Raw genomic sequence first — 260,505 nt, 5'->3', positions numbered from 1 at the left:
CATTAGAGTTTCCACTGTTTGAATACTTGTATTGAAATATAATATGTTATTTTATTTATTTTGGCAAAGACAATAATGTTGTTACATATTATGATTCTGTTAAATTTGGGCAGTGCATGGCAACATAAAGTTTGCTTGTTTGTACGTTACGGAACAGTTCCAGTTTATTGACTAGGATAAGCTGGTCTTTGGGATTTGATTGTCAATTTACATATAAAACTAAGTGCAGGTCAAGGCGAACTGTTTACTGTATTGATATTTTAGCCATGAAATTATAGAGCAATCTAGTAAAATAGTGATTATTTAGAAATGTAAACTGTTTTTTATACATCGATCGAAATAATGTCGATTACGTAAAAAGGCTGACAATCATTATTTGGACGAATATAATACGCAATTTGAAGTAAGGTTTTAAACTCCACGGAGTTTTTTACGTATAAATATATACATATTAAGAACATTAGATTGTCTGTATGTAATATGTATATAATATATATTTCGCACACATGATGTAGTTGCGTAGCTGATAAGGAAAAAACATTTTTTTTATCTGTCAGAACGCAAGGCCTCATTTGTTCCGGGTAATCTCCAGAACGTCTAGACCGATTTTAAAGGAACTTGAACGGGAAGGTGGCTGATGCACGCGGGCATGTTATCGATTATTTTAATTCTACGCTGACACAGTAACGGGCGACCGCTGGTTTGATAATATTTTCAGAAGTCTAATGCTTAGTATGTTTGTAAAAAAGCTTTCAAACCTGACATCTATCTTGAATTTAAGTTAAATTTTAGCTTCAGTATTACCGAAAGTTAAACATTAATTCACAATTTAACTACTATAGATTATACCTCTCCATAAAAATAACGATAAATTTTAAAAAGCGTAGTCCATTCCGTTATCTATCCTTCATATGTCCTGGTTTATTCATTGCTTATTCATTACATTTATTCAGTGAGTCGTATCTGTAACTATCTGATTAAAATTTAAAATTATTACAATGTATGCCGCTGCCGCAATATCAAGGATAGAGGTCGAATAAAGGTGTCTCCACATCGCCCTCTCTAATAGTTCCCCGTAGGTTAACACTGCCGAAATATTCAGATGAAAAGATATTGTCATTTATTTCTTTCTCAGTTGAAAAAGTTCGATAAGGTTGTATTTTTGTATGGATGTTTCAGCAGTGAGAACACTCGGTTATATTTAAATTTCATATGCAAATCGGCTGTCGTCGTTATTATCGAAACGATATTATTATCCCATATTATTCGCGAACGTTCTAATGCTGTTATAAATTGCTTCTTAATATCTCAACAGAATTTAGAAAATTATAATAACTTAGACTTTATTACATATATATTTTTATACTTGGTACGAGTTGAAGTATGAGAATTTTTGGAATAAGTTGGATGATTTATACAAGAAGGAAGAAAGCTAGTAAACGCTTTATGTATTAAGTGACCATCGCAGCTATTCAACAATAGTGGCAGTGAATTTGAATAGCAAATAAACAAATAGAAACATTACATTACTTACTTACTCCGCTGGCGCAGCGACCCAAAGTGGGTCTTGGCCTCCGACACAAGAGATCGCCAGACTTGTCTGTCCTGTGCCTTCTCCTGCCAGTCCATCGCTTGTAGCTCCAGCAGGTCTAGCTCTACAGCGTCACGCCAGCGGTATCTAGGTCGGCCGATAGGTCGGCGGCCAGTCGGGATCCCGAGATACGCTGCTTTGGCATTCCGATCTTCCCCCATCCTCATAAGGTGGCCAAGCCATCGGAGTCTGTGAGCTTTGGCTTCTCCTAGGATATTCGGCTCGCCCACCAGCGCCTCGATTTCAGCATTGTAGCGGATTCTCCAACTGCCGTCTTTTCTTTGCTTTGGGCCCAAGATCTTGCGCATTATTTTTCTCATAAAACATTACATTAAGTAATCTTAAATTAATTAAAACATAAAAAGACTGCAATTTATATATTTTTAATGTAATAAAACTTTAAGAAGTTAGTTTATTTGAATGGAATAATCTTAAGAAATAATAATTTAATTTAAAATATTTTTTTTGCTTTTAAAAACCCATTTATCAATGAAGTAATAGTAATCTTTACGCTGAAGTGTCGCCAATATAATTGCAGGTCTACTTGTTTACTTGCAAAAGCGTAGGCCTTTCGTATACATCCCGATATTTATTATTATTTTAACTTGATTAAAATTATAATTAAATCAAATTTAGACAATGTTGAGAGAGATGAGATTCTATTCCTCGATGTTGTAAATTTTGTGTGTCTATTTAACAACGAGGACTTTGTATACTTTGAAGCGTTTGTATTATAAATAAAGCAATTACGAAGTTTTGGTTCGTTGTATCAACGCGAAATGAAAACAAACAAAATTCAGTTGAACGCGATGACAGCATAATTAAAACATAAGATTTTATTCGTTGGAAAATACACTTTTCCGTTTTACTAATTATTAAGAAGTTTTTTAACCAATTTATCTTTGGTTTCAATAAATTACAATATCTTGTATTTGATTGTTTATTTTCTAAATATATACGCCATAGTCATAGATTTGCGATATACTAAGCCTATTAACACGTTCACTGCGGATCAGGCCTATATCGACCTGCCGCGGAATTTCAGCTGGTGCGGACGAAGAAAACTATGTCCTTCTCACTGGTGCGGAACGATTATCTCATAAAAAATCACGGCAGGCCTTTATCGGCCTACCACGCACTGACGGTGAAAAATATCAACTCGGTGCGGCAGGGGTCTATCGCGGCCCGCCGTCCCAACAGGCGGTTGGCGACCCGATACCGCACGGAGCGCCCCGCTTCGCTAGTTAGTGTTGAGCCATCTCACTGAACTGTACGTCGCGTTTTTTCTTTTCGTAAAATTAACGACGCACGATGGCAGGAAACAAAAGAAAAATACAAATTTTGGAAAATAAACTAATTCGCGAGGCAGATAAAAGTGATAGTGACAGCAGTGACGAAATATTTTCCTTCAAGAAAAAACGTAGATATGTATTTTCCTTCAAGAAAAATAGATATTTTCCTTCAAGAAAAAAAAATAGGATGTGCACACAAAATCTTTGTGCGAAATGTTTTAAAGACAAGCATAAATAAATAATTAAATAAACTATTTTTCATTTCTTTTCTACAATTCTATTTTATTTTCGATATCTCCTTATTTTTGTCTTTCCATCACTACTAAAAATACTTTCTAGTGCGGTGCTGGTCGATATCGACCCGCCACTTTCCCTGGTTCATTTCTCTTTTCCTGTTTGGCAGATCCCGGGGCAAATCAACTCTAAAGAAGGTGGGTTCAAGGTTTTTCTAACAGTCCAAAAAGTACACACCTATATTATGTTTTCGCAAAGTTATAGCGATTTAATCTAACCTTATGCTGGTGGGTCGAGAAAGGCCTGCCACGCACTGGCGGAAATATCATTGGGGGCACACTTTGGCCCGCCGCCGCACCAGACGAAGGTTTAAGATTTTACTTGCCGCAGCTAAGGTGTTAACGGTGGATTTCTGAGACCAAAATCTCCGTTTAAAACATATTGTTATTTCTGTTTTAAGCCACTGGTTAAAGCCACGGTTAGTAGTTTATTTGTAGCGTAATACACTTTACTTCATCATCACCAGCTAACTATGTGTCCCCACTGAGGGGCTCGGAACCTACCCCAAGTTAGGGGTGACTAGGCTATAGTCAACCACGCTGGCCCAGTGCGGGTTGCTTGACTTCAGACATATCTTTGAATTTCTTCTCAGATATGTGCAGGTTGCATCATGATGTTTTCCTTCACCGTAAGAACGTCGGATAAATGTGCATATGTAAATCGAAAAACACATGTGGTACATGGTGGGATTCGAACCTAGGACCTGCAGATTGCGAGTAAATTGCTTAACCCCTGAGCCACCGACACTCCTTATACAGTTTACTTATGGCGAAATAAATAATTTTGAAATCCGTATGGCAGCCGCAGTACGACTTTTTAAAACTGGTTACGTCTCATAAAAGCTATCTATATGTAGTTTTCGTTGCTTTAAAGAAGTATTTTTTAATGCTTTGTATGATCTTTACTGATATGATCTTGCACGTGTTTTGTTCTATGAATATATTTATGTATACTGCAACAACAAGCTAGTGCATCAAATACGGAAGTAGTTATAGAGTTTGCTGGATACAGGTCCATTTTCCTATTAACGACCTGTGACGCAAAGAAGTTCCTTCTATGCATACCTACTCTATGCTATCTTTAAAGGTAATTGATTGTGAGAAAGGAAATGAATCATGTTTGATGAACCATTCATTCATTTTTGTTCCTACATATTTGTAATTACAGAAGTTTTATTACTTGGACGCTACAAATAACATGTAAACTTCACCATTAAGTTTATCATTCAAACTGGGTTTTCACTCCCGTAAACTGTTTAAAGCTTATCATCTCTGTTTTTCCAAGGAGAAAGAAAGAGATCACAATGATGAAAGATGTTTACGATGACTGCGACTTGTAGTCATCATAAGTCAGGGCTTCTTTACAGGATGTTCAAAGTTCTACGCTTATATTATCCATCGAAACATACTGTACGTATCTGAGTTACTATATTTATCAATAAGGTCACTTAAATATAAATTACATAGTTTGAAAATTACGATATAATTTGTTTACCTGACGAATGTATAGCTAATGATTTATTTATGTATTTGTGTTGTTTTTCAAATTGCTTGCTTACCTTCGATATCTTATTTTGTATTAGTCATTTATTTATCTCTTTTATGTTGTATCATTTGCTGGTATTTGTACCTCCATTACCGTCTAGACTCTAGACATTATTTTATCAATTGAATAGCGTTTTTGCTTGAAATGATTTGCCATTGAAGCGTTTGATTCATAAGAAAATCGAAGGAGTAAATGTGATTTGAAATGTGAATTCTTTGTCTTATTTAAGTTTGACATTTTTTATTTTTATATTTAATAATAGAATACAAGAATAAAATATATAATAATATAGAAAAAATACAGTGATACTTATCTATATATAAAAGAAAGTCGTGTTAGTTACACTATTTATAGCTCAAGAACGGCTTAATCGATTAGACTGAAAATTGGTGGGTAGGTAGTTTAGAACCAGGAAACGGACATAGGATAATTTTTAATTCCGCGCGGACGGAGTCGCGGGTAAAAGCTAGTATATATATAAAAGAAAGTTGTGTTAGTTACACTATTTATAACTCAAGATCGGTCGAACTGATTTAGCTGAAAATTGATGGGGACTAAGAGACGGACATAGGAACTTTTTTATCTTGTGTGCATTTTTTTATTCCGCGCGGACGAAGTCGCGGGTAAAAGCTAGTTATCTTATATTTGTTAAGTGTAGAAAGAAACAAATTAGCTGTTTTTTTTGGAATACTTCATTTAATAAATAGAATGCAATTTTTTTTTTAAAAACCTGTTTATGATAACATCATTTTATGAGGTACGTTCGGGCGTATAGTACATTAAGATTGATAGAGTCGTATAAACATGTTTTATGTCTACGAATACTTTTATGTTATTTTACAATTCATATATTCTTTGGATGCTGGTAAATAAATAAATTTATGTTATTGAGTCTTGTGTTATTTATGTGTAAATTATATCTCACAATTATACTCAGATCATCTTACAATGATATTAAATGAGATTAAATGATATTATAATATTATATTATATTAAACTAGCTTTTATCCGCGACTCCGTCCGCGCGGAATAAAGAAATGCACACAAGATAAAAAAGTTCCTATGTCCGTCTCCTAATTCTAAGCTACCTCCCCATCAATTTTCAGCTAAATCAGTTCGACCGATCTTGAGTTATTAATAGTGTAACTAACACGACTTTCTTTTATATATATAGATGAAATTATAACTCAACAATGGAATTTAATAAAGGTTTGTTAACCATTTTTGTTTTACTGTGATAACATTTTTTAAAACTTTAAAGAATTCCAGAATCGCTATATTATCCTAAAAGTCTGATTACTAAGATCTATTGATTCATTGTTGTATTTCCACTCATAAAAATAAATTAAAATAGTAATTTTCCTTCAGGTGAGGTTAAAAGTGCCACTATGATATTGGTGTTTCCATTATCGAAGGACCTTTCATCAACCTGCCCTTGTCTCTAGGGTCGGCGCAGTATGTAATACTCTTCAAAGTCTATCGGCCGATATATCTGAGTTCACTCCCTTCTTATGTATATCTCTAACACAATCCATCCATACTTACTTCGGTCTTCCTCTCTTTTTGTACCCATCTACATTTAATCTCCTTATTTTTTTGTGACTAAGTGGTCATTGTCTGGAAGAGGGGTTTATAGCTTCACCGGGCTTTAAGTGGCCGTCAAGATGGCGCTTAGCCTAAACCTCATTTCGGAGTAACTAGGCTCGAGGGTTCCCTCAGGAGCCTCGGCTTGGGCTGTTACTTCGTTATTATAACCGGATTAGGAGGTCACCGAGCTCTTGGATCGCTTCGGTGGACGCTCCATGGACTGACTGGGCCCAAGGGCCCCCGAGAGGGGACCCCGGTTTGTGCTGTCACTCATTACGCGTTTTACTCTCCTTTATCGAGGGATCTTTATAAAAATATTTTTAGCTTTTTGATGTGGAATTTTAGAGATATATTTTCGTAAATGTGTTGAATCTCGTGGAAATTCGCTATTTTTCTTCTTTCACCTTTTTCTAACACCTAATCGTTGTTTTTGACAGCGATGGAGTCGTGGCCACGATTTTCTAATTTTCCGCCCGCAAATTAAAGTTAAAATAGTTCGATAGTTTGTAATTTAACAGTTTATAACTTGGATCGAAAATTGTGGCTGACAAATTGGTTATTGCAGTATGTTTTTAGAGTTTAAATTGGATATAATAACTAAGAATACCAAACATCGTTATAAAATAAATCGATTATTTTGAAGATATATTACCTTATTGGATATTACTGGCATTATCTGTACACGTAATAAGTAAGTTTTGATCGAGGAAATTTTTCTAATTTATTTGCTGTCGTCCGCAACACCGTTCGCACGGAATTAAAAAAAGTAGCTTGTGTGTTCTTCCATACTATATTTTACATCTGTGCCAAATTTCATCACGATCCGTTGAGCCGTTCCGGAGTTTCTTTCTAACATCTATCCATCCATCCATCAAAACTTTTGCATTTATAATATTAGTAAGAATAGGCAGTCAACTTTTATCTCTGTAATGATTACAAAATATTGATTTTATCATAATTTTGAGAAATTGAAGAGCATAAAATAAAAGAATAAAAACTTTATGCGTTCCCTTCTCCGTCGATTAAAGGTAGGCAACGCATATGCAATTGTGGATGTTAGGCGTATAAGGTGACTGCTTGCTCATTGGCCACCTTATAATATAAAAAACCGAGTAAGAGACATATACAACCAATGTTATGTATGTTTATTAAATAATCTATGTTAAAACACTCGGTACCGTTTTGGGATACTTTATTTTATAACCTCAAATCTTGGCGCATCGACAAGATTCAGATTGAATAAAATGTAAGGGTACGTGCTATGGTTTTATATATTTGAAAAAGATTTAGGCTAACTTCTAATACGACCTTTTTGGTCGGTATCTTAAATAATATTATTGAAACTTTGAAAGTTTTACTAATATTATAAATAGGTAATTTGATTGTTTGTTTGTTGATAATGAATAGGCTCCGAAACTACTAAACCGACATGAAATTTTTTTTCATTGTTGGTAAGCTATACTGTGTGACATAGACTGTACATATTATACTAGATACTAGATTTTTTTTTTTTATTGAAAGATATGTTAATACAAATTCAATGTAAACAATACCATTTAAAATAAATATTTTTTTTAATCCGTATTTGCCTTATTGAAGAAAATTTTACTGGTTATTGTAAACTTTATAAAAGATATTCCCTTAAAATGTACGGAGGGTGTAAAGTTAAAATGTTTTCGACCATTAATATTATTCAACTGAAACTTTGTAGACGTTTTATTAAAACGCAGTATTGGACGTGTTTATGAAGTTTTCAAAAAACAATTTTTTAATAATTCGTGACAGCGTTCTTGGGCATCTGGTGTGGTTAAAAAGTTGTTATTTTCAGTCGAAAAGTTTCAAACTATTTTGACTGTGGTCTGTTTAGATTCAAACAGCCGTTAGAGTTGACAGTTATTTTTTCTTTAAGATAACTTCCACAGTTTCCACACATGTAGAGTCTACAGTTTCTATTTATTTTTGTGTATTTTTACTTTTCTACTCCTTTAATTTGAATAAACTATTTTATGTTAAATTTTTCAGTTTAATAATAAACTCTTTAAATACAAACTAATATCTTATATTATAATAAAAAAAACTGAAATTGTAATGCAACCTTTTTTGTATATACTTATTCCAATTAAAGAGATTAAAATGACGTTGTACTGTTGATTGACTGAATATCGGATTAGCAAAGCCACTACTAACGAAGGCATTTATGTTTATATGTTTGTCAATATCTGTGTTAAAGTATTGTTTTATCCTGTTTTTTAATATTGAACGCTGATAAACGTATATTAGAAAGAAAAGCAAACCTTTTCTTAAACCTTGACCACTTACGAATCATACTTATAAATATTTTAGAAGAGCTTCTCAATTTTTTTATATTCCACGTACAAATTTAATTACATAAAGAGGAAATTCGTTTTAAGTTGCATCAATTTAACTGCACGGGAAGCGAGCCAAAAAGTAAATAAGTACATAGTGTATTTATTTATTTACTCAAATACTTCATGTGCATTTTCCTTACCTTTGTAGAGTTGGCGTTTTGTTTAAATAGTAACTCTATTTATGTTTGCTAGCAACTATTTTAACACAATTTCATATATAAATATATATTGTGATGTGTTCATATATAAATATATATGTGTTTCCTTGGGTATCCATCATCGAAACAACTGTATGCGTTTCTCGACGGTAATGAGATAAAAGGTTTTTAATCTGTTTTTTAACAATTGAACGATGATTAACTCTTATTCTTTAGGACGGCACACAAACGATTTCCGTATTCGATTTCCGAATCCGTTTACCGTATTCGGAAAACTGAATACACGAAATTAATATAAAATATATTAACTGACGCATACATTCGTTTTTTCCGTACGTACGTTTTGAAAGCAGAAAAATGAACCTTTGTGCTGGTCTCATGGAATTATGAATACGGAAAATGTGTGAGTGCTACGAGCCTTATAAGGACTGATAATAATATAATTTGATAGGCTTACGTCTTAAGAGGATTATTAGAATTTGAGGCATATATAAAGTGAAAAAATGGATAAAAAAATTAAGCAATGAATTTATTGTCTATTATTGTCTATTTCCTTTCCAAACTATAATATAAACAAGAATAGGTTATACGAAGCCAATGACCACTTCATCCCTCTTGTCCACATCTGAATATCTAACGTTCTCCGATCCCCAATTTAACATATACCTTATTGAAACGGACCAACCACTTTGATTATACGAAAAGCCTTCGTCCCATTTTTTCCGATAACATTTGTTTTAGAAAGCATTAAAGCTTGAGTGTCTTTTGTTCTTGAAAAAACTTCGAGAACCATTACTTTTTTTAAGCCTTTCAAATTTGAAATAATATTTTTTTAATTGTTTGAAATTGGTTTTAACGGAGTTGAAATTGGAAAGTAATTTGATGTTTGGACTGATGTTTAGCTTTATTAACGTTTTTAAATTCTTTCCTAACTCTTAATAACACCTTATATTTTAGTAAATTCTATTTATCTATATATTTAGTATTAATTTGTAAAAGTGTTTATATTAAACGATTAACAACAAAAATAAATTATACATTAACGAAGTATGTGACTGAAAGTATTACGTAATATTAAGCTTAATAAAGAAGTCGGGGGTCGCTGTGTAAAAACAATGTGTGAACGTTATAACAGTTCATTGACCCCATCTACTTTGGTTACATAAGGTTGGTGGCGAAATGTCTCATTGTCAGTAACAAGGGAAGAGCTGATGTACAACAGAAGTGTTGTACAAAAGTATCAACAGAAACATTACATAACAGAAATATTAGACTATAGTTTAAGAAAACTTTGTGCTATAAATGATATTATAGCTTTCAAACTTGTCAATAGGTCCAGTCATTGTAATAAGATAAAGTTTACACATCTTTTAACATTATACCAATGTGTTTTGGAAATAAATATTTTATTTTTCCTGCCCTACGACTACGATACAGACTAAAAATAACATTCCCTGTGTCGCACGGCGTTAGGATATCAACATTTAAAATGTCGTTTAGCGTCCGTTGCCCTCTTCCTAACGCTAATGTTAAGCTACTTTTAGATTATCATTTATTTTAAGGAAATATCCTTCAGTAATATACTGTCATATTTAAAATTAATACACTTAATGCTTACTCTTTAATTGCACACTAAGGAAGTCCCTTAGTGTAGATTTATCATTTTAAAACACAGTTAATCTCGTAATTATCTAATAATATTTTTGTAGTTTCACAAATTTCAATAAAATATTTCAAGTCACGTTTTTATTTTTATTATTATTTTATTTAATTAGCATGAAATTATGATGCTAAAAATAATAATTAAGAAAATTGTAGCCTAAGTGTCAGTTTAACAAAAAAATAATGAATAATTCAAATAAGCGTGGCGATTTTGACATGGCATGACTTAATTGATAAGCATGACAAAACTTCATGCTTCTTAATTTTGACAGGCAATTTGTTCAGCTTAGTTTTACGTTGCCAAGTCACTTATCTGAATACAGACTGAAAATTAGTTTTCAAACTTGTTCGCTTTATACCCGACTGCCATAAGGGTAACGTTTTTTTACGGTATATTTGTATGTCCGTACCAATCAAAACTTCTGAAGACTTTTCTAAGATTGGTTTCATTCTTTTCTTTCGTTCTTTTCACCGGAATGTTATCTCGAATGCAGTGATTTTTTTATTAAATACTGGTTAGAATTTTTCAAAGATAAAAGAAGGTTGCAACCGTTGCTAAGATAGATTTATTTTATTTATTTATTATTTTTTGTTACAAACATATGGAGTTATACAGATGAAGCAAAATATACTCATAATACGGTTTATTGAAGGAAATAGATCAACCAAAAATATTTTTGTAACTAAGTTCCTTTGTAGAATTATTCATTATTATGTGACGTGTTCTCGTGGTTTTAAATAGCACTTATAATGTTGGCTGTCTTATGACTTGCTGTGGAATGTAATTATAAAAGTCTTAATACAAAATAACGTTTATTTACGGTCTAGACTAGACGAATATTAAAGTAGAGTAGACGTTGATTTTGCAGTTTCTAAAATTATAACACAAGATTTGATGAAAGGTAGAATTCATAAAAGGTTTTTGAATATGTTGAAACTTTGCAATGGATTCTTATTTTGCATTGGTTTCTTTAAAATTATTACATTACAAGAATTTTATATGTGACCAATTTACAAAACTCAACTTAATCATAAAATGGTCTTTTTTTTACTTGTTTTTCTTAGTTTTTATAATTACGACAAACTCATACATATCTTTTGGATTAAATATACTAGCATTTTTCTGCAATTCAAAAATATTTTTAATCGTTCGATTTCGTTTTTATTAGTAGTCGAGAGCTAACATGAAACATACAAATAAAAGCATCAAACGTAATTTTAGCAGTTAGACGAAAATTCAGCAATAGACCAATTTTGTCTTTATCGACATAATAAACTGGTATAGAGAAATGCAAAAAAATCAAGTTGCCTGTAATTACTGGCTGATACGAGGATGATGGATGGCTTCAGCTTAACCTTCCACTAATGCAGAAAACGATTTTGTGCGCGAAAATTGGTGCCGCAATATGGCAAAAGTTGCAGCTATGGTCTAGCATTTTATGTACATAAAGATCGTATTTGTTTTGTTTCATAGGTACCATATTAACTAATACTAACGTTTAATACTATATACGAAGTTTTGGTGAACGGATGGATGTTATATTGTAACTTCAGAACAACTGAACGGATCTCTATAAAAATTTGGGACAAATATAGATTACACTTTGGAAAAGCGTGTTGGTTAATATTCATCGTTGTTAATTTCACTAAAATAAATAGTAGCAGTTACTTTTACAAAAGATTGATAAGTTATATGTAGAGTTTTAGAAATGACTATAAAGATAATTTTAGGTAAGTGTTAAGGATAATATATGTATTTTTCTAAACTTTATATAGTACTAATATTATAAATGCGAATGTTTAGATGGTTAGATGGATGGATAGATGTTTGTTTAAAGGTATCAACAAAACGGCTCAACTGATCTTGATGAAATTTGGCATACATAGAACATGGTCTAGAAGAACACATAGACTACTTCATAAGTTATTTTAAATTCCGCGCGGACGGAGTCGCGTGCGTCAGCTAGTCTTATTATATAGTCTATTTGATATTATATCTTATGGAATCACTTACAAGTTCCATTGCGTTTTAAACCTTACAGATTTTGATTAAATTCCCGACTTCTAGTACAGTCGATATTAAAGAGTGATTTTGGCATGAGTTACAGTAATTCAGTACTGAATAAATTCTGAAATTAACAACGCCAGATGTGCGCATGCACGAACTTTTGGGGAACCGAGGATTTTAAAAATAAATAGTGTAGATTTTATTTACTACAAATTCTGATTTTTATTCAAATTGGAACTTTTTACACTTTAAATTTTGGATAGATAAATCCGAATTCGATTAGCAATTAGTTAAATGTTTTGTAAAGAATTAAATTACGAACACTAATTAGTATTTGCAATGATTTTGTCAATCATGATTTTTAGTTATTTAACTTTTTACTAAAGAAAAGAAAAAAGTAATCGAAACATCCTTTATTTTTAAATATAGAAAGTTATTATGTCTCACAGTTTTGTTAATTTTACTAAAGAACTCGAAAAGTTTCGAGCACAAACTTCAAAGAACTTAGCATCATGGTGTTTGAAAATTTCGTAGAGTTAATTAAGACAGCCTGCGGCAAACGACGCTTCTGAGAGGATGACTTAAAGTTGTTATGAACAAAAGCTCTTAAAGCAACGGTTTCGATTGAGTGGAAGTAGTAATTAGAAAATTTGTTAACTCTGTAGTTTAGGAATAGACATTCTGAGTAATATATTTTCTAGCTACCTATTTGTGTATCAACTCTCATAATATCACTTAAGGTGTTATTTCCAGGGATGCGGCAAACGACAGTAATATTTCGGAAAATCGAAATCGAATCAATGAAGTCTGCTACAAAGGCACATGCCGTATTGCAGTTTGCCATCTGCTGTATCCCGCGAAATCGCACCTTTAGTCAACATGAACCGTTTGGTAATACTTGGTAATTTTTTTTCCGTAATATAGTTCTACTACTTTGATAAATCATTTTCGTCTATTTACAACTTTATGTTCATCAAAACAATTGTCTCTTCATTTACACGTGTAACATAATGTTATTGTGACAGTTATTAAGTTAACTAATATCCCGCGGCGCATAAAATAGTTGTCTTTCGTACTTACCAAAACAATTAAGACGATTGTTTGATAAAACAAGTCTTTTTATTTTAGAAATCCAAATAATGCAAAAAGCTTAGAAAAAAATATTTCCACAAAATATACTGACTATAAATGAAGTTGATTAAAAGATAAATAATTTAAAGCTTTAAAGTCAGAACAATTATGTTTAAGTCAAGTAACAATTATTTTATGGTACATTTGATTTAAGTTTACGTGATTATTACAGATTATTCTGGATCGGAGTTGTAAGTAAAGGATTAACTTAGTTGCATTCACTTTAAACGTAGGAGCTTACAATCTATTACTGGATTTACTGTTCGGAAAACCTGGAAACAAAAACTTTTTAAAAACACCCTATTATTGTGTTCTTGTTAGTTAAAAAAAACTAAAAGATGACAAACTATTTGTCAAGACGATTCTAATGAGCACAAACTGGATGAGTTTGTGTCATTTCATCGCGAAGTTTCTATTGCCACCTTCCAGCTCCGTCGTCAGATCAGCACCATGTGTTGTATATGCTATATGTAAAAGTTCCGCTCAATCGGTGGCCGGGAAGTGAATCAAATTTAATTTACAAGATTTGATGACAAATAATATAAAAAAAAGCGTGTAAAATATACTTGAAAAAGACAAGTTTCAGTGTGATGATTACTACAAGATTCAACATACAAAGTATCAGGTAAAATAATTATTAGTACAATTAAATGAAAATTGCTCTGCGAAATCGCAAATGATGAAATGTGATTCGCTGCGGTAATTCAGATAATTGGAATCACACTGATTCATTTGTTTCTAACGTACTCGTATAACGTGAGTTTAAATTCTGTCTATGAGTTGGTTTTCACGCCTCTTAAGTTTCGCTTTAAGCGCCAAGGAATTGATTCATATTCATCATCCTGAGGCCACTATACGTCCCCTCGGGCTTGGAGTATACCCTATGTTAGCGGTGACTAGGCCATAGTCAACCATGGTGGCCCAGTGCGGATTGGTTGACTTCACACATATCATTGAATTCCTTCTCAGATATGTGCAGGTTCCATGTACATATGTAAATCGAAAAACAACGGTACTTGGCGGGATTCGAACCCAGGACCTGCAGATTGCAAGTCAAGTGCTTAACCCCTGAGCCACCGACGCTCGAATACAGTATTATTTTTAAAATGTCGAAGATTAAAATATAAATTTGAATTTATAACCTAACTTCGATGTCGAACACACAAACTCGTGTAACCTACCTGATTCGAAAAGCGGGACGGATTCGAGATTCGGAATCTAGATTGGAAACACAAATAGAGTCTCCGATTGCACAACCGTAACAAAGTTTTAATCGAATAAAAAAGCTTTTAAGTCGCTACTGGATAGTTTATGGTAGTGATCATTTTTCACGTTTAATATTCAAAGTGAAAGATTTCGTATTAAAGTAATAAGATGTATGTATTGTTAGAGTAATTAAAATCTTATCTATATATATAAAAGAAAGTTGTGTTAGTTACACCATTTATAACTCAAGAACGGCTGAATCGATTTGACTGAAAATTGGTGGGCAGGTAGCTTAGAACCAGGAAACGGACATAGGATAATTTTTACCCAGTTTTCTATTTTTTTTATTCCGCGCGGACGAAGTCGCGGGTAAAAGCTAGTATACAATATTTTATATGTTTAGACTAGTATTATCCCGACTTCTTATGTCTGTAGGCAGCGGTCACTTTGCTATTTTAGCGAATACAAGTTTGCTCTTGTTATTTAGCCACTTTGTAATATAAAAAAAATAATCATTATTAAATTATGTTGTAATTTTTTATCTTATTCCATCACATTGAATTAAACTTTTATAAACAACTAGCCATCAATTTTCTTTCTAGATATTATGAACATATGACGTAAATCTATTAAAATCTGATTAAATTCTTAGCTCGTTAGTGACTGCCACTAAAACGTGACAAATCATGTCTCTTAATAATAACTACTTCAATGACGCACTTAGCATATTTTTAGACATTTATCTCTTCTCAACAAAAAGTTTCTATAATACGAGTAAAAGATATATTTAAAAATGAAATGATAAAGTTGTTTCATCTCTTTTTTATAATCTAACCTCCTTGATCTATTAATTTTAGGAGATGCAAAGAGTAAACAAACACAATTGGAGAGTTCAATTTTTGCTTACCATTGGTTTCTATTCGTAATTTGTTTTTTTAATTTTATAAGGTGACAAACGAGCGTGCGGCCAGTTGAATGCGCGGAATTAGCGAAGCGTCCGATGCCCACTGACATCTGCAATTACAGATGCATTGCCTTGCCTACCTTAAATCAACGGGGACGCACAGAAATAGGATTAATTTTTTAGGAGAATTATTTTTATACAGAACGAACATGATGACAATATGTTTTGGAACTTATATTTTAACTGAGGAAACTCGTAAAAATAAAAATATTAATTAATTAACTTTAAACTAATTCTGTTAATGTAACGAAGATTGATAATAATCAGTTTGATAACTTACGGGGGTAGAATTATTTTCTGCTCGAGATGTTTAGTCAAAGAGTATATTTAAATGTAAATTTATCTGCAAGAAGCGAAAACTTTAAAATTAATTACACCCTAAGGCTTGTTAGGTTGAAGAAAACAGGGCTCAGAAGTTACTTTATGATCCGGCAATGGCCTAGTTTTATGAAAGGCAATTCATTTTAAATCCTTTGGTGCAAAAAATCTTACTGAATTAAAACATATTTTTTTTTAAATAACGTTTACAAAATTATTAAAAAATTAAACTTAGTAATTGTCTTTTTAATTTAGTGTCTTGAAGACTTTTTATTATTTCCTGGTATCTTGAGATAAAATCGAAAATTTAATAACAGTCAACAAGAAAAGCAATATATGAAGGATGATAATTCTATTATTTTATTAGCCTCTCATAACACTATAATTTTTATATTTACATTCTTTTTTTTACCATATTTGAGTTAAATAACCTTAACGATACATTAATAAAATACGAAAGGAATTTTAAGTTATAATATAAACAGTTTCTCACTTGAGGTTGAGATAAATCGTCCTAATAACACTCTTCTCAGGTGATATAAATTTCCTTTAGGAATTCTCGCCAAAGGAAAAAACTAAAAGAACATAGTTGAAGGAAATAAATTAGGGTGGACATCTTTCTTGTAGTTTGTTCCTTGTTTAGTCGGCGTTTTATATTTTGTGTCGTAAAAGGTCGGTGTCTTCTTATTACGAGGATGATTTGTACTTATGTTTTATTGCTTATTTTATGAGGAAAGGCGAAAAACAATGGCAATACTTGTCCGAATTGTAACGATTTCAAATTAAGACCCGAATACGGATTTAAGATATTTTTATGATCTTAATGTAATTTATTTTCGATATTAGTTTATGTATCTGTTTTTATAGTTTTTTTTTGCATTTTTATATAAAATAGTAAAAATGTCAAATATTTTGAGTGTAACCCAAAGAAAAGTTTTCAACATTTTACGTTGATGTAACGTATTGTTTTTTCAAAAATTGTGCATTCTAAAATGGAACAAAAGCGCTGTATTTTTTTCTTTTCTGTAAAGTTTTGATTATAGTAGAAGTCTCCACATCTCCAATATGCTTTTGTTTGAGAAGAAAATGACAATTTTTCAGTGAAAACAAAAGATCTTCTAATGAATTAGTGGGCGGGATTCTCCGGTCAATTTCAATATTCCGTTGCTATCGAACTTTGAATATTTGAGGTGCTTCCGACAATATCTGAAGCTTATTCAATGTCTTATTATTCTTTGTTATGTACGTATTACATGAATATCGTATTATTATTGAAATAATTTGTTTCTTAAATTTAAATTTAATTAAAAAATTTGTTACTTAGTTTAAAAAATGACAAATGTATCTTGAAAAATGAAAAATATTTCAAAGTGCTCAAAGGGTTTGCTTGCTTACTTTTGTGTGTTTATTTTTTACATTGTTTAACACTTATCACATCTTCACTTCACCTATTCTATTGTAATATTTCGATTTGAAGTTGTTTTTTCATCGCATATTTATATTACAAATATGACGTAACAAATGGTCTCTCTCTGATAGCTAACACATCATATTTTTACGAGGATACTGACGTTGATAAATTATCCTTTAACAGATCATTAAAATTTCTAGGATTTACTAAACATGGATGATAAATTATTACTAGATAAAAAAACATCATTAGCAAAGTAAAATACCACTATGACTTTTTGGTGGATACGAAAATATCATACATATTGTTCGTATTATTAAATTAATGAGCCGGAACATTCAAAGCTTAGACCTTGTAGTACACAGCCGTGATGCGGAACTAAAGCGAAGTTTTACACGAAACGAAGCAATATCGGGAAGCAGAGTTTAGTGATTCGGTTTCGCACTGTAAGCGTAGCTGATAAATGGTTCGGCGAACAAAATAAATGTTAAATCATATGGATTGAGATATGAGAGACTTGAGATGAGCATATGCTGTGTACTACTGTCCTTACATATTTCTATTGAATTTTCTCTTGTTATCATTTTTAATTGCTTTTTATATTCTTGACGTTTTGGTAAGAAATTTCATAACAGCTTTTATAAAAATCATTTGATTTTTCGATTATTACGACTTAGTATTAGATTTAAATAAATACATTGTAGTATAATATTAAAGTTTTTCTTTTTATTGAAGTAGTTTATTTTTAGTAAAACGTGTGAACATAAAACTCACGATTTACTCGTTAGTGCGAACATGGTATTTCTGAACGTGAGGTCGCTTTTTAATTAAAACAGCTTTTTTAGCGAACCCCTTAATAGGGTATAATTAAGTTTTTAGTTAAAAATATTAATTATGCACCATACATTTTTTAAATAATTATTCCTAAAAAAGCAATATTGAAGAATACAAAGGACCATTTGACAAAGAAATAGGATAGTATTTCGGGTTTGACGAAATAAAATGATAGTTTTTTTACCGTTTTTTTCAACAAGAAACGTATGAGTAGGAGGTCAATTGAAACAAATTCATCTCGACTTTATGAATACGTAAATTATGACTGAGCCGCTGATATTTTATTCAATGAATACATGATTAAAACAAGATTATACGTCTATCCCTCGATTGTTATGCCAACTACACACGAGGGTAGATCAGTGGAGCAGAGCAGTTTAAATGCAAATAGTTGGCGCCGAGACATAAAAGTAGGTTCTAGTTTAACAGTACGTTTGCGTTCAAACTACAACAGTACTGCATTGTATACTCAACAGCTTCATTGTTCTGCCTTCGTGTGAAACTGACAATATTCGTTAGTTCATTGGTGTGAAAATGGCCGTTCGGATATACGTCGGAATTTCCGAAGACATTTTATTAAGAAAGTAAATCGTATCGGAAACTTAGCCAAGTTCTTGACGGTTCGTTGAACTATTTCATTCTCATAGAATTTATATTTATGTCTTACGTTTAAGGTTAGGATTAAAATAATTTTCCCTTTTTAATATGGAAGTTAACAGATGCGGTTGACATCGGAATTTGTTTTCCTCGAAGCGTATTTGGAAGATGGATAACTTTAATTACGTATACAACCATTTGTGCTAATTAAATAATTACTCTGAAAAGTTCAATTTGTATTTGTTTAGTGATTAATTAACTGTTATTTTGTTGTTAATTAATATTACAATCTATCTCTGTCTTGGATTAGTAATCATTTTTAACAATAACAGAAATAATTCAATATTGCTGCTTCGGGTTTGATTCTTCTTAATTTTTTCTAACCGTATCGCCATAATGCGACTATTACTAGTTTAAATAATAATATCGTCATAAATATATCACTTATGAAATAAATTTAAAGGCAATTGTTATAATCAAGCCTATTAATATAAATTTATATAATTTCCAGACAACATTTCAAGAAAATAATCATCAATTATGCATTTGTGGAAGAAATGTCAAATATTCGGGTCGTGGCTTCCTAACGAAATGGATTTAAACTCAGAGACGGGAAATAGGATGACATCGTGAGTGAAAAGTTGAAACTAGTTTGGTTTGAAAAAAATAAAGGATTTATGACTTTTTTTTATTAGGGATTTTTCGATGCTTTTGGAAATTATAGTTATATAATGCAATTATAAAATTCAATTTAATAGTTTATAAACTAACAAATTCATACGAAGTGTAATTGAAAATAATATAAAAACTACATTTTAATTTGATTTAAATATAAAAAAAGTTTTTTAACTTAATTGAATCTGAAACTCTTTACAACGTTCAGCGTCCGGATCGAAAGTCGTTGACATACTTTGAGCTAAGTCATACTTCTGTTTTAAAAATAGACACTTAAGACGTTTAATACCACTCTAAAACTATTTCTGAATTACATTAAAAAATAAATTTAGACATTTTTTAGTTAAACTTGGGTTTTAACTTGACGCCTGTCTTCTGAATACTCGCATTACATGATAATTATAAGACATGTTGATCAGAAACATATTGACCAACTGAGAGATAGTGAGTAATAATAGTTGAATATATATGTAGAGCGTTGGTGGTTCAGGGGTTAAGCACTTGACTTACAATCTGCAGGTACAGGGTTCGAATCTCGCCACGTACCAATGTGTTTTTCGATTTTCGATTTACATATATATTTCGATATACAATTCAATGATATGTGTGAAGTCAACCAACCCGCACTTGGCCTAGTCACTCCTAACTTAGGGTAGGTCGAGGTAGTTTCTTGTTTACTTAAATTTCAAAGAAATAAATTTGTATTTTTCATATAGAAAAAAATTAAGAAAAAAAAATGTGAACTAAAAGTTATTCATAGTTGATGGAAGCGCTATAAAAATATTACGCTATTATCGTATAACATTGGTTATTGCTTTGTTTGTGTCATAGGTGGCAATGTAAACAAAGCCACTTTGCACTCTGATTGCTTACGCCACGGTGATTGGGGCAATCAATTTCTATTTGTTAAAAGTTAACAAAGGAATCCCCGGGAGGTATAAAGAGATTCAAATTAATTAGTTATGGATCGGGCATTACACACATTTCTTTACAAACACTTTAATCATGACGTTCAAGCGCACAAAGGTTAGTATCAAAAAAGAGCATTTTAACAGTTGAGTATGTCAAGTTAGACTTGTTACCTTTATAGTATCCAGTTGTTTATAGTTTGGTTTATGTATCTGTTTATTGCAACGTATTTTTTTTTTACAAAAATTATGATTAATGTAACGGTTAGGCAAAATCTTACTGAGTACTAGCGGTCGCCCGCGACTTCAGCCCAGAATTTAAGAAAGTAGCCTGTAATATGCTCGCGTGCATATTTCAGGCTTTTTTTTGTCTCTTTCCGGCCTGTTCTCATTAAAATCGGTCCAGCCGTTAGCAAACACGGTCGTGCGGATTGACAGACATTTTAAATATTGATTTTTCGTTTACGAAAACATAAATACATCATGTGTACGAAATACGATTTTTTTCAACATTATCATTCAGACACTCCAATTTTATTAGTATGTATAGATGTATAGATAGAGATAGAAAATTTTACATATAATTACATTTAAAATATAATAGTATTCGTAGAGGAAAAGAACAATAAATATATTTCATTAATGTTCTTGTCGCTAATTTAATAAGAGTAAGTAAATCATAACAGTATTCATACTAAGTTCTTTATTCAGACCACAAAGCGTGAGGTATGTACGTGATGTGAAAGTTGTTCTGATTCTTAAGAGGGAAATTCTTAGTCTGTTCGTATTCCTAATAGCGTTCGTAATTTATACATTTATACACATTACACACAATCGTTAAATGGATCTTATATCAGTTCCTAAGTGTCCACTTAATAGTGATTGTGGTAATTAAATTTATTTTAATTGTGCAGTGTACCGTAGCAAAAGTTTGTTAAGAAAATTTGTATTCTAAATTCGGTAACTACAGTATACAAGCAGAGGAATATTTTAAACAAAACAAGAAATGCATAGAAGTTTATAGCACTAGGGAGTTGGACTATTCTAAAAGTTGTAACTATCTTTCCCTCTTATTATGTAGAAAGTCTTTATCGAAAAAGAATTGAACCAGTATTTGTTTTCTTTCTGTGAATAATATTGTACGTAGCAAATTCATATCTATAATTAAAACGAATAAAGTTTGTTGCTTTGTATGTTCTTGATGTAAAAGGTCGGCTACGAATCTGTGGTTCTTTTGGTGTTGCGGATGTCCATGGGTGATTAATATTATTTCTCTTTAACCGTCGCTTTGCAACATTTATAAAAAAACAAAGTCAATGCTAAATTAATAGCTGCGTAGCATCGTAGCTTCGTAGCTTCGTAGATGCGTAGCAGTTAACCCGGAAACAGCCTACGCGATACACGTCTGCTTGTATTACAGTGATTGATTACAAAACTGTTTCTTTTATATGAATCTTTTTATGTTATATACATGGTGTAGGTGTAAGTAGGTGGATGATTAAGTACATATGTTACCGAAATCAGAGGTAGGTGTCTGGATGATGTATTACTTACATGTCAAAGTGACATATTACATATGTAATCGATGTGAACTTAAATACATTCTACATCATCTATGTGTTGGGATGATGTGTTAGATTATTTATTTTTTTAGGCTGGAATGAATTTCTTTTACACTCTTATTTAAATGTCAAATATAATGTCTCATTACACACTAACGAAAATTACATTCATTGTGTTTTTTGTTCTTTTCGTTTTAGTATTTTTTATTACTTTGTTTTTTTTTAAATCACTAGCTATAGCCCTCGACTTCTTCTTGTCATGTGACCTTTCAGACTATTTTCTACATATGGGCCATATTTAATCGAGATCCATTAAACCATTCCGGAGATACCTTCTAACAAACATCCATCCATCAAAAATTTTACATTTATAATATTAGTCAGATTTCATAGAAGAGTACAGTAACCGACGATCCTATTTAAACTACGGCATGTATAAAACAATTGGGATTAGTAATTAAAGATCTTTCATCAATAGTATTTAGTATTAATGCCGCAAAGCTTGCAACATATATAAATTTTTTATAACAGTTACAGTGAATCAACGTCGGTCGCGATTGTCGAATGGCGTCTCGTTGACACAGTTCCGCGTCACTCACTCGCCGAGAGCCACTCTATATACAAGTTTACGATCACTCAACACTATTGCATTTTTAAATCTATAGTCCTGCTATTGTATTCTTAGACCATTTTCAAATTGTTAGTATAATCTCAGAATTTTGCATTTTTAAATCTACAGAGTGTAACTTGGATATAATTTGGTATTTAGGTTTTTGAAATCCTCACAAGCTTTTGATTCAGAAATAAACATACCTTTAGAACGGCTAAATTTTATTGTGGTTATGTAATAATCGGCGAGCGTCGGTGGATCCGGGGTTTAGCATTTGACTAGCAATCTGCAGGTCCAGGGTTCGAATCCCGCAATATACCAATGTGTTTTCGATTTACATATGTACATTTATCCGCCGTTATTACCGCGAAGGAATGTGATGCAACCTGCACGTATCGAGAAGAAATTCAATATGTGTGAAGTGAAGCAGAACCCGCACTATTGACTATGGCCTAGTCACCCCTAACTTAGGTTAGGCTCCGAGCCCCTCAGTGGGGACATATAGCGAGCTGATGACGAATGAATAATCGATCGAGTTGCTAAGTTTATTTCTAAGATTTTTCTTAAATCTAAATAATATTCTTTATTATATACGTAATAAATTAAGACATTTTTATACACATTTAGATATGAAATAATACTCAATCATTGCTAATAGCAGACAATAAAGTAAAAGAAGAATGTAGTAATATTTGCGATAAAAATACTTTATTAATATTTAGTACTCAAAGTGACTATTATTCACGTTACCTTGCATTTGTCAGTTTGTCAGTTTGCCAGGTGTCTGCGTACTCAAACTTTATATATTAATCAAGCATGAATTTCATATTTCACATTAAACGGAGCTTTAAAAGTTTCGTGTTTGTGTTTCTATAATAATTTATAAATTGTCTTTTTAGTTTGTATTAAAGTGAATAACCCAGTTTTTAATAAGCAATATTTATTAATAGGTTAGAGGCAGCGATTTTTAACTTCCATTCGGCACAATCCTCAATTACTCTTTTGGATTTTCGATACATTTGACCTTGAATTTTCGAAACTTTCTGAGATCTATATACGTACATTGCATTAAACTTTTCACAGTTTGAGCAATATTAATTTATTTCTGCTTTTAATTTTATGTAGTTTTACTTGCTGATGTTGCGTGCAGATAATTTAAATGTTACTAATAGTAAAATATGTGACATCATGACAGCTAAAATGGGATTTCACATTGCGAGTTTTTACTGTACAATATGTTTATAGTTACATGCATCCGTGGCCAGCTGTCGCGTGTCAATACTGGGAATTGAATTAATTAGGGTTGTCAGAAAGCAAAAAAAAAAAAATATTTTGTCAAAAAATACATACACATATTTGCGAAAAAATCAAGCATGTATGTGAAGTCAACCAATCTGCACTGGGCCAGCATGGTTGACTATGGCCTAGTCACCTCTAACTTGCGCTAGTCGCGAGCCTCCCGGAGGGGACGTAATGAACTTATAACGAAGATTACTCGAATATATGTGGCGCTGACATACTCTTATGAACTAGCTGTCGTCCGAGACTCCGTCAAAATCCAAGTAAAAAATCAATAAGTAAGTCGCCTATATGTTCTTCCAGACTATGTAACACCTGTGCCAAATTTCATCCTGATCCGTTGAGCCTTTCCGGAGATACCTTCTAACAAATATCCATCCATCGATCCCTCCATCCATCTATTAAAGATATATTAAAAGAGCTTCTATTGCTTAAGTTATTTCACGTCTATTTCTATTTTTAGTAGTGCAGTGTGAACTTTTGGTTTGAAACAAAACTTTAGTACATCGATAATGTGTCATGTACAAGGTTAAATACAATTGAATATAAATCAGATTTTAAATGATTAGGGAAAAACGGAAGCTGACAATTTGTTCTTCCTTCACTCCAGCAATTTGCTCTTAACGTAAATTGATTCAATTTTCTCGAGCGACTGCCTAGTGTCAATCGTTACTGAGCATAAAGACGCTGACACACTGATGCTTAACACATCTTACTAATATTATAAATGCGAGTGTTAATATAGATAGATGGATGTTTATTAGAAGGTATTTTTATTACCGCAATAAAAAAAACTGAAAAAAAATTGAACATCAAAATAGATTTTAATTGTATTTTTTACAGATTCCCGGAAAAGCTGTAAGTTACGACTTTATGGTAGTCGAGTGGTCAATTTCCGAAGCCTTGTTATTTATTGTTCAAGATTCTTGAAGGCCGCAAAGTATTGTTGAGAAAATTCAGAATCGTAAGCAAAAATTTAATTAAGCGATATTTTCAAAGAAAGATCATTTCTAAATTTTCTTAGCATTCTTAAATTATTGTGAGGTAGTGTTATAAATGTTTGATCGATCTCACTTCTTACTAATATTATAAACTAGCTTTTTACCGCGACTCCGTCCGCGCGGAATAAAAAAAAATAGAAAACGGGGTAAAAATTATCCTATGTCCGTTTCCTGGTTCTAAACTACCTGCCCACCAATTTTCAGTCAAATCGATTCAGCCGTTCTTGAGTTATAAATGGTCTAACTAACACAACAGTCTTTTATATATATAGATATATATAGTTTAGGTGGATGTAAGAATGTTAGTAGATAACTCCAAAACAATTTGACGTAAATGGGTGAAAGGCACAGAGATAGATTACTGTTTGGAATAAAATGTAGACTACTAAGTTTTTTTAATTCCGCGCAAACGAATTCGCGGAAAAATAGTAGTTTCAATATACCTTCTTATTTAAAACAAAGAGAAAGAAAGAAATCAGACCGAAAACTTTTTATACCTCTTAACACTTTCTGAACCCTTTCTTTTGAAATCCCAGTGGTTTTGGGGAATCAGTTTGATTAAGGGCTTCGGTTCCTGTGAAGTAAAATTAAAACCCAACCAATTTTCTCAAATGAAAATGTTATATAAATCAAATATTGAGCATACATTACATTGAACTGGCAAAGTGAAAATATAATTTTTAGTATAAAAAAAGAAAAAAAAACATTATTGACAATAATTTTCTATGAGCTCTTATAAAAAGGTATATTAATTTATGTATCAAAAGTATTAAATTAATCGAATAGAATTTCTTGGAAGTTATATTTCAAGGTTGTAAAATAAATTCGAAGTACTTCTTTGATGATTTAAGAGAAAGAAAAAATGTACGTGAATTGTTTTAACCCTATGAAATCGAACAATTTCGAGGAAATTACAATTTTCGTTAGGTGCGCTACGTCCGAACTGAACGAAGTTAAGTACTTATTCTTTTTCCTCAATTTCCCTTTATAATCTGATTTAAATATTTAAGTAGGAAACGAACCCGACTATTGAATTAACCCTTAAAAGTTACCTTTAAGAATTAAAATTATGAATAGTCCAAAGGCTTTTACTTTGGAAACCGTAGTGAAATCTTGAAAACCTTTTTCTTCAGACTTTTTGTAACTTAAAATTTTTCTTTAAGATAAAAGAATTAACTGCAGACCATTTTATAAAGATACCCTTAGTTATACTATTTGAGTACAGTCGAATCTGGATATGCGAGTGTCTAAGATATCATAATATTTTTTTCGCTTATACAGGTTACTTTCTTCCTGACTTTCTCGCTTGTGTATGTCATTTTAGGACCGGACACACATTCTCACTTATAGAGGTTTATAGATTATGGTGAATATATTTACTACTACGTTCGACAAATCCGTCGAACAAATCACCACTTACTAGTATTATCAGATGGGATAGTTTAATAGATAAAAAATAATCTAAGTAAGATGATTCTGAATTAAATAGGTAGGTGTTATTCGATATAATATTTCAAAATATTCTTATTCATAATTCAATTAAATGAATGTAAACCTGGCACGTGGCGGGCGCGTTGGGCAGTGATACGGCTACTTTTCCGTGCAATAAATTTGCCAGTTACTGCCGCGGCGGCCAGTTGTGAAAAATTGCCGCTTTTTATCGCGCAAAGGGAATTTATGTATCGAAATTTTCCACTTCCCCTTGTGATGAGGGTTGTTTTGTTTATTTTAAATATTACTCCTATTTATATATTTATGAAATGATACAGTGCCGATTCCAAATTTAGTTTCTATGAAAAAAAAAAATGATCCATACAATATTTTTTTTCCTACTAAGACTGAGTTTTTATTAACTTTGTAAGAACTTTTCTCCGAGGAGTCATCTTATTAATATCATAAATGCGAATATTTGAATGTATGTATGTATGGATGATTGTTTATTAGAAGGTATCTGCAGAACGTATCAACGGATCTTGGTGAAAATTTACATATATGTAGAACATAGTGTGGAAGAACAAATAGGCTACTAAAAGTAATTATAGTTTTTTTTTATTCCGCGTCAACGGAGTCGCGGGTCAGCGAGTACATAATATGAATAAAATATTACTAAACAGTCAATTGGTTTTTTGGTGATATATATAAAATCTGTGTTATATCAGTTACAATCTATATCTATCTATATATATATATATAAAAGAAAGTCGTGTTAGTTACACTATTTATAACTCAAGAACGGCTGAATCGATTTGACTGAAAATTGGTGGGCAGGTAGCTTAGAACCAGGAAACGGACATAGGATAATTTTTACCCCGTTTTCTATTTTTTATTCCGCGCGGACGGAGTCGCGGGTAAAAGCTAGTATATATATAAAAGAAAGTCGTGTTAGTTACACCATTTATAACTCAAGAACGGCTGAATCGATTTGACTGAAAATTGGTGGGCAGGTAGCTTAGAACCAGGAAAAGGACATAGGATAATTTTTACCCCGTTTTCTATTTTTTATTCCGCGCGGACGGAGTCGCGGGTAAAAGCTAGTTAACTATAAGAATTAGTTTCTGTTATACATGAGTTTAAGCATTTCTGTTGAAAATAGAATTTGTCGTTTATCTGTGAACGATTAATATGTTTTACATGCAACACTATCGCTTGATTAGTACGATAAAGCATTGACGCAAACTAATTTGTTCAACACCATCATGTTATATGATTCATGCAAAAAAAAAAACTTATTTTTACTGTGCTAGAGTTCTGAATTGATTGACCGCTTTTGTCGTTTGTAGGGATGAACTTGTATCGTGTTTTACATCGATGACATGAAGTGAAAATTAATGAATCTACTGTAAGTTTAATTAAAGAGAAGGTAAAAGTACCGATTGTTTAAATCACAAAGATAGTGATAATTGATTTTTTACACAGTTTCGATACTTGCCTACAGTTTTTTTTTTTCAACAATAGCCAAGAATTAATAAACATTTATTAATTTCATATTTTGTTCAGGTTTCTGAAAAACTTTGTTAAATTTAAATAACTCATTATTATTACTGTACTAGAGTTCTGAATTGATTGACCGCTTTTGTCGTTTGTAGGGATGAATTTTACTCCGAAGAGCTGGCAGCTACCTCGGACAAAGAATTAGTTTAGCTATTCAAAGGGGGAACGCTGCCAGTATCTTCGGAACCTTGCCTAAAGGGACTCCTTTTAATGATATATTTTAGCTTTTATATTATATTTAAGATAGTTGATTACTGTTAATAAGATAGTTTAACAACTGAATATTAAATCATTGATAACTGACATTGACAGGTGACATTAACGTTAACGTTAAGTGAAAAGCTAAAAAGTTTGGTTAAGTTATTGTTTATTTTTTTTTATTAAACTAAATTATTATAAATAATTGCGAGTTAAATTTTCTACACAACAGTATTTTATTTTCCGTCCAATGGAGAATAAAATTTAATATGCATATTAGAATATTAGGTGATGAAAGAAACGGCGAAACTTTTTAATTTTAAATTTTGAATTGGATCATATTTTCATTTCAACTCATAGGTTTATTTGTTACTTGTATAAGAAAATTATCAAACGATTGTGATGTCATTTTATCCAGGTGTGATGTTTTTGTGTGTGGGCAATATAGTCTGTATCTAGCATGCAGTTACAATATCTGTGCTTTTGTTAACGAATTCCGGGACAATGTAATAGTCGTAAAGGTGCAACGTAGTGTATAAAGCGATGATAGTAAAGTTTACTAGTATTTAAATGCGAGAGTACGTTACATTACAATGTTTGCATAGTGATATGTATGTGCTTTACTGTGTAATTCCATCGTGTTGTTATTTCTGTCCTTCCCAAAGTAAATGACAAGGATGGCTATAATTTTGTAATATTTCTGATAACTGAAAAGGTCGTTTCGATGGCAAATTTCAGTGACAAAATTGTATGTACATTGAAATGTAAACGGGATTATGGACTGAATGAAATCTATTTTATGTTCATTTTACGTAACTATGTGTCACGGTATATTTTTCGTAAACGTAATGTAATACTTACGCTGAATCAGAAGTCAATTAATATGGGCATTCACAAAACTATCGGTCATTTTGAATCATTTTTCAATCAATCAAAGCAACAAAACAAAACAAGATGATATTTTATAATGCCATTACTATACATATTACTTCCAAAACAATAAATTAATTAATCTTTCAATCAAAGTTTGGATGGATGGATGGATGTTTGGTATTTTGTATCTCCAGAACGGCTCAACGGATCTTGATAAAATTTAGCACAGATGTAGAACATAGTTTGAAAGAACACATAGGCTACTTATAAAGTTTTATTTTAAATTTTTAAATTCCGGTCTGATTCGCGAGCGACAACTAGTAATTCATAAAAATGCAAGTTTTTTTACATATTGATTAAAAATATTCATCGTTCATGTTCATCTGTTCGAGCAATTTTCCTCAAAAGAGGGTTTAAAGTTTTCATTTCACGTATAAATATAAAGATGACTGTAAAATCTATGACACTGTCGGCAATAGGAAGTCGTAACGACGTCGTAACGTCCTCGTAACGTTGTAATGTGTGTCGTGACATGAATCTGTATAAAGTGCTGAAGGAAGTGTGAAGCGGATGAGAATTTATTACTTACGTTATAATTTATTTATTTATTATTATTTGTATTCGCCATATTGTGATGACGTTGTATTTATTTTTGGAAGATAAGCATAAATAAATCGAAAACAATATTTAGTAAGATCACCCAATTGTGTTTACAAATTACTGAATAAAGTAAAAACATTATCATTTGTAGAATTAATTTTATTATTCTTTGAAACATCTCCAACTAAAACGTTTATTAAAATATTTAGCATAATGAGCAGCGAACTGGCCTTTTTAATTCACCAAAATAGCTTAGGTCCACAGACATCTGCATTTTTGGATGGTTCGCCTAACTTTAATCGACAGAGGAGGAGACGTAGAGAAAGTTGATACTTCCGTTTCCTTTGCGTCTCTACCTCTGCCAAATCTATCTCCCTTTCTTACTTATTCCTTATAAGAAAAGGGTCAGAGGGAGAAGAGGATTAAAATTAGGCCAATTTCCTCCCAACACACACCTCCCATGCACGCACACTCTTTATACTAAATGCAGATTTACTTTATCTTCACGCCTGCCTTCTGTGTGATCGTGGTATTACACCAGTCGAGCTCACCCATTCGTGCAAAAGGTGCCATAGCAGGCTCTTCCACTGTTTAGTATACAATACAGTTGCAATGTTGGTTTAAATAAAGCCTTTGGATCAAGTAAATTTGATCACGTCTGGGAACAGACCCAAAAGTTTAGCGAAGTTGTACACATCTACGCTACGCCTTTGATAAGGAAAATTAATTAAATCTGTTATGTCTTACACATAAATAAGTAGAAATTAAAGAAAAAAAAAGTTCTTTATCTTTATGTTGATAGAAAAGGATACAAATGGAATGACACCTAATTAGACACGACCGCATCTGAAGTGCCATTTGTTTGCTATTGAGCTACGGATCATTATGATTAAACTTTTTGCAGGGAAATATTTTTAATTATAGCTCTATAACTGATTTATTTGAAAGTCTTTAGTTATATATGCGTAGGAAATAAATAACTGTACAGTTCCGTACAGTACATCGTGCATCATCGCAGTACATCGTGTACTATGCTGAGAATAAGTGCATCGTTCACTACAGATACACTTGAGCCGAGCTCGGTTCTAGGGCGGTTCGTGTCGGCCTCTAATGAGTGCACGGGCTATAAGTTACGGTAAATTGCTCTAAATGGAAGCTCCGAGGTCAGTCACCTCTCACCTCCACGAAGTTTAAGATTGACACTTCAGCGAGGCAGGAAATTATGCTTAATATTTAATAACGCCTTTAATAACGTTCACGTGCCATTTCCATCTCTTTTTATAAGGACATTATAGGAAGGGGAAGAGGAGGGGACGCATAGGAAGGGGAAATATCCTCTGCGTCGCCTCCTCCGCTGATTAAAGGTAGGTAACGCATCTGCATTTAAGGGGTTACGTGTCAGTACAATATTACGTCATCACTGAAAATACATAACTATGAAACTTTCGTATTTTCTTTCTTTGTATAAAAAGCAAAAGCAAATTTTGTATTTTAGTATAAAAATTCTTGAAATTCGCATTTTTCATTCACAATTTTAACATATGGAAGTTTTAGTGAACGAGCTCTTGCTGAGAGAAGAACGTTTTACGTAATACTGCGGCTTTACAACACGATGGACGAGTTCGTAATTAATATCAAGCGGGTAACGTATTCAGGTAATTTTGTGGACCAGCGAATCGGAAGAACACGGTAAATTGTGAAAAGAATCTTAAAACATACTAGATGTTAATTTTTTTCTGGAATTATATTTGATGAATAGCAGATTTAAAATTTACTTATAAACAAGCGTATTATTTCAAAGATAAACTTTCACTTTAAGGATCATACAAATTGCTTATTACAGTAATTCTTAAAGACGTAACATTAATTTTTGAGACAAGAGTTTTACATTTTTTAGAGAAAATTGTAAATGCAATATCTTTGAGTAAAGAAGTCTTTGGTTAGACGAGTAATAGCTGAGGTTAAAATATTAAAACATAACAAAATATTAATCGAAATATTTCGGTATACTTAACTTGAAATGACCATATAAGAATGATGTTAATTTTTTTTTATATTGTAAGGTGCCAAACGAGCAAGCGGCCACCTGATTCGCCAAAACAAAGAAGTGACCGCTGCCCATAGACATTCGCAATTGCAGATGCGTCGCCTATCTTTAATCGACGGAGAAGGGAACGCAAAGAAAGAGAATGTTTCAACGTCCCATGCGTGCCGTCAACTGCCCCTTCCCATTCTTTTCTTATTAGAAAAGGGACAGACGGCTAAAATTAGGCCAGCTAGAGTAGTCGTAGGAAATCGTAGGAAAGTAGCCTGGATAAACAACTAAAAGTAAAACTAAACACTGTCCATAATTATATTTAAAAAAGTTAAATCTTACTAATATTATAAATGTTTATATTTAGATGGATGGATGTATGTTTGTTTGAAGGTGTGCAGGTATGGAACGGCTGCATGGGTCTCAATGAAATTTGGCATAGAGGTTGAGCATAGTCTGGCATACATAGGCCACTAATTAAGTTTATTTAATTCTGCGCGGGCAGAGACGCGGACGACAGCTAGTATAATTATAAAACTATAAATAACAAATCAGAAAGTACTAAAAATATTTACTCCATATTTCTACTCGTAATGTGAAACTTGGGATCATATTTCACGACCGCCATTATGATAGCAATTAGTTACCTTCAGTTTTATTGATAACATTAGCTATAATATTTCATCCTATTAAATGTGATCCAACTCAACTGTAAATGGTTTTTAGATATTTTGAATCAATTTGCGCTCTAACTTAATTTATAAATCAAATAACGCTTTAAAGATTGTAGAAATCTATTGTATATCAATATGTTAAAACTAAAAATTTCTGTTTCAAAATACCTTAAATTATTGCATGAAATTATATAGAAAATGAAAAATTAGGTAAAAAAAAGTCATCATCAATAAATAAATGACAGAGGAAGTATTAGGACGTATGGTCAGAATAATACATGAGTAGAATGAGTGTATTTTTTTCTTAAAATATGAAGAAGAAATAAAAATACTTTAAGAATACATACAAATACAACCCTTGTTATGAATAAGTGAAATGTTTACAAATGTATTGGAAGTTTGAGACCCTCTTGTTACAATCACTCAACCTTTACAGATTTGGGATGATTCATTTCGTATTGTTCATTTTTCTGACTTCTTTTATGTAATACATTTTCGTATTTTTGACGATACTTTATATCAGCATATTGTGATAATTAAATTAAAAATCTGAACGGTAAAAAAAACTTCTAAACTTATTAAGGTTTTACGTAGACAAAATAAGAGTACATATCCCTAGACTAGATCATATTGTTGAAGAATTAAGGTTTATTCCTTACACTGATTTTAGTACATAAATTACCTTTAGTTCCATCGGAGCAGTTTTCTTATCAACAATATTTTAACCTAAATATAAATAAATGTTTTTATTTCTTTAAATACAACAAATATTGGTAGATAAATAATATTGTTGTCATATTTACAAAAGGAATTTCTTGTAAAATTTTATTGCGCTATACAAAGGTTTTTCTTAACGTCTCAAAAGATCTGTTATTGAAGAATTGAAAGCGCATCACTCAATCCGTTAGACATTATCGTTTCAAAAGATTTACGTCTATTCTACAAATCTTAAAACTAGGTTGCAATAAATCTTTGAGTCTGAGCTACGTATCTGGGTGGTTTCATTTTACAATTTATTTTAAAAGATTGAATGTGTTTTAGATATATATGATAAGTCATTGAATAAATTGCCTAAAATGTGTAATGTTATGTACAATTTTTATTTTCAATTGTAGTTTAAAGAAAAGGATACTGTTATCTATATGTTTATCTAAGAAGGCTTTGAGAAACATATAAATTAAACTCGTTAGCATAGAAAATAGCGTTACATGTTTCGAAAATAAGGAACGCAGCGATATATATATATATATATATATATATATAAGCTTTTAAGCTATCCCGATCCCTAAGCTGGTTTTTATTTATAAAAACTAATCTTACTAATATTATAAATGCAAATGTCTTTATGGATGGATGTTTGTTTGAAGATATCTCCGGAACGTCTGAACGGATCTTGATGAAATTTGGCACAGATGTAGAACATAGTCTGGAAGAACACATAGGCTATTTACTAAGTTTTTTTTTAATTCCGCGCGGACGTAGTCGCGGGCAAAAGCTACTAATTAATAAATGAACAATCTGTTTCACTCCAAGTAATTCTCATTATGATTACCTTGTTATGTTAGTTAAGATGGACATACACATATAATTATTAGTCTAAATATCAATCAACAAGATATATTGATGCGACCTACTCAGTAACTATTGTCCATTGTATTGTACTTCTTAATCGAATTGTAGATATAATGATAAGCGTAATTACACCTATTGTGATACATTGCCGTAGAATTATATTGCTATGACATATTGCGGTCTCTATCTATATATATAAAAGAAAGTCGTGTTAGTTACACTATTTATAACTCAAGAACGGCTGAATCGATTTGACTGAAAATTGGTGGGCAGGTAGCTTAGAACCAGGAAACGGACATAGGATAATTTTTACCCCGTTTTCTATTTTTTATTCCGCGCAGACGGAGTCGAGGGTAAAAGCTAGTCTTTTTATAAAACATATCATCATCCCTGTCATTATCTTTGACAAAACAGATATAACAATATATTTTAAAAGTAGATTATAACCCATATGAATATAAAATATATCACTCCCGTACCGTCAGTCGTTACATGGCAAACCTTTTTAAACAACCTTAGTTTGTTAAAACAAGACCATACTTAAACTGGTGTGAACTGTACTGAAAAAAAATATTTATATGGGAATTCAAAAAACAACCTTAAGATATTATTACAATACTTTTGAGATATGTATTAATAAATTTTTCAGAAATTTAAATTGTTATCTTACTAATATTATAAATGCGAATGATTGGATGGATGGATGGATGTTTGTTGGATGAAATTTGACACAGATGTAGATCATAGTCTGGAAGAACACATAGGCATAAACATAGTATATTTTTTTTAATTCCACGCTGACGGAGTCGCGGGCGACAACTAGTTTTTTATACAGTTGGTTGGTTTTTTAATATTAAAACATATCTTGGAAAGCTGCGGGATTCTATGTTACACGAAGAAATGTTTAAATCTAGTTAACATAATATGAATAAATTAATTAACATAGTTGAGATTTAAGATATACATAAATGTAGTTGAATTATTTAATTTCAAAGGGTTAAAGGGTTTTGAATAAAATAAGTTATACCAAGTTTTAAAATAAATAAATTAATATACAGTATACACTTAAAATAAACGTTGTAAGGATAGAATAAAATAAATTGTATTTACATCAACTAAAAATATAAAAATTTACATGAAATACCAATAGAAATATTAAATTGCAAATAGGCTAGACGCTGTCAACTATGATAATGAAAACTGAATCTATTTTATTATCTGTGCCTTATTTCTTTGAGTAATGTAAACATAAATAAAATGTTTCGCACAAAAACTCGTTACAGTACTAAATTAGTTTTAGCACCTACATCTTTAGTATAAAGCTTAGAGCTTAGGGCAACCTAGTTTAAGCTGTTGTCTCCCACACAGCCTATTACGAATATGTACCATTTAAATTATGTTAATTTTGTAAAACATGGAAGAAAATAAATAAAACCTCATTATTATATTTATTATTTTTAATATTTTGGAGATCTGTTTAAGTCTGTTTGAGAAAAATCTTAATAATATTAAAAATGCGAATGTTTAGATGGATGGATGGATGGATGTTTGTTTGAAGGTATCTCTGGAACAGCTCAACGGATCTTGATGATATTTGGCACAGATGTAGAGCATAGTCTGGAAGAACACACAGGCTACTTACTACGTTTCGGAGATAACTTCAAACAAACATCTTTCTATCCATCCATCCATCCATTAATCTAAACATTCGCATTTATAATATTAGTAAGATTACTAAATTTTAATTACAATAAACGTTTATTAGAATTAATAAGAAATATAAATTAGTGAAGGTAGTTGAAAATCTTTGTTTAAGTTGTCCTAGTTTGTATAAGTCACAGTGAAGTTTAGGAATAACCCTGAATTGATTTAATTTACAAAAGTAAATTGATTAATGTAAGCACAGCTGCTCAAAATCCTTGCCAGAATATTTGATTCAAGATTTGGTGAACTTTATTTCAATGATAAATTCGACTTCTACGATCTTTTAAAGTAGGTTTTATGGAAAACATAATATCTTATTTTCTTTTAGCGTCAGTGACTCAGGGGTTAAGCACTTGACTTGAGGTCCTGGGTTCGAATCCCGCCATGTATCAATTTGTTTTTCGATTTACATATGTACATTTATCCGACGATCTTACGGTGAAGGAAAACGTCGTGATACAACCTGCACATATCTGAGAAGAAATACAATGATATGTGTGAATTCCCGGGAAAAATAACGGCGACGCGGCTCGCCACCCGTCACGTTTCGATTTCCGAAATGGCGAAAAGTGTATTGCGGATGTTCGTTTGTCCACGACAAATGTAGGTCCGTGATCTCTGTTCACCCTTCTGGGTTACAGCCGTGAGTTGTTCGTGATTTTATTATATTTGAAACAAACATTTTTGTCGTTGTAACCTGTTTTTTAACTTTTAACGTTGATTTTTAAACTTTTAACACTGACAGACAGAATACTCCTGATATTTTTTTTGTATTTTCACGCCGAGATGTGTTTGATTTTCAAGTATTAAAAAGCGTGTAGATGGTCTTTCTTTTATAAAATTTTCTCGTGTCACAATGTTAGTTACCATGCTCCTCCAAAAGGGCTTGACCGATTTTTATGAAATCTTATATGCATATTCAGTAGGTCTGAGAATTGGCTACTATCTTTCATACCCCTATAAATTTTTTAAACTGCGCGTGGACCTTGTTGCGGGCGACAGCTAGTGTATATCAAATTGTAATTAGCTGATAAATCAATTATCTTGAACTAGAGTCTATAAATATAGTGCGAAAGATATGCAATTTATATCACCCTAGAATATACGGTTGCAGTGACGGGGAAAATTGTTGACTACATAGCTTTAACAGAGCGTGAACAAGGTGACAAGGGGATATAAAAATATATGAAAACTTGTTATTATTTGCCTCAGTAATTATACAAATGAAATAAGACAAATTTTGTATTAATGTTTGAAAAAAAAATTATTTTCGTATTTTTTACACGATTTTTTAATTAATTTAATTTTAAATTAATAAACTCACTATCTGTAAGCAAAATTATACCGATCTTGTATTGATAAGTCTGGTGCAACTGATAACTGTCGTATCTCTACGAGTATATCGTAATTTGCTTCCGTTTTATGTTGAACAAAGTTGAACAGAATGTGTAACATTTAACTAAAATAACATAAACACAGCTTTATACATAAATTCTCAGTTTTTTATCTCTGTGAAATACACTGGGAATACAAACCATTATCACATACAGGTAAATTGCCATTAAAGTATAAAATAAGCTATTAATGTTACCTCATAAAATGCATCACCAACCATCACTTAGAAGTCCTTCCGTATAACTAGTCGTATCGGATATCATCCAAACTTAAATCGTAAAACAGGAGACATTAAAACTGAGAACTTTATTACGCTTTCAACAACGAGAGACTTCCGCTTGAATTTATCTTCATCAAAAAGGACAGCGGAGATATATATGATCCCAACAATATATTACACCGTAAAAACATCACAATTTTTATGAAAGTAAACAAAAATAAAGGAATCTCGTTACTATCGTCGAATACCTGAGGTCATTCCTGAGGTTAGTTGGGTCATCGGCAACTAAGCGTGGCTAATACTAAAAAATCGCTTATGATTATTTAAACTGTCGTGAGACATAATAATAAATTAATTAAAAATGGCCCAACTGCCCAACGTCGTCCAGTGACGGCACCGACTAGTTTCGGAACCGTCGGGTGTCATCTCGTAGTTCGAAACACGACACGACCACGAAGTTCTCAAAACAAACGCTCGCCCTGAAGATGGACCCCCGACGAGTCCGAAACTAGTCGGTGCCGTCACCGGACGATCATACGTGAGTAGAGTCGTTCTTAATTAATTTAGTCATTTATGATTTTATCTAATAAAGCACATTGAGATAACTGAAATATTTATGTTATATCAGACTTGTCTATTTCTTTATTCATTGTATATGCAAAAAAGTATGTACGTATCGTAAAGCTTGTAGCTTCAGTATCGATAGCTTGTTAGACGATTCAATAAAGTCAAACGAGTAATCCTTTCGCTACCAAATTTTGTGTACATTCGACGATAAGATAATAATCTATTCTATTAGTTGTTGACTGTAGATTACTTGTGTATTGACATTGAAAATAGAGCAAACAAAGTTGTTATTTTCACAAACTTGTAAAGTGAAATGTGTACGAAAATGTGGTTTTTTAATTGATTACTGTTGCAAGTTTTCATAGTTTCCTTGTTCACTAATAGCACATTCTAAGGGATTTTTTTCCTTTTTTTTTAATAATCTTGAAGTTGTAGCGTCATCTATAGGCTCTAATTATGAATATAAACCATCCCTGGATATTGAAAGACACGTATAAAATCTATTTATATTCCATCGCTTAGGAGAACTGTAGTCTCTTAAAAATGGATAGAAACGAAAAGTATACATGTATTAGAGTATAAATTTAGCATAAGGTTTCTTTTCGCAAATTTGTTACAAAGACAAAGATTTTTACAGTTATTTAATCTCTTGAGTGTACTATGTTGAGTCATTCTCGTCAAGAGGATGTAACAAAAGACAGCGTCACAACACACAATAGCCATGACGTATCGATTTATGGGGTTGTTAAGTACTCCATAAAGGAATCTGACATCTTGACAGGCTTTTTAATGTGATTTGTTGTAATCTTTTATATATATAAAATCAATTTACACCCTCTATGCGTTCGTAAAACATTAATCGGTTTGGAAAGAATTTTTTGTAGGATTTTGTTCCGAGATTGTTTTTGGGCCAGAAAATGTATATTTTGTAAACTGGGATTTTTTTGTTTTTTTGCGAAATTCCAGGTCAGCAAGTCTTTTATACAAATTTGTTTTATACTTGTGTATATGACTGCTCCAAAGTTCCAGACCGATTTAAATTTTTTCGTGACGATAGGCATTGGTGACAAATTGACAGATAACTTTTTACTATTGCAGACATATAAATCTTGTACGTATGAAATGTTTTTACATAAAAAAACTGTTTTAAACAAAAAAAGAATAAGAACATCTTTCAGTATTATGAAAGCATCTTAAATATAACATTTATGTAGCAGTAAAAGAATTATAGATCATAAACCTGATACCATTTCTAAATTAGGGTAAAAATATTTTGTAACATTAAGTTTTTATTGTTTACCCACCGTCCTGAGAGCAGTCTGTTCAGGTACTTAATTTTATAGAACACGTTGAAATTATACCTTTATGTTTGTTACAATACGTTCAAAGAAACTCACAGCTTAAGGCTTTCAATTTTTATTGCCTTTATTTGACCCATTGATGGACAGAATTCAAAGACTGAAATTATATTTATTACGTTTTTACGTAACTATTTTGCATGACATTTTAGAATGATCTACCCCTAGAGTTTATTTAAAATAAATAAGATTTAGGATCCTTTGATTAGGGTCTTTATTTCTCGTTTAAGACCTTTTTTACCAGCTCGGGAAATTGTCCAACACCAACTTTACTACTAGAGTTTTTAGCCGCTCCAGTGAAAAAAAGGACTAAAGTTAGAGTTCGTGGGTGATAATTTTACTAAGGGTTGTTCATGGAATCCTGTATAAAAATATTGACTACAGGTAGTCCGAAATAAAAAATTAGTTCGGCTTAAAATATTCTTAACGCAGGCTCAATATTTTATTTGGAAAACGAAATGAGGCTTTAATGAACACGTACAATCTCTATTGCTGACTGGACACGTAAATTAATTATTTCCATTCTAATTAAATGAATAAATCAAGTGCACGTAGAGGTAAACAAAGATCCTTTGTTAAACAATTGTTGTTCTAACAAAGGTCTATAAAGTATGGTCATAAAGTGAAATTTACTTAGTATTTGAAGATCATCTCGTTTAATTACTTAATAGATAGACGCTTCCTTGCGATATTCTTTTATAAGGGTTTTCTGTAAATTTACTAGTTACTTAATTTTTTTTTGTTATTGGAAAATAATTCGTTTTTCATTTTTCAAATCACAATAAAAACTCTTTGTATGATTTAGTACTAAGTATTAAATTGTGAGTTAAGTATTAGAATATCAAGTATTGAGTAATAACTCAACTTATTCTCTGACAGTGAGTAAAATCGGAAAGAGGATAATTGTGAAAAACTACGCTAGTGAAACTGAACAGAAATTTTCTTGGGAAAGATGCGGAAAGCTGTATTTAATAAAATAATGCGGAAAAATTAAATAACTTTCGCTATAAAGAATCTATAGTGTAAGTAGATATTTAAACATGAAAATTAATAAATTGCCCCGGGTTCACTCGGGTAGAGTCTATATTTTTAATTTTTTTCCATGGATATCAATATTTGTTATTTATTTAAACCAAGGCAAACCATATGAACACCCGTTCTGTAGTTTTTTCTTTATTAACAGTTTATTATATTTATATAATAGAGGTTTTGTTTGTAATATTAAGTGATAGTCTTTTGTTCTTCAATAAATAAGTAAAGAACATGGACTGTAAAAGAAAATGCCTTGAAAAATTATGTTAAAATAATTTCTTACTTAGTAACTAACATTGTTCGCCTTTTAAAATAAATATTTGTTCTTCCGTATACATTATGCTTAACATTTGCTCGGCAACTTTCGAATGTGTTTGCTTTGAATCTAAGTTGCACTCAGACAAGGTAAATGTTTGCATCGCTGCGTCGCTTGATGCATTAAACTCGACAGCTGATGTACTACTTGCCTGCAAGAAATTATTGTGCAGTTCTTTTGTTTGTCGTAAACGCGTCCAGTGAAATAACTTCTTGAAACGTGGTATTCCGCGAATAGAATAAGAAGGATGAAAATTGTTTCAAAAGTGGAAACCTAGAGTTGTTCACCTTAAAATAATACAAAATTTCACCTCATTTAACCTTCCTCAAAAATTTGCCTATCAAATAACAATCTTACTTTTTCTTAAATCCTATTGTTTCTTTTCCAGATTCAAAGAAAATGGTTCTTAATATCCCTGCGGTCGTACTTTATCATAAAAAATAAGTAAGGATTTCTTATTTTCTTTACATTATGATATGTGCTGAACGAGGTGCTATCTTTTTAAAATTATGAATAATGCACAGAGCACTAGAATACAGTATCATATTCAGTGTCAGCGTTCGTACTGCTTACATAATTTGAATTATGCGTAGTCTGTGGCGCTGTAAATATACCAGAGGTTGTAACCGCACGTTGGTTCTACCATTTGTTTATGCATTCAGTACGTCAGTTGATTTCAGTTAACAGTGCCGCGCTAGAGCTTATTTGTTTAAAACATTTATCATTTCTTTATTCCCTTATGAATATTTTTATAAAGAATTCTGTTTATTTTCCTATGAAGTGTAAATTTTAATATACCTTCCTACAGGTTATTAGTACATTATGTACTACTTTTACATACATCTTTTAAATATACTTATAATATACGTCGTACTTTCCATGATAATAAGTTTCTTCGTTTTTCAATGTTTATCTTTTTGGAACGAAGTTCCTTATCGCGCGTTGTGAAAGGGGGCTAGACGGAAAAAATTCTTACGAAAAGTTGTCATGACACTTTTTGCTATAGACGTATGAGCGCTACTTCACCATGGCAACGACGTGACAATATATAACGAAAATTCATAGAAATAAAATGTACTTCTTGTGAAGACTTAAGTTTTTTATTCATAGAATAAACATTGGTTCCTTCACTAATTAATTGAAAGGAACTTCGTTCCATCCGGGTGTCCCTTGACACCTCTCAAGTTTTTTAATTCTTGCTAATATTATAAATATGAATGTTTAGAAGCGTGAATGGATTGAAGAACATACATAGTCTGGAAGAATACATAGGCTACCAATTAAGTTTTTTTAATTTCTCGTGGACGAAGTCAATGACAAAAGCTAGTCATTTTATAAAATCAACCAGAAGTGGAATATGTTACTGAAATATCTTAATAAATAAAGTTCCTTTTCCAACGAGTACGCTAACAAAAAGAAAGTCTGTTTTCCCAACTTCATATAAGAAAAGGTATAGTTAAGACACTTTGGTACACTTACGTATTTCGAGTGTCTACCGAATGTAGGAAAAGAAAATGTCCGACTCTATTTTGTCAAGCCACTAAACAAATAAAAAGTTTGCGAACCAACTTAAATGTGGATTTCTTTACATATATATAATATGACGTCACATTTTCAAAGAAAGCTATTTATAGAACGTCTTTAATTTCTTTTAGTTAAAATAGGTTATATTGGTTGAGGTTATCCTAAAAATAAATAAAAAATTTTGTAGATGAAATGAGCAAGCAGTGAAAAAACAATTTTTAAAAGTTTTGTCTCTGTATTTATGTCTGTCTGGACCTACCTATACGCAAAAGTAGTTGATGCACGGGTTTGTTATAACCTTTTTTTTTAAATTCTGCGCTCACGAAGTCGAAGGCGACCGCTAGTATTTACTAAAATAATTAAGTAAGGAATTTAATATTAATTTTATTCGTATTTCATTTTACATTTAGTATTTATTTTATAGTAGCTATCACTTGCGACTCCGTCCGCGCGGAATTAAAAAAAAACTTAATAATTCCCATGTGTTCTTCCAGACTATGTTCTACATCTGAGCCAAAGATCATCAAAATCCGTTGTCTTTCCGGAGATACCTTCAAACAAACATTCATCCATCCATCATAAACATTCGCATTTATAATATAACGCTGTAAGATGATGGCTCTTTTATTTACTTAAAATATGTTAACTAACGTAACTACAACTAAAGTTTTGCTCTACCAAACTATTATAGAGTTTGAGGCAGGAAATTCAATACTAGCAGTATACATTTTAACTAATTTAATTGTTGGTATACTTAGCTACAAAATCTTCTCATGTTTTGTGAAATATCACCAACAAATTGCTTACATATCTGGTGATATATTTTCAATTAATTTTATCATGTATTTTGGTTTGCGTGTTTGTTGGATAAAAGTTAAATTATTCTTCATAATATTTTTTTCACCTTACACAAGTTGCTTTCAATTACTAAAGAACAAAATTCCTTTAACTAAAAAGAAAGAAAATATAAGAATTTTCTCTGGCTAATGTAGAAAAGTGTGTAGTAATAAAAATGTGTAAATAATTTTATTTACTTTGTGTGTCGCGTGAAGTGTGTAGAATTCCAAACATTCAGAGCGAAGCTTACGTTCGCAAGGAAGCACGTGCGATACAAACATGAGGGAATTACATCGGAGAACTTTAATGAGCTTCGAATTTATTGTGTTGAGAAATTTTCATTTGAACTTATGGTGTTAACTGTACCTTTATAGAACATTGACTAAAGTATAATGCGAATGAATTTGACATAACTTTTGTAATATAACGTGTTTTGTATTTTCTTAATAGTAATTTATTTTATTTGTATCTGATCATTTAATCTTTTTCTGTATTAGAGACTATTATTAATTTTGAGTTAATCTATTATTACTTGTTTTTTATCTTCGAATGCATTTCATTTAATATTGTGTATCTAACGAGTGCTTTGTAACAGTGGTCGCAGTAAATAGCTCGGGGCGATATTATGTGCTCTGTTTCTTAAAGCCACAAAAGGCTTGTACAATCAACTGCGCTCCAGAACACAGTTGGGCCACACTTAAAAACTTCCTTCATTGTACTGAATTTTAAACGTACGATTAATTTTGTTTTCCTTCAAATTTTTGAATGAGATAAAGAAGAATTTTTCAGTGACAATTTATCCTGTATCTAAACTGTATTGATAAATAGTATGTTTAGTAGAACTAGATGACGTGACATTTATTTAAAAATAAACATCGTTTAAATCAAATAACATTTTTACCAAGATATTTGTCTACTTACTTTCTTACCTATAATATATGTCTTTTAAGATTTAAATCCGATTCCTTTCAAGACCTTAAGAATGAAAATGATGTTAATTTAATTAATATTTGGTTTGTTTCAGATAACGCAGAGCGAAGATCTGTCAAAAGAAAAAAAAAAGTCCAAGTTCAACCATAACGTCCATTTAATTCTAGATCATTCTAAATACTAAGACGTAAACAATCATCTAGCTGAATCAGTTTTGATCTACGAAATTCTAGAATATACTAAAAATAAAACTAAGACTTCTAAAGACAGTTTAGATTCATCTGGATCTTAATAGTTCTAAGTGGAGAAGCTCTCTCATTACCTAATTAACAGAACCACGAGGACTACAACTAAACAACGATGGCTCGGCCTGAGGTTGTGCGATGAAGCGGCAGATGAGGAGGGGATGGAGGAACCCAACGTCACGAAGCGGCCCTCCGTGCTGACTATAGACAGGGCCGCGTTCCTACTTCTAAGAGTCAAAAGAGCTTTCAAGAAGAAAAGACAGCAGAGAAAGGAGAAGCAGTGAGTATAGTTATATTGTATATTAATTAAATTTACTGCTACAATCTGAGAGTCTCTAAATGATAGCTAAGGGTACGTAAGACCGCTGTACTTCCACTTTAAGAGACGAGTGGAAGTACAGCAAACAAAATAAGTATTGTTGATAATGGTATGAAATGATCTAAATAAAATCCTGTGATTTCTTTAAACCTTAATATCTATTCTTTCAATACATAATGCAGATCACGATAGTACTTATGTATTTATCTCACGTACAAAAGTTATGTAATCCTCAGTTCTCCGTACTGTTATTATACAGCTCTGAACGTTTCAATACGCGGCCTTTGGAAGTACATAATGTGTTAGTTATATCTTATTTTGATTGCCAATGAATACTGTATATTAAAACAAGAATACATTGTTCTGTTGCTTCGTTACTGATATTTTGAATATAATGTTTCACTTGTTTATTACTTACGGCTTTATATTATACTAGCTTTTACCCGCGACTCCGTCCGCGCGAAATAAAAAATAGAAAGCGGGGTAAAAATTATCCTATGTCCGTTTCCTGGTTCTAAGCTACCTGCCCACCAATTTTCAGTCAAATCGATTCAGCCGTTCTTGAGTTATAAATAGTGTAACTAACACGACTTTCTTTTATATAAATAGATGATAGTAGTTTAACGTATGCTTACTCGCAATAAACAAATGAAATGGTGTGTTACTTGTGACCAGAAAAACTGTGCAAATGTAAAAAATGTAACGGATAAGAAACAGGAATATATAGTCTTTATTAAGACCAAATGTGTTTAAAAAAATCTAAATAGATTTAGCCAAGTAGGAAATTGAAAGTAAATGAGTTTTAATTCTTTCGTGGTTGTTTCGAATGCATTGAAAAGGAATGATGAAGGGAAAAGAGATTGAACAATTTTGCTCCTTTTTAGAGGAAATAAAACTAAACTTTTTCATTTCGCAATACTTTGCTATTTATTTAAAAGTGGATAGATTTTTCAGTGGATGTATGATCCAATTTAGGATCGGCGTCAAATTTACGATCTTCATCAGGTTTTTTCTTAGCCAAATCTTTTTTAACAGATGATTTATTTGAAAACTGAGGAATTATTTTTATATTTTCATTTATATCATTATCACCAACTGCGTGTATTGCTGGTTTCTTTTTTAATATCGAATCACTTTCTCCGTCTATTGCTGATTTCTTCTTAGGCATTAGAAATATGTCTAATGCTGGAGGTTTAATAGAATCCATTGGTATGATATTCCTTTTGCTAAGAAGATTCTCGAGAACTTTTGTCAATGGGGAAAACATTGCATTTGTTGGTATAGTACTTGCAAGCATTTGATTGTGTTTTGGCGAGAATTCAAAAAAGACACCTTCTTCCCGTATACTTTCGTGGGAATCACAGCATAAAGTTGAGGTTAGCTCTTTGTTGAAAGAGAAGAGGTCGTTACTCATTAAGATTTTGTTGAGAATTTCTGAAGGATGCGTTGCAAATGGATCTTTCAATTGGCGGAGATTCGAACACGGACAGGGCTCGTCGAGTGGCAAATCATGTTGAGGTGAAAGTAATGAACTGAACGATTGCATGTGGGGATCTTGTTTGGTTAAGAGATCTGTAAAATATTTCCAATTTTAAAACAGACAAAATATTTATCATACCCATTATTGTAAGAACTTACAAGTTTTAATTAATTTCCAGTTGTACGAAAGATGTTATTTCTTACATATTTTAAATTAATTTTATGAAAAGCCAATTAACAAAAAATAACACTTACCTTTATATTTGTCTCCAAAATAAAAAGAAAAATCCATTTTTCCGAAATTGACAAGTGAATTACTTATAGCCGGCAATGATTTGAAAGTTTTTATCTCTCGGGACGAAATCCCTGTTAAAAAACTTATCAGGCCTAAAAATAGGATGTTCAACGCCATCTAGAATAGAAAAAATAATTAAAAGCAAAGAAAAAAATACTTATTATCAAATGAAATTACAAAATACATTAGAGTGATAAAATTGTGTTATCCGCACAGTCTTGTTAAGAAAAATACCTTAGTAATTTGTCGCAGTTCAAATCGTTTGATGACACAAGCAATAAGAATAAAAGTACGATTGAAATTCAAAGCAAATCAAATCCCGCTGTTTCACAACTCCAATTTAGTCGTTTATGGGATTTGTATTTTATAGTCGGTCTTTTGTAATTTCAAATAAATGTACGTTGGAAAAAATAATGTGGACTTTTTCAACTACCTTTTTAAATTGAAATTATAATAAAGGGTACACATTTAATTGTATCATACTGAATATTTTTTTTAATATGAAAACGTGGCAAACGAGCAAGCAGTCACCTGAATTCGCCGATATAGTGAGGCGACCGTTGCCCCTAGACATCCGCAAATGCAGATGCCTTGCCTACCTTTTAATCAACGGGGAAGGGGACGCACAGAAAGAGGACATTTCCCCTTCCGATGCGTTCCCTCTTCCTTCAAATCCACTTCCCTTTCTCATCCTTTCCTAATAAGAAAAGATTGTGGAGGGGAACAAGACTAAATTTAGTCCGCCGGCACCACACTCATCAGACGAAACGCGGAATTACTTCCACTTGACGCCTGTCTTCTGTGTGGTCGTGGTATTTCACTGAGCGATGCCAATTCGTGCAACAGACGTTGTTGCTGACGTCTACCAATGTTATAGCAAATCATAGTAAATGTAATCTCTATTGACACTTCTATCTCCATAAGTGAATAAATATACTTTAAAATCATTTCTTTTAGCCACATAACAAGATATAAAAGACTTCTTGGACTTCTTAGTTCACGACAATAGCTAGTTGAATAAGGGATAATTGAATGAAAGAATAGGAAAAAGTGTTCACGTAATGGAACAAGTTGACGTAATAAAAATGTAAACATTATTTTTTCCTTGTTGAATTTTCCTTCTACGATAAAATTTCTTAGTAATGTACACGGAAATATGTGCTTTCAAGATGTAATAAAATATTTGAGAATAAAACTGACTGTCGGTAATAGAGCTATAAAATTGCAGAAGCCACGTACTATGTTGAATGATCGTTTGAGTGTCAGTATGAATCAGATTTTGATATTTTAGACGAGATCATTGACTTATACGTGAAATAAACAGAATTAAAAATGAATTACAGTTAATCTTCAAAAACATATTTTAATAGTATTTGCCAACTCAACAGTATATCGATTTCCGATATAACTTCTGATATAGTATGTAGAAAAGTTGTAAGTACAGTGCCAATTCTCCGCAGAGAAGTGGGTTCTTTAAGTGCTTCCATCGCCATCCGAACAGCTAAGTACAGCTCCTTGAGGTGCTTTATTTTAATACCAAGTTATCTAAGATTTTAAATGACCAACTATTTAGACGTAGACGAGCTACTATTTTTTTAGCGTCAACTAAAACATTACTTTATCTATGACCAATTGAAAGTTGTCCAGGAAAAAATGTATTCGGTAAAATATTGTTTTACAAAATATCTAAGTAAATGTTTATAGGAAAAATATAATAATACAATGGCTATAATATCGTAAAAGTGACCTTTTATGATATATTTAAGTATCACGTCGTAATTGGTTCCTATTTTAGTCGGAACGAGTTACATCGTATTCCACAAGCATGTTGCATTAAACCAATAAAGTTCACTTAAATTGTATTTATTTATAAACGTCGATTTCTGAAACAGATCGTAAAATTTCTGAAATGCTCAGCGGTTATTGGTTTTGATTTCGCACGCAAACGCACGAATGGCACTTACAAATATACTCTATATTTCTATTTTCGTAAGTTAAATCAATTTCTTAATTTGTTTAATAAAATAGTTTACTAGATTTCTAAACGCCCCGGCTTCATTTAAAATTACCTATTTTACTTATTGATAAAAGAGCCATCTATCGGTGCAAAAACTGAAATCAATTTATCTGGTATCTTTTATAAAATTTAAAAACTTTTATATGAGAATATATTAAAATTAAAAAATCGTGATTTTCAAACACTATAAAGGCAATTTATTTCGATCGTTTCAAAGACATTACAAATGTATAAAAGTACGTCAATTTTAAATTCCAGTTAATTCAGATTAAAGTTTTACGTGTTTAATTTTTGCTAATCTCATTTATCTCAATTCCAGCTTTTATAACAGTAGGTCTATTTGTCATGCGTCTATTTAATCTTATCTTTGTCTCATTTTGAATGTAAATTTATTAAGGTTTGCGGTTTTATGACTTCTATTGTATTAGACTAAAACCATGAAAATTATAAATGTGATAATAGCAAGACATTTTTAATTTAATTTTTTTTATTTTCCTAAAGGTCACATTGTCTTTCATTTTGGATCAAGTAACGGCAAATGTTTCGAGTATTGCGCCACCTGTGGTCAAAACTATATTAGATCCGAAACGACGCAGCGATCTAGTTGATGAAGCATTTTTGGAACAAAAAGATGTTTTGTTGGATATGGTATTGTAAAAATAAAGTTGACTATGCATTCTGTTTAAATAAGCTTGTTTTATACCGAATAGGGACATCAGCAAAATAATAAAACAAAAAAAAATATTACAGTTAGAAGCAAAACTTAAAGAAGTTCGCGATAAAAAGAAAAAGAAAAATGAACGCGGTGATAATGGAAATAATAATCTTGCTAATATCGGAAATAATAACAATAGCGGAGATTCAATGAAATGTGAATCTTTACCGAAAAATGTTGATGTTAATTTAAACGCTCATGGAATCAGTGCAATTGGGGAAGCAGACATTAAACTTAAATTTGGAGAAACGGGTATATTTTTATATTCAATTTACTATGTTATTTATTTATCCATTTGAATTAATTAACTTTTTTTTGGGGTTGTAAAGGTAACAGCACTTTAAAGTTAGATGCTACAGGCGTTTCTAATATTGGTCAAACTCATGTCGATATTGCTGTTGGAGATGGGAATGTCCATGTGCCCGGACTTAATAATATTTTTACCGGTAAGATTACTACGAATTATTATAGTAGGTGTTTTTAATACTAAACACGTTAATTGTTTAAAATATTAAACACGACAATTTCTTTAAGTTGGATCCTTAAAATGGATAAACACATTTAAAATTATTAAAGTAAATAAATAAGAAGAAGAAACATTTTTACAAGAAACATGACATAGAAAAACAAATGAAGTTACATTTAATTTCTTGTTCTAGGTAATTCTTTTCTCAAAAAAAGATGTGAAGTCGGTAACAAATCAAACAGTACAATAGGGGGAAATATGAATCCAGTTTTTATCGAACTCAAAGATAATGTTGGTAGAAAAATGGCTAACGATACTAGCACAAATTCAATATCTAACAGTACAGTTCTGGAATTAAACACAACTAATATAGAGAAAGCAACGAAAAATGAAGCAAATACTACGTTCAATACGATAACTGTTAAGCATAATATCAACAATACTACTCCTGTCACCATTATAGCTACATAGAAACTGTCATTATATTTTTAATCTGGATTTTTTGGAATGGAAAATATTATCAATAATTATGATTGCTTGTTACAAATAGTTACTGTAAAGAATGTTGAAGTATGCTTAATAATTAATTTGACTTTAAAATGTGTATTAAATATTGCATTTACGAATGGTTCTTTTATTCTGTAAATTATCTCATATATTTCCGAGTTCATTTACTATAATTATTAAATACTTAAACCGATCGTGACTTTGCCAAAACAGTTACAGAGTTTGGCAACATTTCTATTAATTTTAATGATGAATGAATGAAACTGTTGGCGGAACGTGAGCAAGCGCTACGCTTAAATTAACTGAAATAATTCCAAAATTCTTAATGACCGACGATAACATTGAATTATATTAGTTTGAATTTGAACTTTTATCTACAAATTTATATCGAGTAGAAACGAAAACCAATGTTCAGCAGTAGACTACTTTGACACATAATTATATTATAGTACCTCGCTGTCAGCTCAGCCAGCCGATCCTAATTTAGGGATCACTCCATATTATATAGTATTTTTCAAATATCGTGTCGGCTTAGAACATCGTGAGCATTACTATGCAGAATACTTAAGGTGTAGCTGGGCGTAAAGTGTTGTCGGAAAGGGCACTGCGTAGCGCACTGATGACCTTGAGCTGCCAACATACTGGAAAAGTTCTAATACTTTTTTAGTAAAATACCAATTAATATTTGCCCGTGGTGCAGTGCGGCGGCAGCGGCAGCGGCGGCGGCTGCGGCGGCGGAGGGCGTCTGCTTGCGGCGCGGCCCGCCCCCGCTGTTGCGCTCGCGCACGCTGCCCGCCATCATCGCGCCCGGCTTCTCCATATTGCACGCGCAGATCGACCCACAGCGGTGTAATGGTAAGTGCCTCTATCACTTTTTATTACTAGTTTTTAGTTGTTTCTTACAGCATGCTAAATTGATTGACATTCTACAAAACATCGGTCTCGACTCCAAGGACGTACGATTTATCAAACAATTATATTGGAACCAAAAGGCGAATGTACGGGTGGAGGGTAAACTTACAGATGAAGCAGAAATCTTACGAGGAGTGCGTCAAGGATGTATTCTGTCACCAATCCTGTTTAACTTATACTCAGAGATGATCTTTAGGGAAGCATTAGATCAGCTAGATGTAGGGATAACAGTGAACGGGCAGACTATTAATAATATCCGTTATGCCGATGATACTGTTCTGCTCGCCCCAACATTAGATGAATTGCAGATCATCCTAGATAGAGTCCAGTCTGTTAGTTTGAAATATGGTCTCAACGTCAATGCCAAGAAAACCAAGTATATGTCCATTTGTAGAATACCCCCTGCTAACCTCACGCTCATATGTGGTGGACAGGTCTTAGAAAAAGTTAGCAAATACAAATATTTGGGATGCTGGGTTGATGATATGGGAGACCACAGTCTTGAAATAAGGTGCCGTATAGAGCAAGCCCGGAATGCTTTCTTCAGACTCAGAACCCTTCTGTGCAACAAAAAGCTGAACATCGAGCTACGGATGCGGTTAGTACGGTGCTACATTTTCTCCATTCTCCTGTACGGCGTTGAAGCGTGGACCCTCACGGAATCAATGTGCAAGAAAGTAGAAGCCTTTGAAATGTGGGTATACAGGAGAATGTTAAGGGTATCCTGGAGAGATAAAGTTAAAAATGTGACCGTGCTAGGGCGCATGAAGAAAAAGGCGGAAGTGGTATTTACAATAAAGAAAAGAAAGCTGGAGTACCTAGGCCACATAATGAGGAACACAAAATACGGACTGCTGCAGCTCATCGTGCAAGGAAAGATCACAGGAAAGCGAAGTGTAGGTCGAAGACGAACATCCTGGCTTAAAAACCTGCGCCAGTGGTTCGGAAAGAGTACCCGTTCGCTCTTCAGAGCCGCGGTGTCAAGGGTACAAGTTGCCGTAATGATCGCCGACCTTCGAAAGAAGATGGCACTGTAAGAAGAAGAAGAAGTTGTTTCTTAAAAAAATATCTTTGTTACTGTAAGTTTTCACTGCCGAAACATTTGTAACGTCACCACTCTTTAGGTAAAACATGTTAAGAATAACAATAATATTCTTATGATGATTCAGAATCAAACGAATTTTAAAAATCTCGAGAAATAAGTAGTGTGTCGATATTTCCAAAAACATTATTTAGAATTAAAAGAAGAAATTTTATTGAAATTAATTAAAAACTTAATAGCAAACGACAACAACAAATCAACGTTTTTTTAATTATAACGTTAATTTAACTTTAAATTCCTAATTTATTTCTCTGGATGACATCTAGAATGAGTTAATTTGTACTGTAATAGAAAGGTTAAGGTACGGTTAACGTACTTTAAAGCTTATCTGAGATAAAGTTCAGAAATCCCATTGCCGTTGGCGTGTTTTAAAATAGTTTTATTTACCTTATTTTTCAGCCGATGCATTATCTTACACGCGATACTGTTTTTAACACGAACTTATATACTTGATATGTATTACCTACGTTGACGTATGTAAACTTATGAGATTGCCTTTTTATTTTGAAACTTCCTACTTAGCATTTTTTGTAGCTCCAAATGATTGTAAGAGTTCTGTTAATAAATAACATATTGATATACAGAATTTGAAGAACAATGATGTCTTTTTTTTAGTGTGAGAGTGTCAGAAACACCTACAGTAAATTTAGTTTTGTCAATTTACGGGAAGTTAGCTAATGCACGCGGGCATACTACGAGTATAAGGTACTTTATAAATTTCGCGCTGACAAAGTTGCGGGCGAATGCTAGTTAATAATAATTTAAAACAGTGTAACTAGTTATTTAAAATACTAACATATCAGCAGTAACTATCTATTTTATAATCTACAAACTATCGCATTTAAATAGATAGAATGTTCAATGAAAATGCCCTTGGAATTAAGTTCCATTCGATGGCAGCTCTGTGGTCGTTAACTTTATCTATTAGCGCTTTATGTTCCAACTAACTTACATTTGTATCAAGTGGATTACAGTGGCCTTTTAAATGCTTTAGTTTTATCTTCAAATTTATTCATTCTACTTTAATTGTACTAACCGTGATTACTGTTAGAAAACTAAGTATAACTTTCTATAAACTTTTTTATGGATTTCGTTGTATCTGGTTTTTAAATAAAAAAAAATTAAGCATAGATAAGTAACTTGTCACTAAGGTAATTCTTTAGTATATATTTAGGATTTGAAATCCACAAATAAAAAGGCTTTCCTATAAATTATTATGTGTAGACACATTAAAATGAGTCAGTCGTTTGAACATTTTGTAACGGCCATATGGGAGTACTTTAATTTAATTGCACACGCAATTGTTTAATATTATATTCAAATTTAAGATGTATCTTAATATATACACATTTTAATTACATAACTTTATAAACCTTGTACACAGTAAAAGTTATAATGAATTTCAACAAATGGACGACCTTTAACATTATTTTAAAACTCATCACATTCATATATATTATTAATTTTATGTGTTGATGTGAATGGTCAGAAATAACTTATTCAACAATATCTGTGGCCGTTGACTTAATACTTGAAGTGTACCCTATGTCACCCGTGGATTCTATGGGCCGATCGGGGGCCCTTCAGGTTTAGTGTTACCCTTCAGGGTAAGTGGGACTGGTTATTTCGCGGACGCGGCCTGTCGCTCACTGAAAACTACTCGGTGCTGACACCGGATAAATTTACGTGAGTGTTTTAGCCGTTTTCTATATCATTTAAACATATAGTGTCATGTAAACATTAGAATTATTTATACTTGCGAACAATATGGTTCCACTTTTGGTGTCATAGCTCTTGGCTCACGTCCAAAACGACAGTCATTTCTTAGTGTCATACACTTGGACTACTTTTTTTATTACTTGTGAATATAATTCTACTGCACTTTGTTTTACAAAATACATGTTGGACAATTTATATTTTATATCTTCGTAGTTATTCTATGAAATTAATTGACCATCTTACTAATGTTATAAATGCGAATGTTTGAATGGATTGATGGATGTTTGTTTGATAGGTATCTCCAGAATGGCTCAACGGATCTTGATGAAATTTGGCACAGATGTAGAACATATTCTGAAAGAAAACATAGGTTACTTATTACGTTTTTTTGAATCCCGTACGGACGGAGTCGCGGTCGACAGCCAGTCTTAAATAAATTTTTAAACTTTAACTTAAGAAACACATATAATTGATTTATAATTAATTTTAGTGTTGTCGCAAAATGTTTATAAGTAAAGGAAAATATCGAGTTATTAAGATTAACAAAATTTAAAATGTATTAGTTAAAATAAAAACTAATCTATTTTTACCTGATTGACAAGAGAGTAATGCACTTACTTTTTTAATATTTTGTGACCTTGAAATAGAATTTTTTTTTAACAAGTATTCCTACTAAATGTATAACTACATCAGACGCGAGGAGTTCCTAATAGAAATTCCTCTCTACGTGTTCGTGTTACAATGTCATAAAAATGTCATTTAACACTTGTTCCTCTACATTATTACATTTTTAGTACTTTCTTAACTTGTAAGTACAAGTTTTATTCAAGAAAATTATCAAGTTAAGTTTAACTTTTGAGTTGGTAGTAAATTTTACCAAGTGAATATCTTATAAAGTTTTTTGTTAGTATCTAAGTAGGCTATATATGGCTTAAAATAGGATAATTCTAAATTCAAATTTCTCTTTAACTTCAATCTTTCATACGTTTGTTGTAGTTGATCGTAGTTTTACTTCGCATTTAATACCTTTAAAAAGGCTTTTAAGCGAGCTCGTGATTTCCTCAGCACGCAACGCCATTCCTGGTCGTAAATCTTCCTTTCCCCTTCCTGTCTGTTTTGATATTTAAATACATACTTACTTTGTGTTATAAATTAGAAAAATAATTGATTAATTGGAACCTGTTAAGCTGACAAGATCTAACCAACATTATGCTACTTTTGAGTAAATACGATTTGAAGTTTTGAAATATTATTTAACAGAGTTGCCGCGGCCGCACTTTCCTAAACTAATATTCGCAACATAAATTTTATAAATGTGACACGAGGCATCGCTAAATTATTATAAACCGCTTTCAGTTACTGAGAAAATGTCTCTTCGGTACAAACCAAATAGTAGTGATATTTTTAAGGTTTAGAAGTATTACAGATAATGTCAATAAAATTACTAAAACGTTTGAATGTTTCTCCTTGGACCTCCGAGTTGGCGAATTTTTCGTAGTGATCAAATCTATAGAATCAATCGGATAAATAGGATTTTTTTTATTCCATGGACTCAATCGGCCCATAGAAAATGTATACCGTTGGGCTGTAGGTGGATCTTCCCAACGGGAAACGTTCAAACTTTCGTAAAGTTCTTGACAATTGTTTGGTAACTTGACAAGAATCTAATTCATTTAACTGTAGAAGTCCACTTACGTGATATTTGTATTGATACGTATTGTCATACATACTCTTTGAGAAAACCGAGACTGCAATACTTATTTTTACAAGTGTTATGTCAAAGTAATTTTTAGGTAAATTACAATTTTGTGATTTTCAGTTGTTTGTCAGGAACGATTGAAAATAAATATGAAATAATTCTTTGCTATTATTATTTACACTTCGGTTATATCAACATTATACAACTAATATTGTGAAGTTATTTACATATAATTAATCTCAATACAAACGCTTCATGTATTACAAAGGGTTGTTTATTGTGACTGCATTTAATACTGATGCCTTGAGAAGGCATCTACAGTTCCACCGCGCCGGAGGCAACCTTGTTTGGACAACATCCACGGCCCCTGCACAATTATTTAATTGTAACACAAAAAATCAATTTCCCAAAACAGCAATTTTAGTGTACGTTGAATAATAGAAAAGTGGTAGAGTGTTAAGACTATTCAATTCCTTCTAAAATTTCTTGATTTAAACAAGAAATTTTATTGTTGATTTCGATGATTTTAATAAGGAAAGTTCAAAAAGACGGTTGACTCAAAAAACGAGTATTTGATAACGTAAATATATAAAGAAATCCCTTATTTATGTACTTACTTTAATAAATATGACCTACGCTATCAGGTACAGGAGAAAATTCAATTAAGGTTTAAAGTAAGGTTAGGTTCACATTAACATAATTTAAAGGGCGAATTTTAATGGCGTCGCGGCGACGACATGTGTAGGGTCGAGACACGCCGCTACTCTTATCTATGCAGATGAAACCGCAATCAAGTTAACGCTTGATAACTTTAAACTATGTGGTTATTTTACTGATGCAAATCTGAGTACCTACAAGTAAATGTTTTTTCATTTTTTTAAATAACTATAAAAAAGAAAAAGAAAAATAAAGATAGAGAAAAGTTAAGAAAGAAAATGTTTATTATAAAAAGTAATAACAGTAAAGGCTAATGTGACAAAAATAAAACAATCTAACACTTCAAAGGAAGGACGGACTAAACCAACCCTATGCTAGTTTTCACCCGACCCTTTTGGGTTTACATGTATTACATTTCGATAGTAGCATAATTGAGCCTTAAATTTCTATATAAATTTTATTTATGGAATTTCAGATGTTTAATTTTAATATTAGTACAAATTACTTTTCTTACAAAATCAAGAAGACATCTTCTTAAACTTGTGGACGAGATATAGTTTAATAGAATTTTTTTTAGGTCCGCTGAATTTTTGATTATTAATTAAGCTTTAAGATTCTGTGTTTGCTTCATGAATAAGTTTATGTTTTAAAATCTTCAATCTAAAAACTTAATGAATTTTATCAAAATCTTGTAAAATAAATCTTTAATTCAAGTATATATTTAAATAATTTTGGTAAAACTGGGAAAACTTGTAACATTTATTATTCAAGGCATGTTTCAATAGTAACGGTACTTAATTGACTTGACTGTGACGTCTCATTTTATGTTCTAATGTTTAATCACTACGAAACAAACAATAAATATATTTTATGCCCCATAAATGTGTCAACTTGTAACTTGTAACAACTTTGTAAACAACATCGCAATGCTGTTCAATTAACATTAGGAAAAAAAGTAGTCGTTCTTTTATTAGAAAATTAACAACTAAAATAACAACTAACGAATAAAAAATTCCATATTTAGCGTACATAATAATACATTTAATTTTTTTTTGTCTCTTTAGTTTTTGTTTTGTCTCTGACCATTCGCAAGTCCTTTTTTATTATATAAGGTGTATTTTTATATTATAAGGTGGAAAACAAACAAGCGGCCACCTGAATTCGCCGAAATAGCGAAGCGACCGCGACGCACAGAGAGAGGATATCTCCTTCCTATGCATCCCCTTCTCCGCTAAATTCTCTTTCCCTTCCCATCATTTCAAATTTAAAATTAGGCCTCTGAAACGCACACTCTTCAGACGAAACGCGGAATTGCTTCCACTTCACGCCTATCTTCTGTGTGTTCGTGATATTTCACCGGTTGGCTCGGCCCATTCGTGCATCCAACAAATATTGTTGTTGCGAGACCTACCACTGTCAAAAAGGACAATCTCTGGAACCATAAGACCGATTTTGAAGGAACCTTCACTGTAAGGTAGCTAATGTACGCGGCAAAAGTTAAAAAATTAGCAAACAGAGATTAAAACACTAAAATAAATTTTATTGTATGATCTTAACTGTCGTATGAATTATGAATATAAAGTGAAGTGAATTAAAGTTGACTAGGTATGCTCCCGCGTGTCATGTTTGCATAATGTACGTCGGAATATTAATGCAGCGTTACTAACGTGGGCAGAGCTTCGAAAAATGTAAGTTTCCTTGCATAATGATATATACAACTGCATAATAGGCCTTAGACCGCGATATACATGTAAAATTCATGACTTTATTTAACCTTTCTTAAATCTGAAGTGTTGGTATTTTTCTAGTTTTATTTTTAACCTTAGGGTAACATTGACAGCAAGTTTGTGTTTCTAAAGTAACTCCTACTCTTGAACGTGGGTTACTAACATATAACGGGATGGTTTTACGCTTGTTTAGACGGTGGAAACATAAGGTTAATTAATTTTTTAAACGTTTCGTAATGATAAGAAATTAAACTTTTTTAACAGTAATAGACGCCAGCAATAACAAGGCCTTATTTTGGTCCTCTTCTTGTAAGGAAGGAATAGAAAGGAGAGGTGGATTCAGAAACAGGATCTGACGTATAGGAAAGGGGAATTATCTTCTGTGTGTTCCATCATCTGTCGATTAAAGGTAGACAAGGCAATGCATCTGCAAATGCGAACCTCTATGGGCAGCAGTCGCTTCGTTCTTGTGTTGTACACTTATCTTGATATATTTGAGAAACCTTAATATTCGATAATTTTGTGTACTTGCTTCTCCGCCCTTTATTTGTAGTCAAAGGGCTGAGTTCAACACTCATGTCACTTTAATCTGATTAAATCCCAAATGTGAGAAGGGTCTAAAATATGTCCTAAAATAGTCAGAGATAATAATATATTTAAATAAAAACATAAATAAAATATCTGACATTATCGAATAGTCCCAGAATCCAAGACAAAATGTTGTTATCATCATAACTCTGGGAACTTTTTTTGGTTTATAAATATTTTCTAGTGTAATTTTTAAAAGTTTATAACTAACATGGTTGGTTTATTGTAACATGGTACATATTATAGATACTGAATTGTCCAAAACTAAACTAACCGTCGATAAAGGAACATAGAGTAATGAAGAGTAAACAATAAGCAAAGCCTAACGATAAGCGGTGCGTTAAACTGAAATTGACGTAATTAATGTCACTGTTTAAATTATCACCACATTGCAGCAAATTCAATGGACGGTATTGCCTCACTGAAGCGTTGTTTTGGTAATAATTTCACGCCTACGACTTGGAAATTCAAATGTAATGTTTCAACAAAATTTTCGAGTACAGATGTCAGTATAATACAACGTAACTTGGTGCAATATCTTACTAATATTATAAATGCGAATGTTTCGATGGATGGGTGGATGTTTGTTTGAGGGTAACTCCGAAACGGCTCGACAAATCTTGATAAAATTAGGCACCGCTGTAGAACAAAGTCTGGAAGATCATATAGGCTACTAATTAGCGTATTTTTTTTTAATTCCGTGCGGACGGAGTCGCGGACGACAGCTTGGTTTCTATGAATATATAATATCTATGACATTTTATATATCTTAAGAAAGTGTAGATTTTACGTCAATATGACGTTTAAGATTTTTGCAAGGTTAGCGTTTTTCGGCAGACTAGAATCTTCAAGTGACAAACTCAAACTTCGGTACTTTGTCAGCTTTTTCTCTTTCAAGATGGATGTCATTATATCATGGACAGGCATTTCAAACCAACATCATTCTTGTACGGACTTATTTAAATAGACTTACTTAAATATCGTATATAAAATAGCTTACTGAATGAACCTTGAATTGTCTTTTTTTATTTTCTTTTACTCCGTAAGCGTTAAATGAACAAAAGAAAATATGATAAAGTATCATCAGCTTTGTTATGTGGTTTAAGAAAATCTCGGCGTGAAATTGGTCCTTCGAGCCGTCTCACTTATTACCGCCATTTTAGTCACGTACTAAACAACTTTATTTCAAGATACAATTTTCTTTCTATATTATACTGTCTTATCTGAAACGATGATAATAAACACGATTATTATGAGAGTATTCTTTCTGTTTTTGTATACTTCCCGGAAAAGCTTCTACTTTATAAAACACCCTAAACGCTCAATTGTTATTTATGCAGGCGTTATTAGGACTTGCCTCATTGTTGAGCTGTTTCTGTGCATGCTAGCTTTAACTTAGCTTGGATAGTACTAAACATGAACCTATATCATTAAAGTAAAAAAAAGTAATATTAAATTGTTTAACACACATTATATGACTCCAAAAATACTGTTAGACATTGCTTAGTTAAACAAATGTGTTAACCTTTTGAATGCCGGTGATTTATATTATGTATATCAACGTGGTTCAAAAACAGTATTTTTTACCCTTAAATATATATCACCGAAACCGCTTCCAATAAAAGTCTTTGTTTTTTTAAGATAGCATTTAAGAAGACTACGCAAAACCATATTTCAATAATCATGGTTTCTTGTAATGTCTATCATCAGTTGACATATTTTTAAGTTGAAATGTAATTGAAACAGTATATTTTATAGACAGGTTCATATATTTTTGCATATATTTTATAAATTTTTTATAAAGCTATAAATGTAAACGGATGTTACCAAAGGCGTAACTGAAATACAATTTATAAATTGTTTTGACTATGCGTTTGTTCCATTACATTCTTTTGTTTGAAAGAAAAGAAATTTACTTTCGCAGCAAACACTTTTCGTGTCTTTGATGAATTTTCGGTACACAGAAAGTGGATTGGGACAGAATTCCTTTCTTGCGAACTGTAATTCGGTATCGATCTATCAGTTTTGGTATCCGCCGAAATAATAACGGAATGTTGAAGATCAGTTTAAAACATATTAACACTGATACTATATTTCAATCCGATGAAATCCTTTGCTAATCTATCTGCTTGTTGTAAACAATACAACAGAGATTATATTTTTTTCATAATTTTTTAATACTAATCTTTTTCACACATAATTTATATAGAAATTAAGTTATCAGTTTTTTTATTTAAAGTACGATACTGTGGCAGCTGTAATAACTAATGTATAGTAAATAATTTCACATCTAATGAATTCTATTTTACGTAAGTTATTTATGAAAATTTTACGCCACCGAAATACCGACACCGGAAAAAATAGCAATTGTTTTATCGGGGTTATGGTAAATTTTACGAGTAATTTAACGTTACACCGGTTATTTATTTAGTTCGGAAAAGGATGTGGTTAATAATATAATGAAAATTGTTCAAGATTATCGTTGTTTAACTGGAGTCTATATTAATATGATAAATACGAAATGTTTCTATTATTGGTATGTTATCAATAATTAAAAAATCTTATCACAAAAGTTCTTTTGCCATTCAAAAGTTACAATATTACTGAGTAAAGGTCATATTTATGACTAGTTTTTTTAATTCCTCGCGAAAGAAGTCGCGGTTAAAAGCTATCGTAAATAAAAAGAATGTACAAAAATAAATCCATTGCACAAAATTTTTCTTTTTGATATGTTTTTGTAAAATCAAAAAAAAAATACAAATTAAACAAGAGAGAACAACACTTATTGTTATGCAACTTTCTAGCTTTGTGCAAAGTATTAACGATAAACATTTTAATTCTACTTCCATACTTAGAGTGTTTAAAGTGTGCTTAAGCAGTCTCTCAGTGAAGCTTCCTCTTATTAAATTTAAATTAAAGTTGTATTTAGTGACCAATTAACGTTTCTGAGTATGAAAATGAGTTTGTTTAATGTTAGTTGACCTATAACTTTCCTAATAACTTAAATAAACCAAGACGTTGATTTTGTACAAAAACTCTTTCGCAACGTTTTCTGCAGCAATGTTTATGACAGCTTGATTTAAGCGGTCTGTTTGTTGCTTTAACTTCACAATTCAAATGTTGTATGTTTAATAACAGAACTAAATCTACGAAATAATTTCGTTGTTATATGTTTAAAGCAGCGATGGACTTATTTCAAAATGTTGTAGAATAAAAATTGTTAACGCAAAATTATGTTACTAGCAATATATTGCGTAAAAAAATATGAAGGACACGTAGACGAGTCTCTTTTCTTATAAGGATTTCTTTTAATACTCTTTTACATTAATATTCATTTATTTTTTATATTCGTAATAGTTGAATGAAAGAGTCATACTTCAAATGTAATATCTCTAAAGGTATCTTAAAGGACAAATATTCAACCTTCTAAATCACGAAAATTTCAATCATATTTGAATTAACATCTACCATCAAAGGTATATGGAATTGCGTATTCTAATAATAAAATAGACGCGCAAAAATGTTCTGAATAACATAGTACCTTTAGTACGTGTGTCAACGTTCAACGATTTACATTTCATTATTCTGATTCTTGACACGACGCACAATTCTAAAACTAAGATTTACTGAATTCGCGAAAAGGAATTACACTTTCTTTTTTATATTTCTTCGAATATACGAGTACCTAGTGGTAATATGATTTTTTTAGATGAAAATTACAGTGTGATGTACAATCTTAAATGCCAATGGATAAAATGAGATTCATGTATTGAATTTGAGAATATGAAATGTCAGGACAGAATTGTTTATTCTTTTATTTACTTGTATTTAAAACCGGAGTGTCGGTGGCTCCGGGGTTAAAGCACTTGACTTGAAATCTGTAGTTCCTGGGTTCAAATCCCGCCATGTATCAATGTGATTTTCGATTTACATATGCACATTTATCTGAGGTTCTTACATTGAAGGAAAACATCGTGATGCAACCTGCACATATCTGAGAAGAAATTCAATGATATGTGTAAGTCAACCAACCAGTACTTGGTCAGCGTAGTTGACTATGGCCTAGTAACCTCTAACTTGAGGAGGCTCCGAGCTACTCAGTGGGGAAGTATAGTAGCTGATGAAGTTGATTTACAACTAAGTTAACTGTGAATATGTACTTTAGTATTTTGTTCTTTACACTAATAGCTCATAGACAGCAGATAGGATACATTCATATTACCTAAAGGAACATACAAAAATGTACTAAATAGGTCTCTTACATTCATCACACTTACAAATAAGTCACTCCTATATTTTATATATATAAAATAAGAAAGTCGTGTTAGTTACACTATTTTTATAACTCAAGAACGGCTGAATCGATTTGACTAAAAATTGGTGGGCAGGTAGCTTAGAACCAGGAAACGGACATAGGATAATTTTTACCCCGTTTTCTATGTTTTTATTCCGCGCGGACGGAGTCGCGGGTTAAAGCTAGTTAAAAAATAATTAACTTATCTCAATACATTTCACGTATTTGTTAGAGTTGAATGGTGAGTGAATGCCTTTAGTACGATGAATGAATTGACCGGAAAACGTTTTCTCTAATAAATGAGAAACTTTCTTGGCTTCATCGAGTATTACACAAAATGTAGCCGTTATTTTTCTTCAATTACGTTTTACACATGCTATTTTGTCATGCAGTGTATACATTTTTATGGTTCATAATTGAAGTACTGCGAAATAAATTAATTTAATAGAAATTTCTGTGGAATAACTTCTTTATTGTTTTATCATTCCTATTTATATCTATTCGCCCGACTTTTCCATATTCAATAAATATTATCGAATATTTCCCGTGGAGATGAAAGATAATGGAATTTTATTATTGCACGTATTCTTCAAAGATCTGGTCCTAGTATAAGGTATATTTGGTAGCGGTATTCTTCATTTATGTTTTGTGTCAGACGAATATTGTTAAAACCGATGAATATGAAGTGTGCAAATATTGAACATTATTAACAACACACTTATTTGACGAACAAATTAAATAAAATTTGAGGTAAATAAGCGATGTTATTCGTTCGACACGGTTTTATTATCTGTTTACAAATAAAAGAAAAATACATGGACGTATTATGATAACTTATTTTTATTATTTCAAATAATAGTAGGAAAATAACACTTTATACTCTTTTAAAAAAAATTGCGATAGGTCAATAGACCTCTCAGAGTCAGACGTCGCTGTACAATACTTCGTGATCTTAAATCAACAAGTTTAATCACAACATATTGGCATATTCAGAATTCTTTATACAGTCAGTCTACATAAATTTATTTATTTATTAATTTTTTACTCTCCATATAATGTTATTGTTATTGAAAGTCAAAATTATTATTAACTTCGCACAAACATTGTTTAAAAAATTGCACTATAATTCTCTTTTTTTGTTATTTAGTTTAGTTACCCTACACCTAAGTGCATATGTTGTGAGAGCAAAGGGGCCTGCTGAAAACCAGCTCAGGGAAGGCCGATGTCGTCCCTGTATCAGCTGAGCTGGCTACCTTTTGCCACGTTTTTAATCTTTTTGTTTAATTTTAGTTCATAAGTTTCTTTTGTGTGGCAATAAACGCTTATTCTATTCTATTCTATTCTATTCTATTCTATTCTATAAAGTGTCTCCCTTAATGACCGCATGTCTCTGAGTGCCACAGTTATTATTATTTTTCTCCTTTGTTCCAGATATCACACAAAGTCAGCTCTTATGTCGCGGTGTACCTGGTCACAAGGTATGCGGACTCCGCTCGCATGCACCTCGCATCTCTTTCACCAACAAAGAGGAGACGGATAGCCACGAGCTCCGACGTAAATCAGCGAGCAGTAGACTGGGTAGTTCACCTCGCTCGAGTATCGCCAGTGAAGATAGAGTCGATGGATTGGCGTTAAGGTGATTTTTTAAAATTGTTATACATAACTCCTAAAATAAACGAACTACTCTAACCCTCTTCCTTCCTGAGGAGATATCCCTTTATTCCTTTTGAAGATGCGTTAGATATATTTAATAGACAGACTCTACTCTTGGATGCAACGTATTGGAAACCTTTTAATTTGTTGCAAACGTCCATGGGCAGCAGTCTCAATGTACTAAAGCAATCTCTGGTAGCCCCTTGCTTATTTACCTCCATACAATATATATTATTAACCAAAATTAAATACTGTTTATCGTATTCTTGTATACGGTTTTTCAAAGATAACTAAAAGGGTGACAAATAACTCAGACAGTGCAAACCTAACGTAACGAATATATGTCAAAGCTCACAAACTTATCTATAATCCCAAGTGACTTTATTCCTAGATCGCTTATTATAAGTGAAACTAAGGATATATATTCGGGAGCCGCTTTGCAACTAATCCGTCTAAGAACGGTCTATCTGCATGTAAATTGATGCTCGTACGTTCACCTCGACGCCGCGCTAAGTTAAGTAACCGTAACTTAGGTAACTTATATGTATAGGTGGGTAGTTTACGAGCATCTAAGATTAATTACTCGGTCTCTCGGTTAATTACTTATTAAGTTGTGTACAAACTTGATTGTTTCTATTCAGAATAAGTAAATATTTATGATAGCTCAGTACCAATTATGGTATAGGTTCGATTATCAAACTTTGCTTAAGGGATTGCTCTGTTTTCAGGATAAAAAATAACATGAGATGACTTAAGAGCAGTGCTTGCTTTCAACATGTGTTGTGATCGCCATTTTATTGCTTCAATGTTACTAATATTATAAATGCGAATGTTTATATGGATGGATCGATGGATGGATGTTTGAAGGTATCTCCGGAACGGTTCAACAGGTCTTGATGAAATTTTTCATAGATGTAGATTATTGTCTGGAAGAACACATAGACTACTTTTTATGTTTTTTTTTTAATTACGCGCGGACGGATTTGTGGGCGATAGTTAGTTACAGTTAAAAACAAATTTGACAGAGTAGCTTTTATGAATATTTTTAACCCACTTTGAATTCCCATTTAGCGCATATTTTTTCGTTGTTGCTGATATTATGTATTTATTCAAATTGTTCTTTTTGGTGTCTTCACGTGAATGTTTGCGTATGAAATAGGTACCTACTTGTATACTTTTATGTATACATGTAGCTAATCTTAAACAGTAGGAGAAGCGAAAAACTTGGTTTATGAGACCAAAAACTTTGTATAAAATATATCATACAGAGATAATATCGGGAATTTTGGTCATAGAATCCAACACGTATGTGATATTTATTTTGTGCCTTTAAAAAAATCACTTACTCGGTTTTACGCAATTTTCTGGCTGCCTTTCTTATATTCAACGTTATTTAACATTTATAATCGTAAAAAATATTGTCTTATACTGAAACAGAGTTGTTCACATCTTGCAGAGAAATACAAAAGTTTCGTATATTTGTACATTTAAGTTAAAATACAAAACAAAGCTTCGATCTAAGTAAACAAGCTTTACAAACTTCTTCCATCAGCAAGTTTGTACAAGTTCGCATAAGTTGCTATCACATACAATGATAACAATTGATTTGTTATATCACAAACTGTTTCTTTATATATGATGTACTAAAATAATAATAATTTTAGCTATTACTTTTCACTTAGTGTATATTTTTTTAACGTAAGCTTATGTATCATCATCAACCTGCCCTTATCCCTATGGAGGGCCGGCACAGTATGTACTACTCCTCCATACATCTCTATCAGCCGTCATATCTGAATTTATCCCCTTCTTACGCATATCCTCTTTCACACAATCCATCCATACTTTATATAGCTTTATAAGCTTATATTATGTATGCCTACTTCATTTAAGGCACACGTTACGCTTTACATTTCTTGAATTCGACATCCATAAAACTTTTTTTTTATAAGAAAAGGGGGAAAACGAGCTACGGCAACACAAAGGTGATCAACGACACCCATAGACATCCGCAACACCTGAATACTACTAGTTAATTTGAATATTACTAGTTAAAACTATTATTAAAATAGTTTTAATAATAGTTCTGTAATTACTTCTGTACGTACTTCTGTAGTATTCTGAAATTACTTTTACCTCGAAGTAATTTTGTGCAAGTGATTATTATCACGACTTAAGTACTAAAAACAATTTAACTAATACACGTCTTGACAAAATTGTTGAAATTTTAACAAAAAATGCTCCTAAAACAAGAATATATAATAACATCGCGCGTTATATTTCTATGAATACCAAATTCAACACTTCTTTGAAGCTTAAGTGCTTAACTTAGTTAATCTTACTAATATTATAAATGCGAATATGTAAATGGATGGATGGATGGATGTTTGTTTGAAGGTATCTCTGGAACGACTCAACCTTGATGAAATTTGACATGGATGTATAACACATAGGCTACTTATTAAGGTTTTTTTTATTCCGCGCAGTCAGAGTCGCGGTCGATAGCTAGTCTACTTATATGTTCAAAAACAAAAGAAGAGAACTATCTACGTATAAATGTACTGTGTTTTACTTCTAGTAATCACGGATATGTGAGATTTTTAGATCAGAAACCATTTCACAAATTAGTGTCAGAAATGTTCTCTATAGTGATAACTCTACACATTGACGTAGTATTCATACCTCTGGGAGTAATTACTTCCAGTGCTGTGATGCATTTAATCGGTTATTAAGTGCAGCCGCACTTGACATATGACAGGCTTAATATGGCAAGCTTGGTTAGTTTATGATGCTCTCTGGCTATAATGCAAATGGATATCGTCTATGGTCTAGTTAAATATTTAAGGCATTTCATGACTTTAAGTTTAATGCTATATACATTCATTATTTTGATATGAACAGATGCATAAACAGATAACAGATGACAGATTCTAACATGAACAGATACATTGCATTTGTTGAAAGACCAAAATATGGAAATCAAAGATATAATTACGCTTGAACCTAAAACTAAAAACTTACAAAAATATAATATAAGAACCAAAACATATCTTTATAAGGAGTCCCTTTAGGCAAGGTTCCGAAGATACTGGCAGCATTCCCCCTTTGAATAGCTAGACTAATTCTTTGTCCGAAGTAGCTGCCAACTCTTCGGTCTCCTGTGATGTTGAACTTTTTTGCTATTTCTTTAAAAAGAAAAAAGGCCTTTAGGAAAAGATTCGTTTTTATTATGAGATAAATTATATTATCAAATAGAAAAATATACATAACGAAGGAAATTCAATTTATATATATTGAGTGAATGTAAAACAAACTTAGCGCGAGCTATTCCACGTATTTCTCAGTTGGCAAGTTCTTTCTACGTCTCATAATAAAGTGGGATTCCCGCGGGAATACCGGAGACCGTTCGAGTTTATTTTGTGGTTTATTAGACCACGTACCATTCCCATTGATATACTAAAGCGGCGATAAAATGTTGAAGAAACTACTTTTGCTAGCTTTTATTTAAATAAATACATTTATTTTTCGCTTCTTCGTAACTTAGCAAAGAGAAGGAAGGAAATATTTATTAGAATTTCTTTGTGTAATTTTCAAGAACTCATTTAATCAAAAGGCAATCATAAAATATTACGTAATTTATTTAAAAAAAAATCTCTAAAACAATTTGTAAGGAACATATTTAATGCTTTATAGAATAAACATTTTGTGATGCGATCTCCTTGGATACAATGTAAAATGTAATATTGTTGCAAATGTAATCTGAATGTATGTATGTATGAATGCGTCTGTTGACCCCGGGAGCTGCGATTTCGATTTATATGCAATAACATCTCGACAGATGAAGGCGAAATCTCCGAATCATAAATCCACGTACGAGATATCGTTCGCTATCAAATTGATAACCACTTTGGAATCCAAACAAGATTTTTAACATTTTAAATTCACTTTAGTATTGCGAAATTTCTGAACATCAAAGAAAAAATATACTCTAGTGTCTCATATGAAGCTCTTTAGCACGAAAAATATTTGATTTCAAATACTTTCATTCAATTGTTTAAGATACTAGTATAATATGCGATAAAATCTCAGCATAAGTTTTTTTTAAGATAGCAAACGAGCAAGTAGCCACCTGAATTCGCCGAAATATCGAAGCGACTGCAACCCACAGAAACCCACAAAATAGGGAAACGACCCCAACAAATAGACTCCCACAATTTCAGATGCGTAGCCTACCTGTAACCGACGTCGGAGACGCACAGAAAGAAAGTATTAACGCTTCTTATGCGTCTTCTACTCCACGAAATCTCCTTCCCCTTCTCTTCCTTTCCTTACAATAAAACGATGGACATGGAAAGTGCACTAATTTTAGGCCTCAGGAAAGCAGTTTCATCAGACGAAATGCGGAATTACTTCCATTTCACGCCTGTCTTCTGTGTGGTAGTGGTTTTAAACCGGTCGAGCTGGTTCATTCGTGAAACACATGTTTTTGTAACTGGATTCTACCACTATTAATACCAGTATTAACTAATTAAATAAAAATAAAATGAAAATGTTGTTATCAAATTTAAAAGTAAATGGCAAATGATAAACTACAAAATTTGGAACATAACTAAAAATCCGAATGATTCATCGAGGTAAACATTAGTTTCCTATTGGATAAAAAAAACTTATAGTTTAGTACAGTACAAACATATATACTTTGTTATTTTATATTAGTAGTCACATAGTATTATCTTTCCAACGCAGAATCGTAGCTATAAACTAAGAAATAAAACTATATCAGACCCAATCCGTCCCTGGGGGATCATATTTTATCGGTCGAGAAATAACTCCTTGAACCAAAATAAATCCAACAATATCCAGACATATCACGAAACTTCGGAACACAAAGTTACTATTTAGAAGTTTTATGTTGATAAATTAAATACATAACCAAAGTTTATAACATATATAAAAGTTTAGGTTTTATAATACAGACTTGTTTTCTAAGTCTAACTTTCTAGAAAAATAAGTTTTTATTCTTTCTTTTATTTATAGCAAAAGATGGCAAATGAGCAAGCGGCCACTTTTGATCGCCAAAACAGCGAAATAACTGCTGCCTATAGACATCTGAAAATGCAGTTGTTTTTGGGCAACGATGGGTAGTTTTTGCAGTCTCACTTTGGCTCACTGCAGGAGAGAAGTAAGCAACTGTTCAACCTTCGATTTCTAAAACATATAAAAGGACTTGAGGAGAGGAAAGTTTTTTCTTTATTTAAACTCTTCCTAAAAATTCTTTTTCGATCTGTTTATTAAACTGAGTTAAATACTTTGTAACGTTAATCTGTAAAATGTTGCTTTTGCAGTTGCTGTGGATCGAAACTTTTTAATTGAATAAACTTAATACCTCTTCATCTTCCAAGAGATTATATCTGAGAATATTTAATATAATATTCATTATATATATACCGCTTATGAGCGTCGATGGCTCAGGGGTTAAGCTCTTGACTTGTAATCTGCAGATCCTGGGTTCGAATCCCGTTACAATGTGTTTTTCGATTTTCATCAACCTGCACATATCTGAAATAAGGTACTTTACACACAGTGGTTTTCTAGCTACCTACATCACAGAAATATGCGAAGATAACCAACCCGCATTGCGCCAGCGTGGTTGACTATGATTACCCTGACTCAGGGTAAGCTCCGAGCCCCTCGGTGGGGATGTATAGTGAGCTGATGATGATGATACTGCTTATTTTTTTATTTTTGCTTTCTTTTTAAATTCACTATAGTATTCTCTAATATAAGTAAATCTTACAGAAGCATACTAACTAGTTGGAAAGTTAAATAAAACTATAATTGAAGACAACTCCCACTCACTCCAAGATTTCTCGTGGCATCCTATAACTTTATCAATAGTTCTTCCGACTACAAGATTCTGGAATCTAGGAACTATTTACATAAAGGTTCGCTGAAAGTGCTTGATTTATTTGGAAGATGGAAATGTTAATGCTTAACAACCAACATTGAACGTATGAATTTGACAAGTAATTTTAACGTGAGTTTCCACTGCCGCAACAACTAAATGTAATGTATTGTTTTCTGAATAATAATGAGAGATTTATAACAATCAGTTTTTATCTAGAGGTTTTGGTTATGAAATGAAAAACCTACTACTATAGCTCGTAAATTCTCATAAAAAACTAACACGCTACAACAAACATATCACCTCACCGATCCATAGTAAATGACGTCAGTTCACAATCACATTAGTCGTATTATAAACTGGAAAAAAAAAATGCAGTTAACATTATACATTAAAAGTAAATCCTCAATTGTAAGATACTTTCATCCTATTGAATAAAGAATGAATAATCTCGGATATACGAATGTGAGAAAAATATTTCTATATCAAGAAAAGAACGCTTATGAAAAGAGCAAATGTTACGACCACGTCGCGCCGCCTCCTTTAACATGTATATTTGAGTAACAGAATACCTTTCTTGTATTGTTATACAATATGTATATCTTGTGTATACAACTCGTCTATTTTTGTATCTTTAACTGTTCACTTCTACTCTTATTCGAATATCGCTTTAAAATATAACAAACTTTTGCCCATGACTTCTTCTCGCGGAATTAAAGACAAAAATGATAAAACAGTGTGCCATGTATTCAAGACTATGTTTTTTATCTGTGCAAAAATTCAAAAACATGTCATATTTACACGACAATTGCGGAATTATCTAGTAAATATGTAAATAATAAAAACCTATTCATCGTTATCCCATTCCTCATTGTATCCTTATAAAGATGGAAGAAATTGAAAACCGTAACAGTGGTAGATTCCGGAACAACAATTTTTGTTAGGTGCACGAATGGGCCGAGTCGTCCGGTGAAATACCACGACCACACAGAAGACAGGCGTGAAGTGGGAGCAATTACGCGTTTCGTCTGATGAGTGTGGTTCCGGAGGCCTAATTTTAGTCCTCTTTCTAGAAGTCATTTTCTAGAAGGGAAAGTGTATTTGGCGGAAGAGAGGACGATGCCATAGGAAGGGAAATTTCCTCTGTCTGTGCGTCTTCTTCTCCGTTGATTAAAGGAAGGCAACACGTCTTTATTTGCGGAAGTCTATGGACAACGGTCGCCTCGCTATTTAGGCGAATTCAGATGGCGGTTTACTCGTTTGCCACCTTGTTTGTTTTGATATAAAAAAAAACCGCCACATGTAGAAAAAAACAATTTGTAATCCCTCGCATTCTCTTTGTACAAAACTGAGATAGTTATATGTTTTTTGTAACATTTTTCGGAGGTAATTCATGTTCACAAAATTTTCGTCACAAATTGTTTCGTATTTAACTTTGATAAAAAACAACATTGTAATTTAATTGACCAAGTTAAGAGATATTTACTCCTACAAAATGTCTTCCATGATTTCTGTAAATTGCTTTTCAATTTGCTTATTTATATTGTGCCTTTGTCACTTCCTCAATTGTCATTCTTTACGCATCTTATTTGAAACTTGATAATTTACTTTGATGAATAAAAGATTTCTTTTGTGAAGGTATTGAGTTATTTTGTCACCAATTTTTTATAATGTAGAGACGATATTTACATAGAACTAATCTTTTAAGTAACATATTATATAGATTTATATAAATATATTATTATTAAAACAATATACAGTGAATGAAAATAATTTAATTTACATTTTATAACCTACATTTTATATTCTGGATTTTTAAAGACTTTATTTTACAGCCATGCTAAAATTGAGTTAGACAACATTTAATTTATGGAGTTGCTACCATTCGTAGGAAATTTAGAAACCGACCTACATGCGCCATGATTAAGTAACGTCATCATTAGAGCTACAAATGTGATAGCTTGGCCAAGAAAATAACAATCCCACAGACTGTGAACAAGTTCTAAACGCAAAAACAATAACCTGTTAATACTTTAAATATAAAAAAAACTTCGTATTTAAAGAACTACTAATTCACTAAATAAAAGAAATAAATAAAATTAAATGCTATACAAAACCGTCTACTTTCTAATTCACTTTGATGTCGTGAAGTGCTTCTAAATGAACTTAATTGCTCTTCAGTCATTTCGTTTCGTGTCAATATTACGATACCAAATGTTTTTTTTATTTAGTAGAGTGCTTTGTAAATCAACTTCACTTAATGTAGTTTGTTTATTTTATTTCTTAGCTATTAGTTTCTGTTAGGACACCTTCGTGTGACATTGGAACATGTGAAAATAATTAAAATTATAATGTAAAATACATTATAATTTAAATTATTTTTAAAATATATTAATTGATTATAATACGTCATGTGGCGTTGTAGCACAATGGTTTAGAACCATACCCTTAAGCACTGACTGCCAACCTTTCGGTCTTGGTTTCCAATACCAGAATGAACGATCGAGTACGGAGGGTCGGCACAAAGGATTGCGTAATCATAATTTTAGATAAAATAGAATAACATTTTCTCTCAATTTTTCCTTCAAATTATTTTAACAAACGACTACAATACTTTACGTACGATATTCTATTACAAATGTACCTATTTTAATGAAAGAAATTCCTCTTAAGGTCATTAAGTGATAATTTATTATTTCTGTCTTCGTTAGTTCCGCTTAAAATAATGTTACAAATTTTAATAAGATTAAAATTATTTCTTTGTATAATTTTAATTAACATTACTTGTGTTATTCTTAAGATAAATTGGGGCAAATTTTTCATATAATGAATGGCTTTTGAGCCAATGTTTTTAGAGGGCAAATATTGTTACTTTTGAATATGTATTTATGTTTTTATCACCATTGTACAATACAACTATACAAAAGATATCGTCATATCTTTAAATCTCACTGAAAAAATCGAAATAACAATACTTTAATGTGTAGCTAACATTTATATTGATTAGATGTGACTCATTTAAAGCTTCGTGTTATTAAAATTGTCGCAAAGTTATTTAAATAAATATAATATAATAGTGGTAGACGCCAGCAACAACAACATCCGTTGCACGAATTGGCCTCGCCCGGTGAAATACCACGACCACACAGACAGGCGTGAAGTGGAAGTAATTCCGCGTTTCGTCTGATGAGTGTGGTTCCGGAGGCCTAATTTTAGTCCTCTTTCCCTTCCCACCCTTTTCTTACAAGGAAAGGATGGGAAGGCAGGGTGGATTTAAAGGAGGAGAAGATACATAGGAAGGTTAAATATTCTCTTTTTGTGCGTCTCTCCTTCGACGATTGGGGGTAGACAACGCAGCTGCAATTGCGAATGTCTATGGGCAGCGGTCGCTTCGCCATTTCGGCGAATTCATGTGGCTTCTTGCTCGTTTGCCACCTTGTAATAAAAAAAAAATTAGTAAATACATAATACAAAAATGTTACCTTTTAACCATAAAAACTTCTTTAAACAGTCTAACTTAAACTTCTTCTACGATTAAAACCGAAACATGTAATTTTAAGTAAAAACTTTTTAGGTATTGAACAATCTTTTACTTTTCGCAAAATCGACTGCGACAAAGTTCCACAGTAAAAAGTTTTAGTATTCAATTGCTACATAACTTAGGCTGTTACTTTTTATTTTCCATTGTCCTCCAATTTAAATTTTTCTGGAACGATATTGTTTCAAATATTTACTTATACTTTGTACAAATGCAAAATGATCTAACTTTAATGAAAACATCAAAAACCTGGCTGATTGTGGCTCTTATTCTTTTTTAAAATATTTTTTAAATGTTTAACTTAAACTAACTAAACTTAGTAAGTTAATATGTATTCTGTGCCAACGTCATAAACTCTATGACACTGCGGGAAAGCATGAATACAGTGACAACTCACACGTAAAAATTTATTCTGTATTTTAGTTTCTACTACAAAGGAATTTACGTATACACGCACGTACTTACTTTTTGGATTATCTTCCAAGAACTGATCTTTAGAAGTTCTTCACTTGTGTATGGTTCAATGTGGTTATTGTTTTAGATGATGTAGTTTAATAGACATAGCAACTTTTACCTTTCCATAAGTACCATCCTTCTTAAATCTCTATATGGAAATACTTTGAATGTTATTTTATACTAGCTTTTACCCGCGACTCCGTCCGCGCGAAATAAAAAAAAATAGAAAACGGGGTAAAAATTATCCTATGTCCGTTTCCTGGTTCTAAGCTACCTGCCCACTAATTTTCAGTCAAATCGATTCAGCCGTTCTTGAGTTATAAATAGTGTAACTAACACGACTTTCTTTTATATATATAGATATAGGTAAATTGGAAATTATCAATAGCTCTGTCTTCTCGACATATAACTGACTAGAAAGTACCATCACAATTGAAATCTTTCACATTTTTGTTCCGATCTTTCGAACTGTCATTGTATCGCAATGTCATGAATATGTCATACGAAGTGACCGTTCGAAATTAATTGACAAAGGGTCTTTAAATTCTATAAGCCGTCCCTTTATGTCACACACAGCGAAGCGGGTGTTTTGTATTGTGAGACCCACTTTTTATTAAATTAAAGGGTTTCCGTCTGAATAATTTAATTAATTGCTTAATGGAAATTATTTCGGCTATCTCTCAACCAATTTAATTTAAGCATTATAAATAAAACATACTTGATTTTAGTGGCAGGTTGTAGTCTAAAATCAATGTCGCAAACTTGTTGTTTCTCTGACTAATTGAGTATCAACGAGTTAATCAATTTATTGAATATCAATGCTTATTAAACCAAAGTTGAATTAAGTATAAACTATAAAAAATAGATAACATTTTACTATGAACGTTACGAATGATTTTATGCTAATACTGATGTAGATTTCTCTAAAACGGTCACCACAGTTTTTGTAACAAATTCGAAAGTAACAGCTACTATTTTCGTTCAGCGATTTTATAAGGTAGGCTTTATATCGAACTGTACGCGGCGTAACCTTTGAAAGAATTTTACGAGTATGTCGAAGGAACGACTTGCTACTTTATGGCTGTTGAATTATTGTTCAATCGACCCAATTTTTCTCGTTCTCAAAGGTTATTGTCCACCTTAACTATCGAGAATTTTATGAATTATGTTATGTAATCTTTAAATAGTAAGAATATTAAAACGTAGTTAAAATATTCTATATCATAAAATTATCATAATTTTGGAAAGACACTAATAAAAGTTTACAACGGTAAAAATCGTGTGCACATCAGACTCTTTTTTTGCTCTTATTGTTAAATTAAATAGAGATAAGAGAGGTAACTACACTGGCTATTATTGTCTAGTGTGAAAGAGTGTCAGTGGCTCAGGGGTTAAGCACCTGACTTGCAATCTACAGGTCCTAGATTCGAATCTCGCCATGTACCAATGTGTTTTTACATTTTCGATTTACATGTGTACATATATCCGACGTTCTTTCGGTGAAGGAAAACATCGTCAACCTGCATATAATTGAGAAGAAATTTAATGATATGTGTGAAGTCAACCAACCCGCACTTGGCCAGCGTGGTTGACTATGGCCTAGTCACCCCTAACTTAGGGTAGACTCCAAGCCCCGTGGTGGGCGTGGGTGTTTCTATACTAAATACCTTTTTGGTGATTAGGATACCTCTTCGATAGGTAAAGCGTTACTATAACTTAGCATAGTACTGGTTACTGGCTAACTGTAAGCTGAGAAACTGGTTATATTTTGTGGGGACCCGTCGCCGTCGGTGGAGACCTCGTAAAAACTACAGACGCGACGTCTACCGATGTGTCAATGAAGCTCTTAGTAACAGCCAATTAGATATGCTCCCGTTAATTCCCATTAATGACAATTTTGCATACATATTTAATACTCTCTCATATCTACTAATAATATAACATAGGTATTATATTTATTGAGCGTCGGTGGCTCAGGAGTTAAGCACTTGACTTGCAATCTGCAGGTCCTAGATTCGAATCTCGCCATGTACCAATGTGTTTTTACATTTTCGATTTACATGTGTACATATATCCGACGTTCTTTCGGTGAAGGAAAACATCGTCAACCTGCATATAATTGAGAAGAAATTTAATGATATGTGTGAAGTCAACCAACCCGCACTTGGCCAGCGTGGTTGACTATGGCCTAGTCACCCCTAACTTAGGGTAGACTCCAAGCCCCGTGGTGGGCGTGGGTGTTTCTATACTAAATACCTTTTTGGTGATTAGGATACCTCTTCGATAGGTAAAGCGTTACTATAACTTAGCATAGTACTGGTTACTGGCTAACTGTAAGCTGAGAAACTGGTTATATTTTGTGGGGACCCGTCGCCGTCGGTGGAGACCTCGTAAAAACTACAGACGCGACGTCTACCGATGTGTCAATGAAGCTCTTAGTAACAGCCAATTAGATATGCTCCCGTTAATTCCCATTAATGACAATTTTGCATACATATTTAATACTCTCTCATATCTACTAATAATATAACATAGGTATTATATTTATTGAGCGTCGGTGGCTCAGGAGTTAAGCACTTGACTTGCAATCTGCAGGTCCTGGGTTCGAATCCCGCCATGTACCAATGTGTTTTTCGATTTTCGATTTACATATGTACATTTATCCGACGTTCTTTCGGTGAAGGAAAACATCGTCAACCTGCATATAATTGAGAAGAAATTTAATGATATGTGTGAAGTCAACCAACCCGCACTTGGCCAGCGTGGTTGACTATGGCCTAGTCACCCCTAACTTAGGGTAGACTCCAAGCCCCGTGGTGGGGACGTATAGTGAGCTGATGATGTAAATGCTTGATTAGGTTTTTAGTTAAATAACTTTATTGTAATTATATATTTAAAATATTCACTATGAAAATAAAATCTTTTATTGCCACAAAAGATGAAGATTGCGACCATTACAATGCATGATATTTCTTAACCAAAGTTACTTGATAGTTTTTCTTGGACAATTTTCTCAGTTAGCTACGATCTATACAACAAATAGCTAAAGGAACTTTAAGTCGGAAATTCTCCAATATATTGCAAAAGAGCTGCGGTGCAGTCTCAATATCGTTTCACTCTTAAGCTCGTTTTGAACTCTCTGCAATCTTTATAACATCGACGATAAGTTTACAAAGTTTATTGAAAATTAATCGAACAAGGATTTACAAAGATAACAAATTGAAGACATAATTGTTTGTATTTTTTGTTTAAAATCTTTTCTGCCTCATGGTACCATTAGAGTCCAGCGCAGTTTAGGTCCTGTATAAATGGCCAGCACGACCGGTGCAATACCACGATCACACAGAAGACATGTGTGAAATGGAAGTACTTCCTTGTCTGAAACCAATTCTAATCCTCCTTCCTTCCCACCCTTTTCTAATATCACACCATGTCTTTACAATAGTTACGTATATAATTTCTACAACTTTTAACTTTGTACAACTGTATACAATCTTTTCCAATATAATACAAGTAACATATAATTGGCGCAGGGTACCAACACCGCGTGGCTCTGTGTCAAGCAGTAGTACAGTGAGTGCAGGCTCAAGGCTCGCGCGGCTGCTGACACAGGGCGTGCGGGGAGCCCCTGAAGAGGTCGCTGACGCTCCAAGACGGTTGAGCTGGGAGAGGTATGTCCCCATTTGAAACTTATCGATAATTGACATATTTTTTGTAAATAGAGAATATTACCGATACATGATTTAAACATTTTTCTTTGTAAAATATGCTTGATTTTCAACATTATTTGAATTTTTTTAATTTAGACAAAAACGAGTCGCTACATCATAAAGTTAGCTTAACTTAGTTATAAAACAGATAAAACATAAAAAAAGTTTGCGTTATTTCTAAAGAGTTATATTTATATTTCAAAACAAACACAAATAAAGATTATTCTTTTTGCGTACACTTAAGCCATCATAGCTGTTGTAGTTTAATGTTTCCGCCGCAAAATCTGAAGAGTTTTTTAATTTCCCTCAGAAACAAAACCATATTTGCAGTAAAAGCACTAAGCCGTAGCTTCTACACTTTCTCGCTACGAACATCTACGCCGTAGCAAATGGACAACGATTTATATCTGTAAAGATGTGTATATTTGCTACAAACATTTATTTTCCTTTGAAAATGCCGTTGTGACTGAGTGCACTGTAAACCACACTACATGTTGGTACGGTATTTTCCTTTTGTTTGTTCCTATGAAGTCTCTACTCCACATGTTCCTCTAGGTATTTGTACAATTGTACTCTCAATGTACTTTTTCTTTGTTCCCGATTTCTGTTGATGAAGAAAAATAATTTTATTTCTTTGGTACAAATTTCAATGAAATTGTTAAAAATAAGTTTGATATGTTACTAAATTTCAACACTCTGAACCAATATTGTTAAATAAAATTCGTTCGTGCATAATATTTAGATACCTTGATATTTATTATATATATTATATTTTAATATATGTTTACTTCCGTGTAATTTCATTAATATATCATAAGATGAAGTCTTGTTTTACAAACTTTAAGCCACCAAGTTACTCATCCAGCCTAACTTGTGGTGAACTTTTGAAACTTGTTCAAAAGCACTTCCTTTGAAGGAAATATCATTCACAAGTTGTAAAGTATCATGATATAATCTGCATCTCTCCTTTGACTTTGTCTTAATAATTAAAAAAATAACTTTTCACTTTATCCATATTTAAAAAAAAACATTTAATCCTTTCCGCCATTACAACGTAATTAAAAACTAACATATCACAAAATAATTATAAATACATAACACAGAATTAAATCACAATTACATTAGAATAAAGAAATATCTATAATTAATGTGTTTAATTTTAATGTGTTTTATTATACAAATTCTCCTAATTGATTACAATATTGAAATTTAAACAAAAATTTAAAATAGATATTCCCATACGAAAATATAAAAACGCTGTAAAAAAGTTGTCCTGTTTTTCATATTGTCCTTTTAATCTATATATATAAAAGAAAGCGTGTTAGTTACACTTTTTATAACTCAAGAATCTGAATCTTAGGCTGAATCGATTTGACTGAAAATTGGTGGGCAGGTAGCTTAGAACCAGGAAACGGACATAGGATAATTTTTACCCCGTTTTCTATTTTTTATTCCGCGCGGACGGAGTCGCGGGTAAAAGCTAGTAAACTATATTGTCATCTACTTCGTAGCACTGTAGCTAGTTACGAACGTAGCAGAGATTTTCACTAGACAATCACTCACTCGCCTTTGAGTGTGTCGTTTGAACAAAGTTCATCTATGGTTGGTTGTGCATAGTTATTATTATTCATGTACCTTTGCACGTTTATGATAGAGACAGTTATCGTTGTGGAAGCTTTGTAAATTCTATGTATGTATGTATGTATGTATCTATGTATATGAAATATTCATTGTCGAAATTGTTTTCTAAAAAAAGAATCTTAAGTATAGAAAACTACGTTCAACAAATATGAACAAGTAAATAGGAATAAAACTTTATCTCCCAATTTTTACTATAGAAAAAATTTCGTATTTATTTAAGAAATTTTTGCGTAAGCTACGTGACATGTGATTTACTAAAGAAAATGCGTTAAATCCACGCTACTAAAGATTTCCCGTCACGCCCGCCGCCAGCAGATCGGGACTTCTAATTAAATGTACGCCAACTTCAAATTAAGATTAAAGGCATCGAAGCTCTATTAATTTTATTGACCCACTTTTTTATATTACAGTACATTTTTTTCTCTTAGTAAGTTGAGGTAATATTAATTGATAGTTATTTTATATTAAAACATAAACATGGAGATATATGATGTAGTAAACATTCCGTTATAAAGATTCAATTAATAACTATCAGGGAAAATATTTCTTCCATTTTCATTAATTTATAATTAATTTATTAATCAAGTTTACTTCGTTTAGATACTGACTTTTTTATCTTTAAATAATTGATACTTGTGATTGTGAATTTTTAAAAAATCCAAGTCGAAAAAAATATTTTAAAACACATTAGCTACGTGTGCTTTTGCTTGCTTAATGTAAACACGATGTGCCTGTTAATTCAGGCACGGTGTTTAGTAACAGCTTGAAGCTTGAATAATCAACGAACACCTGAAACTTTCTCGTCTTACCTTGTTGTATCTTACGAACGGATTTACATAATGATCACACTAAAACTTTGAGTCGTTTCCTCCGTTTGTTAGCTCCAGTTGGTGGTCTTTTATTTTTATAAGACTACTATTGTCACGTGACTTCGTACATATGACACTAATTAAATAAACTCATTGTTTTAGATAAAAAATAATAATCTTGTAACTTAGAACAAATATTAAAAACAAATCAAGATCGGTAATTGTAGAAATTCCTGTTCATAGCTGTAGTGTTTGTAACTATGCAATATATAGAATTCACTGTCTCATGTACCACACTGGAGGGGACAGCTGTCCCTGGGTAGTTGAGTGACGAACGCGGTACGAAGCGGACGTGCGCCTGCGCTCCAGTGTGGTAGTGGTGAGCCAGTGTCTGTCTTAAATCATCTTTAGGGACCAAAGGTACAATAGCTAACACTTAATATCAAAAAGATTGCTTGTTAGATAAATTCTTCAATAAAGTACACTTACTACTATGGTTGCAAACCACACTATCCGTACTCATATAAGAAGTGTAGTAACCTTTTTAAATGTAGCACTGATGGAAGAAGTAAACTTATAGTACGTTACTAACTTAAAAACAAAAAATATAACCCTACATTTGATTTAGGTAAACAATTTTACAAAATCAGTGGAAGACTTACCCAGCAAATATTGATTGCAGCAAGTATTGGTTCAAGTAATAAGACATCTAGGGATTCGGTATTGCCTACTTACAAATTCCTTCAGAGCAAAGATGAGTAAGCAAAATTTGTACAAAGTTTACACTTACCTCATGTTTGTTATACCTTACAGACGTGAATCATATTAGTTAAATTATGGATTCAAGATCACTTTGTTAAGTGTGTTATGATTTCAAAATTAATCTATATATATATATATATATATAAAAGAAAGTCGTGTTAGTTACACTATTTATAACCCAAGATCGGTGGAACTGATTTAGCTGAAAATTGATGGGGAGATAGCTTAGAACTAGGAGACGGATATAGGAACTTTTTTATCTTGTGTGTATTTTTTTATTCCGCGCGGACGGAGTCGCGGGTAAAAGCTAGTCATTAATAAAAACAAAAACCCCGATACTATACAAAGATGACACAACGAAAACAAAAGTTATCCTTAGAAAACATTAAATATCGTTGATACAAGTAACTGTACACTTTCATCATCATCATCATCATCATCTCCCTGGCGTTATCCCACTCACGTGGGGTCGGCACACGAGGTTTTATAAACCTTAAAGTTTTGGTTTTAGTTTTTACGGCCGGCGGCCTATCGCCAATCCTACTAACTATATACACTTTATGGTATTAAATTGCTACGAACATGTTAGTTTCCTAACGGAACAATCGCCTTTTATTCTATAATAAAAAAACACCTTACCAACCATTCACAATATGAGATCAAATTTCCCGAAAAAGGTTTTATGTGAAAGGTTGAAAAATATATTTATCGTATTTAAAACTATCGATTCTTCATATTATAATCTTTATACATCCTTATATTATAATATGTTTGAAAAATATTTTTGTGAAAACTCTTGTCTACTAATGGATTCCTAGACTACTTAACAATAACTACCTACTACTGGCATAATATTTTACGATGTTGGTACACTGAGATAAGTGACTTTACCGTACGATGTACGAGTTTTAGTGTAAACTATTCCAGAAGACTAATGCAATTAAAAGCCGATCACTTACCAGTACAAATAGTATTAATCTTTAATTCGGAATTTATGAAAATTCAATTACATGTCTATAAGTGGGTCTAAAATTTTAAATTCCTAACTAAGTCGCAGGGAACAACATTTAAGCGTCAAATGATTTAGCGACACTACTACTTAGTGTTTACTTGATGTTACATTTCTTTACTCCGTCAATTCAGTTCTGTGCGATTAAAATGCAAATCACGTTCGTTACCCGCGCCGCCTCTCCGCCACGTCTAGAATAAATTACTCACTAAACTCTTACACTATGCCATGTCATGTATCTTCCATATTAATTAAACTATGTCTATATCAAAGAATGAATAAATCTGAGTACTGTTGATATGCTCTTTCGTTTAATTACCTCTGTTTCTGATACTTTTGAAAAGAAAAAATTGTTGGCGATAATATTTAAATAAAACTAAGACAAAAGAAACAAATAACGGACTACACTGAAAAGTTATCATCATCATCAGCTCACTATATGTCCCCTCCGAGGGGCTCGGAGCCTACCTTAACTTAGAGGTGACTAGTCAACCACGCTGGCCCAGTGCGGGTTGACTTCACACATATCTCTGAATTTATTCTCAGATATGTACAGGTTGCATCACGATGTTTTCCTTCATCGTAAGAACGTCGGATAAATCTAATATATAAAATTCTCGTGTCACAGTTTTCGTTCCCGTACTCCTACGAAACGGCTTGACCGATTCTCATGAAATTTTGTGAGCATATTCAGTAGGTCTGAAAATCGGCCAACATCTATTTTTCATTCCCCCCCCCCCATTTTTTAACTGCGCGCGGACGGAGTCGCGGGCGACAGCTAGTATACATATATAAATCGAAACTCGAAAAACACATTGTTACATATCGGGATTTGAACCGCGGACCTGCAAATTGCAAGTCAAGTGCTTAACCCCTGAGCCACTGACACTGAAAAGTTATGTTAAGCATAAAAAGTGAGCCGAAACAAAAAATTTATTTTTAACTTTTGACCTGCAAGATAAACTTATTCAATATTAAACACATACCTTAAACCTAAAATTAAGTATTAATTCAAAAAAATAAAATAATAAAACAGTTTGGAAAGTAATTGATTTCCAACACCGAGGCCTGCACGAGGAGTGTCGCAGGTGCGGACAATAACGTCGAATTATCCGCTCGTACGAACCGACGTTACAATATTTACTACAAAAAATATGCACTCCGTGTAAGTTTTTACGAAAAGAGGATCTATCACGAATATTCTTGAGAACGTTTTCGTAATGTTATCGATAAAATATGTATTAGATTTGTGCAGCGTGCGTAAAGTATAACTACAAATCTCATACAAAGTTAGACATATTTCGTCAAAGATTTCTCAGATATTTCGATTAATGACATTAAAGTAACATAAGACATAAATTTGTGATCATTTAAAACGTTTAAACATCTTATGTTTTCATGAAGCTCCATTGAGACCTTTATAATATTCCCAGGAAGATACTAATCGAATGACCTCGTACTTTAAATTCAATAAAATCGTTGGGATACAGGTGTACACAATGGATAGATATCCATACAAATATACTGATATACCAGCGAAAAACAGTATGTCAATGGTGCAAAAAAGGAAATACAAATAGATGTACAATTTGTGATGTATTCATTAAAACCAAAAAATAGATGAAAAAACCAAAAATCAAATACGTACATAGTCGTATAATCCCAATACAAATAGCGTTGAAGCGAAACGTGATTTGATATTTGTCGGAGCGTGTAATTCGAATCGACGGTATTTGACGGTCGTGTCGACGTTTTTTTATTGTCCTTTCGCCGGCGGCTCTATGTTTTTTCGCTTAACATTCGCTAATCAATTTTATAACTCATGTTACTGTGATACAGATTGATGTATTGTTTAACAAACCGTAGATTTCTGAGACCAAAATTTTTCGTTTAAAACATATTGTTTTTTTTATTTTTAGCCCTTTTTATCAAAGATAATGACAGAGATGACGATATGTTTCATACAAAAATTTTGGTCTTCTGTCTTTCTGTCCGCAAATTCACTTTTGTTCTGGCTATCTCCGGAACGTTTGGACAAATTTTGACAGAACTTTCACTGCAAGTTATTGTTGATAGATGTGTACAGAAGTAACTAATGCAATATTTTTTAATTTCACGCTAACAAGCTATTTTATTAATTCCACGCTGACAAAATCGCGAGCAATTCCTAGTAGTCAGTAAAAAACAATTCATTTATCTGAGATAAATTAATTAAATAAAAATAATTCCGGAAAGATTAACCCAATTTTGCAACATAAACTAGTTTAGATGAAACATTAAAAAACAATTAGATAATACCAGAATAAAGTAAACCAGTTTTTAGCATCTCGCGGTTTTCGTAAAAAGATTTCCCATGCTTATTTATATACTGTTTTGAAAAATAAAATTAAAAAATTGCAGAAAAATTCGCATAGCATATTTTAATTACAAAACTGTGAACGCTGCGCGGGTGTCAAATAGAGTTAACACAAATTTAACAGCTCACCGACGCCCCACACCGCATCAAGTCCCGCTGGAAATCAGTCGCCATCTTCAAAATCTATATTCTCAAATGTTAATAAATAAAAGTGATTTTATTAATTCACGTAATTTGTAATTAAAATCTCTATTATCTGTAATTTACGATTCTCGTTCTATTTCTTTATTGGTTTGAAAACTGCGATAGTTGGTGTCCAGCTTAACCTTTTTACCATGTCTGTTTAATTATTAGTTTTATCGTTGGTTTCTGAGACTTATATCTCTGTATAAAACATATCGTCCCTGCTTTGAATTATCTTTGATAAAATAGAGAAAACAATACGTTTTAAACGGGGATTTTGGCCTCAGAAACTAATCATTAGTTACTCTTATAAGTTAAACTAATTTCATGGAATATGGATGGATGTATAATTAATTTCATCTCAAGAATGACAAAATGTTACGAAATTCAAAACCCTTAAGGGAAATCCAGATTAAATTATAACACACTATAATAGGTCGTCGGTGGCTCAGGGGTTAAGCTCTCGACTTGTAATATGCAAGTCCTGGGTTCGAATCCCGCCGTATACCAATGTGTTTTTATGGACTTTCGATTTACATATGTACATTTATCCGACGTACCTGCGAAGATATTCAATGATATGTGTGAAGTCAACCAACCCGCACTGGTCCAGAGATGTTGACTGCGGCCTAGTCACCCCTAACTTGGGGTAGATTCCGAGCCCCTCGGTGGGGACGTATAGTTAGCTGATGATGACAATATAATACGACTAAATAATACTCCTTTCATTTTCTATTCACATTTAAATGCTTGGGGCATTAATTTCTACAAAAGATTCTGCAAACGGACCCATTTTAATTATGTTAATGTTGCAAAATTAAAATACGTGCTTCTGACATTCCATTATAACTCCCGGACAACGAGTAAACTTTATCGTAAGAAATACCTTTTATTTATTGTTCACCAGTATTTTTTTTTGTTTTTCTGAGTGCAGTTATTAAAAAAATCTATGCTCAAGTAATTATAGATTTAATAGAGGTCTAAGATCTTGCCAAAATTAAAAATCAATCTTGGCAAACATTTTTTTATTCATTTATTTCGGTCTTTTCTAAAAAGTGTTTAATTTTAAAGTAGTGAAAAGAACTGAAATATTATGTTATTTATATTTAGTGAGGTACATACAATTTTAAGAATTGCCATCGGTTTTAACAATTTATTTTTAATATTAAATTGGCTTTAAACTTCACAAAATATTTACACTCGGTGAGGATCTCTTTCCCTTCTTTTCGTCGCAACTTGAACGGACATTAGTTTTCCATTGTGTAATAATGTTGGTAATAAACAACACCCTCGCAATAAACGTCTTAGGAACAAGCTAAGTAAAAATGATAGCGCACTTTATTGGCATTCCTCGATGAACTAGTTAGAAAATTAAATAAACAAAGATTATTAAACAGAGCAAATACTATAACTATAGCTATACTGGGCTTAATGGGGGATATTTTATAGCTATTTCCAAAGATCACAGACTTAAGAATGCTGTAGTATTTAAAATTTCATAATGTATATAAAATAATAATGTTTTTGCCAATTAAAAGTTATGAGATTTAGCAGAAGCCCTTAACTTAACTCTAATTAGTAATTGTCGGGCCACAAGTGCTCTTGACTGTACGTACAATATATCAATATAACAAACTCTACGTAAGTAAGCTGTAAGTCTCGGCTACAAACTCTACATGTTAATAAAAAAAAGGTATTCGGCGTACGTATTTCTAAGTTAGTTAAGTTGATATATACAATGCGTTGAGAAGTAAATGTGTTTGTTACTTGAAAATAAGACATTTAAAAACATACAATGTATCCTGTAACATGACTTGACATCTAAACGATTGCGAGGTGTATCGCCACTTTTATCTTGTTTCCCCTTCAACGTAAACCTTAACTTGCACTGGTACACTCAATGACGAAGATTTTGATGAACTAAACTTTTTGTAACAATCAGCCATATCATGATGTACAAGTTGTTTTTTTTTTCTATTTTGATAAGAATAATGAATCTGTATGTGGAAAGTGTGATTTATATACTTTCGCTAAACCCGACTAACTCCATAAAACTGTTTTTACCGCTTGTAAATTACTGTAAAACTAGCAGTCTACTGAATTAAACGTTTATATCTTTCATGTTAATTAAGATCCGTTGTCATGTAAAAAAGAGATAATGGCATTTGCGTTACAATTGTCGCCACTAAAATGCAGGAATATTTAGTCACGAATACTTTTTTAATATACTTATTTACTAAACAAATTTATGAAACACTCACTTTTTCCCGCGCAGTTGAGTGCAATTAAAATTTAGTAAGTAGCATATGTGTGCTTCCAGACCATCTATATCTGTGCCAAATTTCATCGAGATCCGTTAAACCGCTTTGAACATACGTAGTAGTAAACATTCATCTTTTCAAACTTTAGCATTTATATTTGTATCATAAACTTTCTATATACATTTTGTATGTATATATATATATATATATATACCCTAATACGCCTAGAGGATTGATATAAGAAAGTTTTTAGTTCGATTAAAATGCAAATAGGGCGGTAAACAGCGAGCTGCCGACGTCACCACCCGCGCCTCCCCAGGGGATGAATATGATAAATGTAGTACATTTACCATGTTTTCATGCAAGTTATAAAATACGAATATAAAAATCATGACACAAAATTATATTTCCCGGGTTCAAATATAATATTTTGAGATATTTAACAACTGCGAAGTCATTTTACATATTTTTAATTATAGTCTTACACATTCGGAAAATGCGTGGCGGTCGCAGAAAGCAACTTGCAATTCACCAGAGGACTACTAATCAGCAACAACCTCTTAGAGTGCTTTGTATGGACCGCAACATATGCATACAATAACCAAGCGATCACCAGCAGTTTGACATCTTGACGTATTTACTGCGCTAAGTTTTTTTTTAAAATATGTATTGAATGAATGGCCCGAAGTTGTAGTTTTTCGAAGTTAGTCCAATTTTTTTCTATTTTGATGATTGAATATTTTTTGTTAAAAACTTTAGTTTTAAATGTTGAAAGATTCACTTTTTCCCCAGGAGAGACTCAGCTGGTCAACTACCTCGGTCTGCGAGCATAGATTCAGTGGTAGAAGCAGCGATCTGCGCGCGTCACTCCGAGCCAAGCCAGCCCACGCTACTCCTCCCGGCGAGAGCTGATAGAGCGCTCAGCCTCGTATCCCCCGCGGTTGGCAGGAGAGCGAAAAGTCAGAGGGGACAAGCGGGTAAGTTGTCAACAAATTTTACAGTCGGCAGTGCTGAACCACATTTCCCCAGTGCTCAAGAGAATCAAGGTAAGTAATATGATCATAACTTTATTTGACTTTTTTTTACTTGTAAGCATATAAATGGACAGATTAATTAAAAAGATGAGAAACAATATATTTAAAGTTATCTATAACTCACCAACCAGAAGAGATTATTCGATCTTTACCGTAGGAAAGATTGAAGGTTGGATGATTAATTATAAAGGTTTATTGTAAAATAATTATTTTGAAGGTTTTCGGTAATAATAAATTATGAAAACCGTGAAAAAATATTCCTGTATATCCATTCAATGCCATTAAAATTTCATTTGAATAATCCTCTTGACTTGGTAACCCGGTAACGTTATCTTGTCGACAGTAATAAGTGGTTGCTTTGTCCGCTACGGCGTAGCAATGGCGTAGCCTAGTAGACGTATTTTTTGCGAGTATAACTTTGAATAAAAAACTTTCGAGTTTCCCTTTTTTATTGTATTCTCGTCTATTGCTTTCAGTCGTAATTTTAATATAATCATCATGGTATTTCACATGATTGTAGTAAACCAAGCAAAGTAATCTAATTTTTTTTAATGAGAAAATTACAAAATCCTGAACTAAAATCAATTCATTATATGTATTTTCATATTTTTCATTTTCAACACTAAATGGTGAAATAGCAATTAGGGCGAGAGATGAAAGCTCTATACTATTCCACGATGTTTATGTTGTTCCAAAATATTGCAGTTATTCTTAGCTTAATTTTTGCTACCAAATAAATTTCAGATTATCACGTATTTTACAAGGTGATCAATATTATCTACATAAAAACAAGGCGAAAGAAAACGCTATAATACCTTGTCAGTCAAATATCAAGGTTATGGGGTCGGAAAACCTTGTTGATATAAGGCGCTTCGAAATTTCTTTGTCCTCGAACCTAAATTAAACAAATACCAAAGCTAAAATACCAATAACGTCGAAGTATACGGGAATAAATTGCCTATTTTTTTAAACCAATTTTTTAATCGTTTTAAATAACCTCAAAATACCTTTAAAACAAGTAAGTGCACTGAAAACTTTACTAATACTTTGCAAATTCAGTATACGAAAGCTTATTATACTGAATATAACTAGTTGTCGCCCGCGGCTCCGTCCATGCGGATTTTAAAAACTATTTATTAGTAGCCTATTTCTTCCTTCCAGACTATGTTCTACGTCTATGTCAAATTTCATCAAAATCCGTTGAACCGTTCCGGAGATACCTTCAAACAAACATTCATCCATCTAAACTTTCGCATTTATAATATTACTAAGAAGTAACATATAATGTAATGTAATATAATATAATATAATATAATATAATATAATATAATATAATATAATATAATATAATATAATATAATATAATATAATATAATATAATATAATATAATATAATATAATATAATATAATATAATATAATATAATATAATATAATATAATATAATATACTAATGAAATAGAAATTAAGCTTTATGTTATGTTTTGTGTCTTGTTAATAATACATTTTTCATTAATTAAATTTGAGGATCCTTTCTTATCTTCCTTCCTCAGACTGTGCAAGAAGAAACTTGCTTACTCATTATAACGAAACAAGGACAAGCTTGTTGCCGTCCACTGACGAAACATCTGTACAATATATATTGCTGTCTCTATACCTTCAAAGAGAATAATTTTATTAATATTTATTAATATCAGCTGATTGAAATCAGTATGCAGTCAATCAATAATATCCTATTAAAGTTTCAATTTAGTCACTAATAATAGAGAAATGTTACGTAATTATCATACATAACTTTCGGCAATGCGCGAGTGTATTAAATGACTTGATAATCGGAAATAAATTCAAAGTTGAACGACCGGAATACTCGGGATTTGACTAAAATATAGAACAAGAAATCTAAGTCACGAAATCGTATTCAGTAATGGAGTTTTTCAGTATTTGATTAAGAATCTTAAATCCGGATAAAATTTCATTTACATTTATTTTCATTATTTACTTTGAATAAGCGCGAAACATTTTCCGGGTTACTAAGAATTCATTCTTAAAGAATTAATTATTGTTTTGTGTTTTAGATTTAAGATTTAACTAATTTCTCGGTAAAACGTAATTTTCTTGTCGAATTTATTTGATTACTATTCATCGAGCTATTCAAACATAGACAAAGAGTCAAGCAAAGCCGCATTCTATTAAATAATTTGATAAATTATGTTTTGACAGAAATTATTTTATTAGACGCTTTAGGTTATTTTTTGCAGGAGATTTTGGTGTTCTGGGCGTGTCGCCGGTACTACTTCTAGGATTGTACATTATCTAGTTAAGGTGGGTATAGACTAGAACATTTACTTGTAACAGAACAACGAGCAGCTCTATGATATGTTCTAGTGTATCACCCTTTCACGAACCAGACGTGCTTTTTAAATTGTACTCTGTATTACACCATTCGTAAGAACGATACATTACATAGAAATGCTTGAGTAAATGCTCTAGTCTATATTCACCTTTATGTAGCGGTTTTCGAAAATTGTCTTATTTTAAAACTGTCGCTCGCAAATTGATCAAATCGAGTTTTCACTTAGAGCAAAATGGAATCATTTCCGTACCACAGGAATCGATGCTATATCGTGCAAATAGCATGAGTGATATATTTGAATAGTACTACTTACTATATTTGAGCCGCGAGTAAAAATCTTACCTACTATTCGTTTCCAAAGAAATGTGCATAACAATAACCTTCGATTTATCAACAATGTTATGCGCCAGTTCATGCACATTCCTTTTCGAAATATAAGAGATATCGACTAAATCATACAGAAGTAACTGATAATACGCCAAAAACTAGAAATTTACTTTTTAATTATAATGCTTTGTAACGGTTACGTCTCTTTAACACTTTTATCAAATACGCGTAAATAAAGTCTTATTCTGATTAATGATTCACCGAAGCCTTCGTAATTAGATGATTTGGTTGTAATGCGACACTGTGACATTTATTATTACGTTCTCTTTAATATTTGTTGACTAATGTCCCGAGTAAGATGAGAATAATGTCTTACGCTAGGAGAAGATGTTTAGAGATTATTTTTGTATTGAACTCTATGAGATGATGACAAACATAAAATAAAACATGTTTATGGGGAACAGTTTTTTTTTATTTGTTCTATACTTTTAATTAAGAAGTATAAACCATTTCAGTTATCTTCATCAAAAATATTTCCTAAGTCACGAAGTTGGTACACTGTTTACTTCAAACGATTAAGTCAATATAATATATACTTCATAAATCCTTTGGTATCATTTGGCACATATGGTTCGCCGTATGTTTGGCCTAATGAACACAGAAAGCGCCTCCGCATCTCTTAATAGCAACATAGTTCATCGCACTATCACTGATTGCTATATTACAAACAATAGGCGTTTTGTCTTTACCTCGGTCTTGTTCACTAACAAAGTCTGTTACGATTCTAATATCCTAATGGATATTTTAAAATGAAACGGCATTCTGATGAAATTTCTTATATAAGAATGTTACTTACGTTTGTACATATTAGATAAATAAAATAATATTTTTCTTAAATTATTTTAAAGAAGTGAAATAATTTTGTCGTTATGTTTCTCTAGTAACTTAGTTCGGCTTAGCGAAGCGAGTGGCTGTGTTGTAAATGACTCGCGCGGACATGAAATAAATCCTACGGAGATTAAACCGGGAAAACGATCTGTTTCAGATGATACTCTACGTCCGATTTCATTGTTTATTTTTAAAATTAAGATCTATAATTTTATTAAAAGGATAACCTTATTAACGTTTATTTATTTTACTTTAAACTAAATATTGTCAAAGCTATTTTATTTGCGTTTAGTTTAAATTTATTCGAGCGTGGCAGCTAAGCATACACAATACGTAAAACATTCTATATGGAACCTCACTTTTCAACACTCAGTTGTACAAATTACTAATTTAAAAAAATCGGTTGTTATAAATACACACCCACATTAGATTAAGACAGGGTTAGTTTATTCCATTCAGTTTATTTTACAAATTTTAACTTCTTTGTCTTTGTAACATCTTTATTTTAAAAGCCTTGTGTCATTGTTTTATTATTATGGTATTCGATAGTCCCGTAATAATCTTGTTTCATTCCACACACTCCAAACGTGACACCTTCACATTTATAGGTTAGTATGGCTTTTGTCTTCCATTGTAGCACTTATCCTATTTAATGTGTTTATACACAAAGGCTTTTGTTGTAGCGCCTTAGTCATTTTTTTTTTCATCGATAGGAAACACGTTTATATAACATTGCTGCGACTTTCAGTACAGGGGCTTATATTTAATGAAACGATTTTTCGGAACATTTTTGTAAGCAAATATCAGTAATTGTATTTATATCGAGACTTTTTTTCGACTTCAGCTTAGGTTTATTAACACATTTTGTTAATTTGTACACACGCAGCTTTCAACGAAAGATTGTAAACGGGTTTTCTGTGTTGTTTGTCGATAAATCTAGTAAAATGTTTTAGTAAATCACATTAAGCGAAATGAATAATACGATATCGCAATAGATTTTGTGTCTTGCGTCAAACAGATTTGTAACTTGTTCATATCTTTCGCAAGTTCGTTAACAAGTTATGTCAGTTCTATTTGCTTATAGGACCATGACTAACTGCGTGTTACCGTAAACCAGACTGAATTTTAAATTAATTCTTGACAACTCACCTATTTCTATTGATTTATCACTTCTACACAAGTTAACACACAAACAAGACTTCTAGCTTCAAATTCTCATTATTGATTTATTTACAACGTACAAAGCAATCAACCAATACGATTGATTGCACAGAGATGAGTACTTAAATTCCCGAGACGATGTATGAATGACTAACGAAGTTTTGCACTAAGTGAATAGATTCTACGATAGTTTAAAGAGTAACTTTCTTCTGCATATAGTTTTGATTGTATAAAACCATGTCTTAGCCGATACAAAAAAAATTGTCAAAAACAAATCACATTACAAGACTGAAAATTTACTTTTAATATGCTCTATCTACATTGAAAACAAACTTAGTTCGACATCGAACTCTGCCCTAAATCCGATTCAATAAGCTATCCTTTATTTTGCTTTTGTAGGTCACTTGGAGGACATTATTTCTTATTGTATTACTTCTTATCTTGTTTGTATGCTTACTGTTTACTAATGGATTCCTTAACTCTGTCTGTTGTTACTTTTATAATCGTAAAATAGAATGGTGACAAATCAATTTTCCGTATGGCCAGTTAAGTTTATAATTAATATTAATCATATTTATAAAATTGTATTATGTACAAAGTATTAAAAGCTAATATAAGCTTGCCAACTATAATTTAATACTTGTTTCTTAAAAAAAATATGAGATTTATTTTTAAGTGTCTAAGAAGTTTTTATACAATATTTCAACTTTATAAGTACACAATAACAAATAAAAATACACCTTTAAGAAACTTTTTCAAATTTAGTTCTTTTCACTTAACTCGTTACAAATTGTAATTGACTGAAACTTGCCGCATCTCGGTATAAGTTGGATAGTTTTATTGCCAAATAGTTAGTTACGTGTAAGAAGGTATCGGACTCCTAAAAGATATTATAAATAAAAATCGAAATGAAGTTTAATACATTAAAAAAATAATGCCTAAAACCGTAGTAGTTCTGAATTTTATATAACAAAGCAATATGTAAGATACTACACGTCCGCAATAACATGAGACCTAAATCTTATGACGTATAATCTTCATTCTTGTAAATCTTAATAAAGTTTACCTACTTCTTGTAATAAATTAAATAAGGGAACACAATAGATATTATTAGCAAGTTAATAAAATACTTACTTTTATTTTAGTTAGAACAAAGACGGTAATAAATTTGAACATATTTAACATATTATGAATATATAAATACCCATGTTACATTATTCGTAGATACGAGAGAGTATTAGATATGTATACAAAAATTGTCTTGTCATATCTAATTGGCTCTTACTAAGAACTTCATTGACACATCGGTAGACTTCGCGTCTGTAGTTTTTACGAGGTCTCCGCCGACGGCGACGCGTCCCCACAAAATATAACCAGTTTCACAGCTTACAGTTAGCCAGTAACCAGAACTATGCTAAGTTATAGTAACGCTTTACCTATCGAAGAGGTATCCTAATCACCAAAGAGGTCTTTAGTATAGAAACAGCTGTCAATTTATAAAATTACGAGAAAATGATAAAAGTTAAATAGTTATTAATTAATATCGAGTTTTTATATCATACCTATGTAATAACTACTATGTAAAATTCAAACAGTGTTTAGAAAACGCAGAGACCACGGACCACCATTTGGCGCGGTATTTAAAAAAAAACCTTAAAATCGTTTATAACTAAAGGTTTTTAAATATATTTTAATATATGTTTCATTCGCTATGTATTAATTATTTGCTTAGAAATTAAATTGAATTTTTTAATATTACAACAGCATCATTACTTGTGTAATGTTTTTACGCAACACTGCGGACAATGAGTAATGCGCGGTCACGGCTCACGCTCTTTATTTGGTTATAAATTACGATAATCTATTATACTAGTACTACTGAGGGTCTATCACAAAAATTTGCGAGAACGTATTCGTTACGTCATCGATATATCAAAATGTGTATGACATCGAATATTGGTAATTAACCATCTATTTATCATAGAAGTAGCAAAAATAAATTATGTATTGTACATGTTTTATTATAATTAAATTAAAAAGTTTAGCTTACATAGTTTACATTCATAGTTCATTTTAATAAGCTGTTCGAATATCATAAACTACATAGAAGCGGAACTTATTGTATACGATAATAAAATACGCCGATATATTGCCGCGCGCTCAAATAACTCGCGACCCACAACACAATCACAAAATAAACAAAAGGAGACCAAAACACGAACTTGCAGAATGCATATTTTACACGCGCTTGTACTCAGTCTGTGAGCTTCGAGGCTTTGAAAACGGTGTTCTCTTTCGCACTTTAGTAAAACGATAACACTGTTTCTTTCTATTCGGAACTAAGCGCTAACTAGCGTACGTTTTTGGAACTAAGTGACAGTTGCCTTGCCCAGGCGCATGTTCTTTGTAATGTATTGTGTTCGAAGTTGTTCCTACATATTTTAATTTTTAAAAATTATAAACGGACAGTTTTGTGAATTAAAATATCTTTGTTTGTCATTAAATGGTTGTAATAATGTGTTTTTGTGTGAAATAGATATGAGCTTGTGTCAGTAAATGAGTGTTCGTGGTATTGTTGACATATCGGGATTATTGACTTGGAGTCCCAAGAACAGTATCAAGATAAAGCTCAAACGTACGTAAATCTTTTTAAATTTAATTAAAACAATAATAAATATAAAATACTGCAAAGTGAATTCATAATTTTATACTTAATTTTTTATTACAATTATTTAATTAAAATAGGTAATAAATTAGACAAATCATTGTATTAAATTTGTGAATTTATGAATTGCCACCTATAAACAATTAAGTTTACATTTTTAATTATTGAATGTACATAATGTGATAATGTTCATGATCAATTTGGTAATATCACAAAAGTTTAATATCTAAATATTAATTGATTATCTAAAAATATGATCAGCCATCATTCCTCTTCAAAATAATCAATTATGAATGAAGTTATCGTAATTAATAACTCTTTAATTTTAGTATTAAATTGGGCTGATCTATCCAATAGTTAAATTATCAATAGTTTTTGTATATTTCCGAGTTTAATTTGCATTGAAAACCCTAATAACTCTTAACGCTATACCTAACTAAATAATGTCAAAAGTCTAAATAATCAGTCAAATAATTTTTAACACCCCAAAAGATTTATGTAATCTGACTTTTTTATTTTTAGGATATAAGCATTGTCTGCCGTCAACAAAACATTCTATCATAGTTTCATAAAAATTTGTGTAGTTTTTAGAATCACGTAAGAATAAAAAATTACCAAAGTTTATTTTCATTTATTATGTATAGACAAACCAAAGACAAATCAAAAGCATAAACAACATATGAATGTTGTGTCTTAAAGAAGAAATTCGAATATAAATAACATTACAACATCGATGTCGCCTCATCAATTAAATGCAGTCGCTGTCAATGACCGAGACCAGAATCTTTTTAAATTATTTATTGGAACGAGATAATATTCATTCCATTATTAATCAATTCGTAGATAGCGATAAATATTTACATTAAAATACAACAAGATGAAATTCGTGTCTTTAAATTTGAATTTCAATTATTTGAATTATTATTAATTTAAAAAAAAACTTACTGCTTTCCAAAGTATAATTTAATGATATAGCGACGTAAAGAAATATAATACTTAGATTTTTAGTTTTTTTTTTTAATTTTATTAAAAGAGGCAAAGGTCAATAACAAAGTTTGACATGTGTAATATTTTATTTGATTTGGCACGGGCAATAAAAAACGCTTATATTTCTTTACCTTACAATCCGGTCATTTGATATTTTGCCAGCATAGTGCCGTGTCTGCTAACGTACGCGAGTCGCATTGCTAAAATATCATCCATAAGCAAATTCTTTAGCCTTTGCGCTCCGCCGGCTTTTCCAGGAAGCGATGATGAGGACAATTATCGTTGATGTTATCGAAGTTCGAAAAAAGGTTTTATTACGATTCGCATACGTTCCAAAGCACTCTTAAGTTTGTAACAAACAAGTTTTAAATTTTTTTTTATCTTTTTTTGTTGACATAATTCTAGCTGTACTTAAATTTGATATATCAATATGTTAAGTGTGTGCTTATGAAAGTTTTAAAACCTCAAATTAGATTCAAATTTCACGCCAAAATATGTTATTCTTGTAGTCTACAATTTTCAATTAAGTTAGATGTTAGAGAATTATGTTTATGAATTGATGAATGAATGAATGAGATTTATGAATGAATGAGTTTATGAATAGTATATAACGTATGTACTTTCAGTTTTATATACCTTAAGTACATAGTTGTATCCAACTTGTAAGTAACACATGTAAGCCTCTAAGACCTGACTTGAGCCGACTTTTACGATAAGCTGGAAATGAAATTGGCCTACACCAGACATGTTAACCTAATTAAATGTTCCTTATAAATTGACATGTATAATTTCACTATAATTTATTATTTATTTATTTTGTAATTAAAATTGTCAACTATCTTAATATTCAAATGTATACTAAAATATTATTTATTATCCATAATATTATTACCTAAAGTGGAAAAATAAGTGGATAAAATTTTCTTATAAGGAAAGGACGGGAAGGGAAATTGAATTAGATAGAGACGCATAACTAGAGGATATATCCTCTTTCGGTGCGTCCCCTCCTCTGTCGATTAAAGGTAGGCAACGCATCTGCAATTGCGGATGTCTATAGGCATCGATCGCTTCGTTTTTTAGGTGTATTAAGGTGGCTGTTATCTCGACTGAAACCTTATGATATAAAAAAGGCTTACAAATGACTCATAGGTTATAAGTTTGGTTACACCTGTGTCTGGAAAAAAACTTTTGATATCCCTGATAAAACAATTTTTTTTTACCATTAAGTAAACTATAAAGGAAGTACTTAGACTTAAAAATAAATAACCATTCTTGTATAAAGCGTTCTTTTAACGTAATGAATTAAATATTATTGAAATTGACTTCTAAAGGATTCCAACAATCTCCGGGTCGTAAAGCATTCGATGTTCCCGGTACAAGCATTATACCAATTTAAAAGGGCCCCAGGCAAATGGTGAAGAGTTCCGACCTTTTTCATCCCTTACAATGAATAAGTGCGCGGGTTATCAAAGAATACGCTTTATTCGATGTTTTCGAATTATTTGTACTGTATTGTTACATAAAAGCAATATCAAATATTTGGCCGATCACAGTTTACAAAGTTGAACTGAAATGAAATCTAAACTAGAATCGAACTATAGGCACGAATCTAATCAAAATATTTTTAATAAATGTTGATATTTCTTTTTGTCGTTGTTTTGACATGATCTAAAAAATATTACTAAAAACTGTTTTTTTTTTTTTAAATGGGAACAACACATCCCCCAAAATCATCATACAAATAATCAATAAATACAATCGCAATAATTTAGAGGTCTTAAACCAATTTGTGCTAAATTTAAAACAAATCTTTTTTAATAAGTGTTAGAAAATATTCTTGTAGTATCTCCTCAAATGTTGCTCACAAAGTACTAGGCTGTCATAACTATCTAGGTATATAAAATACAATCGTAGTAAAAACGCATCACTCGCTAGCATTGACACGACGTCCATATATGTAGCGAAAATGTCCGCTTTCTCTGTGTATTTGTGGGTCGTGTAACGGGCGTCCAAACTGCACGCGACATCGCCCCAGCCCGCAATCGACTATGAACACGTATGAAACTGTTCAATTACTAATTAAATTTTGAACAACTATGCTTTTAACTATATATACACTAACTAACACCTGCAATTCCGTCCGCACGGAATAAAAAAATAAACTTAATTTGTAGCCAATGTGTTTTTTCAGACTATGTTCTACATCCATGCCAAATCTAATCGAGATCTATGTAGTCGTTCTTGAGAGACTTTCTAACAAACATCCGCCAATTCATCCATACAAACATTCGCATTTATAATATTAGTAAGATGGCTATATTATGTTTTTTAACATGCGTTATGGCTGAGAAACTTAAAATTTTAAATACTATTGGTCTATAATCATAGCTGTCTCTATAAGGTTAGTAAAATATTGAAATTTTTTTACAATTTTGTAAACAGTTGTGTACGAATAGTATTCTTCCACGTAGAGTCGCGTTTATTGCATTGCAATAGTTGTAAAGTTTCATAACAGTAAAAATAATGTATTGTATCCCTTTACAATATAACTTTTAGAAATCTCAATTATCCTCTTTGTAAATTACATAAGCACGGTTCGGTTATCGCTCAGTTGAGTTCGTATAACCTAATTATAAATTTGCATACAGATTACAATAGACGGAGATTTGGCGGTTAGAGGACCGTGCCCTAATTTAATTGACTCAACCGACCGTCGCTTTGTTAAAAGTTATGTGGTCAACGCTTTGAACATGAATTGAATCCGGCGGTAATATACTTGTGTTAAGGAAATCGATATCGGTAGCTACTTCCTTGATGTTATTTGACGGTCATATTGCATCAATATCAAACCAGACACACGACAACAGAGCATCGGTTGCTTATGGGTTAAGCTCTTGATTTGTAATCTGAAGGTCCTGGGTTTGAATCCCGCCATGTACCAAAATGTATTTTCGACTTTATGTACATTTATCCTGCAATGCAACCTACATATATCTGCTAAAAAATTCAAAGATAAGTGTGAAGTCAACCCTGGGCAAGCGTGGTTGACTATGGCTTACTTCTACCCCTAACCTAGGGTAGGCACCGAGACCCTTAGTGAGGATGTATAGTGAGCTTATGATGATGATACTGCATCAATATCAGACCAGATCACCAGTCACACGCCTTGACTAATTTTGAAAAAGGAACATATTTCTTAAAATTGGTCAAGGTTGTAAGAATCCTTTCAATTATAAGCGAGATGAGATCGAACGATTCTCCGATGTAAAAAACAAAGTTATTTGACACCAATGGCACTTAATGATTAAATGATCATCTTGTGCATTAGAAGATTCACTACTTTTGCTCACATAATACAATTAATATCACAGTATCAAAGAATTATTATTTATGTAATTGAGAAATATTTGTAGTTAAAATAAAATTTAATTCAATTCCTCACATTGTTTCTAGTAATTATTTAGAGAAGCGGAACACATGCGTAATCTTCACTCAAACAAACGATTTTAAAATACGATCCCTTTTATATGGGAATCGAAGTTAACAAATTTCCCAGAGGATTCCTACGCCGCAACTGTCGTTAAACAACGGCCCTTCGATTTGGTTGACTGGCTTTATAAGGGACAGGTAACAAAAGCTGACATATGGTGTAAAACATTTTGTCGTGTGTAAAAAATTTACATCTGTTTATTTATGGCCGAAATCGCATCTTGCAATGAGTCTAATCTATAGAGGGTAGCGGCCGTTTCGCTATTAGAGGCGAATTCTAATGGCCGCTTACTCGTTTGCCACCTTATGATATAAAAATAATCGAAGCTCGAATCATCGCTGCTTTCCATTATTAATTAAAAATGTTAATCCTTTTGATTATTTAACCTATAAAAAAATCACAATTGCAGTCGATAATTATCCTCGTTTCGTACAAAGTGATAAAATTAAATGACTACAGTTTTCAGACCGATCGCAAGGATTTAAAGTCTAAATCTAAAGGAGTACTGTAATTTACAAATTTGTAGTCGTAGTGTAGTTGATGAAACACAATCAAAATTAATTGCAAAATAGCATAAATTTGAAAATATCGCATTTAACAAACATTGCATTTATAATTTAGAAAAAAAAATCTGAAACAACATGCTTTATGCATAACCTTTCTGTTACACATACAGAGCACAACAGAAAATTATGTTACTACGTCAAGAACAATGGCTGTGTAATGTAAACCAACTTTCAACTATGTAACATAAAAGTTATGTCAGTACTATGCAATTATTGTTTAAGTCAAAGCAAATCGATTATGCAAATCGGTAATCTAATCATGTAATGAAATTAAAAATAGCTTAAAATACTGCGATAGGTGTAATATTAATTTAGTACGAGTAACTGACTACCACTATCAGAAACCGGCAATGCAATACTAAAGTCAAAATACTAAAGTTTAATTTCTAAGCATAAATTCAACAGTCTAATTAATGTCATAGTGAAAGTAAAAAGTTTAATTAACAAACAAACAAAGAAAAATATTTTGTGTATTTTTAATTTTTTAACGACACAAAACTTCTCTGGTATCCTCGGAAAAAACAACCAAAGTTTCATCAAAATGTATTCCGCTGTTTCTTTTTATTTTATTTATCTTATCCAACAATAAATTAGGTCAAAATCATAACGAAATATGTTTTAAAAGCCAACAAGTGCTTAATCGCATGGCATATTATTTCAAAAGAAGCTGAGGAAGCTTCTTTCCGAACTTTCTCTATGAACTTTTTTATCATTATTGGTACCATGAAAGCAGGTTAACAATGTTTTTTCGACTTACTTAATCCTGAAACTACTCAGAAATATGGCTGCTTTATTCAATTGCAGGCTACGGAAATCCTTATTGGCGGAACAAATCCTACCGATAAAGGATTTTCATATTAACTTCAGAGTTCCGAATCCCTGATTTGCGTTTTTACTAAGAATATGGATGCGGTATATTTTAACCTTAAAAAGATTTCTTTCTTATCATGAATTTAAAAATGTTTTTGTTTATAAAAATAAATATAACATTATATTAAGTAATTTGGCTCCCGAGTTGTGAAAAAGAAACGTCTCACATTTTACATAAGCGGCACTATTTCGTATTTTCATTAGAAATTTTACAAATTTTGAAAAGTTGAACTGTAAAATATTGATTTTTATAAAATTTGTGTCTTATTGAAACACAGTATATGTTACTTGTCCTTAAATTTTACTATAATAACTGGAATGTTATATATTTGCGATCCTAACCCTTATGTCTTCTATATTACGTTTTATATTTATGTTGGTGTCATAAGCCATAACATCGCTCGAGAAAGTGGTAATGTTTAACCTTAATTGATTCTAGAAATTTAATATTAACTCTACATCAATGTTTTTGTCAGATTTATTAGAGACACCATTTTCACATATAGTATCTACGTTTTATACTAGTTTGTTTCAGACATGACATGAAGAAATGACTTATGCAGAAAAAAAAAGTTTTTCATGATTAAATCGTGTTCATTTCTATTTCTTCTTAGTTCTGTGCCTTACAAATTCATATATGTACTCGTTAATGGGCATTTTAATTTACTTTAACAAGACAAAATATCTAACATTTTCTTATTTATGTACAGCGGGAATAGTTACATATTTATATTTCGTATGCAATAAACCCGTTTCATTGAAATAGCAAATTATATGAACAACAACATGCACATATAACGAGACGATGTGATATTTTATTTTATATCATACCGATAGGGTTGGCAAAAAAAACCAAATGAGAAAAGCAAAATGCATTTATTCAGTATAGTGTGTTGACAAACATTAACATGAGTTCATCATGTCAAAATATTAGGTCCTTACATATGAAATTGGCGTTTTGTATGGGAGGTAAAAAAGTCGAATATTTTTTAATATAATATATTTAATTAATCAAAGTATGAACCATTATTTTCTATGCACTTTTGCCATCTCATAGGTAGTTCATTGATCCCTTTACTAAAAAAACCAGTCGGACGGGAATCAATAAAATCTTTGAAGACGATTTGGACTGCCCCATCGGAGTTGAATTTTTTCCCTTGCAAGAAGTTATCCAAATTTCGAAAAAAATGGTAATCTGTTGGAGCAAGGTCCGGGGAGTACGGAGGATGTCTTAGACTTTCCAATTGAAGCTCTTCTAATTTAGTAGCCGTCTGTTACGCAGTGTGTGGTCTAGCGTTGTCGTGAAGCAGCAGTGGCGTGGAGCGATTGACCAGCCTAGGTTGTTTAGCCGATAGCTTTTCCATCATGGTTTGCAATTGCTGACAATAGACATCAGCCGTAATAGTCTGGCCAGATTTGAGAAAACTGTAATGAACAATACCGGCACTAGTCCACCAAACGCTTACAAGTAACTTTTTTGGGGTTAATTTTCGCTTGGGGCAGGATTTGGCTGGCTGGCCAGGATCCAACCTTTGCGCTGAGCGCTTCCGATTATCGTAAAGAACCCATTTTTCATCACAGGTAATGATTCGGTTTAAAATACCTTCATTATTGTGCCGGTTTAGTAATGTAACGCAACAGTCGACGCGCGTTTTCCGGTTTGCTTCAGTCAATTCGTGAGGTACCCACCTTTCAAGCTTTTTAATCTTCCCAATTTGCTTCAAGTGAATTAAAACAGTTTTATCACTAACATCGCAGCCTGCAGCTAACTCGGACGTGGTTTGCGATGGATCCGCTTCCAAAATAGCCTTCAACTCTTCATTATCAACTTGAGTCTCAGGCCGTCCACGGGGCTTGTTTTGCAGATCGAAATTTCCAGAACGAAAACGTTGAACCAAAAACGAACTGTGTTTTCTTTTGCAACACGACCGCCATACACATCATTCACCCTTCGAGTCGTTTCCGCAGCACTAGTGCCACCGTGGAACTCGTACTCGTAAATAATGCGATATTTTAAGTTTTCCATTTTGTAAAATGAGTGACGCAAACAGAAAAAAACAGAAGAAAAAAACAAATGAATGACGGTCATCGAACCACAAATACATGAGTCTATAGCTGTACAAATTTGAATTTGGAATTCTTTACCAAAGAGGAGAAATTCGTGATTAAAGTGGCCAGTACGAAAAACGCCAATTTCATATGTAAGGACCTAATATTAACATAAAACAAGTTGTTAAACACCGTTTTGTTTTATGAAACGAAGATTTTTTTTTAGATTTTCTTATTTTATACTTTTCAATATAATTTTATAATATTCGTTATATATAATATTTAATATTTCAATTATAATATTCGTTAAGGTACTTCTTAAATGTTATTAAAAATTTTAAGATGAAATGTGGCAACTGGCAACCCTAAATTTAACAGTACATATAGAAACGAGTTTGAAGCAACTCGAGAGCTTCCAATATGAAGAAATTGTACGCTCCGGAAATCGCCGAGCGCTTGATTAAACTTATAAAAAGTACTTATCATTTGCATAATGATGTACTTGAAAGAAATCGAGTTTATTATTTGTATAGATTTGATTTAAAAACAATTTTATTACTATTGAAACATTATGCTTTTACATTAAACAAATAAAGGAGATTTAACTTTGTAATCAGAAATAATAGTGATAAGTAACATAAAGTGTCTTAAAATATTAACTGTTTATAAAAATAATATAGAAAAGTAGTTGTCGCCCGCGACACGTATGCGCGGAATTAAAAAAAACTTAATTAGTAGCCTATATGTTCTTCCAAACTATGCTCTATATTTAAGCCAAATTTCATCGAGATCCGTTGAGCCGTTTTAGAAATACCTTCAAACAAACATCCATCTATCTATCCATCTAAACATTCGCATTTATAATATTAGTAAGAAAGAAGTTGAAAATTTATCAATAACTTTGAGATTGAACCGTAATTATTGGAAGCTGACAGATTCCACCTTATTGGCAATCTACGGAAATCAACGTTAAATTGCATGTCTCTGAATATAATTTTGTATAAAAATCAACACTTTAGGACTGCTTAAGTAATCGTTTAAAAACAGATGGCAGTAAAAATGCATTGCAAACCTAATATTAAAACAGTGAGATTTATAGTGTGATTAATTAGTGACATTGATTTTGACCGTAATTTATATGACGGTTATATATCGGTATAAATCTTGAAGTCATAAACTTTAAATATTTTACATCAAAAAAAATTATAGTACAAGTAACAAATTATACAAACATTACGTCTTAGCTCGTTGCTGTACCTATTATTTAAGACGAAAGATACCCAAATTGTATCAACCCACACTTAAACTTAGGTTAAAACTTTAATAGAAGGATTATGTCATCTTGATATTAGTCTAGACGTGGTAGGGACAGTTAGAAGTGTCCTGCACACGTCTGTGCTTTTATAGTCTGCGGTAAAGCACTAGATTCATCAGATCACACTACTGTAATATTCATCTAAAACATTTGGTCAACATTTACCAACTCTCAAAAGGATAGAGATTGCATAATATATCTCGGTAGACAATTTTGTCAAATAATGTTCCTTTATAGATCGTGTAACAGTTTATTTTATTCCAACATGAAAGTAATTTATCTGAATATAAACGTTAAAATGTTATGATTACTTCCGAACGATATAATCATGCTTTAAGTGTGTGGCTGAAATCGATTTTTTTTTTCAACAATTCCTCGCTTCACTGGATTACCAACATTAATCTTAATCTGCCGCCGGCGAATTGAATATGAATTCCTATGAGATTCTCGACCTTGTTTGTATATTAATAATGTTGGTATTACATTGAAAATTTACATTAGTTAGTAATAGATTTTATTAATTACTAGCTGACGCCCGCGATTACGTCGCGCGGAATTTAAAAAAAAAACGTTATAAATAGCCTATATATACTTCCAGACTATGTTCTACATCTGTGCCAAATTAAATCAAGATCCGTTGAGTCGTTGCGGGGATACCTTCAAACAAACATCCATCCATCCATCCATCCATCCATCTGAACATTCACATTTATAATATTAGTGAGATATAAGTATTAAATTAGAAAATTTATTTTCTAGTAAGATATTAAATTAGAGTCAATGACATTCTTTGCCATAAAGTTTTCACGAAAAGTAAATTTGGATTTTCGCAATGACTTTTCGATGCGTCAAAACTGTATATTATCGATCTTCGCAAAATTAAAAAAAAATCTAAAATGGTTATTTTATTCATCATCATCTCCACGTTCTTCTCCGGAAGGTTGGCATATTATGTACTCTTCAATATTGCTTTCATCTATACATTATCTTCATAAAAGACATTTGACTTTTTTATTAGGTTATTAAATGTCAGTCTTTTCACCTTTTTGTATTTACTTTTACTATTTTTCTCTCATTACATCTCTATTTTCAAATTAAATGCATAATCCGCTGATTTTCCTCAATAAAAGGACTGAAGCAAAAGTGCGTATTGATTAGTGTGTTCCAATCTTGTAACAATAACGCGTGGGCCCTTTGTTCTGGTTTGACAAGTGCGATGCCTTTTTAGTCCACCGGCCATTCCGCTGAGTAATACTTACGCTTGTTATTCAATTATTATAAAAAAACTTCTACCTTAGTTACCTGAGGCATATGTAAATTAATTTATTTAGTCTTGTTCTGACCAAAATCATATATGCAGAGGAGAATTGGAGAGGATGACAAAATTATATTGTGTGTTTTGCCTGTGGTAACCCACTTACAATTTTTTTCGCCTTCCTGTGCATTGTAGAAAAATATTTTTTTGACATAATCATAACAGAAATATATGATATATCTTAAAAACGTTTATCCATAATACAAATGTTCTGTCTACAATGTATATAAGACGCTAGTGTGTATATGTATATAACGAGTTTAATGTATAAATATACTACACCTTTGTATACCGAGTATTGACGGAATGTCACCGAACTTCAGAACACAAGCGGCTTTGTACCCGATGACTAATTGCATCCAAACACTCGTTTGAATCGAATGTTAATTAATAATGATCCGTACAGTGATCTGTAATAGAGTCCATTGTTGTTTTACTACAATTAATTATACTGTAGAGCTTTTGAAATAGCCATCCATGTATTATCGTACTAATTGTTCCGATACATTGACAATTCATATCTAAATTAGTGATGTAAATGTCCATCTGTAAATATCGATTTTGAAATTCATTTTATAATTTGTAGAGAAACAATTCAAACTTTAGGAAGGTTTTCTTTGATGAAATTAAGTAAATTAATCAACATGGAAATATTAATGACAAACATATAAACGAAGTGCAACTTTTTATGTTCACAGAAAAGTTGTTTTGAGTCCGCGTACAAAGTACTCACTGCCTGAAAGTAATTATGTTCAAAAAACGTGGTTTTGCTTCGAGTTACTAATTACGTCCAAGCCGTCATTCAGAGTCGAATGTAACTCGAAATGTATTAAACATGTAGTGATGTGACGTGACCAGATTTTTATATCGATTCAAATTCAAAGAGAAATTGAATAAGTATGTACAAGTGTTATGTAACAATTTAGTTTTTCATAACTTTTAATTACTTGCTGCAATGTACTATTTATAGTTATCTACTTCAACAAATTAAATATAGATAGAATTTTTTTTGCAGATGTCGACGAGCAGGCGCATTTGCTTTCTCATTACTTAAAATAAAATTACTCTGAATGTATCATAAATTCATTAGTGTTTATCAATTATTCAGTTTTTCCAGACAACAAAATCTAATAAAATCAGTAATTTATACTAATAATAATAGGGCAATACTACCACATTCCCAGTAACTTGCAAACTTGAATTAATACGCTGAATGTTGAAATTGACGGCTATACTGGATAACAGTGAGCAATGAATTATTGTGGTATTCGCAAGCTGGTACAGCCCTGGTCCGGCTGTACGGCCTCGTTAGCGGCTCTCATCGGGCCGGGGTCAAGTAACGACTTACTGATCCTGTTGTATACGGTGTCAATATTTTAATAGGAAATTTTCTAGGGATGTTTATTTTTATATTAAAATGTAATAAACATAATGTAGTCTATTGGTTCTCTTTACAAATTTTTAGTATGGTCAGACCTTTGAATGTTATTTCTAGTATATCGCGCGAAATTAAAAAAAAACATAATAAGTAGTCTATATGTTCTTCCAGTCTATGATCTACATCTATGCCAAATTTCATCGAGATCCGTTAAGCCGTTCTGGAGATACCTTCAGACATCTATCCATCCATCCAAACATTCGCGGTTATAATATTAGTAATATGCCGGAAAGTTAAGAATTCAAAAAAATATATTAAATTGTTTTAAAAATACTGTTCTAAAAAGAAATTGTATGAATTTTATGTAAATTATTTTAGATTAATATCTAAAATATTTATTAGAACCATTAATATGGTAACCCTAGTTCATTACAACACGTTCATCTTGAAGTTGCTTAGGGACTCCTTAACCCGTCTTAATCCGATTTTATCCGATTACTTCACGTATCGTTTTAGGGATAAAATGAAATAACAATATGTCTTTATATGAATTTTTCCGTCCACTTATCTTAATTCAAGACATTTAGAAAGTCTTTTATTTCATAAAATAAAAGGCATTCGATAAAATCATCTTTCTCACGGGGATCGCGACATATATTTATACAATAATTCAAATGTTTGTATAAGAAATTGCAGCAATTGTGGTGAAAGTAGGTACACAAAAGACAATTACGTAAGTCCGAATCACATGTAGGAGTGAATTCCCTCTCGCTATTGTTTCCACTAAATTGAGTAAAATTGCGAGATTCCCCGCGTTCCGCCTACCCGCGCGTCAGTTGTCATTCCTGCGTGGAAATCTGACACAAACAATAAAATGAAACAATGTTTATTGTACCTTAAAATAAAAAGCTTAGCACGTTTTTGTGCTTAAAGCGATTAGATATTCTGAGCTGTCTTCATTTTCAACGTCTTGTAGTATAAATTTGTATGTATAAATTTGTTTACGTTTCAGCAGCGCAATCCCATGATTAGATAATAAAGTTGACTGTATAAATTTTTGGGTTAGCTGATGTCCGCGACTCCATTCGCACGGTTTAAAAACAAAACTTTATTAGTAGCCTATGTTCTTCCCGACTATATTCTACATCTATGCCTTAAATTTCAGCGAGGTTCGTTAAGCTGTTCTAGAGATATGTACCTTCTGACAAACACCATATCCATATCAAAACTTTCGCATTTTTATTATTAGTAAGATTGATATCAAAATTGTAATATTAATTGAAAAAAATCATTAATCATGAATAAATATAATTGCCATTGAAATACTTTTACATTTTTTTTACTTTGCTTTTTTTGCTAAATCTCTTCGTTACATTATTAGACAAAGCATTGGATCACACGTCGATGTATTCTGCTGTAATAGCATTCCATGTATTGTCACACGGGAGATGTGTTTTATAAAAGTTAGGTACCTACACGAAAGAGGCGGTGCTTTTAGGTCGTAAAGATGACACGCCAAATATATGTCTATACTAGCTGTCGTCTGAGACTCCGTCCGCGCGTAATTAAACAAATACATAATAAGTAGCCTATGTATTCTTTCAAACTATGCTCTACATCCGTGCAAAATTACATCAAGGTCCGTTGAGCGGTTCCGGAGATACCTTCAAACAAACACCCATCCATCCATCTAAACTTTCGCATTTATAATATTAGTAGGATGGATTATAAGAATTATGTTATACAATACTATAAGAATAGTACATTTCAAACACCGTAGAAGTACGAGTCGTGAATGCATTAAAGCCTTTATATACATAACTTAGTAGCTTAGTACGCTGAATCTCGGCCTTACTTTGAAATTTAAAAAATAACATGACTTATGAGTTAAGTTATAAATATTCAAGTCAGTAAACCTGACAATAAATATTGACACTAATTAAACTGATTGTGCCTTCACATACTAAAAAAAACAATTAATCTTCTTGCATTTCCGCGGTACAAAACAATAGCGTTTAACATAGGTAGCTATCGTCTCGGTGCTTGATACGGATGGTGAAAGTGTTGGCGGGAAAATGTTAAGCGCAACGCACTCGCATTTAAACTGTTCTTTGTACTTAATGAGTTATGCTAGTTTCACACATGGGCAGAACAATAAGGCAGAGCAGTATCCATTGCAATACCACTATTGGTTGACACACGCCCACCGAGACACATCTGTGGGCAATCACCTTCGTATCGTCATCGTCAATTACATATATGTCAAAATTAGTATGAGATTTTTGTAGTACTACTCGATAATAAGAGTACTGGATTATAGAGCATAAGAGCGATACGAACAAATTTTAATGCAAATTTAGTGATAACAATGTGATGGCTATTGTCAAAAATGCATGAGTAATTGTGACAATCATTTGTACTGTTTAACAGTAAATTCTATGTATTCAAACAATTGACAGTAGTTGTTTTCTGCTTTGCCCTCGTGTGGAAGAACCATTCAACACGCGCCAGCAATCCAGCTATACACATGTTTTTTCACACGTAAGTTATACTTATCTAGACAACTGAACACAGTTTTGAATATATTTTAATAAGAATCTGTAACGTTTTTTACCTTTTAAATTTGATTTATATTAACCATGGTTTAAATCTTTTAACGATTCTTCTTTTGAATTAGTTTTAAGCTGTAAACCCAAAAGGATACGAGTTATTTAAAAACCGCCTTTAAAATTAAAAAGGAACCACATTTAAATCTCTCCTTAACGCTTTCAAAAGAGGTTTTAATTAGATCTGGAGCTATATTCTACTATAAAATTAAAAACAATAAACAAAGTACAGTATCACAAATGGAAATTGTGCACTGCGTGGTTCACAGTACTGAACAATTAGTGTGCGTAGTCATTGTCGGACGTGTGTTCATAACGCCGCACCACCTCTGATCACAGACCGTACACTTTCATTGATTATTATTAAATGTTAACAAGCACGTAACGTTCAAGTTAACTGAGAACAAAAGTAAAAACTCTTTAATTATCATTCTTGATAAGTGTAATTGAATGATTTAATTTTTAACGGTTACAGTTACATAATTTCGTTTATTCGATTTTTTTTTAATTTATTCTGCTTATAAATTTCGTGTTCAGTCAAATTGCTATTTATATAATTCTCTTATATTTAGCCAAATTATATAATTATTTCCGATTTATAGATATCCTTTCCTTTAACATTCTTTAAAAATATCTATAAATAATCAATCGCTCGACTATATTAACTCTATCTAACTAAAAAAAAAATATTAAAACATGTAGGAAGATATTAACATTTATTTTTCAAGTTACGTACAAATGGTAAGCGTGTTGATTTGCTTATTCAAGCTCGACTGAACGTATTTACGTTACATCTAAAACACACCCGCCCGAGTTAAAACTTGTTACAGATTTGATTTACTGATAGACATACATTTTTTATATTTGTTAAAAAATGTTCCTACTAAAACTATCTATATTAAATTCAAACGTTTGGTAAAAATTTAAGACGATAATTGTGTAAATCAACACGAAATTTCAAAGCTTTGTTAAAGTTACTTAAGTATGACACAAGAAATATGACATTCAAATATTTTGTAACAATAAGTTTTCACTGTAAATTAACAATTATTTGGAACAATACATTGTAATATCAAGGTCATTTATCTATAAGTTGATTGCAAAACAGTTAAATGCTTTCAAATTGATGTTGCACAAGAACTGGCTTTGCATTGCATTGATCATACAGGTTCGTCAAAGTTCATTCGTCGGTCATCATTCATTTACTACAACTTATAATGTGAGAGTTGTAAATTTATCGATATATATGATAATATATCGATACTATTTTTTAGTCCGACCACATAGTGTTATATATCTGTATTTAACTTCATAACGACTTTCATACAAAGTGAATGTTAAGGCGGTAACAGTTTTTTTAATGATTTATTTACAACTATCTCACTGTCCAAGGCTTCTTTTACTTTTACGTTTCTGGCACCACAATCTATTGTATGATTTTTTGAATTATTGAAACGCCAGCAAATAATGTTGAACTTAATGGTATTTTTACAAATATAATAGTAGCCCTACTAAAAATCGATACTACAATTTATCGAAAACTTAACAATACTAGCAAAGCAAGGCCATTGACTGACGAGCGGACCGTGGTTTTTTTCACTCCGCTATGTTGGCAACAATATCCATCCGCCATGTTGTCGGCATTGGCGCAGCTAACTTCAGTTCGCTTTAGTTGTCTGTGGCATACGCGAACGTTATGCTGATGTTTTGAAAGCTTGTGTTTACGTTTAAACTTTAAAACTAAATAAATCGATTATTATCAATGGAACGAACTAGTTTCATACATTTTTTTAGTTCGTACCGATGTATTTGTTTTAATAGTATTGTGTTAATATTAAGTATAATGTGTGAAGCTATCAGTTAATAAAAGTGCGGTTATGTTGACAGTTGAAAAGTGATTTATTATGTACAAATTGTTTTTGCTGTAAAAATAAGTTTATTGCAGTAATGGAGTATTTTAAGTATCGGAGAAAAATAATTTAAATGATGTACTAATTTCGTAAGTGAAATTCTTTATAAAACATGTTTTTAGGGAAAAAATATTTCTAAATGATAAACGTAAACGATACATTATAATTTACAATAGAAATTCCAACACTGGCTTAATTGGGTAAACTATACCCAATTAAACAAATTATTATTTACATCAAAATGTCATTAATTGTGGTCACAACTCTGGCTAGAATCATTAAATATTAGGACAGTTAAATATAAATGGACTCAATCTCAATCTTGTTTGAGTAATTAGTCATAGACAAGGCGAATCAAAATAACAGCATTATTACATTGAACCGCGCGGTAAACATGGAATAGACAAAATTAAATAATTAACTGTGTTAAATAAAATAGGAAAAAAGAAAAAATATTTATTATAAATTACATTACAGTTAGAAATGTCTATTTTGCTTAATAATTGTAAAGGATTTGTTCATAGAAAACAGAGAAGGGAATTCAAGGTCATTTATGCGAAGGCGATAGCGCCTTATTTTATATAATATGAAAAGGAATGCATGTGAGAATAAAAATTAATGTATCAAACATTTGCCTTGTTTGCATAATTATCATAGTTCATACGACATAGATTTGCTTCCGCCTTTAATGTTCATGGTTACTTATCTCTCACGAAATCCAGTAATACTCGCATCTCTTTTTTTTACACAATTCAAGTTTCGAATACGAACGCCGGGTAAAATACATGTATATTTTAACATAAGATATCAATTAAATAATGTAAAATTGATCCTCCCTATCTTACTAATTTTATAAATGCGAATTTTTATATAGATGAATGGATATTTGTTGAAGAGATAATTTACAAAGTATTGTTTAATTTTGTGCGAACGAAGTCGCAGGCAAAAATTTACTGCCTAAAACTAATTTAATAAACTTCGACAATAAAGTTTTTTGGATCGTGTAAATCACGCAACATAACTCAATGTTCGGATCAAAATTTAATTGTATATTATCTAGTTATATATAAATACTTACAATTATTATTTTTCGATTATTAAAAAATAAGAACAGTTAGTACCTGTATGATTCAATCAATCTTTTTCAAATCTTGGATCAACTGACCATGCTTACAACTCGAGGGTTATAAAAACTTGAATACAACTGGGGACAAAAAAAGGGTGAGGCACCTGCTTCCTGTCGCAATGTTCGGACTTTTATGCTTATAACAATTATATTACGAATAAAATATTCGAAGGGGAAAGGTATTCCTAACTTCTAGTAATAAATACGTATTAGACGTCTTTTGTTTTGTTAATGGTAGAGTAACATTTACCTGTGCTCTTAATTGTAGTTTTGTCTTTGTTAACCATGGGTTTCCACAGCGTAGATTCCAGGTATTGTACGGTTACTTCTAATATATAAAATTCTCGTGTCACAGTTTTCGTTGCCATACTCCTCCGAAACGGCTTGACCGATTTTGATGAAATTTTTTGTGCTTATCCGGTATCTATGAGAATCGGCCAACATCTATTTTTTATACCTCAATTAAGTTTTTTTTAACTGCGCGCGGACGGAGTCGCGGGCGACAGGTAGTATATTTATGTATGTTTACGGTACTTCAACTAATCAGTATGATAGGAAACTGCGTTTAAAGTATGATATCTTGCCCCGATATTTATGACCATGTTCTATGCCCTATAAATACATCATACCATATAAAAGGTGCAATTAACTCCCATACGTGTGAATTTGTGATAATTTTATACGTTGACTAGTAATCAATTACATGTAAAATGTATACGTACACATATACTTTGTTATTATCAATGAATGTTTTGAAAGTATAATAAAGAGTTTTTTTTTAATTTGATGTCCTTGTCCAAAGGTCAGTGCCACACTCAGTGTTGTTAATTGCTCGCTAAGAGAGTTCCTTAGTGTAGATTTAGTATGAAGAATATAAACTGACACTGCTTAAGTAACCGTCTAAGACTTTAAGGCTGAAATTTATAATCGGTACTCGGACTTTGCTTAGACTTATCTTACGAGTTTGAAATTTATAATCACATGCTAAGCTTACCTTAGACGTTTGCTTAGCAAATGCTAAGTCACCAAAATCGTTGACTTAGCAAAATCTTACACGTTTCTCGCCTACTTTTTTATACGATAAGGTGGCAAATGAGCAGGTGAACATTTAAATTCGTTGAAATAGCGAAGCGACCGCCGCTTATGGACATCCGTAATTGCAGATACGTTGCCTTCATTTAATCGATGGAGGGTCAGAAATAGTATATTCCCTTCCTAGGCGTCCACTCCACCGTCAAATCCGCTTCCCCTTCCCATCATTTCCTTATAATAAAAGGGTGGACTAATGAAGAGGACTAAACTTAGGCCTCAGGCACGCCCATTCATCAGACGAAACTAGGAATTACTTCCATCTCCGCCTGTCTTCTGTGTGGTCGTGGTATTTCACCGGGCGAGCCGACCCATTCGTGCAAAAGATGGCTGGTGTTTACCACTGTTCTACGATTTCGAAGGAGTTTACTAATATGCATTTGGCAATATATCAATATGGGTTTGTCATTGTTATGGTTGTTTCGGAGAATGTGCGTACTTTGGAGCTTTTTTATATATTTTGGATTCACCCGATGACCACTCCGTTTCCAAGGATTTTGTACCTGCCTACTCTTACAAATACTTCTTTCTCGCTTTAAAGGATTTCAATTTTGCTTACGACATGGATTGCTACAATAAAATAAACAAACAAAAACCATATTCTGAACATTTAAAAAGAAATACATTTATTAATATATATTTATTTATTAAGAAAAATATTGTTCAGGCCATGCAGGTTGTTAGTGCTACCCAATTCTTCGAATTGCGTATGTAGGTGGATAGGGAAACGTATAAAATTGCGGTAGAAGTTGACTCAATTTTCTTGAAACTTTATTTATGATGACGTACAGTGTAGGTTGGCTTAAGCCTGGTTAATCACCACAAACAGTCTACAACAGAAAGGAGAAAATTAGTACAGAGTTAATGAACATTGTCCATACGTATTTTATACAGGGCTCTCTTGTATTCACGTTTAGCTGATATACTTGTAGGTAAAGATCTATGGTGTAAATGTAACAAATATTGGGTTCCAAGCTTGTCAATTTTATCTATTCGAGACAATATCCAATTTGTCCGTTCAATAAAATCCATTCGAAAATCTTTGTTAGTTCGTTAGTCAAATCCAAATTAGTCCAGGGTAAACATCAAAGGATGGAATCTTTATATGTCCAGGTAGATAAGCCAAATTCCAGAAGAAATGCATAATATGATAGAAAAGCGTAATGGAATGCAAGAGTCAACAAAAATAAAGATATTAACCTCAACAATAACAAAATCTAATTAATTTTGTTGTTATTTGTTTGACGTTGTCATTTACTTTGTCAAGTCAAATAATCTCGTTCCGTTCTACCGTATACCTAACCATAATTTACAAAAGTGTTAATTTAAAAATGTTAATTTCGTCGTTTTGCTTATAATTTCGATAGCAAATTATAAATAAATACAACTATTCGATTAAATTAATAAGTTAAATGATATATGGATCATGTATTTTAAATATATTTTTTCTAAATACTGAGAAGTACCAAGAAGATAATGTGCGAATAGAAACTTTGTAAAACTCTGTTGCTTAGCAAAATCACTGTTGCCACCTCGGCTACTTCAAAATGTGCTTAAAGACCTGTTATAATATGCCTCAATATACTATCTTTTTAAAAAGTCCTGCAAGTATTAAATGTGGCCTATTAAAGTGGATCTGCTATACTCGTTGTTATGAATGCCGAACTAAATTATATTAAAAAATATATAATGATTACCTCGTGATTTCTTGAATACGTCTAAAATGCATCATGTTCATTTTTAAATTTTATTTATACCTATAAAAGTTAATATGGTAATAAAAATAATGATATATGCTAAATGAAGAAAAATGTGTTAAACGTACTAAAATTCTGCCAAATTTTGCATAAAATACGCTAAATTGGCAACACTGACAAAATCTCAGCCCAGAACGACTATAAATTCGAATCTGAGATAGCTTTAAGCAAATGCTTAGATGAGTTTGCCATAAGATAAACCTAAGTCAAGTCGGAGCTAAGTCCGAGTACCGACTATAAATTTCAGCCTTATAGTCATATGCTAAGTTTACCTTAGACGTTTGCTTAGCAAATGCTAAGTCACCAAAATCGTTGACTAAGGCTGAAATTTATAGTCGGTACTCGGACTTTGCTTAGACTTATCTTACCAGTTTGAAATTTATAGTCACATGCTAAGCTTACCTTAGACGTTTGCTTAGCAAATGCTAAGTCACCAAAATCGTTGACTTAGCGAAATCTGACACGTTTCTCGACTACTTTTAAATTCGTATAATATATGCATCCGTAATTGCAGATACGTTGCCTACATATAATCGATGGAGGGACAGAAAGGGTATATTTCCCCTTCCTAGGCATCCACTCCTCCGTCAAATCCTCTTCCCCTTCCCATCCTTTCCTTATAAGAAAAGGGTGGAATAATGAAGAGGACTAAACATAGGCCTCAGATACGCCCATTCATCAGACGAAACAAGGAATTACTTCTATTTCCACCTGTCTTCTGTGTGGTCGTGGTATTTCACCGGGTGAGCCGACCCATTCGTGCAAAAGATATTGTTGTTTTGTGTTTTTTATATATTTTGGATTCACCTGATGACCACTCCGTTTCCAAGGATTTTGTACCTGCCTACTCTTACAAACACTTCTTTCTCGCTTCAAAGGATTTCAATTTTGCTTACGACATGGATTGCTACAATAAAATAAACAAACAAAAACCATATTCTGAACATTTAAGAAGAAATATATTTATTAATATTTATTTATTAAGAAAAATATTGTTCAGGCCACGCAGGTTTTTAGTGCTACCCAATTCTTCGAATTGCGTATGTAGGTGGATAGGGAAACGTATAAAATTGCGGTAGAAGTTGACTCAATTTTCTTGAAACTTTATTTATGATGACGTACAGTGTAGGTTGGCTTAAGCCTGGTTAATCACCACAAACAGTCTACAACAGAAAGGAGAAAATTAGTACAGAGTTAATGAACATTGTCCATACGTATTTTATACGGGGCTCTCTTGTATTCACGTTTAGCTGATATACTCGTAGGTAAAGATCTATGGTGTAAATGTAACAAATATTGGGTTCCAAGCTTGTCAATTTTATCTATTCGAGACAATATCCAATTTGTCCGTTCAATAAAATCCATTCGAAAATCTTTGTTAATTCGTTAGTCAAATCAAAATTAAAGATAAAGTATGGAAAGTCCGTAAGAATACGGGTCCAGGGTAAACATCAAAGGATGGAATCTTTATATGTCCAGGTAGATAAGCCAAATTCCAGAAGAAATGCACAGAAAAGCGTAATGGAATGCAAGAGTCAACAAAAATTAAGATATTAATCTCGACAATAACAAAATCTAATTAATTTTGTTGTTATTTGTTTGACGTTGTCATTTACTTTGTCAAGTCAAATAATCTCGTTCCTTTCTACCGTATACCTAACCATAATTTTACAAAAGTGTTAATTTAATAATGTTAATTTCGTCGTTTTGCTTATAATTTCGCTAGCAAATTATAAATAAATATAATGATTCGATTTAATCAATAAGTTAAATGATATATGGATCATGTATTTTAAATATATTTTTTCTAAATACTGAGAAGTACCAAGAAGATATTGTGCAAATAGAAACTTTGTCAAACTCTCTTGCTTAGCAAAATCACTGTTGCCACCTCGGCTTCTTCAAAATGTGCTTAAAGACCTGTTATAATATGCCTAAATATACTATCTTCTTAAAAAGTCCTCCAAGTATTAAATGTGGCCTATTAAAGTGGATCTGCTATACTCGTTGTTATGAATGCCGAACTAAATTATATTAAAAAATATATAATGATTACCTCGTGATTTCTTGAATACGCCTAAAATGCATCATGTTCATTTTTAAATTTCATTTATATCTATATAAGTTAATATGGTATTAAACATAATGATATATGCTAAATGAAGAAAAATGTGCTAAATGTCCTAAAATTCTGCCAAATTTTGCATAAAATATGCTAAATTGGCAACACTGACAAAATCTCAGCCAAGAACGACTATAAATTCGAATCTGAGATAACTTTAAGCAAATGCTTAGATGAGTTTGCCATAAGATAAACCTAAGTCAAGTCGGAGCTAAGTCCGAGTACCGACTATAAATTTCAGCCTTAGCGAAATCTGACACGTTTCTCGACTACTTTTAAATTCGTATAATATATGCATCCGTAATTGCAGATACGTTGCCTACATATAATCGATGGAGGGACAGAAAGGGTATATTTCCCCTTCCTAGGCATCCACTCCTCCGTCAAATCCTCTTCCCCTTCCCATCCTTTCCTTATAAGAAAAGGGTGGAATAATGAAGAGGACTAAACATAGGCCTCAGATACGCCCATTCATCAGACGAAACAAGGAATTACTTCTATTTCCACCTGTCTTCTGTGTGGTCGTGGTATTTCACCGGGTGAGCCGACCCATTCGTGCAAAAGATATTGTTGTTTTGTGTTTTTTATATATTTTGGATTCACCTGATGACCACTCCGTTTCCAAGGATTTTGTACCTGCCTACTCTTACAAACACTTCTTTCTCGCTTCAAAGGATTTCAATTTTGCTTACGACATGGATTGCTACAATAAAATAAACAAACAAAAACCATATTCTGAACATTTAAGAAGAAATATATTTATTAATATTTATTTATTAAGAAAAATATTGTTCAGGCCACGCAGGTTTTTAGTGCTACCCAATTCTTCGAATTGCGTATGTAGGTGGATAGGGAAACGTATAAAATTGCGGTAGAAGTTGACTCAATTTTCTTGAAACTTTATTTATGATGACGTACAGTGTAGGTTGGCTTAAGCCTGGTTAATCACCACAAACAGTCTACAACAGAAAGGAGAAAATTAGTACAGAGTTAATGAACATTGTCCATACGTATTTTATACGGGGCTCTCTTGTATTCACGTTTAGCTGATATACTCGTAGGTAAAGATCTATGGTGTAAATGTAACAAATATTGGGTTCCAAGCTTGTCAATTTTATCTATTCGAGACAATATCCAATTTGTCCGTTCAATAAAATCCATTCGAAAATCTTTGTTAATTCGTTAGTCAAATCAAAATTAAAGATAAAGTATGGAAAGTCCGTAAGAATACGGGTCCAGGGTAAACATCAAAGGATGGAATCTTTATATGTCCAGGTAGATAAGCCAAATTCCAGAAGAAATGCACAGAAAAGCGTAATGGAATGCAAGAGTCAACAAAAATTAAGATATTAATCTCGACAATAACAAAATCTAATTAATTTTGTTGTTATTTGTTTGACGTTGTCATTTACTTTGTCAAGTCAAATAATCTCGTTCCTTTCTACCGTATACCTAACCATAATTTTACAAAAGTGTTAATTTAATAATGTTAATTTCGTCGTTTTGCTTATAATTTCGCTAGCAAATTATAAATAAATATAATGATTCGATTTAATCAATAAGTTAAATGATATATGGATCATGTATTTTAAATATATTTTTTCTAAATACTGAGAAGTACCAAGAAGATATTGTGCAAATAGAAACTTTGTCAAACTCTCTTGCTTAGCAAAATCACTGTTGCCACCTCGGCTTCTTCAAAATGTGCTTAAAGACCTGTTATAATATGCCTAAATATACTATCTTCTTAAAAAGTCCTCCAAGTATTAAATGTGGCCTATTAAAGTGGATCTGCTATACTCGTTGTTATGAATGCCGAACTAAATTATATTAAAAAATATATAATGATTACCTCGTGATTTCTTGAATACGCCTAAAATGCATCATGTTCATTTTTAAATTTCATTTATATCTATATAAGTTAATATGGTATTAAACATAATGATATATGCTAAATGAAGAAAAATGTGCTAAATGTCCTAAAATTCTGCCAAATTTTGCATAAAATATGCTAAATTGGCAACACTGACAAAATCTCAGCCAAGAACGACTATAAATTCGAATCTGAGATAACTTTAAGCAAATGCTTAGATGAGTTTGCCATAAGATAAACCTAAGTCAAGTCGGAGCTAAGTCCGAGTACCGACTATAAATTTCAGCCTTAGCGAAATCTGACACGTTTCTCGACTACTTTTAAATTCGTATAATATATGCATCCGTAATTGCAGATACGTTGCCTACATATAATCGATGGAGGGACAGAAAGGGTATATTTCCCCTTCCTAGGCATCCACTCCTCCGTCAAATCCTCTTCCCCTTCCCATCCTTTCCTTATAAGAAAAGGGTGGAATAATGAAGAGGACTAAACATAGGCCTCAGATACGCCCATTCATCAGACGAAACTAGGAATTACTTCCATTTCCGCCTATCTTCTGTGTGGTCGTGGTATTTCACCGGGCGAGCCGACCCATTCGTGCAAAAGATATTGTTGTTGCTGGTGTTTACCACTGTTCTAAGATTTCGAAGGAGTTTACTAATAGGCATTTGGCATTATATCAATATGGATTTGTCATTGTTATGGTTGTTTCGGAGTATGTGCGTACTTTGAACCTTTTTTATATATTTTGGATTCACCTGATGACCACTCCGTTTCCAAGGATTTTGTACCTGCCTACTCTTACAAATACTTCTTTCTCGCTTCAAAGGATTTCAATTTTGCTTACGACATGGATTGCTACAATAAAATAAACAAACAAAAACCATATTCTGAATATTTAAGAACAAATATATTTTTTAATATACATATATATTTATTAAGAATATTGTTCAGGCCATGCAGGTTGTTAGTGCTACCCGATTATTCCAATTTGCGTATATAGGTGGATAGGGAAACGTATAAATTGCGGTAGAAGTTGACTCAATTTTCTTGAAACTTTATTTATGATGACGTACAGTGTAGGTTGGCTTAAGCCTGGAAAATATCCACAAACAGTCTACAACAGAAAGAAGAAAATTAGTAGAAAAAATAATACCAAAGAAAAAGGTTTCTTCTAAAGTATACATGATTATTTTTATTAGCAGAAAAAATAAATATAGTATTACTTATTGCCGGTACTGATCATATTTACCAGTTGAGGCGATGTTCCAAGCTTGTTAATTTTATCTATTCGAGACAATATCCAATTTGTCCGTTCAATAAAATCCATTCGAAAATCTTTGTTAGTTCGTTAGCCAAATCCAAATGAATGATAAAGTATGGAAAGCCCATAAGAATACGAGTCCAGGGTAAACGTCAAAGGATAGAATCTTTGTATGTCCAGGTAGATAAACCAAAATCCAGAAGAAATGCATAAAATGGATCTCTAGTAACCTCAACAATAACAAAATTAAATAGGTTATGGGTTTGACGTTGTCATTTACTGTGACAAGTCAAATAATCTCGTTCCGTTCTACCGTATACCTAACCATAATTTTGCAAAAGTGTTAATTTAAAAATGTTAATTTCGTCGTTTTGCTTATAATTTCGATAGCAAATTATAAATGAATACAACTATTCGATTAAATTAATAAGTTAAATGATATATGGATCATGTATTTTAAATATATTTTTTCTAAATACTGAGAAGTACCAAGAAGATATTGTGCGAATAGAAACTTTTGTAAAACTCCCTTGCTTAGCAAAATTACTGTTGCCACCTCGGCTTCTTCAAAATGTGCTTAAAGACCTGTTATAATATGTCTAAATATACTATCTTTTTAAAAAGTCCTCCAAGTATTAAATGTGGCCTATTAAAGTGGATCTGCTATACTCGTTGTTATGAATGCCGAACTAAATTATATTAAAAAATATATAATCATTACCTCGTGATTTCTTGAATACGTCTAAAATGCATCATGTTCATTTTTAAATTTCATTTATATCTATATAAGTTAATATGGTAATAAAAATAATGATATATGCTAAATGAAGAAAAATGTGCTAAATGTCCTAAAATTCTGCCAAATTTTGCATAAAATATGCTAAATTGGCAACACTGGCAAAATCTCAGCCCAGAACGACTATAAATTCGAATCTGAGATAACTTTAAGCAAATGCTTAGATGAGTTTGCCATAAGATAAACCTAAGTCAAGTCGGAGCTAAGTCCGAGTACCGACTATAAATTTCAGCCTAAGTTCGGCAGTTAATTTATACTTACTCCTATTTTAAGGATCAAACAGTCGTGAAACTATTTTAATTTTAACTTGACCTTTTGGATAAATACAATTTAATGTATTTAGATATTTTTACAACCTAAAAAAATAGTGTTCACAAAAAAAAAACATAGAACTTTTCGAAGTTGAAAAAATCGAACGAATTCCAATTTCACCAGTGGACAGGGCCGGGAAAGCGAATTCGTGAAATTCCGCAAAATCCGATTCCAAAGTACGTATATCCTTGAATAGACATCCCCTCTACTGAGCTCAGATCAAATACTTTAACTTGTCTCAAATTCAAAATTTACTTGGTAACTTGTCCATCTTAGTGAAAATGTATATTCAAAGGAAAAATAAAGAAAACACCGTAGCGATTTCAAGCTTTCTTAAATGTGTTATTAATCGAAGCTTATAATTAAACAAATAGAATGTAGGTCTGAAGTTTGTTACTACTAGGATCAATTATTAAAGTAATAACTCATTCTTATCTTCACTTTTAAATTGGGTAAAATTATGTCGCAATATTTGTTACATATCTATATTTCTTTAAAATTTTATGAAATGTTAAAATAGGCTAATTAGTCCCGCGTCTTTATATATTGCGTATAGTTATAGTAGACGATAACAATTATTCTCACAGAGTAGGTTAATTATTACATTTAAATACGTCTTCGTCCGTTTATTTTGCAAGTAACAAAATATTCAACATACGGTAACCGTTACGTAGAGTATAGCATTGTGATTATGTGAAAATTTTGCACATTGAATACACTGTCGCAAACGCAATATGCTCTTAAACAATTCACGTTTTCCGACCTTACGGCAACATTTAAGCAGTATATAATTAAACTCCACCTATAATGATCGAGGTAAGCTTGATCAAAGCGGCTTATTGAGACAGCCGCGCGTAAACAGTAATTGCTGTTGTAAATCACCACCCAACATTGTCCATGCGATTGAGAAACGAAATCCAGTACCTATGCTATACGCAAAGCCAGTGCACGAATTTTACTATTTAAGTGCCTCGTTTACGTTTATCATTGTTCTACGTCACGGTACAAATCACAGAGTCGGTGACATGTACGATCTTTAAACACACGTATCAGGTTTTACATACGTATCTTATCAAATCTCGAGATTGCGCGAATGGGAGCAGTCGACCTGAGGACCGCGGCAGCAGCACGGGACACAATAGTCGGGCCTCGCCGGGTGCATAGCTGATAGTTGTCGAATTGTTGTAAACAGGCAGCATTCGACCGACCGACACCGCTTCGAGTGAACGTCGGAAACATCGGCTCGCGTAACTATAGTTATAGTGAATAGCGTGCGCGTAGTCGACAGTGACGTGCCATGCCCACGGCCCCGCGCGCCTCCCCCCTCGCAGGGCTATGGAGATGCTCCTCGACAAGTTCAAGAGAGAACAAGGAGGCCTGCGAAGGACCCGATCCGTCCGCGCTTCCCTACGATTGATAGGCAACCGTTGGCGGTCCGCTAAAGACGGCGAACAATCGGAAGACATTGAAACCAAGCGAGACATCGTATTCTCGAAGCATATTTGGTGCGACGCTGACAACAGCATCGCTTACACGGGTCTTGAGGGAACTTACAGATCGAAGACACCGATAATGGCGAAACGGAAGCCGGAATTGGCCAAGCAGAGGCGAAAGAGCGGTAACATAGACCTCACGATGAAGCCGCAGCAGCACAGGAAAGTGGAGAAGGCGAAATTTAGTGATATATTTTTAAATAAAAAGCAAAAAAGTGTGTCGGCGAAGGAACTACTGCCGCCGCAAAAAGTGCCGCCGAAAGCCGCAGCGATACTGCACATACATTCTCCGATTAAGGATAAAACGAAGAAGAAATTGAAGATCGTTGGAAAATCTGAGTCTGCAAAGTCGATGACGGAAGCGAGTGTACCGCAGCGTACGAGGAGAGGCTCTGAGAGTGAGCTGAGTGTAACCCAGAGCCACGGCTGCGTCAACCATGCATTTGTGTACAGCACGCCACCTAAAGAAAGGAAGCTCGCCCTTACGCCGCACTCGCCTTCTTATCTCAGTACGTATTTACATTAAACTCATAAAATATAGCGGTTATTGCATGTTAAATAAGCTTTGGTATGTGACGATTGGGAATATTAAAATATGTCTATACACCAGATACTCTGTTGTATATGTAACAACGTATAATTGAGACTGAAATCTATATCGATAAAAAATATTAATTATTGCACAATCAAAAACACTTTTATTAATGTCTTAATAATTGCAGTTACGGTTGCAATATTAATATTAAATTTAACTGTTAGGTCTAGGTTCAATGAGGATAAAAAAGGAGGAAAGATTTATTAAAATGTCTAAAATTAGGGTACACGTAACAAGCGAACCTTTATAGATGTATAGATAGATTTAAAAGAAGCCAGAACGAAAAGCTTTCATCTTTCAACGATATCTAACTGTCGCCACAAAGTAGTTCACTAATGGTCTCCTTATTATTTTCATCTCAATTTATTAAAATAAAATGATAGGGATAGCATTATATATTTGCACGAATGTTTCTTCAGTGTATTCATATTATATCAATTCGAATGAACGGTTCACCAATTCTTGACATATCGTCCCTTCGAATATAAAGCATTGTCGGTGGCTGAACTGGTTTACAATTACATCCAGGTATTGTTTTCTAAGAACAACGGTAACGACGCCCAAGCATCCTATACTTTAATAATTACGAATCCACTTACCGTCTGTTGTATTTTGATTCTTATTGCGTAAGGTCCAAGTTAGTTAAGAGTTTTTGGTTTGTCCATTATCTTATTTGAGAATGATCCAAGCGCTTTGTTTTACAGAATTTTTGTTAAATCGAATATACACTTGTTTTTGCCTACGACATTAATAAGTATTATTTATTTAGAAATGTGTAAGTTAAAACTAAAAAAGAAAAACTCCATTTTGTTATGTTTTGCCATCCAATGCTATCGGCCGGTAAAATACTGGATGAAATCATAAATAAATAATTCTAATTGAATAACTTATCTTCTAATATGATTTCTTAATGCCTTTTCTGTACACAGAGTCATATGTGGTCTACCTCAGTGTAATTTCACTATAAAAATCTACCCTAAGGGTCTCTGTTTGTTACCAAATAGTATTTTTGAGTACGACAGTAAATTTATTTTTTTGTTGGGTGTAGTTTGTGTAAAATCGTCATTTCCTTGCGCACGCAAGTCGCGTGTATAATCCGTGCTAATTCATTCCGAGTGGACATCGGAACGTGATGAAGTGGATGTCATTCGCCCCTATACTGTAGACAAGTGAAAGGATTTATAACCCCGTGTTTTCACTGCTGAAAGACATGTACAACAACATATTGTTATCTTGGTTTTTACATAGAAATTGAGTGGGAAGCATAGTGGAAACTTACGAAAGATTAATGCTTATGGTTCCGTACGATATTCAATTATTAATCAGTAAACAAAGCTTGAATGATATAACCCTATATTATCAGTGGTAGATGCAACATCTGTTGCTCGAATCAGTCGGCTCGCCCGGTGAAATATCACTCTGAAGACATGTGTGAAGTAGAAAGAATTCTGCATTTTGTCTGATGATATTCTCTTTCTGTGCGTCCCCTCCCTCTTCGATTAGAGGTAGGCAACGCATCTGCAATCCCAAAAGTCCATAGGCAGGGTTCTCTTCGCTATTTTGGCGAATTCAGGAGACCGATCGCTCGTTTGCTACCTTATGATGTATAAAAAATTATGCTAGGAAAGAATACGGATCAAATTACAGCTCACTTTTTAGAATCGGTCAAGCCGTTAATGTAAAAGAAGGGTAATGGAACAGTTATTGCCCTTCCATCAGGCGGGCAAAAACAAAGCAATTTAACTGTATAAACTGCTTCATAATGTATTTTTACGTAATGTCGATACCTTAATGGTATAAAGTAACAAAAAAACTCTTTACTCGAAACTTATGCCTCGCAAATCCTCGAAGAGAGACATATTTGGTGAATTTTCATATTTATTTACAATTGTTTCTTTAGCTACGGGTAAAAAAACAGCTTACCTGATCTTAAGCGTGAACAATTGCTGGAATAACATTGAATTGACAGAATTGTCTGTATTTTGCCAAGAGCAAGAATTTTTTGTGCTTAGCATAAAAAAAAACTTTTTTTGTCTATGAGTATTTAAGTTTTGAATATAGAATATTATCCTTTCGAAAATTTGATGACGTCATTTTAATTAGTATTATCTATGGTAGGTAGTGAACTAGTTTACTTACGTACTGTCTTTATACGCCGAAATAATAACTTCGCAAGCATTGAAGTGGCTCACAAATTATACACGCGCCATTGAGTGCGACGTAACAGGATGTCGAAAGTTTAGTGTTACTGTTCGGATTTATTCAGACTTACCTTTGTGAAATTAGAGTTAAGTGAAATTCCTTAAGTTGTTTATCGTAATTACGTTTTCATGCATTGCTTCAACATAACAACTCTCTCAATTGTAGATTGTTAATTTTAAAGAAAAATCTAAATAAATAAATTTATTATATTACTATCTGTCACGAACATCCATCCATCTATCGATCCATCTAAAAATTCGCATCTGTAATATTAGTAAGATTAACAGCTATCATACTAATATTTTAAATGCGAATGTTTAGATGGATGGATGGATGAATGGATGTTTGTTTGAAGGTATCTACGGAACGGTTCAACGGATCTTGATAAAATTTGGTACAGATGTAGAACATAGTCTCTAAGGTGTTCTTCCAGATTATGCTATTTATTATGTTTTTTTTAATTCCGCGCGTAAGGAGTCGCGGGCGACAGCTAGTGAAGATATACATCTATTGAAACAATGCGTAAGTTTAATCGTGTTAATATTGTTCTTACATCAACGCCCTGGTGCTGTAAGAAATAGAAAACAATCGTATTGTGCTAGAGTGTAAAAATGCGAGCATTTCACCGTGTGCCCGTGGGAATGATACGAACTAAAGAATAAAAATTATGACAACACGTATGCGACATACACACACTAGTAAGCTATATTTACTTTAACGACTTATAAAATGAAAAATATTAAATAGTCATATAGTATGTTGAAATAAATGAAATCGAATGAAACCTTACTCTTGGAAATCGGCCTAGTCATTTAGGATACAGTACTAAATGGAATATCTAATATATAAAATTCTCGTGTCACAGTTTTCGTTCCCGTACTCCTCCGAAACGGCTTGACCGATTCTCATGAAATTTTGTGAACATATTCAGTAGGTCTGAGAATCGGCCAACATCTATTTTTCATTTTTTTTTAACTGCGCGCGGACGGAGTCGCATGCGACAGCTAGTAATATTATATACCTTCGAAAAACATTTGTATCAATCGAACTAATAAAAAACTATATTTGCAACAAAAACCCGAAAATATTCTAAATTCAAAAAACTTGAGAGGTGTCAAGGGACACCCGGATGGAACGAAGTTCCTTTCGATTAATTAGTGAAGGAATTGTAATATTTTTTTTTTTAAGTCGCGACACCACACTTTTCAATGCGAAATAGAAATGATAATATCTGGCTTGCTTTCTATAAGAGAGAGAAAGAGAGAGACAGACAGAGAAACATGCGACGCCGCACAGCTTACAATAGCAATATAGCTTACTATAGCAAAAAGTGTCGTGACAACTCTTCGTAAGAATTTTTTCCGTCTAGCCCCCTTTCACAACGCGCGATAAGGAACTTCGTTCCAAAATATCAAATGATCATCACTATGTTCAAATATTAACAAAGCATGCAATGATAACTGTAAAGTAAAACAGATTAATTCGTGAAACGTCTGATGATATCATCTAAACTGTATAGTATGTTATAAATAAATATTAAATAACATTCCATGAAGGAATAAATCGAAATGTTGTACATATGTACCGTAATTAAAGAAACATATTGTATAATGTCACTTAAATCTTCGTTATATAAAAGATATATGTATATTGTTTGAAAGGACGAATATTTCGACCCCAACACGTTAATATCTACGTTGGCGGCATTTTGACCTTTCATAGAATAAATACTATGTGTATATAATTTTGTATAATACAATGAATTTTATTATATAATGCAAATAATACAGTTTTTTAAAGCTTGCGTTTCTATTTTAATAAGATAATTTAAGAAAAATATTTATCTGTAATCCTAAGTCAAATTTTTGATATTTCAACAATTTTGATTACCGCAACTTGACACCATTCAGATACTAATCTTTGTATATTCTCATTATTGTTCATTATAATTATAAAATTTAAACATATCTGTCGTTTTTGTTAACTAACAAAGGTAGGGTCACATGATCTTATGTAACCGCGACAAACAATCGCTGGTGTGTAGAGAGCTTAACAATTTTCATATATAATGATTGGACAGAGTTTAAGCTATGATCTAGAAACCTAATGACCTTCGCCTAGGCACTCCTTGCCAGTAATTTGGCAATGATTAGGCACTCGCTTGGTCCTCATTACGCGTCCTTTCGTTGAAAGTCCCTTTTTTATCTTTAATGGCTGAAGGTTTTTGTGCCTAAGTTTTTGTTTATAAATTTATCTGGATCCGCAGTCTGCACGTCTAATGAATAATTGGCTTACGATATGATTTATTTATCGTTTACTAAAAGTATATCGTAAATTCTAACTCAATGAATCATCTGAATTGAATACAATAACAATGTCTATAGATCATCGAGGCTCTTGTTTTGCTGTCGATACCTGTCAGATGTGTTCGACTCCGTTAAAGATTTCAGACAATGCTATCTTGGTATTAATAAAAACAATGAACTTGCACTCCTGTTAGACACCTCCGCTTTCCAAAACGCGAGATGTTAAACGATGACGACACAGATTGAGATAGGCACACACAATGACGGCGCGGAGAGCTCCGAAACCGTGCGACCTCCTCAGTTGCAACAATGATACTGCAATGGAGTGACATGGTCGATTTCTTCACTTGCGGTCAGTTACAAATTCAAACTTTTTATATTTTTGTTTATTCTAAACGGTCAGTACGAAATTCAAAATTATTTTTTAAATTCTTAACTGCTAATTGTGTCCGTGTGTGTCTTAATACAGATTAAAATTACAAACGTCGGAAAACAGTCGAAGTTTCTATTTCTCAGGCGTGATCATTCGAAGTTCCAACTAAGCAGTGAGTTATGGTGGTAACTTCCGATAGTAGTCGGACTAGATGACCAATTTAGGTTGAGCCGTGTTCCGTGCGGCCTCGTTCGCCTCGCGACTTCCGCCGCGTGTGTCAGGCGATACAAGCACATCACTATTGCTTTCAGTGTTTTTGCCGTAAGTACGTGCGTTAAGTAACGATCAACCACGCGATGTAAACGCACGCAGTCACGAGTCCTGGAAACAATATCGTGCCGTACCAAACAATGGAAACCTTTCACCTATACAGTTTACTGGGAAATGATAACTTGACAATGGATATGTTTTATCCATGGATTAATAAACTATGGTTATAAATGAAATGGGCGACAAAATTATTTTTATGTCCGACGTGTGTAAATTGAGTTTCTCATCACTTACTATTTGCGGTTTTATAGAAATACTAAAGTAATAAGCGCTATGTTCTATCTATATTTAGATTATCTGTCTTACTTTATTGCGACATATAGTTCTTCGACGAAACCTCGTAACCTTCCTTTAATATCGTCATATGCAAAAAAGTTCCATTCTTATAGGCAGTTTCAGAATTTACGACGTTGAAACTTAGTAGAGATTCATCATCATCAGCTCACTATACGTCCCCATCGAGGGGCTCGTAGCCTACCCTAAGTTATGGGTGACTAGTCCCATAGTCAACCACGGTGGCCAAGTGCGGGTTGGTTCACTTCACACATATCTTTGAATTTCTTCTCAGATATGTGCAGGTTGCATCACGATGTTTTCCTTCACCGTAAGAACGTCGGATAAATGTACATATGTAAATCGAAACTCGAAAAATAGATTGGTACATGGCGGGATTCGAACCCAAGACCTGCAGATTGCACCGGCAACCGACGCTCTAGGGGTTAAGCACTTGACTTGCAATCTAGTTTTAGTATAGATTAACATTGATTAATTCAACATCGAGAGACTTGACTGTTTATAGATGAAGCAATCATTATCACAAATTATTTATATGTTTCCGACACGTGCATAAATCTCGTATGTATTCCGTAGTGTGGACAGTTCACCTTGCGTTGACTGCAAGCCTAATCGTATGTGTTATTGCTGCCAAATAAGGCTATTGATATTCGAGGTTAGGATCGAACCTTGTCGTCATTTTTGACAATTCAAAACTGGTGCGTTGAAGGTCCTTTGCATTGGTAGAAGCCATAGACTTAAGAATAAAATAGAATATCTTAGGTATTTAAAAAGTATAGAAAAAAGATCATTGATAGGATTTATGTTATTTGTTTCGGAGGTGTAATAATTGGAGGAATCTTTTAACATTTTGCATACTTTTAACGTTTTCTTTTATTTTTCTTCTAACGTATAAATTTATCGTAATTCTATAATGTGCCTACAAGATATTTTTACAACTTCGTGTTAAGACTAATTTAATTTGACGAAGGAGGGTAATTTCATCAGTTACGCTGAGATCCTTCTTAAGCTCTTCTTACCGCCCCTGTTACCCGTTTCATTAAATTAAACACCCGCGCTAATAGTTAAAGGAAAATGTCAGAGTTTTGTGAGTTATAAAGGATAAAAAAAAAACTCGTAATAGATATAACATAAGAATACCAACAATTGTAAAAATATTTGCACCTAAATACTAAAGTAACGGAAATATTTTTCAATTAAAAATACTAAGATTTTTCCCACTATTGGTAGTTTACAAATATTTTTCAGATATTACGTCAACTCGTTCGATTTCGTAACAAAAGATGTCTAAGTTAATAATTTTTATACTTATTTTATAGATTAAGTTTTATTTTATACTCGTAGATAAGTTTTATTTTTATAAATTTTTGTTTTTTTTTCTTTATTTTGTATTTTTTTTGTTTTTATACGAGGTGGCTTGTCCCCTAGAGCTGCAGTACGGCGGGCTGTTGGAGGGGTGCGCGGGGGAGCTACCGTCACTGAGCGCCTGCGCCCCGCTCCCCGCCACGCTCGACAAGGCGGCGCGGCGACAGCAAAGGGATGCGCGCGCGCACCAAAACAAGCTCGCACAAGTTAACATACATTTGCAGGGTATTTTTTTTTATTTTCGTTGTTTTTTTTTAATTTCCGTTTTGTTGATTTTTTATTTTTGTTTTTATATAATTGTGTAAATACGGACTATAGATGCTGAAACGTTTTGGTGTATGTGTATTTTAATTAACTCAAATACTCTAAATTAACTCCAAAACTACTGAACCGATTTCAACCATTATTTTAACATTAGAAAGCTACATTATCACGGAATAACATAGGCTATATTATTATTGTAAAATATTTAAGAAATAATTATCTACCCGTGCGAAATAAGACCGGACCGGACAATACAAATATATCGTTAGTGAAATTCGACTATGACAGAATCTGAGCTGAACATTGACAATGTATGATAACAAACAAAATATGAACCTTTCTTCAGATTTGTCACTGTTACTTAATTCCTTGATAACCTACTTAGACAAGATTTATCATCCAACATTTCTTTCATTTTACGAATACAATATGACGCAATTGAAAACAACAGTACTCCTGAAAGATTAGTATACTTACTATTAACCGTTGGTCTTCCTCTTCCCATACTTTCCTTATTAGAAAAGATTGGGAAGGGGAAACACCCTTTATCAAACGCAACTCGGAAATACTTCCACTTGACGCATGTCTTCTTTGTCGTAAACTGTCGGTCGAGGCTATTCCTGCAGTAACAAATGCAGCTGCTGTCTCTAACAATGTTAATGTAATCTGCTGAAAAGATTCAGTGTACTACAAATATTTTTGACCATTATTAATCAACTTATTTCATAATTATTTCTGTTGCTAATTAATTTATTTTCCTTTATTCCTTTAATATTTCCATGTGGTGAATAAATAACCCAAATTTAGTTTACCTTATTTGATTGGTTTACCTTAATTTATCAGCATTTATTTATAGAGTTGCAAGTGTAGGAAAGTTTCAATGAGGTTATCCACGGTGGTGAAATGTACTCAAAGTGTCTCGATTACTACAGCGATCCTTAGAAATGTTAAATTTAATATTTAATACAAAAACTATCTTAAATTAGCAAAAATTTGTGATTATTGGATTACGATAACGACATATGTCCATTATTTACCTTAATTTACGATAGTTAGTAACAATAAGTATGCTTAATGTTGCATTTGTTTCAGCATTGTTCGCTGCAGTTGAACATGGCTACTTGGACAAAGCTCGTAACATCCTCGAGTCTACAGATGTGGACGTCAACAGGTAAACCGCATTACATTTATATAATATATATCTAATTATTATTACTGTAACATTCAATATTCGTTTGTTATATCATAATTTTTTATACTCGGTTTCGTGCGTTTCTATGACAAAAGATGTTTGATAATTACCTCCATGAACGACTATATCACAACTACCAGACAATCTATTAATTTCATTAGAAGGCATTCAGATAAGAAAGTAATATGTTAAAAAATTTAAAACATACATCATAAAATTTTAGTCCACGTTCCCTTCCCACCCTTATCTTATAAGGAAAGGATGTGAAGGAGAAGTGGATTTGACGGAGGAGGGGACGCATAGGAATAGTATAAATCCTCTTTCTGTGAATCCCCCCTCTCGCCTTCTCTCTCGATTAAAGGTAGGCAATTGTGGATGTGTATGGGCAGCGGTCGCTGCGCTGTTTCGGCGGATTCAGGTGACCGCTTGCTCGTTTGCCACCTTATGATTTAAAAAAAAAAAAAAAAATTATACCAATACCCAAACTGACGCAGACTGGACTAAAAGAATGAGAGTAAATTTCTACCAATAATTAAGTGTTTTTGTTTTCAGTCTCAACCCAGACGGTCTATCACCGCTGGACGTTGCGGTGTTGGCCAACAATAGACAGCTCGCAAGAATGCTCATGGAGTTTGGTGCCAAAGAAGGATCCCAGTGTGAGTATTAGAAATTGTACTAAATAAGATTACTAGTAAAAAGTAATGTACCATTCAAACTTAATTTTGGCTTGTAATTTTGCTCGAAATGCTGTGCAGAACACTTTCACGAACGCTTTTTTCCACCCGCAATCATGCGTTCTCAGACAAACCGCCATAAATATTTGAATTATACATAAAATACTAAATAACCCAAAACAAATGAAATCTATTTTGTGATACATCACAAAGGTGTCCATAGTTTGGTCATCAACTTACTGTGTTTTATTACTAAAGAGAGTTTTATGGTTGGATTTTTCTTCTCCCAGAAGACAAAACTCTTGATACGTTATAGGGTTTTTCACCTTAAAATTTATCCAACAACATAGTGAGAGAAATGGCTACTTATCGATGATAGGAAAATACCTTACCATAAACAAAGGTACCTTGTTTATCACTTTATACGAATGAACAAACATACAAGAATCATACAATCTTATTTTATATCAAAACTGTATGAAATCTTAACTTTATTCGTATATTGATTGTGTTTTTTTACTTTGCTTTTATATTGTATCTCTTAGAATCTAAATTACTGGTAGAATTCGTGTGTTAAGAACCGCGTTATTTCTAGTTAAAAAGAAAATTTTCATTAAATTTTACGTTCTCTCAATATATTACTTAAAAGAAAAATATTTTCATGGTTATCGCAGACTTGGCGTATCATAAAAAACAGCGGCCTTATCGAAGTGTGTTACTATGCAAGGTCCATTATGCCCCCCGCCGCTTCGCATTGTGCCTAACTAAAAGTATTTAAAAGCATCGCGTGTCACGAATGTAACCTCGCCCTTACATACTGTCCGCAATACTCACGGAAAGATATTCGTCAGGGCTTCAAAAGTGTTTGTTTTAATTATATTTAAAGGTATTGTAATGTTAGGACTCGACCTAGAATGTATCACAAAGCTATGGAAACAGTAGTTGATCCCGCAACAACAATGTTTATTAGGTGCACGAATGGCCCGGGTCGAGCGGTGAAATACCACGACTAAACTGAAGACAGGCGTGAAGTTTAAGCAATTTCGCCTGATGAGTGTGGTGACGGAGGCCTAATTTTAGTGCTCTTTCCCTTACCACCTTTTTCTTATTAGGGAAGGATGGGAAGGGGAAGTGGATTTGGCAGAAGAGGGGACGCATAGGAAGGACAAATATTCTCTTTCTTTGCGTCCCCTTCTCCGTTGATTAAAGGTAGGCAACGCTCTGCATTTACGGATGTCTATGGGCAACGATCGCCTCGCTATTCGCCTCTGAAAATATTGAAGAGTGAAAAATTGGCATCGACTCTTTCGAGCTTCGTTTGTTCGTATGAAATAAAACTCGACGCAGGTATTTGAATAGACTGGCGCAATTTCACCACAGTAAAAGGAATATTCCTTTATTTAGAGAACGAATGTAAAACATAACGGTCTGTTAGAAATTTTTGCTTTGCAAAATTTATTCGATGTTCTACGTAAATCAATTTATGTCATACTAGTATATTAAACAAATCAGGAATACACATGAATTTAGTCTAATATAAAAAGTTAGCTAAAATCTTACTTCTTACTAATATTATAAATACGAATGTATAGATGGATGGATGTTTGTTTGAAGGTATCTCCAGAACGGTGACTTAATGTATCTCGATGAAATTTGATATAGAGGAAGAGCATAGTCTGGAAGAACACATAGGCTACTTTTTTTTAATCCGCGCGGACGTAGTCACAGGCGATAGCTAGTTGTTACTACGATTTATTTCTAGTGACTTATGTTACGAAATATTTAAACACCGATTCATCTGCACGCAAATCTATAGCTTTTTTTAACAATCACTTAAAATCACACAAAAAAATAACAATTCAATTAAATAGAAAATCAAGTAATGTAACATGTTTTCTCTGCGAAATCGTAAAATAATAACTTCATAACACGGAGACATGCGATGTTTGAATGATATGTTACATAGTAAATTATTAGAGCTGTTTACGACATATCTTAAACCCATTTTCCACTATGCGACAGCCGGACGCACAACAGCCGACCTACGGTTAAACGACAGCTAAACAATATCAGTCAGTACTTAGATTTGAATAAAGTAATCCTTGATTTGATTTAATTATAAAAATCAAAATCTTTTTTTTTTTTAATTCATTAAATGTTATAAAAACTCTGTTTTTAATTTCAAAGATAACGATGTACTACGCTGAAAGAAACACGCTTTTAGCGCTACAAAAACAGCGTTTTTTCCATTACTTTATGTTTTTCTAGCGCTCAGTAAATCCTAAGTACCTAATTTGATTCTCGATCTTTATCCAAATAAAAAAAGATACGTGAGTAGACGGAGGCGTTTTATCTGTTACTCGGGAATGTAAGCAGAATAATTCGGCCGTTGCTTGATGACTAAACATTTTTCATACTTACTATGTAATCTACAGATTATGAACTTAGGGAAATTATAATCTTACTATTCTATTTATTACTATTATATGAAACTTACCTTTATTTCTTTTACAAAAATCTTTGTATCTCATAGATTGTAAATAAATGAAATATCATTGGGTTATTCAACGAATCTACATAATTCTCCGCCGAAAAATCTCAATTATTTATATGTCTAATTAGTATACAAAATGTCGGAATTAACAATCTGTCGGTGACACAGACATTGTTTCTGATTTTCATTTTAATAATCACGTGAAGACTTATTTGATAACCAAAGTAAATAGATTAGATTACTTTAACTTGCTTATATCAGCACTTAAGCCTGTCGGATGTATTCATCTCTCTTTTCTCCTGCATCATTATTACAAATATAACTAGTTCTTAGAATTCGTATAAAGAACTCTTATAATCTAATAAGGCTCAGTTTTTATCAGGTTATTAACGTATTTTTCCACCAAGTTAATACTTTGTGTTTAGCACGAGAAAAAACGTTAACATCTTCACAGTTATCCGTGTGTATTTTCCTTGTATTAAGTACTAACATAAAAAGCATTGAAAGCTTCACACTTTTTTTTTCTTATTACTTAGAACTAAAAATGTACATAACATTTTCACCTAACAACTAAATTCACTTTTCATAATTGAGTAAAGATATTTTTAGTCCCAAAAAGACAAAGAAAAAGTAATGTACATGAGAACAATATCGCACAATAAAAGGAAGTCGACGGATTAGTTTTTTTTTCATCAATCTAAGATGTATTGAACCAACTTTGATTAAAATTAAGTAAATAAATAACACCTTAATTTTATCGCTAAGTCATCTATTTGGCTCTATTAAGTATCTAAAGAAACATATAGACGATTGGAGAATCTCCTTTTTGAAGTCGGTTAGAAAAGCAAACGTTGATATATTGATAAAGCAATTTAAAATCCACCTTAGGGTTTCCTTTTGAAACCTTCATCCGACATTCCTTTTCACCATATATCTTTTTAATCTCAAATCGAATCAGTATCGGTCAATTTATATTATATGGTTCACGAATAATATTTTTAGCAAGATAAATAATGATGGATGCATATTTTTAAGAAGTAATAGTGATATTTAAATCTTTAAAAAACTAAAAAAAAATAGCTTCTAAACTCAGCAGAACATAATTTTTCTACAATTTTCCGTTAACGTTCGCTACTGAAATGAAAATGAAAATTGAAATAGAAAAATGTTTTCCACATAGTTTTACATTTCTTTACCGATATGAAAGCTTTTTGCAAAATTGAACAACATCGAATATTGCCAAACGCTTTTTAGATTCTTTCCAATAGCTTTAAGCTATTCCAAACTCTACTCGTAAAATATATCGTCATGGGATCTTTGTTATATTTCAACTATAAAAATGTATGTTAAAGTCAAGAAGTCTAGTTCTACAAATAGTCGTTTTATTTTTAAATCATTATATTAAAACAAATTAAAACTTAAGTTAAGGACAAGAGTAGAATTTTTAGAATCGTGTGTATAAATTACCTTGACTTCTTTATTGATTGAGCCAACATACCTTAGGTTTAAAAAAGTGTTAGAAAGATTTATTTCTTTGTATTTAAATCGATAATGGTTTGTGAGATCTTGTGCAATCTAATCTGGGACTCGTGTCAATCGGGTGTTGATAAATGCTAGCACTTTTAGATAGCGGATACTACAGGCTTCCTTTTCCGTTGATTTATCAAAGGAAAACGCATTCATTACACTTGACACTGATTTGTTTTTGTTTAGTCTCGTCCCGGTGACGATTCTCCAAGCTATTGTTATCTTTAATTCGATTTCTTGCTTTTTGAATGATAGATATAATCGAGGGCGTTATTCACAGTACAAACTTTCAGTAATGAAAGTTCAGCTTTGTTTGATATAGGTTAGTGTTTTGTAACACAAGTAGGTATGTACGTTCATAATGTGTATAATAACATATTAGGTACAGTAACTTCAAAACTAAGTTCAGATTTGCCAGTCATCTCCGATCGCACTCTCAAAGATAGCAAGGTTCGCCATTGACGGATTACGTCACTTAGGACATCATCATCATCAGGTACAGTAATAATGCAATAAGCTGTTTTACAGTCAAAACACCGGATGCCCTGGGCGCACACTTGCGGCGGCTGTCGAGTGAGGCCAAGTCTCGGCTGCATGACTTCGGCGGCTGCAACCCGGAGCGAGACTGCCGGGAGGAGAGCTGTACTAGGTAAATATTAAATTATTAAAAGTTTATTTTACAACTTCTAATCTTACTAATATTGTAAATGCGACAGTTTAGATGGATGGATGGATGTTTTTTAGATGGTATCTCCGGAACGGCTGCATGAATCTCGCTTAAATTAGGCATAGATGTAGAACATAGTCTGGAAGAACACATAGGCAACTAATTAAGATATTTTTATTCCGCGAGGGCGTAATCGCGGGCGACAAAATGCTATATGGTAGAAATTAGCATAACTGCAAATTTTTATGTTGTGTGATTTATGTTTTTTTTTTTAACAAATTTTACTTTTTATTCGCTTATTTATTAAATACATTTTATATACGTTAGAAGCTATATTTGTATTTATTTGAAGATCTTCAGCGGCGGGTCAGGCGGGCACTACAGGCTGCGCCGGCGGTACCGGCTCGGAGAAGGACAAGCAAGCACAGCACTGGGAGAGAAGGTTGCGGACGATTAAGTAAGTACTGTCGGACTCAGAAACGTTAAGTGGCCACGAAAGGCGACCCTGAATATAGAATTCGCATACTAAATCTACGAAGTTATGTTGTTAGTATACTACGCTAGTTAAAGTTGAGCATTTTATTCTTTGCCTGAAGAACTTATTTGCACGAAAACTCGTAATCTGGTAATTTATCTTTCAGTTGTTTATATCCATACTTTTTTATAAAGTATGGAAACCAACTATTTACTTGGCAACGTCAATTATGGACGCATGTCTCGTAAAGAATACTTTTATTTGTAGATAGTTTAGATAAAATATCATCATTAACTTTAAGAGTGATACACAATTTTACCGCATCGCTTACGTGGGATTTTTAATGCATGATATTGTATCGTTCAAGTTTATTATGAAATTATAAGGAACTTTTGTTTTATGCACCGGTTTATATTATGCCAGTACAGTAAGACAGTAGCTCTCAAAATCCGTGCTGGCATACAACTGGTATAATATAAACAAAAACTGTCGTCAGTGAGCCAAAATAGTCTATGCCAGGCCAACTGTACTGGCATAATGTAAACCAAGCAATCATTCAGATTTTTTTGCCTAATTAAACTTTTACGTAAATTAAAAGTTTATACAAAACTTAATGTAAGATTGGCAATGCTTTTTTTATTAAGATAGTATCGTAGAAGTTATTATGATTCTGATCTCTACATAGATGCAATTACATGATAGTTTAATTGCTCTACACACTCAAAGTGGTCTCTCTTAGTGATCAATTAACCACTAAGCAGCTGTTGAATGTTTCTGAACGTTGGTCTATCAAACTGAGAAATAAAAAAGATTATTTTTCGATTTTAATGGCGGCTCAAAAAGGCGAGTTCTATTTATGAGACGGGAGACTTCTTACATTTTCCCGACAGCGTCAGTTACTATTCGTAATAAAACTTTAGGAATTGCATATTGATGATATGGCAGTGATGAATAAAGGGTGTTATGAGGCTATATGTTTGGCAGACGGTTGATGTTAGGTTGGCAACAAGTGCGGGTGCCCGCTGGACCCGCGCCCGAGCTGGAGGTCTGCGGCGCACACGCAGTCGCTGTACGTCTCAGAGAACACAAGCAATCCGTTACCTTCGCACAGTCTTCGCAGCGGGACACCACCATTATTACTAAATACAAAGGTATAGTACTGCATTTGATCACTTAAAAAAAAATACTGCTATCTAAAATACTTTAAAAGTTTTTTTTGCATTTATAAGACTTTGTATAATTCGTTTCAAATCAGTCCGAGCATAAACACGCCATATTGTTATGAGTGACAGCCAAAGCCGAGGTCCCCTCTCGGGGGCCCTTGAGCCCAGTCATTCCATGGAACGTCCACTGAAGCGATCTAAGAGCTCGGTGACCTCCCAATCCGGTAATAATAATGAAGTAACAGCCCGAGCCGAGGCTCCTGAGGGAGCCCTCGAGCCTAGTTACTCTTAAACGAGGCCACCTCAAGCCCGGTGAAACTGTAAATGCCTCTTCAAGGCAAACAGTGACTACTCAGTCACAAAAAAAAACGCCATATTGTGACGTCATAGTGTTCTAATAGGCAAAATCAGGTAGAATAAGACAGATTTTTTTTAATTAATATTTAATAGTTTGAAAATCGGAATACGTTTTCTATCTATAATAGATAAATTATGTTCATAGACATACTTATTTGAAACACATTGTATATGTTATACTCATAGTCTCATTAACTTTCAGTGGAATGGTCATCGCGTGCAGACTTCTCGAACTTATGCGGGTTCCGTGAAGTGGCGGCTTCTGGCACAACGAACGGCACCAAAGTGCTAGCGGCGGGACTCACCAGGGGCCGTCGGTACTTCTTCAGAGCCGCCGCAGGGAATATCAAGGGCTGGGGACCCTTCACCGTCTCCGTACCCAGGAGTGTAGTACCCAGCAGTAAGTATTTTGAATACAAAAAAGAAAGACTTAAAATCCTTATTTTTTTCTCACAGCAATTATTACAAGGAAAAAAATTGCATCAGTATTATTGTCAGGAATTATTTTTATACCTCGTTCCGATTTCCTTTATGTTAAATGAAATGTTTACAAAAACTATGGACTTTAGACTCGAAGATGATAACTTTTTAGTTGTTGAAGTAGTAACTTGCTTGCAATTAGAAATCCATTTCTCTGATATTCCTAAATTTATACATTTTGTTTTTGTGTTTAATTTATTTCTTTTTTCTTAAAAAATAATTCTGATTAATCATAGTCATAGAAACTCTTAAGTTCGCTATCTTACTAATATTATAAATGCGAATGTTTGGATGGATGTTCGTTTGAAAGTATATCCGTATCTATGGATCTCAATCAAATTTGCCATAAATGTAGATCATCTGGAAGAACACATAGGCTACCAAAAATATATTTTTTTTTTAATTCTGTGCGGACAGAGTCGCGTGTGACAGCTAGTAAATTATATTTCCTATTCTTTGATAAGTTATCTATTAGTAGCTTGATTTAATTTGCTATTCCTATTTACCGCAAATGTTCGCGGATGAAACAATTGTATTGAATAATAATTAAATCGATGACTTGATACGAATTGAACGCATTCAATTGATGAAGTTTGTTCTTTGCTATTGTTTAAAAAGTTGTTTTGTGAATTTTTTTAAATTGTGTTTGTAAAGAATGGGGAAATGCCTTTGCCTTCGTACATTGTTTGGTAATAACAATTCATTTTTTTTTCTTTTTTTTTATTATGAATGTAATATTTTTTTTTTAATTTAGTAATCGTTTGTTAGTATTCTGTGATTTTATTCCACGATGGGTGGTGAGTATATTTAAAGAGGTTTCACTTTATTTCAATTAACTTTATAAATTTTGTTTAGTATTTTCAAAGTTTAATATATAATTGAAAAATGTAGGAGTGTATTTTAAAATAATATACATAATAATGTTCAGTAAAATTTTAAATTTTCTAGTCAATTTGATGAATCTTACTTCTCACTAATATAAATGCGAATGTTTAGATGGATGGATGGATGGATTTTTGTCTAATCTAGTCACAGATGTAGAATATAGTCTGGAAGAACACAAAGGATTATTTTTAAGTTTTATTTTAGTTCCGCACGGACGGAGTCACGGGCGACAGCTAGTTTATAGCCTTAGATATATACAAATTTTATTTTATTGAAATTGAATATCCACTGTTATCTCGCGTATTGAAGTTAATTAATTTCAAATGAAATTTGTTGCTACTTGAAATACTTATAGATAAGAAAACCGCTTATATCTTTACTATGTTGAGATTTATATTAAAGATTAAAATTTCAAAGGGATCCGATAATCGTTAGTACGATTCCTGACCGCCTTTATATATGTTTCGTTTTTTAATTGTAATAATTAAGTATAGGTTGTATTATAAATGAACACAAATGTACTCCCCTTAGTGAATTACTCCGAGGGACATCTGATACTATATGTACTTTTGTTTTTTATTGTTCTTTTGGTTTTTTTTTATCTTAGCTATAAGCTAGTGCTAACTACATAGTAGCCATCTAAATTTTTGGATACAATCTTTCCTCTGTTTTTTATTGTCTGTGTGTTATGTACCTGATCGTGTTTGTTGAACATGCAATTGGTGTACATCTTTAATAAATAAATATTAAATAAATAACGGCAAATGGACTATCGTTGCAGAACAAATCTTCATAGAAGTAATATATAAGAAAGTCTAGGACTCAAGGTGAGCTGGTTGTCAGGTTGGAGAGATGTGTCCGGTCGCAGCAGCCGGGGCGCTGGCGGGGGCGCGGCGGAGGCGCTGGAGGCACTCGCCAGCGCTGCGGCCGGCGCAAGGCAACGTCCAGCACCACCGAGACTGCCGCGCAAGAAGACCGCCACCATACGGCAGCTCTTCACTGCTGCCAGCAAGTTTCAGAAGAATCTAAGAAGGTTAGACCAGCATCATGCATCGAGACATTGTCTGTGGGTTTTGGAACTAAGTTCCTTATCGCGCGTTGTGAAAGGGGGCTAGACGGAAAAAATTCTTACGAAAAGTTGTCACGACACTTTTTGCTATATCACCATGGCAACGACGTGACAATATATAACGAAAATTCATAGAAATAAAATGTACTTCTTGTGAAGACTTAAGTTTTTTATTCATAGAATAAACATTGGTTCCTTCACTAATTAATCGAAAGGAACTTCGTTCCATCCGGGTGTCCCAACACACCTCACAAGTTTTTTTATACCGATGGCAGTGAGACAACTAAAAGAGTGTTAAGTCTGTTATCAAGTTATTTGTACAACACGAGACGGAATGAATCCTTTGAAGTTTGACAACTAATACGCTTCAAGAAAAAGATAGTTCTGTAGTTTTCGCTTAGGCCATTATGATGGGTACTACAACCGCCGGTTTAACTTTTCTTTTCTCGTTGCAGAGGAGTATACCTGTCATGTATAGTGTACCATGAAGACAAGGTGCTGGTCACTAGTGAGGAATTCCTACCCGTCATTGAAGTAGATGAGACGTACCCAGCCTGCATCTACACTGACTTCCATTGGCTTATGAAGGTACTGTATTATATAACTTGGAAGGGTAGGAAGGTCTTTCCTCTTGACTAGATGTAGGCTAATAAAAATAACCGCCCCAAATATATTAAGGTTATATACACAGGTGGGCACAGTTAATCGAAAAGTTAACTTCGTTAATCGTTAATTCGTTAACTAAAAATTTAACTTCGTTAATCGTTAAAGCGTTAAATTTTCAAAAATTTAACGCAAGTTAAAGTTAATCGTTAACAGTTAACCATACCAAAATTATACATACTACTTTAACACTTATGGTGGCGACACTTGTTTAAAATATTAATTTGATTATTTTAATTATGAAAATTAATTTTTATTAATATAAAAATTAATAAAAATTAATCTTAATTCTATAAGACATTAGTATTGGAGACAAGTATGAATGCATTATAGTATATTTCATTACGAGTGCGGAAAGCCTGTCATTGCAAAGTGTTCCGACAAATGTCTACCCGACCCGAGGCGCAGCCGAAGGTGAGGGTTGACAGTTAGCACAAGTTGTAATGACAGTTCCGCCCATGTACTAAACAACTATTTTTAATACAGTTGCGAAAAAATGAAGCAATTTAATAGAATAATAAAAACACAATAAACTCAACTAACTAAAATGTTTGTAAAATGGCGCCAACCGTAAAAGAATACTAACAGAGTTTTTTTTGTTTTCTTCACCCATTCTGGGTAGGCAAGGGGAACTATGCCCAAACAGCGAAGTCTATATTTTATATTTTTTTTATATTGATATGAAATGAAAATGAAATTTAATGAGATGAAATAAAATAAAACCAACCTAATTCATTGAATCAAATCATTAAATCTGATATTGTAATAAATTAGGAGCTTCTTTTTAGAAATATTTGCATGAATCATAAAAACTTCGTGGTTGTTTTTTTCTTTATAACAGACATTATTTTGACAGTTGGGAAAGAGAACGCACGAGTTTGAAAAAGCTAAAGGAAAAGCACGAGTAAAAAATTTGTTCTTAATACAATTGCTCAAAAAGTGGCGAATTGCAGGGACGAAGAGCGTTCGGAATGTGGGCTATTACATACTCGTGCTTTCATAGACTCGTTATGAAATATACTATTTCGAACCTTCTTTTGATTTTGTCCTGTTGGTCACGTCTTTCCCGGACGCTCTGATGCATCACACTTGCACGCGAACTTCACATTTATCAATTATCAACTCGTTCGTTCACCATTCGAGTCGCCGAAAGTCGCTGCAAAATGACAGCACGTCTCCAAGTTTCTAATTTAACGATTAACGGACTTTTATTAACAGAAGTTGAGTTTAACGGAAGTTAACAAAAGCGTTAACACTTTTTGAAGTTAACTCAAAAGTTAATCCGTTAAGCAAAATGTTAACTTCGTTAATTAACGATTAACGGATTAACGAGTTAATGCCCAGCTCTGGTTATATAAACAAATACTATAATACTGTGATAGTAAGTTATACAATAACGAGGTAATTTTATAGTCCGGTTCAATTATTCATTTGCGTGCATCATAATTACCTCATCGTAATTATTTCAAAGAATACAAGATACGTATAATTTTAAAGGCCATTTGTTTTTTTTTATTTACTTTTTTTTTCACCATAACATATGTTTCCATACACTTCTTTCATTCATTTCTATTTTACATATAATCTCATTCACCACTTATATCTATAGATGGATAAGTTATTGCTTGGAATTTACAGCTTTGATTCGTACCGATTTTAACGTACCGATTAATGTTCCTGACAGTTAATTTTTATATCCATTATTAGTTTCAATCCTCACCACCATTATCAACCGCAAATCAGCGCCAAAATGGCAAAAATCAAATAGGCACAAAATACTATGACTTACAGCCTATCCATTTAGTAGAGGTCACTCAATTCATCTATACTTTGTTGAACATAGAAGTATGTGTTTTAATGGCAGGTATCATGTTCATGGGACGAGGTGAAGTCGCTCCGGTCTGACATGGAGAAGCACACCTCCTCCTCCGTACACTTCCGCCTCAAGCTGCTCACCGCCGCAGCGCAGATGCAGTCCGCGCTCGGCATACAGGATCTAGGTAACATAGTCATACCCATGACTAAAATTGATGACCTGCAAATCAGCTCACATGTGTTAAGCAGATCAGGAAACCGACTCGCAGCTCAATTTGTGTTTCTAGCTGTGATGGAACTTAACTTATATTTGTATAACTAACTAGCTTTTACCCGCGACTCCGTCCGCGCGGAATAAAAAATAGAAAATGGGGTAAAAATTATCCTATGTCCGCTTCCTGTTTCTAACCTGCCCACCAATTTTCAGTCAAATCGATTCAGCCGTTCTTGAGTTATAAATAGTGTAACTAACACGACTTTCTTTTATATATATAGATAATCTAGTGCTTGACAACAAACCCACCTAACTTATTATTACAACGACTATTGTTGGTCCATTGAATGTAGGAATATATCAACACCGCATATATAAATGCGGATGTTTATAATACGCAGTCTCTTCGCTATTTTGGCGAATATATATTATTTATATTAAAAAAATGTATGTGTGTAGGTCAGCTGTACCACAAGCCGCTGCGTGACGCTCACGGCACAGTGGTGGTGTCGTGCGTGTGCGCAGCTCGCTCAGCCAAAGTGTCCGCGCTCAATTCTCGCTGGGCGCCTGTTGCTAAACTGCGCCGTCGTGTGCTCAGCGAGGACAACACTATGGCGGACCTGCTCATGGCCTCCGTGCACGACCAGATCGCTTACCACCAGGTATACCAAGATTTCTTTTGTAGCATTCACATAAGTCCATCATTATCTCCTTGACCTTGTCCTACTTACGTAGGTCGGTGCACCAGATTTCCGTCTTCCAATTTAATCTGTCATCTCCATTGTCACCTCCTTCTTGACAATGTTGTCTTTCACGCAATCCAGCCATCTCTTATCACACAAGTATATTCTCATCTCATCTCATCTCACACAAGTCCATCGTCAAGCAACAAGTTTTTTTTTTTTAAATTGAAAGTTTATTGATTAAATCAATATCATATACTCTAGGACAGTGATTCTCAACCACTGTGCCGCGGCACTTTTGTGTGCCGCCAAATTTTGCAAATATATAATAATGTTAATATTATTAAATTATATCATTTAAAAAGAAAAAATATTTTTAACATTAATATATACATATTTCAATCAATGGCAGAAAAATAGTTGAAAAAAAAAACAATTAGCGTCTAGAAATGTCATATAGATACAATTAATTTTATACAGTTGATAAACTATTTATGTAGTGTGTTGTAGTGAGTAAATAATTTTTATCTTTTTCTTTGTGTGCCGCCAAATTTTTAAATCGTTAAATATGTGCCGCAACAAAAAAAAGGTTGAGAATCACTGATCTAGGAATTTGTTCTTAGGTTTCTTTTGGCTGAAGTTTCCTAAAGTTTCCAGATTACGTAACGATTCAAGTTAAAGTTTTCTCTTGGAAATTGATGGCAAATGTACGATCGTTTCCAGGTGTCTCGGGTGCAGCTGCCCCGGGGTCTGTACCTGGGCTACCTGAAGCTGCAGTCTTCTGTGGAGGTGGTGCGTATAGTGGCGCCCGCGCGCACACCCAACGTGCCCCCGCACACCAGGATCAGGGACAACCCACATGTCTCCGCGTAAGTCTTCTCATATTTTACTAAATCTTACTAATATTATAAACTAGCTTTTACCCGCGACTCCGTCCGCGCGGAATAAAAAAAAATGCACAAAAAATAAAAAAGTTCCTATGTCCGTCTCCTAGTTCTAAGCTACCTCCCCATCAATTTTCAGCTAAATCAGTTCGACCGATCTTGAGTTATAAATAGTTTAACTAACACGACTTTCTTTTATATATATAGACGAGAATGTTTGTATGGCTGTTTGTTATTCTCGATGACATTTGATATATATGTAGAACACAGTTTGGAAGAAGACATAGACCTATGATCCCGGAGATGTTTCATTGACATGATGAATGACTTGATAAATCTTTAACAGATTGACATAAAATATTAAAATTTGGCACAGAAATAGAACATGGTCTCAAATAACATATAGTACTACTATTCATCCTGTTTTTAAGCAAGGACGAAGTCGCGGGCAATAGATAGTGTAATGCATAATGTATTTTTTATTTTCAGTGAGGAGTGGGACTATCTATTGGCGCAGTCAGGTAAAACTACAACAGAAGAACAGCAGACGATAAACAGCCTCGCGATAAACGTCGACGAGAAACCGTCAGAATCTCAGGAGATGTTCCTCGACCAGATATCCTGCGCCGCCAGGAGATTGTTCAAGGAGATGGACATACCCATTGAAACCGTCAACACCCACCGAATCTACGACCTTGAGGTCATAGAGCTGAATAATGACGTCAGTTTCATCATGGTCTGTCCGCCAGCAGAGCAGGCCTGCTCCGTCCCCGGACAAAAAGAAATACTTCTCCAGAAGGGTGATCTTCTCAGTCTACCTATACAAGCCTTCGAAATGATCCACCTACAAACTTACCACACTAGCATGCTAAACAAATACTCGAAGCTGAGCTGCGTCCTCGAGCTGGATGTAGCTCTCGCAGCACACTCACATAGAGAGGCTTTCTCCTGCTCCGAACTACAAACTGCCAAGGAGAGGCTAACCAAACTAGAAGACTTGCAGAACAATCTCAATATAGTGTGGAAAGCGGAACGATGGCTCATGGACTTGATCGGCTTCGCGAGAGACAAGGATAAGGCGGGCACCAGCTCTGGTATACTCCTCAAATACATCCTAGACAGGAACCCTACAGAGGGCTGCGTCACCGAAACAGACACGACAGACAAAGACGTAAATCTCAAAGTAGACCTACTACAGATACCTTCCAGGGACGGCAAAATAACTAAAACCTCTCCAGGAAGAGGATCATGGCCGGGTCCCGCGGGAAACGGAAACCACGCTCATCTACATCCTGAATTTAGCAAATCGGAGCAACAACTCAGCTTATCCCCGAGACAAACATCAGTTTCAACTCTCAACTTGAGTACTTCACAATTTCTAAATACAGATTCGAAATATTCTAGGAAAGGTAGCGGGGATTCACAATTCACTCAATCTAGTCTCATGAGTAACAATTACTTGAGCAGTAACTCACAATTTGATATCAAATCATCTGGTTCTCATACTAGTATCGGCAGCAATCGACTTCCTCCATCTAAAAGTGAAGATACGCTCATCTTACAGAACGAGAACGTAGACCCAAAACCTAGACCTCATAGCATGAGTAATACAAGTGCTTCAACAACATCTAGTCCATTGTTAACTGTTAAAAGTTACTATCCCGGAAGTATGATAAGTGTACGTACAATGAAAGGGAACGTCTCAGAATCCGCACAGAGTTTGTCCAGTGATTCGGAAAGTCAAAGCTCACCTTTATCAGTTCCGTTAAAAATGCGTCCGTCACCAAATCGGACGTTCAATGTGATAGCGTCAAAAAGTATGACTAACGTTAAATCTGACGTCGACTACACTGACACTGGACAAGAGGTCTGTCACAAGTCGAACCTCTGCATCAAACGGCAGCCATTACTGGAAACGCAGGAAGACGTGGAATGTAATAACAAAGTTCCTAAGACTGAGAGAGACGAAGATAGACCTCGAGAGCAACGAACTCTGGACCAACCGGGAATATTACAGGTAGGTTTTTCATTACCCGGTTTACATTAATCAAGTCTAGGAAGAATGTATATGATTAAATTATTTACATTTGTAATTGATCGCTGGACTGGAATAATGTAAATGGGACTTTTTTTAAGTATTGAAATTTCATTTAATCTCACACATCCAGATGTTTGTCATCAAATCTTGCAAATTTAAACCTTTTCCCGATTACTGATTACTGAAAATACAATATTATGACATGGCGTTGATTTGATAATGGAGCTGGAAGGTGGCCATAGGAACTTCACATATTTTTTATTTTATTAATAACCTACTGCATAGCATTCTTACAGTATACAACCAATTTGACACTATACTCCATTTACATAATAGTTTACACTTAATTTACACTAAAATAAAAATATATAGATAAACATTGCTAGAATATGTCAACGCGTAACTAGACATCAATATTCACATCGTCTTTCACACATCTGTATGCAATCTGTGAATTTCTACTCGCTACAACTCGCTACTAAAGGCTTGTTTTATAAATATATTCCATTTAATTATTATTGTTTAATTTCAAGGTATTCGCAGCATACGAGACCGGCTTAGCGGCGGGAACGTCTCTAAAACTTCACGTAACACCGCGAACGTCAGCACGAGAGGTCATCGATCTCGTCGTCAAACAACTAAACATGGCCGCCGTGTTGAAGGGCAAAGCGGGCCCTGTGTACGGCCCTGAGAGACTTCAGGACTTCTGTCTCGTGGCCGTCATAGGGGCCCGCGAGAGGTGCCTCAGGGATGACTTTAGACCTTTACAGCTACAAAACCCTTGGAGAAAGGGCCGTCTGTACGTCCGACTTAAACATGACGTCCTCGCTGCTCTACAACATTCCGCTAAACAACCAGCTTTTATTTAATATTAAATTTACTAACGATATAATTCTAAAACGAATATTTAATTTAAAAATCCAAAGATAAAATATCAACATTAGTGTATGAATCATTAATACCCCCAAATAACAAAGGTATAAAATTGACTAAATTATATTGTAGAATGCTTTGAAATGTTAGTTACAGGAACTCTGTACATAGCATTTCTTTAATTCAAATCAGTTAAAAATATTTTTCTATTGATTATAATATCATTAAAACTGGTGTTAAATATTTTTTCTGTCTATTTTAAATATTTTCTGGAAATAATCATTAATAAGGAAAGAAATAGTATTATTTTTATTTTGGTGCCAATTTTTTATTCATCAATGCTTTAAATAGGTAAGTTAAAAATATAGTTGTTTGTAATAATTATGGTGCTTTTCACTGTAATAAAGTGAATATATTTGCCGAATACATTTTCCTAATTTCAGAGCTTAGCACGAATATTTGCGTCAATATTTGTCAGTGACGTTACAAAAACGTTCTCACTAACATTCGTGCTAGACCTTCAGTTTAAATATACGACTAAAGTATATATCGGAAACAATCGACATTTATTTGATAATCACAGTATTTTGTACCATCGTTAATTAGCTAACATATTTTTAGTTTTTGACAACTTTATTGGAAATGAATCCAAAAACATGAAATTCGTTGAAACTAGTTGTTTTAACAAGTATTCGAGTCATAACAAAGTATAAAAAAAAACAATTTGTTGGAATAATGTCAAAAATAATCTTTTACAATTATAAAAAGATAATTACGCGACAAAATTTAAATAAACATTGACAGATGATAAGTAACATTATTATTATCGAAACTATAATTGAATATACTAGTAAGAGCGAGTGAGATAGATATAGCTAACTAAGCTTCGCATTCGTATTAGGTCGTATTCACATGTATCGTTGTATTACGTTTTAAATTTAAAAAGGACGAAGTTAAAAACCTTGATGATGTGAAAAGTGCCTAATTTATTTGAAAAAAAGGCCCCCATTACCTCTGTGGTACATAGAAACACCTCGGATTTGATAAAAGTGACCGCAATTCATTTGGATTGTTATATACCTAATATATAACTTATAATATTTTCTTACAATGAAATTTTGTCAATGCTCAGAGCGCTTAAAATTATATAATATAGATAATTAAGTGTTTAGTTTAAAAATAACGTTCTTATAAAATTAAAAAGTAACTACATGTCGAGAGAAATATATAAAATGAAAATTTCTATCAAACCCAGCTCAAACTATGAGTTTATAATTATAATGAATTTTTATATTAAATGAAATAACGAAATGTAATCCTTATGAATTTAATTTGTTAATCGTTTTTAATAATTATTTTAACATAATATATGTTTGTAAACATTATTTTATGAATACGAAGATATAAAAATATTTTAGCAAGATTTTAGAAAATCAAAGATTTATATTAGAAATTAATAGGCTTATGAAATCGTTATAATAAATACTCTAAAATAGATCTAATGAATCCAGTCAACACCATTGTATATTATAATTATGTAAGTAGAAGCATTGTACAAATGTCTACAGTAAATAAGATTTATGTGGGAAAATAGAACTTTTGACTATGATTCGAGCCATAACTAGCAAATGTTGCTATTATTGTAATAAAGCCTAATATGTCTTATGATGGTTTTATAATAATTAAATTAGTAGAAATAATAAATTTAGTTTATTTTAATATGCATCCACCTTTATTTGCGGTGTTGTGTACTAGAGAATAGAAAGAGTGGAAAGTATGAAGTGATGCACAAAATATAAATGTATTTAAATCGATGTATAGTTTTATTTATCCTGTCCGTTTATGGCTGAGCGTTGAAATTAATACTTACTGTTGTTATTTTAGGAGGAGGAGGATTTTATTAAAGGATGGTTTACATAATTTAGAACAGAAAACGACCGTAATTCTGCCTGAAATAAAAGAATTGAATAAAGATCAACCGGTAAAATAATGGAAAACAAATATTTTTTTGTGCTGATAATCTCAGCAATAAGTAACTAAAATTCTAGCAACACAATACTCTGACAAATTAATAATTTTTTGATGTGAAACATCTATAGGATCACTTGTAAACCGAATTGTTGGCGTGGCGACGGGTCGCCACGCTATACTGAAGTATACATTATTATTATTATTATTTATTTAATTGTAATATTTTATGCATATTACTTGTACACACACGATGTTTCACATTTGCCAGGCGTCCCATGACGGCTCACATTTTTTTTTTAACATCAGGGATGTTCGAACCAGAAGCTTTTTATTGATTTATTAAACAGTGTTTCGATTCCACTGGACGATCTAAACATTGATTTTATAAAATCAAAGTAAAAGTAAATAAAAATGAATTGTACAGTAATTGTACTGTTTTAATTTACTAGGATTTTTTTTTAAAGAGCGTAAAATTAATAATTCCGAAAATATGTAATGTTATTTTTTTTTTATTAAAAACATCATTTTCAGTGCGATCCATATTGTGCAGATAACATACGTGTTCTGATTCATTAACTGGCAGAGACCCTTTGAATCGATATAGAAATCGGATGGATTGGATCATAAGATCGAATCGAACAACCCTAAAACAGAAATTTCAACTTGACAATGACAGCTTGACAGATAGCTACCAACACCAACCAACCAACATTCAATTTCAATTCTATCAGCAATCACAGAATTCAATGTTCACGAACTCTGTGAAAGTAAAATACAGTTATAGAAATTGCACGAATAAATTAGTTCGTCAAATTATTTACAATTATTAAACTTTTAACTTCATTTTATAATCGTTAAAAATGAGTTTAGTCGCTAATACTGGGTATGTTTTCTTGAATTGTGTATGATAAAACTCAAATTTCTATGGTTTACAATTGTTCTTGTGTTTAGAAAATTAGCTGGTCGTACCCTGTTTATAACGGGTGCTTCTCGCGGCATTGGTAAAGCCATCGCGTTGAAAGCAGCTAAGGATGGAGCGAATGTTGTTATTGCCGCCAAAACTGCTGAACCGCATCCAAAGTTACCTGGCACCATTTACACCGCTGCAGAAGAGAGTAAGTTGTTAAGGATATATAAAACAAGTTTAGAAGTTAATAAGAAATATCTTCGTGGGTCTTTCGTTGTTAAACTTTACGTGATTGGTGTTAATTGCATACGTGGACTTTGAACTTTATACGGCGGATCTACTTCGACCTTTGATAAAGTTCGCTTATATTTTCAGTTCGAAAATAACAATAATAACGTTAAAAATTGCTTACTTATGTCTAATAACGCGGTGTTTTTATTTACATTTTGTGCATAAAATAGACTTAAAGGTTAACCTACTATGTTTCAGTTGAAGCACTTGGAGGAAAGGCTTTACCATGTATTGTAGATGTGAGAGAGGAAAAACAAGTACAAGCAGCTATTGACGAAGCAGTGAAAAAGGTTACTTGATATATATACACTTAATTAGAAAGTAACCTATTTTTCTTTTTATAATTTTTTTAAAATATAGCCACTTCAAATGCACATACTAAACTTATAAGCAAATAAGGCAAACTGAATGTTTCAATGGATATGTATGAATATAGAAAAAAGTATATAACAGTTCTACTGTTTTATGCATGTCAGTGTTTAATTTGTATTTAAATTTATTTTAGTTTGGTGGTATTGACATTCTAGTCAACAATGCATCAGCTATTTCATTGACAGGAACTGCGCAGACTGACATAAAGAGATATGATCTCATGCATAACATTAATACAAGGGGTACTTTCTTAGCGTAAGTAATGTTAACTATTTTGTTAATAGTAGATCTTGAAAATAAATCACAAGACCGTCAAACCCAGATAAGTGAGTATATAAAAGATTGAAAATTTTCTCGCCTATTTCTCACTTATGGCTGTTGTCTCCTGGGACCAGACAATAACTCTCTTATAGAGGTTTGTTACTTATCCAGGTTCAATTATATATATTATTTTATATATAAGTCTAGTGATTTTATATTCTAAAAATGTTTTTATGTGATAAAAATTTATAAAAATATTATAGTATATATTCTTATATTTTGGCATAGTTTGACTATAAAATGTTATTATAATTTTTGAGTTTTATCTTTAATGTAAATTCTATTAATTTTTTATCAACATTGACAAAAAATTGGATATTGAAATTGGAAAAATTTACAAGTTCCTTTGTATAATAAATAATCCGGTGATAAAAAACGATAACAAAACTCTTATATAATAATTTTATCTTAATTTTTTCCAATCATATCAGATAGTGGAAGTTTTAAAATTAAATAACATGCATTTGAATGCAAATATTTATCTAAAATATTTTTATAATAAAAAGAATGCAAAATATTAATGGAATAATGAAACTGACAAAGTTTTCTGTCCCTGGACATAAATCCAACTAAATTATGTCAGCCCTCTAGTTTACCCCCGTGTTAAAGTTAAACAAAATGTCACAAGATCCTTGTTGTTTTACACATATTCTGATAGAATTAACCACAATGTAAGCATCTCTTAGTGACATATAATTTGTCATACTATATTTAAATAATATAAATCTATTTGTTAATTACAGATCCAAATTATGTCTGCCGTTGTTAAAGAACAGCAATCATGCTCATATTTTAAATCTATCACCTCCATTAAATATGAACCCGTATTGGTAAGTACTTTACATTTCAAATATCACACAGTAGAATAATAGACAAGTGATAATGTATTTTTGGGTTAGGTAAAAATTATTCAATGAAAGGTGTATGGCTTACGAAAGTAACTGTTATGATGAAAAATACAATTTACTTTTTAATTTAATAAGAAAAGATGGCAATGAAGCTAATGGCAGATTCGCCGAAATAACAAGGCAATCGATGTCCATATACATGTAATTGCAGATGCTTTGCCTACCTATAATCTGGACTATTGAATAGAGGGGAGACTAGAGGATGTTTTCCCTCCTCCACCAAATCCACTTCCCTTTCCCGTCATTTCCATATTAGATAATAGAGGGAAGGGAACATTGACCAAAATTAGGCATCCACACTCATCAAGCGAAACACAATTACTTCCACTTGAAGTCTGTCTTCTGTCTGGTTGTGGGTTCTAACACTTAAAAAAATGTCATGCTAGTTGTTATTATTGTGGGTTTTCATTGTTATTTTCACTTATTTAAATCAGGGATCCCCAAACTATTTTGGACAAGTGACCCCCTTTTCCAAAATGAACCGTTTACACAGACCCCTATGACCAAATTATCTACTTTTAACATCAATTATTGTTATTATTATTATTTTTCATTCTGATTTAGTTCAATAGAAGAAGACAGAGTGAGAATTAGCAATACTTTAAGGTCAATTTCGACCCCAGGGGGTTGTAATCGACCCCTTTGGGAATTCCTAGTTTAAATTATACAAGTCAACTGTCGAATTTCATGATTATATCCAATAATAATTTAAATGTAAAAGTATGATAAAGTTATTGCCTTTTAGGTTTTCAATTCATGTAGCGTACACAATGGCTAAGTACGGCATGTCTATGTGTGTATTAGGAATGAGTGAAGAGTTCAAACCTTTTAACATCGGAGTCAATGCACTATGGCCTAAAACTGGTATGTATTATATAAATATTAATAAGTATCGTGTGTTCTTCCAGACTATGTTCTATATCTATGCCAAATTACAGCAAGATCTGTTCAGCCGTTCTGGAGATACCTTCTAACAGACATCCAAACTTCTTCTAAAAGAAAAAAAAGAAATCTTTTTTTTTTGTAATGTGATTATTTTATATTCTAGCGATAGCAACAGCTGCTATAGAAATGTTGACTGGAGACACATCAACAAGTCGCAAACCTGAGATAGTTTCCGATGCAGCTTATCTTATGCTCTCACAGTAAGTTGGAAAAAATTGAATGTATAGGCTTTCTGATTTATTTTATATGTGTATGAATGAGTGAGCAAGTGAATGAATGAGTGATCAAGTAAATTAATTTTTGTTTCCTTCAGTCTCTTTAATTGATTTTTAATTTCTTAACTTGTCTTAATCAGGGATCCGAAGAAGTACACAGGCAACTTTGCTATTGACGAAGATGTTATCAAACAGAATGGCATCAATGACTTGACACCATACGCTTGTGATCCAAGTTAGTACATTTTACATTATACTTTATATAGAAGTTAGTTAAATCATCAGTTATTACTAATACTACCTATTTTCATACATTTTACACTACAATGTAGTTTAAATAAAATACCAAGAGTTCAGAATATTTAAAAATTGCCTAATAACTATAGAAAATGTGGATAATCTACTTCTGGACGGGTTCCTGGACGATCCAGCGGCGATCGGCCATCATCGCAATGTCACCACCGCCTCTATCAGACGATATCATACGTCCACTGTCAATTATAGTGAGAAGGTTGGCCTTTTATAACAATTGTAGTTTTCTATTGTTATTTTATTCATACAGATAGAATAACAAAAGTCCAATACCCCCCAAAAGCCTGAGACATCCTTAAGCCAATTAGTTTAGTGGTGCCTAAGGCTTTGGGGGCATTTTATAACTTGTATGGAGAAAATGACATAACTTTAGAGTGTCTTGCCAGTGGCGGTGTATTAAGGCAACCAAGGGGTCCCAATTCTTATTGTTATTATATGCTTGGTGGATAGTGAAATAAAAACATCAATCTTTGGTCCAGTGACTTCTTGTTGTGACCCCTCATTCTTGTATCTTGGGGGTCATACTGGTAGGAAGCTCTATACCGCCACTGAGTCTTGCCAACAGTATTAGTACCTTTTTATTGGATTGGAAAGTATTTGTTGTAAACATATGGCGATAACATTTTTGATAATATTATGCAATTCATTAAAAAATAATCTGATTAATTGAACATTTACGAGTGGATAGAAAAATTATATTTTCATGCTAAGGTATATTTCAACTTGAAGGAAATTGTTAATACATAATAAATTATATTTTGTGAAAATAGAAGAAGTGGTCCTTGATTATTATATAACAAAAATGTTTCATACACACATGTGTGATGTAGCTCAACTCAATTTGTAACCTGCATAGAGTTGTGATTTGCGTTTCGGTCTGCGTGCTGCCGCTTCGAGTCATCCGGTAACTCGAGACACATCGGCTCAAATAGTTATACTAGTTGTTGAGTCTGAGCTCAGTGGGTCAGGTTTATGTGAGCTGAAATTTTGAACCGGTTCTGAGTTCATTAATTTTTAATGTATTACAATAAATGATACAATAAAATCGAAACTTAAAAAACTTGAGAAAATATTTCAGAATATCCGTTTCAATAACTTTAAATACATGATAACTGAAAAATAAACGGAGTGAAATTTTAAATATATTAATGTGAAGAGTCACAATTGAATCTTTTATTCAAATAAAATAGCGGTTTTATTTTATATTGATTTAAAAAAAATCCTTTAACCATGGACATCTCTAGCTGAGAAGAGATAGTGGAGTTTAAAGATTTTATGTATTTTAGTCCCGGCATATGTATTTATTTATTGATGGAACCTGCACATATCTGAGAAGAAATTCACAGATATGTGTGTAGTCAACTGCACTGGGCCAGCGTGGTTGACATAGTCAAGTCACCCCTAACTTTGGGTAGGCTCCGAGCCACTCAGTGATATAGTGAGCTGATGATGATAAATGGTCATTTCAGCTTAAATTAAATTCTAAATTATAAAGACAAAGTTCAAAATTGGCAATGTATTTGTTCGCAGGTAATGTAACTAATCTTATGCCCGACTTCTTTTTGGAAGTGCCCGGAGAAAGTGAACAGCAAGAGAAAAAGGTGTGATTTAAAAATAAATTTTATATCAATGACCACTTATTCTTAGTTTTTTTTATCTACTAACCTTTGTGAATGTCTGTAAAGTGTTAAAACTTTTGAATCTAATCTGTTTATTTATTTTATACTAGCTTTTACCCGCGACTCCGTCCGCGCGGAATAAAAAATAAATAGAAAACGGGGTAAAAATTATCCTATGTCCATTTCCTGGTTCTAAGCTACCTGCCCACCAATTTTCAGTCAAATCGATTCAGCCGTTCTCGAGTTATAAATAGTGTAACTAACACCACTTTCTTTTATATATATAGATTAATTTGGTGGTAGTTTCTTTTGGTATAAACCTTAGATTTATAGAAATGGAGATTAATATGTTTAATTTTTTAAAATAAATACTTTGTATTTATTCAAAAAAAAAGTTTTAAATAATTGTTAAGCAAAATCTTACTTCAAGTAATTTTGCATGATATTTTTTATTACGCAGTTAATCAAAACTCTTGGAAATCTCTTATAATGATATTAGATTTAATTTCTAGAAATCAGTTATTTATTTTGAATAATTTAATTGACAATGTTTGTATTTTTTACATTTTATTTTACTAACAAAATCACTTAATAAACATATTTTTGGAAAAAATTTGAACAAAATGCGTATTGCATTAATCATTTGTTTGTGAGCCCAAAAAACCCGTTTAAAACATATTATCTCTGTTTTATCAGAGATATGTAACATACAGGGATTTTGGTCTCAAAAACCAATGATAAAAGCAGCAAAACTTCAAGTTAAATAACATATATATTTACGATAACTAATCTAATTTAATTACGATAAGGTTGCATTAACTTTATCAATATAGATATGGAAATATAATTTTTTATCCGCATTACCATTGACTTATAAAATATTGTTTTTTTTTTATGAAACAAAAACAAATACTTTCCTAAATATTTATTTTTTATTTTAAATTAATTTTCTTTATAAATATATCAAAGTACTTCAATTAGTACCATTCATAATGCAAATATTTTACAGAGTGAACCTGAGGGTCAGATACCGACACTGTTCGGTTCCATCAGCAAAGTGATAACACCAGAACTGGTGAAGAAAACTCAAGCCGTCTATCAGTTTAATGTTAAAGGTAAGATTAGGGAGATAGGATACTAATTGCCGAGCTCAATAATAGATCCGAAGTTTATACCTTGTAAGAAGAGTAAAAAAAAATTGGATCGTCCTCTAAACTATAAAGTCGATGATTGCTAATGTGACATAGGATCAGTAAAAAAAGCAAAAAAAAAAAATTAAAAGTTTTTTAAAATTGAAAAAGTTCAAGTTTTTTTTTTAATTTGGAAAGCCTGTAATACATACAAAACTTGATAAAACTAGATCTTTTAATACAAATCTCATGGTTAGTTTAGTTTTTATACATGTCTTGTCAGTGTAAACGAACGGAAACATTTATGTTTTTTATATAGGTAAAGAGGAAGGCGTATGGCACATAGATCTGAAAAATGGTGACGGCGCATGTGGTCAGGGTGAGCCTAGGAACCCACCAGATGCCACTCTTACTATGGACAGCACTAATTTCGCTGAAATGTTTGCGGGTTTGTATTTATAAATATTTTACACCAGTATTATTTAGAGTTGCCAAAGTTTTTTTTATATAAGACCATTCAGAATTTTACTTATTTTATTTCCAGTTATTTTACAACTCAGTTTCGCAAATCTCAGAGGTTCATTTAAGTATTAGAATTGTTCCTATTTAAGACAAAAATTTTCATTATTAAAACCTCATGTTTCGGCTAACAATATTTTTGGTGTGAAGACGGTCTTAAATTTAATCAATAAAGCATTTTAGTAGTTATTTCTAACAATTATATTATTTTTATTTGCAGGTAAATTAAAACCAACCACCGCATTCATGATGGGCAAACTAAAAATCAGCGGAGATCTACAAAAAGCTATGAAGCTTGAAAAAATGATGAAATCATTGAAGAATAAGGTTTAAATGTTTTTGAATTGTATATTTTTTTATAGTGCAATACAGAACATATTTTATAGATGTCCAGTATTTTAAGGCAATTTTATTATTGGTCCAAGAATAATAAGACATCTTCGAAGAATTGAAGACAATAATTTAAAAAAATGTGAGGCGAAATTCTAAATTTTTTTTAATATGAAATTAAAGACTGCCAGTATGAAATATTTAAATCTAATTATGTTATGTACACAAATAAGTTTATATAACTACTATATTATTTGTCAAATGTATGGAAAAAATTGTGGACAAGAGATATTTTCTTATTTATCCTAACTTATCATTCTATTTTCCGGTACTTTCTTAAAAACAAACTACTTTTTCATATATATCAATATTAATCTTGAACTGTGCTATTTTTTTTTATTCATATTTTTTAAGACAAATCAAACAAAGAATGGTTTAAGCAGAAGGTGACAAGAATGTATATTGATTGGTTATTTACTATATATCTTATAGGCAACAAATATATTTGTATATACAAGTACACTCATTTTTACCTATACTCTGTGAATGTGTATTTTAGTCAGACTCTATGAAATGTTGTATAAATAAAGAAATTCTTATATATATAAAATTTTTATTCTTTGTGTTTTTTCCCGTGAAGGAATAATTCATTAATTAATCATGCAATTTAATTTGCTTCAAATAAATGAGAATACATGTACAAAACTGATGTAATGAAATGATTTAATAATACTATAGATAGATAAATCAATATTGTTTACTAAAATTAAGCACATTGCATCATTTATCGTACTGCGTACTAGATAGTGTACAGAGGGCACTAGCATGAGGTATTTCTAAAACTAGCAATTATATGAAACTTTACGTTAGATATATTCAAGTTCATACTATCTCAAAGTATTTACATAGATGTTTCTAAAACATTGAAAGCGGAAAAACTTAAAAGTTTCATCATATAAGTCTGATAACCCTGTTATCAGAACTAAATTACCCGCCCTGACCTACCTTGACTTTTAGGGTTGCTAGTAAGTGAATTTCATTGTTCCCAACATCAAAATAACATAAACTCAATGTACTGTTCTACAAACATGTGATCATATCTACAACGTTTGTTTTTAGCTCCATTTCAGTTAATTTGTAGCAATTCTATATTATGGCAAAAAAAGTAAATAAATCATTTTAATCTATGCCTTTTAAATTAATTAAGTTCATTTGATTTGTTTAGTTATTTTTCACATTTTGTGTAGAATTTTAATTTCTGACAACCCAGACCAGTTTGTTTGTCAAATGTTGTCAATTTCAAAATCAGATGTTATAAACAACCTCTTATAGTTTAGTTCTTCATTTGGTTTGTTAACTTGTGTTTAAAAGTTTAATTGAGTGAAAATGTTTTCAATCGACGCCCCAATTGAGATACAAAACTCTGAATTTTGCAATTATCGGTCACCACTTAGCACTCGATATGCTTCAAAAGAAATGCAATATAATTTTAGTGATCAAAAGAAATTTTCAACTTGGCGAAAGTTATGGATCTATCTGGCGAAAGCAGAAAAGGTAGGAACTATTTTGTTAACTTTCGTTTATTGTTTTTTTGTAGTAACGTCAAATGTTCATGTACCAAAAAGTTTGAGGTTAGTCTCAGACAGTTTTATTACGACTTATATTAGAAACATCATATCTACTTTCCTATCCTATCGAAAAATAAGTATATAGCCAGAAATTTTAACTATAGGTACAATGTTTATATACAGATAACAATGCTTTTATAATTTGATTTGTCACCTTAACCTTAAGTCAGCCAATTTAGCAACATGTAAAAAAGTTAACACGAATCTAGCCATGGTCAAACTTCAAATTTTACGTGTGTTATTCGGACTTTTCATTATTTAATAACTTTTTCTCAACTAATTATGTACGCTATCAATTTTTTTCTCTCCATATTATCCAATAAGACGTCTCCTACCACCATCCTTATCATGTAACCATATTTAGATTAACCTCCGACATATTCGAGACGGGTCTATGTTGGATACTAAACTTAAAACCCCGAATTATAGGTTACGAATTTACAGTGAGAGGAAAATCTTACAAGCTTTAAACATTATTTTTGATCATACTGACATCTATAGCAAGCAAAAAGAAGTTTTTTACCTCATCGCTACCATCTGAAGTATTATGTTGAAATGAAACTCAAATATACTGTTTTTTATTTAATATAGTAAAGATTACAATTTTGAATATGTACATAAGTTATATTTATCATATTATATACGTGTGTGTATGTGTGTGTGTGTGTGTGTGTGTGTGTGTGTGTGTGCAAAATAAATATATAAAATATTACGTATAGCTTGACGCGGGTACCTTTTCCCTTATAATGATTGCAAATAACATAAGGTAACATTAGCGCCGAATTACATTTTTTACTTTTAATTATTAATAATTAATAATAACGTTTAAGCTATTTAACAAAACAGGCATTAATCTACAAATGTAAAAAAAAACCAATTATTCCTTACTTAATAACAAAATTATGAATTGCTTATTTGTTACATGTTTTTTTAAAGAATAACTTCGTCTCATATTTTTCTCTATTAATCTTGCGTATTAATAATTGTTTAAAAGCTTTAATGTTACATTATTTCTTATAGTAAATTATACAGAAAATTAACGATATTAATTTCTAAAAAAAAACTGATTATACGTAAATATGATGATGACAAATATCCTACCAAATCCTACCAATGTTTAGTCGAGATGTAAACTATCACCAAACAAAATATAAATCTATTTTAACTGTATTATTTAATTTTTTCGACTGAACTTTATTAGGCAATAAAAAATTTACCGTTTAATTGCAATATTTGTAATTTAAAGGTAGGATGATAGAAAAAATAATAATAAAATAAACTTAACTACAAATTGGACGGATACTGATTACTGCTTTGGTTCTCCCTTTAAACATATAACTCTTAGAAATTAAAAAAAGTTTAATTAAAATACTGAAAGGAGAATAAACACAGTAAGTTAACAAAGATCATAGCAATATGTGTTAAATAACAATTATAATAAATTGCGCTTTTAACTGAGAATTAGGCATTAGAGATTCCTTGGAATAACACGTAATAGGTTCTAAGTTTTCGCCGCGACTTTAGAAAAACAATAGACCCCAATGCTCAAATTTCGAGTTAGAATCCGTTCACACCAACCGGGACAGAGCACAAGCAGATTTATATCGCAAATAAAATTGAGCTTTATACAACTGAAATAAGATATAATTTTACTTTTCAAATCCTTTTCACGTTTGTTTTAATTAAAAAAAAAATTAAACATGTTTTCAATAGTATAAAGCTAAATTTTATTTATTATAAAAATCAACTCTGATCTCCTGTCTGTCGGTCCGAAAGGTCCCTTAATTTTCATCGCGTAGTCGGATTTAATGTCGTCAGATCTTAAGTAGACCAGTCAATAACTTAGAAACCTGGTCTTTAAATTATGACGTCATAAACAAAAGATTTCGAAAAAAACAAAAGACGATCGAATTAAGTATGAAAATGCTTAAAAATAGGTTAGTTATAAATGTTTTAACGGTGGTTTATTTCGTTAATATTCATAATACCACTAATTAAATTGTCATATATTGACGGAATGTCATAAGTATAGTAAATAATATTATACATATTAAAATAGACAAAAGATTATATTGAATACTGAAAAATGTTTATTAAACTTAAACTTATTCATCTAATGTAACTTATATCTAAGTTATGTACTTACCTTTATTATATCTTTATGTAATTATATTTATAAAGCTTGCACTTCCTCGGCCGAAAAAGTTTACAGATTTTATAGAAGAAGAAAAAAGCTAATAAGATTTTTATTTAGCTGCAACATGGATAACTGTTATTTGCTACAAAAGTTATTTTTAGCTACGACAAGAGGACAACTATTTACTTAACCGCTACAAAAATACAAAACTATTCTTAATTCTATAATTATTACTATTAAATAATACAATTTGAATTACTTTGGGAGTAAATAAAAATGATATATGCATAAAATTAAAAAAAATCTTAATCCTATCTTTGATACTGTAGATAAATTATAACAAAAACTAAATGTTAAAACTTAATACTAAACCTAACTTTTCCTAATAATCAGCTTCTTTCTTGAAAGTTAAGAAAATATGAATAAGGAAAACAGCGGCATTAATGATAGAGAAAACACCTGAAGAAATTAGTAAATCGTAAGCCTCTTTATTCGGACGAAGATTCGCGTAGTAAGATCTGTGCCAATCTGAAATAAAAAACATCATTAGTGTAAAAGCATACTAAAAATATTTACATTGACTGACTGCTAAATTGTGTAAAATTTTTCTCATCCCTGTCATTTTCTTTGTATAACATGAGATTAGTAATTTTCTTTTGTACAAGAAATTCGCCAATGAACTTCACGGTAAAGCTTCTTACTAATATTATAAATGCGAATGTTTAGATGGATGGATGTTTGTTTGAAGGTATCTCCGGAACGGCTCAATGGACATTGATGAAATTTGGCTCAGATATAGAGAATAGTCTGGAAGACCAGATAGGCTACCAATTGCGTTTTTTTTTAATTCTGCACGGACGACAGCTATATTAACTATATATGAATGTAATACAACAATTTTTTTTAGTAGAAACTTACTCTACTGGTCTTAGACAATGACAATTTTTATTCACTTACATTTGAAATGGAACCATATTTTGTACAGCTTTCATCATGCCTAGATTATATTATTCCCGTCCAACTTTAGAATTCGGCGCTCGATTACAATTCAATAAAAGTATGTCTTCAAGAGTGTGTTTCCATTTTACCTGTTCTAATCCAGCACTGGATTCCATTATTGGTTTGAAATAATATAAATAGGGCATGATTACCAGTCACTTTTTTATGTTCAAGTGTAAACTATGTGAATGTAAACAAATGAAAATGTAAAACCCGTTTGCCTTATCTAATTGAAGAAACTTGCCTTACTTGTGGACTTACGAAATAACTTATAACCGTTCGTTATTTAATCAGAAAATTCCGAACGCGTTAATAACCGGTTGTGACAGGTTATTTACATTTCTATCGTCAATATTTTGGCAGGAAAAATGATATATCGATACGGAAGAGTCGGTCATAACTTACTATTTTAATATGTGCACGTAAACAAGAGTACACATTTAGAAAAGTAATTAGACATTATCGCGTTTACTTCACACTGAATTAAATGCCAGTAGCTTGAGTCACTACTGTTATAAATGTTAATAAAGTTTATTAGAACATATTGTACATTTTAGTGTCTGTATTTATAATAAAGAACCAACCAGCTATTTGCTTTTATACATTAATGTCTTATACACTTTTGTTATAAAAGGAAAGGAAGGAAAATAATTTCTAGAGATCGCAACAATCCCAATATTAGAGAATAAACTAAATAGGATTCTAGAATTTATATAAGCTCAATGATAATACATAAGTACTTAAAATTCTCGACAAAAGGAAAAAAAAAGATGAATTTTTATCAATGGGATTAGATTTACCTTATAGATTGTCTTTCCGCTCTATTTAGTAATTTAAAAGGGTAAAGTTTATCGTTTTTATGGAGTATCTTTTTATTGTGTGATTCAAACAACTGTTTCTTTTTTCATAAGCTTATTGGACTGGTAAAGGACGTTTCAATTCGTTTGACTGAAAAATTACTTCCACATCAACTTTAGGAAGTTATTCAGCAAAGAGAAAAAGTTTGAGGTTTAATGGAAATCAACTGTAACATTGTTATAGACGTAGTTTTTAAATCTATGAATGTATTTATGTTACAACTTGTTTATTACAGTTAAGTTTAAAGGAAGTCAATGATTTAACTGCTTCCCTATTGCATACTAATTTAATTGTTAAATCGCAATCGAATTAATTCACTGTTCATTTAACTCCCAAGGTTAAGACAAATATTTTCGTGACCATATTCAGAACATTTATACAAATTACATAACAACTATAAAAAAAAAAACAAATCTTGCTAATATTATAAATGCGAAAGTTAAGATGGGATAGATGTTTGTTTGAAGGTATCTTCGTAACGACTCAACAGATCTTGATGAAATTTGGCACAAATGTAGAGCATAGTCTGGAAGAACACATAGGCTACTTATTACGTTCTTTTTTTAAATTCCGCTGACATAGTACATAAATAATTGGCAAGCGATAAAACAAGTTAAAATACAGTAAAGATTAAATTGAATTTAGACATGACCACTGATGTAGGGATATACTGTACCGAACTCTGGAGAGGAGAGTGGATGTCTTTCGCTCTAATTTAACAGCACAGAAAAAAATTATAAATCACGTACCATAGAATATAACAGCTGCAGCAGCAGTAAACATGATGAAGCCCATTATTGAGAAGCCAATTGATGTTCTCCAGCCAGCAGACTCGCCCAGCAGTCGCGCGATGATTAGCACCCCAGTAATGATGATATAGCCTGTATACCAAAAATTTTAAGCTTTATTTTATGTGTTCATGTGGGTACTATTAATATAATACAACAAATTTATCTGGCCCGGTGGGAAGAAAAGAAAAGTTCAAATTACATAGTGCTGTCAAAGAAAAATTGCACATCTTTGTCACTTCATGTCTTGTCTTGTGTACCATTATCTATATTTAATTAGTCTAGTAATATAGTATCTATCTAATATAGTCTGTATTTAATTGTTTAATGCATTTAATTGTTGAATGGCCACCAGTAGTTGTACTTTCTCAAGTTTTCACACAGTTCGTGCAAAACGTTTTTCTTTTAGTGACATTTATATGATTATTGAGATTTTACGATTATATATCTTTAAAAAGACTTTTTTTGCTTAAAAAGCTAAGCTTAGTATATTTTGTATAATCATGCTTTTTTATCTATTCTTTAATTATATTTGAAGACAAACGACCGCCATCTGTTTCAGCGTAATCAATACCTGTCCGGAGATACACTTAATTAAGGCGTAATTAGCAAAAACAAATTAAACTTGTGTCACTGACTGTTAATGAGTGAATATTCTAGAAAACTTTTTATTCTAGTTTGCACTTGAGTTGGCACCCTTTGAGTTGTTCCCTTGTTGTTTACTTGCCAAATCAAATAGTGTACGTAATTTATAATATAGAATTAAGAAGAAATAGTCAAGTGTAAATAATATTGTAGAATGTTCCTATAAACCATTTACCAATGTCTTTTTAATCTCTTACAACATTTGGCGGTAACAAGTCGAGCGTGAATTAGTACAATCGGAAAATAATTGCCTGTAAATTGAAAGATTAGAACATAATCTGTTGTAACAATTGGGTCATGGTCTTTCTTAGTCAACTGCATCCAGAGACAAATTTAGTTCTAAGCGTTTTGTAAAATTCGTCTCAAGTGTATCAAATAAATAACATCGATTGGATACGTATTAAAATGTACCGATTTAATAAATGAATTTTACTTATAAAACATGAATTTACCAGCCAATCTTTTTAGTTAACTGTGTTTAGTCTTTGACACTTACTTGAGTATGATGAAAAGATGAGAGCGATGTGTCTATGGTCAGATTGCACGACTTGCGGCGAGTACAGAGCACCCACAATCAGACCGATTGCGATCACAGATAATATCTGAAACAAAACAATAATTAATAATCTTCATTTATTATTAATTTCATGTAAAAGATTAGACTGATTTTTGTGGATTTTTTGTTTGTGGGCATTCTGCCAAATATTTTGACCAATTGTTATGAAGTCTTCGTCTTATATCAAATTGAATTTCCACATCCTTACAAAAAATTGCTATTGGTTAAGACATGACAATATGTTTTTGTATGAATATTTTAGCAATGAAAAACCACGGTTATACAATTTAACAACAAAAGCTTTTCAAAAGTTATTTATAATAATAATTGGATATCTTTCTTAGTCGACACTTTCACCGTAAGTGATTTACTATGACGTTTATTAGACGTACTTACTCTTAATGACTACGACTTTCCCAGACATGAAATAGATTTCTAAGCACGACCAACTCACTAACATAAAGTACAATCAACATATAATATAACTTTACCAAACGTTATACTCATATTTTATTATCTTTCTTTGCGTCCCCTCCTCTTTCGATTAAAGGTAGGCAAAGTATATTTCTATGGGCAGCGGTAGCTTCGCTATTTTAGCGAATAAGGGTGACTGCTTGCTCTTTTGCCGCCGTATGATATAAAAAAAATCCCAGATATTGTGAGAAAGGGCGAACTCTGTTTTAAGTAGCGAAGTGTGACACACTAGGATTAGCCTATTTATTACTAATTAGAATCATTAAATGCTTACTTATCTAGTCTTTTAGTGTTTATTTCTGATATTAACACTAAAGTTCTACCTGAGTTACTTGACGACTGAGTGTGGTAATTAGTCTCTTAAGTTTTATTAATCGTGAAAGTAAAATGTTCCTAAGCATCTTTCTAAAAATAAATAACAACCAAGAGATGCGTATTTATGTATTCGTTCTTCTCAATATTGCAATGTGAGTTCTCAATGTTTGTCATTGTATTCATATATGTGTCGATTATCGCATTCTTTCTATCAATTGAGGCCGAAGACGCGTTATATTAGCCCGGTCACGGTACAGTTATAATAATAACGCTTGATTATAATCAAGGAGTTACAAATAAATGAGGATATAGAAAAATAAATTAAATCATTGTTAACGAATTACGACTATTAGAATGTTTTTACAGATAATATTTATCACCCTACATACAATAGACCACAGATAACATAGATTATAATAATATTGTCATAGATTAGATCTTAGATCTACTGTCATAGATTATAATAGTTTAATATAGTCTATCTATTATTGCGATGTCATTATTAACTGCTGTATAAGAAAACGAATCGTTTTTCTACTAAATTTCACTATCAGTATTGATAACATAAAACAAAAAAAATAGAAAATTGCCTTTTAACGGAAGACGAAGTTACAATGAGGCGGAAATGTTTCTGACAGCCGTGACGAATTGTGTATACGATTGTGAAAAAAAATATTGTTTGAGATGTAACGCAAATTATTATAAGAGAAAGGCGTCTTTAGTATTTTGTTAACGTTTTCTCTATTTAAATGTACATTGACACAACAAATATGCCTACATTTTCTAATACGTTTAGTTAGTTGTCAAAGCTTTCGGTTTCGTAGCTTTCTCTACTAAAGCTTAAACATTTTTTAATTTAATATTATTGATGTAACTTCCTTTTTATCAAACTTTATATTGTTTATTCGAAGAAACTTTAATCATAAATCATTTTGCCAGATGCTTCATTTCGTTGATGTAAATCAGGTATCCGAAGGGAAGAGTTTGGAGATTCCTTAAGTCCTAGATGACCTATGCGAGATTTCAGCACGTAAACGTATCTTCTTTCTAAATTCTTCTACAGGAAAGAACTAGATACTTTTAAGTTACTTACCATTTCAGTGATCCTGAGTCCGATACACCAGTTGCGCTTGAGGGCGGCTGCTGCGCGGCTGTCGCGTTCGTTGCCATCTCCCTCTTCTCCCTTCTTGGCTTGCGCCTCAGCCTCCCTGTCGCCCGCAGACATGGCCCACACCACGCGCGCGCCGCCACCGAACTCCGACACCTGCATGTTAAATATAGAACCTTAGAGATAGCACCTCGAAGAGTCACTCTTAGAACTGAGGCAGAGATGCACGTAATGAAAAAGATAGAACTCGATATTTAACTTTTTAAAAGAGAGTGGGAGATAGAGCTTTGTCTCTATCTCTCACTCACTTCTAAGCAGTCTGCGTTGCGTCTGCTTCTAAGCAGTAGCTGATCAACTCTGTAGAGTATCATGTCTCTACAAAATACTGGAGGTTATCGTAGATATACTTGTCCCTTCAGTCTCATAACTTAGATGTGCTTGGTTTATAAGTTACCTTTACTATATTGTCTTCATATAGTCTCTAGTCTTTTTGTTCAACTCAAATATGGACAACGGAACCGTAACACGTAACCTTGCAAATGTAGTAACTTTTGTATATTTTTATGCTATAAAATATATACATACATATATGTGAACATATAAGAAGTTACATTATATTTGTTATGATTTAAGTCTTGTTTTGTACATGTTTCGTTCCATGTACATATAACGTGCAACATGTTTAACAACCGGTTACGAACGAGCTTTCTTAATGCGCAATTACGTTTTACTATTGACAACAAACTATAACACAAAACTGTAAGATACAGATATAATATCGATTCGATATTTTCTTATTATGGCAAGGAAATTAAAACTTTTCATATTAAACTCGGCAAATCGATTTAAACAAATTAACCATTAATCGTAGTTTAAAAATCCATCACGACTAAAGTTATAAATTGAAGTAAGCAATTTGTAATATTACAGACCGTAAGGCTTTTGTTTTAAAATTAATTACGGAAACGATATCGTATACAAGTAATTAAATTACCTACGGTGATTTCTATATAGCCGAGTTGTATTTTATTGGTGATCGCAGGGGACTTTGAAACTTACAGAAGCTCTGTAGATCTATAATTTTGCGACTCTTATTTATTTTAGAAGAAATAACTTGTACTGTGCCAAACTGTAACAAGTTAGTTCACCTATTACATACATATCAATAATAAATCTTCGAAATACTAACAGAGTGCGTAGAAAACATAATACAATATAATTTAGTGCATAATGCACATTTTTTTTTACATAATGAAGTAAAATCGCGATGTGCATAACGCGTGCCAATCGCTCGCATGGAACGCACGCATGCGCACTTTCCAATAGTCGCCGGATTGTTGGACAAAAACACAAACGGCTCGCCCAGTACAGCCTGTTAATAGCTTGTTAATAGTAACTCAACATATTGCTAATATTACTACAAAAACTAGAGAGGTGTGGCCTGGTTCGCGTAATGGAAATTTGTAATTTATTTATTTATTTAAGAAGAAAACCAACAGCGTATTAATTACAAAAATGACAACCCGTACATATAAATCAAAGCAAGGCCAATAATAAGTTTTCCAGTTAATTAATTTTAGAAATAACAAAGATATATCTTACTATCACATGATAGTCTCTGCTTACGTTACTAGATTACAGCATTGTAGCTAAATATATTACTTTATAGTTTAATTTATAAATATGAACAGACACCCATACCCCAGAGTGCCAGACATATCCCTGATAGAATAGAATCGGAAACATATTCATAAAATTATTAACCTAAACTAACACTGAGTTTCCACAGCTGAAACACCTACCTAGTAAGAGTTACAGCAGTGGAAATGTACGGTAAGTTAGGTACGAGTATCATGATGTACAATTTATTTCAAATAGGTTGCGTCCTGAGCTAGTTATAATATGGCTTAGGATGATTGACAAATTCGGACCCACTTTTTGACTTCCATGTTACATCCTATGTCAATAAGTGTGGTAAGATAATATGCTATATTGAATATAAATATAGTAAGTTTTGAAAGACGATTCTACTGAAGACAGATCAAATTACTTCTAACAACGCCAGTCTTCAAGGGAAACATGTAGAATATCTCATTTCCTTCAGACATGACAAACTTGATCGCTAAGGATTCAAAAGGATTTTTATTGCTCGAGTTTACTTTTAACCTGAAATAGTACCTTTTTAATTTGTTTTTAAATTCCCAATGAATTTTATTAAAGTAAAAACGATTGATAACTAATAAGAAATTTTAAATCTCCAATAACCCAGTGGTTAAAAGGTACGGACATCCGATAAAGTGATAGTGGGTTCGATTCGCGCAATTCCACTAGATAAAATGATAAAGCGATATCCTTCGATATCCTTATTTGTACGAATGATTAATATCATCACGGAAGAAAACACTATTTACTGAAAATAATTCAATATGCGTAAGGCTTACATGCGAAATGCTATATTTAAAACTTTGGAAAAACGAATAAACTATGTAAAAAGTTATTTGACCATTTGTGAATGTTAGTTTTATACCTGTAGGCTTCGTAACATTGTTTTTTTCATAACCGTTGTTTTAAAAACTATAATTTGAGAAGTTGAAATACTTGAATTCGATATCATAATTGTATCAAAATTAATTAAATGTTACAATTATTCAAAATTCAATTGTCTTAATTTCAGTATTTTATTTCTTAGCGCTAAAACAATATGTCTTTTAATTAGCCCTTAGTTTGTAAATATTTTATAATAATTTTAAGTTAGCTGTTAATAAAAAAACATATCTTACCAAAAATTAAAAAGTCTTATTTGGAAGGAAGCGAAGTAATCCACTTCAAAGATACACTATTGTATTACACTAATATTTTTATAATTTGCGACGCGTAGTAAAGGAGCTTAATCGATGGACGCGACCTCTGTCGACGAAGTTTACTGAGCGACTGACATTTTGCCGCCATCGCCGCACCTCAATGACTTATGGAACAAAACAACATGATCCCTGTTGTATCCTATATCGTCCCTTTTTACAGCGTATTGTCTAATAAAGTAGGCGCCATTGGGTGTCAATTGTAACTGGTCAAGAAAATGCATTACCGCAGTTGTGCGTAGTAAAAATACATTCTAGAAGATCGATTTAATTAATAATACATTGATTGAGAAAAGTTACATACGTAACTTCGCTTATTTTCTTTGAATTTATTGAAAATTTGAGTAAATCTGATCTGCAAATCTGTTTAAACGGAACATTTCGGAACATATCGTAACTTTTTTTAAAGTAAAGTTTAAATGTAGTTTTCACTAGCAACATTCATAGTGTAAACAACAAATTGAATATTTTTAATGCTTTCCCTATTTTTCTTCTAAGGCAATAATTTCGTAGTATAACACATTTATTGTTATCATATAACAAGGAATAATAACAATGAACACCTGTATAATAAAACAATGACGAAATTAACAATCATGGAAAGAGTGTTGAAATAACTAACAACTATTTAAAGATTTCTTATTGTCACGTATATTTTTATTTTATTTTGTAATGTTTTATTTATAATATAAGTTACTATTATATTAAATATTACCTCGACAATAGAATAAATATCAAATGTGCAACTGATCAATTTATTATGTAGCTATTCGTAAATTGAAAAGTCACTTTCTAGCGTTTTCCGGTCTAAAAGCCAGCGCGCGCATAACTGCATACAAACAAGCGTATGCGCACGCACTATTGATACTTCCACTGTTGTCTTTAATTAATAGTTATGATTATAAATGTAAAATTAACGAAGGTAAAAATATTGTTAATTTTAAACAATTATTGATTGTAACTTCTATTGCTTTAATTTCATTACCATTTCCTTGTCCAGTACCAAATAGATTGTCGTCTGCCAATTTTTTTCTGTATTCACTTCCTTAACCGTGGTCTTCCACTGCCTATACACCTGTACAAAAACATATTGCTATCATTGTTTTTTTCAAAGACAATGAATGGGACGACAATATGTCTGTACGGCAGCGGAAATCTTTGTTAATCATCTCTAACCTCTGGTGCTACTTTATTTCAGGGAAACTTTGCTAAAATTCTATGCATTACTCGATCTTTCAGCGTCAGATTCGAGGAATAAACCATAGAATAATGTATAAGGGATTTTTTCCTTATCGATATCATTTTACATATAAATACAGTTGAAAATCATGTAAAATTATTCATCACACCATGGATCATGCAATTAGGTCACAATGATTCATAAATTATTATGTCTTATTCGCATAATTACTCATTTAATAGATAAATATGTTCGCAATTCATTGACTGGTGTCAATTATAATAAGTATTACAATATTGTAACAGGATAACTATTTTCAGACCACATAACGTATGCTCCATTTTATTTTTGTATTATTCATACCAATGAGTGGTTCATTCATAAATTTAAAATGAAATACAGGCTGCAGTTTGAAAAAAAAATCCGATAATACCAACTGATTAAAATTTGTACCAATTTAAAAGAAAGAATGCTTTCTTGGTCAATAGCCTCATTTAATTATTTTTTTTACTAAATTGAAGAAGTTTTTTTTTCAATTCTGGAAGAATCATTAGTTACTACTACATATAAAAAATATCTATTTTAAATTTTTGTGTTAAAATAGTGCAAAAGCATTTTCTATCGATAAAAGTTTTCCAACTTTTGAATTTATCAGAAACAACAACCAAACATAAATAATTTCTAAACGAATATTTGCAATCGTCTTTACATCGTAATCGTCAATTATGTCAAACTTAGTATGAGATTATTGGTACACTTATAACAATATCACAGCAATCGTCTCAAATATTCATGCTAGTAACACTGTTTATAATATTTTTGTAACCTGATTTGCATTTTTCGTGCGTACAAATGTAATAATGCAGAGTGCACGTTTGATCGTTCAGGGCGTGTTTGTGACAAACAATAAGGCTTTGTGCACGAACCATGTTATCGAAGCATGACCCATTGTTATATTATTTATTCATATACTTCAAACTTTGATAATGAACTTTAAGTAAGGCTTTCGTGACACTTACAAAGCCTCTACGCTTTATAATGACATAAAGCGACAAATCACAGTCTTTTTGAATGAAGCTCTACCTGAAAACGTTTCATTTTTTGTCTACTAAATTCTATTTAGGTAATAATTAATAGTTAAGAAAATCTTCTTAAGCTATAACTATATCGAAAAGCTTCTTATGGGTACACAGAAATGCCTACAGAGTTAAAATTTCCAAAAGCATGTTTACTAATTTTTGTAAAGAAATGATTATGAAATTAATAGACTCAGTTTCTAAAGGAAGAAAGATTTCAATTCAAAATTTCATTTGTCCTTAGAAATTAAGAAAGATTGATCCATTTCTCCCGCCAATGGCATACCCGCCATGTTGTCGCCAGTTTTGGCGCCAACTGTCTGTCAGTGGTCGGGGTGCGTTCTGAAACATCGTCTGACCTGTTTTCACTGACATCATTCTTTTAAACTACATGGAGCATATGTATGTAATTAGTGAAGTTTATAAAACATTTCTCTGTTGAATTTTTTTTTTTTACTAAATAAGCAAAGGAATATGTATTTGAATTTTTATTGCATTACTACTATGACGTACAGATATATTTAACTAGGATAGCCATTTTTTTTCATCGGATCCAGTACATCAATTGAATATGAATTTTCCAGACAATTTAATTACAAATCAAACGCCACATACCTACAACTGTTAAACTATATGCCGATAGTTATTGTAACTACGAGCCTATTTTTAATGCAAACGCAGTCCCCATACGTCTCACACTTAATGTATTGTACGTGCGAGCAGCTCAATGGAAACTGCGCCGTTACTTCCCCAACTAGGCTACTCGAATGTCATTCCAACCGTGTATTTCCACTGCAGAAACATTTATAAAAAAAAATTTATACTTCCGTTTTTTTATCAAAAAGTGACAATATGATTTTTCACGAATGTTTCAGCTCTGTGTTAACTCAAGGTTACGTCAAACGTCTATCAACTTATGACCATATTTACCATGGGTTTCTAAGACCGAAATCTCCGTTTAAAACATATCACTGTTTTGACAAAAATTACAGGGATAACGATATGTTTTATATATAAATTATGGTTTACATAAAGCCACGCTTAATGGCATAAGGCTAGTACATTACGCTAAGTATAAGTAGGGCAAAGCGTGGTGTATTATGATATAGTATGTGTTACTTCTGAACGCACCATCTGTACAAGTACTGAATAAGCACTGAATTTGTTCATACAGCGAATGATTCGGTACACACGACTTTTAAAACCGCATGCATGTTGTCGATACGATGAACATCACTAGAGTTGTAATTGTCAAACTAGCGACATTCCTATTATTATTCAGAATTATTCAAAAACCTAACCTCTTACAAAAAAAACTTTTATTTTCTGTTCAAACAAATTTTCTACATCTTACTAATGTTATACATACATGCGAATTATTAGAAGGATGGATAGATGTTTGTTAAAAGTTATCTCCAGAACGGCTGAACACATAGATACTGAAATTTCGAATAGATGTAGATCATAGTCTGGAAGAACACATAGGCTACTAAGTTTTTTTTTTAATTCCGCGCGGACGCAGTCGCTGACGACAGCTAGTTGAAAAATAAGAGCAAAGAAAAAACAGAAGAGCCTAAGAAACATTTGTTGTATGTACTACAGTCCCAGTATATAAGACAAAACCTACTTTTTTAAACACTACACTATTAAACTACATAGTAGTGTCCAGGTTAACAAGGTCTCATGCACACAGAAGTATTGTACGATGTGGACAATTATCGTAATTACCAGCGTCATCGCAAATGTTCGCGCAAGGATACACAACAATAGTTTCTTTTATAAACCTGAGGTAATGATTTAATTTGATGATGACAGAATGAAAAATATGATGAAGTTTCCTACACGAATGTAATACATTGGAATGAACTTAGTATTTACAAATATTGCCCACTTCTGTATTTGACGTATCAAATCGTAACTTATAAAACGGACATTTTCTTTACATTAAGGTAAGACATGAATATTTGCAATTAAGTGTAAATTTTGTCTAGTTTTTAGAATTTCGATTAATTTTTGTTTAATAAATGAAAATATAGTTATTTTAAAATAAATATGTATATATAAAAGAAAGTCGTGTTAGTTACACCATTTATAACTCAAGTACGGCTGAATCGATTTGACTGAAAATTGGTGGGCAGGTAGCTTAGAACCAGGAAACGGACATAGGATAATTTTTACCCCGTTTTCTATTTTTTATTCCGCGCGGACGGAGTCGCGGGTAAAAGCTAGTATGTAAAATATTAAACAACTTCTAATAAGTACTTAGTCTGTTATTAACAAAACATATAACGTAATTAATCAATATACGTAATTAATGTTATAATAACTATAAAATACTAACTTAAAATTAAATAATAATCAACTCATATAATAGTTTCCTTAACTACGATTATTATAATTAAACATGAAAACTCTAAAAAAAGTGTATAATAATTCTGAGGATATTCATATCAAATACGTGAAAATTTAATTAACCGATATCCGCATGCATGAAGTAAATTTGTTTATTTCCCGTTCATATAACACGTAAACTGTTTTTATTATGTTTTTAAAATTAATCTATGACTTATTATACCAATTAAATTAATACTTAAATTTAGATTTTTATATCATTAGTTTTCAGTTCTCATTAACATTATTTTACTGTACTAAATACAATCGTATCTCCAGAACGGCTGCACGGATATCAATAAAATTTGGCATAGAAGTAGAGCATAGTCTGGAAGAACACATAGGTTACTAAAGTTTTTCTTTTAATTCCGCGCGGATAATGTCGCGGGCGACATCTAGTGCTACATAATGAAAAGATTTAGTAATACCCTTAATCTTTCTTACAAATGGGCTAATTTAATAATTAAAAAGAAAACGGTGCAATTTGCGAGTTCAGTTAAATTGTAAAATGAAAGTACAAATACTTACGTCTTCCGTTAGCGGAGCAATTGTGACAGCGTAGATATCCAGTTCGCAGAGGAAATCCTTCGAGATCGGTGATATAGTTACTAAGCTCCCAGTGTACAAGCACTCCAGTTTTAATTCTAATAAATTTAATATCACTAATTTAAATTTTGAATACTAGCTATAATTAAAAATACAAAAATTTACTGTCAATTGTCAAAAAAAGAGAACGGAACAATTTTTTTTTTAACTTCTGGCAGTATTCTAACCCGCCAGTGACTAAGGAGCAAGGAGTTTCTATTTGAAATTCTGAAGCATTAATGAATCATAATCGAGATGTCCCAGCGCATAGGATATCATTGTTTAACCTCCGACATCTCTAATTTGACACTTGCATTGACCCTCAATCTTATAATTCACTTAGGTGAGTTCATCCAAGAACTTACATATTCTTTATTTTATCCTATGGTTCCGTCCACAATAGTTCTTATTAACATCGGGTGCATAAATTAAACAGTAGCCTTTTACTTAGCTAAAAATTTTATTTAATTTAAATTAACATTCACAGTAAAAAATATTTCAAAACAAAGTACTTAAAATAAAATATATTCTTATAATAAAAAGGTGGGGAAAAAAGTGTTCATGGACGAGAGCTGTATTTAGAAATATTTGTTAAAATAACTAAATTTTACTGCATTTTTAATCAAATATTTAACAAAGTATTAAATGAAATGAATTAATCTGTCGTAGTTGGATATTCATATGCTAAAAATCATTAAATTTTTTGTTTAATTTAATTAAAACAACTTTAATTTTTAAATTAATTTTGAATATTGATAAATTATTAATATATTTCTTATGTAAATCTTCGTATTTTCTAAAGTATTATATTATTACAATGCACAAACTCTACATTAAGTTAACGATGTTGTGTTTGCGTTTACATTTCCTTGGTGAAGTGTATTATTGCAAGTACCGTATCAAGTAAGTACACCGCGCCTTGGATCACGCAGAGAGCGCCCACTGCTAGTCCCACCTGTAAATTAAATTTGTAGGATTAACTGACATACTCAGAGTAGAGCTCGTTAAGAGAACCGACCCTTTGTAAGAGACGAGCGCGGAAGTATATTAGGTTTTAACTGAAGTTGAAATATGCAACGCTAAATTTTTGGAGGTTTCACTACGGCTACGATTGGCCCATTAGAGGATTTTATCATTTTTGCTGTAGCTAATGGCGTTTCGTGATGGTTCACAAAATATCGTAAGCTATTTCATTTCATGCTTCGAAATAAGATTTTCGCAAATACTTTGAGGTTCATATTTAAAAGTACTAGACCTTTTGCTTTTTGGAGTAAGTCAGAATCTTGGATAAACACTAAATAAACATATATGTATATATTATTTTTAAATGTCGCAAAATTTTATCAATATCGTTGAGTTGTAATGGTTTAGTTGTCCCCCAACTCCAGAATTATGCGTGTAATGTATGAGACATGAGACCTGTCTTTCTGCGAAGACGAACTGGAACTGGTGCTCGCCCTGGTAGCCGCCCCAATAGTGCAGCGCCACTGCACCCACCGCGATCCACAGGAACACGCCCACAAAGTTCATCACTATGTCACCTAGTGCACTGTAAAAAGTATGAAAATATGTTTAAGCTAAAATATAATTGAAACATTGTCTAAATTTTGTATATTTAGGTTGTTTTAATTAATTGAGGTAATAATAATAATAATACCTTGATTTAAAAAAAATCGACTGACTGAGGATAGCCTATCTATTGGTCCCATTTTAAAACAAAGATTTAAAAATGTCTAAAAATTGTTTAAACTTAATAAACTTTTACATCATGTAATTAATTATTTTAGAATATTCTTTAAAAAATGATATAATGATGTGAAAAAAGTTCTGGCAAGAAAGAAGAAAGATTAGAAGTCGTTTTTCGGAAATGTTATCCCTTTAGTAGTGTAAAAAAGTATAAATTGCGCTATTCAGATTGTTCGTACGTAAATTGGTTCCCGAAATACCAGTTTAATTATGATCAAATGAGATCTAAGCGAGTCCACTCACCGTTTATGCTCAGTGGTGCCGAACAAGAATGTAACAACTTGTACAAGCGTGTAGATAAGGTAGCCAACGATGACACCAGAAGCGACGATTTCTGCATCCGGATTCTTCTCCTCGTTGAGGTTCCACGTACCACCGACACCGAGGAACTCACCATTGTACCCAGTGCGATACAACACTAGGATAACGATGTTTAGCACCTGGAATTTAGAGGCATAACAGATGAGACATTAAAGATAGACAGTTAATTTATTTTCAGACTTATTAATACAACACATACTAAACGATATTCCTAAAGCCAAAGTTAGACTAATCGATCGGACCAGTGTTAGAACTGAACGCGGTTTAGGAAAAGTAAGTTATGTTCGTTAAGATTTATTGGGATCAACTAGAAGACTGGCTGAGAACTTATTATTGAAGCCAGATCTAATAAAAAAGGAAGTCTAAAGAAGACTATGAAATTGGTGCTAGCGAAATTCGAATTTTAATCCGAACTATGTCATTTTCGTACTTTATAGATTTATAGATTTGGTATTTTTACGCATTAAATATCATTAAAATGACTAGAATATCAACATCTAAAATGAAATTTCTTGTCTTAAAAACGTGATTGATCATTAATTATTTCTTATCATGGTAACATCCTGTTTTTATTAGTCAGTTATTTCAAAAACAATGCCGTTTTCAAATACTAAATGAATATGTTACTGAAGACGTGTCACATTCTCAAATATGACTTCATACAATTGGAATCGCCATTTGTTGACATACACTTGATAAGATATTAATGACGAGAATTTTTGATATCATTCCTTTTTACTTTTCTATGAAAAGTTTTTGTTAACGTCACCTGTATATTTAACGAAATCTCTTTTAAAGACTTACTTATATCATAAACAAGTTGTCGCCTGCGACTCTGTCCGCGGGAAATTAAAAAACCTAAACCTATTTAGTAGCCTATGTGTTCTTCTAGACTTCCGTTGAACCGTTCTGCAGATACCTTCAAACTAAAACCCATCTATCCATCCAAACATTCACATCTATATATATAAAAGAAAGTCGTGTTAGTTACACTATTTATAACTCAAGAACGGCTGAATCGATTTGACTGAAAATTGGTGGGCAGGTAGCTTAGAACCAGGAAAAGGACATAGGATTTTTACCCCGTTTTCAATTTTTATTCCGCGCGGACGGAGTCGCGGGTAAAAGCTAGTTTATAATATTAGCAAGATGCGAAAATTTAGATGGATGGATGGATGTTTGTCAGAAAGTATCTCCAGAAAGGGTCAAAGGTGAAATTTGACACAGATGTAGAACACAGTCTGGAAGAACACATAGGCTACTGATTGATCATTTTAAAAAACAGAAAGCATAGTTCATTCGCGTATTGATTTACATTTAATACCAGTTAAAATGAAAATTTAAATAACCGGCAATGTACAGTAATAAAAAAAATCAATAATAATTTGCAATGTATACAACGTTCAATGGCTTTCAGTTACCATGTTTCAAGCAAAGGTAACAACAAAAAAATGTACAAAACAAAAGCAAAACAACTTGTACTCAGACATAACAAAACTCCAATACCGTACACTTCAAGGCAAACGAAGAATATAACATTAAAAAAATGATTTTTACATTTGTTGCATTGAAAAATTACACATAGATTTAATAAATAAATGTATTTTTAGTTGCGGTATTAATTATTAGATAACATTGTTAATAATACAATAGAAGTAAACAATTATTATAATGCAAGTCACACACGATAGGCTCTGCATGATGATTTTAGGCATGTCCGAGTTACGAGTATATAGTAAGGTCTGCCTGTATGTTATGTCAACTGTCATGCAAAATCATGTGTTACTTATATAATTCCTATAATATCCCTATAATGCCCCTTGTGTGTCGAGAGTTCGACCGACATCTGTGCTCGTAATCAATCAATCTAGCAAACTGCTCTGAAATTCTGACCTCACATGTGTACAACTCATTCCTGACATGATTGATGAGAGATCGACATTAAACTGTACCCATATGTAGGTATTTAACATTATTATGATTGAAATTACATTTATCTTTTACACTGAGAGTGCTTGACTAGTGAAATCGGTCCATATAAAGTTCGGATTTCACACCTGTATTGTTCTAGTTTCTAATCCTTAGTAAAATATCGTTGATATTAGCCATTGTATTTGAATCTGAGATATATTCTTGTTGATTTCTATTAAAAATAAACGATCTTATTCTGCACCCCGGACATTGTATTCAATTGGTGTAAGAGTCATCTGTCGGGGCAGAAGTCAAAACCCAAATGGCTCTACATGAATGTTGCACAGAGTATACATTTGTAGACATTTCATGGAGACATTCCTAACATCATTTTTTATGCACTCAGGGAAATTACGTAGTCTCCCCTTATGTGGATTTGATATAGAATTTAACGGTCTCATTTAGCGATCACTTAACGTGAGTCAGTTATTAGATTTAAAATAGTAACTAATAAGTTAATGTAAATACAACAAAATAAATTATTTACTAAAAATCAATGATACGAGTCATTAGTTCGTTTAAATAGAATTGGTTTAGCTTCAGCAATGAACTGTCGTTTTCACTGGATGCTACGCAACCTTGACACGATCATACCACAAGTTTCATTTTACATGCATCATTAGAAAAATTACGCTTGATTTTTATAACAAACCTTTAGTATAATATACACAGTATATTATTTATGAAGAAGCAAACACGATTTTAAACAAAATAATAATAAGCAAAAAAAAAGGAAAATTCTGGTGTTAATTGATTTTTTTTAACTTGAACTGTCCTCGACGCCGTCCATACTAAATAAAAAAAAACTTTGTTAGTCTATATGTTTTTCCAAACTATGTTCTACATCTATGCCAAACAGCGAGTTCTTTTAGCTGTTCTGGAGCTACGGAATAACAAACATCCATCCATCCAACCAACTTTCGCAAATTTTATATTGGTAAAATACGTATAATGAATTGGCTAGTGTAATGTTTAATGAAATTCCACTGCCGAAAAACTTGTATCAAAATATATTGTTACTTCTGTTTTCTCAAAACAAAAAACATGAGTCTCATCAGTGAAAAACCACGGTAAGCAGTTTAAATATGATTAAATATCTCTGTTATTCATTGGTCTGTATCAGGCAGCTGACAATTACAGTCGGAATCATAACGTCGACTTTAATTACAGCCGATGGTCGCAGGAAGCTCGGATTCAAACAATTATACACATTGATGACTTCCTCGCGCGGTGCTATGCCAGAGAGAGCGTGGCTTGTGATTTAACATAGACTTAGAATTACAATAATACACGAACACATTAGTCTTTGATAACTACAGTTTTACCTACAGCTCTAAATGTATTGTGGAATATCAGTATCATGGAGTGATGCGTTAATTTTCAAGCAATTGAATTTCTTATTCATTACGTTCCTAAGGAACATTTTTCAATAGTAAATTGAATTTAGTCTTAAATAAGGATTGATATGATATCCAGAAATATTTATATTTATGGGATGCAGAAATCTTATGACACAAAAAAGTATGAATCACCATAAAGTGGTCAATTACATAAACATAAAGTAAAGCGGTCACGTCTGATCTACGTGTATAATGGTCCACGTCAAGGTGAAGGCAATGCTGTTTGTTTGTCCACTACCTCTGAGGAATCATTATTATTTGATACACTTATGGTATTGTTAGAAACGGCAGCTACTCAGAGCCAGTAACAGCCTACTATAGTTTTTATATAATAAAATTGTCAGAAATGTATTTGAAATTGTACACATCGGCGCTAACAAACATTTTAACCCTAGTACTTAAACTATTCACATAAAAGACATTCTTTTTTGTATCTTAACTTGCCAGTAGTGTCATTTTTGTGTTTCACTTTTCCATTTTACTAAATAAAATTTGAATCTTAAGGGGTTACTTAAATATTGTGACTCCTAATTTGTAGTAGTAATACGGGGTTAAAGTTTTCACAACTCCACCACTATCCTGTATTCCAGGTAGCGGAAGAACCCCAAGTGAATTCTAATGTTTTTTGTACTAAGAAGTTTGATTAGAGCCGCTGAGGCTAAATTCCGCTTCTATGCATGTAATATTTAGAGTTACTCACTGCACATTAGTCACCTTGTTTGCGGTCCAAGCTTAGTACCTTGCGGGAGGCGTGACTAATGCTCTCAAACCATCAGATAAGCACATATTAGCTCTACTGTTTTGCAACTAGTACATACAGTGAATAAGAACACCGCCTGTTGTAATTCATAATTTAACAATTTTGTACCTAATATCTGCAAGCTCACGGTTTTACTTTATCTAACGCTGATATAAAATCAGAAAAGTTAATTTAGTATCTTGGAACATTTCTATTTATTGACATAATTTTGATTAGTATGGTGTCCTCGTGTTTATTTATTTCATAGTGCATGAAAATAAATAGAAGTAAACTAGCAATGTATAACATGCCATGTAGCAAATAATTATGGCAAAAGGTTGTAAAGACGCCGATAATAAACAATTAAAATATTCACAGTCAAATAATATTAGCTATATTATAGTCAAAAATTTCGATGAAATCTCTAACATTAACTAACTAAAATGGATTCATTCAATCGATTGTAATATAAGTCCACACGTTAATGAACGCTACAAAACTAATACTACAAGGTGCGGCCTTATCTATACTGATAGGAAACGAGGCCGCTACGGACTATCATCGACTTTTATAACCTAGCTGTACAAAAACAAGCGAACTGGGACACTCATTAAGTGAGAACAGTTTGTCCCATAGACTATATCCGTTATCTATTAAAGTACAATGTGATGTCACCACATGTCATCTAAGACTAGATTTTAGTTTCCCGTGACACTATAATTAATACATATCGTTATCCCTTTCTTTCTATTTGAAAAATTGATTATGAATTATAAAACTGATTTAATAATTCGTCAAGTAATCATTTAAATCAGGTTACTATGTCTGAAGACACATGTTATGTGTTAAAATGTTCATATTTGATTTATGATGATCAATTAATAATCACATAAATATTTAGAAGTAAGTATAAATTTTGAGAGAACCAAGCGCCCATGCTTAGTTTGTAGATTTATAACCGAAAGAGGATTTCCATTACCGTTACACCTGCATAAAAACATGTTGTCATCAGATCAGAATTGAAAAATTACGTTAAAACTACATTATCCTTGTTTCCGTGATATTTAAGCTTTATGCCGATACTGTAAATATAAATTATAAGATTTAGGTTCCACAAAAGTATGACTAAATTTTGTTTATTTTAAATGTATTATTATAATGAGCAATGAAAATAAATGTCTCATAAAATGGCACGACATGATTTATCTGCAACCAATAGACAGTGAATAATTAATTTATTATTAGCAATATTATTTTACAAATCAATGACTAACCGAAATGTGACTATAAAACGGTTGTGGTCCAAAAAAGCTATTTTCTTAATTGTAAAATTATGTTCATTTAAGAATAATTCAGGTAAAGATAATAGATCTTTTTTACTTACAATCTTAAATACTTTTACCACAATAGTGGCTATTGTTTGGACGGACACCATTATCACTAATTCGCACACTTAGTAATAACTTAAAACTTTGTCGATAAAGCACTAGTTTTTTGATTTCTTTGTCTTTTTGTTTTTGCACTTCGTTCCTTTTGTCCGTTTTAGTTAAGAGGTAACTAGTCACTGGTTGATATGGTTTATCAGATCCAATGCTTTTTTATCAGTTCGTGCGAGTTTCTAATCTTATCTGTTTCAGCGAATTAGTGGGACAGGTTGCACATTCTGGTGTTAGCGTTTATATTTTCATAGAGAACTAATTTAAAAAAGAGTCGTATGATATAGATTCTCTAGCTCGAAGAATTTCCTATGATTCATTGATTATTCTTAGAAAATGGGTACAATTTTCTTTTAGATTTTCATAGGAATTAGGAACTGGTTGTTTCGGAAAACGCGTGACCTGAATCCTACATTCTCTGTTTTAATTTTATTCTTGTAGTCGCAACCTACCCTGATAACTGTAATACAGGGATGTGGCTGGCCCTAGTTTTTAGCCGACTTCAAAAAGTAGGAGGTTAACAATTCGACTGTATTTTTTAAATGTATGCCTCTCTGGCTGCACGCCTATGTTACCTCGAAACAAATAAGACTTGTTGAAATATGTTATTTCTTATGACGAATTAAACCAACTAAACCCAACAATTATCCGAATATAATATCATAGTTACTACCACTCATGCTCATTACATAACTCGGATAGTACTAACTATTTACATTTCATTTCTAATTTACATTCCTTGCAAAGCTTTCGTTAAGATTATTTCTTTTATATATAAAATTCTCGTGTCACAGTGTTAGTTACCATACTCCTCTGAAACGGCTTGACCGATTTTTATGAAATTTTATATGCATATTCAGTAGGTCTGAGAATCGACTACTATCTGTTTTTGTTGTAAATTTGACTTATTTTTTAATTCCGCTCGGACGGAGTTGCAGGCGGCAGCTAGTATAAAATAAAATAATTTGCGTATTATTTATAATATTTTTTCAGTTACAGATACTTTTAATATCGCTTTTATTGAGAGGTTATTAATAGAACATTTTTCTTTTTAACCTTCAGGAGCTGGGTCTGGATATAACCGATGAGCAAATCTCCGAATTGGAGTCAGCTATCCATGATATTGACTTCGCAGCGGCGGCGGAGCATGAGAAGCGTGTGCGCCATGACGTCATGGCACATGTGCACACCCTGGCTGCTAGGTGCCCTCGTGCCGCGCCTATCATACACCTCGGCGCCACCTCCTGCTATGTGGGAGATAACACTGACCTGATAGTCCTGAGACATGGCCTGGATCTGCTCTTGCCAAGGCTTGCTGCAGTCATTAGTAGACTAGCGAAATTCGCTGATGAGTACAAGTAAGTGTGCTTTAGTGGTTACTTTTATTACATGGTAGAGTAATACTTTGTTTCTATTTACGATTCCATAGATTTTTATCTTTATTTTCAGGTCGCTTCCCATTCTCGGCTTTACTCACCTGCAGCCAGCACAACTGACTACAGTGGGGAAGCGAGCTTCGCTATGGCTGAGCGATTTACTTATGGACGAGCGCGCGCTATCTCGCGCTAGAGACGATTTGCGCTTCAGAGGAGTTAAAGGTACGACGGGCACTCAGGCCTCGTTCATGCAACTGTTTAACGGAGACTCGGAAAAAGTTCGGGCACTAGACAAGCGGGTCGCTGAACTTGCCGGCTTCGACAAACGTTACATCGTAACAGGACAAACTTACTCGAGGAAAGTGGATCTAGAAGTCATAGCTGCTCTCTCTGGACTCGGAGCAACCGTGCACAAGATGTGTTCTGATATACGTATACTCGCCTCAAGAAAGGAATTGGAAGAACCGTTTGAAACGTCCCAGATTGGGTCCAGTGCTATGCCTTATAAACGAAACCCAATGAGGTCAGAGCGTTGTTGCGCGCTGGCGCGTCATCTGATCACTCTGCACGCCAACGCCGCCAACACCCACGCGGTGCAGTGGCTAGAGCGCACTCTCGATGACTCAGCGAACCGCCGCTTGACTCTGGCTGAGGCTTTCCTCACCGCCGATGCTACCCTACTGACTCTTCTTAACATTTGCCAAGGATTGGTTGTTTACCCTAAGGTGGTTGAGCGGCATATAGCACAAGAACTTCCATTTATGGCAACGGAAAATATTATTATGGCAATGGTGCAAGCTGGAGGAGATCGTCAAGTTTGCCATGAGAAAATAAGGGTTCTTTCGCACGAAGCGGGCGCGCAAGTGAAACAGCACGGCAAAGATAATGATTTAATTGATCGCGTGAAGAAAGACTCGTATTTTGCCCCAATTATCTCTCAACTTGACGCCATTTTAGATGCCTCTACATTCATTGGCAGAGCACCGGAACAGGTCACCGAGTTCCTCGAGGAAGAAATCAATCCTCTGGTTTCTAAATATAAAGATGTTTTGTCAGAACTAGAAAAACCAGTAGCTTTAAACATTTAATGTTTTTACATTGAATTCATAAGTACAAACTCACATTGTTAATGAATAAAATGATATATTTACAGCGTTGTTTCTATATTAATTTATAAAAATACAAAAGTATGATTCGACAATTATAAAACATAACATGCTACATGAACTAGGTACAGGTAACTAAAGTTCAATGAAAAATTTCAAATTTCCATGAATAGTATTTAGCGAGCGCAAGCTTTATTAGGAGCACATGATTAATAAATAACTATGATATAACATTAACAAAATCAAAAAATAAATAAGCTTAAAGAATTAGAAGAAAGAGGGAGATAGAGACAGACATAACGCAACTTGCAAATCAAACAATTAGGATTTGAAAAAAAAAAAATTTGTGATCACATGCTATCACAATTTCGATGGCACATCGAGATTCAATTTAAACTTTTTAATGGAACCTATTTAAATGGTGTTTGTGAGAAGCGTATCGCCTTGGCAAGCGGGACCTTGACTTGGCCAATTGCAAGCTCCGAGGTTAGGATCGAAACTGAGTTGTACGGGACAATTGAAGACGTGAAGTGTGAATCTCTGTTTCGTGCAGTCCCACCTGCATGCGTAGAATTTATTACATTGTTTTGGGTGACGGAACAGACCCGCTCTCTGACAATCGACGGAACCTTGCAGCGTCTCGTCTCTGCCTCTCCATCCACCAGGTCCGTATCTATCAAATGATTGAGAATCAGTCGTTACGTCCGCTCCCTTGATTTCAACAGTCGGCGATACTTCCTCGTTTAACAGCACAGTTCTGTATGTAGGTGCAACAGTAACGGCCTTCACTCTCGGGCGTATTCTTACAACTTTTTCGGTGGTAGAAACAATAGTTGGTGTACTAGAAACATAGTTTCCATTGTCGCTACCGTTTGGCACGATCGCTATATTGTCATTGCTAGCTTGATCTTGGTAATCTTGGTAGAATGAATCATCAGGTACAATTATAGGATTAAACGTCGATGTTACCGCTGGTGTCGGAGTAACTACAGTGGTTACCACTGGCGTTTGTATCCTCGATGATTGCGTCACAGTATTATAATCATTAGTATAGATCTCTTGTTGTTTCACGGACGGTCTTCTACCTTTGAGCACCAAGACTGGTGATTGACAGCTACATACGGCGCCTAACTTTCTTACAAGGAGTGGATTGAAATCGTTTATTTTAGTGACAACGGCAACTTTGGGCTTTGTTCGTCGAACGGGGACAATAGACGGTGTTACTTCAACGAGTTCCTGTTGTATGGGTGCGTATGTCGAAGTTACTGTTTGGTAAGTTCCCACACTTGATGCCGGGGAAGATGTATAGGTTACCAATCCAGCGTCCGGGCCAACAGTGCCGAAGCCGAGAAGATTAGATTTGGCAGTATCTACGACAATATTCTGCTTCCTCAAAGGTGCTGCAGTTGAGGATACTACAACAGGGGTCGCATCGGAAATAGTATATTCTTGATACGGGTTTACATTAATGTTTTGAGAATATGAAGTATCAGAATTAGTGAACCCAATTGTTTCCAGCTTCTGGTTGATTTCTTCAGAAGGAGGCAAGTAATCCGGACCGCTATAAGCTGTAGATTTGACGTATTCATTGGGAGCTTGAGTAGTAGATGTTACACTTGGTCTGAAATACTTTGGTCTGCTTCTTCGAGGTGCAAACGAAGTTACTTCTACTAGCTCCGGTGCGTATGTCGAAGTAACTATTTTAGGTTGTACATAATAATTTTCAGTGCTCGATACAACGGGTGCTGAAGTACTGTAAGTTACAGGTGTCACCAATCCAGCGTCATTGCCAACTGAGCCGAAGCCAAGTAATTGCGATTTGGCGGTCTCGACGACAATGTTCTGTTTTCTATAAATAGGTGTTGTAGTGGAAGACACAACAGTGGCAGTGTCTTGTGGTACACTATAGTCTTGGTAAGGAGTTTTCGTTATTTTTGATTCGAATATCGTCTGTCCTACTGGAGGTAAGTACTCCCTGGATTTGGTAGTAGGTTTAGCAGTTGTTTGAGGAGGTAAATATTCAGGTCCATTGTATTCAAACGTTGTTTTCGAAACAGCAGGTTGATACTCCCGTGATGTTCCAACTGTTGAATAAGTGGAAGGTTGATAAGTCGAGGTCACAACAGGAGTGGCTGTTGATACGACCGGTGGAAGATAATCTTCACCCTTATATGCTCCTTGTATTTCTGGAGCTTGGTAAACTGTTTGTTTGAATACAGTCTTTCTGGGCAGTTCTACGGTTGTTTGACTGACGGATACTTGTGCTGGTACTGTTTGACTAATGTCATATTGTGGTGAAAATTCAATAGGTTTGTAGTCGTATTGGTCTTGAGTTTTGTATATCGTGGAGAATTGCTCATTTACAAGTGGCACAGAAACTGTAGGTCTTGTATATGAGGTTTGATACTTTGTTTCGGGTGCGGTATATCCAGTAGATTTAGTTTTATCGTTAGTAGAATAGTGGTCTTCGTAAACTAAAGTGGAAGGTGTGGTAGAAACAAATACGACGTCTTTTCCTGAGCTATATTGACTGCCGGTGTTAAGATGAAATTCTTGACGGGACACGACGCTGGCATCTGAGTAAGCTCTTGATGAACCGATGTTAGTTTGGATTTCAGGTTGACTGTAAGTGTAGCCAGCTTGCTTCACGTCTACACCCAAATTATTGTATGTTTGTTGACCAGTTGTCTGATATTGAACTTGATTTTGCTGAACTAATGGTTTAGTCGTTTTTGTAAAAACGGTTGCTGTAGGTTGTACGTATGAAACAGGTGTGACTTTCTGGGTATATTTCAATATAGGATTCTCATAAATGGTTACCGATGGTTGATACGTTAATTCGACCTTAGGAAGTGGAGTAGTGGAAACCGGAACTATCTTTTGAGTTTGAATTCTCTGTCTAATTGTATACGGTCTGAAAGTGGTTGTCACAATAGGCGCAGCAGTGGATGATTCCACGACGGTTTTGGCGGGTTCGTCTAAAGTAATAATAGGGTGTGTATTGAAATAACCACTAACTCCAGCACCTTGTGTATAAGTATTTACTTGCCCTGCGTCAACTTTATGGATGGTTTGTTGATTGTAAGATTGTGGTTGGTAAGTAGAAATGGCAGGTTGAATGGTAGAAATCTCCACCACTTGTTGTGGTTGTTGATACGTGACGTCAGATTTTGTATAGGTGTATCCAGCGTCGGTTCCAATTGTTTTATCATTTTCTCCTGTGTGTATTGCTTGCTGGCTGTACGTTTGCGGCGCGTAAGTGGAACTGACAAATGTCTGGGGAAATACTTTTTGAGTGTACTTTAATATTGGATTCTCGTACAATGTAACAGGGGTTGTTTGGTACGTGTACTGCTGGCGAACGACTGGACGTACTGTTGACGAGACGAATTTGTTAAGAGTCTGTTGACTGAAAGCTTGCGGTCTGTAAGTTGATGTCACTATCGGCGTCGGTGTCGTGTACTGGATAACTGTTTGTTGCGTTCCATCATAGCCGCCCGGTTTTGTGTATTGATAAGTTTCTCCGTTTTGGGCGAATGCGTTTATTCTGCCCGCGTCAACCTTATGAAGAGTTTGTTGGCTGAAAGCTTGAGGTTGGTATGTGGAGACAGCCGGTTGAATACTGGCAGTTGGTAAAGTCTGAGTGTATTGAACGACATTCTGTGGTTGGACAAATGTTACGGTCGACTCACCCTGGTTGTAACCAGTTGATGTGGAGAAAACATTAGTAGAGCCAAATCTGTTTGTCCGTTGTCCTTGCGTTTGTGAGTACGAAGAAGCGGTGGGTCCAGTAGTAGTATATGCAACCAATTTCTTAAAAGGTACTTCTGTCACTGGTGTAGAATAGCTGGCGATATCTGCCGCTACGTGGTGGATCGTTTGTTGCTGGTGGCTGAAACCTTGAGGTTTATATGTAGACACTGCTATACCGGGTGTCGCGGTGGTGTAAGATATACCCTCTTCAAACGGAATTCTTGGTTTCTCGTAATCATAACCAGTAGAGGCCTTATTTTCGCTTTGATAATTGGTATTTACAGTATAATCAGTAAGTTCCACTTTAGGAGTGACTAATGTAACAGGCGCCTGAGTGACGCTAAAGATTTGCTTAATGCTCGTCTTGGGCGCCAAAGGAACGTATGTAGTTTTGAATGTGGTGACTGTCGGCAAAGCAGCAGTGACAGCAAACGGCGTGGCGGTAGTGGGAATACCAGATGACGTGGGGTTTGTAGCGAAACTGTAGCCATCGAGATTGTGAATATCCGTACCGACATGATTTATGGTCACCCCGGGTTGAGATACATAAGAGACTTGTCCTGTTTGTATATTGTCATCTCCGGTATTTCCGACATCAACTAGAGTCGTTTTACCTACGAGACCTACATTTACTGCGCCAGCGGTCAGCGTATGGCCTGCATTGGTGTGATCAACGTAGGCTCCAGAATCGTCGGTCGTGCCAACGTATCCATTAATGTTGTAAGTACCGGTGTATCCAGTGTTATACCCTCCTTCCTCGAATGTTGGTCCCGTTGGTTTGTTGTAATAGTAACCATCGGATGACTTGTCCGAACTGTCAGTGTACGACCATGAACCGTTATATTTTCCGACGTCGAAACCTTTGGTCACTGTGTAACCGTAATCAACATGCTTGTAGGGCACTACAGGTGAGGCGACGTGGTTGTAAGGCAGAGCGCGGTCACCCGTGGGATCGTGGACGTATTTCCCTGTGTTGGAAGGTCTGTATTTGCCATCATTGAAGCGGCCTCCGCTGTATTGTTGCGGTCTGTAGTAACCGGTATTGTATCTGGCGTCATATTTGCCAGTGCTTTTGCGGACGGAGCTTGTAACTCCTGCGCTCTGTGCATATGATGCAGTCGCCCCGACATTCTGTAGCCTCGCTTGACTAGCGCCAGTTTTCTGGCTCGGCAGCCTGTAGTCGTCCAGAATGATAGATCCACTGGTATATTCTGGTCCATCGTTATTATTAGTAGCTTGCACGAGACCGAGGTTAGCATTTGCGGTTTGTTCGCCGTTATATTTAACAACATTTTCGACTAGACTTGAAGCGTCGTTCGTTAGTATATATTCGTGTCCGTTGCTTGCGCCACCTTCGAGTTCCAGTGAGTTGATAAAGTTGGTGTCTATGGCATCTCCGTTGTTCAGGAAGCCGCCCTGCAGGCCGACCAGGTTGTCCAGCGCCGCTCCGGAAGCCAGGCTCTGATGGGCCGCTATGTTCACCGCATCAGCTGTCTTGCCCTGGAAACCGAGAGCACCTGGAACAAAAAAATGTCAATTTAAAATGATTCTAAAGTTCTAAAGTAATTCATGAGATGTATTGATATAATTTTCATTGTAATAAATGGAGGAGAAATATTGCTAGGCTACAGAAACGGCATGTTGATTACAAATGTGTTAAGACTTGAGAGCGTATAATTAACAACTCCAATTACCTGTGAGCGTGGCGGCAGAGAAGCCGTAAGCCTCGGCCTCGTATCTGGCAATGTTCCCGCAGCCGGGCACCAGCCAGGGCCAGTCGCACTTGAGCCGCGCCGCGTCGAAGCCTAAACCGAACGGGCAGCGGAACTCGTACGCGGTCAGCGGCGCCTTGCCGTGGTCCAAGCACGCGAAGAACCATCGACAATTCTCAGGATCCGCGTAGTAACCTGAAAAATTTATAAAATTGACCCTCCAAAAATGTTTTGCAAAAAACCTTAAAAATTACATTACTTCAGCAACGGCAGACTTTCCAATTTTTATAAAACTCCACTGGATCTCTAACGAAAGTCTAGACTTACCTTCAGCGTCGGGGCAGATGAACCTAGTGCGCGGCACGGGCGCTATCTCCGCGGTACCGGGGCAGGCCTGCGAGTGCGCCAGGCTTCCCGGCCACACACACACCTCGTAACGCGCGTCAAACGCTAAACCCGTAGGACAGTCGAACTCAAATACCTGCAAAACACGAGAGGAAACATCGACTTGAGCACACACTTGAATTAGATTAAATGGTGTATGACCTACGCCTGACAAAATGCATGTATTCGTAATAATATGTCAACATTTGAAAGCGAATACATAATACATCCTGGTACATGCATATTATGTATATGTACGTACCAGGATGTGTAAGCACAATACACCTGACAGTTAAATTGCAAAAGTTCAATATACTAACAGTATAATCAGGTGAGTACTGGTCGAACTTCACGCAGCGGTAGAATCTGGCGCAGGAGCGCGGGTGTACGAAGTAACCTTGGCGGGAGCAAGAGAATTCAGTTCTTGTGTCCTGAAAAATAAAGTACAATATTTAAAATCACATTACAAAATTTTCTTCGCGAAATATCTCATACATTCAAACGGAAATTAAAGGATGATCAACGTTTTAGCTATTCCGTAACAGATGGCGTTCTAGTGAGGCAAAGTTTTGTTGCATACCGAAATTGAGTGTTTATTTAATATAAATTTAGTAATCTAATGATGAGAAAATAATTTTTAAATATAACAAACCTCTCTGATAGAGTGAATGACGCCATCCGAGTCTACGATCTGAGTGATGCGGTAGGGAGAAACTTGCAGCGCGTCTAGAGGCCGGCCCTGCCCCGCTGACAGGATCTCATTCTCCAGAGATCTAAAATTATAATTACTCCTTAATAAGTAATTTTTCTAGGGTAGTCTAAAAATTATACGAATCTATATCTAGTCAAATTACCGAGCCTTAGCAACGAAAAAGTGGTGTGGAACTTTACCTCAACACTGCAGCTCTGGGCGCCCGACTTTGCTGGTTCAGGACCTTAGTCAAGCTGGCTCTTAGAGTAGGTCCACATGGCGTGTCTATATCCTTGTCGGCTCTATGCAGCGCCAGTCCAGCTAGACCCCTGACGCGAGCATATTTACCTTTCACGTCCACTGACGATGCATCTTCAAAGGATATCCAAGTGGTGTTCCTGTAATATACATTTTAAGTAAAAAAGTACACTAAAAATCCGTGCAAAATCAATTATTGCATCAAAGAAGAGATTTTGATTGGGCAATAATATTATTCCATAATATTCATGCTGTTTCTACTTATTTTTGAGGATAAAATTTCTCTGGATTGTTTAGTTCATGCAATATTCGTTCACGTATTGGATGTAAAATGATTTAAGGCGTAAAGTCTTAGATTTCAATTTAAAATAATATAACTAATGTCAACGAAATATTTAATTATTTTTAAAATTTAAACACACCAACATTACGAATGCACATTTATGACGCAAACGTTATTTATAAATAACAGAACAAGATTCGAATTCATTGAAACTAATTAGAAAACCAGCTCTGTTTAACATCTTAACATCATTTTAATCTATACTCTATACATATTAATAAAATCTATTTCGTACACATGACGTATTTGCGTAGTTGTTAATGAACAACAATTTTATTTAATTTTTATCTGTCCACAATTTCGCATTTGTTCCGAGTAATCTTCGAAACGGCTGGACAGTTTTTGACGTGACTTGGACGGGTAGTTGATACATGCGAGCATTTTATAGGCTACTTTTTTAAATTCTGCACTGACAAAGTCACGGGTTAGTAAGTCACTAGTTATTAAAATAAATTCAGTTTTATTGCGTCATGTTATTTAAAAATAAACTTTGCATGGTTTATTTCCCAATCTTGTTATAGATCCATTTTAATTACGAAGATATAAATTGTGTGACAATTATGGACAAGACTTTTTTATAGCTCTAGATTCTGATTATTAAAATTAATTAAGCATTCATAACACTTTTTAAAGTTGTTAAAATTCAAATTGAGGTCGTTATTTACACAATCCTTATCTCTACACTTTGAGAATGGTAGAATAAAATCATACTAATATTATAAATGCGAATGTTTACATGGATGGATGTTTGTTTGAAGGTATCTCCGGAACGGTTCAACGGATCCTGATGAAATTTTGCACAGACGTAGAGCATAGTTTGGAAGAACACATAGGCTTATTATGTTTTTTTTGTTAATTCCGCGCGGACAAAGTGTCGGGCATCAGCTAGTTTATTATAGTTTGCAATTTGTACAACCTTTATATTTTAACATCTATCCAAGTCAGTATACTCATTTATGTTAGTTAATATATGCTGTTAATATATATACACATTGTCGTCTCTTTCATTCACGACAAAATAAATTGAGATAACTATATTTTTGCACAGCTGTTTCGACAATGGAAATTTACGGTAACTGAAGATCGCAATCTTAAATACAACATGCATTCCTAATTTAAAATGTATTAAAAAGCTAAATAAACACATTCTAGAAAACTTAAAAAGATCTGGAGTCAAGACGTATAAACTATAGCTTTTCCAACAACACGTTTATATGCATTAGTGAAATCGCGGACAGAACATTAAAAAGTTATTCTAAATATTTACAAATACAGATTATAGATGATAATTACAGCATTGATTTGATCTATGGTCAGAGATCAGGCAGGTAAAAAATAAATAAACATTAACGTAATATATTAATAGTGTCAATCAGATGTTTATTCTAATACTTTGCCGATAATTTTATAAGTATTGATTATGTCACACTTTTGACATGAAATTGAGCTAAGTTCTGATAGACACAAGTTTTTTTTTAATTTATTAAGGCATTGAGACATAAGTCTTTCCTTAAACTATTGCCAGTATACGACCCTTTGTTTTGCATAATCAAACATTTACAAGATAATTAAGTAGCTATGTGTTCTAATAAATTTAATAAGTAGTCCTAATGATAGATTACTTATAATGTTTTATGTAATAACGTTCTTTCGAAATTTCAAATTTATTTTAAATTTCTTCATCAAATTTTAACACGTTCATTGCTCTGTGAGATCAATTTATACCACAAAAAATCGTAAAGGTATTGATAGTGTTAACTGCATAAATCAAAACTTACTTAAACGCATACGGAGCGGACAAATCTTGGTCCCTTTCCAAGGTCCATCTTCCTCTCTGCAATTGCCTGCAGAGCTCGGCTTGATCGATCTCTTTTGGCTCATCATCCATTGTCGGGCTACCGGGAGTACTCAAGGTCTCGTTGAGGAGTGTGAACTGACGTGCGGTTGCTGGTAAACTGATGACCACCTTGGATGAGGGCACACCGAGACCAACTACTAAATCGACAACTGAATCCTGAAAGAAAATTAATTTGATAACTAAATGTTTGTAGAGTGTTCGAAACGAAAAAAACGAAACGAGAGTCGAGAAATGTTATTCGATATATAAAAAGTTAAACTGAAAGTGTGTTAGATCGTATCATAAAATTAAAGACACTAATTCATTGCGAAAATCAATAACAAATTCATGCAAATTAAGTTTAATCTTTGTCATTTTAAAAGATAGACATACGATACTCATTTCCACATTTTTATTAATTAGATTTGTTCAAATGGATAACATTATCAACAAAATAATTTAAATTTCCAAAAAATTTGGTCGAATTTATACATTTTGAGACAGGTTATTGTGTAAGTAGGTAATCCTGCGCCTACGCAATATTTTAGAGCAGAGTTGCAAGAAAAGAAATGTCACCACAAAACTTTAAACATTAGCAAAACTTGTTATGCCTTTACCTAATTAGGTTACAATTATTATGAAACAAAAGAAGCTTAATTTAATTAGATACAAATAAAGATTGTAGAAGGTTTGATCGATTGACTAAAGTTAACATAGATTTTAAATCACCTAAGAGTTTCCAATTTCGGTTTGGTTCCCATTTATTTATTTATATTTAGTTCAAAAATTAGTCGTAAGTTTTGTTATTCTTTTAAAGAATTTAATTTATTCCAAAGAAATATTTTCGTTTAGTGTTAGTTGCTCATCATACTTTATAAGGAACAGACTTAATGTGACTACATTGTATGGAGTCTTAAATAGCAAAGATGCACCTGTTACTTGGCCTAGTTGTACTAATTTGTAAAGAGAAACATTATTTTCTTATTTCCCTTTAAAACATTTTAAAATAGTCCTTATTGGGTTAAACATAAGAGTGTCTTGGCACTTTTAATGTTGCATAAGTAAAAATTGCTGAATTTTTCTCGCAGTAAGCCAGTTCACCTTCGCCATAAACTACTGAATAGAACAGATGACGCAATCAAACTCAAGCTTGTACATATGCCTCCTCAAAGCTAGGACTTGCGTTGATTTAAAGAGCAAGGTATAATGAGATTCAATCTTTATGTTAGCTCATAAGCTGACATAGCCGTTAACTAATTGTGGAAGGATAGACATCAAGGGTGACAGATTAAAGACGACAACGCATTAACCAACGGGTGGCATACTAAGACACAGTCCGTAAAATGACAGCTCCCAAAATTAGAGACGAAAAGAGATTAGAAGTGCCAACTTCAAAAGCACACTAAGTAATTTTTCTCAAAAAAAAACATTTACAAAACATTACCTTTTCTCATTTTAGATATTTCCGTCTTAAATGTCAGAGTAACCTAATTTAACAAATCATAATTACGCAATACAAACTTTTGTAGTTTTAAAACGGTGTCATAACTTGTTAAATTAAAACTTTTGGCACCATTAATAAAGGATACAAATGGCATTTTATAAATATTATAAATATAATAATCATTTATATTTGATATATTTCCCACAAAACACAGGAAATTGCTAAATGTACGAGCGTTGTTAAGATAAATTACTAGTCAATTTACATACTTATAGATATTTTGCTCGAAATATTGACAGCGTTATTGATTGCTACAATTATAGTTCAGCGGTTAAACGACTTATTGACTAGTAGTTAATTCGATTATCTTCCAAATTGTATTTGAATCAGTCATATGTAACTTGGTATCATTGCCAATCGATGATCTAGGCCTAGGCTATGTCCCTAGGTTTTTTTTTTATACCATAAGGTGGCAAACGAGCAACGGCCACCTGGATTCGCCGCAATAGCGAGGCGACCGTTGCCTCGCCCATAGACATCCGCAAATGCAGATGCGTTGCCTACCTTTAATCAACGGAGAAGGGGACGCATAGAAAGAGGATATTTCTCCTTCCTATGCGTCCCCTCCTCCGCCAAATCCACTTCCCCATCCCATCCTTTCCTAATAAGAAAAGGGTGTGAAGGGAAAGAGAACTAAAATTAGGCCTCCGGTACCACACGCATCAGACGAAACGCGGAATTGCTTCCACTTCACGCCTGTCTTCTGTGTGATCGTGGTATTGCACCGGTCGACCCGGCCAATTCGTGCACCCAACAAATATTGTTGTTGCGGGATCTACCACTGTTAAAGTCCCTAGGTAGAGAAAGGACCTGCCCGACACCCATGCTTGGTATCCTATACTTCATTCCTCATCGTATTGGTCAATCTCTAAAATCTGTGTACGAATACAACACGAATTAAGTGATAAAGGTAACCTTCACGGTGTTTAGACATAATTTAAGATATATTATTTTCTTAGTACTTTATGTTTTTTCATACAGATTATAAAATGAGATGTTGCAATATCAGCCACGGCCATTGGCCACACCCATACAAGTTAAGCTACTCTACATTTATTACAACCTTTGCTTTATATTTTAAATTGTTATTATACTTTAAAATATTGACTGCCCTACATTTTATTCAAAAGTTATAAATTATACGTAATTCATTGTATTTTTGACATTGAATAGAATTGTCTAAGACTTAGATTTTACTTTATTGATTTTTAATTGATCCTATTTTTTTTTACATAAATATTACATTCTTAGTTTCTGAAACGTTTTAGTTATTTTTTTATTATTAAATAATAGAACTGTCATAATACACACTGACTTATAAATAATAATAAATAGTGAACATATTTTTTATAAATAAATATAAAATAAAAATTATTTATTGATATAACATGTAATCAGATGGTTTAATTTAACAATAACGTGGGTTCGTAAAGACATTATGTAGTTAATTACATCGTAAAGATGTGAACGGCACATTGAACATGTTTATGAATGTGTTTCGAAAGTCACAGTACTTTTAAAAATTATTGTATAAATACAATTAAAAAGAAATAAAAATTATAATTTCTTCATACCCAGCCAGTCTTTTAAGCATTTTTATAGCTTAATTTATCTCCGAAAGAGGTTTTATTTAAGAAACTTTATATGCGCTACTAATGTTATGTTACGAAATATTTTTATGTATCTGTCCTCTGTTTTTCATGTGTATAATTTGTGGTTATAGAAACTCGTCATGGCTGTCTTTAAAATTGTGTTAATTAACAAAAGCCACACACGGTGAAATTTAATAATTACTTAAGCAGGCTCGTAATTTTCTAATTAGTAATGCACACTAACAATACACTTTACACACACAAGCAAAAGTCCCGGCTGTCACCTAGAGTGGTACCCAGAGATACGGAGTGCTATTTGGTTAGATCCTGGCACAGATCTCTCGTTATTTCACGCTCATACATATATGTTCGTTGGTTTCGGGTGCTCTGAATACCGCGCTTCCTTAGTATGTCACAAATTGATCAGTTTAAGTTTGTTTATGACGACTAAGATTTAATTAATAGTGATAAATTCACACTCACAGTGTTCATCATGTCCCACAATCCGCTCAGTCGACTTGGATGATAAGTCATCTTCTTCACTAAGCCTAGAGCATGGGTCTGGACAATCATCAGGTCGATTTTTTTCACTAGCTCTCTCAAGTCGTAGTACTTAGCCAGGAGTTCAGGATGAGCAGGCAGCGCCAGGAACAAAGGTCCACCTCCAGTGGAACTGATAGCGGATCGAGCTGACTCCACCAGTTCAGTGACCTTTGTTCTGTTGAGGGTGCGATGGGCATCGTGGATTTCCAAACCCTGTACGTGTTTGGATTTCAAAAGTGAGCGCAGGTCCTGTAAAAAGAGATAGGTGTTAGAAAAAATGTCTTTCGTGCTTAGGGATGATTATTGTGACTGATGTTTAACGCAAGAAACTCAAAACTCTATCTCTCAAAATTAACTAAACTAAGAATAACTGAACTCAAACTATGTGAATTTTAGACCTAATTACATGGATAAAATTAGACAGCGTTTGCTATTTATTACACTGTCTTTTTTAAAGAAACGAAAGATTAATTAAGTTTATTTTTAGCCTTGAAACAACTCAATGTCGAACAATTCCATGGTATTAATTTAGCTGGATCTGGGTTATTTTTTTAGTTATGTTTTCTTATTATATTTAGGAATAACGAAGTGGAATTATACTGAATGGTTTAGATGATCAAACAAAACTGCATGCAAATGTGTATAAACATATTTCATAATTTTAAATTAATTCGTTAAGATAAAATCTCGAGTTTTTCTAGGATCATATGTTTCGACCTTGCGGCAACATGTATGAGGACATGAATAACAACATCTAGTTGTTGTTGAGACACATTTAAAGAATGAATTTGAGATGTTTGGGAGTTCCGGCTTCGCTTGTTTAGGAATCTTAAATAGCTTTGACCCGATTGGAACATATTAAGATTCACTTTTAATGAATATCTACAAATATGACTCATGTTTTTATTTATAAATTGATACATAATATGTATTTATGTTTTTTGACAGTTTTTGGGTCACGTTACCCGCTTTCAAACAATACTGAAAACAATTGAACAAAAACTTTTTTTTAAATATCAAAATGTGGCAATCGAGCAAACGGCCACCTGAATTCGCCGAAATAGCGAGGCGAATGTTGCCCATAGACATCCGCAAATGCAGATGCGTTGCCTACCTTTAATCAACGGAGAAGGGGACGCACAGAAAGAGGATATTTGCCCTTCCTATGCGTCCCCTCTACCGCCAAATCCACTTCACACTGAAAAGGGTGGGAAGGGAAAGAGAACTAAAATTAGGCCTCCGGCACCATACTAATCAGACGAAACGCGGAATTGCTTCCACTTCATGCCTGTCTTCTATTTGGTCGTGGTATTTAACCAATAAAATTATTATGTTTTGCTCTATGTAAACCCGAAAACACAAATGCATTTTGTTAATCTCCCTATGTGTTCTAGCTATAATACGAGTTCATTTACTTCATTATTATTTCCTTGAGATAGACATAAAACTGTCTACAAATCTACGTATTAATCTACATATGCAGTTGTATAATTGTTTATCTACTATGCGGTAGTTGTCAATAACTTCCAGTTTTGCAAACGACTTAAATTGAAGCGAATTCATGTTTATTGACTAATGTTGCGTTTATGAAATATAGTCATTTATTACAAAAATTATAATCATCTAAATCACGGTGATTATTCAAACATAACATACAATCAGCTTATATTTATTAAATAAATAAATTAAAAAAATAATACTATACCCTACTATCTAAGACTTTTGCTCTTTATCTCTACCTTAAAAATATAAATTAAATTATATAAGTAAACCTAACTTTTGTCCTACATTCAGTTTTTCCATTAGTTAACTTGTCGTCGGTGAGTAATGTCAGATTGACAAGGTAAATCGACTCCGCATGCGAACGCTTTAATTCTACCGCACAGGATGTTGGATACAGAACTGAATAAGTTACAGGTCAATTTAAAAAGCAACGTCCTTTGAACAATCTACTTTTTATAGTTAAATAAAAATAAACTCTTTGATTTGTGTTTTTTTTATTTGTCTATCGTAACTACCATATTTGGTGTTAAAAATTTTATGCGGTAATAAATAAACGATAAAATTATTATTAAAAATACTTATGTTATAGAATTTCAGTTAGTCGAATCAGTGATTTTCTTTAATTATTTTAAAAATATTAAATGGAAGTAAAAATCAATCGTACTGGCTACTTGTTCAGCTATAAACTTGGATTCCTATATCTGTCTATGGTAAATGAAAACACTGGCCGAATTCATTATGAACGTTAGTTATTGATGTAAATTAAAAAAAAAGTTGTTTGAAAATGGAACGCCTTCCGAATTTGGCTTTATATTGTGCGCGAATGTTTAGCAACGTTTAGTTTCGCATTCAAGGTGAGGTCCGATGCATATTTATAAAAACATAAATATTTTAAGAGGGTTTCAGTGTTAGTGTTAATCGAATCACTACTGCAACGTCTACTGTGACAAATCAGACTGAGGCAAATGGAATCAGAAATAAATATTTAATGCCGTTTTAATTTCAGACTAGCCATAATGTAATACTGTATTGAATTTATTGTTACACAACCATCGTTTGTAACCCAGAGGGGTAAGCAGAGATTACGGATCTCCATTTAGTGTGGCCAAATCAATCTCCGCAATCCACTTTTCACCATTTCGGGAGACGGAACGTGACGGGTGGCGAGCCGCGTCGCCGCTTTTTCTCCTAGGAATTCACACATATGTGCGGGTTGCATCACGATATTTTCCTTCACCGTACGAACGTCGGACAAATGTACATAAGTAAATCTAATGTGGTGGGATTCGAACCCAGGACCTGCAGATTGTAAATCAAGTGCTTAACTCCTGAGCCACCGACGCTTATATTGTTACAATTTCGACAGAATTCACTATATTCATAAATTTTACAAAGTAAAATTATTATTTTTGTGTGCCTGTATCAATCTTTCAGGTGTCCTAATTACTGTAAAAAAATTACGCTTCAATTCAGATGATTTCTTTAAAAAAGCAGGGTTACGTGCTCCACTCCAGAGACACCTGTGGAACGCAACGGTGCATCACAGCACTCAGCTTACGTGCTATCAGGTAGACGTAGAGCATACGCTCCCTTTCCACTACTGCGGCAACAAATTAATTATGTAATATTGCAAAAGAAATTCAGTGCTGAATCGGTTATTTAATGGGTCATAAATAAGTTTTAAAAGTCAAGTCTTTTATCTATATATATAAAAGAAAGTCGTGTTAGTTACACTATTTATAACTCAAGAACGGCTGAATCGATTTGACTGAAAATTGGTGGGCAGGTAGCTTAGAACCAGGAAACGGACATAGGATAATTTTTACCCCGTTTTCTATTTTTTATTTCGCGCGGACGGAGTCGCGGGTAAGAGCTAGTATATTATAATAGCGACCAGTTATTATTAATCACATATCCTTTATTAAGTATTCGATGACAGAATTAACGTAATTATGTAATTTTTTTATATTCCGCATTTTATAAAGTTTTCCTGTATGTTTGGACAGTTTAAAGCCGTTAATAAACGTAATTCGATAAAAAAAAAACTAATTTATAAACAAGTTGATTCATTCATACACATTAGACAAGATTCTGATCATTCTGAGATTTTAGATTCTCAATTTTTATTTTCTCGTAGAACCGTTTCAAAAGTTTTACTAGTTTCAGTAAACACACTGCTGTTACGTTTTCCCTTCAACTCATAAACGACTAGTTTTATCTCTGCCTTCGTACATTCCTGGATCCCACGTAGATTACTTTAAGAATCACTATACCCTGAAAAACCCCTGAAACACCTCGACTTATACATAAAACTAATTTCTTGCGTACTTCTAGACGACGTTGTAATAAAGAAGGAGATTGAGGCTTTCTATGTCTCTGGTGTACACATGTAATTTCACAGTCGTCCTCGATTCATTAATCTTCGTTAAGCCTCGTCCTAAATCCGTCCGATAGGCAATTAAGAATATGATAGTAAATTTACTGTTGGCATACGAATTACGAAACCCAACATACATACATACTCACATTGGCAGGTTTTCCATTCAAACTACATTTAATGGCCTCTCGTGAATTGTGTTGACAGCAACTGCTCTACTAATAAAGTAATTTAATAGCATCGTTAGAATAATATTTACGACAATTTTATAATATTACTAGCTGTCGCCAGCGACTCCGTCCGCGCGTAATTAAAAAAAACTTAATTAGTAGCCTATATATCCTTCCAGACTATGTTCTACATCCATGACAAATTTCATTCGGATCCGTTGAGACGTTCTGGAGATATCTTCAAACAAACATCCATCCATCTAAACATTCGCATTTATAATATTAGAGATTAATTAATGTAGAGCAACGTAGATTGATAAACGTAGATACAGTAGTACATAGATTCCCCGTTCCCTCTTTAGTTATTTCGTTTATTACTTAAAACGTGAACAATGCATGTTTATTGAAATGGTTTAATTCTTAGACTGTCTTTCTTACCCCTAACATTGGCAGCTCCTACCCTTTCCTCTTGTATCCTCTATTATTATGTGCCGAGGTGATTAAACAACAAATTAATTTTTACTAATATTTTTTGAACAGCTTAATTGAAGGTAAGTCCTGGCCTGGATCGAGATGGCGCGATTGAGTAATATGGAGATTTTTACCATCTGAGTCAAAAGCTCACTTCAGGTCTCTGCAAAACTGCAGTTAGTTAAAATTTTTGAAGTGAAAAGAAAGTGTTTTTATGCAGCACCTGGTTTTGATTTAAACTAAATGAAATTTTGTTAACCCTGAGCTTTATTAGGGGCCAAGCTCCTCCATAAACATCTGTATAGAGCATAAAAAACTTTCCTTTTTGTAGATTAAGCTTTGGTTATGTTAATTTATCTATCCTTATCAAGTTTCCTTGAATCTGAACAATATAAATAACATTTATAAGCACCTGTGTTAGAACAATAGCTTTAAGAATGCAAATGAGTGCCGAATTGTTTCGAAGCCTTGAAGTTAACGCCTATTTGATATTCCATCGCTCGTTTGTTACATGACATGTCGTTAATTAACGAAACAAAGAACGACATGTATAACGATTCATTTATTTTGAAGGTGTCATTTTCAAAGTTTCGCTGTTATATAATTAATTTTTCTTTTTTTTTTTTGTAACATGTTATTAGGGCAAATGACAAATGTTATCCGTGAACTAATGATTATATTTTTTTTATCTAACGTATCATAGATATTTGTATAGTAAAATCTTCATTTATTTGAATTAATTTCATAATCTGATTGATTGCCCATATCATTCTAAAGTTAATCTGGGGCAAAATGAAATACAATATTATAAGATTATTCTTGCTAAATTTCTGAATGGATTTTTTGTGACAAAAACAAGATATTATTCATTGGGTTGGGTTCATTGGTATCTGCCGCAGCACATTCCGAATGAACACCTTTTCTTTTGAATAAATTAATTTCTTTCTTTCTGTCTTCCTTCCTTTTTTCTTTCTATCTTTCTTTCTTTTTTCTTTCTTTCTTTCTTTCTATATTATAATAAAAAAATGTGTACGCGAAAAATCCAAGGCGGAAATCTAGCGCTTCTAAAATAATGCATTATAATGTCTCTGAAACTTAATTGACATGAGTCATTGTGTCCTTGAATTACAATAAACAAGTCCACTGACGATACACAACATAATGAATAATAGTTTACAAATGACTTATTCATATATAAGAAGCAAAGTATCACCAAAAGTTTCCACTACCGTAACAACTGTAAGACAACGTAAATCTTCGAAAATCCACGATTTTAGCTAACAGTTCTTTTTGTTGATGGTACATTTCGCAGCAAATTCATAAAATATCCCAAATCTCTTACATCTTAACCCTAAAATTCAGTAGACCTTGTCCCTAAATGTTAAAATATATGTGTGTAGTGTGTACTAACTGTCGCCCGCGACTCCGTCCGTGCGCAATTAAAAAAAACTAAATGGGGGGGGTATGAAAAATAGATGTTGGCCGATTCTCAGACCTACTGAATATGCTCACAAAATTTCATGAGAATCGGTCAAGCCGTTTCGGAGGAGTTTAACCACAGACATCGCGACACGATAATTTTATTTATTAGATTATGGTTTTTATATATGTTAGTAACAGAAAGATAAATGTCCTCTGAAAATAAATGTAACTCATAAAATAAACAAAGTTAAAGCACAAGACGAATAATGATTATACTCGTAGTCATATAAATATATGTAGATTGTTAGTCTTTATTTTTAGTAAAGCAATTAAGTTATGGAAAAAAAATCACAACAGAGCCTAAAATAAATTAATTGTTGGTTTAAAATTAATTATAATTTTGACAAATGACGTCGATGGTCCAGATGACTGTGTTTAAGAACAGATATCCAACCGTTTCAACTCTCAGACCACTCGTTTAAGAACATATTGTGATGTCATTCTTTTTTTTAAATCAAATTACAGTTTTAATCAGTTTTAAGAAAATTAATACTCGGTTAGTGACATAAGATCCAAATAAATTTTGAATGTAGAGTTATTTTCAAATAGAGATGAATGCAGGGCCGGCGTAAGAGTTGGGCTCGGTTGGGTTACCGCCCAGGGTGCTGGTCAGAAAGGGGCGCCATTAACGAATTACACAGTCTCACCTAACCCTTTCATACCTCCTCAGGCATGATAAGAAGAGGGCGCTGTGGAAATGACGCCCATCTCTAGTAGAGATTCAATCGTTACTGAATGAATGGATATGAAATTTGATAGTCTGCATTATCTATAAGATCAGTGGATTCACCCGGTACAAGATATTTATATTATTAAGTTGTCCAAGCGACCTTCCCGCGAGCAACTAAGCAACCAAATAAAATCGACTATGTTAAGTTCTGACACCAATATTATAGCATCTCGGAAACAATAACCAAACGTTACAATAGTTATGGAATTTTCTTGCATCGAAGAAAATTACAGGACATTTGTAGTCTTATAAAATTACGTCTTAATAAGTACTCTTTATTTTATCAAACGAATATAAATTAAGCAAAACAATTCTTTTAAATATTGATGATATAAACAAAATATAAATCAATCAATCAAGTGTGTGTTGACGTGTTTTAATTTAATCTAAATTAATATTCACAAACGGTATTTTCTCGCCCTATATCACACATTTACAGATAATAAATTATTCAACAAAATAATGACGAATAAATAATTTTACTCATTGACTATTCGACTTAAAAATAAAAAAAATCATCAGTTAAACCTAGTAAATTATGAAACATATCTTAAGTGTAATTTCAAATACTTCTGGTTTTTTTAATATTTTATATCCGACATTTATAGACATAAATCATGGCAACACTAGCGACGTGCATTTCGCAAGACGCTCGTGTGGCATTACCATATAAACGAGCCGAGCGCGCCACTAAACATCGATCAACCACCTTGCCCGCCGCCCAATCAAAATCGTCTCAACTATCCGAGGTTAGATACATTATAAAAAACAAGCAATTCATTTTTATGTACATAGTTGTACGGTTTCAAAATAACCGCGGAATTCCACTGTTCCCTTTCATTCTGTTTGACAAACTAATAATTGGTTTCTGAGACCAAAAACCCTGTTTATAACATGATACTATCTTTGTTTAATCAAAGTTTTATATAGTGCTTTTGTTCTCAGAAATCAAGGTTAAGGACGACAATTTGTGAAGTGTCACTGCAGTGAAATTCCGCGATGAGACTAAATTAAAAAGAAAATTCACGATATTAACTAGTAATATTAACACATTACAAATGATTGCTACGCTTGTATTTGTACATGTCTTCCGGCTGTGGAAATCCATGGTTACGTGAGAAAATTGTGATCGAAAACTCTCAAACTATTCATATATCATATCTTATATATAACTAGCTGTCGCCCGCGACTCCGTCCGCGCGCAGTTAAAAAAAAATGAAAAATAGATGTTGGCCGATTCTCAGACCTACTGAATATGCTCACAAAATTTCATATATATTTTATATATTAGAAATTCTCGTGTCGCGGTGTTTGTGGTTAAACTCCTCCGAAACGGTTTGACCGATTCTCATGAAATTTTGTAAGCATATTGAGTAGGTCTGAGAATCGGACAACATCTATTTTTCATACCGCTATTAGGTTTTTTTAACTGCGCGAGGACGGAGTCGCGGGCGACAGTTAATATTGTTATATTTTGAAATCAAATCACATTAGCCTGAACTAGCGATCTAGATAATCTTAATAGTATTGAGAAATATTTAAGAAGGTATCTTAATTTTGCAACACGGATGCTAACAGCTCTTTAAAATATATAAATAGTTTTTAGTTTGTAATCAAATGTCAAATACCTCGTAAACGATAATTTGCATACTATGAAATAAATGATACTGTATTCATTATTTTTTACTAAAATTCTTTACTATATTACATACAGACACACTAAAAATATGTATATATGCATAGATATTTAGACTTCGACGAGCAATATGCAATATGTAGTGTAGAACTAGGGTTGCCAGGTCGTCAAACCTACTAGCCGGACAGACCAGCCAGTTTGAGCAGACATTTGGGTAGAAAGGGCGGACACCCTATATTATTTAAGATTTTGTCTAAGTATTAATAGGTACACTCTCGTTTGGCAAATGTAAAAAGTCTAACAAAAGCCGGAAAACCGTTTATTTTGGCCGGACACGCAATCAAAAAGCCTACCTATGCCCGGCTTTATCCTGACGCCTGGCAACGCTAGTCTTATAAAGACGAAAGATTTGTATTTTTGTATATAATGAATAATCTCCAAAACTACTGGACTAATGTCAAAAATTCTTTTGCCATTAGAAAGCTACATTATCACAAACTAACGTAGGCTATATTTATTACTAGATTTTGTTTAATTCCGTGCGTACGAAGTCAAAGTTGTGTTATAACTATATGTATATATGCATAGGTGGGCACAGTTAATCAAAAAGTTAACTTCGTTAATCGTTAATTCGTTAAATAAAAATTTAACTTCGTTAATCGTTAAAGCGTTTAATTTACGAAAATTTAACGCAAGTTAAAGTTAACAGTTAAAGTTAATTTTTGTTTATATTACGAGTATAAGGTGCAAGCGGGAAACGGCCATACGAATAATCTCCGAATCGTATGGACCGATTTTGTCGAGACTTTCAATAGAACTTAGGCTATTTTTTTTACTGCGCTTACGAAATCTCGGGCGATCGCTAATTCTGTCTTTAGTTTAGTTATATAATATACTAAAATAAAATTTAGACAATAGGAGCGATGTACTAATGCCTGTACCATAATAATGACATAGCATGCACTAGTTACACACACTTATATACTACACTGACAATGATGGACAATTGACTTTTTCAGTCAATTTTTTATCGACAATCCGACGTCATGGAATTAGAGAGCTAACTAAATTTAGACAACATAAATTTTCTATTAAACATTAAGACATGCGATAATATACAAAAGAAAACAAAACTTTTGTGCAGTATTTACATTTATCTGTTACTATTTGCACCCGAATATTCATTTGCTCATACTCCAACAACTGAACATTTAATTTTATGTATAATTTGGTAATATTTTTTTATTCTATTTTAGCTAAGGACCCACGAACAGACTTATCATTTTTTATTTACTTTTTATTAATTAATAAAGATTTATTAATAAAACTTCTAACATCAGAGGAAACTTATTATAACATTGATAAATGAACTATATAACCAATCCAGTGATACATCTCAACGCATCAAACTATACAACTGAGATGCCTTCGATAACTTCTATCATCTAATGATCTATCGTCCGATCTATTGTTATATGTTAAATCAAGTTAAATTACTCTCAGTGTATAGAGCATACGTTACACGACATAACGAAAACAACCGATCGCGGGTGATGTCTTCTCTTTTTCTTATCACCTACAAAATCGTTATAGTTAATTAGTAAGAATATGTTTTGAATTATTTTCAACGACATTCGATTAATTTTAAAATAAACTTTCGATATACGTAAAAAAATCGATGTCTTTTTGGAAAGGTCACTTGTGGCTACATTTCACATATTAATTTTAGTATAACACAATTTACCATTATTTCACTAACATAATTATTTTATCTTTTTCCTCATTTTTTCGCGTTTTGTCGTATACTTTTTTTTTGTAAACAAACAAATTATCTTCGCTATTGTCTTTGCGCAGCGCACGTGCATCCCCGACCATTAGAAGGGTTAGGGCCATAAATCCATCGAGTTCGTTATCGCATTCTCGGTGCGGCTGTCCATTTGATCCTTTGTTCATATTTTTGTTGTTGTTAAAATTATTTTTCGTTGACTATGAAGAAGCCCCAAAAAACAAACGACGGTAATAAACACCTAAATCCCTTTTGTTTTTGAGGAACGTTTATTGCGTGCACATTTCGTCTCTCGAATTTTTAAATTTATTTTTCATTGTTTGTTTCTTATCTACGCAATGACAAAAAATCCTATTTGTACGCTGTTTCAAATGAACCGTAAACTATATTTTTTTATATTTTTTGTTGTCTTTAAACTCCAACAAAATAAACATTTTTGTCTGCAACAAAGTTTAGTTGTATTTTAGGTACGACTTTGAAGAGTAATGCACACTCGATTATTTTGATTGCAATTCAACGCAGAGTTTATCTTTTTTAATAGATTTTGCGTCTCACGTATAACAATTATTGTGTTAAAAGTAAAGTGTTTTCGAACCTTATGTTGATTTTATAACAAAGTCTTGTTCTAAAAAAAATTGATGTTAAATAAATGAAAACCAGTTTTAATGTGAATAAAATGTAATAAAGACTTTTCGAGATATTTGTGTAAATGTGAAATAATTAATAAACTTTGAAGGTGTCTAGCGCCTAAACTTCGCAATATTTGATAGAGGTGAGTTTGTTTAAATCGTCATTATTTTCTAACAAGGATTCTGTGGTACTCTTTTGATCACGTCTATCCCGGCCGCTCGGTGTATTGTATAACATGCATCACACTCGCTCGCTCTCGTTCTCTCTCGTTCTCGTTCACCATTCGACTCGCCGACGGTCGCCGAACATAGCCGAACTTACGAATGTAGCCTGATGCATAATTTAAATAAAATGACAACACGTCATTAAGTGTCTATTGTAACAATTAACGGACTAAATTAACGGAAGTAGAATTTAACGGAAGTTAACAAGAGCGTTAACACTTTTTGAATTTAACTTAAAAGTTAATCCGTTAAGGAAAATGTTAACTTCGTTAATTAACGATTAACGGATTAACGAGTTAATGCCCACCTTTGTATATATGCATATGTAGCCTCTAATAGGCGTGTGCTTTGACAGTTTAATGGAATAGGTATTTAAGTGGCCCACTTTTGCAGTAAATAAACTATAATTCACAGTCATGCATGTAATATGTCACTTATGTAGAACGTTAGTTACTCTTATTATCATAAATTATTACAGATTATAAAGATCAGCGTAGTTGGGGTGTGGTCTGTCCTTTCACGGACCTCCAGGCTTCGCTTTGCCTTGACTATTAAATGGTTTTATTTTACTTTATGTTGTGTAATGGTAATCAAAATTAAAATTAACACCAACATAAATGATAAACCTATCGTAAATTAAATCAATAGACCTATAAAATAATTTCAAGCTATTTGAAGAGTTGTTTCAAATTTTTTCAATACTTTTATTACTTAAAGCTTAGATTAAATCAACATGAGCATACAAGTTAGCGCTTGTTTACTTGTTTTTATCGCGTATGTTGTTCGTATTGTCGGGTCCTGCAACTTTCGATTGAGTTCAGTAGCAGTTACGCAACTCGTATGTACGCCACTTGTATCACCTGACCGGTTGCCCAAATTGGCGAATAAGGAATGTTTCGGCATTGTACGACACAAAATTATTGCTATAAAGATTTGAACTGACAAGAGTTTACGGTGACAAATGTGAACCCAGGATAGAATAAGCAGATTGCTGCCATCTTTTCTGATTTAACTCTATTTAGGTTTGCGTTTAATAATAATGTCTTTAGGTGTCAACATCTAGATGTTTTTTCGACATCCGCGAAAAAATCAACAGTTGGAATGTAGTCACTGGTTTTTGTTATCACCGTCAGTTTTCGGGTAATAGTAAAGAAAGTTCTGACAATATTTAATTGACCTAAATACTTAAGTATAGATCTGTTGTATCGTGTTTACTTTATTTATTACGTATTGATAACCGTGTGAACTGAAATCGTTCACATTCCGCGAATATGCTGCTAATTGATGATAATTTTATTCAGACTTCATTTATTATGAAAGAAGTTTCGTATGAATCAGACGTTTACTCAATCTCTGAATTGATTTTATGAATATTGTCTGTTTTATATTAAAAACATAAATATTGACATTATATGATGTAAATATGCTATCGCCCCGGCTTCGTCTGTGCGGAATTAAAAAAACATTTAAAGTAGCCTATGTGTTTTTCCAGACTATACATTGGCACAGACTACTTCTGTAGCAAATTTCATCAAGGGTTTTTGTGAGCCGTTCGGTGATACCTTCTAACAAACATCTATCCATCCATCTAAACTTTCGCATTTAGTAAGATGATTGTCCTCAATTGTCATAGGCTGAACTTCTTTCGCTATACTTTAATTAATATTATAGCGAAATTTTAAACACAAATGAAAAATTGACGTGAATATACAGGTTAAGTAATTAAACTTTTCTTGATAAGAACATCGGTTTACCAACTTTTAGGTTAACTTCTTATCAAAAAGTTTTACTTAATAGTGATTTGGTTAGTTAATGCTACTCATTACTAATGTATGCTACAATTTGCTACAATTTTTTATGTTCAGATCTTCCTTAAACAAGAATAAAAATAAAATATGTGAGGACTTTATTCAAGAAAGAATATTATGAATTATTACTAAAGTAAAACTCCCACAATTTTTAGACACGTAGGCAGGCAAAAGTCATACGTCGCTTGCGGCAAGATAATAAAATATCAAGCAATACACACATTTCAATAAATAAAAAAAATAAACGTCCGAATTCCGAAACTCGGACATTTAAAAACCCGCCGCAACCTTGCGCTGCCTTAAAAAGTCCACGCGAGGTCGTCCCCTCTTAAAAAATGTCAATCAATTAAAATATTATTTAGTTCAATTTTATTTTGTTTTAATGTTTCCGCAACTAATCTTATGTGAATGTAATTCGAACTATTTTTCCAACGACTTTTAAAAACCAGAAGAGTAACATATCCAATAAAATTAAATGAGAGTTTTTTTTATTTTATCAATTTTACTGTGCGTTGACATTATCCTGAATGTTATTGATCTTGTAATAATTATTTTCGAGGTAGTAATTTTTATTGAAAACTACCGTTAGTCGTCGACTTCGTCAGTGCAGAATTAAAACGAAAAAAAAACAAGAAAGCCTATTCACGCGTACATCAGTTGTTTTCACCTCAAAGTCCGGTCAAGATAAGTTCAGTCGTTCCAGAGATTAACTGAAACAAATGCGGACCTTTGGATAGTCTGACAGACGGACGAGCGGACAGAAAAAAATTGTCATGTGTACGAAACATATATTTTTTTAATATTACATACTACAGATTTTATTGTACAGATTAACATTTATTTGAATCAGATTTTAATAAATTGGGAAAAAAATTAAAAAAATGGTACCCATCTGCAAGCACTTCCTTTCGATTAAAATAATTTTTATCAAAATCGGACCACCAGAGGGCGGAGTTTCGCGGTAACACACATAAAAAAATACAGTCGAATTGAAAAATGAATTTGTCAAGGTTATACATTTATATCCATTGTCATGATAATGGATAGGATTACATGTTAGTTTATAGATTAAACAGTGCAATAACATATCTGTTGTAAGATATTTAAGGTTGAAATTATAACTAAACTTCCAAGTTAAATAATGCAGCGCAACATGAAATAGTACATTTTTATACGCAGAATGACTCTCTTTTCATTATCTATTGATTGCTGGACAGTACGTTGTAAAATACTAAGTCAAAGTCAAAGTCACAGCTTGTTTTTTTATGAATGCGGTGACCATTTTTATTGTGGTGTTTAATAACTATACACATTGCGAGTATCCTTGTTTATTACACGGCTTAATCGTTATCTTACTAATATTATAAACTAGCTTTTACCCGCGACTCCGTCCGCGCGGAATAAAAAATAGAAAACGGGGTAAAAATTATCCTATGTCCTATTCCTGGTTCTAAGCTACCTGCCCACCAATTTTCAGTCAAATCGATTCAGCCGTTCTTGAGTTATAAATAGTGTAACTAACACGACTTTCTTTTATATATATAAGATACGAATGTTTGTTTGAAGGTATCTCCAGAACGACTCAACGGAACTCTATGAAATTTGGCATAAATGTAGATCATAATCTGGAAGAACACATAGGCTATCATGGACGCGGACGGAGTCGCGGGCGACATCTAGTTACAAAATTATACAAACTAATCTGTTGTTGTCAAAAAACGGGGTACCTTTAGAGACTTTAGCTTTAGACTATTATCCCCTATTGAAATGACGTAACACTCAATCGTAATCTTATTTGAAAATTTAAAGTGTAAGCATGCTTCAACATTAGTGACATACAAAATGAAATAGCAAAAAATTGTATGATAAATTCACTCAAATAAAGGAAAGTTTTGTATGACGTTTCAATTTGTATACCAATATGAGAAAGTCATGCATACACACCCTAAAATGATTAAAAATTTTAACATTATTTTATCAATTGATTTATTCAAAGTAAACACACTTCAAATTCGCTATTATTTATTGACAAGTCGTCGGTGCTTTTAATAAAAGAAAAATGATCTTATAATGAAGCCGTAAAATAAAACTATACAGTGAATTAATTGATCTGTAATAAATTATAACAAACATTGATAATAATTTGTTTTGTATAATTAAAAGATACATTATTATACATCTTAATTTGTATAACTAGCACCATTTGTTTTACTGGTTCACTATCTTTGAATATCTCTACAGAACTTGTATTTCAACATTAACCATAGTAATTCTTTAACATTACAGTAGATTTTAGGTATTAAAACATTCCCTTACATCTCTCTCCTCCGCTTTTGAATTGAGACAACATAACATATTGCCTTAGTTCTCCCCGCAGTTATTTACCTCCAATAAAATTGGCCCATAGTTTGGGATTTTCTGTTGTACATTTCTTAAATATTACAAATGACAAACACGACATAAAACGATTACATTTTCGAACAGAAACATGTGACGGTGCAGCATGAGAAAGCATTATGCGGAAACATTGTCTTCATTGCATGACAAGGGTGATTAGAATTTCCTAAATGTTTATACTTACTTATCACACCTATTCACAATGATAAACTATGTGTGTGTGATTACTCTGGGGTAAACGTGGAACACGGTGGGCGGCGAAAGTTATCAGACCAAAAAAAAACAGTTGAATAATCTTTGATTTAGGGCGATTTAGACATTTTTGTACTCTTAAACTATCGATAATAGGGTAAAGCCTTTAATTAAAATGCCGAGTGTAGTACATCGATTTGACTAAAGGCTGTATTCCGTAGAAGAAAGTGAGAGTAGTTGTTGATTTAATTCGTCAATGCCGACATGTTTATCAATGGACATTGGACGTGACCGGTTTGATTCAGGACTCGTCATGATCTCTGAATTACGATTGAACGCCCGCGGCCATTACAGATTAAAAGTTTTAATTAATTGCCAATTTAACGACGTAACTATAATTAAAAGTAACAAACAAGAGGTTAGACCAGTTTTTTTTAAAGAAGTTATGATAAAAATGGATATTAAAATTACTAGCATGACAAATTTCAAAATAAAATTATGTATTTTCTAACAAATTTAATGCAATAGACTTTATGTTGCTACTTGCTTTTGGCCACGACGTTGTCATGAAAAAAATACTGGATGAATAATAGTACTATGTGCTATTTGAGATAATATTCAACCGTTGCTGAGTTATCGATTAAATATGTTAATAAAACTTATCACACGGGAACCGTATACATTTCCGGGATCATAGGTATTGTTCTTAAAGACTGCGTTCTACATCTATACCAAATTTCATCGAGATCCGTTTCGCCGTTCTGGAGATACCTAGTAATAAACATCCATCCATCTAAACATTCGCATTTATAATATTAGTAATAAGTAAGATAAACGGAAACAATACTCTGTTGTATTAAGAACTTTTTCTCACGTTTGTTTTTCTTGTACTCATATATATAAAATTGTGCTTCTGTACAAACTGAACTAAAAGCCCTTTTAAAGCCTGCAATTAAGACGCTTTCGATTGTGGTCTATTTCCCACGTTTAGTTAACGAGTACAAAAACTCTAGTATTACGTATTACACACTCAACAGTACGTTTTACATTTATTTATCTGACTCAGAAACATTATCAACCAGACGGTAATTTTCTCTAGGACTAAGCCGAGGCGAAGCATTTCGTCTTACATTTACAGATGCAAATACGACAGCATTCCATGCAGGTAGCGTATATGATATTACGTCATTTAGTAGACTGAACCAGGATTCAATTGACAAGATTCAATGCCAAGAAAACTTGGAAAAACAGTATAGAATGTAAGAAGACCACAATTATGTTTATGAAATAATTATATGACGTAGGTGACTTCAACAGTAGTAAATATGCATTTACTAAGCTACTGTGTACCATTTTTCTACAATAACAACAGATTAACATCAAATGGAATCTTTTTCAAGCGCCGTAAATGTTACAGGTTTGAAATCTTATAAGAGACGTTATTCTTTTCTGCAAAAGATTCGAAATATAAAACATAAAAAATTATAGTAAACCTTTCGGTGGATGCTAGAATGCTCTGCGATGTAAGAAAATCACAGTACCAATCTATAATTCTGCAAACGTGACTTTGTCAATAATAACTTACTTGATAGCATACCGATAATAAATTCAATCTACAGTCAACACTTGTCAAAATTGTCAGCACAAGTGACGATCGGCAAAATGACCTTGACATGGTATGTCAAATTGGAGCTTAAATTTGTGTCAATCATTAAGAGTAGATCTTTTATGACAAATCATAATCTAATATAATTCGTAAATATTACTGTGTGATAATAATAAAGCATTAAAGAAAATAACATCGTGGGATGAACAGATATTTCAGATTTTCATGGTCTTTCGGTGCATCTCCGGATCTTGTATTAAGGATCGACTACTTTTTTGAATTGGACATTTTTACAATTTTCGTGAATTATACGATTACACGATGTTTATATAGATAGGATAAGCGAATAAATATACAAAAATGTAGTTTCATAATTACCCTCTGTGTAATCGAATCCAGGGCCCGTGAAACAGTGACAGCCTTTTGGCCACTGGACAACGAGGTCACACACAGTTATCGCGAAGTGAAACCGTTGCATAAGCGTGTTCTTATTATCAAAAGAACAGGTTTAAAAACAAAACAAAGTCACATCCTGATTTAGATAACAAGTGAATATCGCAAAAAATAGCATCTGATAGTGAATAACTAAATTAAATCTAGTATCGTAATACGTGGTCGACTTTCTTTGATGAATGTTTTCAATGTTTACGATGGATTTCCACTGCTGAAACATGATACGTGATGTCGTCTCTGTTTTTTTTTTCAATTTGAATGAGAGAGATTTTGTTGTAACTTTATTTTAAATGTTTAAAAAGCTTTAAAAAAACAATAAAGTAATTTGAAATATCTATAATAAAATTTAAGCCTTTAATATTTTATTTGATCTAAATATTCAGTCACTGCTTATTATCACATATTATTTATTGTGATGCATCTTACGGGTGTCTTTAGCTAGTTTCAAACTGACAGTCAGTTTTTCGATTGACATATTTAATTTTTTGTTTATTTGCATTTTGGTGAAACACATTAATCAGGTAAGTTTCAACTGCTAAAACATTACAAAAACATATTTATATTTTTTTCTTACTTTCTTTGAAAAACCGGAGATAGCAATATATTGTCTTTGTGGTATTTCAGTAGTCGAAAGTAAAAGACATGAGTGAGTGCCAAGTCTCAGATGAAGATGTCGAGGACAGGACGGGGTGGAGGAAACTGACTGGGAAAGCCGACCCCACCACCATGTGGGATACGAGCTAGGCACAGAGAGAGAGTGAGAGAGTAGTCGAAATTCACAATTACTGCTGTTGATTGACACTTAACATTGGCGAATGTTTTGATGGATGGATGTTTGTTTGAAGGTATCTCCAGATCGACACAACGGACCTTGATGAAAATTAGCACAGATGTAGAATATAGTCTGTTAGAACACATAAGCTACTTATTACGTTTTTTTTAATTCCGAGCGGACAGCGTCGCTGGTGGATACTAGTATTACACAAATTAAAAATAAATTATGTCTAAATATTTTTGTCAAGTTTAAGATTATATAAGAATAGTTAATCTGCAAACATATTACGTTTGGTGTCCAATAGGGGTCATAGATATACGAAAAATCAATTAAGAATGCAGTTCCTAACTTATATAACATTATTATATTTAACATCTCTAATTAATATGTATTTTATTGTAATAACTTTTAGGGAGGTTTGCTATCAAAACTATAGATTGATGATAAACATCGAAGACTAAAAAAAAATGACGAAAAAAGGTTGAATAGGATTTACAATACAATACTGAGGACTACTTATAAGAGACTTAAACCTAAAACCTATCAAAGTTTAGCAACAGCCTGCTTACGTCACACTGGCCAGCGATATTGACCAGTACAACTTGTTTATAATTTTTGAATAACACTCAGCGTACACATATGGAACCATCACATGTTTTCACTCGAAATATGACCGGGTTTGCTCCGCATTGACCCGGACAGGTGGACATTATCTTGACACTTTAAAGTTGACGACTTGACCTAAAGAGGTGACGCGAATCACGAAACAATTTTAAATACAACGAACTTTAAAACGAATCCGACGTACGTGATGAAAGTATTGCCGAATATCGAATATTGTCTGTTATTTATCGTTCAATTATTTCACCTTAGTTGGTATGTTTTTGTCTTGTTTCATTTTTATGTTTTTTAATTTAAATGTCAGCTGTAATGAGGGTTGGAACCTTTTGACCCGCGAAGGAATCTTAAAGTTTAATTATCGGTACATTTATAAAATGATAATTGCAACTTGTACCAACGCTGCTTGTTTTACTTTAATATACCATACCTAGATTTTAAAGCTGGGAATAATGAAAACTGGAATAAAGTATGAATTTTGTGTCAATTACTCTCCAGAATTTCAGGGTTCAAAACATCGAGCGTACCATTAAGTACAACCTGAAGAAGACATTTCATAATATGGATTTTAAGTCATAGCCACACGTCAAAGACTAAAAGACCATTTAATTTAATCCTGACCTGTATCACAACATTAATTAAACTCTACATAGATGCGGAACGTATACCCTTACGTAGTCAGAGGGCGCCAGGAATACGTGTACAGTACGACGAGCATCATTACCTGCATTCACGTAAGTCTACACCGGAAAAACCTCGGAGTTATCGACGACTTGTGTTACAGCACGCTTCGCTGACTCCCAGACCTTACACCTCAACGCTTTTCAAATCGCCAATATGTTACTAATGGTACTAAGTGTCTGTTTCCACGTGGTGTTTTCAATTAGTGGTTAAGCGCACTTTGTCATTTGGTAAAGCAGTCACCGTCCGCTGCCTCAAACGACTTCATACGCAAGAGCCGCGGCCAGTCGCGCAACAAGCCATGTGGAAATTGAATCTAACACCTCTTTGTAATATGGATCCTCTTTGTGATATAAATAGAACCGGATATGAAAATAGCTTAACTGCTTTTAGTGTCTTTACTAAGGTATATTGAATTACTAATTGATTAATTTTTAGATCTTTTTGTTGGACTGACTGTTTTTGTTCCTTTACAACTATAATACTTTCTAGATAAGTATTATACTATTTTTGAAGAATAATACAATATTCTGTCTTGAATATAAAATATCCAAAATTAACAATCCTGTTAAATGGAAACTTATATATATATATTACTTATATTCTTAAGTAGCTTTATGATAATAACCTAAGAAAACTTATGTTTACTTGAAAAGAGCAAGCTAATTTGGTGTGCAAAAAAAAATACATGTAGAAGTATTACAACATCACATAGTAACTAATTTATAACCAAAACACATGTCAAATATTGTAGTTCATTTACACTTTACCAAAAAAGTTAGAAATGGTGAGTGAAGTCAATAACAGTAGTAAATACTATACATTGTGTAATACTTCTGCGTCCTTTCAGACATTTTGGAAGCACTCTACTTAAATACGTAACATAACATAACACAGACATTGTAATTAACGTAACTGTATGTACATACAATTGGCATCGACTCTGCACCAACTTTCTTTTTACGCCCGCCTTAAATTACGAACCGCCATTTTTGAAAAAGGCAAAGGTAACATGTACGATACAGCCAAGTTTCGAAAAATTTATAATTTTTTTGTCACTTGGACTAGTGACAAAAAAATTACATAGTTATAAGATGTGATGAATGTAGTTTAAATACCTATTTATTGTATAATTATATGTATATTTTATAAAATAATTGTTACAAGAATCAGTAATTGTGATCTATACTTTACATTTAAAAAAAAAAATTATTACGGCTCTAGTGTATTTCAAAGATAAATATGAATTATCTTAGAGTCTTTTCAATTTAGAGAACTTTAATTTTGATCAAGACAAAATCGTTTAAATTTATTATTTATCGATAATAGTTATATATTTCTGAATCTTTAGATTTTTTGCCAATGTATCACTATATTTATTACATTTTACCCACGTACCTTGTCTACTTCGGAGACTCGAAGGATGATCTTCAGCCTGGGATTGCTTTTCCTGTACTCTCTCAGCAAGTTGTCCAGCTTTTCACCTCTAGCGTCGCCCGCGTACACGAGGTGTGTGCACTCGGAAAATTCAGACGCATGCGTATTTTCCACGTAGCATATGAGACGCGCTGCGCCCGCGCCGGCACCCTCCGCGTGCAGCGCCGTGCCCGCTAACACGCATAAAAAAATTAACCACATTGTTTATGCCTTTTTATTTTTTATTAAAAAATCAATATGTCATCGTCCGTTCGCGTTCGATTTTCGAATTCGTATTTGAAATGTTTGGAAGCGCGCTGGTCGGTTGGTAAGCGCAGTACGAGTGGCGTCAGCGCCGCAGCCAGCCGCAGTCATAGGCGCCCCCGCCCTGCTGAGTATTGGTCCGCAAGGTCGCGCGCTCACCTACCGACCGGTGAAACTAGAGCTTGCGGTGTCAAGAATGCTTTTACGTGTGACACGAGCCGTTACATATTACATTGATTTCGCAAGCCCATGGCATTTTTGTATAACTCGATTATGAACTTTAATATGGATTAGCACAGTTTAGTTACAACTAATGCATCATACACGTAATACGGTTTCTTAATATTACTCTACTTGTCAAATCAATCTGAGCTGTCAATTGTAGGTGTACTGTTTATTCTTTCAGATGTTAAGATATAAGCTTGATTATAAAATAAAAGGCATGTGGCTGGGTGGTACGACATGCAGACTAGTTCAAATATCGTTTGACATGTTACTACTTTTTTCTTTGGCATGTTATTCTATATTATTAAGCAAGCTTAATAATATATTATCAATTCACTAACTTGATAAGAAAGTATTACCTACACTGATAATGATGTTTACACCTATTTCATAATCTAAGTCAGTGTTTCCCAAAGTAGGCCATTGAAACCTAGGAGGGGGCGATAAGGGGCCCAAAAAATGGGGGGCATTGAAATTAATTAAAGTAATGAAATTGTGGTTTTTAAGTTTTAGGGCTGAATAAAAATTAGGGGGCTCTGAAATATAATTGGTTTTCAAAGTGGGCGGTGAAAGAAATAAGTTTGAAAATCACTGATCTAAGTTCATAAGTCAATTATGCCAATGGCTTTTAACGTACGTTATTTCAGAAAATCTTAGCACAAATTATATTATGAGCTAAGTTATTAAACCAGGAAGTATTAATGTATATATTAGTGGTTTGGTATTTAATTTCCTTCGTATTATTTATCGCTTATAGACACATATTTCTGATATAATTTACCGGTGAAATAACTTCAAAAGCAAAAAATTACTGAGTCACAAATGTAACTGAATCTTTTGAATTGAAAGGATGTATGTCTTTTATATTTCCTCAGTTAATTTGATATTTGGTTAATGATAAACAAACCCAGTCAGCACAAACCTCATAAGTATCCCTTGTTTAAATGAAAAAAATTAAATTTCAAGCTGAAACATACGAAATCAAACGTACAAACGTAAAATGTACGAAATATTAATTATGTTTTTTTTACCGATATCACATATAGACACTCCCTCCCCTATTAAGATGAAAGTATTAAATAATATAACGGCCGGCAAATATGTTTGACGTTTGTCTGTTTATAAGACTTAAGTGTTCCTTTGGTATTGCAGATGTCCATGGACGTCGATAAGCACCTTGATGGTCCAACTGCTCGCTTGTCCCTTTTTTTATTAAAAAAAAAAGTACAACAGTTGTCATATTGTCACAGATTATCGAGTTAACAGTGCAATCAGTGCAATCATGTAGAAGCAAACAGCGTAAACGCGGTGCGTGCATAGGATTTTGTAGTACCTACATGATTCTTGGTAGCGCCATTATCCGCCGTATCATTTACCAAACGGGAAATATAGTTGATATAAAAAAATAAAATTATGGCTATTTCATGTTTTATTTTTTGGCGATAAAGAATTCACCTGAAGGGATTGATAATTAAAATATTGTTAATTGGTTTAATAGTTTTCGTGTTACTTAAACAAATCTATATATTACATAAAAGAAAGTCGTGTTAGTTACACTATTTATAACTCAAGATCGATCGAACTGATTTTGCTGAAAATTGATGGGGAGGTAGCTTAGAACTAGGAGACGGACATAGGAACTTTTTTATCTTGTGTGCTTTTTTTTTATTCCGCGCGGACGGAGTCGCGGGTAAAAGCTAGTCATTTATATTTTTTAAACAAACAAACAAAATAGTGAATAAATTTACATGCTTATTGATTTTAAAATGCCCATAAACAATTTGATACTTATTGCACTTGTAACGCTAGAATGTTTAATATTTCATTCCAAATATGGCATGAAATTTGGAATATAATCGTGTCCATGCGACACTATAAATATTCGACAAACAACTATACAACTAATCACGTACAAAAAAATGGTTCCGCCTCACTTTAGCTGGCATTTCGTCCCTGACATTACCTAATTCTAACATCGTCTAAAATTATTTCATAAATATACTTTTGGCGAAATGAAATCATATCAAACGTATGAATCAATGTCATTAACTTTAATAAGTTCAAAGCTTCTTAAAAAAATACTGTTACGAGTTTGAAGTACGGGATTATTGACAGAACATTCTAGAAGCTTTTATTGTCGTAACGATGACGTTGCGACAATACATTTATAAAAAAAATCGCAAAAGAATTATAATTGTCACGAAGTATATATTTTTATTGTAAGAACAATATATGCACTAACGACTCGATGGTTAGGGGACGGATTTTACACGACGATAGTGGTTTCTCTCGACAACTTTTGTTGCTACGATCATCCCTATAACAAGGAAACAAACATAAACTTTATCACTATAACTGTGGATTTCCACTTATAACAAATTAGTGATGTTGCGTTTATTAAAACAGGTTACAACCCTGCCTTACCCTCGTATTTAAGACCTTTTCATTTACGTGGTTTGCTTGCTGTTTTTTATAATTTCAGTGTCCGAGTATGTTACCATATAACTGTATCTTACTAATAATATAAATGCGACAGTTTTAATGTTTTGATGGATGTGTCTAAGTAGGTCCAACCGACTTAACGGAAAGCGTTGAAATTTGACATAGCCGTAGAACATAACCTAAAAGAACACATATAGGCTACTAATAAAGTTTTGTTTTTAATTCCGCGCAGACATAGTCACGGGCAAAATCTGATTGTAGATAAAGTATAGCAAAATCATATGAACTTTGATTAAATAATATTTTTTTATAAGTGACCGACATGACTGTCCATTCTATGCTCGGCGTGGTTTACGCTCATATCTAGGAATAATAATTTAACTTTGAGTTTCGACTGCAGCGACTTGTATGGACACATATTTTCATCCTGCACATTATCCTTGAAAGAAACAGAGACGACAGTATGTTAACATTCACGGTATAACACTTTGGTAACGTGACATTGCATTTCTTGATGCCTTATCACGCTCAGTCGACGTAACAGATAGATAACGACCTAATTCATAAAGTACTTTTTTTATATTGTAATATAGTTGAAATCATTTGAGAGCAAACATGTCGTGGTTTGCGGGTAAAAAGTATAAACGAGTGAAATGTGAAAATATATTTGAATTGATAAAATCACCAAGTGAGTTTACCTGTTTTGTTTAAATAGATGATTAACTAGTTTTCTTATTTCGTGTAAAATGTATTTATAAACAGTGATATTAGTGCGTGCAAATGTGTGTTAATGTTTTTAAAATATATTCAAAATTGTATATAGTGGCTTTAAAACCTACTAGATGTTGCACGCAACTCCGTCCGCGCAGAATTAAAATAAAACTTTATTAGTAGCCTATGTGTTTTTCCAGACTATGTTCTAAATCTATGCCAAATATCATCAAGATCCGTTGAGCCGTTCCGGAGATACCTTCAAACAAACATCCATCCATCTAAACATTCGCATTTATAATATTATTAAGATGTACTTGATACGTAATTTAACATCAACAAATAACGTAAGAAAATCATGGTGATTTATTTTTTAAGTAATATTCGTTTTTTAACGATATAATTTCGAAGTTCTTTTAAAACGAAATCATTTTGTTTAATAAACCTAATCGATTGCAGATGCAAACGAACAAATTATTCGTTTACTAACGGACAGTCCACCGGTTATTGCCTTTAATAAGACCGGAGAAACGAATTTGACGCTATCAATACTGACAGACGAAAAAAACTTTCATTTCAATTTTATTATTGGACAAGAACACGAAATGGAAAAGAGAGATGGAAGTAAGGTATGGTGCTTTAATAATCATTAAAATTTATTTTAATTTTATAAATATCTGCTGCCTGCGACTTCTTAGTCGATAGAAGGTGATTTTACTCCCGCACGCCTAAGGTACCTTCTAGTAAGTCCCGTCAAAATCGATAAACGGTTCTATCGATTTTGACGGACATTATCCGAAACAAACGGGAATTAGCTGACAAACTGACATACAAGAATTCCATTTTGATATTATATACAGACATTCCAATTTTGTTAACTGTATAGATATAGAGAGATATATCGGTATATTTAAGAAAAGAAATTGTGGCCGTAGAAAAAAATATAGGCTTCAAACTTTAAATTTGATTTTTTTCATAAAGAATTCCGCTTTTGCAATTACAAGTGTTTATCGTTTACTTGCGAAATTGTTTCAGTGACGTCTGAATTTGATATGAAAATGCTAAAATGTAAATTTCATTGAAATGGATAGAACGGTTTTGTAAAGAAAAGCATTGTCATTGCATCTGTTTATTTACTTACAAAGTTTCTGAATTCTATCAACACAGACTGTATGAATTACGAAGTCGATATTTTATTCCGCATTTTCATATTCAAATACCTATTTAAAACAAATGAGTACATATCAGTATTATTATTGACACCTTCGTTCGTGGCGTTCCAAATACAAAAACATTGCGTTGCAACGAATTTAAACTTCGTATCTCGTGATTTTTTAAAAAACGTATGTTTACGTCTACTTTTCAAAGACAGTGTAGGGATGACAATATGCTTTGGCACAATAATTGTTTTGATATAATAAAAAACTAACTTTCAGTTACCAGTACTGTACCCTTAGCTCTTATGTAGTGATGGAAAGACTGTTGTTACATCTAACATTTTAATTTGCAATACCGCCAACAAACGCCACTGTACATATCTTGAGCTACAGCAATAGACCGATGTGTTCGGTACAATCGTACATCGCAATCTTTTTGATAAAGTAATCTAGTACGATTGTGTATAAAGTTTGATTCTACGTCGAGGTCGGATTCAATACATGAGTCTCTTGAAGGACAATGTATTATTGCTTACTGTATGTTCCGACTGCTGTAACACTCGCATCGACATATTTTGATCACATAAATGAGTGATGACAGTATTTGTCATAAAAGTCGAAACCTATAATTATTCCCAAAAACTATTTATTTTACCCCCAAAAAAGATACCATAGACATGGATGTCAACGTGGTTGTATGTTTCACCATAAATATGTATCACTCTACTGCTTTCTGTACTTATGTACTTAATTATTTATTGGTCAATATCGCATTGATAAAATAAATCGTGGGAATATATAATAATGCTAATAAGGACAGCTGTCGAAAATCTTTACTTTGATATATTTATTTATTTAGTATAATTATTGTTGAAATGTTTAATTCGGGTAAGGTTAACTCGTTCATTAAGTTACTGCTTTAAGATTTTTTTTGGGACAACGTAATGCAAATATTTTTTCCTTGAAATGGGATATACGACCCGTCATGAGCATCTAACTGTTAGTTACATTTTATATCTCATTATTTTTATTAGTAAGAAGTCAATTCCTGTTGTGTCATCCATTACATATTTATGAAAATGTATTTGTACTACAGAGGATAATAAAAATTTTTGAACATTTGGTCAAGAATAGCCGCAACTTAGAATAAAAATTAAGAAAGAAAAAGTACATTAAAGAGCATTAAATCTTACACGCCTTTCCGTCACACTCTTCACATAAGTAGTAGTAGTAACTAACTACTAATTTACTTTTTTTCAGATAAAATATATATACGAAATAATAGGCGATAACGTTTTAAAACAAACACTTAAAATGCCCGATGGAAAGACTGCTTATTTCACGAGAGAGTTTACAGAGACTGATTCAAAAATGGTAAGAGTTTAACTCAATTTTTTTTTTATATATAAATGAAGATTAAGTTCTCATCTACTTTGTCGTGTGTCAATATAATATAGCCTATGACACTTCGGGAGAGAAGACAAATCCAATGACACCTAACTAAACAAAATCGGTTCAGTTGTTTAGGTTCTAGGATTGGATCACAATGGATTTTACATACATACGAACCCACATACATAAAAAATAGCTTTAAACGATATTTCATTTAATTCTGTTCAAAGTTTTCTTTCTTTTATTCCTTTCCATCTATCCATTCAGCGTCGTAACGCCCACTGCTGGGCATAGGCCTCCCCCAAAGATCCTTCCTATTATTAAAATTATTTATTAAATTATTCCTTTAAACTTATTAAATTATGTATAAAAGTTAAATACACGAAATGTGTTGCAATATTTTTACGTAATATTATACAAATAAAACATTATTATGTTTTCATTTTTAACACGGTTTAAAATACATCGCTTTTTTTATTGCGCTTCGAGACCAACTTATATCTTTTACAATACAACTGCATTCAATTTAATATAATTTAACGATCACTTCGTATCTTACAATGCGGCAATTTTACGACTTACAGGAATATGAATTATGAAGAAATTGATTACAGATAGGACCTTGTCGGTCAAGACAAATTGTTAAGGGTAACCACACATGTGAAATATATAGAAAAAAAGATTTGTTATCTGTTTTATTTTAATCTTTTTATTTAATCTCTTTCTTTTTTCAAAAGAAAGCTGTAGCCACATCGGCAATTACAAAAAAAAATTAAAGGAATACTTAAAATATATTTTTTAGATTTCAACTGAATACACAATGTCTCTTTATTTTCCGTCAAACTAACATTAATAAATTGAATTATGAAAAAAAAACAATTACACAACAATACTTGTACAATTTGCCAATAGAACTGTGGGAATTTTATAAGATTTTTTTTATCATGGTTACTCTACACAACGCACCCAGTTTAGTTCAGAAAAAGAAAAGGAACCTTGATATGATAAGGTTTAGTATTGCACCTTGAACCATGTTTAAAATGTCATCACTTCCTGTTGCAAACAGTTGAATTGTTTTTTTCTTTTCAAAGAAATTAAAACCATTAATAATTTAATTCAACCTGAACTTTGTCACTTTATAATCTCATTAGGCATATTCTTTAGATAAAACTAGATATAGATATTTTATTAGATAAACTAGTAAACATGACGAATTATAGACAATTTGGCGTAGCATCTCGTCAATACAAAAAACTACTAGCTTTTTCCCGCGACTTCGTGTGCGCAGAATTAAAAGGAGGGTAAAAAGTTTACCATGCATTGCTCTAGACTTCTTTATCTGTGCCAAATTAAAAAAAAATATGTTCAATAGTTTCGGAATTACATAGCAAATAATTCTAACATTTCTCACGGGATTAGTGCATATTTCGGGGAGCTTTCTCGAAGGTAGAAAACGTATTCTTCCAAATTCTACATCTAAACAAAATTTCATCGAGATCCAGAAAGTTTCTAACACACATATAAACATTAGCATTCCTAATATTAGCAAGATTATAAGTAAGTTGTCTGTTTTTATTTTTTCAGGAAGTTAAATTCGCAGGTTCAGAAACAATCGCTACAATATATTACCAAGTGGTCGACTGAGAGCCCTCCCATGTGATCATGCATCAGTATTCATACGCGGAAATGGTTAATTTGGAATAGATATTAAAATTAATTTATTGTATAAATATTATTATAAGGGTAGGAGGTATATGTATAGGAATGTAGGTTTTATAAAGTATAATTTCAATAAAATAATAATAATCAGAATGGTACATTTTATTTCAATAAAGTACGAAATAAATCTACGTAAAAGGTTAGAAGAAGCTTTACATTTTATGTAGAAGATGGTTGAAGTTGCTCAAGTGCTTCATTCGTCTAAATTTACCACACTGGCATAAAAAATTAAACAGTTTTTATGTAGGTACAGAGCGTTTCCATCTTATTGGCGGCTGATATTGAGCTGTCCTCCCCCCGCGTACCTTCACGCCCCGGTACACTTAAAATTGTATTATGTTCTGGGCAGTGACTCGTAAGTTGATACGAGTAGCCAAGATGTTTGAAAAGTTTATTAATCATCATACGTCCCCACCGAGGGGCTCGGAGCCTACCCCAAGTTAGGGGTGACTAGGCCATAGTCAACCACATGGCCAAGTGCGGGTTAGTTGACTTCACACATATCATTGAATTTCTTCTCAGAAATGTGCAGGTTGCATCACGACGTTTTCCTTCACCGTAAGAACGTCGGATAAATGTACATATGTAAATCGAAAATCGAAAAACACATTGGTACATGGCGGGATTCGAACCCAAGACCTGCAGATTGCAAGTCAAGTGCTTAACCCCTGAGCCACCGACGCTCTTGAGCCTTGAAAAGTTTAATACTAATAATAAAATGTAAAAAGTAAATGTAGGTAAGACAATATGTGATTAAGTAGATAAAGAAATTAAAGATATAATCGTCCTAAATCATCCTACGTATTCACAATTGTCTAGAAACAATTAGTGCATACGTAGGCTGATTTTAATATTATATTTATCTTTTTTAAATTTCAAACTTAGAATGAAAAAAATAAAACAATGACATTAAACTAATTGATTAAATGTCACGCTTAACACAATTTAAATAATTATTAAGACATTAACACATTTAATACGAAGAGCCGAATTAATCTCGATTAGCATACGGCACGCATACAAATTACAAATAACGAACGACCCGCCCTCTATTGTCTATGACCGTTTATTATCTGCGACCATATCTAAATATCTAAAACTGCGACAAGAAGGTCATATAGGCGGTCGTGTTGCATTTAGTAGTACACGCATTACACGCATTATGCGTTAGAACAAAATGCTTTATAGTCAGTCCGATTAATTTATCTGACCCGGTGGGCATAATTGAAATTTAATATAGTGTGGAATAAATTTAAAAAAGTTCCATACAATCCTTGTCATACTGTAGCTGTTTTGTCATATAGTCTAGTGTGTCAGTTTTTTTTTGCCTAAAAAGGTTTTACATATTATTTGACAGAACAAACTGCTGCCCCCCTATTTCGTTCCTCTCACCGGGTCAGATAAATATATCCAACTATAGAACAAAATGCTACTCGATATTGTCTTAAAGCACAGATTAACAACGTATTTGTCAACGTCAATAATTTTTGACGTTTGATTTATATTGCCAGTTAGAAATTTTGAAATAGAATTAAAGTTGAATTAATTTTATTGTCTGTGTGACACAAATAACTAATTTATCGCTCTTAGTACAGCTTTTTAGTGTGGTTATTTAACGTATAAAAAATAGTCTTTTCTGGGCCCTGAAAAACAGCGGAGGTGTCTACGATAGACTTGAAATATCTACTAATTAGATAGGTTGAGGTAGTAAAGCCCAGAGCCTAAAACTCTGGATGAAAAAGTTAAAACCGTGATAAAATCACTGTCCGGATAATTACATCAACCCACAAAAATATAACGTATTTTAATAAATAAAACACTCGAAGTTGCCAAAAGTGAACGTGACCTTTGTTTAATTATAAAACAAGAATTAATGCTTTATTTTTTTTTTAAGTTTTCACTCGCAACTTTGTTGTTTGAATTACAATTATAATAAAACAGTTTACATATGTTTTGTTATAATTGTAATTCTGTTAACTAACCTCTTCGTATCTCGTTAAAATAAAAAGACAAACTTTATGTCCAGTTATCGAGTTATCATTCAAAGAAGTATGTACAAGATCAATGTAGGTCATGTCACATTACCTTTTGGGGAGCGCGGCGTAGTGACACATCAAACGAAGGCTTCGTAGGTCTCACGAAAGGCACGCCCTACTAATATAAGCTTTATGTTCTGTCTAGTTAATAATAGTACGATATCGATACTCTGTTATTATCTATTGTCTTATAGTTCAATGGTACAGATGTAATTAGTTTGTCTATAGATTTTATAATTTATATTATCTTGCGACTAAGATTGTGGCACAAATATTATCTGCGAAGGCAATATTTTTTTTTTTCGTTTTTTTTGGACACTGCCGAGTGCCGACCTACGCTTAAGTTTACGGACAATATATGTAAAATTATCACACCTGTATTTTTTTCTATACGCGCCTTTAGAAATATATCATCAAAAATATAACTTGTAAAAATCTTTTATGTTTCTGTTACTGAGTAACATTGTCGCAATAGTTTAGCTATTACTGAGATACAGTGGTATTTAAGCAGCAATGTACACAACTTTAAATGCTAAATACCTAATTAATTTGCGTTTACGCACAGAATTATGTTTACCTACACCATAAAAGGGCTATACATAGTATAGTGTTATCCAAACGCTTTGTCAGCTCGAAATCTTGAACGAAACGCTATGCAATTTTAATTATCAGCAGTTAAGGGTACATCAATGAGCGCGCTTTCCTCCACCCATAGTCCATGGTACGCTAAGACTTGCCTTCGGAGGTAACTATTAAGTTTGAATCTTGTAATACCTCAGTGTATTTAAACCATTTTCAAAATTCCTATATTAGATTATAATCATAAAAAACGACTTAGCAAATCTTACTCTACATTGATAGCAGAAAAACGCATTGAATTTTTATTACACTTCTAATGCAGAAGCCACTTTAAATAGCCTCGTAAATTATTCTTAACATAAATTAGTTATTATTGATTTATTCAATAGGTTATGAAATGGCGCAATCCTGCCATAAACAATATCGCTTAAGCTCACTTCTAATGCATTTGGAATGTACGAGGAAGCTCGAAAGCCTTGGCAATTTCGTAATCTGATAAAATGTTAAAAGCTATAATATCTTAACATCTTTATTATGTTATGATTTATATTATAATTTATTGAATATAATTTGTCACATTTTTTGTGTGGTCAAAATACGAAGCGACTTCATTATAGAGAATTTTTTCAGGTTAGTATTTGTTAAACAATATTTATTAATTAAACTTTTAAGTTGATTTTGGCATCATGAAAGACTAAGTTCTTTTACGGAAAAACTCAATAAGCGACTTCCCGTGAGCGCTAAGTCACTCGCAGTTATTAATCTTAGTGTTAATCCGGAGTAGCATTACTTGAAAAAATGTCTCGCTCGGACCACATAGAAAACAAAATTCAAGTGGAAGTCCCACATGTGATGATTGTAATACCACCATTTTCCAAAATAAACCAAAAGTTTGTCAGTTACCGGACATAGAATAATAAATAGCAGGCGCTTGCAAATCGCCTTAATATCAAGGTAGTCTTGTCACAAAATTCCAACAGTGTTATATATATTAAATATTTAAAACATTATCTTGGCTATTACCAAATCTCGACCAGCTATTGTTACGTTGGTCCATTAGTTACACGCGTGGGCGAACTATCAAAGTTTGTTTGTTTGGTGACTAATAGATTCACATATTGATCTAATGTAATTTTTATTCTCCAATGACCTTGAATGACCTTCACAATAAATATTTGAAAGTCGCACCAATTTAATACGATGTATGATTGTAAAAATAATAAAAAAAGATAATACGAAAAAGTCACCACAAAGAGGCATAATAGCACAAAGTTTTACAATACCAAATATTAAATGGATTCCTTTACATAAAAGCCTTGTTTTTTTTTTTAATTTTGGTCATATAAATAACGACAATGTTAACTTCACTCTGCTTTAAATTGAGGTGAATAAATTATTATGTTAGTAAAACTAGTGTCCTATCTATATTTTATTAGAAAATCCAATACTAAAAAGGATAGACGTCATAATAATCTTACTAATATTATAAATGCGAATGTTTGGATGTATGGATGGATAGAGGGATAGATGGGTGTTCGTTTGAAGGTAACTCCAGAACGGCTCAACGGATCTCGATGAAATTTGACACAAATGAAGATCATAGTTTAGAAGAACACATAGGCTATTTGTTACGTTTTTATTTAATTCTGCACGGACGGAGTCGCGGGCGACAGCTAGTCAGTTTAAAAGTCTATTTTATATTTATCATATAGGTACGTACAATAGTACAATCATTATTTCACGGAAAACACAATAAAGAGCTTACATTTACACTTTATAAACTAAACTAGCTGTCTCCGACGATCCCGTCCGCACGGAATTTAAAAAACTTTTTCCAGACTACGTCCTACATCTGTGCCAAATGTCATCAAGATCCGTAAAGCCGTTCCGAAGATACCTCCATCCATCTAAACATACGCATTCATACAACATTTATTTTTTATTTTTTTTACAAGGAGGAATGCTTAATGCATACTCCGTGCCTCGGGGAAGACACGCGAGTTATGTGAGATTCTCTCCCCGAATGGGAGCATACCCACTAAACCTCCTTGTTCCCTCATGGCCATATTGTGGGGCGCCACGGGATCGCGTGAGCTTGCCACCGCGACGCCCCACTGACCGCCCCGGGAGGGGCCCTCTCTGCGCCCCCAAAGGGGGCGCTGCGCCCTTAGACGCTCCTCAAGACGACACCGTGCAATGCAGGTTCGGAATCCCCGCCTCCCCCGCTGGTGCCGCCAGGGTTTATAGAGACCCACCTCTTGGCCCCCGTCTTGATCAAGACAGGGGCCCGCGGTCCCAGTGAAGCCACCGGGATTACGCGCTGGGACGCAGGATCACACGCCATCGAGTAACAGCTCTGTAAGCAGAGTGTCACCGAGGTCGTGCTCCCACGTCCCGACCGACGGCCGCGACCCTAGTGGGCCGCGCCACCCACCGCGCTCAAGGCTTACCCTCACCTTTCGCTGCCCTGAAAAGGGCAGTTACTCAGCTCGGGTTCGCCGCCCTCTCATGTACGGACCCACAAGTGGGCCCGCACCCTAACCTACCTTAACTAACTTAACCAAGCCTACTCTAAACTCACCTATAGGTTCGCCCTCACCTTTCCCTGTGGTACTCAGTTCGGGCTCACCTCCCTCTCTTGTACGGACCCACAAGTGGGCCCGCACCCTAACCTAACTTATATAACTAACTAATCTAATAGACGCTCGCCCTGCGGCGAGCGCCGCCCTCTCTTTTGCGAGCCCACAAGTGGGCCCGCAACCTAATCTAACTAACCTACTTAACCTAACTAACCTAGCCAACCTACCAGTGTTCACTTGCAAAGCAAGCTGCGGTCGGAATGAAGACCAAACCGAACTACGACAAGTGTCCCGTTTCATACGTCAAGCGGCAACTCCGATTGGAATCGCTTGAGGTATGGAACGGGCGCTACAGGGACGGGGAAACTGCCTCAACAACCAAGGTCTTCTTCCCAGACGTCGTACGCGCGTTCCATGTGCTCAGAAAAATAGACCCGGATCAGGTACTTACCCAAGTTTTCACTGGGCACGGGGGGTTCTCCTCGTACTTGTGCAGGTTCCGCTGCAAGGAGAGCCCCTCGTGCATTTGCGATCCGGGTACCGAAGAGTCCGTGCTGCATCTTCTCACCGAGTGCCCGATATCTGATGCGATGAGGGCCGGCGCTGAAATAGAGATGGAAACTAAAATAAATATAGAAACAATAAGGAAATTAATTGAAAACAAGAAAACAAGGTATAGATTTTTAGAATATTGCAAAGCGTCGGCCCTCCTAGCCATAAATAGAAATAAGAACTAATTAATTTATTATGTATCACATTCGTAGAAGTAAGTTTTTATTGTTTTAACGGCCTTTTTGCATTAGATTTAATAATTTATTGTTTTTTAAAAAATGTAAATAGATATTTTAGCGTATTATTAGTTTAATGTTCGTAAGAAACGGGATTCTTACCACGATTAGGCTGTTTGAAAATAACATCGAGTGCGGACTTAATGTGCAGTGAGAACGCGGACAGTGGTAGTGGTCGCCGAATCAGGAAGAAGGTAGACCGATACGGCTATCTTTAACATTTTTTTTTTTACACTACCGCACAACACCAGTCAACCCGTGAACATGGCGCATGCAACTGTGCCGAAATATCGGGAGCTCAAACAGCCTAATCGTGGTAAGAATCCCGTTTCTTACGAACATTATATTAGTAAAAACCACGAAAGTTTGAAGTTATTATTAGTTTTATGAAATTTTTTAAAAAATGTATATAGATATTTAAATAGTATTAATTTATTGGTTTTACTGTGTTTTAAAGTCTAAGTTTATAAAGAATGTGATATTAATTTAAGATATATGTAATAACTGGTTTTTTTTAAAAATTTTAATAAAGTAAATAAAGAATGATTCGCACCCCAAGTCCCTGACCTAGAACACGTTAGGGGAACGAGAGGGCGGCATAGAGCCGCCCAAAAAAAAAAAAAAAATATCCACCACCCGGGGACGCGCCACGTCGGAGTTCACCTCTCCGCCCACTCGGACAACCGAGCAGGTCCGTGGTGCATTCATACAACATAACCTAACCTTACCGAAACATTAAGCATATTAAATATTGTTTCTGTAGTTACTTAAACTACAGAATATATTTTAACTCATAAAGAAAACGGCTAAAACACTCACGTACATTTGTCCGGTGTCGACACCGACTAGTTAGTGTTTTAGCCGTTTTCTAGTTTTTAATAATTTAAAAGATATTTTGTATGTTCACCGGCGCCATTTTCTTATATCTTCAAGAAACAAAAAAGTAACTATTTTTCGGGTTTTTGGAGAGATAAATGTATTTTCGGAGTTATTCGATTAATTTTCCCGGATCAGAGTATCATGGAGTGTAGCAGTCAGTCGACTTATTGAATTTTAGAAATATTTTCTTGCATGTTGTGTTTAACTATCTAACTTATTATAAGTATATAAACATTTAAAGTCAGACTCAGTCAAAAAGTATAGCACGGTTGATAAATATACGTCCAGTTTAGAGTTTGTATCGGGGTCAAAGTAGAAGGCATTTTACAATAGCACTACCATTGTAAGCCACGCCCTGACATGTCTACTTCGCTATAAAATATTATGGATCTCAAGTGTCCAGGGCTGCCAACATTCATCCCAATGACACTTATCAACTGCTGACTCCTTGGTGGATGATGGTAAAAAAAGATGTCTAACCGTTATATAAACTTGCAGTTGAATTTAGTGGAAAACGATAGTAGCGGAAGAAATGGATTCTTCTTATAGATACAATTTTCGTGACGATATAACTGATGTTAAATATTTGTTCAAAAAATTACTTTAAAAAAAAGGAACAGTCGCGTGATTAAGCATTTATATTATCTATACTAATATTATAAAGAGGAAAGATTTGTTTGTTTGTTTGCATTGAATAAGAACCGAAACCACTGAACGGATTTGAAAAATTATTTCCCTGTTAGGAACCTACGCTATCCCCGGTTGATAAAGACTATGTTTATTACTACATTTTCTTTGAATTCCGCCCGAATGAAGCCTCATAGTAACAGCTAGTTAATCATAAAGAGAAATCTCTTCGCATTAGTTCTGCTTCTCATTTTTAAATCAGCTAGGACCACACGGATTCGCTACATTAAATAATAAAACATACCGTTCTCGTAAGCGATCTTTTTTCGAATTAACACCAATTATCACGGAAATTGCTTCGTTTATGTCACGCACGCACATTTTATCTAATCTTTAAGTTAATAAAGTTCAAATATGTTTAACAAATTTAAGACGTGACCCGATAAATTTCGATGCGCCGTTGTTGTTTTTTTATAAAATGTATTTTTTTCTCTGCGTATAAAATGGATCTTCGCGCCAAAATTTATTGAAATGACAAAGAAGGATATCAATATAAAGGCAAAAAACTTCGATCCGGCTTAAATGAATAACATTTGCCAATTAAAAACAAAACACTACTATGTAGCCACGTGTCTTTAATTTTGTCTTTACTTTCAATTGTTTTGATAGCAATAAAAAAAATTATATTTTCATCATTCATCTTACGGTAATCAGTCACACGATAAAACAGAGAAATCAGTTTATGAATAATTACAAATCAAACTGATTTTAAATAAGCATAAATAACGTGGAATCTTTATGAGAATGCCATTTGCATTTAAAAAAAAGATTTGTCAAGCGATTATCTGACACGCACACGACATCGACCCTTTAAATTTATTATTGTGTTATTGCGAACAATATAAAAAACCCTTGGTACAAAAACTGCGCAAATAAATGACATGTGACCGTCATTTTGCTGGATATTATGTTATCCGGTATTAGTCAGCTTACAGTAACTTAGCGGTAGCATTTTATTAATATTAACTTCGCAGTGGTAGACGTCAGAAACGCCAACATACGAGTATGTTGACCTAACCGACTTGACCGCTGCAATACCACGACCACGCAGAAGTCAAGCGTGAAGTGGAAGCAATTCCGCATATTGTCTGATGAATGTGACTGCCAGGGGCGATGCCAGAGGAAAGGATGGGAAGGGGAATCGGATTAAACAGAGGCGGGAACGCTCAGAAAAGGGAAATATTTTCTTTGTGTGCGTCCGTTCAAACATTCTAATTTAATTCATAAAAACTAATGAAGAGTTGCAAAGAGTTTGTGACAAGGATTTCTGTAATGTCTTTATTTGATAGCTTTCCGCTTCCACACTCGCTCCGCTTATTACAATAGTCTTATAACAACGCTGCCTTCAGCAACAATACTGGCCTTTACTTCTTTTTCTGTCACGGAATCTGGATGGACTACTTTCAAAAACATGCGTTGACCTAAATTTTCGAACACCACCAAATATAAATCAATATTTATATCACCACATGGACAATTTAAACACGATTTAACTAATTATAATTACGCAAAATATTAAGAGTCTCTTCTAATAGTTATTTTTCTTTTTTAATATTAACCTTGTCTATCAAAGCAAATTAACATTAGATTTATTAGAGCATTAACAAAGTACAACACAAAATAAATGTTATTTTAAAAGATTTTGACATGTGTAAGGTTTAGTTTATTAAAAGAATGTATTCTCAATCAATAAGTAAAGCAACTTTTCAGCTAACTACACGCTCTACATATCAAATTAACCGAAACATCAACAAACTTTAAAACTACCAAAGTACTTAATCACCAAATGTATTTAAGTAGCTTAAATTGCAACACATAACAGATAAGCGGTAGGATAACTTTAAGGATGGTTGATGAACACAAAAAGATTTGAAGCCCTGGCTTTTCTATTTCGGGAAACTGGGAAATATATGATAGTGAAATTAGCTCAATCGTTATGGAACTGCACCGTTGAAAACTTCTGTTCCCTTTTGGAGTAAAGGGAAAATAATTTATTCATTAACAAGATAATCTAGATCAAGACCGAATCCTCGAATGAAATTAAAGCTATACGCCTCTCGTATTAAACTATAACCGGTGATTATTGATAATCGATTATGGCAGCATTCGATACGCATAGATGTGGAGAGAATGTGCTGTCATCGGTGCTTATGCGTCAGTGTAGTGTGACCTTTACAGTTGTTATGTTTCTTTCATTACTTAATTTGTTTTAAAAAGTAATCTATTACTTAATTCACATATAAGTGAAAAAAAACATAACCAGTTGTGCAATATTTTAGTCTTATGATTTCTAGATTAAAACACGACAGTGAATAATTCCTTACCTTGTTTAAAAGCTCACTAATATCTCAAAAACACTTGCATCGTATACATTGTTAAATTTTCTTGTTTTCTTGGTCATATTCAGTCAATTTACTTGTTACAGATAAGGTTATTACACGCTGATGTTGACATTTTGATATGAATACGTCAAGTTAATATAATTCGTGATTCACAACGTCGTAGGTGTGACGTATTATGAGTCATCATGTACCGTACCAGGATCTCAAGAAATATCAGACAGGGTGTAAGGTCAAAATTGTAACGATTTCATACAAATCAACAATTGAATTGTATCGGTGTTTTTAAGAAGACATGAAGTCACGTATTATAGTTTTTATTGTATGTTTTTGAATTATGCAATTACTAGCTGTAGCCCGCGACTTCGTCTACATGGAATTAAAAAAAAACTTGATAAATAACCTATGAACACATATAACTTTGGCACTTTTGTAGAATAGTCTGGAACAACAATTCCAGACTATTCTACAAGTTCAATCTACATACGAATTCTATCAAATATAGTTTATTACACAAATATGCGGTTTAAAATGTGTTAATCCTATTTAGGTTTAAACAAGTCAAGTACAACTTAAATCGACATAAGTTAGTTGTTATATTTCCCGATAAAAATATCGTTTTATTGCTTCATACTGCATTACAAATGGCAATTGAAACTTGAAGCATTAAATAAAATATCTCCAAGGCTAGACAAGGGATTGTCTAAAAGGTTTATGACGTCACTAGCTGTCCCCGCGACTCTGTCCGCGCGTAATTAAAAAAAAAACTTAACAAGTAGCCTATGTGTTCTTCCAGACTATGTTTTACATCTGAGCCAAATTTCCTCAAGATCCGTTCAGCCTTGCCGGAGATCTTCAAACAACCAACCATTCATCCATCACTCCAAACTTTCGCATCTATATCTATATATATAAAAGAAAGTCGTGTTAGTTACACTATTTATAACTCAAGAACGGCTGAATCGATTTGACTGAAAATTGGTGGGTAGGTAGCTTACAACCAGGAAACGGACATTGGATAATTTTTACCCTGTTTTCTATTTTTTATTCCGCGCGGACGGAGTCGCGGGTAAAAGCTAGTTTATAATATTAGTAAGATTTTAAAGGAACTGTTTAATCTTTTTCAAATTTCTTCTTTTTTCACTACACAAAAGATTTCAAATAGCTTTGCATTGTATTACTAAAAACAATTGATTTCTTTCCCACGTCAATTTAAGTTCGAAAACATTTCTTGTTGCATTGAAATTGTTAACATTTTATTTGCCTTGTATTGATGTGTACTGATGAAGGTGAGACTTACGTTGGTTCCCTAAGACCTCGGCAGAGGTCGATAATAAATCCACTTCTTTCAAAACATTAAACACCGGTTACCACTATCCGTAGATATGTAAAACAAAACATATTTTTATCTCTATTTTTTTAATGAGAGTAGAGAGGGATGGTATAATATAAGTATTTAAGAAAAAACATCATGTACTATTGAACGTCGATTTTTCATATACTATCTATATTACTCAAAAAAATACAGTTGAACACCGTTTTGTTTAACACGTGCTTTAACCCTTTGACTGCAAATGATTGATATTATGGATATCAAACGTAGTTATAAAAAAGTATGTTTTACCTTGAAATATGTATCACCAAAACTACTTCGGTAGTTTGTTATGTATTTGTCAAGATTTGGGATCCCTACGCATATTTCAATGATCATGATTTCTGTTTGTATCAAATATCTGAGTGCGATAAAAAATTTGATATATGTTCGATATAATTGAAACACTGTCTAACTTTTTATGAATAATGTCTATAAATCTAGGATTAGTACCTACCGGATGTCATTTTTATGTCCAAAATGGAACATGTATGAAAATCCTTAAAGTAAATAATTTGGCATGATTTACTTGTTTGTTACGAATAAACTTTCGTGTTTTTTTATTCATCAAAACAGCATAAATTTAATGAAACATTCCTTGTTTGAGAACATTGACAGTTTACAAAAAGACTATCACCCAAATGTCAGTGTATCAACGTTCTAACTAATATTATAAATACGAATGGATGTATGTCTGGATGTTTGTTATAAGGTATCTGCAGAACGGCTAAACGGATCTCGATGAAATTTGGCATAGACGTAGAACATAGTCTTGAAAAACACATAGGCTACTAATAAAGTTTTTTTTTTAATATCGCGCGGACGGAGTCGCGGGCGACAGCTACTTGTTTTATATTATGACAAATGCCATGAATTGTGGGCGAAACGAGATGAACGAGTGCTACAAATACCGAACTAAATAATATACATAAAATATTTTTTTATTAATCCTCATATCAAAATACCATAACGTAGTGACCAGTGATAAAACTGACCAACCTTTTTTAAGGATTTAATTGATCTTTATTCATTGTAAAAGTCTTATCTTGTTTTTTTTTAATTAAACTAAAGTTTTTATCATAATACTTCCATATAATTATGTAAATTATGTTCTTCTCTTCAACTCTAACCTAACTCTTAGTCTTCAGGTATAAATAATTTTGAGCCTAAAAGTATGATTATCATATACCAAAAATAAATGTCTTGTCGTAAAAGTTCAAACTTAAAATGACCGAATTCTAATACCGAATTCTGTCAAATAAAGGTTATAAAACGCTTCTAGCGTATTTAATTAAGTTTTAAAACATGTTTCTTAATTAACAGATCTATACTGTCCATATAAGGGATAGAATATTAATCTAAAAGCATTGGCACTTCAATATTGACATTTTGGTAACAAAGTAAAATAAAAAAAGGATCAAACGATTGCTCCGGCAAGGTCGAGTTGTCACTCTCTGGCGCGAAACTGGAGCAATGAACAGGTTTATAAGCGCCATATGAAAAATGGACGCATTGCTCATTTCGGTGTTGTAAAATACAAATAAAAAATAATACAAAAAACCAGCAATTTCACGTAACTTCGGAATCTTGCATTTAGACTCTTTTTTCACTAGAGCAGATATCGCGAACCTTTACATCTCAATGTGCCATTTCTTAAGAATTGTTTAATAACGTCATAGACGTGCTATCAAATTTTGGCTTTGTTATTTATATTAACGGAGATTATGTAGTGGATAGATAACTCGCGTACTCACCTCATACAATACCTACGTCACTACGTCACGTTTTTTGAGTATTGCATAATGAATTTTGTGATCAGAGATATGCCCAAAATATTCAGTCGTGTACCATTAATGGAACACGTGCCATTGGTTTGCCATCCCTGCACTAGAGCGTAACATGTGCGGCTAAAAACAGTATTCACCATTTCCACTGACGCTGACGCGAAAGCCTTGAGCAACAAATAGCAGTAACTTAAGACAGCATAGTCGCGCATCTAGTCGCTTAGTAAAAAAACCTATCTATACAACGGTTAAACGTTAGTAATTACTTGGGTATCGTCTTATCTGGTAACTATTTTCCACGACGCGTATTGATAAGTAACATTTAGGTTTTATCAGACCCTAAGCTTTAGAACTAGAAGTCAAATACTAGGGTCATGTAACTTTTATGCTAATATCTGATAACCCACATTTGAAACTGCGACTTAGGACCATAGGTCAGTGAGTGGGTTAACTCGATCTAAGTTACCAAATAGCACATGTAGGCGAGTCACGCTATTACAAGGCTACGATATATCTGATAACACGGCGTCTCCATTTATCATAGCTGTTGGTATGCAGAATACGATGCCTCCGATAGTATAGAAATTATCAAACAATAGTTGTGCATTATTTCTTCATATAAACTCGTATATGTGGATATGAGCGTTGCAAGAGTTTTGTTCAATCGCAACAGTTAGTCAATCGCGGGGATGTCTAATCAGCCTAACTGGAATTATTACCCCATTGAGCCGATAGGCAATAGGCCGATCGATCCGTCTTTGTTTACACACCATTCGCACAGACGCAGAGCTAAGCAAACAGAGATGAAAAGACTACGAAGAGAACAGCTTGAGTTATGTAAAAAATCATCTTAACAGCTTTTTTCAATATAAATGAGATTAAGAACATCAAATTAATGAAAATTTGTTAAAAAAAATTTAGTGAAAAAACGATGATAATATTTAAAAAAATCATACGCTGTTGTTGCAAATATTATGAAATATTTCTCCAAATGTATCTATAATTCAATAAATCGACTGCTAACATTTATTGCAACATGTAACTTTCTAGATCGAATGCATGACCAAACAGCTAAGCCCTGAGACCTACATGTAATCCATGAGTTATTTACGTGTAGTGTACGATTTAATGACAATTAGCATCAGGTGTGCCCGCCATTTCAACCACCTGCGTCATTATATTGAAATTGTATTTGTTCTGTAATCTTAGTACATATGTGAATTTTCTATACGAAATATGGAATGATTGTAAGGACGTAAACACATGCACAATTTTTTTAATAAACTAGTGCATGAAAATGGTTCCACTTTTGTTGAGAGGTGAGGATAGGACATGGACTCACTCCAGCCACTCCAACTCAAGAGAGGTTTTGTCGATATCAGGGGTGGCCAACCGTACGATGTAAAACATAACGTAGCGGAAGATGCTCAGATGCGCATGCGCATGAGCACTGCGCTTACTACAATATAAATAGGTAATTATTAATTAAGACTAATTGTCCATTTTATGATTAGCCTTTTAACATAATACAACAATATTGTACTGGACTATGTTGTTTCATTTGAGATTTCAAGAAGTTTGCAATTTTTACATCGCACAGGGTTTCGTTAGTAAACAGTAGACCTCTGGCCAAATCAAGTTAACCACCCCTGACATTTACATGATTCAAATATGGCGGCTTATGGCTACAGTCAGGAAGATCCACGAGAAAGCTCGCGCAAAATAAGAATTTATATAGTACAAAATATATGTTAAACATGATTACCAAATTCTACTAAAATATACTACATAAAGAACATAAAAGCGATTGTAACATAATTTAAATATGCAAGTCAAATTATTTGATATAGTTTTGTGGGACTTTGTTCTAATCCCAAGGATAACAACGTGTATTATAAATAAATAAATAAATAAATAAGTGGAATCGCAATATCTTTACTAGTCTAGTCTATTAGACCTAAATCAGACTATCTATAATCTAGACGATAATATTCACAATTTCTCAACATTTACACACACGGCTTAATAAAGCGGGACAACGTGTGTGCTTGTTGCGAAATACAAACTAGATTCAGTTTGGAAAGACTAATGTTTGTTATATGTCCCATTCCCATACGTTTTCATAATAATAATGCTTTGACAAATCTTAAATAACAAATGCCAAAACAAAATGTCGCAAACACTATCAAATGTACGAAAAGTACAAAGCTTACTAATATTATAAATACGAATGTTTAGATGGATAGATGTTTGTTTGAAGGTATCTCCGGAACGTCTCAACGGATTTTGATGAAATTTGCCACAGATGCAGAACGTATTCTGGAAAAACACTAAGGCCACTTATTACGTTTTTTTAATTCCGCGCGGACGGAGTCGCGGGTGACAACTAGTATTTTATAACGACTTAAGTCTAGAGTCTAAAAAATTGCAATATCAATAACTTCTTTTTTCTTTATATGACTTTATATATACTTTATTATTAACAATAAAATACCACTGGCAAGTGTGAAGAAATAAACAAAAATAAAAAAGTAAATACTATTACCGTGGGTTTCTAAGGCCAAAATCCACGTTTAAAACATATTGTTATCTCTATTTTGTCAAAGATAATGACAGGGATGACCATATATTTTATACAGAAAATTTGGTCTCAGAAACCAACGATTAGTGATATAGAGTAATTAATTCGTACCAATTTAAGACATTCACATGTATTTTATCTCACATGAGACAGCAATTTTAAAAGTCATGTATCACACGTGCGGTACATTTATATCGGCGGACAATTTGACCCTAACCTAAGGTCACAAATGTCGACCTCGTCTCCCAATCGACTCACGATCACTGCTCCGATAATCTGACGCATTGATCCACTTATTACAAAGTTGAGTAATCATTTTTTTGACGTTTCAATAAAAGACTTACTTAATTTATGTGAGTGTAAATCTTAATCTTAATATGCGAAATTTTAGATGTATAGATGGATGTTTGTTAGAAGTTATTTAATTTAAAAAACGTTTCAACGGATCTTGATGAAATTTGGCACAGATGTAGAGTATAGTCTGAGAGAACACATAGGCACTTACAAAGTTTTTTCTAATACCGCACGAAAGGGGTCGCGAGCGATAACTAGTATGCATAGGTGGGCACAGTTAATCGAAAAGTTAACTTCGTTAATCGTTAATTCGTTAAATAAAAAATTAACTTCGTTAATCGTTAAAGCGTTAAATTCTCGAAAATTTAACGCAAGTTAAAGTTAATCGTTAACAGTTAACCATACCAAAATTATACATACTAATTTCACACTTATTGTGGCGAAACTTGTTTAAAATATTAATTTCATTATACATTCTATAACACATTAGTATTAGAGACAAGTATGAATGCAGTATAGTATATTTCATTACTAGTGCCGGAAGCCGGTTCCGACAAATGTCTACTGTTGACCATCGGAACAAATTGCAATGACGAAACCGTCACATGTATTAAACAAATATTTTTTGTACAGTTGCCAAAAAATGAAGCAATTTAATAAAATAATAAAAACACAATAAACTCAACTAACTAAAATGTTTTAAAAATGGCGCCAGCCGTAAAAGAATACAAACAGAGATTTTTTGTTTTCTTCACCCATTCTGGGAAGGCAAAGGGAACTATGCCCAAAAGGCCAAGTCTTCAGTAGATTATTTTTATTGATATGAAATGAAAATGAAATTTAATGAGATGAAATAAAGTCAAACCTAACCTAATTCATTGAATCAAATCATTAAATCTGATATTGTAACAAATTAGGAGCTTCTTTTTAGAAATATTTGCATGAATCATAAAAACTTCAATTATTTTTTTTTTTGTAAAAACTTCGTGGTTGGTTTTTTCTTTATAATAGACATTATTTTGACAGTTGGGAAAGAGAAGGCACGAGTTTGGAAACGATAAAGAAAAAGCACGAGTAAAAAAGTGTTTTAATATAATTGCTCAAAAAGTGGCGTATTGCAGGGACGAAGAGCGTTCGGAATGTGAGCTATTACATTCTCTTGCTTTTATATACTACTCGTAATGAAATATACTATTTCGAACCTCCTTTTTATTTTCTCCTGTTGGTCACTACTTTCCCGGACGCTCAGATGCATCACACTTGCACGCGAACTTCACATATATCAATTATCAACTCGTTCGTTCACCATTCGAGTCGCCGACAGTCGCCCAACATAGCTGAACTTACGAGCGTGGCGTGGCGCGTAATTTAAACAAAATGACAGCACGTCTCCAAGTTTCTAATTTAACGATTAACGGACTTTTTTAACGGAAGTTGAGTTTAACGGAAGTTAACAAAAGCGTTAACACTTTTTGAAGTTAACTTAAAAGTTAATCCGTTAAGCAAAATGTTAACTTCGTTAATTAACGATTAACGGATTAACGAGTTAATGCCCAGCTCTGCTAGTATGTATATAATAAGTGAAGTTATTTCGTTATCCTACAGTAAAAATACTTATTCTTTGACACTTAAAAATATTAATTTGATGTTTTGAATGCAGTGAGTGACATTTGCATTGATACATATGTTTGTCTCTTTTTGTTTCAAGGAGAATGTGAGGGATGCACAATTTTCAAATAAAAATGCAAATATCTGTGAATTATTTTATTTATTAAATAAATAGTTTTTTAATCGAGATATAAATGCTTTAAGATCACTAAAATTAGTCTTAACAATTTAGAAGTTTTATTTGATTTATTTCTATTTTTATTTAAAATAATAAATAATAATAATCACTAGAATATAAATATAATCGCTAATAAGTAATTAAAATTATCGCACTAAATACGGCCTACAAAAAGAAATACTTTTAAATTTGATGTTAAAAAAAAAGAAAAAAAAACGAAATTGTTAGATTACTTTCCATTCTGGGATTTCATCTACAAAAGTCTGACTAAATATCAAAATGGCGACCGCGCATTTGTATTTGTTTTCACTGAATTATAACGTACAATTAGTAAAATATTAACACATTATCAGCTAATATGATTTTTATATCAAAGTGAACACTCCAAACATTGGCAATGAATGTGTTAAAAAAAATCAACGTTTTTTTTTCAAACTTCAACCATCTTGATTCTGAAGTTGTTTCAATTGTTTGAGTACGGTGTCGAGAAGCTTTCGTCTGTCTCTTTCGTTCTTCTTTAGAACGGAGAAGACAGATGACTTCTGTTCTGCTTCTTTAAGTTTCTCGAGTAACGTGGCTGCATCACGCGGCGTGACTAGCGCGTATTTACCCCCTTCTATGCCTACGTCGTGAAGATATGATGACCAATCCCATCCGGTAATTAAGTCCAGAAGTTGTCTGTTGGTATGTGTTGCCACATTAGTAGAAGTATTAGATAACAATATTTAGATACTTTTTCCACTAAGATTACTCATAAAAATAGCTGTCATGTCACACTAGTGGAACATTGATCTTAATTACAATACATATGGTCCGGGAGCCAGCGACAGATTTTCATGACCAAGTCTCTCCCAATCGAAACTTCGTAAAATGCTTAGGGGCTTATACTATGAATACTGGCGACCGTCAGCTGCGACTCCGTGGGTGGGGTGGGCAGTGGCAGCCTCCCACGCATGGAGAAAAAAATTTTTTCAGAGTATAGTTTATGTAGTATTTTAAAAGAAAAACATAGTCAGCTGACCATAACACGGTGGATTATACGTCAGCTGGCTCCTTGAAGATGAAAAAAAAAATTTTTTTTTTCAATGATTTCCTCTCAACTAAAAATTTACCTGGTGATTGTTTATATGCTACTATGAATGAAAATTAATGTGTCAGCTTGCTGTATCTCAGTGGAAAGTTTGTCAGCTGGTACTGCTGGCACTTTCAAGAGAAAGCTGTACCGCAACAGCATCTATGACCTACTGAAACTTGATGAAAATTTACCAGAGAAATGTTAAAATACTCCAGTAAATAATAAAAAAAAAAACCAGCTAGCTGTAAGTCAAGGGAAAAGTCGTCAGCTGATAAGTTCATCATTCATAGTAAAAGTCCCTTATCCATTTTACGAAGTTTCGCTCGAGAGGAAATAATTGACCGAAAATGTACCTGGCTCCCGGGCTAATAGTACATAGTAGCTAAAAAAGACCTTAGAAGCTAGTAAAGACCGATATTTTTTGAGCCTTATTACTAGACTATTCATTGACCGATATAATTTGATCTACACCTAGATCTAATACCAGTTCAATTCAGGGTTCACCTTAAAATGGACAACTTGTCTGTTAACATACAATATAACTTGACCTATTACGAGATACAACATCTATATAACCCAAAGCTCACCTTAGACTGGAGAAGTGTTCAAGTAATTCTCCTTCCTTAAGACCTGGTACCGGCTCTCCGGCCGCAAACTGCTCGCACTGGATTACATCCAGATCGAGCTGGTACAGGGCGCCGGAGGAGATCTGCTTCACCGCGGGGTCCATCAGTAAGTTACGCAAACGAGTTGCTATACGGTTTGTTGCTGCACGAACTGCGGCCACTCTATAAACGATTATCGAGTCGTTTTTTTATTTATTTATATTAAACAGGGTACAATATACAAAGTTACAATAAAAGTGTGGGTTTGGATTTTTTTACAATTGTTAGTAGTTGTGCTGAAAATAAATTGAACGAACGAATGAATGAGTGAATAAAAACCTGGCGCGTTCCGGAAGCTGTTCCAAGGATGTAAGCACGCCGGACAAATAGCTCAGCATATCTGTGACGAATGCTGAAGCCTGTCCGGTCGGTTCCACTGTTATAAAAAAAAAAACTGGTTAATACCCCGTTGTATATATATTTTAGCTAGTCTTTAGTATACTAACCTAATAACCAGTCGTAGTTCTCAAGGTCGAGGAACTCGTCTACTTTCTTCTCCAGGTTGTTGCAGATCTGCTGCTCAGCATCATCACGCGCCGCCTGGAACATGCTGCCCGCCGCCTACACAATAATCTTAACTTAAATCAAATTAAAAATTTACAATCCAAAAAATTTAGACTACAATAAAAAAAATTAGGCTATAATAAAAAAATAGGCTATAATAAAAAAATAGGCTATAATAAAAAATATAGTCTATAATAAAAAAATGTAGACTTTAATAAAAAAAATAGGCTATAATAAAATAAAATTAGACTAATAAAAAAAATTTAGACTATAATATTTTTTTTATTATCTTTCACATAATATGATGTCTGCCTAATATTAAATAAATAAATAAAAACACGTTGGTTTTTTTATATAACATCTGGGGACTTACTGTAAGTCACTAAGGAGAGACTTAATATGGATTTAGTGCGAGAAATCTATACTAAACGACTGCTAAAGAAAATGTTAAATAAGTTAAAGTGCAGTGTTTATCCCTTTTCTATTAAGTTACATGTAATACTTAGATTTACATTATTTTTACATAGTAATAACTTTAAATTTACCTGTGTTGTGACCAGTTCAGAGCCAGTTATGTTACTAATAAACTCGTAGAGGAAAGATGTAGCATCCTCCAGATACTGTGTATCGACTATAATCTGTCAAAAAGATGAAAAAAATAATATAACGTAGTCCACAAAAATAACATTATTATAAATTTTGAAACTTCTAACCTAAAATGATAGTAAAAAAAGCATACAATATGATTCAACTTTTTTTTACCATACAATCTTACTTCTTACTAATATTATAAACTAGCTTTTACCCGCAACTCCGTCCGCGCGGAATAAAAAAAAATGCACACGATAAAAAAGTTCCTATGTCCGTCTCCTAGTTCTAAGCTACCTCACCATCAATTTTCAGCTAAATCAGTTCGACCGATCTTGAGTTATAGTGTAACTAACATGACTTTCTTTTATATATATAGAAGATACGAATGTTTAGATTTTATTTTTTTTTATTTTTTTTTGGAAAATTTACACTTACACAGTTATACTTTCAAATATTACATGCCCCGCAAAACTGCTTACGCAGTTTGACTGCAGGTCACTCGCTTTACATTACTTAAATGGATGCATGGATGGATGTTTGTTTGAAGGTATCTCTGGAACAGTTCAACGGATCTTGATGAAATTTGGCACAAATTTAGAACATAGTCTGAAAGAACACATAGGCTACTTATTATGATTTTTTTTAATTCCGTACAGACGGAGTCGCGGACGATAGCTAGTCAGAAATAAAGTCATTACTTAAGTAAAATTTGTATAATTTATTTCACCATCATCATCATCTCCCTGACCTTTTCCATCCTCCAAATTAATTTATTTGCCGTCATCTAGATTGTCACCCCCTTCTAAATCATACTACACACATTCTCCTTGCCTCATGCGATTCTCCCCCCCCCCCTCTCTAAAAAAAACATTGCCATACCTTTTACTTCTCAATTTTTCTACTACTGGTGCTACTTTCAGACTTTCTCTAATATACTCATTTCCTATCCTATCCACTCCTATTTTTTTATCATTCAATTATAATACGCAGTTGTACTATGACGTCATCACTGAAGTATCACGTTATTGTGGTCACATTATCGCAGTACCTGGACTAGTTGCATCAAGGGCAATGGTCTTCTGAACAATGCAGAGAGACATCCAGTGAAGGAGCGGCTGAGCAGTAAGGAGGCGGAGTGTCTCGCCTGAGCCGCGCGTCTCCCGCCGCCCAGACCTAGACCTGCTGAGTACTTCAGCCAGGCGTAGATGAACTCTTTCACTTGTACATATACAGCAGGCACTACTGTTGAGAATGGGAACCTGGAAACCGATATATACCGTCTTAACTAGCACAAGACGAGACCAGTCGAAGGAATAATTGAAGGTAGTTCCGTGGGAATAACAAAAAAGTCCATAGAGAGGGTTAGTTTAATCAGTATGGGACTCATGTAAGGATAGACGAACACCAAAAAGCATGAGCCTGACACATCGGATATGTAGCACCCTTGTCTGACGGTGTCCAAAGGCATTTTTTCTCTCAATAAAAAAAAAAACACTAGAAATGTGTAGATCAGCACTGACTTGATGTATGTACTACAAGCAAGCCACAAGCTTATCATAACTATATACTGGTACTAATTGAGCTGATCTACGAACCGGTTCATTGATCAAAACGTGAGCTGATCTGCAGGTCATCAATTTTAGTTTACCATGACTAGTTAACACCTTCAGTGCCACCGACTCGTTTGGCGAGTTCATTTTTTTAATATCAGCAAATTTTTGTTACCTTACTAATATTTATCGTATTATTCCAACTAAGTTCTAGATTTGTGCTACCGTTTACGACAATAGTCAAATAGTGGGAATCGAACCCTCAACCACTTGAATAACGCTTATTATTAAATAGTAACAGTGTGGAATGTGTTACTACTAGTACTATTAATGATAGAGAGTTGAAGACTCACTTTCTTGGAAACGGTTGAGTTTCCAATTCATCTCCGTCATAAGGAAATGTGTCCATAACACCATCGTATTGCTCTTGATCCGCTACCTATGAAGACAGGTATAGTTTATGATTTTTTTTTATTAAAAACAAAAAAGAATGAGAGGATAAAACATAAAAAAACATTCACAACAATAACGCATGTCAAAATTCGAACCAAGACCACAAGATAATTCGTACTCTTAAGAATCAAACTATTAGAGCGTCGTACCTCAATAGGCAGGAAGGCGGCATTATCGAGGATATCCCTGAAGACTCCGACCCAGCGCTGCATCAGCACCTCCGTGTAGTGCTCCGCCATCTCCTGCAGCACCGGCGGCAGCGGCTCCGGAGGCAACCCGTAGCATCTGCAGTATACCTCATCTCAATACAACAATCAATTATGTAAACTCTACAAATTCAACATAACTCTGTAAAGGTTAGAAATCTCTCTTTTTTAAAACATAATCTTATATATAAAATTCTCGTGTCACGGGGTTCGTTCCCGTACTCCTCCGAAACGGCTTGACTGATTCTCAGGAAATTTTGTGAGCATATTCAGTAGGTCTGAGAATCGGCCAACATCTATTTTTCATACACCCCCTCCTCCCATTTAGTTTTTTTTTTTTTAACTGCGCTTGGACGGAGTCGCGGGCGACAGCTAGTTATATATAAAAAATAATTGACAAATTTGATCAATTTATTCGTCAAACAAATCAACTACAAATAAAAGAGTCAAACCAAAGCGGTATAGTATCAAAGAATGAGACAAACACCTAAAGTAACAGTACAAAATATTGGTATCTCTACTTTTACAATGAGAATTAGAGAGAAAGAGAGAGAGAACGAGAGAGAGAGGGAACGAGAGAAAAACATTCTTTACATAATAATTAGGTAACTTTAACTATGAATACTTACTTGAGAGTATTAATAAACAACATTATTTGATGTTTGATACTCAACATTAGAGTTGGATCAGTGATAAGTGACGTATTAGTTCTCAATGTAGACGCCACTTTACTAACAGACATGCTCCATGTATCTAATAACCAGTCTTTGGAGACCAGACCAGCTCCGGTGGTTAACAAATGTTCCTCTAATATGAAGAAACCTAGAACAGCACTTAAGTAACTTTTCATTCCTTGAATTGAGTCGTGCAAGTTGCCTACAGCCGGGATTAGAACTAATCGAGCTTGCTGTTTACGTTGTGCTCTGAAATAAGAAATTGAATGTGAACGATTCATTCATTCATTCATTAGTGTGTCAATTCATCTGGAAGAACTTGACAGTCAATTGAGATCTTTATGTATATTTTTCTTCATATTTCTTCATTTATAAGTGATCTAAGTTATTGTTCAACTCACTATAAATTAATATATTAAAATTGAACATAATATCATCATCATCAGCTCACTATAGTCCCCACTGAGGAGTTTGGAGCCTACACTAAGTTATGGATAAGTAGGCCTAATATGAAATAACATAATATGTAACTCTGTAATTCAAAAAAATCTAACTAATTTACTTCTTATTAATATTATAAATGCGATTGTTTAGATGGATTGATGGATGGATGTATGTTACAGAATCACTCAACGGATCTCTATGAAATTTGGCATAGATGTAGAACATAACCTGAAAGAACATAGGTTACCTATTAGTTTTTTTTTAGTGTGGACAACAGCTAATATTTCTCATAAAATAGCTCACCTGTAGTATTGAATGAAATCATTCTTAGCTCCAAGAACGCTATGTATATGAAGACATCTATGTAAAGGACTGAAGTCCACTAGTTCATGCGGACATTGCGGACCAATATTGTCTTTCCCTAACCCACCCATCATTTCTGTAACAAAATATCAAAATAAAATCAAAGTATTAAAAAAAATTATATTTTCACAGAATAAAAACTTTCTCGAAAATCACTATTAAGAAATTAAGAAATAATAGGCACTATTTTTTTTTTTCAAATAAAACAAATTAGTACATTTACCTTTTTTATTTTTAACAATATTTTCTAAACTTCTTCCGAGCATATCTTGAGTTTGTTTTAATGCCATTGCACCAACCTAAAATAAAATTTAAAATTCTTGAATGCAAAAACAATGTCTACCACACTTTAGTCGCCTGAACAAAATGTATAACATCAGTTCTGTACACCTAGCACTGATATTTGTGACAACCGCCATCATATCGTCTTTTTTTTTATAAGAGAAACTAGCAGCGGGGACACCAAGGTGTTTATCGACGCCCATTGAAATCTGCAATACCAAAGTAATCGCAGATGCGTTGCTGACCTTTGAGATGGTGATACACTCGCTTCCTAAAGGAACCTAAGTCGTAGCGTTGACAAACTTTGAATTAAAATGTATGCAGCACACCTATCGGGCGCAATGGGGGTACACCAAAAATCTCATACTAATTTTCATATAATAAAAAGGCAATTGTCACAAATATTTGTGAAAGATCCACTGTAAATTATGTATCATACAAAAACAAAAGACTTGATCATTAAAAAAAAGTACAAAAAACTTTCTATATATATAAAAGAAAGTCGTGTTAGTTACACTATTTATAACTCAAGATCCGTCGAACTGATTTAGCTGAAAATTGATGGGGAGGTAGCTTAGAACTAGGAGACGGACATAGGACTTTTTTATCTTGTGTGCTTTTTTTTTATTCCGCGCGGACGAAGTCGCGGGTAAAAGCTAGTATAGAATATAAACACTATTACATACCTGTGGACTTAGCTTACGTATGTTCTCTAAGAAATCTCTCAAATCAGCCATAGATGCATCTTGAATTGCTTGTCTGAGTCTCGGTATATCTGCTGATATCTGAGAACACCATTTATACGGTCCCACACGGGGTAACAATACATGCTCTAGTTGTTCTAAAGTTTTCAAAGCCGGGTAGTACCTGGTGATTATAAAAAAGTATAACATAACTCACAAAACAAATACAAAGTCCTTAACTAGCTGTCACCCGCGACTCCGTTCGCGCGATATTAAAAAAAACATTATAAATATGAATTCAAAATTTAATATATGGCCCTTTGCAAAATTGAGTTTGACACCTCTGATCTAAACATTCACATTTATAATATTAGTAAGATTGAATGCTAAGGCAGTCCCATAGCGTAGGATTCTGAGTTTAGCATGACTCTGAGATATTAGATAGATAAGAGGCATGTATTAATTAGTCATGTTTGTTATAAATATTATAAGATCAATTATAAGTTGATTATCACCTCTTAGCATCAACTTGTGTCTTTAATTTGGAATATGTAGTGAGTAGTGGTAGACAAAGTTCCATCTTTTCAATTGTAGCTGCTATATTCAGCTCAACTCTACGGGCCCTTATTAGTTCCTCTGCTCTTGAGCAAAGACCTAAAAATATAAGACGAAAAAAATAATTATCCATCCCATTGTTTTTGATCAAATGATTTCGTAAAAGAAGTACATCGTAACATATTCATTTAATAGTAAAATATGTGATTAATTATAAAATGCATGTTAACAGATTTAGTCACAAAAATTTACAAAACTTACTATCAGTTGTCTCTTTAACATTAGAGTCAACATTAGATATCTCTGCATGCAGCTCTTCAGCGTGAGACCTCACTTGTAACAACTCACGTATTGAATCTATGAAACCCTGGAATTATAAATGTTTTAATCTTTTTATTTATTTAATGTACATTTTATTACACTCTAGAGCAGCGTTTCTCAAAGTGGGCGATAAAGCCCCCTTGGGGGCATTTGAAACCTAGGAGGGGGCGAGAATGGGCCCAAAAAATGGGGGGCATAGAAATTAATTAAAGTTCACCACTTATGAGAATTTCTATAGATAACTATTTCTTCAAGCAAATAAATTGGTCTAAAGTCATGTATGGACAAAAGTCTTTACCTGATAATAGAAATTGCACAATTTCTCAATCTCCTTGTCATGCTGTTTAATTCTTTCATCCAATTGCTGTAGAAACGCTTCGTGACCACCTTCCCCTTCGTACACTGACCGGAACGCCGGGCCCCAGTAGTCATCTATACCTTCTATCTCCTATCACATGCGGATATTTAACAAATAAAACAAATAGGTACATTGGTAACTAAGCATACTTCAAATAATACTAGACTTGAAAGTTTTAAACATTAGTAAGAATGTATATAACTTAGTAACAATAATAATGACTTTATTTTACTTTTGTTCACAAGTTTTTGTATAATAAAGCAGAAATTTAAAATATTTGTGGGTGTTGTATTAGAAACATTACCTGAATAGTAGCGTTAGTCATTTCAGGTGATTTTTAAAGCAAATAAAATGAAGATCTCCGTACTCCGTACACTATTTACATAACAGTAAATTAAATATAAGCCTGATTTATTGATATGTATTGTTTTTTTTTAATCAAAAACTATAAATATCAACGACCTAAAACTTTACTTTCTTGACAGTAGCAATGACAGTAACTGTCACAGGTTGAACCAACAAAGACTAAAACTATTTTGACAGCTGACACTTTTTCCAATAGTAAGAATTTTTCTTGGAGAAAATAATCCTGCTTGTCAATTCTTCTTTCTATTCTACTTTGTCCCTCTTCTTATTGTTAAGTCTTCCGTAGGATCAATGTCTTCTCTTATACTTATTCAAAGTGTATGATGTAAACTTTTTACTTGAAACTATCAGCCATAAGCTAATGTCATTGTCAATCAGTTTTTGTTAGTGTCTTTGTCAATGTATGTAATGTAACCAAAAGATATAACTGTTAATTTTAGCTTATTAAAACCTTATATTCTTTAAAGGTTTTGTCTTATTTCAATTTAATAAGCTAAAATAAAGCAACATGGACAAATATCTTCGCCCTGAAAGGTTTGATATCGACCCGTCAGATAGCTCTGGTACGAGAGCTTGGATACACTGGCGTAAGACTTTCGAAAGCTTCATTTCCGTGCAGAAACCGACCGCTCCAGAAACAGATGCACAGTCGGTTCCTCCGCCAGAAAAATGGGACTGCATAAAGTTTCAGCTTTTAGTAAATCATATATCACCAAATATCTATACATATATAAGCGAAGCTACGAACTACGAAGAAGCGATCACTATTCTGCAAAAACTGTATGTAAAACCAAAAAATCTGATTTTTGCTAGACACATGTTAGCAACTAGGAAACAACGACCAGAAGAAAGTATTGATACATATTTACAAGCTTTGAAACTACTTTCAAAAGATTGTGACTTTGCGACTGTTGATGCAGAAACAAACAAAAACGATAGCGTGCGTGATGCTTTCATATCCGGCATATCATCGCATAAAATCAGACAAAGGCTTTTAGAAAACTTAACTCTAACACTTGATCAAGCTTACAACCAAGCACTCTCTCTCGAAACTGCAGAAATCAACTCCCAAAGCTTCAATACTCTGTCTTTAAATGTTGTTTCCCCAAAAGAACCAACATTAGACTGTCCAAAACCACAAACTAAGCACGACGAGACCTGCTCTTCTGTTAATAATCCTCGACGTCGAAAATGTTTCTTTTGTGGGGGACAAATACATCCTGGTAAGAACTGCCCTGCATTTGAAAAGACTTGTCAGCTCTGCAACAAGAAGGGGCACATTGCCATTGTTTGCAGAAGCTCTTCTAAACCTATAAATTCTATGGTAGAAAGGACTGAAGATCTTTCCGCTTGTATCACTGCAGCATCACCTTCTTCATTACGTAAAGCTACTGTACCCGCTTATATTCGAGGAATAAGAGCAGAAGCACTTCTCGACACCGGTAGCTCCATCAGTTTTATAAATGACAGTTTTGCAAGACTATACGGGTTCAAAAGAAAATCCTGCAATCAGACTATTTCTATGGCCTCTCTTAATCATACTTCACAAGTAGAAGGTCAAACTTTGCAAACTCTGAAAATCGGAAATCATACATATGATAACGTGAATCTTCTTATCGTGAAAAATCTTTGTGCTGACATCATTATCGGCCATGACGTCCTCGAAGAACATTCATCGCTAGAGTTCTCTTTCGGTGGACCAAAACATCCACTTCAAGTATGTAACGTGGCTGAAGCATCAGTACCAGCTGTACCGCTTTTTGCGAATGTATCTCCCAACTGTAAACCTATTGCTATTAAATCTCGAAGGCACAGCAAAGAGGATAGTGAATTTATTACAGAGGAGATCAGAAATCTTATAGCAGAAGGGGTGATTGAAGAAAGTAAATCACCATGGAGGGCCCAAGTCCTAATAACAAAAAGCAAAACTCATAGAAAACGCCTTGTGATTGATTACTCTCAGACAATTAATCGTTTCACGGAACTCGACGCGTACCCTTTACCAAACATTGAGGACTTAGTTTCGAAAGTGGCAAAGAATACATTTTTCAGCCTAATAGACCTGAAAAGCGCATATCATCAAGTACCTATACTACCCGAAGAAAGGAAATTTACCGCTTTTGAAGCGCTGGGAAATTTGTACCAATTCAGGCGTATTCCTTTTGGAGTAACAAATGGTGTTTCGAGCTTCCAACGAACAATCGATTGGATTATAAGAAAAGAGAAGCTTCAAAACACATATGCGTATCTTGATGATATAACTATTTGTGGCCGTACTCTTGAAGAACACGATCATAACTTAGAAAGTTTTGTGAATGCCGCAAAGAAATACGGTTTAACACTGAATATACAAAAATGTAAATTTTCTCAAGAGTCAATAAATATTCTAGGCTATAATATTCAAAACCACATAATCAAACCTGACAGTGAGCGACTCAAGCCACTGATTAATTTGCCTCCACCAAGCGATTTACCGACCTTAAGAAGGACACTCGGCATGTTCGCACATTATTCTAAGTGGATTCCAAACTTTTCTGAACGGATCCACTCACTTGCTAATACGACAAATTTTCCGCTCACAAGCGAGCAAATTAAATGTTTCGAAGGCCTGAAAAATGATATCGCAAAGTCTTCTATACATGCAATTAATGAAAAAATACCTTTTACAGTCGAAACTGACGCATCCGACCATTCTATTGCGGCGGTACTCGCGCAAGATTGTAGACCTGTAGCATTCTTCTCGAGAACTTTGACTCAAAGCGAACGAAACCATTCAGCTATAGAGAAAGAAGCCTACGCGATCGTTGAATCTTTGAAGAAATGGAGACATTTCCTTATTGGTAGACACTTTAAGTTGGTAACTGATCAACGCTCGGTTTCTTTTATGTTTAATATGAAACATTCAAGTAAGATAAAGAATGAAAAGATTCAAAGATGGCGACTGGAACTTGCTGCTTTCAAATACGATATTATATACAGACCGGGGAAAGAGAACTATGCTGCTGATGCACTATCCCGAATTTGTGCCACTGTAGAAACACGTACTGCAAAACTTTTCTCGCTGCATGAGGCTCTTTGTCATCCAGGAGTAACGAGAATGTTTCACTGGGTTCGCTCTAAAAACCTACCGTATTCCATTGAAGAAATCAGAACAATGACAAAATCATGTCGAACCTGCTCTGAAGTAAAACCTAGATTCTACCGAAATACCTTTGATGACCAGAGAAAACTTGTTAAAGCGACGGCTGCTTTTGAACGCCTTAGCATAGATTTTAAAGGACCAGTTCCAACAAACAATAATAACAAATTCATACTTACCGTAATTGACGAATTTTCACGATTCCCGTTTGCTTTCCCATGCTCAGATGTAAGCTCGAAAACAGTGATCAAACACCTTAACAACTTGTTCATGATATTCGGCATGCCTTCTTACGTACATTCAGATCGCGGAACTGCGTTTCTTTCTGCCGAAGTACAGGAATTTTTACATGTTCGAGGTATTGCCACTAGTAGAACTACAGCTTATAACCCTCAAGGTAACGGTCAAGTAGAAAAATTGAATTCTACACTTTGGAGAACGATTCTTTTGGCGCTGAAGACGAAGAATCTTTCGGTAGAAAATTGGGAGCAAGTATTACCACAAGCCTTACATTCAATTCGATCATTACTTTGTACAGCCATAAATTGCACTCCACATGAAAGAATGTTTAGACACCCACGAAGATCTACTAACGGCACTTCTGTTCCATCGTGGCTTACAAATTCTGGACAAGTCTTGATAAAGAAATTTAATCGTACAAATAAATATCAGCCATTAGTAGAAGAGGTTGAATTGATACACAGTAATCCTGATTTTTCATACATTCGGTTCCCAGATGGCCGAGAAACAACGGTGTCGAATCGTCATCTAGCACCATTGGGTTCAGAAGGGGTAGATCTGCGAATAGATAATGAACACACTACTGAATATCATAATGTCGCAGAACCACTTCCGGAAACAGAGGACCAAAACTTGGAGATTCCTTCATCTAATGAAACGGGACCTGTGGAACTTGATAATAGCAGAGAGCTAGAGACCGAGTTACCATCATCACCACCGTCGGAGCCAACACTTCGTAGATCTGACCGCGTCCGTAAAACACCAGAATTTTTAAAAGATTATGTTTTAAAATAGTGCGGGAGAATGATGTAAACTTTTTACTTGAAACTATCAGCCATAAGCTAATGTCATTGTCAATCAGTTTTTGTTAGTGTCTTTGTCAATGTATGTAATGTAACCAAAAGATATAACTGTTAATTTTAGCTTATTAAAACCTTATATTCTTTAAAGGTTTTGTCTTATTTCAGTGTATGTTGAGGAAAGTCTATAAAGTAAGATAAACTAAAAATAGTGGTAATACATTATCACGAGACAAGTAACGTTACTAGAGATGGACTTTCATTGAATATTGGTACCAGCGTTCGGAACCGTACGATAATTATCGTACACATACGATAATTTTGTGCCTACATACGATGTACGATAGCATATTATTATCGTACGCAGATTGTACGATAATTTCTATCATGATGCAAAATTTGAGAATTTATATTATTTCACTCATGCGTTGATAGTCTAAACCGCAGTAGCATGATTTTATTTTGTCCAATAAAATCTTGAGAAAATACCGGGAAATACAAGTTCTTTATTCCTATTGGTCCTTACGATCCGCTCTACTAAGTTTCACCACTGCCAATACTGTAACTTTATCCAGCGCCTGCTGTACACGCTTTCTTATTGGTTAGTATAGCATCTACCAATGCGAACAAGAGAATATAAGTTCGATATTTCGATATTTCGACTATGTTCACACTTCATATGTATCGTATATTTTGTGTAGAAAAGTTGGCAGTTATTTCGTTATATTATTATGATTATATGTCCGTATTCGCTCTGACAAACGGAATTATTCAAATTAAGTGAAGAAAGAAGTAATTTTCTAGAGCAGCAAAATTTTGATCATACACTCGGAGTGATTGTACGATAATTTCGATCCATGTACGATAATTTTACGCCCCTGGTACGATAGTCAGTCCACTTCAAGTTGCTAACGCTGATTGGTACAAGTATGATATCAGTACCATTAGCTCTGACGTAAAAATTCCAAAAAATATATTCCATTGCAAAAAAAATAGATGGTTATGCAATTAAAAC

General features: G+C 33.1%; 9 protein-coding genes across 10 annotated transcripts; 5 read left to right on the top strand and 4 right to left on the bottom strand.

Moving 5' to 3' along the window:
- Nucleotides 1–1,019: 1,019 nt before the first annotated feature.
- LOC123721316 lies at nucleotides 1,020–1,899 on the bottom strand. Its single transcript, XM_045679775.1, has 2 exons — nucleotides 1,580–1,899; nucleotides 1,020–1,086 (listed from the first exon to the last, which is right to left on the bottom strand). The coding sequence occupies exons 1-2, from the start codon at nucleotides 1,897–1,899 to the stop codon at nucleotides 1,020–1,022; spliced, it is 387 nt and encodes a 128-aa protein (XP_045535731.1).
- Nucleotides 1,900–44,129: 42,230 nt separating this feature from the next.
- Nucleotides 44,130–149,591, top strand: LOC106713335. Its single transcript, XM_045679886.1, has 19 exons — nucleotides 44,130–44,373; nucleotides 50,592–50,746; nucleotides 64,021–64,225; nucleotides 77,675–77,812; nucleotides 87,665–87,849; nucleotides 131,149–131,310; nucleotides 132,442–132,520; nucleotides 133,094–133,197; nucleotides 137,765–137,885; nucleotides 138,256–138,360; nucleotides 139,363–139,529; nucleotides 140,101–140,298; nucleotides 142,107–142,296; nucleotides 142,788–142,920; nucleotides 144,860–144,995; nucleotides 145,484–145,686; nucleotides 146,431–146,576; nucleotides 147,081–148,608; nucleotides 149,163–149,591. Exons 1-19 carry the CDS (start codon nucleotides 44,255–44,257, stop codon nucleotides 149,496–149,498), a joined length of 4,410 nt encoding a protein of 1,469 aa, XP_045535842.1. The 5' UTR covers nucleotides 44,130–44,254; the 3' UTR covers nucleotides 149,499–149,591.
- A 2,583-nt stretch (nucleotides 149,592–152,174) lies between these two features.
- On the top strand, nucleotides 152,175–159,399 carry LOC106713344 (hydroxysteroid dehydrogenase-like protein 2). 2 transcript variants are annotated; one of them, XM_014506144.2, is made up of 12 exons: nucleotides 152,175–152,356; nucleotides 152,425–152,588; nucleotides 152,870–152,961; nucleotides 153,177–153,298; nucleotides 154,108–154,194; nucleotides 155,018–155,136; nucleotides 155,321–155,417; nucleotides 155,573–155,667; nucleotides 157,275–157,345; nucleotides 158,373–158,478; nucleotides 158,813–158,941; nucleotides 159,233–159,399. In XM_014506144.2, the coding sequence occupies exons 1-12, from the start codon at nucleotides 152,334–152,336 to the stop codon at nucleotides 159,343–159,345; spliced, it is 1,218 nt and encodes a 405-aa protein (XP_014361630.2). In that variant the 5' UTR covers nucleotides 152,175–152,333; the 3' UTR covers nucleotides 159,346–159,399. The 2 variants fall into 2 exon arrangements, with proteins under 2 accessions (XP_014361630.2, XP_014361629.2); XM_014506143.2 differs by lacking the exon at nucleotides 157,275–157,345 and adding an exon at nucleotides 155,819–155,943.
- Nucleotides 159,400–160,642: 1,243 nt separating this feature from the next.
- On the top strand, nucleotides 160,643–187,081 carry LOC106713361 (adenylosuccinate lyase). Its single transcript, XM_014506164.2, has 3 exons — nucleotides 160,643–160,896; nucleotides 185,616–185,911; nucleotides 186,003–187,081. The coding sequence occupies exons 1-3, from the start codon at nucleotides 160,729–160,731 to the stop codon at nucleotides 187,015–187,017; spliced, it is 1,479 nt and encodes a 492-aa protein (XP_014361650.1). The 5' UTR covers nucleotides 160,643–160,728; the 3' UTR covers nucleotides 187,018–187,081.
- On the bottom strand, nucleotides 163,423–184,660 carry LOC106713362. The gene is given in 9 exon segments (XM_045679851.1): nucleotides 163,423–163,635; nucleotides 165,714–165,845; nucleotides 166,894–166,999; nucleotides 168,836–169,006; nucleotides 176,884–176,999; nucleotides 177,784–177,895; nucleotides 178,360–178,489; nucleotides 178,930–179,126; nucleotides 184,502–184,660. Coding segments are annotated over 9 exon segments (1,161 nt in total). The 5' UTR covers nucleotides 184,553–184,660; the 3' UTR covers nucleotides 163,423–163,489.
- Nucleotides 187,082–187,084: 3 nt separating the features above from the next.
- LOC106713360 lies at nucleotides 187,085–221,053 on the bottom strand. The gene is made up of 9 exons (XM_014506163.2): nucleotides 220,590–221,053; nucleotides 199,593–199,901; nucleotides 195,955–196,190; nucleotides 193,776–193,973; nucleotides 193,537–193,657; nucleotides 193,205–193,315; nucleotides 192,828–192,981; nucleotides 192,483–192,695; nucleotides 187,085–192,305 (listed from the first exon to the last, which is right to left on the bottom strand). The coding sequence occupies exons 1-9, from the start codon at nucleotides 220,827–220,829 to the stop codon at nucleotides 187,450–187,452; spliced, it is 6,438 nt and encodes a 2,145-aa protein (XP_014361649.2). The 5' UTR covers nucleotides 220,830–221,053; the 3' UTR covers nucleotides 187,085–187,449.
- Nucleotides 221,054–224,074: 3,021 nt separating this feature from the next.
- LOC106713359 lies at nucleotides 224,075–228,543 on the top strand. Its single transcript, XM_014506162.2, has 4 exons — nucleotides 224,075–224,226; nucleotides 224,709–224,878; nucleotides 226,667–226,780; nucleotides 228,383–228,543. The coding sequence occupies exons 1-4, from the start codon at nucleotides 224,154–224,156 to the stop codon at nucleotides 228,440–228,442; spliced, it is 417 nt and encodes a 138-aa protein (XP_014361648.2). The 5' UTR covers nucleotides 224,075–224,153; the 3' UTR covers nucleotides 228,443–228,543.
- An 18,092-nt stretch (nucleotides 228,544–246,635) lies between these two features.
- Nucleotides 246,636–255,423, bottom strand: LOC106713366 (exocyst complex component 6). Its single transcript, XM_045679658.1, has 16 exons — nucleotides 255,250–255,423; nucleotides 254,886–255,035; nucleotides 254,528–254,633; nucleotides 254,227–254,365; nucleotides 253,715–253,895; nucleotides 252,970–253,045; nucleotides 252,687–252,822; nucleotides 251,895–252,188; nucleotides 251,209–251,344; nucleotides 250,960–251,045; nucleotides 250,105–250,315; nucleotides 249,011–249,103; nucleotides 248,408–248,522; nucleotides 248,241–248,337; nucleotides 247,884–248,084; nucleotides 246,636–246,899 (listed from the first exon to the last, which is right to left on the bottom strand). Exons 1-16 carry the CDS (start codon nucleotides 255,268–255,270, stop codon nucleotides 246,659–246,661), a joined length of 2,283 nt encoding a protein of 760 aa, XP_045535614.1. The 5' UTR covers nucleotides 255,271–255,423; the 3' UTR covers nucleotides 246,636–246,658.
- Nucleotides 255,424–255,638: 215 nt separating this feature from the next.
- LOC106710659 lies at nucleotides 255,639–259,485 on the top strand. The gene has a single exon (XM_045679773.1). The coding sequence runs from the start codon at nucleotides 255,820–255,822 to the stop codon at nucleotides 259,483–259,485; it is 3,666 nt and encodes a 1,221-aa protein (XP_045535729.1). The 5' UTR covers nucleotides 255,639–255,819.
- The last annotated feature ends 1,020 nt before the right edge of the window (nucleotides 259,486–260,505 follow it).

Source organism: Papilio machaon, chromosome 10, assembly GCF_912999745.1.
Source record: "Papilio machaon chromosome 10, ilPapMach1.1, whole genome shotgun sequence".
Taxonomy (NCBI): Eukaryota; Metazoa; Arthropoda; class Insecta; order Lepidoptera; family Papilionidae; genus Papilio; species Papilio machaon.
Note: the sequence above shows the minus strand (reverse complement) of the source record. Positions and strands in the feature narration are given on the sequence as shown.

What these genes read in the sequence shown, in the direction of transcription:
- LOC123721316 (XM_045679775.1), bottom strand. Translation starts at nt 1,899, where the DNA reads ATGCGCAAGATCTTGGGCCCAAAGCAAAGAAAAGACGGCAGTTGGAGA. An exon ending in CAAGTCTGGCGATCTCTTGT is followed by an intron (nt 1,087 to 1,579) that starts GTCGGAGGCCAA and finishes ATATTTCGGCAG; the next exon opens with TGTTAACCTACGGGGAACTA.
- LOC106713335 (XM_045679886.1), top strand. Translation starts at nt 44,255, where the DNA reads ATGGAGGAACCCAACGTCACGAAGCGGCCCTCCGTGCTGACTATAGAC. An exon ending in ACAGATGTGGACGTCAACAG is followed by an intron (nt 132,521 to 133,093) that starts GTAAACCGCATT and finishes TTTTGTTTTCAG; the next exon opens with TCTCAACCCAGACGGTCTAT. An exon ending in GACAACCCACATGTCTCCGC is followed by an intron (nt 146,577 to 147,080) that starts GTAAGTCTTCTC and finishes TTTTATTTTCAG; the next exon opens with TGAGGAGTGGGACTATCTAT.
- LOC106713344 (XM_014506143.2), top strand. Translation starts at nt 152,334, where the DNA reads ATGAGTTTAGTCGCTAATACTGG. An exon ending in TTGACGAAGCAGTGAAAAAG is followed by an intron (nt 152,962 to 153,176) that starts GTTACTTGATAT and finishes AATTTATTTTAG; the next exon opens with TTTGGTGGTATTGACATTCT. An exon ending in CTGTCAATTATAGTGAGAAG is followed by an intron (nt 155,944 to 158,372) that starts GTTGGCCTTTTA and finishes AATATTTTACAG; the next exon opens with AGTGAACCTGAGGGTCAGAT.
- LOC106713361 (XM_014506164.2), top strand. Translation starts at nt 160,729, where the DNA reads ATGTTTTCAATCGACGCCCCAATTGAGATACAAAACTCTGAATTTTGC. An exon ending in ATCTGGCGAAAGCAGAAAAG is followed by an intron (nt 160,897 to 185,615) that starts GTAGGAACTATT and finishes TTTAACCTTCAG; the next exon opens with GAGCTGGGTCTGGATATAAC. An exon ending in AAATTCGCTGATGAGTACAA is followed by an intron (nt 185,912 to 186,002) that starts GTAAGTGTGCTT and finishes CTTTATTTTCAG; the next exon opens with GTCGCTTCCCATTCTCGGCT.
- LOC106713360 (XM_014506163.2), bottom strand. Translation starts at nt 220,829, where the DNA reads ATGTGGTTAATTTTTTTATGCGTGTTAGCGGGCACGGCGCTGCACGCG. An exon ending in CCCAGAGCTGCAGTGTTGAG is followed by an intron (nt 193,658 to 193,775) that starts GTAAAGTTCCAC and finishes TTATAATTTTAG; the next exon opens with ATCTCTGGAGAATGAGATCC. An exon ending in TCATTCACTCTATCAGAGAG is followed by an intron (nt 193,316 to 193,536) that starts GTTTGTTATATT and finishes TTTATTTTTCAG; the next exon opens with GACACAAGAACTGAATTCTC.
- LOC106713359 (XM_014506162.2), top strand. Translation starts at nt 224,154, where the DNA reads ATGTCGTGGTTTGCGGGTAAAAAGTATAAACGAGTGAAATGTGAAAAT. An exon ending in TGAATTGATAAAATCACCAA is followed by an intron (nt 224,227 to 224,708) that starts GTGAGTTTACCT and finishes AATCGATTGCAG; the next exon opens with ATGCAAACGAACAAATTATT. An exon ending in AAAAGAGAGATGGAAGTAAG is followed by an intron (nt 224,879 to 226,666) that starts GTATGGTGCTTT and finishes ACTTTTTTTCAG; the next exon opens with ATAAAATATATATACGAAAT.
- LOC106713366 (XM_045679658.1), bottom strand. Translation starts at nt 255,270, where the DNA reads ATGACTAACGCTACTATTCAG. An exon ending in TATTGTTAAAAATAAAAAAG is followed by an intron (nt 252,823 to 252,969) that starts GTAAATGTACTA and finishes ATTTTGTTACAG; the next exon opens with AAATGATGGGTGGGTTAGGG. An exon ending in CTGAACTGGTCACAACACAG is followed by an intron (nt 248,523 to 249,010) that starts GTAAATTTAAAG and finishes ATTATTGTGTAG; the next exon opens with GCGGCGGGCAGCATGTTCCA.
- LOC106710659 (XM_045679773.1), top strand. Translation starts at nt 255,820, where the DNA reads ATGGACAAATATCTTCGCCCTGAAAGGTTTGATATCGACCCGTCAGAT.